Source organism: Euwallacea fornicatus, chromosome 11 (genome assembly GCF_040115645.1).
Source record: "Euwallacea fornicatus isolate EFF26 chromosome 11, ASM4011564v1, whole genome shotgun sequence".
In the NCBI taxonomy this organism is placed as follows: Eukaryota; Metazoa; Arthropoda; class Insecta; order Coleoptera; family Curculionidae; genus Euwallacea; species Euwallacea fornicatus.
Window position 1 is genome coordinate 2,432,734 of NC_089551.1, and position 268,527 is coordinate 2,701,260.

The 268,527-nt window shown below is 40.0% G+C and overlaps 22 protein-coding genes, 2 long non-coding RNA genes and 1 pseudogene across 45 annotated transcripts; 13 read left to right on the forward strand and 12 right to left on the reverse strand.

Moving 5' to 3' along the window:
- Positions 1–981: 981 nt before the first annotated feature.
- LOC136342165 (uncharacterized) lies at positions 982–63,135 on the reverse strand. Of its 2 annotated transcripts, XR_010732606.1 has the most exons (5): positions 62,944–63,135; positions 62,731–62,863; positions 49,637–49,683; positions 49,465–49,546; positions 982–1,028 (listed from the first exon to the last, which is right to left on the reverse strand). It is a non-coding gene; the product is annotated as an uncharacterized lncRNA (long non-coding RNA). The 2 variants fall into 2 exon arrangements; XR_010732607.1 differs by lacking the exons at positions 62,731–62,863; positions 62,944–63,135 and adding an exon at positions 54,814–55,013.
- Positions 26,050–31,532, reverse strand: LOC136341794 (ferritin light chain-like). Its single transcript, XM_066287108.1, has 2 exons — positions 30,819–31,532; positions 26,050–26,696 (listed from the first exon to the last, which is right to left on the reverse strand). Exons 1-2 carry the CDS (start codon positions 30,931–30,933, stop codon positions 26,131–26,133), a joined length of 681 nt encoding a protein of 226 aa, XP_066143205.1. The 5' UTR covers positions 30,934–31,532; the 3' UTR covers positions 26,050–26,130.
- On the reverse strand, positions 33,029–35,439 carry LOC136342157 (ferritin light chain-like). Of its 2 annotated transcripts, none has more exons than XM_066287706.1 (3): positions 35,292–35,439; positions 34,901–35,029; positions 33,029–33,698 (listed from the first exon to the last, which is right to left on the reverse strand). In XM_066287706.1, exons 1-3 carry the CDS (start codon positions 35,296–35,298, stop codon positions 33,145–33,147), a joined length of 690 nt encoding a protein of 229 aa, XP_066143803.1. In that variant the 5' UTR covers positions 35,299–35,439; the 3' UTR covers positions 33,029–33,144. The 2 variants fall into 2 exon arrangements, with proteins under 2 accessions (XP_066143803.1, XP_066143804.1); XM_066287707.1 differs by lacking the exon at positions 35,292–35,439 and adding an exon at positions 35,112–35,263.
- Positions 35,886–38,015, forward strand: LOC136342160 (ferritin heavy chain-like). Its single transcript, XM_066287711.1, has 4 exons — positions 35,886–36,170; positions 37,128–37,405; positions 37,551–37,700; positions 37,767–38,015. The coding sequence occupies exons 1-4, from the start codon at positions 36,107–36,109 to the stop codon at positions 37,908–37,910; spliced, it is 636 nt and encodes a 211-aa protein (XP_066143808.1). The 5' UTR covers positions 35,886–36,106; the 3' UTR covers positions 37,911–38,015.
- A 1,023-nt stretch (positions 63,136–64,158) lies between the features above and the next one.
- Positions 64,159–68,083, reverse strand: Pcif1 (Phosphorylated CTD-interacting factor 1). The gene is made up of 11 exons (XM_066287253.1): positions 67,917–68,083; positions 67,491–67,858; positions 66,964–67,117; positions 66,793–66,914; positions 66,611–66,743; positions 66,427–66,562; positions 66,174–66,374; positions 65,979–66,116; positions 65,632–65,921; positions 64,995–65,264; positions 64,159–64,940 (listed from the first exon to the last, which is right to left on the reverse strand). The coding sequence occupies exons 2-11, from the start codon at positions 67,852–67,854 to the stop codon at positions 64,721–64,723; spliced, it is 2,028 nt and encodes a 675-aa protein (XP_066143350.1). The 5' UTR covers positions 67,855–67,858; positions 67,917–68,083; the 3' UTR covers positions 64,159–64,720.
- A 316-nt stretch (positions 68,084–68,399) lies between these two features.
- LOC136342149 (basic proline-rich protein-like) lies at positions 68,400–72,258 on the forward strand. Of its 2 annotated transcripts, none has more exons than XM_066287694.1 (5): positions 68,400–68,566; positions 68,653–68,888; positions 69,382–70,108; positions 70,163–70,361; positions 71,681–72,258. In XM_066287694.1, exons 2-5 carry the CDS (start codon positions 68,664–68,666, stop codon positions 71,931–71,933), a joined length of 1,404 nt encoding a protein of 467 aa, XP_066143791.1. In that variant the 5' UTR covers positions 68,400–68,566; positions 68,653–68,663; the 3' UTR covers positions 71,934–72,258. The 2 variants fall into 2 exon arrangements, with proteins under 2 accessions (XP_066143791.1, XP_066143792.1); XM_066287695.1 differs by having other exon boundaries at positions 68,401–68,566; positions 68,684–68,888.
- LOC136342153 (uncharacterized) lies at positions 70,383–71,651 on the reverse strand. The gene is made up of 2 exons (XM_066287701.1): positions 71,385–71,651; positions 70,383–71,335 (listed from the first exon to the last, which is right to left on the reverse strand). The coding sequence occupies exons 1-2, from the start codon at positions 71,385–71,387 to the stop codon at positions 70,421–70,423; spliced, it is 918 nt and encodes a 305-aa protein (XP_066143798.1). The 5' UTR covers positions 71,388–71,651; the 3' UTR covers positions 70,383–70,420.
- Positions 72,253–75,063, reverse strand: LOC136342151 (cAMP-dependent protein kinase catalytic subunit alpha-like). 2 transcript variants are annotated; one of them, XM_066287698.1, is made up of 7 exons: positions 74,942–75,045; positions 74,060–74,883; positions 73,575–73,727; positions 73,289–73,518; positions 73,068–73,233; positions 72,852–73,019; positions 72,253–72,795 (listed from the first exon to the last, which is right to left on the reverse strand). In XM_066287698.1, the coding sequence occupies exons 2-7, from the start codon at positions 74,075–74,077 to the stop codon at positions 72,478–72,480; spliced, it is 1,053 nt and encodes a 350-aa protein (XP_066143795.1). In that variant the 5' UTR covers positions 74,078–74,883; positions 74,942–75,045; the 3' UTR covers positions 72,253–72,477. The 2 variants fall into 2 exon arrangements, with proteins under 2 accessions (XP_066143795.1, XP_066143796.1); XM_066287699.1 differs by lacking the exon at positions 74,060–74,883 and having other exon boundaries at positions 73,289–73,727; positions 74,924–75,063.
- LOC136342047 (uncharacterized) lies at positions 74,236–75,575 on the forward strand (annotated as a pseudogene).
- A 304-nt stretch (positions 75,576–75,879) lies between these two features.
- On the forward strand, positions 75,880–95,456 carry LOC136342144 (uncharacterized). 3 transcript variants are annotated; one of them, XM_066287679.1, is made up of 12 exons: positions 75,880–76,171; positions 77,627–77,638; positions 77,709–77,836; positions 77,892–78,060; positions 78,116–78,240; positions 78,497–79,051; positions 88,748–89,026; positions 89,807–89,902; positions 93,143–93,369; positions 93,424–93,645; positions 94,152–94,275; positions 94,346–95,456. In XM_066287679.1, the coding sequence occupies exons 1-12, from the start codon at positions 75,880–75,882 to the stop codon at positions 94,454–94,456; spliced, it is 2,340 nt and encodes a 779-aa protein (XP_066143776.1). In that variant the 3' UTR covers positions 94,457–95,456. The 3 variants fall into 3 exon arrangements, with proteins under 3 accessions (XP_066143776.1, XP_066143777.1, XP_066143778.1); XM_066287680.1 differs by lacking the exon at positions 75,880–76,171 and adding an exon at positions 77,064–77,199; XM_066287681.1 differs by lacking the exon at positions 75,880–76,171 and adding an exon at positions 77,068–77,190.
- On the reverse strand, positions 95,431–96,585 carry Sld5 (DNA replication complex GINS protein Sld5). Its single transcript, XM_066287710.1, has 4 exons — positions 96,313–96,585; positions 96,050–96,246; positions 95,849–96,006; positions 95,431–95,728 (listed from the first exon to the last, which is right to left on the reverse strand). Exons 1-4 carry the CDS (start codon positions 96,355–96,357, stop codon positions 95,478–95,480), a joined length of 651 nt encoding a protein of 216 aa, XP_066143807.1. The 5' UTR covers positions 96,358–96,585; the 3' UTR covers positions 95,431–95,477.
- An 84-nt stretch (positions 96,586–96,669) lies between these two features.
- IntS4 (integrator complex subunit 4) lies at positions 96,670–100,563 on the forward strand. Its single transcript, XM_066287671.1, has 12 exons — positions 96,670–96,888; positions 96,950–97,146; positions 97,254–97,506; positions 97,568–97,863; positions 97,914–98,112; positions 98,182–98,815; positions 98,939–99,182; positions 99,235–99,385; positions 99,441–99,621; positions 99,674–99,897; positions 99,948–100,173; positions 100,232–100,563. The coding sequence occupies exons 1-12, from the start codon at positions 96,832–96,834 to the stop codon at positions 100,450–100,452; spliced, it is 2,883 nt and encodes a 960-aa protein (XP_066143768.1). The 5' UTR covers positions 96,670–96,831; the 3' UTR covers positions 100,453–100,563.
- A 697-nt stretch (positions 100,564–101,260) lies between these two features.
- On the forward strand, positions 101,261–109,924 carry pbl (epithelial cell transforming 2 pebble). Of its 3 annotated transcripts, none has more exons than XM_066287667.1 (13): positions 101,261–101,592; positions 101,773–102,116; positions 103,362–103,577; positions 103,632–103,775; positions 104,255–105,010; positions 106,252–106,460; positions 106,512–106,662; positions 107,257–107,499; positions 107,587–107,857; positions 107,911–108,329; positions 108,429–108,716; positions 108,773–108,922; positions 108,977–109,924. In XM_066287667.1, exons 1-13 carry the CDS (start codon positions 101,511–101,513, stop codon positions 109,091–109,093), a joined length of 3,390 nt encoding a protein of 1,129 aa, XP_066143764.1. In that variant the 5' UTR covers positions 101,261–101,510; the 3' UTR covers positions 109,094–109,924. The 3 variants fall into 3 exon arrangements, with proteins under 3 accessions (XP_066143764.1, XP_066143765.1, XP_066143767.1); XM_066287668.1 differs by having other exon boundaries at positions 106,515–106,662; XM_066287670.1 differs by lacking the exon at positions 104,255–105,010 and having other exon boundaries at positions 101,264–101,592.
- On the reverse strand, positions 105,877–111,964 carry LOC136342162 (uncharacterized). Of its 2 annotated transcripts, XR_010732603.1 has the most exons (4): positions 111,823–111,956; positions 107,718–108,199; positions 107,217–107,358; positions 105,877–106,683 (listed from the first exon to the last, which is right to left on the reverse strand). It is a non-coding gene; the product is annotated as an uncharacterized lncRNA (long non-coding RNA). The 2 variants fall into 2 exon arrangements; XR_010732602.1 differs by lacking the exon at positions 107,718–108,199 and having other exon boundaries at positions 111,823–111,964.
- Positions 111,965–111,986: 22 nt separating this feature from the next.
- LOC136342146 (transcription factor GATA-4-like) lies at positions 111,987–141,417 on the forward strand. 3 transcript variants are annotated; one of them, XM_066287687.1, is made up of 9 exons: positions 111,987–112,112; positions 124,136–124,341; positions 124,395–124,666; positions 133,389–133,492; positions 133,971–134,204; positions 137,174–137,358; positions 138,032–138,196; positions 138,252–138,381; positions 140,287–141,417. In XM_066287687.1, the coding sequence occupies exons 1-9, from the start codon at positions 112,079–112,081 to the stop codon at positions 140,595–140,597; spliced, it is 1,641 nt and encodes a 546-aa protein (XP_066143784.1). In that variant the 5' UTR covers positions 111,987–112,078; the 3' UTR covers positions 140,598–141,417. The 3 variants fall into 3 exon arrangements, with proteins under 3 accessions (XP_066143784.1, XP_066143786.1, XP_066143787.1); XM_066287689.1 differs by lacking the exon at positions 137,174–137,358 and adding an exon at positions 137,828–137,955; XM_066287690.1 differs by lacking the exon at positions 111,987–112,112 and adding an exon at positions 119,807–119,977.
- Positions 141,418–142,463: 1,046 nt separating this feature from the next.
- Positions 142,464–154,857, forward strand: LOC136342145 (transcription factor GATA-5-like). 5 transcript variants are annotated; one of them, XM_066287685.1, is made up of 7 exons: positions 142,464–142,653; positions 148,922–149,656; positions 149,711–150,145; positions 150,960–151,085; positions 151,679–151,793; positions 153,671–153,834; positions 154,320–154,857. In XM_066287685.1, exons 1-6 carry the CDS (start codon positions 142,585–142,587, stop codon positions 153,832–153,834), a joined length of 1,644 nt encoding a protein of 547 aa, XP_066143782.1. In that variant the 5' UTR covers positions 142,464–142,584; the 3' UTR covers positions 154,320–154,857. The 5 variants fall into 5 exon arrangements, with proteins under 5 accessions (XP_066143782.1, XP_066143779.1, XP_066143783.1 ...); XM_066287682.1 differs by having other exon boundaries at positions 153,671–153,830; XM_066287686.1 differs by having other exon boundaries at positions 149,711–149,989; positions 153,671–153,830.
- A 32,176-nt stretch (positions 154,858–187,033) lies between these two features.
- On the forward strand, positions 187,034–190,810 carry LOC136342150 (GATA-binding factor A-like). The gene is given in 7 exon segments (XM_066287697.1): positions 187,034–187,149; positions 187,208–187,393; positions 187,451–187,642; positions 187,942–188,114; positions 188,530–188,788; positions 188,791–189,040; positions 189,097–190,810. Coding segments are annotated over 7 exon segments (1,203 nt in total). The 5' UTR covers positions 187,034–187,142; the 3' UTR covers positions 189,233–190,810.
- Positions 190,811–191,574: 764 nt separating this feature from the next.
- Hr83 (Hormone receptor 83) lies at positions 191,575–192,752 on the forward strand. The gene is made up of 4 exons (XM_066287242.1): positions 191,575–191,610; positions 191,666–191,806; positions 191,865–191,960; positions 192,017–192,752. Exons 1-4 carry the CDS (start codon positions 191,607–191,609, stop codon positions 192,589–192,591), a joined length of 816 nt encoding a protein of 271 aa, XP_066143339.1. The 5' UTR covers positions 191,575–191,606; the 3' UTR covers positions 192,592–192,752.
- A 322-nt stretch (positions 192,753–193,074) lies between these two features.
- On the forward strand, positions 193,075–193,872 carry LOC136341803 (COP9 signalosome complex subunit 9). The gene is made up of 3 exons (XM_066287124.1): positions 193,075–193,282; positions 193,422–193,494; positions 193,552–193,872. The coding sequence occupies exons 1-3, from the start codon at positions 193,214–193,216 to the stop codon at positions 193,587–193,589; spliced, it is 180 nt and encodes a 59-aa protein (XP_066143221.1). The 5' UTR covers positions 193,075–193,213; the 3' UTR covers positions 193,590–193,872.
- Positions 193,685–198,210, reverse strand: Dp (transcription factor Dp). 2 transcript variants are annotated; one of them, XM_066287118.1, is made up of 10 exons: positions 197,823–198,210; positions 196,349–196,500; positions 196,080–196,149; positions 195,966–196,027; positions 195,757–195,911; positions 195,412–195,706; positions 195,118–195,353; positions 194,980–195,062; positions 194,846–194,929; positions 193,685–194,797 (listed from the first exon to the last, which is right to left on the reverse strand). In XM_066287118.1, exons 1-10 carry the CDS (start codon positions 197,878–197,880, stop codon positions 194,589–194,591), a joined length of 1,404 nt encoding a protein of 467 aa, XP_066143215.1. In that variant the 5' UTR covers positions 197,881–198,210; the 3' UTR covers positions 193,685–194,588. The 2 variants fall into 2 exon arrangements, with proteins under 2 accessions (XP_066143215.1, XP_066143214.1); XM_066287117.1 differs by having other exon boundaries at positions 196,349–196,503; positions 197,823–198,209.
- Positions 198,211–198,408: 198 nt separating this feature from the next.
- On the forward strand, positions 198,409–200,846 carry Fsn (F-box synaptic protein). The gene is made up of 2 exons (XM_066287123.1): positions 198,409–199,151; positions 199,212–200,846. The coding sequence occupies exons 1-2, from the start codon at positions 198,479–198,481 to the stop codon at positions 199,304–199,306; spliced, it is 768 nt and encodes a 255-aa protein (XP_066143220.1). The 5' UTR covers positions 198,409–198,478; the 3' UTR covers positions 199,307–200,846.
- On the reverse strand, positions 200,823–203,917 carry LOC136341800 (transmembrane protein 164). Of its 4 annotated transcripts, XM_066287120.1 has the most exons (8): positions 203,189–203,917; positions 202,694–203,139; positions 202,472–202,637; positions 202,246–202,407; positions 202,079–202,195; positions 201,947–202,025; positions 201,792–201,892; positions 200,823–201,732 (listed from the first exon to the last, which is right to left on the reverse strand). In XM_066287120.1, the coding sequence occupies exons 3-8, from the start codon at positions 202,619–202,621 to the stop codon at positions 201,487–201,489; spliced, it is 855 nt and encodes a 284-aa protein (XP_066143217.1). In that variant the 5' UTR covers positions 202,622–202,637; positions 202,694–203,139; positions 203,189–203,917; the 3' UTR covers positions 200,823–201,486. The 4 variants fall into 4 exon arrangements, with proteins under 4 accessions (XP_066143217.1, XP_066143219.1, XP_066143216.1 ...); XM_066287122.1 differs by lacking the exon at positions 203,189–203,917 and having other exon boundaries at positions 202,246–202,423; positions 202,573–202,637; positions 202,694–203,170; XM_066287119.1 differs by lacking the exon at positions 203,189–203,917 and having other exon boundaries at positions 202,694–203,170.
- Positions 203,918–211,818: 7,901 nt separating this feature from the next.
- On the reverse strand, positions 211,819–213,084 carry LOC136341928 (general odorant-binding protein 19d-like). The gene is made up of 3 exons (XM_066287308.1): positions 212,714–213,084; positions 212,521–212,667; positions 211,819–212,108 (listed from the first exon to the last, which is right to left on the reverse strand). The coding sequence occupies exons 1-3, from the start codon at positions 212,745–212,747 to the stop codon at positions 211,861–211,863; spliced, it is 429 nt and encodes a 142-aa protein (XP_066143405.1). The 5' UTR covers positions 212,748–213,084; the 3' UTR covers positions 211,819–211,860.
- Positions 213,085–221,611: 8,527 nt separating this feature from the next.
- On the forward strand, positions 221,612–246,704 carry sens-2 (senseless-2). 3 transcript variants are annotated; one of them, XM_066287305.1, is made up of 6 exons: positions 221,612–221,920; positions 229,788–229,949; positions 234,705–235,454; positions 235,505–235,667; positions 235,731–235,912; positions 245,922–246,704. In XM_066287305.1, the coding sequence occupies exons 1-6, from the start codon at positions 221,746–221,748 to the stop codon at positions 246,113–246,115; spliced, it is 1,626 nt and encodes a 541-aa protein (XP_066143402.1). In that variant the 5' UTR covers positions 221,612–221,745; the 3' UTR covers positions 246,116–246,704. The 3 variants fall into 3 exon arrangements, with proteins under 3 accessions (XP_066143402.1, XP_066143403.1, XP_066143404.1); XM_066287306.1 differs by having other exon boundaries at positions 235,514–235,667; XM_066287307.1 differs by lacking the exon at positions 245,922–246,704 and adding an exon at positions 236,852–237,879.
- A 17,403-nt stretch (positions 246,705–264,107) lies between these two features.
- LOC136341872 (lysosomal Pro-X carboxypeptidase-like) lies at positions 264,108–267,007 on the reverse strand. The gene is made up of 2 exons (XM_066287239.1): positions 265,966–267,007; positions 264,108–264,488 (listed from the first exon to the last, which is right to left on the reverse strand). Exons 1-2 carry the CDS (start codon positions 267,001–267,003, stop codon positions 264,108–264,110), a joined length of 1,419 nt encoding a protein of 472 aa, XP_066143336.1. The 5' UTR covers positions 267,004–267,007.
- Positions 267,008–268,527: the final 1,520 nt, after the last annotated feature.

The window sequence follows — 268,527 nt, forward strand, 5'->3', positions numbered from 1 at the left end:
TCAGCTTTCGAACGCCTTTTACTAGCCACTCGTGGCCGTGAAGGAGGCGTTAAGGAGGTCCAAATAGCTACGCCGCTGGACGAATTGGCAGCTTGAAAACACCTTTTAAACCGACGTTTTCCACACAAAAAAGTGCTCTTAGTCGAGAGCTCTAAACTCAATTCTATTCCAGAAAGATGAACTTTATGATGAAAATGCAGCAACTCGTTTTCCCGTAAATTTTTTTCAATTTTCCCTACTCCTCTGATTTAATGCATTTCTTGTCGTTAATATTTTTTATTTTTAAATAGCTAATATTAATGATAATATGTGTAAAAAAGCTGAGTTGTGTTACACAAACGGTCCCTGACACATCGTTAAAAACCGAAAAAAAAAATTTTTCAACACCCTGTATTCCGAAAACGGAACGCTTGCGGACTCGTGTTAATAGAGAGCTTTTTTCCTTACAATGAACCAGGGAATCGCACCCTTCATTTGCGGACACATGTACCGAAACATCCTGTAGTCGACAAGCTGAATCGATTTCCAACTAAACCTGAACGTATCCTGAACTAAAGTCCTACTTTGCGGGATGAGTAAACCTCAAGCCAAATACTCACGTTTGACCCATCCCAAGCTGTAACTCCCCCATGAGGCAGTTGATCGCACAGAAAATAGGTAGGCTAACTAAGGTCCACAGGCATGTCCAGAACCACACTGAGATGAGCTATCCCTGCCAGGTCTGGAAGAACCGAAGCTTCAGCGATGGAAGAGAAACTTTCTACGACTTTTTCCTCGCAACTTTCCCATTTTTAAGGAATCTACACAGGGAGGATCTGGAAGAAAATTATTGCTAATTTAACAGAGCCCGTTAATGGCGACGATGGAGGGCTTCCAACCCTCACAGGTACTCACGCAGGGAAGGAAGATTCATGAATTCATCCCAAATCTCCTTAAACACTAGAAATGTATCCAAGATCTTCAGTGCTGCATCTCCATGGGCTCTTCCTGTTATGTGCCAGCTGAGGCGACTTCAAATGAGAAAGTGCCTGTAAAGAGTTAACACGGTGAATGAATGAACATGAACCAAATGAAGTTAATCCACTTTTGCAAGCGCTGTATACATGATATTTGACCAGTCTGTATATTCCAGGTGCATTACCCACGTTGTTCGCGTTCATGCCTGATGAAGGCAATAAGCTGAAACATGTGTCGGCAGGTTGTCAGACATGTTTTATCCATTCCTTGCTTAAAAGCTCGATTTTTTTTTGCGGAAATCATGACCGGACAATGGGGGCATTCGGGCTCTCGAACCGCCTTGAATCGGCTAAGCAACACGAGTCCTAAACACGACGAAGCTCAATAGCTTAAACTGCCAATAATTGTGGTAACGTATTCAAGCGTAAAAAATATATAGTTCTGCGTGAGTCGTTTTAGGTTTTAAATCGATTTGATGTTGAGATTTGAAATCAGAAAAAAAGGGGCGGAATCGGAAAGGTGGCAACGGGCTTCATAAGGTCGTCTAAATGAGCGCCCTGCCCGAACGGGCGAGCTGCACTCTGCGGGCCGGGATGCGCCCAATATGTCGCGATGCTCTATAATTTTTGAGAAATTTCGCAGTTTTTGTCATAAATTTGCGAGACAATGACGGATGTAGTTTTTCATGGCGTATGCGACAGTGATCAAAAAATAAGGTGAATTTATTTATTAAATAAAAAAATCTTTAATTGTTTTTTCAAAGAAATTTCATCGCTTTCAAAATACTCCCCGACACAATACACTTGTACCAATGTTTTTTCCCATCAACGGAACAATCAGAGAAGTTTTTTCCGGCACTTTTTCCAGCTCGACTTTTACCTCCTCAATCAAGTCGAAACGGCGCCCTCTAGCGCCCTCTTTTGAACGCGTTAAACAGCCAGAAGTCCAACGGTGCTAAATCAGGCGAAAACGGTGGTCGTGGAAAATATTCTCGAAAAAACGGTGCAGGGAGGACGGTGCATTACAGTGGTGCAAAACCCAAGAATTGTCTGTCCACAATTCTGGCCTCTTCAGGCGAATAGCTTCGCGCAATCGGCGCTAAACGCTGAAATAACGTTCCTTATTTGGAGTTTGGCTTGGCCGCAGATGTTCATAGGGCACAACAACATGATAATCAAAGAAAAATGTCAATATGATTTTCGAACGACTTTGGCGCGGGTTTTTCATTTTTTTTAGCACCTTTTACACGATATTCGCTCGATCAGTCGGTTCTTTCCTGGTCGTTTACATAGATCCAAGTTTCATCTCTCGCAATGATGCGTTTCGCGACTTCCTACGAGCCAAACATCGCTGTTTGACAGATTTGAAGACGACGGTTTTTTTTAATAAAAAAATTTAGTGTTTTTGGAACCAGTCGAGATTCGACGCGTGGAACATCTCTTAAAATGGTTCTTGATGCTTGGATGGTTTTAGATTTATTGGCGCAAACGTAAGATTTCGAAAAACCCGAAGGAAAAAAGTCAAGAGGTGTCGGGTCGCATCATCGCGGAGGCCGGCTCTCGTCACCATGACGGCAGATGACTCGACCAGGGAAACTCTCGTGCAATATTGTCAATGTTTGACAGGCGGTACGGCAAGCGGCACCGTCTCGCCGCAACCACGCGTCGCGAAGAGCGATACCTTGCAATTGAGGCGCAAACCATTGATTTACAACGCGGAGCTTACACGAAAAACCCACATTATTTTCTCAGCACGGTCGTACCTCGTTCTCCCATAGTAATTATCTGTGCGTCAGACGAGGACAGACCGCTGAAGGTGGTAGTACGGCAGTTTTTCCTGTAAACCAACACCTGACGGCACTAATTCCGAGACGATTTTATCGTAGCATGGGACGCCTCTCAGCTCACAGGATCATTACTAAATCGTGTAAACCATGTCAGTTTCGATTCCTGTGGTTCACTCAATTAGCAAAGAGGTCTAAAGCCGAAGAATCAATTTACAAAAAATCCTTAATAACACGGCACGATATGGGAAAGATTGGCGAGATCGTGACATATCGCTAATAGCCCATATTGAGAACCGGTGCCAAAACCACGTAAAACCATTATTAAAAGAAAGCTGATGTGCGTGTCTATAAATTTAATCATGCTTAGACCACCATTAGATTATGGATTGATAAACCACATCAGAGAAGAAGGTTCTTCAGGGATTAAGTCGGTTGTGCAAGTGTACAATGGAGGTACCCAGTGGCATTGGCTAATGATCGTCCGCTTGGAAAAAAGTCTAATGCAACCGCTGACAGGCAGATTTGCCCAGATTACTCTAATTAATAGTAAACTACCACACACGCTGTTCTCTTTGGTTGGAGGCCATTAAAATATTTGCGGTGGCTATTAGGATTATAAAAATCCGTCTAACGACCGTTAATAATAACGTCTTTAAATTCGATGCCTAATGGCGTTTTCTCTCCACATGATGATGGTCTTCTTTGCATTCGGAGCTTTGCCTTAGATGCGAAACAACCGCCTTGTTCCGGCTTATCGCTCACAGCTACCGGCCTTTGTCTCCTTCCCGTACATTCATCATGACACCAGTTTTCACTTGTCCGACCCATACCAAAATACTTATTTATTACTGTAATTATATCGGCATTTCGAGCGTTCCAAGTACCATTGATCTGCCATTTTAGTAGCAAGTCCATTGTGCATTGTTTTAACGGCCACGGTAAGTACGGGATTTCTTCCTTTCTTCCCTTTAGGCCACATGAAATTTTCCTATGGACGTAACTGCGATCTGGGTCTGATCGACCTGCAAAACGGCCCCTCGTTAGAACAATTTTTATCCCGGAGCTTAATTGAAAAATCCCATCAATCAACTTCCAAATTCGTACACCCGACCGTGCAATTAAGATTCCAATTAGGACCGCCCAGGCAATTAGAATCGTTTTAGATTAGGCGGACATCATCATCATCGTCTTTGACCTTGCCCCCTACACCCATGCACCATATACGAAGTTCCCATCACCTATCCGGTAAGACTTGGAGGATCTACTACAGTTATTCGTTCTGGTCACTGCAAAACAAAGTCACTTCTAATTGTTATCAGATAGTTGCTTACCAACAATAATAAATTCGTGATGATGATTCGAAGCGTAGGGCGTGGTCCGGTTGTCATTCGACTCACGATTCTCCACAGAAAGAAGCTTCGAGTCATAGTCGGCAGTCGCGTTTTTTCTTCGAGGGTATTTTTCTTTGAAAAGTATGGCAGGCACGTTGCTCATAATTGGAATGTCGTGTTGGATTAATAGATTGATTCGGATTGGCTGCCGATGGCTTTTGAGAGCAAGCAACATCTGGCAATTTGATTTCAGACGGACGCATTGGCTGAACTTTCGGCTGAAAGCTAAGTGAGGCTGCAGCCGACGGTGGATCCGTGAGGAGAAGAGCTTCGGGGCGAAGCACTGTGAAGGAACTCGTTGGGCTTGCTGCTGGGGCGAGCCAAAAACGCGCGAAGTCGGGAACGTTTGAGGGTGCGCAGACCGAGAGATGTTGCAAACCTCATAACTCACGCCGAGTTCGCGATAAAAATATAAAAATAAAAAATGTATAATAAACAACGGTCATTATAAACTTTGCGGCTTATCTAGGACTCGTTCTGTACAGGCGCTTTCTTTCATTCATCGATCAAATTCCATCGTTTGCGTTCTGTTTTTCATTACAAAATCGCGTTCTTTAATTACTGGTACTTTAATGCATGGTTTCAGGCGGTTTACATTTTTGTTTGCAGAAGCGATTTCGGTCGCTCACTGATAAGCGTCGGACACCTCAATTTGCCACGGATTTCCTAATTAATATACATTCACGAGCTTTCTCTCGTTTTATCAGCGGCTTACATAAACATAGAACATACCGATCGGATTCCGAGCGCCCATCACGTGCCACTCAAAACAGGCAAAATGTCGGCTTCGAGAATGTATATTAATCTACGAGTACTGCGCCGACTTTTGGAGACGACGCGAGAGCCAAATCCAACGTCCGACGTACAATCTGACCTGCCGACGCGCGCGGCATTCAAAGGAGGTCAAAAGTCGTGACGTTGCCGAAAAGTTCTTCATCCGAGAACGGGAGGAGGAGCGTCGAAAGGGCGGCCAAATTTGGGCGCGCGAAAAAGGGCGCGTGCGACGAAAAGGGACGTGTGCGGCCGAGAAAAACGTTTTTGACGAATGGTCGCGAACAATTTGAGACGCTAATTGGACGTTAATACGTCAAATTGCCAAATCTTCGTATGGAGTTTTACGAGTGGGTCGAGTGGCTTGTTGATGGAGGTTCGTTCGGTCCCAGACCGAGAAAAAAATTTTACTCGTGTTTGGCCTGATAGTTATGCGAAACAGGGTCGCACGACAAAGCGACAACGAAATTTGTAAAAAAGAAAAAACATATGCGACAAATTAATGCGATCCATCACTCACATGATTGATCGCATTGAAGAGCGCCGGCGAGTAAAAGAAAGCGCCCTGCAAGGTAGACAGATATAAGAATGTGAGATAATAAATAGATTAAAGATTAACGGAATGTGTATAGAATGATTGGTAAATCTCACGACGACGAAAGTAATGTTCTACAGGATAGGCATGGCGTGGCAGTATTGCCCGGTGGTGGCACCAACGGTGGGCGTAGAATCCGCAGGAATCTCGGGAACTATCTAAAACTCGAAATATGCCCAAAACTGCCCTTACATTGGCGATTTCACTTGAAACCCGATCAGAATTCCGACCGCTGATTGGTGGTGATTGCTCACACATTTGACCCACTAAACTGCAGGTCGGTACCGCCACTGCTGCGAAAGAAATAATAATCATAATGAAATCATCTGAATCTGACACGCTAAAGCACTTTAGTTAACATGTAAAAGTACTGAAGCTATTAAATTAATGAACTTTATCAGGTTTGACCAACAGAGACTGGAACCGCCGTCATTACACCATGAATGTCTGATCTGAATCCGAGCGATGAGCTCAGTATTTTGGCAATGCCGCGTTTCATTAGGGTGACAGTGGCGCGCGCCCGTGAGCCGACGCGAGAACGCCACTGACGGGGAAAAGTGTTAAGTTTAATTACTGAAAATAAAATCTTAAACCAACGTGAGATGATAAATCTGCAGTGCCGTAAACATTAATTATAATAATATTTATTAAAAAGACACCCACGACCTTCTTGTGTTTCTTGCCAGCAATTAATCAACGCATTACAACGTTTAATGCAAATGTTCGCACACCAACTTTGGGGCCTGGATGTTTTAATGTTCTGCTCGGTCAATCTTGATTTGCATATCACACTTTTCAACTATTTTTAATTATTGCAAGATAACTAAATTACGTACTTCGGTTTATTTTTTGTAACAGCGCAAACGCTGCTTAATGGGCTCGAGAGTCTACTCGCAGTTTAAGCACTTTTGATCGAGGTATTAGACGGCAGATTACGGGTCAAATGGCAGATAAATTTTGATTTAGGCCGTGTTTATTGCACCGCCTTTAATAACCGCCGTAAAATTCCGAAAATATCGGCAATTGACCGCAAAGTGCCGCCGCAGATTAAACCACTTTCGTGTCCAATGAGACCGAGAACGCTTATTGTCCGTTGACTGAGTTAGGCTCTGGCAAATTCTAATTTATGATGGAGCTTCATTAGGAAAGCTGCATGGGGATTGGCTACTGCTAAGGCTCAACTGAGCGCGGCTAAGCCCTCCTTCGTGATGGCAAATGGTTCAGAAAGGTACGCGAAGACACGAGTGTCCTAAGGCCGCTGGCTCATCTCCCAGAGCAGAGCGACTGGACGCGGGGAGGAGCTCGTTCTCGATCTATGAGCCCAATACGTCGCATTGGCGTCGAATTATTACCCTCCATAGTACTGCCGTTCTAGGCCTACCATAAGGGCTTAAGAAGACTCAGTGAGTGCTTCACTTAGAGTCGACTCCGAAATTTCTCGTCAGAACGCCGCACAAACTCGCGTAACTACTAAAATTTTAAACCAGATTAACACATGGTCACCGGACACCTGAGGACAAACAGTTTTAGCTTTCTCTGCTTGTCAGCCACCTGCCACCTGCCGCTTTTTCGAAGAAGGGGGCAAAAGATCAGGCCCAGCGAGGGTGGTCAACAACAGAGAATTCGGGCCACCCCCGCGATTGAGTGTACCAGCAGCGCGATGACATTCTGAGACGGTCAAATCTTCCTGACATGACCTGTCTGAAAGGCCAAACAAACCAACCCCTCCTTCTTCAGATTGGCCTAGACGAGGGCCATTGTTTCCCTGAAGACAGTCGAGAAACTTCGGAAACCGAAAGTCCTGAAGCGCTGACTTCAAGCGATTCATTGCAAATTCGTGAGCGTAGCACTGGACAGTTGGTCAGTTGCAATGATTCCGGAGTGGTCGTCAAGGTGTTTGAACGAGGATCTTCACAATGAGCAAGGGAGTCGTCCCGATGGACATCTGCGATCAGACTGCTAAAGTAAGTTCTTCGGGGAGGGAAGCAGCTTCACTCTCAGGCAGACGCATTTGTCGACATTCAATTGCTGGCCAGCTCGCAGTGGAATCTGCACCCCCCCAGGGAGAAGTGGTGAGGAGCAGCAGATCATGTGGATGGTTGATGCGAATGTCAATGCCGCTCGATGGGCGTCCAAGCGATATGTCATGCTCGTCGAAGACGAAGATGAAAATCTGCAGGGAAAGTGAGGAGGGTTCCGCACTTAAACAAAAGAAAAAAAGTAAAATATTATGCTATTTCTCCGTATCGTCTCCATTGAGATTGGCACACTTTTTCCTGCGATATTCTATAGCCTGTTTATAGTAAGAAGATTCGAATATTTCGAAATAAGCATCAATCTCAGACTTCGCCTCTTCGTTATTGGCCCTTTTCGCCGAGCCATTTTTTCAAGTTCGAAAATTGAAAATAATCTGAGAGGGATAAATCTGGCGGGTACGGTGGGATGACTGGAACGAAATAAGAGTTTCCTTTTAGCCAAGTGCAGGCGCTTTTCCTAATTTCTTCTTCACACAAAAGCTGCAATATGTACCCCCGTTAATGTTTTTCATACAGGGAAACGGTCAATAAAAATGATCCCACGTGCATTCCAAAAAACTGACGCCATTACCTTTTCCGCAGATGGACCGGTTTTCGCCTTCTTTGGAGCCGATTCTCCCCTTCGAGTTCATTGTTTTGACCGTTCTTTCGCCACAGGTGTGAAATGATGGACCCATGTTCCATCCATTTTCATGAGGCGACGCAAAAACTCGGCTTTACTGTCGCCAAACTCTGCCAAACACTCCCTTGAAACATCCTCACGGCGCGGTTTTTGTTCCATTGTGAGCAATCGCGGCACCCATTTCCGCGCACAGCGTTCTCTTGTCCGATTGTTCGGTCAAAACGCGATGTCCAGCACATTTTGAAATGGTTATTATGTCCGCCAATACTCGTGTAATTTTGACCGACGATCTGCTAGTATTCGTTTTGCGGACTTTCGTCGAAATGTCTGGAGTGGTCAAATCTGGAGTGTCATCGGGCCGACCACTGCGGAGTACGTCTTGGCAGTTCGTGCGATCGCGTTTGAACTCCGTCACCCAATATTTGTCAACGATGGCACAGTGAGGACACGTGGGCTGGAATAAATTCACATAAAATTCGGAGATTCGTTTTTACGAATGGCGCTCGGACACGCCGATTTTTACTTTTCACTGCGGTTTTTTTGACCGTAAAATCATGTACGCAGGGTGGCCCAAAAGTAAGTTGTGGCCGTCGACTTAATTTTTTCAAAAGGAACCATCAATTTTTTATCTCATTTTTGAATTCTGCATCGAATTCCAAGCATGTCACGTGCAACATATCTCATTTCTATATCCAACCGTTATCGAGAAATTTACGATTCTACATATCAATGACTGAACCGTATCAGGAGAACAACTAGGAAAAAATGTATTAAAGAAATTGAATAATAAATTAAATTAAATGTTAAAATTGTTGACCATTAACTATTATCAACTTGATTTCCGAAGGTTTTTTTCGTGAATCGAGCAAAACATTCAATTGTTTATTTATTCAATTTATGATTGTTAACTTGTCCCGTTCAGTCACATGGAAACGGTGTGAGAATTTTATTTGAAATAAGTAAATGTCAAGTGCAGTTGTGAAATTTGAAAGAATGACGCGCTTCACGGAGAAGCAACAAATAAAAATTTTGATTGTGGTAAGACACGGGACAGGACCCGAACATAACCTGAAGTTTCCGAGTTGTTTAACAATAAATACCCGGAGAGGCCGGTTACACGCTCAGTACTCAGCAAGATAGAAAAAAAGTTTAAAGACTTGGGGCCACGCAAGAGACAAGTACAAAACCAACCATCGTGCAGTTCCAGAAAACACACAATGTGAATGTTTTGCTCGATTTACGGGAGAATCCTTACAAATGAACTCGACAAGAAGCTGAAGAGGAGTCAGTATGTAAGTTTCCTGTTCTAAAACATTTACACAAGCCCAAATGGCACCCATACAAAGTACACTTAGTCCAGGAACTTATTGAAGATGATCTCGACCCCAGATCAGAATTTTGCGAAATAATGATGGATAAACGCAATACCGATCCGCACTCTTTTAACTAAAATAATTTTTGCCTATGAGGCAACATTTTGCTCGAATGATGCGGTAAACGGGCGAGATGCCCGATATTGGGCCCCAGAGAACCCATGCCGGAGTGTGGAAAGTCAGACTCAATTCCCTCAGAAAGTAAAAGTATGGGCCGGAAATGCGGATCCCTTTTTTATTGGGGGAACGCTTAATTCAGAAAATTATTTAGCCCTGCTACGAAATTGGACAATGCCCAGTACGAGTGCACTTCGCCCAAACGGTCGGAACGCAAATATACCAGCAGTACTATTGCCGAAGAGTACGAGACTACCTTAACGATATTTTCCCAAATGGCCGGATCGGAAGGGGGAGGTTTAATCGAATGGCCGGCTAGGTCTCCAGACCTAACCCCGTCAGACTTTTATCCATGGAGTTATCTGAAATCCGAAGTCTGCTTCGATCAGCACGAAGTGTTGGAGAATTGAAGAGTGGAGCTACAGCAGAAACGCAAGAAATCTCGGCACTAACGTCGACTAAAGTGTTAAGCCCGGCCGGCCAGCTGCCCAGAAGTTAATGGTCTACAATTTTAACATTTAATTTACTTCGTTATTCTATTTTTTTGAATAAATTGTTTCGCAGTCGTTCTCCTGACGCGGTCCAGCCTTTGACACGCGCAATCGCGAATTTCTCGATAATTCTCGGAAAGAATTCAGGGACGGGACGCGTTGGACGAAACGTAGTCGGAATCCGACGCTGAATGCGAAAATGAAAAGTGGGTGGTTGCGCTCGAAAAAATTCAGTCGAAGGTTGTTCTTGGGCCACCCTGTAAGCGTGATTTCGCGATCAAAATAAATCGAAGGCAAAAATAGAAAACGACGTGTTCTAGCGTTAATCGAAAAAACGAATTTGTTCCGGCGCACGCGGGCCGCTACTTCCGGGACTGATCCCTCCCTCCCCCCCCCCCCCCCCTTGTAGCGGTACTTTCGCGCTCAATTCCGACCTCAATGGAAGTTGGGGCTTCCTCGATTAACCCGATTGCGTTGATCGAAGATGATTAATTAGCAATTTCCACCCGTTTTTCTCGTCAGGGGCCGCCCAATCAGCCGTCGTATCACGAAACATCGTAATGCCACGCTCTTTCGCACTGGCTTTTTCGACCGAACTCATCAGTCTCCTTTAATGTCGCCTCACATTGTGCACCGTAATTTGGCGTATAATAGATTATTAGCTTTTGAAGACCGACGTTTTGCATACAATACCGATATTCGACATATTTACAAAGGCCTTAAGTTCGCCAGGGACTTTTATGTAGCCGACTGTTGCGTAACTGGCCATTAAACAAATTTTGCTCGTTGCTCGGGTTTTTGTATTGCGGAAGAGACGCTGTATCGCAGCCCGATCCGGAGATAGTCTCTCGGAGAAAAGTTGTAATTTTAATTGAAGTTGACATGAAACGCTATTAGAGTAATATCAGATATTCGTGCGATTGAACGGAGGCTGCCCTGAGTGGCTGAAAAACTGGTAGAACCGCGGCCGAGCTATTTCCATGGGCAAGAAGAACGAGAAGAAGAAGCGATAGCCTAGATTTAAAGCAAAGTTTTCCTCACTTATTCGTATACTATTATGAATTACTTTTGATTGTATCTATTAAGGTTAATTTGCCGAGAAGATCTTCGCCACCTGAATACCGCATCCTGTACCAACATTATTGAGAATTTTTACTAATATAAAGTACCTCAATAAAGGTTTAACACTGACGAACAGTACCCGCATTATTCACGCAGGATATCGCAAATAAATTACTGGAAGTGAAGGAATCTCGCTACCGTCAGCTAGCGGGTACTTCATCAGTGCTAATGGTACTACCACAAATGAAAGCCTAAAAGAGCTGCATCTAAAGCTAAATAAATAAAATTCAAAGTATAATATACGGCGTGTACGGTATTGAAAGGTCTATAAATATCACGGTGAAAATACAAATGAGATGGGGATTAGCTAATTTAATAAATTTTCCGGACAATTTGTTAGTGAAGCCTTTGCAATTGAATTCATGGTTTAAACGATGGAAACGCTGATTCATGCCGCATGCAGGCACTCAGAATATTCATTTATTATAAAACGACATAACACCGAAATCGTTATTTCTCAAAATGGCAGATCTCAGATTGACTTTCCAATAGTTAGAGAGGGTGGTAGCTGCTTGGTGTTGCGTCCGGCTTTCTTGCGGCTCGTAATGGAAGAAGGCCCGCTTCGCGTCTATTTTCCGGAGGTGACCCTCGCTCGGGGGACCAGCTCCGTCCCATCGAGAGCTCCAGTTGCCGCCGCTGCGCTTGCCCCGGGAAACGCTTTTTTCCAAAATTTTCCAAAGAAAAACAGTGAATTGGTGAGGAACAATCGAAATTCCGAGTTACTTAGATTGCCGGACGTGGCAACCTGGCGGCACCCGTTTGTTTTGAGCCGTCGACTGACACCCGACATTGACACTGACAAATTACTGTCGCGGCCCTGTAATTGCCGTTAGTGACGTTGCCAGGTCGCTTTAATTAACAATATTTCGCCGAAAAAAGCACAATTTTGGGCCTCGTTTCCTGTTCGTGTTAAAACACAAATCCTGTCTTAAATTAATTATCGCACCAAGGTAATTGTAAAAAACACATAAACGCGTGAATGTCAAGGTTAATATTAGCAATTAAAATCGATACCCACAGTTTAGAGGATTTTTTATCTATATATATCACTTTGTTAATAAGGCAAAAGACGTGTAAAATGACTTATTACAAAATATATTAATATTTTATTACCGCCGTTGTTGGTTCATTAAGCGTTGCCAAGCCAGCCCATTATTGATTCGCCGAAGTACCTCGGGTACCATTTAAAATACTCAGCGCAAAAATTCGACGTGCCGTTGCGTCCTGCATCGGCCAGATAGCCATCTAAGGTCGGTACTGAAATGATAAATCAACAACGATTCCCGGTAACAAGTACCTTACTGACGTACTGTCTAGTTTGTAGAGCAACAAATAAACATAATATATACTTCGGAGAGGCGATGTTTCGCCATTAGAAAACCTCATCGGTCATTAAAGAGAAAACAAATTAAACACGAAGCCGGACAATACGTTTCCTTGCCGAGTACCAAACCTGAAAAACTCCTTGGTACCGCCAACAACATTAATCAATGCCGTTAAGACGCGTCCCACATTTCTGTATGTATATATATCTCTCAGAGGTTTATTTTTTTGGGTTCAAAAGAGGAAAAACCACACCTTAAATGTTAGGCAGCTACCCATGGAATTAAAAGGTAAAATATGCCTCGTTAGGTTAATGAGTACTCGGTTACTAAAGTAGCTCTCTTATGGAAATAATAGTAATTTGTGTTAACGAATTTACTACCGCAGAGTTATGAAAACCATCCAGACACTGGTAAATGTTCGTTTTCACGCCTTAAATACGTGATTTATTCATGTGTTGACATAAAAGTGCTGGTTTAGTCACATGTAACAAGCGTTAAATTGAATAATTTCCTTCCAAGGGCAGTTAAAGATGTTCGCACGCTTCTTATTACGTGAGAAGCGGTAGAAAAGTTATTGATTTTTGAGTTAAATTTAGTGCCGAAGCTATTCAAAAAGGTCTTGGAAAGTCGTACAGACTGGCTGACACAACTCTACAAGACGACGGGAAACTGTAGAAAACACCAGACGTTTGCAGTTAGAAGAACTGCCTGAAAAGACAAATTTTCCCTTAATTTAATAGTGTCGCGAAAACGGCAACCTGGCACCGTTCTTTTGCCATGTCAAGTTTGTCCTGACAGACGCCATATCGATGTTGCCGAACTTACAAAAACGGCCAAAAAATTTAATTTATCACTGGACAGGCATGTGGTCAGATTTGACCAGTTTTGACGGGGAACTCCTCTTGGCTGCATGTTGACTGGTATAAACCGTATCGTCTTACTTTCGACCCTTACGAGTCACTGAAAAATGTTGTCAACTTGTGAAAAAATTTCTGTAAATTCTGTTGATTGGCGAAATTCTCCAAACTCTCTCTAGTTTGTTGTACTTGACGGTTTCTGCAGTTTTAGAGCAGAATTCAGTTGAGGAAGTACGAGGTTAGTTCCAGAAGTACTCGACCTAACGGTGAAGTTTTACATGATTTTTGAACGTAGTTTTTTTTGACATTGACACGCTTTTCCAAGCGATGTTATAAACTCTGTTTATAGTAATGGAACATTTCAAAATGGGCATCAACCTCGAACTCTATCTCTTCACTATTGACGTTTTTTCCGAGCCGAGCCATTTTTTCTAATTTGAAAATTGACAATAATCTGAGAGGGCTAAATCTGTCGAATAGGGCGGGGGAGGATGAAGTCCGAAACCGAGTTGGATGGTGTTGGTCACCGCGATGACGGAAGTGTGGACGGTGTCTTAAGAACAAGCCCAAATCAACGTAGCAACGCCACAAGCTTTTCGAAGTTTGGTTTTTGTAACACGGAGGAAATTAAAAAAATCTCTGTCTGTGTGCCAGCTCGCGTACTTCTGGGACTGTCCTCGCACCAGCAGCATTTGCCCGTTCCAAAGGTGCGATTTTTTCGGATTACAGACGACCGTGGAAGGACAAAAAACGTTAGGTCTTCAGGTAGAAACGCGACTTCGCGCAACAATTAAGGAAACCGCAAAATCGGCAACCCGGCAACGTTCTTTTGCCGTTTTTTCAACTGTGCAGACTGACAGGCGCCATTTCCCTGTTGCCAAACTTTCCCAAAAGTATTGTGTCATACCGATATTCATCTTCGAGGAAACTTCATCAGCACTTTGATCGGCAATACGGCCGAGGACTGCGACCAAGAATGCAGTTTCTCTACTTTATTGGTAATTAAATCTCCAATAAAAAAGCGCAGGCAGGCACTAAAAAAGTGAAACTGCTTCCTCAAACTCCTAGTGTCGATAAATCCGTTCGTTCATTGTGTTCCTATGGCACCGTAAATCGTTCACTAACCCTGGTGAGTTAGATGCCATACCGACAGTCGAGACGGCCCCAAACTGGAGCATTCCGTCTCTAATTGCGCAATTCAAGAGGCCAGTCACGAAACCCGTAGACAGAATGGCAGCACCACTTCTATACGAGAACGATTTACAGACCAGATTTAGGGCCTTTGGAAAATTTTTCAAATTTGCATTGCGTCGACTTGATGAGGCCGATCATCTCTTTGGTGCAAACTTCCTCGAAGATAAGTGACTGCTTCATCATGAAAAAGGAGCATTTGAATTTTAAATCGCTGTCGCAACCCAATGACTCAGAACATCCTGCCATAGATTTTCCTGCAGATTGTCACAGGTTTTTGCCACTTTGGTTTATACGAGTCGCACGTGGTCGCAGTGGAAATCTCGCTCGGATATTGGTTTTAATCCGTTTTTGACGAATGCATTAGCATCTGGAGGGCTTTTTGCGGTATACAGTTAATTAAAAAAGAAAGTTAAACCTTGTTTACAAGAACACTCTAGCGGAGAAAAAACCGGGTAATTAATCGAGGAATTTCCATCTTTCGTTTCAAACGTCGCCTTTATCTGGGTCAAATCTTCCATCTTAACAACAAACGACAATCGAACCTGTTGATTTCTTTTGAATCATCTCCGAACGCGACACGCGTACTCTCAACGCGAAAAGGTTCCTGCGGTACCATTGGCGGAGATTGTGCACGATTAAAAATGCAAACCACACCCTAAACATTCACTTGCCACTGATGGAGATGGCAAGTTCAATTAAAATCTAGTTAAAATGCGTTGCAGCCGAAAAACACAATAAAAACCACTTGATCGCAGTGGTTCCTTAACGATTATGGTTCGGCTCGTTTATCAGCCATCATGAGCAGCGCTCTGATTTCGGCTATTTTTACGATGAGCTTGCGGAACCCTCGTACGTCATTGTGGCAGTTATGGCAGCTATTACTTGGTTTACTGGTATTTTATGGGAGTAAATTACTCGCGATGCTTTTTAATCACAAACTCGAGAGAGCTGCCATTCAAAACACGTTTTATCTGTTGCGATTCTTTTTGGATTATTAAAAAGTTGGCTACTGAATATACTCCGGTGGTCTGAACGCAAATTTGGTCAGTTATAACCTGGCCGTTGGACAAAGGGGCATTCAGGGAATTTGCAGAGGTCGAGCGCTGCGGCACTTCAAGCTTGAATTCACTTGCAGCTTTTTGTTTGTTGAAGAACAGGAGCCCCACACAATGCCCCTTTAGAAATTTTAAGGAGATGTACACACTATACCTGCCTAGTAAGCCACTGGCATACTTCAGCTGGTCGTTGAACAAGGGGCACATTCAGGAGTTTGCAGCGCTCGAGCGCGGGAGTATTTGAATCTTGAGTTCACCTACTCCTTTTAATCTGTAAAAGAAAAGGAGCACTACACAATGTCCTTTCAGAATTCTCAAAGAGATGTGCACGTATAGAGTGAGCCACTGATACACCTCAGCTTGTCGTTGAACAAGGAGCGCATTCACGGGTTTGCAGTGCTCGAGCGCGGGAGGTATCTGGATCTCGAGTTCACCTAGTCCTTTTAATCGGTAAAAGAAAATGAGCCCTATACGATGTCCTTTCGGAATTTTTAAAGAGATGTTCACCTGTAGAGTAAGCCACCAGTATACTTCGGCTGGCCGTTGAACGAGGGGCGCGTTCAGGGGTTTGCAGTGCTCGAGCGCGGGAACATTTGAATCTCGAGTTCCGCTGGTGCTTTTTACGTGAAAGAAAAGAAGCCCTCGCAATGATTTAGACATTTTATAAAGACGTGTACGTCTTACCTGCATAGTAACATTCTAGGACGATTCGGCTGTATGTTGGACAAGTGGCGCGTCCATGGAAGTTGTAGTGCCCAAGCGCGGCAGTACTTGACGCCTGAATTAGCTCAAGTTAGCGGGATTATACGTAAAAGTATTGAATCTCGCTGAAATTTCCAGAGCTGAACGGTTCTTCCACAATTGCAGTTGCCTTGTAGTCAATCGAGGGTAAGCACCGGATGAAAAAAGCACCTTCTTCTCCCCGCTATCCTCAATCTTTTGAGCTGCCCTCGGTGACACGTTGTAGCCAGAGGCGTCCTCTATCCACAAGAGGGACTTTATCTCGTGTTATCGATAGTTTCGTCAACTGGGCCTCGATTTACGATCCAGTGCCCCGTTCTTCCTCGGGGTTTCCCCTCGCAAATAGAGACGTCTTTCCCGACAGCATCCACGTCTAATTATTTTTCCTCTGTTTTAAAGTCAAAACTAACAGCGATTTGTCACTTCCAAAGGAAGATAATGATACATGAATTATGGGCCGTAATTACAGCATTCTCCTGAATGTGACGATGCTCGATACCATCTAGCACTTTAGCGAATTTTAATTACACGTCATAACGTTGAATTAATAATAAGCCAAACGTCAAACGGTCTTTGTTAAGAGTTATTTGCTTTGCGATGCGGATTAGGATTATATAGGAAGTATACGTGTAATTCTTTCGGTTGAGATTTAGGAAAAAACCGCACTCTCTCTGAACTAAATTATTATGAATAATGACGATAATTATAACAATCGAAGGGGCAAAGGTGTAGCTGGGCCCAAAGGCTGCCGTCGTACACGCATGATTTAGCTCCCATTGAATGTGCTTAGGATAAATAGACAAGTGCATTCTATTGTGTGATGTACATTCTATAACGGTCACATGCATATTCTTTTTAGAGGCAGCAAGGAGTGTCACAACTGAATTATGCCAGCGGACGGTAGTCAAAGTGATAAGTCATAAGATTAATGATCGCGTTAATTATTAAGCAAATACAATAATTAAAATTTTTTTGTATCACTGTAAGCAATTTCCCTTCGTTACTTGCACTTTGCGCTCGGGAGGTGGTGCCTTATGCTTACAGGTAAAGTCCGCCAATAAAATGAACGCGTCCAAGGCATAAAGCATTGCAACCGAACTTATTGTACCGAGTGTATGGGTTTTGCAGACGGGTGTGTCCAAACCAATTAGCGGATAATTGCCAATATGTTCCCAATTTTTAATGGAAGCCAAGACATTGGCCTTGCATTTCTTACATAAATTAATCTAATTATTGTTTCAAGGAAGTCTCACAGGACCGTTGTGTGCGCGAATAAACAGAGGCGGAGCCGGAACGACCTACGCACATTCGACTTTATGCGAAACGTAATAATTCTCGAACGATGAGAAATCTTCATTAGGTAATCAAATCCTCACAAGCACATATTCTAGTCCATAAAACGAAGAAATACCGACCGATAAATTTCCAATTAGGTATTCGATATGAGCCACTTTTAATCATGCCGAAGCCGTGAACTCTGCAGGAATTTGAATTCCCACCAAGCAGATTACACGGCTTACATTATAGTAATTCGAGCTCATCACCATCTCACGAAATCAGTTAAGGGTAAATTACTTTCGGCCTTTCTGAGTGTCGAGAGTTCGATTTATTTTTAAGTAGAAGTAAATTTAGATTTCGTTGGCTCTGACCCGAGGTACCGCTTTCAGAGATCAACGTCCAGGTTACGATTTTTTAAGTCCGGTTTACATTCAAACGGACTTGCGGAAAAGTGCTGAAAACGTTGGTGGAGGTGGAGGGGGTGGGGGTGTGAGGAGAGACGCGGGCGATGGGGGAGGGACTGATGGTGCAGAAGCCAAAGAAACGGCGAAGCAGTCGATAAAATGAATATACAGGGCGATTCAGCGAGAGCGCCACGCTACGACGTCACGACGTGGCGATGGCACCCGACACACCTCGTGACAATGTTGCGTGTGTCAGACTCACGGGGTGTTAAAAGTTGAAATTTTATTTTAACGCTCCCTAGTAACCCTTTGTGTCTGCATGGTGCGACCCGCACTCGCCTACGGGTGGAAATCTCGCGAACGTATAGAGATATCCGGATTAGAGACGAACGTTTTATTGAGTAAAATATAGACGCTCCTTCATTACGCCTCGGTTGCGCCAAGGAAAAAACACCAAAGCAAATCCAGCCGAAACCAATCAAATTGGCCGAAGCGGTGGGTCGTGGCTGGTGCCCTCTAGGAGCTACTTAAGATTAAGTCAAAATTCTAACGTGAAGGCTCACGAAACTTCGCTATACCGATTTTGGTGTCGATGCCACGAAAACACAAAAAGTCATTAGGGGAATTTTTAAGGCAAATTCCAATCACGAACGCCCTGTAATTCCCACACGCGCAACATCGGTATAAGGCATGTCGCAAATCGGTGTTCCCAACCTCGGCACGTCCCATTCCCAATGAACCACCCTGTGTTTGCCATTAGGCGATTCGGAACGCACGCGATCTGTTACAGATTTTGACATTCTTACATGGTGTACCAAACGGTCAGGCACCGAAAGGTTATTTTTTCCTGGTTGCGCCCAAAAAGGGGCGACAGTGTTGCCACGACGGCACGAAAAACGTCTGATCTCGAGAATTTTAAGAAAAACTCCTTGGCTTTGCTTCACGTATCGCCGCCCTACGAGGGGGAGGCGAAAAGGTCTCGAGGCAGGTTCGACCGTTTCGATGCAAAAACGTGTGTCGGCGCCACCGGGACAACCGGATTTTGGTTCTCCATGGCGAACCGTTCAGATTGTATTAAGCCATTTGAAAAATTTGCATTTTCCCCTCGCATTAGTATCTGATTACGGTCTGATTTATGGCGCTCTCAAAATGATATTAATGCCGAAAATCCAATCTAAAATAACAATTTTAATAAATAGTTTGTTGGTATAATTAACGCGGTAGCGCCAATAATGGAGTTGCTCTGACGTATAATTCACTATTAATTAGTAACATGAACCCGAATCGAAATTATAAATCAAATTCTAATCAGGAATTAGGGCATTACGTAAACTCGTATTCGCTTATTATGTTCTCACAATTAATATGATAATTGTATTTTATGCATAAATATCTTAATAGCAAAGAATTTAATTTAAGTGGTTACAATAAAATATCAAAACCGAATTAATGTCCCCAATAGCTTTTCGGTTATGTCCAGTGAGAGGGTAATTAGTTGATTAGCACGAAACGGGCAGAAACCAAAAAAAACACGAGTACCGACCATATTTACTGCCTTAGCTCAGGTTCGCCATTAATAATTGCGAATTATGGAAAAAATGCTTCGCGATAGGCACTTGCTTAGATTAAGCTACTGTATTTACTTGGGACAGCTCAATGTTTTGCTCATAAATGTCTCTATTACCACTGATGAAGATTTAACTGCACAAGAACTCCCCGTGGTTCTTCAACATCAAAATTAATGGCCCTTGTTTTTGGTCATAAACGAAGAGGTGCACTTGGGATTCCTCGAATTCTAGGCCGCATTGAAACAGTACATAAAGAGGAAATGGATTTTCGCGAAGAATGACCCGTAAAACGCCGGGCCTGGGCAGTATATGAATAAGTCAATTCGCATAATTAGAAACGGGCCATAAATTGGATTGGTACAAATAAAGTGAAATATGTACCGAGATTTTCCCCATTAAGCAGAAATATACTTCTTGTAGTTCTGGTAGCTCGTTCTGGGTAATTAATTGCCGGAATGTGTGTGTAAAGCAAGTGACCAGGGCTAATTTATGTTACTTCATGTATCTGTGCTTAGAATTAAGTAGCTTTTTGTCTCTGGTACTAATAATCTACATATTAATATTAGGCAAGTGCACCAACCTGACCTGAGAAAGTTCTTACTGCCCGAGAAAAGCCTTAGAACGTAATGGGCGTGTGTCGAGGTTTGCAGAAGCGCGAATGACGATTTTTCACGCGTCCGCGGGTCCAGCGGAATTGTACAGTTTCAGATCGAGCGTATCCCCGATTGACCGGCGTCCGGTGCTGCGAGTCCAGAACTGAAAACTCGATTTTCCACAACGGACCGTACAGGCACTCACAAAAGTATAAGCGAAGAAGAATTCTGTAAACCGTAATTTTCGACTGATTTTGTTCAAATTTTGTATAATGGAAATTCGAACCCAAGCTCGGTTTAGCTGTCCGAGCAACTTTTGAAAATTTCATTTTTAGGGTGTCTTTCGGGGTCTCAAAAAACCGCCGTTTTGAAAACTTCCTGTGGGGCGGAAATGATTCCAATATGGTTTTAACGATCTTGTGGAGGGGATTTTTGTGGGTGAATTTAACCTAAAAATTTAATCGAAGTTGAAACATAAATAAGGGAGTTGCAGCCTTTTGAAATCGCCAAAAAGCGGCGGTTTTCACGCAAAATGGCGAGATTTAGACAATTTCGATTATCTTAAAAGGCGGCAACTCCCTTATTTGTGATTCGATTTTGATCAAATTTTCAGGAAATATGAAGGAAAATCCCCTCATATTGAAACGACATTGAAAAGTTTCCGCCGCACAAAGAGTTCCGAAACGAAGTTCTTTTTGAGACCCTGAAAAACGCTCTAAAAATTAAATTTCTCAAAAGTCGCTCGAACACCCAAATCGAGTTTAGGGTCGATTTTCCATTACAAAAAATGTGAACAAATCCAGTCGAAAACTACAGAATTTTTTTCCGGCTATACGAGTACTTCTGTAAGTGACTATACAAACCTCACTCCTGATTGAGACCTGAAAACATTCGTGCTTCTCCACGTCTGTAAAAATTCCCCACATCTTGACTGAACGAGATTTTCGTAATTTTTTTACTCCAAACTCATCACGTATGCCTAGATTGGAGCCAAGAAGTACCTTATAAGGCACCCGGACGTTTCTTGCTTCCATTATATCAAATTATCATAAGACAGGCCGTTCTTGTACCTGGTTGAAAAACACATATAAGTAATTACAATCCAAGAAACGTTAAAGATAAATCTACAGAGTGTTGCAATCCGCTCGGGACTACTGAATCGCGATAAAATCTCAATGGATTTTTCCGCGGTTAATGCTACAATTCGATCTTATCTTAGTGGCTTTCTGAACGAGACGTACGCAAGTATCACACGCAGCTAGAGATTTATCATTGCCAGCCGATATTTGCTTCGATATCGGCCACATTTCTCCGTTTTGCTGTTTATCGGACACGTGTTCCTTCTTACTTATCTTCGGGCCCGAGCCCGATTCTTGATGATGATGGCTTCGAGATAAATCCTAATCCGGAACGCCGATTTTTCATGTGACAAAAGATTTACGAGACCAATCAACTCTTCAGATCTGGAGGTTCCACACAAAGAGATGATACAATTAAGTCTTTTGAATTTTTGAAGTGGGTCTGGAGTGAGTTCGCCGTTGATCTGCCTCAATTTTCAGTAATGCGACGCGGCACGTTTCGGGGATTCCACGACAAGTGCGTGCGGCTACTTCCGGCAGTCGGTGCGGAACAACGCTTGCGGTCGCTTAGCGGAATTTTCCTTGAATCAGCTCTTGTCTTCTGAGCCTGCGCAATTTTCAAAAATAATGAAAAAATAAAATGATTTCTGACCACCCTGTGGTTTCGGAAACAAAGCGATTTCGGACACACGGAAATTCTCTTTTTTTTTTTTTTTTCATTAAAAATATGTCCCCTTAAGTTTACGCCGTAAATTTAGGATTTACTTGGGGATTGCCCCATACGGGGCGTACAAAATTGAGAGCGCACCACTGTTAACATTGTTATTAGCAGAAATAGGGGCCCAATTTAAATTGCAAAAATTTCAAAGGATAATTTTAAAACCCCTTTTTTAAAGCAACGTTATCTATTTTTATAAATAAAATTGAAACTTGTTTCGATTTATACAAAAAAATTCAATTACTTTTTTTTTCTAAAATTAATATTTTTTTAATTATTGCGGTTTTTTTATTCGCAGCTGCACAAGGGGCTTTAATTAAATTAATTTAATATACAAGGATGACCCCAGAAGCGCCCAACTCAGCTCTTGAACAGAAAATTTTTTTTCGAAAATATTACGTTATTCCTCAACTTTATATCCTTCGAGATCGCCCTCTTCCGGCGATGTTCTATGGCTTCTACACGCCGTTCGCAGTGAGAAGCTTCCAACGTTCCATCCCGGACTCTACCTCTTCATCGTTTTGACAAACCTCTTTCCGCCGACCCATTTTTTCAACTTTGGAAATAGAAAAGAATCTGAGGGGGCTAAATCTGGCCAATAGGCTGGCTGCGGAAAAGGTTCTAAACCAGGTTGATTGATTTCAGCCATCGCGATGGCGGAAGTGTGGACCGGTGCGTTGTCTTGGTGGAACAAGACTTTCTTTTTCGCCAAATGCGGTCGCTTTTTCCTAATTTCTTCGCTGAAACGCCGCAAGAGATTTGCATAATATTCTCCGTTTCTTGTTCTTCCTTTAGGGACACAGTCAATACGAATTATCCCACGTGTGCCCCGAAAAACCGACGCCATCACAGTTCCTGCAGATCAAACGGTATTCGCCTCCTTTGGAGCCAATCCTTCTCTCCGAGCCCATTATTTCGACCGCTCTTCGGTCTTATGTGTGAAACGATGGACCCGTGGTTCATCCCTGGTCATGAACCGAAACAAGTCGACAATGTCGAATATAGCGCAGTAAGTGGATAAAAAAATCAGGTCTAAGGCATTTGTTAAATTCATGGTGAAATATTTTAAAACGCCTTTTTCGCACGTAAAAAAGTGTGATATACGTTATGTAGTGTGATGTGTGTTATGTAAGTGTGATGTGTCTAAGAATTGTTCATAATATCTAAGAAGAAATGGTCGTTTTGTGAAAAAAGTTACTCAACTTTTTTTCTTTTTTTTTTTATTAAATTAGATTTAATTTAGTTGCTAAACACACGGTTTTGTATTTTAAAAGTTTGTATTATTTTTTTTAATTATCTCCACCACGCGATGTTTAATTGTGCCTCTAACACCACCGTCGCAACCAGTCCACGAAGTACAACTCCGCGCAATTAAAGTTGGGTTCCTTCTCCGCTAATGGCGAAGTTGACAATGCTGCGCACTTGATTTGGTACACCCAGTACATCCGTACACTGCCATCGTGGATGCTCCAAAAACGATTCGAACGCAACGAGCACATCAGTATTTCCACAGAACACTCGCAAACTCAAATGGTTTTTGAGGAGAAGTCGGGGTGAAACTTGTTGCGTTTTTTTTTGTTAATAATGTTGTTTTAGATAGTTAATTTTCCCCCTGCCCCGCCTCGCAATGTTCATCTCCTACAGGGAATTATAAACAAAAGAAAAAAGCAGGCACGTCACTATGAATCAAACCAATTGATATTCCGTACACCGCGATTTTTCCGAAGTACCTATCGAGGAGTGTACTATTGCCATGCGGGATACACGCCCCCGTATATTCAATGGACATTAAAACTGTGTGTTTTATTTAATAAACACGCCTTTGACATTCGGCATAAAAAATTGTAATTGCACTTGCGTGCCCCCTTTGTTCTTTCCCGCTTCGCATATACCGAGCGATATCTCTGGCTTATAGGCAGTACCGGATCGTTCCATTCCGTCCCGATGTATCAACGTCTCGGTAACTTTGACAACCAGATAATTTCGACAGAAATCCAGGCGGGGCATCGGGAAATTCCTTCGTTTCCGTGGAAATCATCCTCCTGGCAGGGTTGACCGGGACCGGTACCGCCGGCCCTGAAACCCGTGTCCGTCATACCTCATCGGCGGCACGTCAAAAATGCGCCCGGTCACACTTGTAACAACAACAACTTCTGCTCCTCATAAATATTTTTGAAGCGAGTTCGACCCTGTAATGCGCCATTTAAATGCAAAATTAAAACGTTTCCTTCACGATAATGCGTTGCTTATGGTAATGATGCGGTGCATTTGGGCATGTAAACTCTCGATGTCCTGATTTCCGGAAAGAACTCTCGAAGAGTCGAGAATGCGAGGTCCACTGTTTAATTATTTCTGTTCTCATATCGGAACCCGGCTTTAAATATTTGACCAAATCTTGTCCAAATGTTAACACAGGCCGCATTTCGAGATACTAAAAAGCAAGATGTAAAGCTACCGCGTAAAAATCACCCAAAGAAGCCCCTCGACAAATATTGACTGTTTGCATACTTTGCGGGTACTCGAGGAACCCGTGCTTGGTTTTTATGAAGCGTAGAACCATCAAAGGTATCAATTTTCCATGCCGATTGTCTCTTAAATATTGACCGAGAAAAGCGTCAAGGTGCGACCGACGCGATAACCCATCCAAGGGGCATGTTTAAACATTTTATAGTATAATGATAATGGGCTTTGGGCTTATTTGGGGCCCAGTTACGGCCATCGAGATTGGCTGAGCGAGTTTTTCACCCATAGCAATTCGCTTTATGGTCGCGCGCAGTGGCGTGCCCGCGGAAAAAAGACGCTCCAAGAATTTCGTGGTTTGAGTGAGGGCACCGCCACTGGAATTCGTCAAGGCATTGAAAAAAGTCACTTCGTGACAAATTCTTATAGCCGTTTAAAACCGCTTAAGTATTTAATGGACTTTGTTTTTCGGGTTTATTGTGGTATCGAAACAATTTGTCCCCATAATTCAAGGCCGTAAATCCAGGTTCCGTTTAGTGAGGCCATGTTTTTGTACTCTGTTGCGGACGGCATTCGCTATTGTCGCTTTTTATTAACTTTAATTCAGATTCGGCCTCCTAAGGGCCAAAATACGGACCAAAGCATGATCGACCATCCACCTGATTACCAGCTGCCTCACTTCCAGTGAAAGTGTCAATGCACTCGGTCAAACATAACCGAAACTGAGCGACGAATAAATCGACCCAGCAACTCTTTAATCTAACTTGTGCTTTCCTTTCTCGGCGATATTCAAGATCAACAATGGACGCAACGCATGCACGCATGCAAGAATAAAAGCGTTTAATGCACAGAATTTAGGGGGGCTTACCCGGGGACTGCAGCGCCCCATCGTGGCGGTTCGCTGTAGGACTCGCTCGGAGGTAATTACGGAGAATCCTTAGAGGTTCTCGGCGAGCAATAATTTATCGCCTATTTAATTTTCACGAAAATCAGTGGTGCATTTCCGGATATTTTATTAATTTCCATATTTTCCATGCTCCCCGCGGATCCGAGTTTGGAGGCTCTAAAATGAAGATCTGAACGCGCCGCTGCGTTCCGCCCCGGCCTCGGCTAACAGGGGCGCGTCCAGGAATACTTTACTCTTAAGCTTAGTTTCTAATGGGATCATTCTGACTTTCGATTAAGTAAAACGGACTTTAGGCTCATTAGCAAAAACCGTTATTGTGGAAACTGCAACCTTTATTCGTTTCTAATAAATATAGGTACCTGTCCACAACCAATGGGCAACAACAATAAATCAGCCTTTCTGGCAAAAATAAAAACGAAATATATATAAGAAACAAAAAGCCTAATGGTACCGGGCTGCGGTCGGGGCTTCCCTGGCGGCTACCAGTTTACGAGCAAAGATAATTGAAAATTATTTTCTTGATGAGCTTTAAAATTAATTGTTTCTTGCGGTGCCGGTTTTCGGTGCAAGACGATATATCACTCATCAATTGATCAAAGGAAAGTAGAGTTTGACACACGGACATATTTTTATTATTTCTGTTCACAATAAACACCCAGTAACCATTAAAAATTCCAACACAGTCACCGTCTAATAAATAGCGTTCAAATAGACGTTGTAAAGATAACGACTCAGAGCTGAGTCCTTACCGCTGAAGAGACCACTCAGATCCGTGACATACCCAGTTAAATCCCTCACTACGGCTCTGTGAGCCTCAATGTGGTTCTCCTTCAAGTAATATGCCACCTCTGCGTCGTGCTTCTCTGACCTTAAAGTAGCCACGTCGCGATGTAAGGCGACGGCCTTTTTAGCCACACTCTTCTGAATATCCAGAGCTCTGGCAATTGAGTGGAGCTCATATAACTCTGCGGAAACTTCGCTGAGCAGGTCCTCAGGGTCAGCGTTGGCGAAGCTCATTCGTCCTCCGCGAAAGGTTATATACTTGATGGTGTCCATGGAGCTGTCCCAGAGGGTGTTCGACATGTTCAAGAAGAGGTGGTCGAAACCGATGAGGTTTTTAATGTAATTGTCGTAGTAGATAGATAGCGAAAGGAGATCGAAGGACTTGTAGAGGAGGCTATTGGCGTATCTCTGTAGGTCTGCCTCTGCTCTGGCTATTGCGCCGTACTGGGCGTGGAACTGCGTGGAATCTCGTGCTATTTAAGGAAAAGTTCAGTCATTTACCCTCGGTATACAGGGTGTCCCCTTTAAAACTGTGATTAACAATTACTCAAAAACGGTACGTTGTATGAAAAAAAGTTTCAAATGAAAGTTGTCCGATAAAGAGGGCCATAAAGATAGCGACTTTTAGCCCAACGTCATTGTAAGGTCATTTCAAGGGCAACTTTTCTTTCAAAAGACCACCCCGTATTTTTTTATTGGACGTTCTTCTGCAGAGTTATCTTTGATTTTTGTCCAATTTTCGAGATAGTCGAAATTATTGCAACTTTTTTTCTAAAAAAAGGTTTGCAATGCATTCTCTGTTTAAATTTATAACAATCCTTCTACCTAATATAAGAAAAAAAATTTCTATAAAAAAAAATTCTTAAATTTTCTTGTTAGAGTTTACCTTATAACAAGGTCTACAGGGAATCGATATTGTTTTTTCGACAATCGATCTAATTGTTTTATGCGAAATTATTCAGAAATTGTTCTTTTCATTTCCAAATGCACTAATGGAAATGGATCGCTACACTTTGCATTTTGATTTAATTGCTGCTTTGTCCATTTACAAAAATTGATTCGGTTAATTAAATAAAAGATTCACTTTTCGAAGGTCTACAAGGATCTAAAAAAAAAAAATAATACGAGTTTGCCGTTTAAAAAAAAATTGCCCTTTAAATTACCTTAAAATGTCCTTTTGGCTAAAAGCCACAATCTTCGTATCATGTCCCCTTCTTTACCGCGCAACTTTTATTTGAAGCTCCTTTTCATAAAACGTACCGTTTTTGAGTAATCTCCAATCGCAACTTTAAACGGGACACCCTGTATATAAGGTTGTTCACCCAATCTGTTTATTTAAAGTTTACTATGTTCTAAAAGTGATACAAACTTGAAAACTTGAAGTTAACCTCGATGTAATTTTTTTTTGTATTTTCAACTTTCTGTTTTTAATTTTGGAAAGTTGGAATGTGGAGGGGAGCTGTATACGGATAGAGCCGATTGATTGAGATTGATGGCGTTTATCTAGCATTTCCGGTTTAACCGGAAATGACCTCAATTTTCGATTTTTAAATGTAATTTCCTTTAAATTTTTAAGTTTTTTTGGAATTTAGAGGTAATTTTTAATCTAAAAATATGTCATTAAAAAAAGTGAAAAGATTGATATGCTGTTAGTATTTGGGGAAAGTCGTCAACGGCTTTCCGACTTTTTACGAAAAAGTTTCCACTTAGAAACCATCCAACCAACCATTATTTTAAAAAATTGAAGAATAACCAAGACTAATTATGAAAATAATAACATGAAAACGGGAAATGCTAATGAAGAAGAAAACTTTATTATCGGCAAAGACAAAGAAATCGATGATGTAACTATGGTATAAGTTAATCCAAGTACCTCAATTCGAGAGATAGCTCTAGAATACGAGATTAGCTATTTGTCAAGGCATCGGATTTTGAAGGAACATAAATACAAGTCATACAAATTTATGACAACCTTATGAGGAAACCAGTTCAAAGTGCTTTTGCTTGCCGAGAACAAGAAAGTGATCATTTTGAACATCTCAATTAATTACTTGTTGATAACCACAAGAATACAGAGGTTTTTTTTCAAAACTCGACGCCATGACGAATAGTTAATTTCACATTCTAGAGCTATTTCACGAATTGATGTACTTGGATTAACTTCTATCTTAAATAAAACATCGATTTATTTGCCTTCATTGATAATAAAGTTTTCTTTTTCATCAGCATTTCCCGTTCTTGTGTTGTTCACTAATTTGCTAAAATGGTGGCTGCCCGGACGGTGTCCAAGTGGAAACTTTTTCGCAAAAAGTCGGAAGGCCGTTGACGACATTCTTCAAATACTAACAGAATATCAGTTTTTTCACGAAAAAATATATTTTTTAAATTACGTATTTTTAGACTAAAAATGTCCTCTAGATTAGCAAAAAACGAGAATTTATTGGGTATTACATTTAAAATTCGAAAGTTGAGGTAATTTCCGGTTAAGCCGGAAGTGCTAGATAAACGCCATTACTGCCAATCAATTGGCTCTATTCTCGTATAGCTTTCCTCCTAATTACATCTTTCCAAGTTTAAAAATAAAAAAATTATAAGGCCGAGCCACTTTCTTGAATCACTCGCTAGTGTTTCATTTAAAAAAAATGACTTTTGCAACTTCAAAAATACGAATGTTAGGAGTGTAATTTTGGACACCCTGTATAATACTAAAACATATAAATGACAAGAGTGTAAACTTAAGACTATGCATTGACAAGCTGCGAAATATGAAGGTTATGTCATTAATAACTGCGAAGATATACGATTTTAAAATTGATCATTACGGAGTCACGTTTTTAATTCAAGGTTGAATATCTCAAAAACGATAAGGGTTAAGTATAGGACATTATACAGAACATGTGTCTGAAATATTACGTAGAATCTAAAAATAACATAATACACTATAGGACTCATTTGAAATAAGCAAGTTGACACCTATTTCCGGTTAAACCGGAAGTGACAGGAAGTTGTAAATATATATTTTTCTAATAGTAAACTTCGAAGTTAGCTTAATTCGAAATTTTCAAATTCGTATCACTTCGAAATTCCTGTAGACTTTCAATGAACAGGCAAGACAATATATACAGGGCGGTTCCTAAATAATGACATTCATTTGAATGGATGATTCCTTGTCACATTTTATGAAAAAAAAATTCTAATAAACGTATGTCCTATCTTTCTTCGTTTTCGTGATACACGGTGTCAAAATTTTATTTCTTTTCGGTTTTTCATAAATATTTTCCGACGTAACAGCAACATCGCGATCGGGATTTTCCGAGACGAGAAATTCAAATGTAATATCGGATTTACCGTGATATGTAGAGGGGGCACCTGCAGTAATGTTCTTGTATTAAATTTCCCCTTACGTTTTTAAGACCCTGTATTTTTACTTTTTATAGATTACATCTTGTCATTTCGAAAACGCTCAGAGCAATGGTTTTCGAGATATCGACGATTAAAAATTTCTTTGCACATCGTTTCATCATAATATAATTTATTAATAAATTTATTAATTACGGTCCAAAATAATTATGAAAAACCGAAAAAAAAAATTACTTTGATACTTTGTGTCACGAAAACGAAGCAAGCCAGGACAAACCCTTATTGAGGCTTTTTTTCATAAAATGTGACTAAGAATCGCCCCTTGAAAGTAACGTCATCATTTATCAGACACATTGTATAGAATAGAAGACCAAAAGTCCGGCATAAATGCATAAAACATTGAAGGAAATATTTTTCATGAAAATGTCGGAACTCATCATGTATTACTTTTAGTTTTGTATTTTTTGACGTGACATACATGTATACAGGGTTACCCAAGTAGTAGATAAATATATTTTTTCCTTTTTTTCTTATGAATCCCTTTGTATATTTTGACGTTTTTGAGTTCTATGAGAAATTCTGAATATATTTCACGTAACTCTAAATTCGATAGTTTCGAAAAAAAATGCAAAAAATCTAATTAACCGTAGAACCATCGAAATTTTAAAAATCACAACATCAACGTCTATAATTTAATGTATTAAACGTTCGAACTGTGCCTCGTTGACCGAACCCTAACCTGAGAATGAGCAAGTCGCAATTCAAGTTTCTCATTTTTTTTATTTCAGAAATTTATCTACTGAGCTTCTCGAGTCATTTAATTTTTCAATTCTTCTATATTGTCGAGTTTGCTTAAGTGCATCCTATGTTTCAGATAACTCCATATAAAAAGTCCATAGGGGTGAGATCAGGCCCACTAGCAGGCCACTCTAATTGCCACATCGCGCAAATATTTCAATAACAGTTAAATTCAGACATGAGTATGTTACATGAGATATGTTCGGAGTTTTTCAAGGAACTCAACAACCTCATAATCTGCATGGGGTTTCATAAGGAAAAAATGAAAAAATACATTTATCTACTACATAGGTAAATCTGTCCACAGGTCTCTTATGTCAGAAAATTCCCAAAAAAATATTATGTGACGTGTTCCAACATTTTCATGAAAAATATTTCCTCCAATTTTTAACGAACTTTTGCGGAACTCTTGGCCCTCTATGTATGTAATTACTTACGTATCGCTATGATATTATCACCGCGCATGGTCAACTCTTCAACATAACACTCTTGTGGTTCGGAAGTAATCGCAGCTAAAATTACTGTAGACACGACTAAAATGAAGATTTTCATGGCTGCTAAATGATAAAACGACCATAAATTTAATAAAATAATACAGGCTGAACTGATAGTCTTTAGGACCCTTTTGATGCACTTTATTAATGACAAAAATATTTCATGTCGATGGTCACGTACTGAAATTATACGTATCTCAGGTGAGCAATTATCTTTCAGTTTACAAAGAAACGGATTAATGTTTGGGAAGATTAGATTGTTACGGAGAGGATCCAAAGGATCCCTCCTGCAGGTAAAGCGCACCCATGGTGCAATAAGTGTTCGCACGTTTTATCGCTTATAAAATTTTCGGCAATAATTCTCATGCAGAGAGTGTCCCCAGGAATTATTGCCAGAAACCCTAAAGATTTAATTTAGAACTATGAAATTGCTTCTAGGGGGGTTCTTCGGTACGATCTCTAATTGTTTCCGAGATATGTCCAATTAAGTTGTTCGATGGACTACCAAGGATTTATATATATCATCAAGTCATTAACTGCCGCGCAAGCAATAAAATGTTACAAGAACGCGATTTTTGGTCTTTTTTGAGACTTTCTTGAATGAATCTTCAGATGACACACCGGGGGAGGGGTCCCTCTGCTTCTCCGTGAATTGCTCCTCAAATTGATGAGCGATTTTGAGGTGACGGTGGTATTTTACAAATTGGACATCATCGCCAGGTTCTTCTTCATATTCATAACTCGTCGAACTCAAGACTGACGGATTTATCTATAGGAATTTCAGGTTCAATATTATTCAAATTCATCTGACCATCGCGAAAGGCAATGAATTTTTGATGTTAATGATGCCGTGTTCTCAAAGCTCGTCAGACAGGCCGCTGAAGACCTTTTCGAAATCTGGCAGGTTTTTTCGATTGTCGTCGTAGTAGGTGGCCCAGAGGAAATCGAAATATCTCCGAATAGGGACGTTGACGAAACGTTGGAATTCGCTTCCTACGTGGTATATGGCACGGCAATTCGTATCACAATTAGTCACTTGATCCCATGGCCCTAGAAGAATTCTTATCATATTTATTACAGATAAAGTTGGCCCCGTTCAGCAGAATCGGCAGTCGTCCAACTGTTGTAATTTTTGCTGAAAGACTGACGACATTTCTGTCGAGAATTTCCAACAGTTACGCAATTGCTATTGCAACCAAAATCGCTACTGCTCTAATGAGAATTTCGATGGCCGCAACAACAGGAAAACGAGACTGAAGTCTTTGGAGGCCTCTTGTGTCCATTAACGTCATTTAGCCTATTTAGCTCATTAGAGAATTGTTTCATCAAGTTTGGTCCGAGAAACGGATTAATTTTTTAAAGGGGCTTTTATAGACGAGTGGGGAATCCAAAGAAGTCCTTTACAACGCTGATGAATAATAACGCATTTCACGATAAGATTACGCATCGTATGGAAATTTTCCTATGTGTAATTACAAAGTGAAATGAATTTAGTGATAAATGAGTCGTAAAAAACCATTATTATTATTATTATTATTATTATACGAGACCGAGGGTCAATGTGCAACTTATTTCATCTTGAACTGCAAATATTTGTAAGGTATTTTAGCTTTCAATATATCAAGCAGTGTTTGCAAATAGATCTGGCGAATTGCCACAATTCCTCTTTTTTTGTTCAGAAAAAATTCTGACTCTCTAAGTACCACCAGAATATCTGATTTTTTTAAATGCAACAACTTCATCTATGTACATCATTGGATTATTAAAATTCGCTACTGATCATTGGGATTTTGAAAACTGTAAGATGGGAAGCCGGTAAAAAACTTTATTTGGAAAATTCCGACTGACTCCGGAAATAATAAAAAAACCGAATTTTCCAAAATCGTATTTGTTTTCTTTCGAACCTATTTAGGGATGTTTAAAAATAAATATAAGTTCTTTATTATTTGTCCTTGCACAAAACAGAACCAACGGATTTATAGTATGAGATTTCCGACCACCTACTTTTTTTTATTACTTCATTTGAAAGACCTTGGTATTACCAATAAAATCTTGTATCGTGTAATAAGCAAATGCTTAATACACAGTGCAATACTAATTTCTTTTCTTTGCCCTCATTAAACAAGTTCTTTAATAAACTGAAAGTTACGATAGTCATAATATGAGCTTTATTACTTTCTTAAGATACTACACAAATATACGTACTGAGACTTTATCTGAACTAAAAAAAAAACAAAGGAAATTACAAAGAATTGTTTCCATATTTAATCTACTCCTGTAAATAATTATCGAACAAATACAGTCCCAAAGATGAGTCAGCACTGCTCATGATGCTGTTCAAATCTTTGGCATGTCCAGCCAAAGTCCTGATGGTATCTCTCTGCTTCTCCATGAACTTCTCTTCCAAGTGATGAGCGACTTCTGCATCGTGGTGCTCATCTGTGCGCCCAGAAGCTTGCTTGTGCAATTCGAACACTTTCGCGGCCAATTTCTTCTCAATGTCCAGGGCTTTGCCGATGGAATGCAACTCGTAGAGTTCCAAGTTCGATTTATCGGTAGAAACTTCAGGCTCAATATTATTCAAGTTCATTCGACCACCTCGAGAGGTGATATATTTGATGGTATCTATGCCATCTTCCCAAAGCTGGTCGGACAAGCCGCGAAAGAGTTTCTCAAAACCTGGACGATTTTTTATGTGGTCGGCATAGTGGGTGGCCAAAAGGAGAAAATCAAACGAACGATGTATGAGGCTATTGGTGAAACGTTGGAGATCTTTTTCCACCTTATCAAAGGCGCCATATTTGGCGTCACAATGTGCCAGCCCTAGAAAAAGAAGAGGCACTCGACATTACTTCTTGACCTTTAAGTGTGCAAGGAGTTTTTGATGATAAAATGGAACACATTGTCACGAATATGTGTTTATTGCTATCAAGACTTGGTCTTAAGTACTCGGCAAACAATTAAAAATCATTTATTGTGATATTTAATAAGATTAACAGTACAAACCAAATACTGATTTCAACATACAAATGTTGATATTTAGTGACCATAACTTGGTATTTTATCAATCAAATAATTCTGTGAATCGCCAGGGATTTACATGACTTGTCTACAATGACACCATTTAACTAATTCAAACAATATTAATTGGTAGTGATGTCAGTTCGGGGTATCCCTAAAACATTAAAGGAGAAAGAGTGACTGAACTAAACATACTTTTTACTGAAATTACCTGTTAAATCCGTATCTGTGTTATATTTAAAGATTTGTCTATAAAACACCTATTAACCAAGTTCATTTTTTTTAAGCCAAAAAGGGCGATTACGAAAAATTATTAAGAAATCAAAGAATTAAAAAGGCGCACACTCCTGAAATAGTCAGCTGATTCTCAGTAAAATCTTATCAGTATACATGCTTGCCTCAACAATGCAATCCATTTTGAGTGGAGTACACTGAGTAGACGATATTATTACTTATAGGTGAGTAAACTTAATAATCACTTGTACCACAGATTAGTGAAATTAAAAAAATTTAATACGCATGGGAATTTCATACTTGATACCTATGTATTCTCCACAAATTAAATTCATTCATATTAACATGTTTTGCTCAGTGTTTTTCTGACATGTACAAATTAAGTAGGGGTACACAAACGACGATTCCAATGCTTTGTAAATAAATAAGCAATACCTAAACACGATGGCAAAAAACTCATCTTTTTGTATACGTCTGAAAGTTTTCAGTCCTATTTTTGGCTAACTTAAACAAATGACTAGATGTTGCAGAAAAGGGGTTCCTTGTGACCCCACAATTTTGGGGGGAAGGTCTTCGTGACGTTTATTAATCACTCTCCCTAGGATTGGACAAGTCATTCTATAATATATATTTTTGTAAATCCAAAAGAAATAAAGGCCACGAACGATCGACTTTGACATTATACATTGCTGTAAGAACGAGATGAACAGAGAAAACAAAGGTGGACACCTAAGGAGGGGCACTTTATTGGCTGTCAAATGAGAACTTACCTGTATCCACCTTTAATCTCGAATCACAGTTGTCTTTGACATTCAAATAGCACTCTTCGGTTTCTGGGACACTTGCATAACTGGTTGCAACTAGAGCAATTGTAATCAAAAGAAGGACTCTCATGATTCCTGTGAACGAAAAGAAATAATCGTTAAAACAAATTCCAGTATCTAGGGTTATCAATACAAGTGAGTTAGTGAGGCACCTAACCTAACATTAGGTAGAAAATACACTGCAATCAAAACTTGTACTAGTGTATGGTGAAATACATGAACGGTTGGACTGCTGAACACTAAATACTCAAAACGACCACTACAATTCAAAACAAACGGGATTCTTTGGACTGATAAGAATAGCTGTCTGATAAATGGGACCAATGGAGGGCCTTACCTGGCATCTCGTCAGCGTAATCACAAATGATCCTTTAAAACCTCTCCTTTAGTATATTTCGTTTATATTCTAAACTTTAGTTGCTCTCGTTGTTTTGCACACGAACAATCATTTGAAAAACACTTTAGTCTTCTTTTGTTTGGCTAAAAACGCGGTGCGCATTTACATTCGATCACTCGACCCATCGTCATCGTGCAACGTTGCCACGGTTTTGACGACAAACTTTTGCACTCAGTCAAAGCGGTGTGCAAAACGAAGTTAGAGGCAAATCGACTATCAATAGAGGGCAGGTAAGAAAAATCTAATAGTTCTGCCACTGCGTTTATCCTTTTATCATTTCCTGTGACGAACGCGTGTACAGTTGAGCCAAAATTGGACAAAAACTTAACAGCTTATTTGGGTTTTTTTGGAAATAATTTCTAGCCCAAATCAGAGAGCGGGTTATTTCATACATAATGCAATCCTGAATAGAGGAAATTTTAACGTATAAATTGTAATATTTCATAATTCCTAGAACTTTCGTAATACCTGGCAACGCCGCCCAGATTTGTTATGACGAGTGGAGCCGCGCGCACATGTGCACGCCATTTTTGTGCCGTTGTTCAGCTGTTTTCTGTTATGATTCTCGATGTTCGACGAAATAATTTAGTGTCGTGTGCAGTTTAAAAGTAGAAATAAATTAAAAATTACCCCTTAAACGCTAATTCGAATAGTCGTCCTTCTGCACCAGTGCGTGTAAAGGCGGTCTAGCGACGCGATTTAATTGTTATTAGAACTTTTCTTTGTTGCCACCAGGTACTCACCAAATTACAACCATGAGGGTTATCTTGGGATTGTTCACAATCTTCTTCGTCCAGTGTGCCCTAGCCGAGCTACATTGTAAGTATCACACAAATTTCCAGGGGTTTTCCTCATTTTTTCGGTCTTTTCTGTGTTTGCTCAAAGGCCAGGCCACCAAGCATGCGCGACCGTATTGCCGTGGCCTTCGCCGACCTTTGACATCTGGAACGACCTTGATACTCTGACAATTATTTTAGAATTAACTCTTAACGTATTTCCTAGGCGGATATTGTAGGTCAAAGGCCCTGTGTTTATCTATGTTCTATTTTATTATTAGAATCCATCGGAATTTGACTCATAATATTGATATTTGCAGCGCATTAGTGGGCCTGTTTACTGCGATTTACTAAACCGAAAGATAAGAAGGCAAACTTTGCTAGTCACATATATTGGCTTTTTTTTAATGTTTAGTGAGATTACAAGGCTCTAAATGCAGGAAATTCATTCGAAGATTTTACATTAAATTGTAATAAAGAAATTTAAGTGATAGTAAACATTCAGGCAAGATTGCTTAGAAACAGCGGACAGTCTGCCTCATAGTTTATCAAAGATATATTAATCAATACGCACCTTTGCCCCCTTACACACTTATCAGGTAGACACCCATTCAATGTTTCATCAAGAAATAGTTTTCACAATGGAATTATCTTCCCTGACAACAATAAAAGGTGCTGTTACGGGCCAAGGACTCCCCGTCGTTCTGAAAATAAAATAATTTTTTCCCACAAATTGTTATATTTTTGCTCTTGAAAATGTCTCCTTGAAACATGGACATTTATCAGTTTTCATGTGATTTTGATAATGTCGAATATTTACTCTTTAAATTGTTCAAAGGTAAAAATACGTTTAACGATGACGATTTACAAAAGTCTCCATTTCAATTGCGTCTTAAATTCCGGCTACCCACGTGTTGTTTACTTGCAATGGACAACGGACACAATTAGCTAGCGTTTTTCTTTGTAAATTTTTACGGAGAAAGAATATCTATATTTTCAGGCGAACACAAAAAGCCTGACATCCCTACGGAGTGGCTGGATTTACATGATAGCTGCACTAATGTGGTAAAGGCCCATATTATGGAGGAATTAAAAGCCGCTCTCCAATACATGGCAATGGGAGCCCACTTTTCCCGGGACCAGGTCAATAGGCCTGGATTTGCTAAGTTGTTCTTCAATGCTGCCAGCGAAGAACGGGAACACGCCGTCAAACTTATTCATTATTTGCTGATGAGAGGGAAACTTACTGATGGAGTCACTGATTTGGTTATAAAGAATGTGAGCGGATGTTTACTTGGTCCTTAATGTTATTGCATTTATTTCTGAGAATTAGTCGAGTAATGAAGGATTCTCAATTCGTCACGCTAAATCAATAGCGTATAATAAGATTTACAGACGTTATATCATTTTTTTTCTAAATTAGAATTTGGCGCCCAGCGTCACTGAGTGGGCAGACGCCGCTTCCGCCTTAAGAGACGCTCTTAAGCTCGAGGCTACTGTTACCAACAAAATCAAGACCTTGATCAGTGTCTGCGACGGCTCAACCGCAGCGACAAATATCAATGACTATCACGTAAGTTTTTCCCCTTTTGTGGGTGTAAACAATTTTTTGTTACACGTGAACTAAATATTTTTCCAGTTGGCCGATTATCTAACCGGAGAGTTCTTGACCGAACAATACGAGGGCCAGCGCGATTTGGCAGGCAAGCTGTCCAATCTTGACAAAATGATGGACAGCCACGGGGTTTTGGGAGAATTTTTGTTCGATAAGAAACTTCTTTAAACATAAAAAAAAAGTCAATTTAGTAACGTATAAGTTTAGTTTTAGTGCTCTTATTGATTATTTGGATGTTTTTAAATAATAAATAAGTATATTCATTCGAGGAAATCGTGTTTAGATTATTCCCTAAATCGCTAAGTCGTACAATTCAGGCGATTCGCAATGTACTGGTCAGTTCAAATGCGTGCAGACTTTAAGGCAACTCAACAGAAAATATTTTCGAAAATGCGAACACCCCGTATTGTAGCACGGGGTTAACATAAACAACCAAATTTCGAGCGCCTCTTTTGTTGGTTCACTTCGCTTCTCTTGTGAAGCTCGTTTTATCTCTTCTACGATTTCTTTGGGGCTTTCTGTTTGTTCGACTGTAATGTTGCTGATTCACTCCCAAGAGATTGTCACTCATTATGACCCAGAGAGGACGCATGGCAGTTGGATTCCGTCAGTTGGCTCTACCTTGTCCATCTTCCGCAAATTGCCCTTATTCAACCCATTACCAATTAAACATTCCAATTATCGCATATTTACATGTTTACATGTCAGCCTGCAAGATGATATTAAACGTACCTACTCATAAACGTGCATACAGTTTTGATGTTATCTTCTGAAAATAATGGCATTCATAAAACGTAGCGAGCTCAAATTAAGTCCTTTTACGTGGATAAATCATCGATGATGACGGTTAAACGCAGCAGGTCGATGTCAAAGCAAAACCTTTTGCTTTAGTGTTATGGCGCTTTTTCGTGCGAAAAAGACCTAAACCTGGACGAGTTTTAGAGCCACTTAGCTGTGAGTTTACGCATCATTAGGTGAAGGGTAAAGCACACTTAACACGTTTGGGTATCAAGTGAAAGCAGTCAAAATACCAGTGAAATTCCTCAAATTCAGCTAGAACTAGAAGACTTATTAGGGAGAAGAATATGCCGACAACCGGGTCAAGCATAGCGAACTAACACTTGTCCGCGCTTTGCAAATATGGCAAATACTGCCGTTTTATGTGTAACAACCTAAACGGGCTTCAGATCTATAATATGCATACTACACTGTGCCACATAGTCGTGTCTTGAATTAACCTGTAGTACCTATAAAACAAACGGACATATACACTCAGAATCAGGTTCGCTGGAGTCCCATTTGGCTGGTCGCCGTCTTAATCGACATGTTCGCTAGCGACAAGATAATGATGGTTATATTAAACACCAATTTGCACCTCTTCGCATGAAGATCCTTTAATTCTTCTAGATGTTTTACATTTCTACGAACTCGAGTCGAATCACGGCCGATCCGAAGTTGCTAAAATCAGGTAAACGCGTTATGAGGCCTGCCAAAGTTAGGCCTCCAGGATCGTGAAGGGTCACTAAATAGGGGGATCGTCTTTTTTCCTGTAGGGGAGGAAAACTTTCATAGGTACCCGGCCTGGTGCTCTGACCGCTGGGTCACGTGCGATTCATCCATGAGAGGGGCCCACTAAAAACCTCCCCTCTGTCGTCTTGGGGCCGCTTCGAACTACCGTTCACATTACTTCAAGAGGAGGCGAATGTTGCTTTATCCCCTTGACCTTTCTCGCATATTTCTCCTTAGATCTCTCCTTATCCTTCCATCCCCCTCCTCGTCATACAACGCATTCCTCACATAATTTGCAATCTTGTTCCATGAATTGTGACTTTTCAGCATTTCACTCACCACATTTTCTGCCCTTATCTCCACTCACTCTGCTATCTCCTTCAGCTCGCTTCTACGGGATGTTTCAGAACTATGGACTCTAACTTCTAGCGATTGTTCAGAGCATCTTTCGAGTAGAAGAACGCGAGTCCGCAAATATCGTCCTAAGGCGTCACGGCCTTATGGTGCATTAAGACAGTTAAGTGCAAAAGTGTTTTTATCGAGTTTTTGTACTTTAATTTATTTTTACAAAATAATACTACAGTAATTGTTCAAAATGTCGTCCTGGGACTTCATTGCACGTGTTTAAACGACGTACATGTTTTCTGCGGACTTGGCTAAAAATTTGATAATCGTTTGGTACGACTTCAAATGCAGCAACGGTTCGTGCAATCAGGTCTTGCTCCGTTTCATAAACCAGAGCCTTTACATGTCCTCACAGAAATAAATCTAAAGATGTTAGATCGGGTCACCCAGAGGGCCACCGAACTGGACCACCTCTGCCGACCTAATGTTGTCCGAACTGACGATCTATATACTTATTATGTAATCCATATACGCTTTGAATAATTAGTGTATTATTTAAAAATAATAATATTAATAATAATAATAATAATAAAACATACCAAAGGCCGATGAAACATATTTATGCACATAACTGCCGTAAAGCGCCACAAGGCTGTAACGCGTTGGGAAGACATTTCGGGACAAGGAGTCTTGCTCGAATATCTTCTATTGTTGCAAAGAACAATCCCTAGAAGTTCTAAAACACCCTGTATACTCCTGCCATTTTGTGCATTCAAACATAATATGCTTTGCGTTGTCCCCCTCTACAATACCAACATTCTGGTGATTTTTCCTTACCAATTCTGCACAGACACTGGCCGTGCCACCCGTGTCTGCTCGAAAACTGCATTAAAATACAGTCGATCTCCATGTGTCCCCTTGTCGTCCAGTCCTTCACCTTTGTGCCACTTTCTTTGTCCACCTCGCCACACTCTCTCCTCTCCTTCACAAAATCTGCTATTCGTTGCCTCGCTTCCGTTTTCCCACCGCTTCCCACACTATGAACTTCAGTCCTGTCCTTTATTAAGATGTCCATCAGCATGATCCCCGCCAATTTCTCCTTCTATTCTCCATATTTAATAATCTTCCTCCCCACAGGCGTGGCATATAAAATCAACGATTGTAACACTCCTACTAATATCTTCCTTTTCGTTGATCTCAATATTGACAAATTGGGCATCATCCTGCATAAAGACTTTGCGATTTTTGTTGTTTTTTCTTCTATATGGTTTCTGTGACTCTAAAATCTAAGTGCCTCATCCAAAATCACCTCTAAATACCTCATATTCCTTTTCCCCTTCAATTTCTCTTCCTGCGACGCAAATTTTCCATTCCTTAATTCTTCCTGTGCTGTTCAGAAATATTGTCCCTGCTTTCTCCAGCACGAATTTCAGTCAGTTTTCGTCCATCCACCACATAATCCTTTCCACGCATACAGCAACTTTACCCTTTAACTCATGTTCATCTTTTGAAGTTACTGTTAATGATAGATCATCTACATATTCCCATAGCTTCGCCTGCTTAAGAAGTTCTAGTTCTAATACTCCCTGATACAGGATGTTCCACAAAATTGTACTGAGGATCGATTCTTGTGGGACGCTACAGGTTATTCTGATCTCCTCTCCATCAACCAGGATTTACAGTGTGTCTCAAAAAACGGACATTGTGTACATCGAAATTTATGAGAAGGGATACTCTCATACGTCCAGCTGGTGCTTTTCTTCTCTCTCCCAATTCCTCCTTCAGCGACTGCAACGCATCAGTTGTGCTCCTCCCTTTGCGACATCCAAATTGTTTGGCAGAAAAATTACCCGCGTCATCATCATTCGTTTCCCTATCAAAAATAGGGAGATCCTGACCAGGATAGCTTAGACACATCTCCCAGCATCCTTCAGGAGCTCACTGGGTGGAGAAGGATGGAGTTGCTTGCGGGCAAGCTCCGGATTACAGGTGATCGGACCCTAAGCTTCCCCCCAGTACTAGAATTAGGGCGGCGGCAGACCAGGAAAGCAGTGGACTTTCTTGGTCGTTGGTTTTTTGGGGGGCGAAGATAAAAAATTTCCCCCAAGACGCCAGATTTTCTAAGGCCAGCCCTGCCTGCTCTCATTTTAAGGGCATTTCTGGTAGATGGTCCGGTAGATTGTAACCACCATTCATTTCGGGTCTTTCAGAAATGAGGTGTTGACTGCGAAGTTTTAAGCTCTGCGGATATCAAGAGATTTAGACGTGGTTTGGAGGATGGAGATTCTATGAAGAAATCGAAATTTTCATGGTCAGGTGTAGGAGGCACCGATATACCTCAGGGTAGTTCCGAGGAAGAGATTCGTTATTTTGATTTTTCTTGGAGAGTTCCGTCCCAGATAGCAGAAGCGTCCTTGTTCGGCAAAGATTATAAAATCTTCAATAAGGGGAAGCTTTTGGTGTAAGAAATTCAAGGAGTGTCGGTTTAGCCGATATAATCCGCCAATCGCTATTTTCCCTGGCTGTTATCATCGATTCAGCAGTATTCTCTCCTACTTTTCGTATGTCCTAGGTACGTCTTCTGGGGCATTTCCCACACCAATTAGCCACTCCCCTGCCCTACAGAACAATAACAGTGCTCTCAGCACAATTACCCATTACTCATGCAGCAAAAACCAAGTTTCAGCCTTCACAAGTCCAACTTTTTAAAAAATCTATGGTAATAAACAGTTCGATTACAGTGTGCACGCTGGGCAACCCTCCAGGAAATGCTCGCCCAAAGTGCAAAAAACCGTACCTGCTCTGATTATGCATGCGGTAATGTTATGATTTAATGCACATTGTTATTCGCCCTGAAATGTGTTTTCACTGCGGGTATTTCCAATGTCAATGTCGGTTAAAAAGGATTGTATTGATGATTGTCTATATCCGCCTTCCTGAGGGAGGACATCAGAGTGATCGATTAAGAGACATTAAGATTTTCATTATTTCAGGTGTTGATCAGGATGGTAACGATAGTTGCCGTGAGGTAATTCCCAGGTTGTGTCACATAGGACGTGAAAGCATACACCTACATTGACCCCCAATAGAATAAACTAACAACCAAATTATAGGAATTAAGCTTAGGCCGCGAGAACCGCACGGTTATTATCTGGTAAATATCAGCCTCGAACCACTCAATAACTAATTGCACCAAATTAAGGCTCCACAATGTAAAAACGAGACAAAATCGCCACTCGACCATTTCGAAGTAGAACGATTTTTCCCAACCATAGAAAAATGGTAATTACGTGTTCCAGACAAAGAAAACCATCGGTTTAGTCATGCCCGCGATTATCATTTAAAACATATACTTGCTTAATCATCCTCCATTAACGCAATTATTATTAAATGTGTTTTTTGATATAAATTTGTATTAAAATACAGTCACGCAGAGGCAGATCTGCTGGGTAGGCCGGCTCTACAGCCTTCCTTGACAAATTATTGCTATTTAATGGAGTAATTAGAATGTATAATTTTCTGGGAAAAGTGGTACCAAGCAGTCTAATCAATGCGGTAATTATAAAGCAATATTGAAAACTGTTTAATGAGTGTGTGACGTAACACTCACGACCGATACGAGGAATCCTCAAAAAGTCCTCGGTATGGTTCCCATCAATTCGTCTAGAAATGCTTCGGCTTGTCAAGTAAGCAAACATGTTCTATAGCAAATATCTTTGAAGCGATTAAAACGAAGGAAGTTCATAATCGCGCAGTGAGGTAATTGGATATATTACGGTGATTACACGCCAGGTCTAACGAGGTTTATTATGCTGTAATTGCCATATCTTTACTAATCGATCGATCTGCAAGCACAACTGCCAATTTTTCCTGTTCCTATGATCTTATCCAACATCTAAAAACATTTATAAAATTGTTGACCTTTTATTGGAAACAGTCAACTGAATTTGGTGTGAGTAACTGATCTTTTTAGATATATTAAACTCGGAGCAGGCCCGGGGTAGTGAATTTGTTCTCCCTAGCCACCACAATTAAGAGCGATTTGGGCAGATGCTCGGAGTTTCTTCTCAAAGAGACCCTAAAACCTAGTTGCACCAAGAGACCGCGTCCCGACTCAACGAAATGAGGATGGAAAGGGAGTGATCCAAATACCAATTTAAGTGAATAAAGCAGTGATCACGTTATTTAAATCAGACAGAATCAGTTGCATCGTGTGAATAAATTGTAATCAAAGAGAATCAGCTGGATCGTGCTAATGAAGTGCGATGAAGGAGAATCAGTTGGATCGCGTGAATCGAGTGTGACCAGAAAGAAACGGCAGGAACGTGTGAATCAAGTGCGATCAGAGAGTCAATTGTATAGTGTGAATCAACTTCGATCAAAGAAAATCTGTTGGATCGTGTAAACCAAGTGCGATCAGAGAGAATTTGTTAAATCGAGTGGATCAAATGCGATTAAAAAGAATCCGTTAGATTTTGTGAATTAAGTGCGATTTAAAGAAAATCTATAGGATCACGTAAACCGACCAAGTGCGATCAGAGAGAATTTGTTAAATTGAGTGGATCAAGTGCAATTGAAGAGTATCTGTTGCATCGTGTGAATCAAGTGCGATCAGAGAGAATCAATTGCATCGTGTGAGTCAACTTCGATCAAAGAGAATCTGTTGGATCGTGTGAATCAAGTGCGATAACCGAGAATCTGTCGAATCGTGCAAATGAAACGCGATTCACACAATCAAACCGATTCCTACTGATTCAAGCAACGTGACCAGTGGTTTATTCACTGAAATGTTATTCGAATCATTCCAACCCCGCCCTCATTTAATTGAGCCGATCATTTTAAAATTAAAAAAAAAACAAAAAAAAAACGAAGACAATCACAAATCACAATAAATAAAAATAAGATACAAAGAAATCGTTGATGTCGGTCCATTCGCCCGTGGGGATCCGACGTTAAAATGCGTGAAACAGTTACGCCTAATGTGCACGAACGATTTCTTTGCGTCTTTATCTAGTTTTAGAATCTTGGATAATATACAGGCTGGTTAACCAAATGACCACGAAGTCATGTGAGTAATGCCTATAAATCACCCTGTATGGGTCTGTACGAAGCCAGACTTAATATTCCTTAAACTGAAACATTTACGATCAGCTAGCACGGTTCGATCCCATCGAATCAGAAATCTCTCTGTATAATGGGCGGCTGCCTTTTCCTCGGAATAAAACGTTGTTAGTTTTGGTGATCATCGCGTTCTTGTTTAGGCGAACGAAGGACCTTCACCGACTAACAAAAACAAATTTAGGGCGTTGGTCTAAGGTGCCTACATGTAACCATTAACACCTCGTATTATATAAACGCAAGTCATAGAAAAGCAATATGTAAGCCCAATAGATTACGTCATCGAAGTTGATTATTGTAACAAGTTACTAATAAAAATGCAAACCGTGTTTGTAACCTTCAGAAGGTCGTCTAAAACCAATAGCCACCACCTGGTACCAACCGGTGGGCGTGCTTAAATTTCTCTAAAAATTTTCTGCTTTGTCTCAGTTGGTTCTCTTCAGTACCTAGCTGGTACTAATTGATTTCGATTTGTATGTGAATTATTAAGTTCTCACTGTTATTTATGCAGGAACGATTGCCTTCAAGGAAGGAATGCGTTTAGAATTCAACTCTTGTGAATTTATAATCGTCCTTTTCACGCCTTTTTATGAAACGCGTCGCTTCGCAATGAGGTGCGACATGACAGCGACTCGTGATGGTACTGCCAAGATACGTATGCATGAACTTAAAAGAACTTGATTGATTGCGCGATTAATGCCACAAAAATTCGGGTTGTGGGTACCTGCAAGCAACCCACGCCAGAACCAATTTAGCAGTGCTAAAAACTGTAATATAATATCAATTACGACGTATTATTGCACAAGCAAATCTGTATCACTACATATGTAAACCGTCAAATAAAATTTAGATTTATCTTCGGACTGACAGCATACGCAATCAGCCTTTATTGTTTATGGGGCAACAAAGTTGGGTACCTTTTGCATAATGGCGTTGCTGCCTACCAGTGCGGATGGCAATTCAATCGAGCACACTTGCAAACTCAATCTAAGTTAATGGACGCAACGTGCAAATTCATCTCCTTAATCCTATCAAAACCGTCCGAGACACCGTGTTCTTTGATAAGGCCCGTTGTAATGGACAATAAATTATGCGCTTATATGCGCGAAAGATCAATATTCAAAGGCTTAATATAGATATGTAAAGTAGGCATAGGCAAATATTGCTTGCAGAGTTTATAGGTTTTGATGTGGAGTGTTTCTGCCATGCTCTTTCATGCGTGAGGTGTGTAACAGTGTCGTGTTTAGTTTCAATTATAGACAGTTCGGTTCAGCATTATGCATTCAGACCCATTTAAGGCTCGCGTACTAGATTTCCCGAGAGGTGGAACTTTTTTCGAAACGTGGCAACGCGCATGAGGCAGAGACAGTCGACGTCACAGCACCTGAAGCCACCACTTTCCGTAAACGAAGGAGCGACGCGGCGTTGCCACTTCCTGGGGTGGGTCGAGTTTGTCGGTTGACGCGATCGCGCAAGGAAAACGGGGGCGAAAGGGAAAAATCGAGATCGAGGAGGATGAATTTTGGAAAAGGAGATGAGGAAGACCACCCGAGCGAGAACTGGAAATTCAACTGCGGGCACGCAGTGGTGTTCCGCGTTAAGTCTTGCCGCAAATTGATGGACAAACGTGATAAATGAATGAAGCGATGTTGCGTTATAAATTTAACTCCTTTCGATGCAGATCAACATCCACAAAGAATTCATTTAAATCCGCTGTACCTTTACGTGTATCTTTAAACAATTACAAAACCCCGAGGCCCAGGATACCCATTCGTACGTCTGCAGGCCCGAGATTCGATCGCACGTTAAAGTGACGAAACCGAGTTTGATTAAATAGATTTAATTAACACCGTGTATCTTTGCAGATACTGAGTGGATTAAACACAAGACCTTTTAATGGACTTGCAGCGGTGAGGCCATAAAATTCATATACGAGCCAGTCAAAATTGAATTTACCAATGTCGTAACATAAATCGAACAGTTAACGGTCCGGTACATTATTATGTAAGTTCGATTTGTATGTATCAAATGTTATGGTTTGTGTCCAAGATTGGATTTAAACGGATTTTTTCGAGCTGTCCCGTATACGGGCGCTGAAACGTTGCAGGAGAAAGAGCCGACGCAAAGCGGCCAGATTGAGGCATTACATCTGAGATAGTATCTGTTCTCACCAAAAACTGACCACTAAAAAATTATTTCTTCAAGATCAACTCGGTCATTCTGGTCAGATAATGTTGAACCATTAGTTTTCGGGCGTCCAAAGAAAAAAAACATGGCCTGGTTGGACCTGCGCTTGCATTAACTCTATCAGATCAAACTGTCGTTAATCAAGTACCGATACGCCCTAATACACCGGTACTGCTCATTAATTGTTTTCCATTTTTAATTTATTATTTTTATCTCGCGCACAATGGACACGGATATCGTTATTTATCCGAGCGAATAAATCTTGTCGTGGCAATGTCGTGATCGTATCTCTCAATTTGATTGGTCATTCTGGAGCCTATATCACTCCAGGTTAGAGCTGAGCTAGGAAAAAACAACCTAGATGCCTACGTTTTTAATGAATTATAATAAGTATTCAAGGTAAGTACACATGGCGTGTTTACGGATATGCCGCAGTCACGATAATGAGTCAATCTAAAGGAAACTTCTTGGCGTCCGGTGCGGTTGGACCTTAATTTTCTCAAAACTCGGACCTACCAGCGTATGTATTTACAATGCAAGCCAATTACACCAATAACAGCCCATTAAAAATGAAATTGCGGCGATGGTATCAAAAAAAAAGCCCAAACCGGGTCACCGGTTCGGGAAATTGGCTTATGCGGCAACATAAGGAAAACGTCTTTATTTGAAACATTAAAAAACCGGACCTTTGCTTTCGAAGATATCATGATCGCGGCCCACATGGACGGGAACATGCCCATTTCACCGAGACCCAACAATGGACAATTTAACAGAAAATTGTTATCTGATGAGAACTTTAATGGGCCGACGAACTGTTATTTTTAATTATTGTCGGTTACACATTAAGCACTGACCAGAAACTCGACAAGGAGCGATTTAGCAGTTGAACTTATTTTTACTATTTTGGCCGGGATATTTGACTTAATCAAGTTCTGCCGTGCTCGTTTATCACTCTGTATATTGCCGCTCGATGTTCCATCATGTCCTTAATTATGAGCAATTAAGTGCTATTCCATCGGTTTACGTTGATTTAACAGCTTGTTCTTGCGGGATTTTTAACACTCATTGATGATGTCCGGGGGCGGTTACAACAGGTGGTATTAAGCGTGAATTGATGGGATTTGGTAGTTTCTTGTTAATGTCTATGGTGGTAGCTCAAATTATAACATACAGATTTCGAAACACCTTAAGATCGTCATTATGACTTTCAGTGGTTGTCCCTTTGGGTTGGTTTTCTTCGTCGCCAAAGACGCCCTTTGGAACAGGTATGCCCCCGATTCTCATGCACAGCGGATGCTCGATAACGTAAACCCGCGATAATGGGGATATTGCGTTGGTGCGAATGCAAAACTCGTACTGTAAGATCAAGCGGAACGCACGATAACGTAAATAACGCGTACGCGAGATGGTGAAAATACTGGGTACGCTCGGTGACGTAAACAATTTGTACGCTCGATGACGTAGACAGTTCTTCGGGACACACAAAACAAATCTCATGATAATTGGAAAACCAAAAAATTCATGCTCATTTAAAACTATTTGTATCCCTGTTGATTATGACCGTTCAAGAACCGCTCGGATGACTAGCAGTATATCCCTGAAATGGTTCCACAGGCGCTTTGTCCCTGAGGTACGAGAATGAATTCATAATATCGAATGTTCCACATATCTATAATTTGCGGATTATTTAATTTGTAGGTAATATTTGTTTACATTAGGATACAGGATGTTTCTTAATGGACGACAAAAAATGATCGGGTGAATCAGCAGTTTGTTTTGAGGTAAAAATTTCACATAAAGACAGGTTCTAAATTGCTTCCGTTCTGATTTAGCATTTTATCATATCCTTGGGTCGATCGGCTCAAACATAGTTAGATATCTTGCGAATATGTCTTATTGTGCCTAGTAAAAAAAAATTAAGATGCAAAAAAGTTACTAAAATACATAAGCGATTAAATGAAGTTGATGAATAAAATCTAAAGATGTCATAAAAAAGGATTTGTTGTAACATATTGAGAGCAACCGTGAAAAAAGCAACTCCCTGTAGAGCATTTTAAGTAATTGTTACTTCAGCTTTTTCGTAATGCTAAAACGATTGTTACTACCAATTTGGAGCGAGTTATTGTTACAAATAACAGAAGAATTAATGAAAATCGAAGGAAAAATGAAACTTCAACATCCTGTAAATCAAAATGGAAGCAATTTAAGACATGCCTTTATATAAAGTTTTGATTTTAATACAAGCTCGTGATTCACCCATTTCATTTTTTGCCATTCATTAAGAAACACCCTATATACATGTTTTTCGTTATAAATCGCTTATTACTTAAATCACGTTCACTGATGTAAACATTTCGATAATGAGAACTACACTTGATGTCAATCAGTTTACATTATCGAGCGTTCGCTGTAATTTGAACGTGAGATGAATACTCGTGATCGAAAATCAGAGGCGTGCCGTCAACGGGTTAGCGAAAATCGATTAAATCAAGGGCAAAGTAATTTCTTATCACTCAGGGCCGGCCTTCGTAAATCGAACGCAATGGGTAAAATTTTTACTCACCTCCCCCTATGCCCAAGAAAAATCCGCCTCCTCGAGCTGTGGCCTAACCTGGACCCCGCATAGGGCCGATCCTCTTGTCGCACTGCAATTAAAAAAGCCCTTTCAATTTTGGAACAATAAATACACCACTAACTTTCATATTCTTTAAGAATATTCCAAAACGAATACTTACAGAATGGAGCATTGAATGTCCCAGGTTTCAAGAATCAGAGGCGTGTCCTGCAAGATTAAAGAAAATAATTAAAAGAATTCCACGGCCCTTTGCACACCATCAAGACTATTCAGGGCGCATTCAGGGACTTTGCGGCGGCCAATCGCTGCAACACTTGAAGCGAAAATTTGCAGACTGATTTTCGCCAGCGGAAGCTACAAATTCGATTTAGTAAATATTGGAGATTCAAAATTTCGGTTTTCCGGCAAAATACGCTTTTGCGCGTTAAATCGCAGCTACAGCGGAATGCGACCGCTACGATCATCGGTTCCGCTCTTTGAATGCGCTCGTGGCACATGGGTGTTTGGAAAAGTTGGTACAAAATTTAAGGAGGGGAAATTGGAACAAAAAAAAGTTCCTATAAACGTTGATCCGACGAAGCATCGTTGCTGGAATATGACCCTCCGAACACCCTCTATGCCGCTGATTTTCATGTGACTTCAGGCATCCAAGAACTAAGGGAGTACATTAAAGAAGACGCCCAGAAGGACATGTGGGAACCTAAACCTGAAGAGCTGTCGGCAACGAAGATTAAGATTTTACGAGGTCCTGCATTCGTCGGGTTATCATACTGTAACCATAACAGTACCAGCCAATTTGGCGGGGCCCGAAACGAAATTTTGTAGGTACCAATTGCGGTTTTGCAATGACTTATTACAAGTCATAAATGTATGGTGTATAATTTCCTTCCCAGGTTATATTACTGAGAAACCTACTTCTTTGCCGAATATATTAAACTGATCTATGGTGAGAGGCTTTCGCAGGTTAAAACAAATTTGTCCGATGTTTCAAAAGCGATCATTATTGATGGCACTCGTTATCAACACTCGAAAACCTCTTGATTAAGCCTGGACAGGTGGCAATTAGCTTGATGTTGAAAAATTCTGACCTATGAGCGTGTAAAAGTAAATAACTGTTTAATCAAAAGGACTTATTTCAGATGTCATGGTCCATCATGGGCGAGTGATTTTTAGACATGCAGGTCGCGGGAAAGACCCAGCGTTACGTCACCATTTCGTATTTCAATTATATAATCAGTTTAGTTAGTTGCTCCCTCATAAATTCTTATTCTAAACGCATTTCTTGTATAACAACCAACATAACTGACTTTCAATTTCTGCGGGCACCACTCTATACGACGCATTGGCAAACTAAGACATAAATGCCATTTCGAGCTGGTGTGGTGGATTCTCCACATTGCACCTGGCAGTTCATACATGCCTTTTTTCCATCCATCTCTGTCCAAATAAGGCAAAAAGCCAGTCCGATACTTCGGCCCAAAAGTTATTTATGTATTGGCCAGTGAACGGCTTTTTCTTCCTTAAAAGTTTTATTATGCAGAGTATTTAACATATACCACTCCAGCCGGTCGAGCTGGTTCAATTAAATCTGATCAATTTTAAACGGATGTTATATCCCTGCTAATAAAATTTCTTGACGAGCAATTTTCTAATGTCTGATGATAGCGAACTGGATGTATTCGACCTAGATCAGTCCACCATAAATGAGGAAGGTTGATGAATTATTCTTGAAAAAAATAATTCATTAAGAAGGTTTTTAAACACAATAGAAATCAGACGAAAGAGGCCTAGAACGACCTAGGAAAAAACCTGAAACGACGATGAAAACTCTAAGAGAAACCGATCTTGTGAAGAGTTCACGTGCCGTGCGGCTCCAAATTGGCCCCGCCCCCTTAACTTTTTAACAAATTGCTGTTTTCAAAAATTTTAGAAGCTGCACTGAAGGTAGGACCAAAAATAATATCTTTTGACGTTTGGTTGTTTTTCTGAATGTTGCTTGCGACCCCGCCAGTGCAAAATGGCCGATTTTTCAACGTTGAAACATGGGTGATGTGGCGCCCTAAACTAAGGGCCTTCAATACTGCATTCAATGGTATATCGCGATTCAGAATTTCTCTATTAACTCTCGAAAAACTGGAATAAATTTTGTAAAAAATGCAATGCGAGCTCAATTAAATAGCGCATAAATAACGCAAAAACTTGTTTGTTTTCGGCTTTTTGCTCACAAACAGTCTTTGGTTATTTTTGTCAAACTTTTTATTCTTTTTTTTAACCAAAAACTGTGAGCACAAAAAAACTAACCAATTTCCTATCAACGAAAACATTTATCCGTTGCCTCCGTACGACACATTTATTTGAGTTTATACTGCATTTTTTAGCAAATATGGGCCAGTTTTTCTCGAAAACTAATCGATGGATTTTGAATCGCAGTGCACCATTGAATGTGGCTTTGAAAAACCTTTAATTTGAGGTATCACTCGACCTATGCCTCAATTCGAAAAAATCTGCTAGTTTGCGTTACCGGCGACGTTTGCAATATAAAAAAAATAAACAAACATAAAGAGATAAGATTTTTTTGTCCTATTTAATGCTGATTTTGATTTAAAAGAAAAAATAGTTTGTAGCATAGTAAAGAGGGGTGGGAGGGTGCACAGTATAAAGCTTCGCGGTATAACTTCAAAAGGTAACCTGACGCTCAAGTTGAGAACGCAGCTAGCAAAGCTGCAGGACGCACTGATAAAGACGAGATAGTTATGTAAAGAAATAAGTTGCAGGTTAGCAATCATGGAGCTTCGAGAATAGAGAGACGTTGAGAGGTGCACAACAACTCTCTCAATATAAAATAATAAAGAAAATTCCCAACATCGATAATTATTTCTTTCATTAGTATCAGGTATTCTTGGTTGCATACTCAAAAATCTATTTTTGTAACGAACGCATTCCTAAACTTCTCATTTAGAGTAGATTTCCATTATACCGGGTGTATTTTTAAAAAGTTGTCTCCCACCATATCTCTAAAAATGTAAAGTGCAGATAAAAATGCTGAGACACATCAACATTACAACGGAGGATGACGTAGGACGAAAACGTTAGAAAAAGTATCGCAGGGGTGGCAACACCTCCATTTTTTTAACTAGAGAACATGGGTCAGGCAACACATTTTAAATGTCTTCAAATTCTCCCACCAACAGCGAAAAACATTTTACAATTTTGAGTGTTTCAACAGACAGTCAAAAAGCATTTCATTATTCTGCATGCAGTAATATAATAGAAACTGTCTGCAAACTCTCGTTACACTTCTTTAAACATCTGTTGTGGCATTTTACTATGAGCTTCTACAATTCTTCAACGTTATAGTTATGGTTCCGGTATCGGAGTTGCGCAACCCATGCTTTTAAGGTTCCTCAAGGGAAAAGTCGAGAGGTGTAAGGTCGGGAGATCTCGGTGGGCAGTCGATAGTACCTCTTCAGCTACTCCACCTATCAGAAAAATTATTGTCGCGAAACTGTCCAATCTGTAAAACGTGACGTTGAGAGGCGTCGTTTCGCTGGAAACGTAACAAAACCCCATCCAACATTGAGGATCTATCCCTCTTCGTTCTTTTTTTGAAAATGTCACGGAATGACCAATTTTTTCGTTAACTGCGAATAGAAATTTTGGCACGGTTGTTAGAAAGGATGTGAAGTCCTCTTAAATAATTTGTATCACGTGGCTCATGGTATCTGTTTAAAATACAAGGTGTCCCATTTAAATCTGTAACTGAAGATTACTCAAAAACGGTACATTTTATGAAAAAAAGTATCACATAAATGTTGTCCGGTAAAGAAGGGGACATGTCACGAAGAAAGTGACTTTTAGCCAAAACGAATTTTTGAGGAAACTTCAAGGGAATTTTTTTTTTCAAAGTGTGGCGATTCACTTCAATTATTGAATTTTGAAATGAAAAAAATAATTTTTTAATAATTTCACACAAAACAATTAAATTGATTGTCAAAAAAAGAATATCGATTTCCTGTAGACCTTATAAGGTAAGCTCTAACAAGACGAAATTTACGATTTTTTTTTTTTCATAGAAATAGATCTTTTTTATATTAGATGGAAGGATTGTTTTAAACATGATGTGTTTTAAACAAAATATGCATTGCAAAACTTTTCTAGAAAACAATTCCAATAATTTCGACTGTCTCGAAAACTGGACAAAAATCAAAGACAACTCTGTAGCGAAAGATGTAATAAAATAATTGTTCAAATGCAACATATTAATTTTTTGAAGCTCCCCAAGAATCTGCAAAAAAATACAGGGTTGCCGCTTGAAAAAGAACTTGCCCATGAGATGACGTTAAAATAGCGTTTGGGCTAAGTCACTATCTTCGTGACATGTCCTCCCCTTTGCCGGACAATTTTTATTTGAAACTTTTTTTCATACAACGTACCGTTTTTGAGTAATCTTCAGCCACAGCTCCAAATAAAGCACTCTGTACATTGTCGATCGAAGATGAGAGCTTTTTTCAATCTTCGCCTTCCCCTCCATTTTAAGCTAGGCGTGTCTCAGCACTTTGACCTTTAGTTTGCACCTCGAAAAATCTGGGGGGCAGCAAGTTTTCACAAATACACCCGGTATACGACACGACAAGTTCCCTCCGTTGCAACGCCATCCTGGGGCGTCCCTGAAACCAAAGCTGGGAGACTGCCATGACGTTTCTTCTAAGGAAATTACGTTAATAAATTAACATTTTCCCCCACCTTGAGACACCTCTTCCTTATTCGAGAACGTTTAGGCCTGAAACTCCCATTTTCCTTTGGCGAAAGCCGAAAAACCCCGTGATTTATGCGCAGTCGCGAGTTTTAAATAGAAATCTAAACGCGCATAAACAATTTAATGGTGTACGTTTCAGAAAATTATTGACTTATTTATCCGCAGCTTATTAATGCCTCGAAAGCCTTTATGTGTGGTCTCACTACATTAATTCTATCATAACTTCTTAGGCAAAAACCCACCGGCTATTTGGTTTCAGGCTTTACGTAATAATTGCTGATTCGGTTTAAGCAAACTGAGAAATGAGTTTGCGTAATCAGGCACAATGTTTGCTTAAAATATTACGTCTAATACCACTAAAATATTGGAGCTTCTAAAGTCGTGACCTAGAAACAATAATCTACTACCTATTGGATTATTCCTTAATTAATTTTCAGACGAAATTTATGGCCGGTCAGTTGCGATGATTAGAAAAGAAATGCACGAGTTTGACCGACTGAAATTTTCAGCGCGTTACCTAAAACCCATTCGAGTGTGACTTGGTAACCTTAATGCAGAAGACTGCAGTAGAAGGTACTTACGAAATTCTTATACCAACTGCAACTACACTAAAGCTATGCAGAAATCCATTTTGAAAAATCTACGTCATCGGCAATTATCTCGGAAACTGGCCTAAAAATATTTGACAAGGCCGGTCATGTCAAAGCATACATATCTATTTATTAGAATGTCTTGATTTGAACGTAGGATTTTTTCAGAGTCGCACTAAATTACACGCTTCATAATAATGATAAAGGAGAACTTGCTTGCGGGGGCAGCCAACATATACAAATGATACCGTGCAATAATTAAATTAATTTATATGGATTGCGTGTGTTGTTGAATTATTGTATGTTTCCATATGGAGTTTTTTTTTTATGATAAATGAACAAAAACAAGAAAAATTAACCATTTGTAGGTACGCGCTGGAATGTGTACACGTGGGAGCCTGTGCGATTTTATCGAAGAATGATCGATATGGATGTCCGAAAAGCCGCTGTGAAGGGAAATCGTTGGGCGTATCAGTAAATGCAGGGCGAGTTTTTTCGATGGTTAGTGGAGGGATCTCGCTAATAACCAGAGGTCGGCTAAACGGTCGGTTAAACGGCCTTAAACCGCCGGTTTAAGGGATCGATTCAAAGCCACTTTTGATTTCTTGATAAAAGTCCGTCGCTTACTGGGCGTTCAGCAAAAACCAAAATTCATCTCCTTTTTATCGATCTACCCGTATAATTATTGGTCCTGCAGAAATTACGCAATCTAAATACAAATAGTCCAGGTGATTTCGCCTTGCAAAAGTTACGCTAACAAGATGTTTTCTGACGGGAAATATGTTCGAGATGTGCCGTAAACTTGCTGTTTTTCGAGCGGAAACCCAGGAGGTTCCCACCCATTCAAACAGGTATTTTTCCAAGCTTTGGAACGACACCAATAAGCCGACAGATGCGGTTAATCACAAAATTGATCGTGCACGATCATTCGCTGTAAATTGTTTCTTATCCTTTTGTTCACGATAAATATTTTCCCCAAATAATTTAAAGCAAATATTTTTTCATTCAAAACTTCAATGTTTCAACTAAAGAAAAAAATTTAAATAATATATCGCAGTCAATAGGGCAAGATAATTTAGGCATTCTTGAACATTCTCGTACAAAATTGGGCGCTTATAACCAAACAACGGTAAAAAGTTAAAGAACGACAAAAAAATTGATCGGAATGTCGGTGATAAACAATTTGGAGTTATCAGTACCTCATGGTCGATTCAGTTTCAACACAGTTTCCAGAGGGTTAATAGGAATTTTCAAGATGAAAACTCAGCAATGTGAAACTAGTGAATCCATTTTCCGAATTTTTTTCACAAGAAAAGAGTGCGAAAAATCGGTACGATTGGGGACAAAACGCATTCCACCATTCAGAAGAAAATGAGTAAATTTTGATATGAAGGAACACTTAATAATAATACCGGGAGGGGAAGATGCTAATGATGAACGTTTTGTCGTGCGGCGAATTAAACAGGATCCCACACAGAGTGTTCCTAAACTGACTGCGGAGATGAGCTCAAGGATTGGACAATCAGTATCCACAGAAACAGCTCGCAGGGTACTTAGGAAAATAATTATAATGGACGAGAAGCTCGGAACAAACCATACATCTCTAAAGTAAATAGAATCGAGGATTCTTAGAGGCAAAATGACAACCCATCGATACATCCGAGGGATTCTGGAGGCTAATCTCGTGCCTCATCTGCAAAATCTTGTTAATCCAGTTCTCCAGCAAGACAATGCTCGAGCATACGTGGCTAGAGTGACCATGGACTTATTTCAACAAAATGCAATCAATTTTCTACCTTGGCCACCTCGATCTCCAGACCTCTCACCGATTGAACCTGCGTGGGACATTGTAGGTGGAGGGTTGCGTAATTTACCCCATCCCCCATCGACCCTAGCGGCGCTATGTCATGCCGTCCACTTATCCTGGAATGAGATCCATGCCGAGACTTGTGCAGGAATGTATAAGGCACCGCAGAGGACCGACAAATTATTAATTTTTTTTTTGGTTTTTATCAATTAAATTTGTTCAATTTTTTAATGAAGTGTTTGTTTTAAGGTAAGAAACAAGAGCACCAAAAACTATTTAAATAAAACTATTTTTAGGGGGTGTTCCCATTTCTCTGCCAAGTAGTATGTATTAAGGGCAAATTTGAGAGCCTCAGCTGAAAATATCAACATACCAAAGGTTTGTTACTTTTAGCAGCATAATAATGCGCCGTTAATAGCTCGCGAATAGCTCTTACATAATGTGCTGAAAGTGCTGAAAGCTCTCCCACGGAGTCCCGATGTAAACCCCATCGAAAATCTATGACGTCTATTAAAAATTCAAATCCAATTTAAAAGTCCAGAATGAAAACCTCAAAAATAAAGAACAATTCAAAAATGTAATTTTTACTGCACGGGAGGCAGTAGGACCTTATTACACACTTAAATTAATCCAATCAATGCCACGACGACTCCGAGCCGTTATAGACTCCCAGGGAAACTCCACAAAATATTGAAGTTAAACTTTATATTTATTTTTAATTAAACTGAGTGTTTATTAATATGAAGTACGTTCAATTTTGTGTTACGCTTTAACAATTTATAATGACAATTTGGTGTATTCATTTTTCATTTTGAAAAATATTCAAATATTTTGTTACCTTTCATGATCTAAAATATCATATAAATCAATGTTGACAACAAAAACGCCGAAATTTGTTCATCTCACATAGTTACTTGAAGAATTGCGACATTTTATGAGTAACTGTATTTCACAAAATGGCGGACCTACATCTTTTGTTTAATTCGATATTGCAACTTCATAGTAGGCCAAGAATTGGTTCATATTGATTTATTTTTTGTTTGACATTGACAGCTCGCATCACTTAAGTCGGGCACAAATTTAAGTTGTTAAATTGTGAAAAAATCTAATACAGCAGACGCTCAACAATGTAAACTAATTTAAATCAAGTGAGGTTCGCATTGTCGAAATGTTTACATTAACGAACGTGATTTAAATAGTAAACGATTTATTAAAGAAATATTTAATGCATATAAATTAGGTTTGGTTTTCTCCGACAAAACTGCGATTTTATCAAAAACAATAAGACTTTTGAGAAATTATTAAGAAGAATAAAAGTTTTAGAATCAAATTTGATATGAAATGGTATTGTTAGTTATTTTACAGATGCTTTTAGAACTTACCTCACCCCTCAGCCAACCCTTAATGAGGATCTATCGATTTCACATTTCTACCAATTGAAGATGTCGATAAGAACGAAACATGTTCCAAATTTGGTTGCGTTGTGATGGCGCATAACTGAATTATGCCATTTTTCAGAAATTTACAAACCAACTTCGGCGGTCAATGTCCCCTCAGCTATTAACCGTAGAAAAAAAATGTATTTAACAAATCGTCATATATTTGAGACTTCCTACACGCATCTGCTCTGTGTCAGTGCCGTTACGACTCACCCTGTATACTGGAAGTCTCATATTAGCAGACCAATCCGCTAATTGGAGATTCCGTATGCGAAAATAATAAGTCTTTCCTTATGCTACTTTTTTACTTTGGCGCTTGCCACTACACAGGGTGTTGAAATTAGTTTCAAAAAATTACTTTTGCTAATAACTTGGGTGTTTCTGAACGCCCAGGGAGGAAATAGCGGGTCGCGTACACGTTTCCCTCCCAACTTTTTGTTGCCCACGCCAATGGTACATTTATTCCATTATTCAAATTAGTTGTTTCTTTACACGGGTTCCTTCTTTCTTGTCGAATTTTGATTTACGACTTACTTGATATTCCAAGGTATTACACCCCAATACGTGGCTTGCATTATTTATTTATTTAATTAACCACGCCAGGAAGACGAAATTTCACAAATTCTCTACAACAATCCGGATATTAGCAGGAGAATTATTGCTTTTCGCATGGAAAATCAAGACATTAATAAGTACAACGTACACCAAGTACTAAAAAGGCAATCGTGTGTGTTTTGGAACTACATAAGTAAGAAATGGAAGTCCCGTATGGGGAGCGACAAGCTGAAATATCTTCTAAAGTGAGCTGCAGATAACAATTTTACCAGAAGGGAGAAAGCCGGACGAAGGAACCACTAATTTGAATAACTAAGCAAATGCACCATTGGCGCGCGCGAGAAAAAGTTGGGGGAAAAACGTGTATACGACCCCCATTTTCCTCGTTGTTTCGCCAAGTTTTTTACCCAAATCGCAGGAAATGCGCCCCTCATCGAACTATGCGTCACTGGGAAAATCCATTAAAGCATCTTAGGAAACCTTAAAGTTTTTAACAAAAGTAATTTCTTTTAACTAACTCCAACACCCTGTGCAATGAGTATAAAGCGCTGAAAATAAATGCCTTAACAAAGAGAGTCTAATTGTTTTCCCGTAAGAAAAGTCCGGCTAGCGGATCGGTAGGCTAATGCACCCTGTATAACAAAATGTAACAAATATTCCAATAATGACGAGTATTTTTAAATGAGAAGAAAAATAATCTGCAATTTTAGTCCGCGTAAATTCTCGCTTAGAAATGCCCGTGCCTGTAATTTACGAAGAACTAAGATGTCCGTGCATGATACTTCTCTCCTTTCAGCCCAATCTAAAGCTTGGTTAAAAACTTGTATAGCTTGCACATCAGTAACTGCACTTCTAACTTCAATGGTAACGTTCTCATCATCCTCTCTGTCCATATCTTCTTCCTTATTAACACCATTCATCTGCTTATCGTCATTCCATAAATTAATATCAGCTGGAGTGCAAACAATGTTGGGATTCACTATTTTTAATCAATCAACAATATCCAATACATGATAAAAATTTACCCATCCTTGCTCCTTAGTTGCGGCTCCGGAGGATGACTTGGGGTATTATCTAACAGTAACAACACTTTTATTGACAGCTTCTGGTTTTTAAAGTAAATTTTTACTTACAAATGAAATAATCCTCAAATTATGAACGTGTGGAACGTTTGCAATTACAAATTCATTGTCATACCTCAGGGACAAAGCACTGATGGAATCATTTCAGGGATATACTGCTAGTCATCCGAGCGGTTCTTGAACGGTCATAATCAACAGGGTTATTAAAATTTTTAAATAAGCGCAGATTTTTTGCTTTTCTTATTATCGTTGGCTTTATTTTGTGTGAATCATTAGCATTAATGCTGGCTAGAAACGTTATTCGTTCTTTTTCCCACCTTCCATCCGGAGCAGATTTTTCAAATGATGCATCATAGGTATTCTCTGGTAAGAATTTCCAATACAGATCGCTTTCGTTGGCGTTGCAAACACGTTCCATTCTTAAATCTGGCTCTTTAATTGTTTTCATAAATTGTTCTTTCAATGATTGTATTAATTGCGGTTTTGCCCATAATTTCTCAGCAGTTATGGACATCAGTCGAATTCTACATCTTGTTTTCTGTCGTCGTAGCCAGCCATCGCTAGCTACGAAATTTTCAGTTTCTTTAAGTTTTTAATTTAGCACTTCGGCCCTCTCTTTGGCTATTTCGCCAAGTGGGGCATACTTTCCCGTTGTTTCAAAAACCACTTGCACAGGAAATTTTCCGATTTAGGGCGCCTGCGCAGTTTTTTAAGCATTTTTATTTCCCTGGCTTCCAAATGTGTCGCACGTTCTTCTCAAAAGTTGCGTTTTTAAATGCTTAATTCAGCAGATCGTTGCCTTCGATGCTCCATATTTGTTAGCTCACCCTGTCGCTCCCGCACCTGGTGCCACCTCGTCTATGATTTCCCCTTCGTCACTCAATTTTAAGTTAATTTTCAAAATTAACTTGAGTTAATACGCACTTAGTTTTTAAGACGTAGATGCCATAGCCGTAAAAACGCATAACCGTCGCCAAGAACTGTTTCCAGCCTTAGAGCGTACACATTGTTTACGCGTTGCGCTTGGTCCTATAGGAAGAATTTTGCGTTCGCGTGTTTGCGCCATGGAAAGTCTATTGGCCCTATTTATAACCAATTACTCATCAATTACCTAATTAATTGTTAATAATGCCGATGTTCGAAAAGCCCCCATTATTATTTCCACATGTATGGCATCGTTTCAAATCTGAAATTGTAGCTTTTCCAATTGAACGGCCATCGATAGCATCGAAAACTTTCTCATCGCCTGTCTAAGAGTTTCTACCGATTCATAGTTCTTTGTGCAAAGTTCGTTTTTTCTTGTTCAAATTTTGCTTAGTTTATAGTGTACTAGAACCAATAATTACAGGACTAGATACACTAAAGGATATCGACAAAATTTGGCTTCTGCTAATAACCTCGTAAACCGTGGAGTTTTTCAAGGAGCCATTGCCGTAGCTTTGAATTGGTCCTCTAAAACTGCAATCCTTTCTCCGCTCAACGGGCTTCGCGACCCTGCTAGTTTGCGAGATCCCCGCACCAGTCCTCGAACAAACCTCACCCTGTATAATTAAGTACACTTTTTTACAGTAAGAATGTCAGATCTACTCTACCTAATTACACCGCAATTATTGCTATTATTAATGATTTTTCTTGTATATTCTGATGCGTTAGCGCACAATGCGCTGAAATTAGTGATTGAAAAATTAGAATTTGAATAAACGGTTCATTTCGAGCCACAATCTTAATTAAAAATCTTTTCATTATACGCGCTATAACACCTTGCGCTTCACGGGGATTCAATCGTTTTTGATTTGGTATTCAAGAAATGCCTACGCAGATTATCTCTCTAAATACTCTAATAAATGATCGGATGCGTTGCCAGCTTATTAATATGTGTGAGTACCAGGTGAAGGAGTAATAATATAACTTTTTTTTATAAGCACCGATAGCGTCAGAAATCATGAAATCTGAGGAATATTATTATTTCTATATTCCAATTAGGGCTTCCTGCTTGCGGCAATCAGCACCGACGCTGCTAATAGTTGAAGCTCCATTACGCCCGAGCTATGGAGTCGCTAATTGCTTGTAACAATTTTTAACCTAATTGGATTTTTGTTAGCTGCTTATTTTTAATCGGCCCATCCGCAATCTTTTGATATTAAAGCTTTAATGGATAAATTGACCGAAATAACTACATTACTACGAGAAGAATATAATGCATGCTTTTAGCTAGGGTTTAACGGTGTTTTTGGATGTTAATGATATTAACAAAAATTACATAATTACGGTCCTGCATTCTTCGAGTGCCGCCCCCTTGTTACGCAAGGCGGTGTGCAGGTCCGTCTTTGTAACAATAAATAAACTTGCAAATAACTGTGTTAACAGAACAGATCGAATGAATATGCAAATCGCTTGGTCCTGCATCGATTAATTCCGATCGGGGTGCAATAAATTTGTCTATCTGCTATGGGGTATTAGACATATCAATGTTATTTAAATAAACATAAACCATACATCACAGGGAACTGTGGCAAAGGAACTGGGAGTTCGAAGAAATGACTGAGATATAGATGTTAGATGACTGCCCGGGGCTCGTACGTATTAATACAATGGGTAATTACATTACTAATAACTGGTTTTAATCGACTCGGCATCTGTGCTTTACAATTTATAACAAGTTTATAGAGATAATGCAGGATTGATTGCATATACGATACATTAAGATAGTTTTCTCCACAACCCATGATAACCAAGTTTGTAGGCAGGAAGCTCGTTTTTTAATTGGAGCTTCACAATTCAACAATTAGCTGTTATTCCGTTCCTAATAAGTTGAAATTAAGAAGGTATTTATCTACTACGAAGCCATTAATGGACGAGTTAATCTTATCAAAATATGTAAAATATTGTAATGCGTCCAACTAAGGAAAGCTGCTATATCAATTTCCTTCTAAAGAGGAACACGTGCGGATTAGATATGTTTTGTATAAATATTTATATGAATTATTATTACGGCCGATAAGTAGAAATTACTTATCTTACTTACTTTACACCCATCCGCGTACGCAGGTTGCACTTCCCCTTGATTACGGTGCATCGAACGGTTTATCGTCAAATGAACATCTTCCGTTTCTTTATCAGTTCTGCATATTGAATAATTTGCTTTCGACTTTGTTCACCTAAAAATATGCATAATCAATTCCCCAAACTACACCGAATAATCTCCAGGTGTTGCGCATTCTTCGCAGCTGGAACTGACCTTAGATGGTACTCGCAACTACATAAAACAGTTTGAAACACCTTAGATTATACAGTTAATCAATTCGCTTATTTATAGCAATTATGTTACGTGTGTTTATAGCTTGAACATTACGGGAAAATTTAACAACCCCGCATTTAAAACACGGTTGGAATTATCTTAATTAACAAAATGTCAACTTGTCGACGGTAACTCTGCTAAAGCGGTCGTTATCTGACATCGAGTCCACTTCGTAGAAAATCCATTATAAAGTCGTGAAACTCTAATGAGTGTTTATATTATATATTTGGCGTATTTGAAACCGAGATTGGAAGAGCTGGTGGAAACGTTCCACATAACTAAATCTTTTGACAATATGGCGAACAACGAGATGAAGGTCACGATATTATGATCTTTATGGCGGACCTGTCACTGATCCTCGTTAATTTGTCTCGGCCAACCAGAGCGCGGCAATATGTACAATAAATGAACCGAGAACGAACCGAAGACAAAGTGAATTACTGACCGTTAAAGTTAATTGACTAGCGACAAGTGATTCTTTCACTTGATCGTCCAATTTTTTCGATCCGTCCAGTCACGACCGCTCGTGCCCCAAACTGTGCTTATGGTCAGTCAAGCACGGGAAAAATATCTTTAGTCTACATCTATGTTTATGGAAACTGCTAGGTTTTGCCAAAGAAAACCTGTAGGGCGCACTTATACCATGAAGTGGTCATTGCAAATGCAACGAGATGATTTTGACGAGAGGAGTGTGATTACAAAGCAACGACAGGAAAAATCATCCGTTAAAAATGAGCTGGAACTTCTTTTGTTGCCATCGAATCACAATCAGATTTGATACACTGAAGGATCACGAAGTTTTAAGCGTCGATATCTCGGGGTCCAGAAAAGCAATTTAGTGAAAAAGGAAGACTAAATTAATCACTTTGATGAGTTCAATAATCCCACACTTGGTGGATTGCTTTATAATAGTAGAAAAACTGCTTACTAGTAAAATGAGGATTCTTCAAATCGTATTTCTAAAGCCACACGGCTTAAACTATCCATATACGTTGAATCTTGGCGACATTTGGAGACGTACCAGTCACAGACGGAATGAAAACGGATGCATTGGGAAACGAGAAGAGGAAGGAATAATGTTCAGATTTACTCTGGCCGGGTGACAAACACATTGAATATTGGTTTTTCAATCTACTTCATTTTAAAAAGGCCTCATTTTCAACTTCGATTTCTATTAACAAAAAAATACAGCAAAATCGTGGCTTATAAACGAAGAAATAATAACTTACATTACATACATTTTATGTATACTTAATCGATTAAGATAAATCTCTCTATTATACTATAAAGAAGGAAGAAAAATCGTTCGTATGTATAAAAGGGGCTGTACCTATGTCATTATTTACACGAGTCGAATCTAAGTTAATCTGCGACGACCGAGTTTCCGTTAACTTTCAGGTACGTAAAGTTACTTCGAAAATGCCGCGTTAAGGGTGCCTCAAATGCGAAGACTGGCCATGAAACCCAATGAATTTTTTTTTGGACGTAAACCTACCTATTTCATGGAGAGCACAATTCAGTCGACTAGATTTCTATTGCACCCAATGAATCAGAATTCTATGCAAACATAAATAAATGCTGAAGGACGAATATCGAACTAAAATGCATTTAACACGTAAATTTCTACTTTCCGAAAACAGGACACCCTTGACCAAACCCTACATTGAACCTCTTTAAAAACATCTTCAGTATCGCCATAAATGATACTGCTTCAAATCTATGTAGAAGTAATCACTTCTTGCGGCTTCTCCGAAGTACTACCTTGCCTGGTAGGACTCAGCAGCTCCTGTCTGTCTCTCTCTCGCTCCCTTCCTGGCCGAAACGCTTCTAACAACGCTTGCACACGTTCCTCTGTGGGCTCCCATTTATGATGTCCCGCAGCATTCTGAAGCCAAACAATCACAGTGCCATGATTCGACCGCACATTCAGTTCCGTTCTAGAAAATTAAAATATCAACGTATTGAAACCCAAAATCAAAATAAAAACGAACCTGTTCAAGACATGCTGAAAGCCATGCCGAAACTCGTGTTCATATGCAGGAATCGTCACTTGTTTGCGTTTGAATTGGCTGGATTCAAGCCGGACCAAGGCAGCAGGGGTAGGCTCTCGATAATCGGGTACCAACACAACAAAACTCAAAGGTTCAGGACTGTCGTTTAAGAGTCGTTCCATGTGGTTCACCGAGGCCTCCATTAGTTCTTCACAGTAAGGAGGGTTGGCCTCAAAAGACCCAGAAACAGCTTTTAATTGTAAAAAGGGACTAGAAGAAAATTTAGAGAATAAAATCCAAACTTTTAAAAAGTTTTATGTAGATATCAAAAGGTATTTGCGAGTGATGTGCGTTTCTTCCTCGAGATATTATCAATAAAGGCGCGTATGTGCACTGGTAAATTTACAGTCGCCAAGTTGTCAAGAAATATTTCTATCATTTCCGTATTAGATTCTTTCAATAATATTATTTTAAAAAGAATCATTTACTGATTAAGTAATAAACTTTCAGAAAAAAAATTGTTAATTATTATTTCTGAATTCAAAATGTAATTTACTTAAGCGCTAATTCACAACTTGAGCTTCTTTTTAATTGGCCAATTAAGATTTAGGTAATTGATTATAATCTAAATTCTCACCCTCGGCTGCCAAAGTACGAATCGCAGTCGCCAAAAGCGGAACAATACTGTCGGAAATAGCAGTTCAACGGGGAGGAAAAACACTCAAATGTTACCCCAAAAGCCCTGTTCAAACACTCGAAAACCGTCACCGGCAACGACTGCTGTGTGTCTCTAAAATCCAAGTTGGCATTGTTCGGTGAAGGATTTACCCCCAAAAAGGTGGCGTAACGTTTGAGCATCACCCATACCCGGGGGATGAATAATTCGAATTTGCGATCGTCGAAACAACTATGCCGGTATAACTGTTCCTACATAGAGAATATCGTGAAAAACTGGGTAATAGCAAGGGAATGCGGCAAATGTACCAATTTTTGGAGATATAAGCTGTTAATAGCCAATGAGTCTCCTTGAAATCTCAGCACTGCTTGGTCCCGATCTGGCAAATATTCGACAACAGGCAGTCGAGGACAGCCAATGGCAAACTGCATTGGATAACACCATACCTATTATAGAAAACGAAATGTTACTTTATTTCGATAAAATACTATACAAGAAATTACTTTTCGCACAGTCTGCATAGCAAAAGGATGTGGTGGCAGCTCCATACCATGCTCCTTGAGGGAGTTGTTCGATTTTTCTCTAACTTTTTTAGCATATTCACAGGACAAATTGTACAATTTTAAACAAATTCCTTCAACTGAAGCTCTCACTGTTTCCGTCAAATGTGGCTGACACTGTTGTTTCAAATGCGCTAATCGGTCCTTTATAATAACACAATGTAACGGTCACCTATTTTAGATAATAAAAACAAACCTGAAAATCGTCGTAAGTGGCTCCCACCGTTTTCCTCAGCCATTGAAACGTTTCATCAACATTCCATTTTACTACTTTGCGGCTCTCTGCCTCAGCATTCCGCGATTCCATGATTTTTTTAGCTGCTTCGGCCCACCTACATTCACACCTTCAAATATGATCAACATTTTTCAACCCAGTATACCTGGAAAGCTGTTTCCTCGCGTCTCCAGTAAACTTGGGCCTAACCAGCTTAATGGGAATGTCATTCATAATTTCCCTGTACATAGATAAGGATATTTCCGGATAACAATTACTTGGCAGCAGTGGATCGTACCCTAAAAGACCTAGTTAGCAAAGGAAAATCTCCAATATAAGCGTAAGAACCTGTATCAATGACTTTTCTCTCCATCAGCCACCTGTTGAAGGAATCTTTTGGGGCATCGATTGATTCCCTAGAATGACACAACTCTTGATAGCACTGCCTGAGCTTCGAGAGCCAAGCACACCTATAAAACAACATAAGTGACGATTGAAGGCGGGCTGCTGACGGGTTACCTATAAGCCTCTATTTCAGGGTGAGAATGCATGAATATACACAGTGGTCGTTCGAGAATTATCACATTTGTGGGAATTTCTAAATCCCAAGGTCCGGCCAGGATGAACTTCTTCGCTTGCGGGCCTTGAATGTCTTCTGAAGCTCGCCTCTTGCCTAAAAATGGTCATGTACAATTTAAAACCTTATGGTTAACATTTACAGATACATTAATTAAATTGATGAGCGGCCTTGGGAGATTTGACAAGATTTAAAGGTCAACAGATTAAAGTGGTGGCAACTTTAAGCCCTTTTCATGTTAAAGATATAGTGCAATAGACAGAAATAACCATTGTACCTGAGAATGACAGTTCTCAGTATAACCATTTTGAAACTATCTATTTTGGTTTGTATTTTACATTGTATTTTTGACCCAACATGTTACTTAAATACCTGATACAGGGCTTCTTCGTTGATAATTAATAAAGTTGCAGTAAAGCAAATCATAATAGAATATTCCTCATAAATTACTTTTCACACTACTAATTACCTAAAGGCACAGGCGTGTGTATAGGTTGTGGAACTGGCAGTTGAGGGAGCACAGATATGCCCAATGGATCAGTGATAGGATCGAACTGTGGCTTAGCCAAGGAAGGCATCTCCCACAAACTTTCACCAGTCAACTTATTCCAGAAATAGGGTCTGTTTTCTCTTTTTGACCAAAACTTCTTCCAGCCCTGCTGAACAAGTTCGAAAGGCAGCTCATACTCGAATCCCTGATTTGCTGGAGGACCCTGTGGCGTCGTGGGCATTGGCATATGTGGATGTGGAGAACTAACTGGAGTTGCATTCCCATCAACCGGGGGCCAGACAGGGCGCTCCTCCGTAGCTTTTACCTCTGTTTCCTCGTTCATATTCCTCTAGTGTTAATTTGTTTATTATTAGATGATTTAGCATAAACTCGTTGTAGGCTTACCGAGGGACGACCAACGATTGTGTCCTATCGATTGAGCAGTCGAAAAGCACTGATAAATAAGGGAAAATTGGGGTTGAAAAATACGCAATTCGTTTCAGTCATGATTCACAGGAAAAAATTTCGTACACTTCCACTTACGACGCCATTTGCTAACTGAGAAAATGAAAATTCTCAAAACAAGCTAAAACCGCCAAGGTCAGCGCCACTCGCGTCGAGAACGGATGCTTCATGAATTAAAAAGATTTCATACAAGACAGGAAATCTGTATTATTTTGTGAACTAAAAAAAAAATTATAATACATAAAATGATATATGTAATTTTCAATTATTGTCTATACAGGCTTAGTTTTTAGTGAAAAAATGTTCCAAATGAGGACTCATCAAGCATTATTTTTATTTAAATTTCTCCATAAAGTACTTTTAAGTTCTCCAATAGATGTCCCTAGAGCGCACTTTTAGAAATCCGTATTACCGACTAATAAATCAATCAATGCCTATTCTAACCTCAACTGCTCAACAATCTCGAATTTTTTAAAACTCTCTTTTGTTTCTATTTTCTAGTTTTTAAAGCGTCGTTTTAACGTTTATATTTACGATTAAAATCAATTATTACTAAAGCTAGTGAAAATTGCACATTCCTTTTTCATCTGGTAGGTATAATTTTGTTAGTGTAACTTACTAATCCCCAAACATACAACTACATAACGTTCTTTGTGTCTTCTTTCCGTTCAACTAGATACCAATATTATGTCTACTGCATTTGCCAGGAGCAACGCTCCCAGACCGCCCCCCAATCCTCAACAAATCCAGAAACTTTTGGATGAGAATGGACACCTCATACAAACAATACAAGAGTACCAAAGCAAGGGCAAAGCCCAGGAAGTTATTCAGTATCAAACGCAGTTACATCGAAATTTAGTTTTCCTTGCTACGATTGCGGATAATGCCCAAAATGTCAACGCATTATTACCAGTAAGATTCAGTAATTTAGACTTAATTAAATATTGCTAGAAGTGGTAAAATATGGAAATTATCTAGTCTCAAGAATCTTCATTTGATTCAGTAGTAATTTTAAAGCCCTTAGGTCCCTTTCAGTAAGTTTTGTTAATTTCTTGTTAACTTTATATAGTATGTGTATTTGATGGAATAGCAACTTATTATCTGGTATTCAGCCAAAGAGTTGAAATTATGAGAAATATGTTTTGCAACCTCACAAAGTATATAGGGCAGTTTATTTTTGATTTGGAAATCAAATTTATTTAAAAAATACACATTTTTCTATCTTTTCACAAAATGCTTTTGTTCATTATGTATATTGCACAGTCCATGCAATTACTACTGTTGTAAAGTCTAACAGTTATTTTTATAATAATTATTGTAAGGTAAAAAATTTACGGAAATTGACTTGGGGTTTTTAAAAACTACCAATTCAGTGGTAAAGTAAATTACTAACATTTTAAATAAGATGATCCAAGCTCCTGGACCAGCTGGTCCTCCTCCAAGTGGACAACCTGGCCCTGGAGGTCCTCCACCTCCCCAGCCTGGTCAAGGGCCTCCGCCACAGCAACCTCCATCTCAAGATCAACAACACATGAACAATTACAACCATCAACAGCAGCCTCCCCCTGGAGGTTATAGGCAACCTCCAGGTCAGCAGCAGCCTGGAAGGAATGGTCCTCCCGCTCCTGCCCCGCACCCTAACTATCCTCAAAGGGCATACCAACAAGGCCAATATCCCTCGCAGTATCCGCCGCAAGGACAAGGATATCCTCAAGGGCAATATCCGCCTCCCAGTCAAGCTCCAATATATCCGCCAAACACCCAAGGCAACTATGGTCAACCCCCTCCAACAACAGCCTATAATAGCTATCAACAGCCAGGTTATGGCAACCCTCCTCCATCTGCAGCTCCTCCTCAAGGCCCCCCTACGGCATATGCCCCTCCTAATGCACCTCCTCCACAATCTCAACCTCCTTATGGTGCTCCTCCTAATGGTCCTACCCCATATGGAGGTGCACCCCCACCTCAAAGTTATCCTCCACCACCTTCGCAAGGCGGCTATCCACCACCGCAGCAAGGCTATGGGCCTCCACCTTCACAAGTTAGTCAGCAACAAGGGCCACCAGCTCCTCAAGGCCCTCCTCAAGGGGGGCCCTATGGGCCTCCACCTGAACAAACACCTCCAAGCCAAGGTATTAGTTAAGAAAATTCTTTATTAACTGGTGAATAATAAATTATTTGGTTAGGTCCTCCTCCGCAAGGTTATGTGCAAAGTAATACTCAATCTCCCCCATTTTCTGGCCCTCCCACAAATAATCCAAGCCCCCCAGTTAATACTGCTCCCCCTCCGGCATCAGGACCAGGACCTGCACCTCCACCATCATCGCAGCCCTACCCAGGACAGCCTCCTTATAACCAGACTTCACAGGCCAATCCAAACGCGGGGTAAGTTATTAATTCCAAAAATGCTTTTTACACAGATATATTTACAATTACATTAAACGTTACTTTAAATTTTTTACTACTTTCTCTAAACTGAAGTTTCTTGTTCCGTCAAATTCGCTACGACATATAGGGCATCTGAGCAGTTTTGCTTTACAGCGAACACATACAGAGTGTCCTTTCTTGCAGACTTCAATTTTATCTTTCATGCTTTCGAAGCACACTGGGCATTCAAGCAATAGAGTTATCGCCCCTTCAATTGAGCTGTCAGAACGTTCCAGTTTTGTATTACGTTTTTTTTTTTTGTGCTCATAAATGACCAGTTTAATTTTCAAGTGTTCAGTGCTTTTTACATGAGAAATATCAAATTTATAGTCTAACCATTTATCTCCCGTTAAATACTTTATTTGCTGATTCTTCCATCTCACTGTGTGATTCTCCGAGTCAAAATTCACATTGAAGTAATAGGGAGCATTAAGCTTATTTAGAGGAACCACTTTAATGGTTATGGAGCTTTTTAATTCCAAGGAAACCATGAATTTTAAGCTTTTGGTCGAGACTAAAAATGCCGCAGAACACTCTTCACCGTAAGTCTGGGTCTTTGTAACCATCAAATCCTCGTCAATAAATACGTTGTTTGGGTGTTTTTGTTGAAAATGTTTCATTGCATCCCTAGCTTTATAGGATGATTTGCAAATGCAACACTTAATGTCTCGGTACTGGCAGTATAGTTCATGTTCAGTGACGTGCCCCCATTTCAGCTTTTGAAGACAACCATCACTGCTGCAAGGGAAAGATAAATTCACTGCCGTGTTTTCAAATAATAAATCTCTAACAAAAAATTGTGTTTTGGGAATATCACATCTTCCACAGACGAATAAATTGTTGGTGCAAATAAAAATAGGCGGAACGGATAGGTACTTTGCGCAGAGAGAGCATTTAAGCTGGTTAAAGTCTGGTGCTTCGCTAAATAAGGCCTAAAAATTGTTTTGTTTAGAATTTATAATAAAGCAAGTACCTACTTACCATTATGCCTATAAATAACCGTTTAGTAGAGGTACGATCTGCTGTGTTTTTCACTGTTAAATATACATTAAAATTATATTCGGTTTAACGAGATTGTGTTATCTGATAAATGTATCCGATAATTCGCGGTTATCAATCTTCATAGAGTTGTAGGGTCTTGAATGGAACAAATTAAAAAGTATTGATTAGTCTATTTTTCTCGCATTTCTCCGATTGCAGGAATTTCGTGTTTTTTTTTAAATTAAACTTATCAGTAGTGGCAAAGTTCCAAATACTACTACCTATATCAATATCAGATATACTCCTCCACCCAACCAATACCCCCCATATGGGCCGCCAACCAACGCCAATTACCCCCCGCAACCGAGTTATCCGCCTCAACCCCAATACCCCCAACAACCACAAGGCTATCAATATCCAAGGCCTCCAGCAGGGCATCCAGGAGCTCCGCCTACAGGGCACCCTGGACAACCCGGCCAAGCGCCACCTGGACCTCCACCCCAAGGCCAGTATGCTTATAATTACTCACCACAATCTAACCCGCAGTAAGTTTATGCTTTCAAGTCTTTCTTTAAATATAAAATTATTATGTAAAGTGGTCGGTTTAAATGAAAAATTATTTTTTTCAATAATTACATATTTGTGTCTCTCGTCTTTAATTAAAATAACTTAAGATTATCTATAAGAAATTCTACTATAATGGGTGGTTTTAGGGGTGCAAGTGATAATATGGAATACTTTCGGGCACTTCGCGAAATATCCCATATTTTTGTGTGCATCCTGTAACTAGATAAATTCAGAATTTAAGTTCACCTACATGTTAAGTGGGTAGATATTAATATATTTCCGGCAAAATAAAATGCATTCGAAGGTACGCCACTGTTTTATTGGCCTTGAATATACCATGAATAATCCAGCATTCAAAATTTTCTATAAACTCAATGAAAATTTACACTATTAATGCTTTATTAGAAATGGCTACACAAACACCGCAAGAAGGACTATAGTAAATACCCTGTTAGCTCTATTGATTAACACCACTTAGGACTTAAATGCGTTCAACCATTTCTGAAGCAGCAAGGTAAATACATAACTAAAATGCTTCAAATTGATCCTGGAACAAGTTGTGGTTGCTGATCTTTAAGTCGGTATCTGGGAAGTCGTCGAAGTTGGAAGTGTCCGCTGGGCCCTTGATCTTGGGCATGAAGGGGGGCTCCACCTGCCTGTTGTATATCCCCTCGAAGTTGGTGTGATGGAACCAGCGGTGCCCTTTGATGTCCGCGGTTCCGTTGCGCAGATTACCAAATCGTCTACTTAAATCGATTTGCAGCAGGTTTCTTATCAAATCGGTCAGTTCGAGAGTAAACGAAGTAGGCGGCTTATATTTGCAGGAGATTATTTTTTCGTAGACCTTTTTGGGAAATAAAATTGCATCGCCACAGTAAAAATAAAGTTAATAATGCAGACCTTCATGGGGTTACCGGAAGTGAAGGGCGGATGCCCTGCTGACATTTCGAAAAGCAGCACCCCGTACGACCACCAGTCAACGGCCTTGCCGTAGCCTTTGCTCAATATAATCTCTGGAGCGATGTATTCGGGGGTACCGCACAAGGTCCACGTGCGACCCTTTACAATCTATACAAAACTTTTATTCCTTTTCAAAGCTTCTGTCCAGTGATTTACCTTGCAGAATCCCATATCAGCAATCTTCAAATACCCCTTCATGTCAACGAGAATATTCTCTGGCTTCAAGTCTCTATAAATAACGTCACAGTAATGGAGAAATTCCAATGCTAACAATACTTGAGCTGCGTAGAACTTTGACAGATTTTCGTCGAATTTGTGGTTTCTGTAGACAATTTATTAACAAATATATAATATAAAGGCATATCTTGAGCATGCACCTTCTTAGGTGAGTGAACATTTCCCCCCCGTTAATGAACGGCATGAGCAGGTAAATATAGCTGTTATCCTTGAAGGAATACTCCAGCGAGATCAGAAAAGGAAATTTGGCCGATTCGAGGATTTTCTTCTCGTACAGGGTGTGTTCCACTTGCTTCATCTTTATGATCCGGATTTTGTCGATCACTTTCATGGCGAAGTACTGCTTTGTCTTGTTGTGCTGCACTAAAAACTATTTTCTCATTTGGTAATGACTCACCTTAAACGATGAATTTCTCGGCAACTGACCACCCGCCCAAAAGACCCAGCTCCCAGCGTTTTCTTTCTTTGAAACTGCCTCAGGCCCTCCGATGAGGAGGATATGTTCCTCTCCCACCGGTCATAGAACTCCTTGCGTAGCTTCTCCAAGGTTTCCACATGTCCAGTCTTGGTGGGGGTTCTCTAAAAGTCGGAGATAAGTTCCTTGAGGACGGTGCTTAAATGCTTCGATAGCTGCTGAAAACCCGAAGGCGTGGATAATTTTCTGATTGGTAGAAATTTTGATGAGTCTACTCTGTCGCTTTTCCTTAAAAGAGTTCCGTGAAAAAGTTGCCTCAGCAATGATTATCTGCTACTGCCAAATAGGTATTTATCACTGGCGATTTGTTTCCAATATCAAAATTCGCGGTGCATCGAGGCAATTCAGCTTGGAGCAGAGGTGGTCAAGAAGCTGACCCCCAGAGCGTTTCTTCCAGATCCGTGAGGGGGGGGGGGGCAAGCACATAAAAACTTACCTTAAAGAAGCTTAGCATGGTTTTAATGCCGCTTTAATGATCTGTCCGTATTCCGCTGCATTTTCACTGGCTAGTTTGAGCTGAAAGTTTCGGAAGCCGCCAGTAAACAAATTTTAACACATGAACTTCATCATTCAACACCGCCACCACATCGTTTGCATCCTGCATACGCGATAATGTTGTGGAAACAGGGAGTAACCTACCAGGGATGTGAGAATAATAGGTTTTTAATGATACACAGCAAGAAATCAGTTAACCAGTTCGCATCTGTTTGATGAAAGACCGCTGCTGAGCGCTATATTTGGTTTTTTATTAAATATTGATCTATCCAGCGAGCGTAAATGAAGACCAGCAAAGTGTAGATAATACTGATGGGGAAGCGTATTGCCTGTCTGTGCCTTGATGTTTCCGGGCATATGAGGGAAATAATGGATGTCACCTATTATACTAAGAATTTCTAGCTCCCGCTTTGTTGTTAATGAATTTTTTAGCGAACTCACTCCTCATATTTAATAACACTGCTTTGAATTTTCAATAAAACTGCCTTTTTGAGGTCCTGCTTTAACGATGATCATCGCATAAATTTAAGAAGGTTGATCTTATCTTGAACTTTGACGACTGATCTTTAAAAATAGACGCTGCAATTGCAGCTGTTTGAATCGATTACGAGTTTGGCTTGGAAGACGTAGCCGTCGAATCCTGCACATTAGAGCAGGCAATCCATTCAAGATGGTCAAGCCGGACTGGCCTTCGGCGATGCCGCGGATGTGAATTTTAAATTCGATAATTAAGAACTGCCATCCACTTCTCAGAGGCAGGCCTTGCTGAAAACAGTACGATTCCATCAAACTAACTCGGCATTACCTGAAAGCCATCACGTACTACAGATCAAGATATGGCCGAACTGATGGAGGGAGGAGGAGACGGTGCCATCAGCATGCCATCAAGCACACGCAGAAAGGGGCTGACTTTGCCGCGATTGAGGGCAAACACCAGATAGCTAAAAAGCCCTTGCAGGATGTGGCGTGTCTCGATTTGTCTACCTCTTTGCGGCAGTACCACGCGAAGGAGTACATCTTTCAGGCTACGTTGAATGGATACGTGGAGACACATAGGATGTTGTATAAGCAGGAGAGCGAATTTCTGAAATTTAATTCAAAACGGCAACGCGGCGCATTTCTTTTGTTTCAAATTTACCACTAAATAATATGACGTGAGGTAGCGCTCTCGCGACTACAACGATGCCAGACGTATTTTTTTTCTCATAAGGGTTAAATTTATTTTGAGGGGAAGCAGGTTATTGATTGATTTTTCCAGGGGACGTCACCTCATGCTTTGCCTCCTGGAGCCTATGGACCTAAAGGACCTTGCCAGTGCCATTTGGACATATGATGCGCTTTCGAAGTTGGCCATGTGGGGTCTTACACTGCTTCTGAAAGCCGTAAATCATATTGAAGGTTAAAGCATTCTATAATGCGTTCGTCTCTAGATGGAATTTTTTATAGTGCCATGACACATTTTATTTTAGGGTGAATTCAATTGTACTATTAATATTCTCTGATTTTCATTTAGCCTTATAATTGAACACGTTTCATTTCAAATACTTTGTATTAAACGATTTTTTGCACATGCAAAACACCTTCGGTCAAAATGGACCCAGTTATCTTCCTCTCGGGGCAAGCATTCCAGCAAAAAATCACCAACAAAAAGAGCAAATTTTTCAAGTGCTAGCTAGCTTACCTTCTATTGTAGCTGCATAGAGGTTTTCATACCTTTTCTGTCTTTTAAGTGTTTAGTATACTTTGTGTTTTACCTTTTTAATGGCTTCAAAGGACCGTCCGTCAACCAGCAGCAAGGCTCAGGCTTCGCCACGGAAGAATGATTCCCCAAGCCGACCGACAAGGCTCACCAAAGACGACGTGGAAAGTACCGAGAAATCACCTTATCGAAAAGAAATCTGCATCCAGGAACCTATTCCCATTAGGGAACAGCCCATTGAGAGACAGGATTCAGTCATGATTGAGATCGAATCAGCCAGTTCATCACCAATAGAGGACACTGTCAGGGATTTCAACTGCTTGGAGGACGCCTTAAGGCGTATGGGTATTTGTGGTAAGTATTCGCTCATTTGCTTTTTCGACTACTCGAATTACATATATGGAGAAGTTGCATACTTTTGTATGCAGGAATGCTGGGCCTTTTGGGGCCGTTTCATGTGAAAAAAACATGTAACTTTATTGTCAAGGCTATTGATCAGCCAATTTTGATTGGGCCTTGACCTTGTGCGCCTCTATTTTTGGCACATCCAAATGTAAATGGATACAGAAAAAAGTTCACGTTTTTTTGTATACAGGTTTGCAAACGAAAAGTAAATGTAGGTACGATTTCACCAGTCTGAGATATAAATAGAAATGAACATTTCCAATGTTCGATCGGTGTCGGTACCAGCTTTATGGGGGAGGGGCGAGGTTGGGCGGCAGACTTTCCTGATCGGCTCTTTTTCTGGAGGATGGGGGGGCGGTGATAAAAAATTTCGCCCAGGGGCCAGACTTGCTAAGGCCGACCCTGGCCGGTGCATGCACCGAATGCTAATCGCGAAAGGTAAACTTCTACTTGCAAATCCTTTTCATCGGTACTTACAATGGCCACATTTTATGAAATTACATTAATTTCCGTTCAATCTGTAAAATTTCGTTCAATTAAAGATGAATTAAGGATGCTTCGTTATGCACGAAATCTTGGTAAATATCGGCGCTTGGTACGTTTATCCCAAACCCTTGACCTCGATTAATAAAAGTTTTAATAAACTTATAAGTATATGTATCATGATCGGATTGACCCGTCCAATCAGGTGAAGTGCCTACGTCTAAATGATCTAATGAAACTTAATTAGTCTGTTGTTTTAAGCAAAGCCCAAATCATTGATGCAGTCTCTTGTTGGTCGTGGTCAAACGCGCGTTGGTGATTTTCCTCGCGATCAACGGTTTTACTGCTTGTTCGGTGATTAAGATATTAATGACTGAAATACAAGACAATGCCAAAAAAGTTCGGGACAGGAAAATGGGGCCAAGCACTGAAAGCCACATTTTTCGCTTTGCTGCCCGGGGACCGTGCTCAGTTTACTGGTAGAGGTAAGAGAGGTGCGTGTGCACATTAAAACCCCACACAGTTGCTTAGAGTTATTCAGATATGTAATTTAACGGTATAGCAGAGTAACAATTATCAGAAAATAAAGCTCAATTCAAGAATATATGTCACAGTTTATTTGATTTTGTTCAGCGGCCTTCGTCGGCTTATTACCATGCTATCCGTTGTGTTTCATTTAGTGCTTCAATGCAGGTGATGATTAACTTCCACTTTGCAAGTCGTCTGGTGGGGCAGGTAGAAAAGCGCTGAATTGATCAAGCGATAAATTCCTCACAGGGCAGTGGTCAAATAGAGCCTCCGATCATTGCTGCAACCTTTGATTTGATGGCATTTCGATAGCTGACGCAAATCTGTAATCTCTATGATGTTTATACTAAATTCGCTCCAGTATGCACCAACTAAGAAAATTTCTTGTTTCAGGTCTCGGCTTAAGTAAGTATAATTAGATATTAAGTAGTTCTACGACGGACAAAATTGATTCCGTGCTTACTTAAATGAACAGTAAACCGATGCTCGCGCAAGCCCAAAGATTGTTCGATCTGCACACCACAAGGGATGCCGAGCGATTACGGTATGCTGGACGAAGAAGAAGAAGTCGCTATAGAACTCAGCGAAAGAATAAAAGAGTCGGTAAGGCATAGAACGCACTCCAAACCAACCCCTCTATACATGTATTTCCCAACAGATGGTAATGAATTTTTTGTTACACTCACATGAAATGGACTCGTCCGAGCAGCTGTTGGTCACCAAGGACATGGACTGTCGCACCGTCATCAGAGCCCTCGGTATCCCTGTGAAGCATTTAAGTTCCTCTACCTTCTCAATATCTGAACATTGGATCGAATTTGGTGCAGGTCTGAGGGCGGTAATTTAGTGACGCCGAACACATTCATGTAATGCTTGTTCTAGAGCGCATTATTGAAGAAAACGAAATGATACTTGATGTACATCACCGCAACATGAGGTCTGGCCATCACTTCACTTTCGCCTATATTAGAAATATAGACAAGTACCCGACTTTATCACGGAAATCGGTGAGTAGAAGAATGGAGAAAACTGTTTGTATATTTCTTTTGAGGATTCCTGACCTCCAAATTGCACAGCTTTGCCCCAATTTAACCGACCTCGTATATTTTACGTTTACCGAGATCCTCACGGCTGAGCTTCACTCACTCGTACCTCTATCGTCCAAAAACCTCATTTTTATTATCATTTTTTGAATGCAGACACTCCATATCTAGTTTTATAATAACACATTTTTCCCATTGTAATAATTTTTTTTCGTTTCAGCAATATTTCATAGACCCAAAAGGAGCCCAAGACGACGTCGCACGATTGCCTCCCAAAGTTGACCCTAATTTCATCCTAATCGACGACCCTTACTTCACGCAACATTGTCCCACCAGTGCCAGGTTGGTACTTCCGGGAGTTCGTGACCCACCAGAGAAAGAAACCGACTCTGCAGAAGAAGAAGAAGACGCCTTTTTCCCGTACGCGGTTCCGGTGCCTTCCACATCTCGAGAGGCGGACGTGAGTACTCCAGAATCTGATGATAGACCGCCGTCGAGGTTCTACATAGAACAAAGCCCAGAACCGAGTGAGGCGGACAGTGAAGAAGAACTCGATGACGACTTGGTTAATCCAACTTACTGCGGAACAGTGTTCGTGAAGCAGGGCGACCAGGAGCTGACCCTCAATGAAGTACGGAAGCTGCCCGGTGAGAGACTACTTGCCAAATGGGGCGAAAAGTACATGCTCTTGAGAAACAGGAAGCTGTACTTTGTTGACACTCACGAAAATATGGTTCTGTGCTACATCATGAAGCATGACGAGTTTGCAGGGCTGGTAAGTTATACTTGCAGTAAAACGGGATAAGGGAAGTTGGGCGCGAAATTGGGGCGTGTTCGCGACGGTGATAAATCAGGAAGTTTGGAGTCGGTTCAAGAAACGCGGCGGGCTGAAAATATGGTCGATTAGGGCGACTTCAAGGGAAATTTATCTCTTTCGATCTTGGCTGTAAATAGACCAGCACTGACCAACACTAACGCGTCAATGGAAACGAAAGGTCGGTGCGAAATGCGCATTATGTATTAATCACAATACATAATCTGTTATTGGAAGCTTCGGTTGATGTATGTAGTCTATTTTATATTAATATTCATGAAAAAAGCTGTGAAAATGACAGATTTATTACATATTTACATTAGCCGATTAGGACGTATTTGACATTTTCACAGTATACTAAATGAATATTGTATGCCCGCTCTATTGCTACACCGCTTTCCTTGGTAACTCCCTACCTCAAAGTTTGGTTCAATTGTCAGAACCCCCCTTTTTAATTTGTCTATCACATTGTGATTCAAGTACCATTCCTTTACAAGCACATTCGTCATTCCTGCAAAATTTTAAATTATAATTTAGATAAATCTTAACGATGAACCTATTTACTTCGTGCTTCACAATTTACATTTCAACTTTTGTTTACACGCACTTTCACCATTTCGTCATATTTTTAACGTCGTGCATTCACAATTGTAAACTATAATTTAGATAAATCTTAACGAGGGGATTATTTAACGCCTCTTGCGATCACATGGCAGTTTACGTAAGAAATTTTTATTTCCTCGTGCACAATCAACATTTCGTCACATTTTCTACGTCGCATATTCAGCATGTCTTCATAATTTTAAGATATAATTTAGATAAGTCTTAATCAGACATTTGTTCGCCTTGCGCCTTCGCCCTATCATCCCGGTTTCCTTAGCAATTCCAGTCCGCTGTAGTACATTCACCATTTTGTCATTTTTTTATAAGTCTTGTATTCGCCACATCATCCCAGCTTCACGTAGTAATTTACATAAATCCCAACGAGGAATTAATTTGCATCGCGCTTTTGCCATTTCATGACTCATTGTATATCATTTTTGTTCATTTGCTGATTCACCGTTCCGGCATATTTAGTCCAATTAGAGTTTCTTCGCAGTTTTAAAGCGGATTCTCGACAAATCTCATTAACGGATTTAGTTACTATTTTACACCTTCACCATCACATCACAGTTTACGGATCATATTTTTTGCCCCTGCGCATTCACCATTTCTTTGTGATTTCAAACGATCATTTAGGTAAATCTTGAAGAGGAATTTGGTAGCCCCGCCCTGTCGCCGTTTAATGACAGTTTACTTACCATTACCTTTTATGTATGGGACAGATCTAACGAATCCCTTTTTATTGCGTTTTTTTTTTCAAACTTTGGAGCTAAAAAAACGTATAATTCCTCTTCACTCTCTTCTAAATATTAAGATCGAGGGGAAACCCGTAGGCCCACCTGGTTCCGTAACGTGTTCGATCAGATGGCCCTCTAATTTACAAGCAAATGTTCTTCTACGATTCCATTGGCACGTCTCCAATAATGTGAAGACGTCCAAAATTTCCCAACTGAAAATCATGTTAATTTGTTAGAAAAGCCCAACAGTACTTGGCTCGCAATCAAGTACTTTCCATCTCGTCTTGATTGATGCCGTGGCTTTGGGCCAGCTGACGTTCACATGTGGTCCTCATGCAGCACGATGTAATCCAGGTGCCTTGAGCGAGTTACGAGAACCGCTGATGAGAAATGACTAAAGAGAAAATTCACTTGAGTTTGTATTGAAATCGCTGAAACAACAATTTTTACTTGTATTTAATCTAAACCTCCAACGCCGTTGGCACGCAATTACAAGTACCGTAATAAATAATAAAGCGGTCATTTGGTTAAATTGCAAGCTTACTGCACCTTTTTTATCGGGCATCTACGAGCTGCAACAATGTATCTTTTTCAGTGTAACAATGTAATTCGCTTTCTCAACACGACTTACAACTAGTCGTGCGAAACTGTCCCGAAATGTGTGATGGAAATCCGGACGTCATAAGAGATCTCTCGATTTTTGTTCTTTTTTTTTTTCAGGAGGGCAGTTGAAGCTCAGGGTTCGCGACTGGCGTTTTCAATAATGTCACGAATATTTAGGGCGATTTAAAGAGGAATGAGGCCCCGTTTCGGCATTTAAACTATATGAATATTTATCGGGAGTCTGGATGTGTTTCATGCAAATTTAGGAGCATTCATGATGTATGTGACACACAGGATTGCCTAGCCCAAGCGATCATATCGCTATCAATCATGCACACAATTAAACATTAATAATGCATGCAAGGCGATATCGATTACCCAGGGAATAAATTACTGCGTGGTATTAAAGAGTTTTTTTAGTTTTTGCGCAGTATGTTCACTATTTCTGCAATAAGCCTTCTTAGTCTCCATAGAGTTTATCTAATAAATGTTTGAGGAATTAAAGCCGTGGCTCTGACAGCTGTCGCAGCTGAGGATCAACGAATAATACCCGCAAGGGCCTGAATCGCCCCATTCAGTTTGCCTAGCAACAAACCGACGGTTTAGTTAGTGTATTCGGACAGGTCAGGACAGTGGACGATCGTGTGAGTGAGCCTTATTTTGCCACGATACGTGATGTAGTGCGAAAATTCAGACCTGACCTGTATAAGCCAGCCCCCTAAGGGGGAACAAAAGGCATCGGTGAAAACACCCACTTTAAGTTAAGAACCGAGTTTAAAAATTGCGGGTAATTTGCGTTACAGCAAGCCGGACGTCAAGGCTGACTGTTTAGTTACACCTCATTTTCGAGGAAAAAAAAGCTGTTACGTAACGACTGCATCTATAACTTTCGTCTGACCTTTGCACGCCCCTGTGCCTCCGACGGTCCAAAAATGCCGTCCTCTTTTTTTCCTCTACTTTTTCGGCTAGTCGAACATTATGCACAGATGAAGTACTCGAAGCATCTAAACTCGTTCCTTCAAGCCCAGACAAAGTAACTGTACTGTCCGGTCAGAGCAAAGTCACACATTATTCGCAACTCATAATTAAGACCGCACAAAGAAAGAACTTCAAAGCTCGCGCCCAGGAAAAAATCAAGCAGATCATAGTCTGGCGGTCCTGACGGCCGGGGCATTTTTAGACTGATTACTGATGTTATAGCAGGTCGCACTGCAACTTCGCGAATGGCAACAGATTAGTAATGAGACAGGAAGTCGACTTGTAGGAGTCTCTTGGGTCTTTATCAGGGTTGTTCTGGGGTGATTCAGCAAAGCTATATTGGGTAAGTGATTTTTGGGCAACAGCAAAATTCGGCAATTTTACATATGCACCAGCCGTTCGATAATGTAAACTAATTTAACCCAAGTGTGGTGTATATTCAAATGTTTATATTAGCGAACGTGATTTAAATAATAAACGATTTATTGGAGAAACATTCAATGCATATGTATGTTCAGCACTTTACACTTTAAAAGTCAAATAAAAACTTTCTAATCAAAGGAAAACAATCTTTCGTTGGACTACCATACAGGGTGTCTATTAAATGAAGGCATTCATTTCAAGGGGTGATTCCTTGCCACATTTTATGATGAAAATCTTACTAAACGTATGTCCCATCTTGCTTCGTTTTCGTGATACAGGGTGTCAAAGTTTTTCTTTTCGGTTTTTCATAAATATTTTCGGGCGTAAGGGTAATATTTCGATAAAATTCAGTACTCAGGGGTTTTTCGAGACGAGAAATTCGAATATGACATCGATTTTACAGACTCAGATATCCGCAGAATTGTAAGTTGTTAACAAACGGAAAGGTATTTTGTAACTCTTTTTGGTCACAATACCGTAGAAGGTTCTTATTTTAGTATCCTGCCGAGCGTTGCCTTATATTTTTTATAGGGTGTCCACAAAAATAGAGCCAACTTGGACATCAAAAAAAGCCGAAACATAAATGTTTTAAATTGAACCCTATTATTATTTTCATGTATTATGAAACGCTGTCGAAAAACAACCTAAGTTCGCATTTAATTACTAATTGAAAGTTACATAACTTTTGGATAATTTCGTTTTACAAGTTAATGTGTTGTTGTTATATATGTTCTATTTCAAGCAAGCGTGCAAGTATTGACTTCCGGTACAACCGGAAGTGTGACGTCATTGAAACTATTTTAGATGAAGTCGCCCCAAGGCTTTTACCAAACCACTAAATTTTCGAAACTTTGTTATTCACAGTTCTCTCGAAACGTCTAATGGCGGTTCCCGGTGGGACACCCTGTATATTAATTCAATAAAATTTTTTTTTACTTTTTGTAGAAAATTTCTATGTGCCTTTTATAGTGCATAGTTTAATGTGGAACACCCCTTATAACCAAATGAACCGATATTCCAGTAACGATAAGTATTTTTTAATTAGAAGAAAAATACTTTCCAATTTTAGTCTGCGCAAATTAGCGCTTTACATTTTTTCCCAATGCCTGCCCCCGTAATTTACGAAGAATTAAAATATTCGTGTATGATACTTCTTTCCTATCAGTCCCATCTAAAGCTTGGTTAAAAACTTGCGCACTTCTAACTTAAATGGGAACCTCCTCATCGTCCTCACTGTCCATATTTTCTTCCTCATCAACATAAATCATCTGCTTATTTTCGTTCCATAAATTAACATCAGCTGGACTGCAGACAATGTGGGGATTTACTATTTTTAATAAATCAAAAACCTTCGATACATGTCTATGTCCTACGTACAGGGTGTTCGGATTTGGAGTGTTTTGATAGGAAAATCTCATTTCCCGGCTAGATAGGAAAAAACTAGCACACGTGGCAAAAATTCGATTTATGAGGACGTATTAATGGCGAAAACAGTATTTTGATATCTTTACAGTCCACCGCGCCAAAGGGCGTTTTTCAAGTTTCGGCCATTTTCAAAATTTCCCATAACGTTTTTGTTTACGACAATATTGACGTAAAACACAAACAATCTTTAGGTACTTTTTTCGATGTGATTACAGTGGTGTGCTTAGGTTTTTGCTCCAGCGTAGAGCTTTGTCAAAAACGGACATAACTTTTTTTATTTTAAATGAACATCGCAGTTGACTATAACTTAAAAAAAATGTCTATTTTAAACCATTTTCAACTATGTAAGTATGTATAGTTATTTTCAATAATTACTGAAGTGTTAGACTTTTTGTGTTTAAGTTAAAGCTGGTTTCAGTATCAGCTGTCCAAGCAAAATTATTTATTTTATAAGTTTTCATTTTTGCGTCAAGGTTTTTTATGTTTAGTGTTGACTCGGTACTGATTTTTCAAGTAAAAATTATTGATAACTATAAAAAATATGACGTGATAAAGCGTTTCATATCGTCAAACGAAAACTCACAAGCTGCCCGTGAGTTATACGTTCATACGTATCCTGAGCGACGTCAACCAGATAAAGGACTTTTTAAGCAATTATAAAAAAATAATTTACAGAATTACGTAAGCTGCAAAAAATGTAGACCATAACACTACAATTTAAATGAAGATAACGAAATTGAGGATTATTTTTGAAAATAATTATACACACACTTACATAATTGAAAATAGTTTAAAATTGACATTTTTTTGAACTTATAGTCGACGGCGATTTTCGTTTAAAATAAAAAAGTTATACGCTGTGGCAAAAAACTAATCACGCCACTGGAACCACATCGAAAAAATGCCTTAAGAATATTTTTGTTTTACTTGAATATTATCATAAACAAAAAAAATTTGAGGAATTTTGTAAATGGCCGAAATTTAAAAAACGCCATCTAGCACCGTGGAAAGATATCGAAATACGGTTTTCGCCATTAACATTTTCTCAAAAATAGAACTCCTGACATGTATGCCAGTTTTTCCCTATCTGGCGGGAAAATGGGATTTTCCTATCAAAACTCTCCAAATCCGAACACCCTGTACAATACATTTTCTAATATTGGCAACGCTTTTATTGGAAGCTTCTGCTTATAGTAAATTTTTCATCTAAAAATTAAATAATCATCAAATCATGAATATTTAGAACATTTGTGATTACAAATTCATTGCCATTCCTCGGGGACAAAGCGCTTGCGGAACGATTTCAGGAATATACTGCTAGTCATTCGAGCGGTTTTTGATCAATCACGATCAGCAGGGATATTAAAATTTTTTAATTAGCGCGAATTCTTTGTTTTTCCTGTTATCTTCATTTTCTGTGTCGCCAAGAACTGTTTGCGTCACCGAGCCTACACATTGCTTACGTCATCTCGCGTACACATTGCTTATGTCATCGCGCCTCTGCTGTAATGTGAAATTTCCAAAGAGGCTGATTGTTGGTCGGTGGACGGCAACACCGCAACTTTTTTGTATGTTTTATGCCCTCTACGAGGACTGTCAAATGTGGGCGACGCCGGATTTCTGCCTATCAAAAGGAATGCCTTATTGTCAAATTCTGAAATGACGCCAAACGCATCTTTCCATTGGAACGGATCGTATAATTACTTATTGAAAGTGATCTGAGTGACACGATGAATTCATCACTGAAATCGATATGGGAACTTTCAGTTTTTAGCTTCTGTCTCAAATTCTATGCTCGCGGAACGGTGAATTTAAATATTTCATAACACGCGAAATGAAATTACGTGTGAATTTCTGGTGCGAAATCCCCGGTATTCTGGTCGTGGTGGCGCATCATCACTCCCCCGCAACCCGTTTACAAAGTGTTTGCTTCGTTTGGGCCTCAAGGTTGTCGTGAGTTACGCGAAAATCTTGACGTTCTTTTGGCCGTTGGTGAAGTTCCCAGGTCTCTTCCGATCGGTGAGTTCCCGATGAGTCGGTGACATCACTGATGATCATGTAGGTCCGGACTTGAGAAAGTGAAGCGCCATTTGGAACGGTTCCCAAGCAAGTTTTTAAATGTGCAATGAATTATGCACGAGCGCATTCTTGACAGCCGCACTAAATATGCATAAAAATGTGCACTTAATATCAGTTTAAGGTAACAATGATTGCCGCTGCCTTGGTTGGTACTTAATTGCGAAAATATCGGATAATTTGAGTACTTACTGCAATCATGGGGAAATTTACCGGGACACACGCCGTTGGCTAGACGGTTAGGTAACGGTCAGAAGTGAGTTATGTGGCGCAGTTTTCCCACCGCAAATTTCCGTGAAACTCACCGAAGAAAAATAGGAAAAAGGCGGCTGATTTCCCGGGAGGCCCGTTTCTTATCATCGATTTTCAGTTTATGGCCTTCGCTACATAAGAATAATGGTCACGGGATAATCGGATACGTGAAACTTTGCATATTTTATCGTGTCTTAAAGTTTCCCTTCGAAAGGGAACGGGGCAAATTCTGAAACGCGTAGCCAGTTACATAGGGGTGGCGGGCCGAGATTTCCTACTTAGACCGTTTGTCAAACTTCGAATGCCTTTTCTAGCAGAGATAATTCGCTGAAGTAGCGACTTTTAATCGTGGAGCCCCAAGAAAGAAGGTTAATTCGCTGGAATTAGTGGCAGAAGACAACAAGGCCGTAAATTTAAAATTAAGGCAACTTTTCGAACGTCTCGACGCGAACTTTCTGCTCTTCGAAAAGAACTTTAAATTAACTTACACGCTCCTCCCGCGTCCGGCCCCCAGGACATGTCTACGTAATTAAACTTGGAAAAGCGATGATATCTGCGGCAGTGTCATAAATCAGGACAATAATTAATCTTGGCGTATAAACAGTAAACCGGGCGATTATTAGTTAATTGACTTCGAGAGATTAGCAGTTTGAAAATGAAAGAGGAAAGTGTGGGCAACTTAGCGAGGGGGTCGCAATCCCCGCGGAAGTTTTGACCCCTCGTGTCCCAGGAAGAGCGATGTGTGTGTGCCTGTGTGCGTGCATGTGTGTGTGTGTGTGTGTGGCTCGAGGCGTGCTCGAGCCCGAAAGGGTAAAAGCAGCATATATTGAGGATTTAATTGTCCGCGCCAAAAATACCTCCCTCATCCCCCATTTTAAAACGCCCCAAATAAACGGAATAACCAGGAAAAAAACAAAAAGCAGAAACAGAAAACCATTCCACTAAATGGCTTTTAGCCATGGCAAACAAACATTGCTCGGCTTTCAGGTTTTGCGGGTCGATATGAACCAAATGTGGAAAAACTACTGTTCCGACGAAAGTCGAATTATACAAAAAGCTGTTAACGGTAAATAGGGGGCAATTGAGTCGGTATAAATAAATGCCTTTCCAGGCTGTGAAAGGGACTTTCCTGTGGCTCTAGCATTAGGCCTATAATAGCTGCTTGGCGCTGTTGCTTCCTTTCCAAAATTGGGCTAAATAATTTTCCGATCCAGCGATAAATGCCTTTGATGGCGGTTTCCCAGGAACCGCTTTTATTAGATCGCTTTGATCCATGGGACTTCAAATAGAATTTCGTTTATTATTATTTTCGATACGTGCAGAAGAATACGGGGACTTCGTTTAATGGCTCCGCTTTCTGAAAATAACATTCGGATAATCGACCGTGTATATAAGGCGACTCGAGGCAAACTAATAAATTCGTAACCGGGTCAGTTGGTGGCATTTTATGTACCCTGTATTTTATAATGACATTTAACGGGCCTTTCTTCGCAGCTGAGTGTCCCACAAAATGTATTTTCCAGCCAGAATTAACAACGATGGTTTCGGAGATCATTCGAGAAATAATATCCAGGTCCAAAAACATGGCAAATCGACTAAGAGGGGCAGTTTTGAGGTCTTTCTTTCAACAGTGGTTTGTGGAATATCTCTTCTTCGTTGCCGGTCCTGGGTGGGTGCATCTCCAGGTCATCTGTTGTCCAAGCGCTGATGTCTTGTACGGAATAGCCCTCCCCATCAGCTTACCTGCATGATCTCTTATAATGTCCGTCAGATATCCCCGCGTTTCCCCATGGCTCATTTCCACTTCATCCTTGATCTTGATTTTCCCTGCCATTTGAAGACGATTGACTAAGCGTCACTCTTCCACTTGGAGAACCATTTTTCCAGCGCTGTCCCCCTGAAGGTACCCAATTAGCCTCCTCCCATTGCAGGATTTCGTCACTATCGCCGTATTATCCGCATTAAATGTCAGTTGCAGGTCTCCTGTCCTAAGTGGGTGTGACGTGGATAGTACTGCTTCTCGAGGTACTCCCGCATGCTTTCTCATTTAGGGCGAACAATGCTCGTCCAGCTCATTCCCGAAGGCCTGCGATTGATGAAGTAGTCGGCGAGCTTGACCGGCCGAGATTTCCTCCCCTGTTAGATGATAAAATCAAATTTCCTCATCATCTCTCGACGTTCTAGTGAGGTTGCAGTTTTCCTCAGTGTTTAAAAATGATATAACACGACCCAAACTTCCCAACTCTTTCGACCTTTGCGGCGTTTCCTAAAATCTTTCGACCGGAACCTCAAAGTAGCGCCTCACTGAGCATCCCTCATCAAATATTAACCTTTGAAAGACATTTTCCAACACTGAATAATTGAAAACGCGTCTGCCCGCCGTCCGCCATACGAAATTCCCCAAGTCAAACATGGCGTGCACTTAATGAAAATGGTGTCCGATTCAAAGCTGCAATTTTAATAAAACGCCGAGCCCGAGGTGCCCCGGGACCCGCTGTGGAAATTATATGCCCCCGCCTGCATGGTGCATCCCTTCATTAAATAGATCTAATAATTTCAGCTGAAAGAGAACAAGAAGAACGACATCAAAACTCTGGAGCTGATCGGTCCAGTATCCGACTTCATCGTTTACAACAGCTCCCCCAAAATACGGTTTCACTACAACGCGCCCCACATAGGCGGGCTATATCTGCGAAACGTCAACGGACAGCACAAGAACATGATAAAGATGGCATTCTGTCCCGTAATTAAGCCTGAACCGAAATTCGTACAGGATCAAGAGCTTATGCCCGGGCGCAGAGGGAGAGAAATGTGGGTTACCGCCCTGAGTATGGCCAAGGTAAGATTTTGAAGTCGTGACAGCGTCAATAAACTCGGATTTACTGCCCGACTCGACCAGTTATCATAATTTCCATCAGAGTTTTATGCCATTTCAACGTGAGTTGAACAATGGAAGTTCAGGGCCGGATTCAGAAAATTTGCAAAAAAACTTATAATGAAACGTCCTGAATTCTCGTTTTCAACAGTGATCTGCAGAAGAGTTTTTTGCGAGTAATAAAATTTTAACACTAATCTTGAAATTGATACGTTTCCACCATTCTTATGAACTTGTGCAAATATAACTCTTCTTTGTGTAAGTTTTTGGACGTCCCTGAACAGCATTCGACACCGATGGAAATTCATAAATTCCGCTCTTTAACGGCCCGACTTTATGAGCGATCGTAAAAATTTGACGTCCGTCGAGTCGGGTAACTTTCGCGGAAACCAAATAATCCGTCCCCAGAAACCAAAAAGAGTTTCTGTATGTTTAACCCTATTCAGACCTCTCCCTGTTGTGTCTAAACGTTTTTTTGACCACTCTGGTTTTCGAAGTACGTCAGAATGATGCATACACAAGAATTTCATGAATATGCAGCAATGGCGGATTCGGAAATCCGCACCAGTGCGCACCAATCAGTTTACAGCAGCATTTTGTAATTTTTCAACCGAATTGACCATGCAGGCTGAAGTTGATGTGCACAGAGGCCGTAGGCTCGAAAAATCGAAGTCGTTAAAATATGGAATTGATTTCAAAAATTTTGTTCCAGGGACGGACTTTTGATTTGACTTTCTTTTACAGCACGGCCATTTTGTCAAGCAAGCCTATGCGATGCATTTAGCCGATGCGGCCGATTTCAGGGCAGTGGATAGGGCCCACGAAAACCTTGATCTTCAGGTAAGTTAGCGATGTTATACTGAGGTAACAATTGTTTCGTACCCCACTGTTAGCCTTGGCAACACGTGTTTGACCCTAGATGCACCCTAAGCGCTCCATCCGATGCAGTTCCATATTTAAATCGCATTCGTTATTATCCCCATCCCCGTATCAGTCAACTTGCAGCTGAACTAAATTGGTGCGGTATTCCCAACGAATATTTTTTTGAGTCGTTCCTACCTAAGCCTATAAGTCCGAATCTGAAGAGGACTACTTCCGTCTGGGGTCATCAAAACCAAAAAAACTAACAGGTTCATTTGCCGCATGGGAGCGTCATTGCCTGGTGGAGAGGTCTGGAAGTTCCGAACAAAAAAAAATGTTGAATAATAGAGGAGGCGTATGAAGCTTCATGTAAAGGACGTACATAGCTCAGCGAAGGGCCCATTAAAAGGGCCTAATTCGGCGCCATTTTATGGCTGTGCCGTCCTTCGGAAAATGTTTCCGCGTCCGAAATTTGACGAGACTTTTAGTGCAACTTGACAACTCGGCACACAGTTTGCCTGGCAGCTGTATGACGTCATGTTAATAGAATTGCCTGATGGCGGTTGAAACAAAAGAATGATGCCGTGTTGCCGTCCCCGGGCTGATTGCCGTCTTAAAGAATTTTTCAGAGTTGGAAATTCTTATGCAGACTTAGGAGATTATTTTTTTCAGCGTCAAAATGAGATTTTCTGAAAGATAGATGTGGACCTCTTGGCCACATTTTAGTAGAAAAAGATTCCTGAATGTCAAGCAACGGGACTTTGCATATGTGCCAGCAAATTATGGTGATCTGAAGTAGGTGCCTACGTAATCCTAATTAAATAAATGACATGAAAACTGCATTTGAAGAGTCCGGGAATGGTTTCTTCGCTCTCAACATTAATAATTCAAATGGTATGCAAATTGTGGATATCGATAATTAGCCTCCCGTAATTTACAGTGTAATTGCACGTACGGTAAATCATTATCAATTCATGTGAAATTTCCTGATGCAATCTTTTGTATACATTTTAGTGAGTTTTGCGGCCAAAGTCAGTGGCGTTTGTACAACATTTTTTAGATTTGCGCGTTTTAAGGTGCCGGTCAGCGCCAGTAGAGCACCTGAAAATATTGGGGAACATTTCAATGGTAACCATTTATTTGAGTTTAATGAATTGAAGTTCCGCCACTGGTAAGTAATAATTAAATTATGGTATAAAACGAGGTGGCGCAATGTCATTAAATTTTATGGCGACGTAGGCATTGGGAATGCAATATTTTACCCATATTTAATGTATACAAGTCGCGGACAATGGACTTTTCTGGGCAACATCACGCGCGTTTGGCAAGCTGACGATTTTTGCCTTAGTCAATCATAATCACCTTGGTCCTGACCCATAATAACGACTCGAATATTTCCATATTGCATTATTTAGCGTTATCAAACGGATATTAAAAGCTCTTTAATGCGAGATGCGGTTAGCCCAGATTAACTTTGACGTAAACAAACAGTTTTTTTTTTCCATAAACCAATGTAAACTTTTCAGACAAATGTAAACGATGCAGACTGCAATTTGTACGAGTTTGTTTACAATGTTTAGAGGCATTAGCGCCATTGCCGAAATGAATTTGTGCGGTTGCAGTGATGAAGGTTCTAGTGGCAGTTAGGATCTCTTTCGCTGGCCTGACAACAGCACTGCTCTTTGGACAGAAGTGTTATTCAAATTCAGAAAAACTTATTCGATTTTTGCCCTGCTCCCATAGCTAGACAATGCCAGGGCCGGGCTGTGTGCCTCGTGTCCAATTGCGTAATTGCACTGACCTCGAGTAAAACTGATTGTTCCATCGAGAAAAAAAAATTAACAGCTGGTTGAGAAAGTTGAAGTTTTCTTGGGAACTATTCGTGTCCATAATTAATAATAATAATTATTATTATTGGGTTGCGCAGCGTTGTCAGATTTGTTACTGCCTAATGCATTTTCTTGCACTGTCAGTAATATATCCGCGTAATTGCTGTTTCGTAAGATGACAAATTGCGTCAGTCGCTTGAAGGATCTTATCCAAAAGCGTGTTCCATGCGTAATAATATACATTAAACTGTCGTCTTATTTGAAGCCGAACTTTGTCCCATAATTTTTGGCATGAGTTTGTGAAATATTATTTAATAGTCATTAATAATATTTACTTTATTAAATTTGAGATTTCTCGCAAGTAGCAATGTTGACTTGTTTAGGATAACGAAAAATTCGCGATTCGGTGTCGACCTCCCCGGCACCGAAACACCTGGACTTTCGCGTTCTGGATAGTTCAGAAACTTTGGCCGGTCCTAAGACTCAAGTCGCAGACCCTGCGGGGCGCAGTTTTTCAAAAAAAAAAAAATGACGCTTGTGAGGGGTCACTGAAGGCCGAAAGTGTGGAACTTCGTCGTATCGTTTCTCCCTGGTACCGAGATGGTTAGAAGAATATTATAATTTAATCGAGTTGGATGACATCAAAACCGGGTTTCCTTAAGGCAACTGAACGTTTGTTAAGTGAGGCAACGTCGTCGAGTGCGCAACGCGCAGGAGCGTTTTCATTTGCCGTATCGCGTTAATGTGGATCGCCGGTCGCGAAATCAGTTGGCAACCGACTTGGAGGTGGTTTGCAGTTCCTGCTGCACTGCGCTTGCCCGTGCCGCGCGATCGAAAGTCCGCAGGTCTTTGTTACACCGATGTAGGTGCGAAAATGGCGAGAGCGCTCCCCAATCGTCGGCCCCCCCCTGTCCAGTGTAGGTTTCTGTATTATGCCAGATGCGGGACGAGGTGAAAAATGGGATGTTTTAAAGCGATAGCGAGTAAGCTGAAAAAGGACGTTAACAGAACAATGGGGAATGTGCCCCCCTTCAAAAAGTGCAAAGAAAAAATTCAATTTGAGGGGATGGGGGAGAAACAGTCCTCGAGCGATTCCAGCATCTCCGACTGGTCCGATGTAAGTATCAGGCGGGAATACCCGTGGGGGGGGGCCATCGTGATGTGCCCCCCTCGTTTTCTTTTCCTGGTGGGTGCAACCGAGCGTCCGCCTAATTACATTCAAGCATAATCTGAGGTGTTCTAGTCACCTCACGAACAAGTGCATTAATCCCTCATTAATATTCCCACTACTCCACAAAACTTCCCCGGCGTTGTCCATGGGGGGTCCTCAACAAATGTTTTTCTTCCGTCACATTTGGAATCTTCCTGAATTTTTTCTTGTTTATTCTAGGGCGTTTACCTGCCCATGAATTTCAGCAAAGGCCATGGTGAGATTATCTTAGACGAGCATTTCGAAGCTTTGCACACCTCTAGCAAATCATCTGAACGCTTCCCACGGTACGAACTGTGCCCTCCAAATGCTCTGAATCATGGCAAACATCTGACTCAGAAGTATTATCACAAGAAAATTACGCGGGTAGAAGCGGAAACTTTGATTCGAGCTATAGGTATTGACGGGTAAGTTTTCCCTTCATAATCACGGATTACATGTAATTATTTAACAAATTTTAGAACATGGTTACTCCGAGACAGCTCCACCAGGAACAATCCGATCATATCCTATTTAAGCAGAAATCGAATATACCACAGGTACATTTCGGCCACGACGTATATCGACAGCATTTCGGACACCAAAGTGTACGTTGCTACCCTGGATTACATTTTGGCTTTCTACGACGTTCACAGTTTATTAGACTTCTATCGGATCAACAACACTGGGGCATTAAGGTGCCTGTAAGTATAACTGAACTATGTTAATGTTTGAGAACATTGTGGCTCCTGACGTTTGCTCACGGCAAAAACTCCTTGTAAGACAAACTCCAACTATTCCAGTAATATTCGGAGTGTTCGGCGTCCTTCTGGATGATGGCTTTCCTTGGACATTCCAGGGTTGGCTCCGGTCTAATGAAGACGACCGCCGTCGCCTTTTTAGCAAGACATTCGGCATCCACCGATTCAATTGTGGTTAAACCTGGCAAAAAACGCGCGTGTACAAAAAATGCTAAAATATACCGTAATAATGTGAAGAAATGCGTATAACATGTATTTAAGTATCATCGTTAAACTACAATTACAGTAGCACTCAGCAAGAGTAAAACGATTATTGATGACCTACTTGCAGAAGCCCTGGCAACTTTACCATGAAATTAATATCTCAGCTAATAGAGCTCCATTTCACACCAAATTCTTGTTTACATTAGTTATTTACAAGAACAAAAACACTGAATATATGATTTCAGATTGCGCCAAAGCGTCAAAAACTTGGATCAGCCAGATGATAGCCCGGTGAAAAGTGTCATTCCGTCAAACTTCAGAGTGCTAGACGACGAGGAAAGAAGATTCCTTCAGAGCAAAGAGGCTGAGGTAAATACTTGATCTTAATTGTTACAATTATTAGCGTTTAATCGTTTTAATAATCCACTATCAAAAACAGGATAGATTTGACAAACGAACGTCTCAACGCATCTTCACAAGATCCCCGCAGAAACCCCAAACGGAATCGGCGATAATAAATGCTCCGCCATCAGATGATGCTTCTCTCTAGATTTGAGCGCGGAACGACTCTGTAAATTGATAAAAATGATTTTTTTTTAACATAACATTTTCACACCGTATGGCGAGTAATTACGAAATAATTAGTCGTGTGCGGTGTGCCTCATTCAGTATTAATGTTTCGATATACAGGGTGTGCTGCGTTTTAACCTATTGACAGGGCTCCAGCTTATCAAATTATCTAGTCGGGGATAACTTATTGTAGACAAAATGCCAGGGTGAGCCTCAAAAGTATGAATCATTCTCTGTTAAACGAGGCTGTGTTTTGCTTTTAGTCATTATGTATTGTAACGATTACCCTGGTAAATTCTAAATAAAAATAAGACACCAGGCAATCGAAGAAATGGAAGCAATATACTTAAAACCAAAAAGCGGGAGCGGCTCCCTTCTATCTTTGATGTTGTAGGATGTGATATATTAGTTTTAAGCATATGAAGCTGGCCGCATGTATAATAGTATGTCTTGTCTAGTACAAATAAGCCAGTAAAGTGATAATTATAGCTAGATACTATGGAATAGAAAATGTGTTATTATAGTCAAACTATTCTGCAACTGATGAATGAATGCGTGATAAACTGTGGTATCAGCATATAATTATTTGAAAAATGAATTTTCCAGATGTTTGTATGATGTATCATGGTGAAAATTTAACTACATAACAAACTATATACGCACACTGAACTATTTCCTTGGATTTAATTAGGTTTATAATATAGCTTTTGTAAGTATTAACTTATTTTTGGACTAGATCCTACATATTTGTAGGTACTAATAACAATTCTGTGCACGTTTGGAATACGCCAGCAACTCTACTTGTTCCCTTATTCCAAATAAACACCGAATGATTTTCGTAGTCAGGATTTTATAATATACTGCAACTTAGTGTTAAGGAATTAATCAATTATTTCTCTCTCACAAATATCTTTGCTATTATTTGTTTTTGTATTGACAAGTTTATTGAAACAATTTAATAAAAAAAATTCACATTTTTATTTTCCTTTATCAACCAAAAACTAAATAAGATGCACATCTCCGTCTTTAACCAATCTTGCAACACTATTATAACTTATTAAAATTTGAGAACCACTGGTTAAATCGATCAAATCGTTGTTGTCGCCATCGCCATCATCAATTGCGACGCCTTCAATATCCCTTTTCGACTTCAAGAACACCATGCTGTGTACATTTGGGCAGACCTCTGGAGTCTCTGTATCCATTACATTGGGACAAAAACTCATTACAGACTCCAAGTGATCTTTCATATCTTTAAATAATTTATGGCAATTGCTATTATTTATGTTTGTATACATAAATTATTTTATTTATATATTAATTGCTCTTATTACTCCCTTAGCATTACAAAAAACTAAAGAAACTAGCTTACTCTGTTCATGTTCCTGGGCAAACTCCAGTTCATTCTGACTCAAATACATGTCTTCACCTTTATCAGCTCTGTGCCGTTCCTGCTGCAAGGTATGCGTGCAAAAGGTTTCAATTTTCTCCAGCCGCAAACGTAAGTAGCTTGTTACTAAAAACCTCAGTCTAAGCAAGACTTTGCATTGCCGTCCAAATATGGTATTTATACCTATCTACTTCCATTTGGTGGATGGCTTTTTTGAAGTCTGTACTTTGGAGCTGCTGCAGTCGCTCTTCCATGTAGCTGATCTGTCCAAGAAGCAGGTCAACAATTTCAGACTTGTGTGGAAGGATTTCTGGAGCAAATTTCTCATTGAGCCAGGCCTCTTCTGTGAGCTGAATCACTTGCTCTAGGGAGAGACCATCCTAGAGAGGGAACAACAAGAATAGAGATGAGATGTGACTGCTGAGGGTTTGTTTAATTATATTTGCCTCATCATCTTCTTCGAAGGCAAAATTTTCACTGTTCAGGTCCATTTTATGTACCACAAAGTTAGTATTTCAGCAAAGATTTCTTTCAAACCTGCAGAGGTTCACTTGTAGATCATTTTGTATTTGTAATTTTAATTCAAAATTAGCTTTGGCTTTTAATAGGGCAGTTGAATGAACTGTCACTATCAGCGGATTCTGACATCTGGAGGTCACATGGAGCTATTCGTTAGGATTGACAAGTTCTAAATAAGATTTACTGGTGAATAATAACGGACAGAACAAAATCTAAGAGTTAATAAAAACATAAATAAAAATGGAAAAATAATTTGAACAAAATTAAAGGTCAATTTAACTGTCAGTCAAATGTATTTGACCTTGAAACTCCAATCTATCACTTAATTTTGACAGATAATAACATAATAAAGTGCCCGTTCTAACCTCAACTTTTAAACGTTATTTAATTCTGCATTTTGTAGTTAAGGAAAGGAAATCAACATTTTCAAAATCATTTAAAGCGACATGGCGGCCTTACTAAAGAAAAGAGCTTTAGCGGAGTTTACACAAACAGTTACACAGGTACGTACATTTCGAACTTAAAGATCTAAACTCTAAATATACCGAGTATTTTACAAACTAGGAATCGACACAGGTCCCTATTAAAAGACTAAAACTGGTAAAGAAACCTGTGCCAGGCATTTTCAGTTCTCTCGCTTCGATCATAGAAAGTCTGGAAGAGTGCACAAATAGCAATGAGGTTATATGGCTACTTGTAAGCATCTCAGGCAAGATCGAAGTTGACCCTGCAGATATAACTGAAGTTATAAGGAAATTAAGGTAAGGTGTTATGTTAGGGTTTCATAGATGTGATGTGTGTGATCAAATTGTTTCTCCTAGTCACCTGTGATGTTACAATAATATAGTTTAACAGCTTTATTGTTTAGCGACCATTTCAAAAATGAAGCCGAGTCAGTGGCAAGGGTAAAAATCCTTATGATTATTGGGGAAATTGGTGAAGAGTATCCATCTGAATGCCTTAGTATTATTGATGAAATCATTATACTAATAAAAAATGACCACTCTCATAAAGTGCTGGCTCAAGGCATGAAGATTATATTGAAATTGGGCCAATTGATTAATGAGAGTGTCATTGAATTCCATCAGAAGTTAGTGGATGTTGCAAAAAACTACTTAAAGGTAGGTAAACTAGAAATTTCTCAGATTTATCTGAAGTATTTCCATCCCTGCCTTAATTTAGGACACAAATCATGCAGTCAAATGTAGATGTTTGGACATAATAGGCACCCACACCCCACTATGTTTAGGAGCAGAGGCCGACAAAGTATTCCACTTAATAAGCTCTTATTTTAATAATGGCGATGCCAGAGTTCGAAGCCAGGCATTCAGTACTGTAATTTTACTATATGAAAGGGGATTCAAAGTGAATCCTAATATTTATGTTTATGTATCTTGTGCTCTCAGAGATGATTATGAAATCGTGCGAAGTGTTGCCTTGAAACTTATATGTATTCTGGGCAATGCTTATCCAGAGAAGTAATGGATTTGGTTTTTTAATATATTTCAAACTGACGTAAAATTTTTAGTGAAATTTTAGTACCTGGGAGTATACATGAAATAAGACTGATTGACGATGCGTTTGGGAAAATATGCAATGGAGTTACAGATTTGTCAATGCAGGTGAGAACATTAGCCGCCAAGTTGCTAGGCGGTATGAAGCAGGTCAGCCCAAAATTTTTGACTCAAACCCTTGACAAGAAATTAATGTCAAATATGAGAAGGAAGGTAAGATAATTTATAGGTGATTTGTATTTTCTCCCAGTATAAAAACATAAAGTTCATAAATTATTTTAGAGAACTGCTCATGAATTAGCGTGGGAAAATGTCACAAGCGGTGAATGGGCAAGTGGCAAAAAGTGGGCGGACGACGCCCCCAAAGAGCTTTTGAACGCGGACAGCATTAGTTTAATGAGTAGTGGAGCATGTGGCGCCTTTGTCCATGGCCTCGAAGACGAGTTCCTCGAAGTACGGTCTGCCGCGGTAGAATCTTTGTGCCAGTTGTCTATCAGTAATCCCAACTTCGCTAACATGGCATTAGATTTCATGGTGGATATGTTTAATGACGAAATCGAAGACGTTCGTCTAAAGGCGATTGATAGTTTGGGACTAATTTCCGAACACATCGTTCTTCGAGATGATCAATTAGAAACGATTTTGGGAGCACTGGAAGATTTTTCTCAAGACGTGCGAGAAGGACTACACAGGATGTTGGCCTCTTGTAAAATGTCCACAACAGCCGGTCTAAAAATGTGCGTTGATAAATTGCTGGACAATTTGAAGAAATACCCTCAGGACAAAAGATCAACTTGCCGGTGCTTGCAGAGTGTCGGAGGCAAACATCCCGAATTGGTAGTGCCACTGGTTCCTCATTTTCTGGCCATACATCCGTTTTGCGATATGGCAGAGCCTGACGTGGAGAATCCTCATTGTATCCTTTCGTTACTGAGCGTGATGTAAAATTTTGGGAACTTGAATGTTTCACATGTTTAGTCGCAAATGACTTCATTGGTTTAGAAATTCCCACCTTCAATTCCTTAACAGAAAATAAAAGATATTTGTCACTTAATCTTAATTCTAAACGCCGCAAAATATTCATCGACGATCACACCATTATTAGAACCTCATACCCTGCGACATTACTCCTATTTGAGGGACACGATGCCTCAGTTTGTGCCAGTTCTCAATCTAACTGATCCCAATTCTAACGTTGTTTCCAGGCCGTTGTCAGTACCTGAAAGCTTGACCTTCCTTAACAACGTAATTTCAAATTTGGATACGGCCGAAAGTATGGCGAGGTAGGAAAGGTTTTAAGTGTTTATTTACAGCATTCAATTCAACTATTGTTAGGACACACAACATGGCATTGTTTCAAACTGCTAAAGAGCAATTGAACCGTCTTAGTGAAATGGACCCCACGGTTTCAGGAACAGCTCAATTCACATCCCTTTACATAGGAGCTCAGCTGCAAATATTGCAGATTCTTGACAAAGGCTACTGGGTGAATTTTGAATCAGTGTCGAGAGCGTTCATTTTCAATTTCTGACAAATTTCAGGTTAATCCCGCCACTTTAGCGACCCAACAACAAAATACCCTCAAAACCAACATTCATATTTTGTTAGAGCATTGCTTGAAACTACAGTTTTTCTTTGTAGGGCTCAGCCCTCGTGAACAGTGCGCTGTCAAGCAGTTTCGACTTAGAGCTTTAGCTCTCAACTTAGTTTATATTGTCAAAGGTAACTTCTTATTGTATTGATGTTTAAACGTTTGAAACAAACCGAGTTTCAGGAAGCAATTCTTCAGCTTTAGCCCCTTGTCACCACTTTCTAACGGCGGTTGAAGACATGCAAAAGGATTTGCAACAAGGTGGCATCCAACCTGATGGATTTACCTCAATGGTTTTTAGAGATTTAGCACAACTTGAGGAGCCAAAGCCAGGAACTGTTGCGAGAATCTTAATCCCCATTTTGTTAGAGTCGAAAGTTGGGAGCATTCCACGACCTAATATCAATGTTAGTGACAATTTTTTAATTTAAAAAGACCTGCTTAAATGAAATTTCAGATCAGAATGAGTTCAGCGACGATTATCGACCCGTCCGAACAAGGAGACACGTCATTGAAGTTCACTGCAGGACTTATAATGTCGGTTCCCTTTGAAGCCGAACTAAATCATCTTTTAGATCCAGGCAGGATAAGGCTGAAAATCAAGTATCCAGACCAACGAACGCAAATAGTTTTACCCAGGCCTCAGCACTTAAAACCTCTATATTACGACACGTCTAACAAAGGTATTTTCTTATATTTTTTGTGTGAAGTAAGAATGTACAGAGAGTATGTGAATTTCAGAGTCACATATAGGCCATAACATACGACTGTTAAGTTCGGTGTTGGTGTCTCACCAAGTGTGGTCTGAGGCATGCAATGTGGAAGTCAATGTGGCTATCTGTGTGCCAGAAGCAGATATCGGCAAAAAGAAGTCAAGTTTGGACGTTAATCCAACATTGTTAGACCTTTGTGCCCCAGTGAAAGTTAGTATTGCTCCCAAACCTATTAAGAAGACTTTGTAAGTTGTATAAAATTATTTTTTTATGTGAATATATGACTTTAAGTTAATGCTAGGTTCGTTGTCTTATCGTTAAGTGTTTTTTATATGTTTATTAGATGTCTGAGACTGAGAATTTATTTGAGTTTGATAGGTACCTTCAATAAATTGCATTTTTTATTCCGGCCAGGCTCCATTCCAAGTAAGAATGGTCCTCAAGGTTAGAAGATAACTTAATTCGTAAAATAACTTTTGCATATTTGGAAAGTTTAATTTAATCAAATAAAGAGTTTAACGTTCATAATTAAGATATTTATCGTGAAAAAAATCTCAATCAGCTGATTTTGAGTTTGATACTTTTCGCATCTACTTCGATTCAAATTCGACCAATCAGCTCGCAGAACTAGCAACGTCATCTGCGCGTGAGATCACAGAAAATTCGGCCCTGGTGAGCATTCCTACAGTATTTCAAATATCCTTCATCAAATCCCGCGTGCTTCGACCCCGTTCGTTTATCACCGTCAAACGGTTTGTTCCACCAAGCAACCCGAGACGGGTCTACGATAGTTTAAGAGTTCTTGCAATGCGCGTGCGCGAACTGTAGCTGAATTTCAAATGATTTGGTGAAGAAGACACGAAATTTTAAGTATTTTTCGAGTAATTTGAAAGATATTCAAATCTTTAATAGACAGTTCGTAAACAATACTCAAACCGCTCTGATAGTAATAAATGAGTGTGACGGTCATTCACTGCCGCAGGCCAAGAGTATAAGGCGCAGGTCTCTGGTCGTCAGTCAGTGTCGCTGTCTGTTGTTGAAACATAACACAGCCGATCACCGGCCCACTCAGAGAGCCGAATTCCACTTTAAACTTCAAAATTCTCTGGAAGTTTTGTGCCAACCTCAAAGGGAGATTGTCTAGAGAATGTCGTTTTTACTGTTATCAAAAATTGGGAAAACGTGCCCTTTATCCGGTATAAATTTAGGGAGTTAATATCCAAATAGCCCATTAGTGTAACGGACGCAATTAGCGGGTGATCCGGTGTGTGTTTATCCTGTTGATGTAACCCAAACTTGGGGCCAAAATGGACGAATTTAACGCTCAAATCCAGACCCAGGGCTCGATTTGTAGCGACTCTAATGGGGAGGAAACTCGTAAAACCAACGGTAAATGCCCGTATTAACAACACTCAACAATAAAAACCGAAAATTTCGAAAATATTCAAATAGGTTAGGTATACCTATGTGTTGTCTAAAATGCCTGTCAAGGTTAAAATCATCCTTAACAATAGAAACCACTCTTGAGCCTACCAGATGCTAATTAACCACTTTACGTTCAAATTTCAGAACCATTACAAGCAGACCGAAGAATATGCCTCATTGGAAACCTGGCCAGAGACAGCAAACTGAGAGAGGTAGCAGACAGCTTTGGAGTCCCTGTGGTCACTTCCGAAGATGGACAGGAATACTTTGACACTGCTTACACTTATTTTGTGATGGCGGATTTCGAGAGTGACCTGTATTTTACGTTCAAGAAGGCTAACAAGAATGTCTTGGGACCAATTGCATTGCAACAGTTTGCCCTTAAAAACCCAAGAGAATTGCCAAGCAGTAATACCAGACCCCTCTTTAACATGGCTATGAAGGGTGTTGTTGTGTGTTTCACAGGATTTAGAAGTCCAGATGAACTGGTAAGTGGTTTAGTTAGATTGCTGATGTGTCAATATAGTGAAGTGATTTTACCACACCCTTTTGGGAACTGAACTAGTGTTTTAGTGAAGGAGAAACTACCGCCTACAGATTAAAGTGACATGTATTGATGTCAGTATTGTGTGGATATTTATTGCTGATGTGCACGTGAAAAATTTGTTTGCCATTTGTATTTCTGTGTGTGTGTGTGTGTAAAAATTTTACAACATTTAGTTATAGTTAATTCGAAGTTCTGTAAGCAGATTAATCAATTTATGCTGAACTGAATGAGATTCTGAGTCTTTACTGACTCCTTTCAGTAAAGAAAAAGCTGCATGGAATCATGCTACATAGTCTGATTTTAATGTCTGACAACTACTATCAAAGTAGTCTGTATCTGAGACCATTGACTAAGTTACCAGTTACAAATTGAAGAGTGTTTTTAATAATTATGTTAGATTAAAAACAAAAGATCTCTTATTCTTTCCTTAAAGCTGGTGGCCACCAAAGGTGTAAGGCATACAACTTAAAATGTGCTGTATTGCATGGAAACATTATAGAGTGAATGAGTGGAATTTAAAGCGATCAGTGCTTGGCGCCACCACGTCTCCCAATAGTATTTAATGAATATTTAAGTAGCATGTCTTGTTTATCTAAAGTGATGGTATCACTGGATATAAAACATTAGAGAAAATTAAGTCCTAAGCTTAATCTTCTATTCACTCTCAACAGTTGTTATAGTTGTGACTGTTGTGCTTGGGGCATTGCTTGAATTATTGCTTTGTAGTTATTGATTGTATTATCATCAAAAGAAACACCGCCAAATTATCTAAATCCATGTGTTTGTTAGTGGCAGAAAAAATAATGACTTATGATAATTCAGCAGCTTCTTCACTTTGAAGTGGGAGATTTGGCAAGAGCTTAATTGATTAAGAAAACAAACAGCAATGCTGATAGATCTGTTAACAGTGTTAATTATTGTGCTTCATATTACCAGGGCTATTTGGAGAGTTTGAAGCTCCCCTAAAACCGATAATTGAGTTAATATTTTAAAAATAATGTTGGAGCTTTTACGCAACTAATGGATCTCCAACTTAAAGGTATCCTCACTTTTATACAAGCCATTAAAGAAAAAATGTAAACAAACGCATACGTCCCTGTATTTTTCCATGACAATACAATATTTTGCGCTTTAAACCCATACATAGAGGTGTTGCTGCTCAGTCTACAAAAGAATTTCTTTCCAGACTAAACTTGTGCCGTATATCCACCATATGGGTGGTTCAGTCCGGAAGGATACTAGTGCTAGTCTCACTCATTTGATAGCGAAAAGTTGCGGTGGTGAAAAATATCTGTATGCGGCCACATTTAAAGTCCCAGTTATGAACCTGCTATGGGTAATTGACAGTTGGGAACTCCACAGGTGGGACATCAACTTCAATGCCGCCCAAGAAAGTTTTGTGGTAGGTAGATTTAGGGGACATTAATGTAATAAGACAAAATTTTGACACTTATAGAATGAGTATAAACTGAAACCCTTCCATGGGGCTCGAGTTTGTTTTGTTGGGTTTCCTGAAGATGAGGAGCGACACATGACAGAGGTGTTGGTGGCTAACGGAGGTACCGTTACCACCTTGGATGACCATGCATGCACACATGTGGTATGTTTTAATATTTTTTCAATACACCAGTGTATTGTCCGTGGTATCTTAGTTGTCCTAGTGCTTGTCTCTTCACACACGATGAGCAGTTCAAAGAGTTTATTTTGTGCGTAATCCGCGCTTTTTTGTGGGATGGATGATGGTTTGATGTTGGTAACAAACTTATGATCGAGTATAATTTTATTGATTTCGTTCGAAAAATATTTTTCCCAACTCTGATTTGTTTTGATGACTCGCCGCCCTAATTAAGCTATGATTTCATAGTCGCAAAGTCGAAAGTTGTTATATCTCTATTAACTAATTATGACTATTTACAATTCTGTTAACAATTGTATATGGGATTTTGTCAACTACGTGTACAGAAACCTGTTTTTTTTAAACCAAACCTAAAAACACGCCAGCATCCATCCTTCGTTCGTTTTTTTCCAGCATCCAACCCGCTTTGAATCGCTCATCAATTACATGGTCGTGGGTTTTAGGTTATGGAAAACCCGGAGGTGTACACGCTGGAAGCTGGTAACGCCCCTCTCTCTCCCAAACCTATCTTCCCTGAATCTCTGAAAACTCCTAAGAATAACAGCATCGCGGATTTCACTTGCGTACAAGCTACTTCCAGTACGGTTTCTTTGATGGAAACCGTGCCGGAAGTAGCCCGACCCAACGACGACTTGGTCAACGAAATGGACAGTGTTTGCTTTGAGGAACAATCGTTTGAGATTGGCAACATTTCGATGAAACGAAAGAGGAAATTTGTTTCGCCTGATAATACTTTGATTAAACGGAAACGCGATAAATGCTGTAGTGAGCGCAAGAAACGAGTTTCCAGTTTTTTCAAAACTCCAATTAATTATTTTTCGAACCGGAGACGCACTATAGACGCCCCCACTTTCAATCATTCCTTAAATGATAGCGCCATGTCGACTTCTGGGGTCTTCAACACGGACACGCTGGACAATTTGAGCGTTTGCGTCGAGTCCGAATCGACACCGAGGGCCAGCTTGCGCAAATCCAAGAAAAACCTGTTCACTAGGACATTCAGTTCGTCGCGTTTTGCACGAAGTAAATCCAAGCTCAATTCCTCTAAACTGTCGTTTAACGACGAATTAGAGAAGACAGATATAAACGCAAGCTGTTTATCCAACATTTCCTTGAGACCCAAATCGTCCCAACCTCAAGATCAAAACGATTGCGGCAGCAAATTGGCGCCTGCCTCCAGGAGAACATCTGCTCTTGCGGTACTAACTTCCATTTTCATGTTTCATGTTTAATAACTCGGGGAAAGTACCACAACAGCGGTCGAAGAATAAATTTATTCGTAATGTCAATTTTACTATGGCTGTTTTGGTGCTTTATTGTGATCCATTTATAGTTGCTGGGTGATTTGAAGTTGTAGTAGTGGGGCATATGCTGTATTTACACACGGAGACACATTTGAAAATTCTTATGTAGATCTTATGCCATACTGTCCAGGTAGATGTGTTTCTAACTGCATTGTGCTGATTTGCCGTAGGTAAATTGAATATTACAGTATTTGATTCCTAACATGATAGTGTGAACTTGCTGCTAAGCAACCTTCCCTCAGTGTCTTATTGAAATTCACATCGCTTTTGCCACTGCTCTCCTACCTAAATTGCACATTTTTCTCGTACTGTGATAATAATGGAAAATAATTTTAACTTAAACACAATTTGAAACATTATAATATTCTCTTTTTGTTGATAGATCAAACAGAAAATGCTTTTTTCACTGATTTGGATAAGTATCTACTTGGGTTCATCTGTGTCAGATTTATAAATAATGTAGATAACATTCCGGTCACCATAACATCAAGAAATCTCACTTCTTGATATTATAAATTTCATACTTTTTAGAAATTAAAATCAATTGCAGGTACAAACGAATGAAACATTAAAAATAAGGAATGAGCAATTGCAAATTAAGAATCTGGACAAACCCGGTCACACGTTTCACTCGAGATATCGACAAAATTCTCAAATCACCCAGCAACTGATCATGCTTTATACATTAATTTTGAATGTTACAACACTCCGAAGAAAATGTAATGTCAAGTACGTCTTCTGACGGAAATTAAAACTTTCAGTAGCGGTAACGAGTTTATTTCAATAATAATTATACTGGAGGTCTCAGAATATGAGACAACAATTCGCAGAGAAGTAAGACGAAAGTTCATATGAAAATGTGGTTACTGTGCGCCCTGTAACTTTTTTGCCACTTTATATACAAATTTTAACCTTTTGATGTCTCATTTTTTTTGTTTTTAACATTTTCACCTTAAGAAATGGTTAAAACAAGATTTACGTTGCACTGTGCTACTTAACATTAAGTTTTTTTTCGGAGATCGCACGTCATCCAATCGCATCACTAGTTCCTTTCAGGACCAATTTCATCTATTGTCTCAAAAGGGTTTTTCGTGACTAATCTCTAATATGGAACATCTAATTCCCGCGTCCTGCAGGTGGTCGATGAAGCGTCGGTGGCCGACCGTCCAGAAGTCCCGGCCCGCCACGCCTACATCGTGAAAGCCGAATGGTTCTGGACCTCGGTGCAAAAGGAGTGCAGCTTGAGGGAGAATGACTATCTCTTCGATGACTACGTCGAGACTCAAGTGACCACTCCAGGAATGCGGAGGGACAGCCACGCTACTACACCGTGTAGCGGAAGCAGGTGGGTGAGTGAAGTTTGATCAATCTCAAAAAATGTCCTTTTTGGATGAAGCAGGAAAAGGCGTAAGCCCAACAGACACGAAACGATTCAGTCTTTGGTTCAGCATACGCAGTCTCCAGCATTGCACAAACGGCGATCATCCGCGAGCGAGGCAGGAAGGCTGAGTGTGTCTGGATCGTTCCTAGATTGTACTGCCAGTCCTGTAAGTACCCCATTGCGGTTACTGAAAGTATCGCTATTATTTACTTTTCATACGCTCCATTCAAAGTAACCTCTCAGTGGATTATACAGGGTGTTTCAAAGTTTAACAGAAATAATGGAGGATCGTATGATCAAAATGTGACGATTTACTTATTAAAACTACATTCACAAATCTTCCGTTATTGAGATACAGGGTGTGAAAGTCTTCGTAAAATATCGAAATTTGTTGATACATTTCAAACTCATACAAGTATTATAATAAAAATTTGCTTACGCTTTGCATGCGTAATAGTCCACATTGTATTGTAAAAACATTATTATTAGATTCACCAGTGGCGTGCAGAGGAGCGCCAACCTTTCATTTTAATACCCGTAGAGATTTAAAATCTATTAATAATTTCGATTTTTTTTTACGAAGACTGACACCCTGTATTTCAGCAACGAAAGGTTTATTGTGAATGTCGTTTTAACAAGCAAATCGTCATATTTTGATCGCTTCTATATGATCCGCAGTTATTTCTGTTAGACTTTAAAACACCCTGTACAGTCACTTACCAATCTAACGTTTTGTCTGAGCATTAATATACATGTTTAGGCTGAAGCGGGAATACTGGATGTGCAAGAATCCCAGAAGGATTCGCCTCGACGCAGGGTGTTTCGGGAATTGTTCGAGACGGAGACCAATTATGTACAGATTCTGGAAATAATAATAACGTTATTCAAAACCCACTTGGAGACTATGCAAGACCGGGAGGCGTTGTTAAACAACACCGAGCTTAATTTGATATTTGGAAAACTGCCTCCTATATATGACACGCACGTTAAAATGTTGGACGAGGTAAGTTTTTATCGAATTACTTTGCTTGTTCTACACGAAAAATAACAATTTAAAGATCTTTAAACCTTCTCATTTGCAATGTTTTAGTTTCTGTGGCTCAATGCGCACTGGAACGAAGAGCGGAGTATCGGAAACATCATAATAAAATACTCCAATGAGTTACAAAAGGCGTACCCGCCCTTCATCAACTATTTCGAGGAGATGAAGGAAGTACTCACCAATTGCGACCAGTCGAAGCCGCGCTTTCACGCGTTCCTGAAGGCTATGCAGACGAAGCCAGAATGCGGCCGGCAAAGCTTGCAAGAATTAATGATCAGGCCTGTCCAGCGTTTGGGCAGTATATGTTTATTGCTCAACGGTAATTCCCACTTAACGTTATTAATATTCTATCTGTCATGCTTTTACCTGCAGACATTTTGAAAAACACTCAAAAAAATAACCCGGATCATTCGGCTTTGGAACTTGCATTGGCGGCTCTTCGCGAGGTGATGACTCACATTAACGAAGATAAGCGCAAAGCTGAGGGCCAAGTCACGCTCTTTAACATTTTCAACGACATAGACAACTGTCCTCCGGACATAGTTTCGTCCCACAGGAGTTACGTTACCAAGGCGGAGGTGGTGCAGCTGTCCTCATCTGAGGGTTTAGCGAGCAAAGGGTCTAGTTTGGTGTTGTTCCTGTTCAGCGACAAGCTGGAGGTCTGCAAGAAGAAGTCTTCTAAGGCATTTGTCAAAAGTCCTTCAGCGGGGAGCTATCAGATGACGCAGGGCCGCACCAACGTCAAGCCTTACAAGCACGTTAAAATAATGGCGTTGAATAATATTAAGAGGGTAAGTAGAGTTTATAGTTCATTTCTCCCTGAATGATCACAGATTGCTCACGGAGTAATTAACTGAAATGATCAAAACTATAAAGTTGGGCAATTTCAGGTAATAGATATAAAAGAAACAGAAGACTGCCAAAAAGTGTTCAGCCTGGTGTGCAGGAACAACGAGGAAAACAAAGAGAAGCTTTACTCGTTCGCAATGGACGAGGAGGCGGACAAAATGGGTTTTCTGAAGACCTTGACCCGGACGATGGCGAACAACGTCTGCGCCGCGGATGCGGACAAGTTTATGGCTTACTTGGAACCGCAACAGTTGGACATCGACACGAGTGATCTCAGCAATGGAACCTTGTCCAGGGCGTTTGCCAGGCTGACCAGAACAAGGCTCAAGGTCAGTGGGTTCCAGAAAAACGTGCATCAACGCGTATAATTTTAATGTTCTTCAAGGTGGGTCGAACGTTTTCCTTTAACAAGTCCACGCCCTCCAAACTCAAAAGGGCGGTCAGTTCCATGATGTCGCCCTTTGGCAGCTCCACCAACCTCACGCCCGCTTCCCAACTGGCCAATATGCGCTTAGCCAGTTACAGCAATATCAATGTACGTATGTTTATTACCTCATTTGTCGCATTTAACGTGGATTATTTTGTTCAGGAGCTGGGAAATAATACCGAAAACGCGGAAAAGTCGCCGCCGATAGCACCCTTGTCGGTCCAACCAACCAGAAAACTGAAAGCGTCTTCCTTGGGAGTGAACGTGAAAAGGTTATAGTGACTGGAAAGTGTCACCGTGATGTTTGTTTTTAATGATATTTTTAATGAACTTGTACATAATGATGAGAGTACTAAGATAATTCATAGGACATGTCCTTAGATTATCCTTATGGTTGCTAATAATTCTCCGCCGATCCGGGACCGTATGGGCTATGACTGTGAACCCAGTGCCTTGATTTACTATTACATAAGTCTTATTAGAGTGCCAACTGCCTTCAAATTTGATATTTTTCTATAGAAATTTTTACAGTTTGTTGTATTCGGGCCTGAACAATTGAACGTGGCCTCTTTGAGACCCCGCCATCAAAACTTCTACTTCGTATTCCGGACTTTAGGGCCCACACGATAGAAAATCGATTTTATCGTTAACAAATTAAAAAAAAAAACGATTTATAGGGCGATTCAAAGGGAAAATGTATTCTTGAATGATGCGGCATTGTTACGAAAAAATTCGACAAAATGAACTTCAATGCCAGATGCCTGTTCGCGAAGCCACGCTAAAGGCCCTGGCCGAACCTTTACCTTCCTCTGGTTATTAACGGATTAAGCTTAAATTAGCATGGCGCTTGCGCAAAAATAACACAAAAAATGTGAATTCTCGAGATTGTACGTTTATTAATTTGGTGGGCGTTAAAGTCGGCGAGAACCTTTAACTTTAAACGACAATAATAAGTGAAGGCCAATTGTTTAAACGTATGTGGTATTAAAATGGCGTTTTAAGAATTCCCGCGGTTTCGCACTGTGTTAATAAGGCAATCTCCACCTTATAGGTGATTTTATATAGTTACTTGAATGATTGTAAAATAAATTATTTATGCCACTTTTAAAAGTTTGTTTTATTTCCCCTGCTGCAAACGTAGGCCCTGTGCGATTCAAATCCTTTGCATTTCGGTCGGTGCACATCGTAATGGAACGATCCGGTCTGTGCGGCAATGTGACATTAATGCACGTTTACATACTTTCACGACAAAAAAAAACACTTCTTTTAATTCCCTAATTTTGGTAAATAAGTGACAGTTTTTACCGGCGACTACACGGGTTAGTTTCACAATCAGTTATAAAATGAAAGCAGGTTAGGCGGACCTACGGACAGGGTAAAATTTAAGGGCTTAACTTTGGCAGTACCTAATCTGAACTGAAAAGCACCTCGGTTGCACATGTGTCGCACACTCTTGAGAAATTCATAGATTCTGGCCACGTTTAATTTCATTTTTAAGCTGCTTTTATTGGGTGATTTACCCTAGAGGGCGAAGGGTGTACCAACCCTTGGGAAGACCATACAGAGGTGTAAATTAATATGTGCGTTGAGCGGGTTGAATTAAAGAAAGACGAAGAATAAACACCGATATTGATCAATAACAATTTGAAGAATTTAGGCGGAATATTAAAGAAAATATAAAAAGTCAACACATTGACAGTTTTCGGCGTGTCCCCGTCTGCCCCGATGGTAAAGAAACTTAATCCGAACCGGCCTGACCAGTGAGCCTTTTCCGGCTAGTTTGTGGGCCCCTTCGCCCTGAAATGCAACAAAACCCTCGCGCGATAAACCCATGGCTACCCTCCGTGGTATAGACCCGCCTTCTCTGGGTTGTTATGACAAGCCCAAACAAGGGCGGACAGCTCCGTTCCTGAACATCCTAATTATTGTTTGCGCTTCAGACTTTGGATAATAAACTGCAACAACATGTTAATTACCGTGGACCATTGTTAGAAGCTTGGGGGTTGGTTTCTTTGTAAAGATATCTCAGATTCAATTAGGTTGTTTTGTTGAATTTGTTATATGAGTAAACAAAGGTTTATGTTCCTCCTTGTGACTCAAACAACCAAGAAAGTAAAATTGAAATATGATACAAAGCGTACATGAAGTGTAGCAACAAACTGGTAATTATCAATTCCCCTTGTATTATTTTTCATTTATGTTAGACCAGTATCGATTTTACAAAGTGGGGGAGCTGGAGGAGGAGGCCAGACCAGGCAGGATAGCGGAGTTCTCTATTTTTTTTGCAGGGGGGCGAGCGGCGGTTAAAAATTTCGCCCAGGACATCAGCCTGGCCAAGTCCGGCCCTGTGTGCGAGACGACCAGAACCAGAAAATGGCGTTCCTAGAGATGCTTCTCCGTGGTCTTTCATGGGTAAAATTAATGCGATCCCGCGACTCGGTATGTCGCTTCATGAACCCCGTATTCTCGGGTTTAAATGCGGTTTGAGAATGTCGATCAAAACGGTTATCTAGGAAACACATCAGTGGTTGATGGTATCTCTCAGGGAACAAAAAGCTTAGGCTTCACAAAAGCGCGGCTTTAAGCTAAGAAAAGTTGTGAAGACCAAAAGATTGACGTTAAAATGGCCGTCAAGCTTAACCGAAAGAGACGAGCGACGTTGCCGGTTCAGTATTTTTTTCAAAACATCCACGATGGCAGTTCTCTTTTTTCAACCCTCCTTACGGGAGACATTCTGACGCATCCCTGACTTAAGCGCACCTAAAGCACCGGACGTAATTGCTCAATGTCAGAAATTTATGACACAAGGCAAATAAGCGTTTTGCATTTACGAGGCCTAATAAAAATTACTGAACATCTGGTGAGTCATCCCCAATGGGTATCACTTCGCCCATTCGCTTTCAATTAACAATGACCCAAAGCAAACTAATAAAATGGTTTATAAGTTGATGTTTATTATCCAAAGGTAAACAAGCCAATTAAGCTCATCTCTTGGGTTGGTGTTATACCTGTCATCGCGGCCGGATAATAGGCACCCACCCAGATGGACATTGGACGGCAAATAAAAGCGCGATTCGCCCCCCACCCGCCTTCCAGAGTCGGCTCGGCCGCCCCCCACCAGAGGGGGCTTAAAATCGATACGCGCGGTACTGGTACTACCTCCGAACCGCGGGCAACTTGGTGCGAGACTGTTCCGTGCGTCGTCGGCGAACAGTTTTTAGTGGTACCCTGGTTCCGTTTGATAGCAGTTTGATAACGGCAGATATGAAAACTAAGCCCGCTTATCAGCGCCTGTACGGTAAGTTGATAAATTTTTATATGTTTATACGTTAGATTATTTTATTGTTCGTTTATTTGCGGTATAAACTGTGGCGTTTTTTATCCACAACAATCGAGCGATAAAACGCATGCAGCTCTGCACCTGGCAGCAAAAAATTGTTTTGGGGCACCCTTGTATATGTTTGTCGTTGTTTATGGTTTTTTGGCGTAAGAGATTTTTTTAAATGGGGGATAATCGACCCCAGGGTCTTCTGACGAGATGACCAAACCAACATTTTGTTCAGGTACCAAGTCCCCCCCGGAACCCTTCATAACGCACCTCGGTACCTACGACAAAACTTTTTTTTTTTACTTTCTGAACACGGTACTGCCCGACTCCCAGAGTGGCTAAAAATATGTTTCGGTAAAGTACTTTTTGTGGTTAATTTGTTATTTGTGTTTGGTTCCCGACAGACCTCAATAGCAGAAGTAGATGTTTGGGTTTCCTGTAGTAAAACCGCACTGAAAAAATTTAATATGCATTTTAATGGTTGATAAAAATTTTAATCAATATTGAGCATTTCCTGCAGGGTGTCAGTTAGTTTAACAACACAGTTGGAGGTGCTGTTGCCCTAAAAAATTAATTTCAGTAAATCGCTTCGAACGGGGTTGTCATATCTCTTTTTAGCCGCCAAAACCCCGGCTCAGTTGCTTTCATAATTATTAATTTAAGTTAATTTTAGACATTCTCTAAACGAAAATCTCTGTGCTTGTAGCGTTTAAAAGAGACCTTAACCACCGACATAAAACGCAAATTCGCTAATTTCCATGAAAAATCGCCGCTCAGACATTTTGCAATCCTAAAAATTTCAAAAGTACATTTTCATTTTTTTTGTGACTTTTCAAAACTCACACTTTCGCTATTTTGCCTCGGAAGGGTTCTGTGACGCCATTATCGCGCGGTTTTCGAGTGCCTCAAACTGAATTTTTCGTCCCTCGGATATTTTCTGAGAAAGCCCCAATTTGTCCCATTTCCAGTTCTCGTTCAAATTTATCGCAATTCAAATTAGTTCAGCTTAATTCGTAAAAAAACAATTTTTCAGACCTCGTTAAACATAGTCGGGACGAGCTACGCCACTGTAATTTCGCAGCACCGGTCTCTTGAGGATGAATCAAGCTCATATTCGGGAAAATGGCCCGGGAATTGATCAGATTCTCGGTTTCAATGAAAACTATCTAGTTTCACGTAAATGTTAACGGTTAGCAACAATTTGGGCCTTAATAGCGAACAAATCGGTGCCGTATCAAGTCTAGTTTACAAAACACCAAAGACAAATTTTGCGATTTCTGTTATCAAACTTTTCAAGTTATTATCGCTTTAAAAAAAAACATATTCCGTCACTGTCTGTGGCACAAAATAACCTCTGAAAGCGCAATAAAATCATGCTTTTTGACACGTTTTTTTTGGACGTTGATATCTCAGGAACGCGTCGAGCAATTGCCGTAAAAAATAGCTCAAATTTGCACCGACAGAAGTATGACAGTGACAGCAGCCAAATTTGACACATGAGCGTGGACGAAAGCTTGTCAAAATGTAACAGGCATCTGCCCACGTTTTACGTCAAAATTTGGCACAGTGAAGTTAAAAATATCGACTAAATTTTTAGCATTTAATAGATTTCTAATCTGGTTCATGTGTCATAATTCGGCTTCTGCTGTTGTCCATGATTTATACAGGGGCAAAATGATTTGTGTTGCACTGCTCGTTTTTAAATAAGTTGGAATAACATACAGAATGTTTTATAAACATGCCGATAAACTTTCAGGGAATGTAGGGCTCGTGAGAACAAATATTTATATCGAATAAAATTAGGTCCAAAATCGCTTCGTTTTCAAGATACAGAGTGTTTAATTTCTTTTTTTTTTAATTTTTTAAACGATTCAAAAACGGTTTGGCGGCGATACGTTGTGGCGGGATAAATGTGCATATTCTGGAGTAGAGAGAATATTGCTACCAAAACCAGTGGTGTCCACGCGGTCACTTAACCCTTCTACCTTGTATAGGTGCTTCAGATTTTAACAGAACCATATTTTGGGAGAAGAGTATTATTATGTGATGAGGCATGTTTCACACATCTTTCCCTTTATGTCCTCTATCTGTACTGAAAGAAAATCAGATTGATTTCTCCTAAAGAACTTTAAAAAATCGCACTCGGAAACATATGCCAGTTTTTTGGGAGGTTCAGGAATGAAAAATTATTGTTTATCTTGAAAACGGGCACTTGAACACCAAAATACTAACAGGCCCTCTCTTATTAAGAATTAATGGAAATATTAAAAAATATATTCGTGTCAAAAAAAAGTCGGTGGGGTACCATTTTTTTTTTCATTAAAAACATCGCATTGTATGGCCCCATGGTCGCCGCTGGTGCATGTGGAAATATTCTTCCTACTCCAGAACATGCACATTGATCCTACCATAGCGCATTCCTAATTTCATGTTCTTATCCCAAACCGTTTTTGAAATATTAAAAAAAAAAAGAAGAAATTAAACACTCTGTATCTTGGAAGCAAAGGGATTTCAGGCTTAAATTTATTTTTGCTAAATATTTGTTTTTATGAGCTTTACATGCCCTGAATGTTTGTGGGTACGTCTACGAAACACCGTGTATATATTTAATAATTGGATAAGAAATATTTTCTCCATTTGAAAGAGCCCCTAAAACAAATATCCCTTATTCTGCATTTTCACGGCTCTAGAGCCCCAATCGAAGGATGCAGGTTCAACATGGTTTCTAAATCAGGGGACAAACCTGCAAACCGCACTTTAAAAGTTTTGGATTTTCCATTTGGGCAATTCGTTTTTTGATATTTTTCAAATTTTACTCGTCGATATCTCGAAAATGTACTGAAAGTATGAGTTAAAAATAGGCATAATTAGTCAATACGATTATCGACACGTTATTGATATACCAAAGTGGGGAGGGATAGATAAATTTCTGTCGTTCGGAACCATCCTCCAATAAATGCTCAAATCGCGTCCCGGTACTCGAATTAGGTACCCAGGGCTGGTGTAGAATTCAACCTGGCCAGGTCTCTATTGATCGAAATTGGTAAAATTTTTCGAAATTAATAATCGCTCCCAAATTGACCAATTTATTACCCAGAACCCGTCTCTCTCTCCCCGTCTCTCTATCTCTCTCTCTCGCTCTCTCTGTCTTTTTTTCTTTCTCTCTCTCTCTCTCTCTCTCTCTCTCTCTCTCCCTCTGTATTTGCTCAAATTTCCAATTATCTAAAAATACACAGCACATGTGTCAATACATATAAAAGACGCTCGTAGGCAACGAATTCGAAAAAGATCTTGTATTCATTAAAATGTTTGAACGAGATAAGAGCAAAGTCTGATAAAGGTCAAAAGGCTACCCAGCGACAATATTAATAAGCACAAATTCATCCGTTTACTTTGGTGTTTCAATATTTTGTTATTAAACACAATAATAAAGCAAACAAGTTAACTTTCCACGTCCGCACTAATCACTTTTCTACATCGTGATAAAAGCATGAGAAGGCCCATTGTCCAAACCGAAGTTCTTAGCCCAGCAATTATTATCGAACGTTCATTTGTTCGGATGGAAAAGGCAAAATGGTAACCGACAAAATTGCAACAAGGTCAAGACGTATTTTGCAATATTTTATAAATAATAATGTTCTATTTTAGACTAATTTGCTGCTAGGAGCGTGTCTCAATGCTACGTTCCATGAATGATTTATTGCACTTACATGTAGGGACTTATTAACCATAATTTTTAAACTCCATGTAATGTAACTAAATGACATAATTAGATGCATATTTTTTATTGCACCGTACTTGCGTTTAGTCAGCGGTTAACGTCTTTCACTTGTCGTTCGATTCGTCATTTACTCTCTCCCTGTCCGAACTCAACGGGCTGGCGAGTTGAGGCTCCCGTCTGTCATTGGGCAGTGCGCGCGGTCCCTCGCGGAAGGGGATGCAATCGAGTTTCCACGGAGAGAGTCAACGACGGGAAAACACATTGCGTGAATCTTGTCAAAAAATGCCGCCGCTCCAGTGGGTGCATCAACTTGGCTCACGCAAAACACGTCCAAGGCTGAAATCGCCATTAAATCACTGCGCTCATTAAACGAAACAATGGCTCCTTGGGCAATACAATGCTCCTGGTCTTGTGTGCGCTCAATAGATTTTACGACTTATTTAATTCACATTTATTGGAGTTGCATATTTCGAGGTGCTCGCTGTGGCGTATACGAGGGCCGGTCAATCTCCACATTCTCATTCCGAAAGACAAACATTATCCAATAAAAGAGTTCGTCTGGGTGTTGACAGAGTCAACGGAAATCTGTCACAGCCGGGCAATAAATAACCATAAACGGGGTCGAGTTGAGTCTCCACTCGGTGCGATTAACAATGCCAGCCACAGTTTTAATACGTGCGCGAGCAAATATTGGCTCGACTTGCATTTGTGTGTGACCCCGTATATTGCAGCCCCGGTCGGCTGATAACCAAGGGGTTTTCAAAGAGAAAACTGTTTTGAAATGTTGACCTGTTTAAATAGGGACCGTTTCGTAAACACGCCCTGCACACATTTGATTCGGAACCTCGCAAACCGAGTTGGTCGGGTTTAAATTGAGCCCCACTTTGAGGAAATCGGGTTCAACTTAGCGAGGCCTTTCGTTATTGACATCGGACGGTGAACATCGTACAAAGTTCTTGCCGAAAGTGTGGAATTCCTAATAAAGTCAGCACGTGGCAAAGCGGTTTGGTTTCGTCTGCATAATTGACCCTCTGAACTGACCAGTGGCCGAGAAGAACTGGTGTGGCATCACGGAACGTTGACGACACATAGAAAGTTTCCTCAGCTTCGGCACTTTGGTCTGGCCGGATCAAGCGACGCAGATGGAATCTGGAAAAGTCAGATGTGTTCACAGTTCCGTTGCTTATTTAGCCCACGTCTTATCTTATAACAAGCCGAAGTAAATAAATTTGGTGCTTTTGGTGCTTGCAGCGGATTCTCGAGGCAAGAGCTAGTGGAGTTATAAAGGATACCAAGTGAAATCGCTTCGTTTCCAAGATACAGAGTGTTTATTTTTTAATTTTCTTTTTTTAATGTTTCAAAAACGGTTTTTGGGATACTGACATGAAATTCAGGACACATCATGTCGGCATAAATGTGCACGTTCCTGAGTAGACAGAAAATTTCCATTTACACCAGTGGCGTCTGTGCGGCCATTCAATGAAATGGTTTTGATGAAAAAACTGGTGCGCCACTGACATTTTAAAATACGAATATTTTCTCATAATATTCCGTTAATTCTCAATAAAAAGGCTTATTACTGTTTTGCCGCTCAAGGAGCCGTTTTTGAGATAAAAAAAACAATTTCTCACTCATGTGTCTACTAAGAAACCGGCATAAGTGCGATTTTTTAGAATTATTTAGGAGAAATCAATATTATTGTATTTTAGTAGATATGGAGGACATGAAGACAAACATTTTTCGTCTAATAAATTCTCCGCAAATTAACGATATTGACTAGAAGAAATAAAAAACTCATGATAGCGAAACGTACTATAATCTAATGTTTTGTGTAAATCCACACAAATCAATATTAAATAGATAGAAAACAAATGATATTTATGATGAAATATCTTATAACAAACTTTCAAAATTTCGGCTATTTATTAATAATATTATATATAAAGGGTGATTTCAACGTTGGAGTTATCCTTTCACCGGCGAATAGGGCTTCGAACATTTTTTTTTCCTTTAGCGCTTTTTCGAAATATCAACATCTACGGAGATACGGAATGTCAAAGTTTCATTTCAAAAATTAAAATTTATTAATAGTCGTCAAACCACTTGAAATAATTAAACAAAATTTCGCACGTGTTAGTGATAGTCAAATTGCATCACAAATCACTTCGATTATTTTTACCTGAAAACAAGTTAAAGAACTTTTGACTTTTGGCTAAATCTCCAAATAACAACTGAACTTACTTTTAAAAAATACGAAAATCAAAATCAATTTTTTTTAATTCAATAATAATTTTTTTTTGGAAAATCAGTACCGTTTTTTTTCAAAAATATTTTTATTTATTGAAGAAATTCCCTCTCACGTAGCTATTGACACCTGCAAAATTTTGTTTAATTACCTCAAGTGGTTTAACAATTATTAATAAATTTTAATTTTTTAAATAAAATTTTGACACCCTGTATCTCCGTTGATGTAGATATTTAGAAAAAGCACCAAAGGAAAAAATATTATTTCCCGAAGCCCTATTCGCTGATGAAAGGATAACTCCAACATTGGAATCACCCTGTATATTAAATGTATATTTAAAATTAAACACCCTATATCTTAGAAACGAAGCGATTTAAGATCTAATTTTATTCGTTGTAAATAATTTTTTTAAGACCTCTACATTCACCGAAAGTTTGTCGGTAGATTTATGAAACACCCTGTATGTTTTGTGGTAACATCGTCTCTTTACACTGGAGGCCCCGGTTTAGTAAATAAGTCTCCCATTCATATAAAGCCGTGTCGCCATGATCCTTCAAGTCCTATATGCGCCGATTTCGCCGGCACATAATACATCTATGACCGCAAAATTACGTCACGGGCAGTACCGACCATATGGTTGGGCGACCGACTCACAGTGGCAGAACAAAAATTTCATTGAAACGAAAATTATTTAACACTTCGTCCACAGCGTCAGAGTGGCTGAAACCGGCCCTAGTCATGGAGTCACTAATACATGGTGGAACAAATGGCTTCTTTCTAGTTGAATGTCTGCAATTGCTTGTTACATTCAGAGCCCTTCTTTTCATGGGCGCATATGAAAGATAACTATTGGAAGGGATGGAAGGCGACTATTGTGTTGGTGGTTGCCTATATTAGTACACCTCAATTCCCACTGCTTCTGACGAGGACAAAGTTAGTTCGCCTGAGTGAGTTTGACCGCGGCGGGAAAGTTAGTCTTGGAGGATTGGGAAGCAGCCAGAATGGAGATTATGGACAGGAAATAGAAATTTAATTTCACAAATTTTAGGTAGACAACACCACAATGAGTCGCCGCCTATGACTGATCCGAGAAAACGGCACCTGCAAACGCGCCCGTTTTTAATTTTTCTCACGCTCGACGTCAGATTTTGACAGCCGCGCTTCGCATCCGGACGTGTAACGTTGCCAAGTGCCGCAAATTTTCGCAAATTTAACAAATATTCACTAAGCACCAAGTCCTCTGGGCAATACCAATTACGACCAAGAAAAAAAGAGGATGCGGGCCCAATGTTCGGCGCAAAATTCTCGAGTGTGAACAAATCGTTTTCCCAATGGCCGTTGACGAAACATTCCGAAAATCTCGACAAATCTGAGCCCAATATGACGTCATTCCGGAATTTTCCCTACAAGTGAAATTCAAGAGACTAATGCCACATCTACTCTCGTATTGAGAGGGTCACTTCGTCTTCTCAAAGCTGGACTGCAGGCCCATCCGCCTGCTAGTCAGTACCGTAATAAGATTAAATTTATGGCTGGAGCGGGGGCCGGCCTAGCGCAAATTCCTAGTTTTATCAACCGTGCGATAAAACCGTATAAACTGAGCCATATAATAATAAATGGTACGATAAAGCCGGTGATAAGTTATCACCTTAGTTGTTTTGGTGCATTCTACAGCTTTATAGCGACTCAGTCGCTTCCTGATTCCGGAACGTATAGCGTGTACGTGGTGCGTGTGGTGGTACCTCACGGGGGATGTGCGCTACGTTTGGTCTAACACTGTTAAGGAAGTTTCTTAGTGCGGATTCTGCATATTTGTCAAATATCAATCACATGGATATTATAGCGGCGATTTAATCGATTTGTTTGAAGGTAAATGATACATTAGCGACCAGTGTTTTCATAATTTAATACTATGGCCCATTGTGTTCCGTGCCGTGTACGGTAAAGTACATCGGTATACCTACTAGGAAAAACGGTACGATTCCTGTTAAAGCTAATTAAAAAAAAATTTTAACTGCTCGGCAGTGTAGGAAATATGTCGCTCGATGGTAATAATAACGTGCTTCGTGCATCAGACATTATTCATACTTTGCGATAAGCTGACCTATTAAACAAAAGTTGTTTCTACTGGTGGAACAATCGAACAATTTCTTCGATGCCATATTATAGTTAAACACAAAGCTACAGGGCCGGACTCGCTATCGAAACTTCCTCAAAATGCGCCTAAAGCGGATTTAGGTGGATCCGCGTTTAATAACGTTCAATGTTTGTTATTCGCGATAATGCGTTGTTGTCATAAACAATTCCTGATAATCATGGAATTACAAAATCCTTTGGCGAAATTCGAGCACGAGACGCTTTTTTCAAATTGTCGCTAACAAAGCCAGTTTTAGGTACCGTGCAGCGCCGACGCAGGTCCGTACCCAAATTCGGCTTTTGTCGCGATGGATTTTTGAAATTTCCAGTTTTTTGTGCAGCAGCCCGGATGCTCCTCTGATCGTTTGCCATCTGGCAAATTTTCCAAAAAAATGTCTGGGCGCTGCAGTAAGCTCTGGCAAAGAGGATAAATCCGCCGCCTCTTCGGCTCGAACTTCTCCGAGGGATCAGGGTGGTGCTATTGGCAATTCCCGTTCACATTTCGTATCCTCAGACTTGCTAACTCCTCAACATCGTCCAGCCGTATTTTCATCCTCTGGGTTCGCAAAGCTCACGGCGGCCCACACGTTGGAACTCTCATTCGTGAGTGCCCGTTCTGCGAGCACGCCACGAATTCGAACTTCTGTAGGCTTCGAAACGTGAGAATTATTCCCCCAATTTCGGCTTCCAATCCCTCTGGAGTGAGTTATGGCCGATTGAAAAACTACTGTCGCCGTTAATTATTAAACATAAATCTGAGCGATTAGAAACGCGCTCATAAGAGAAAATAAGCGTTGACCCCAAGGGTCGGTCGTACCACTGTTTACGTAACCAATTGACTTGACTGATTTATATCTTTTACGCTTATCGCCCAATTTTAGAAGTGAAATGTCGGATAATTAGTTGCGGCCTCGACAGATCGGATTAAAATGAGTTTCTGCGGCCACAACTAACTGGCGCAATGCAACAGATGCCTCAGAAGTGGAGAAGTGTAACAGTAACAATCCTATTTGCAATTCATTAAAAATGTGTAACATTCAGGTTACTCAAGGGCGGTTGAGGTTGGTCAAGGTTGGCTGATATTGCTAAAAGGTGATTGAGGTCGCTCGAGGTTGGTTGAGGTTGCTCAAAGGTGGTTGAGGTTACTCAAAGTTGGGTAACATTACTCAAGGTTGGGCGAGGTGACTCGAGATTGGTTGACGTTCCATCAATCAACTGTCATTTTTATGCCATATGTCACATTTCATTGTTTTTCGTATAGGGGGCGTTTACTCCCTATTAACTATTTTCTGCGTGTAGGAAATGTCTGTGCCACTTCAGTACCGAAAAAATAGCCGTACTTCTGTTTGAATCTCGCTTTCTGCCGTGAAATGGCACTCGCTGATTATTCAAAATTTTATTGCAAGCGCCACCGTAAAATTTCTGTGGCAAACTATTCCAGCAGCAGTTCAGGTTTTCGTAGTCAACCTTTTCAGGAATTTTACGATGGTACTTAATCCATTTGCGAGCGCCCTTGACACGTTTTAATGGCTCTTTGGTTTCTTCGATTCTCAAGCAGTTCTCCACTTTTTTTCTCGGTCGACTTGACCTCTAACACCCCGCTTATCTCGCCCGATTCGGTTTCCCCATATTATTTCATTGCATCGTGTCGATATCATCGTCTCCAGTTGATAAAACCTTGTGATTTATCGTAAAAACTAAGCCTTCGGGTGACTTTTGAGATATCTTTGTCAGATACTTGAAATAACTATCTATTTTAAGGGCGATAATCAGGCTTTGCCTAAAACATTTATTACGGTTTTGACGTTGATTAAATGATGTGCTGAAAGGCCCGAGATTTTTTTAAATCCTCGTCAGGCAGGTATTTAGTGTGAAATTTCGAGTGTGTATACAAATCGGCAAACAGATCCTAAACACACAAAACATGGCCCGGCATCGATGGCTCGTCCACGCGACCCGGCAATTATTGACAGAAATACGTCCTAAACCTTCGCAATTATTTACCAACAAGGACGAGGGTTTTGTCATTCGGAAATTCGAATATATCAGTCCGTTGTTTCAACGTCAATATTTTGAGTTTCCTTAGGGTTCGGGGGTATGATGGTCAGTTTACGTGTGCAAATATTGAAAAGAAAACGATACGAAAACGACAAGCCAGAAAGAGTATTTTCTACGGACCGAACACTCTGTGTAACGTACCTCTCACATACACCCACACTTCGCGTCGTTAGAACCAAAAGGTCATTTGGCGGAAACCACCTGCACGTAAGTCAATAAGGAAACGTTCCGGGTGTAACAATGGACCTGTCGTGTAATTGGTTGACCGATTTAAATTTTTTCCGCGTAATCTGATACCCTGAACAGTTAAGCCATAATTGGCTCAGCCACTGACATAATTTCCATATCGCGCATAGTTTCATGGCCTTAATGTTCCTCGGAAAATCGGAGGAACGTTGCTGTTGCTGGCGGTCGCCCCCCCCATTGTTAATCCCCCGGCAAGGGTGAGGAATCGATTGAACTGGACCGCAAAATTTGAAAATATCGTGGAAAGTAAATCGGAACTTGAAAGAACTTATTGGGGACCGAAAATGCCTTTCTCCAGATGTAGTGTAAGATTCGCTTATTGTCAACGTTGGCAAACAAGATGGGGCGTTAAACTCGAAGAGATAAGACCAACGGTTTGACATGTGAGCAAATATGGTACATGGGCGATAAAACGAGGAGCAATTATTGTGTATTTGTAAATCATCTTATCAGATCGAAATCCGACTGCGGTTATCCTGTCGTGCAGGCACCGGACTTCCTGGACATTTTGCCTGATAAAAGCTCGTTTGTAGAAATGAGAGTTTCGTCCGATGTAAAAATGATATTGTTTATTGGAACTTTGCCTAATCGGCGATATTACGAGAGCAGCAAGTGAGCGAAAAGGAGATCTACCAACCGAATTGAAATGTGTTCGATCGAATTCCTTCAATTCCTTACTGGGAAGGTCGTTTGTCTTAAACAACACAGTGGCATTTTCACGTATCTAAAAAATGCATTGCTATCAAAGCTGAACTGGATGCAGCAAACTATTGACAACAATCCACCAATAGCGAGGTATTTTTCGACCTGACGGTCCGCTTTGTTAGCGCTTTTCTGACGTCATTGTGTCAAGATCCTACACTTGTGTCAAGAATTCGAAAACAAAGGCAAAGCGCGGTGATGACATTTTTAACTGATACACAGGGTGTCTTTAAATGATTCGTTTACTACACCTACTTCCGAAACGGTTGGAGTAGTAAAGTTGGTTAACTTAGAAAAACGTTGCCGCTTGTGGAACTCATTTAAAGAACTCTCAGGAACGGCGTTTAATCAAGGCACTTAAAAAGTGCATCCTGATGTATGCTAAAAGTCCAGAGATTTATCGAGGAATGAGGTTTTTCTGCAGATTTTCTTTCAAGGGACGGTGTTCTATTATTAGTACATATATCAAGAGTGATAATTCTGACGTTACTACCGAAATTCAATCTGCATTTCATTCCCACGCTCGCGCTACTGTTTTCCCGTAAAAACATTACGACTTCTGATAAAGTTCGTTGCTACTAATATACATTTTAAATTGTTGATAAAGCACCTTTATCCATTCACATTGACCTGCCTCAAGCTCGATAACGCTTAACGTGTTACGTTTCTTTGTCAACTGCACGTCTTTGTTAATGCCTTGCGTCTTCTCGACAGTATGGTGAATGCGCGGTTTAAATTTTGTTAAATTTACTTAGCTTATAAAGTAAAATCTATTTGAGTTTGCGTAGAAAATCGACAAATTAAATTGTCTGAGACTACTGCAGGCACCCGTTTGCACGCAATGGAACAATGGGACACACTGTAATTACTAATAACTAATTACAGATGTGCGGCACTACGCAGCACAAGAACAAAGCGCGCAGTCGTACAGTCCCTCCTCACAACACGAGGGGGCGGAGCTGTCGCCCCCCTCTCGGGCGACCACGCCCCTTGAATTCACGTTCCAGCGAGCAGGGACGGAGGCCGAGGGCGACTATACAGCGCTTAACATGATACGCGAGGAGAACGGTACCATCTACCGTTTTGACGACGTAAGTACTAGATGGCGCCACGTACACATCAAAAAATTACTGCTTTATTTTAGGTACAAATCGAAGATGCTCCCCACGGGCATGGGACGTTCTTGCAGCTCGAAGCTGCGCACGGGATGTCTCCCCACGACAGTGGCAGCCCCAGTCCGGGATCTCCAACCAGGGGTGGTGCATTTCCGAATATGACAGGGGTGCAAAGTGTGGTAGGGGAAGACCCGCACTCTATCATTGAGTCGCCTGCGGTGCAGCTGACTCAGTTGACTAGTCACATCAGCTATACTGGGGAAATGGACGGATCCGGAGTGGCTGGGAATAGCTTAGCAAAGTAAGTAACTACTTTATGTTGATGGCCTTCGGAGAATTTCAAATTTGAAATGGGTCGTATTTTTTATACAGTACATTGTTAATTTCTAAACCATATTCTGTCTAGTCCGACAATAAGTCTAAACAATTTAAGTTACATAGACATCACATTCAGCGGCATTTCCGACATACCGAGAGTTCTCTCAAGGGACCACTTAACAAAGTAGATAATAGAGTCTGCGATGGCCCTAGTGCGGGCCAGTGCCAGTCAAGGCCCCACTGCAGAGTGTTTAAACGAGGGGCCATACCTGATGCGATTGCAGCCATTTCGAAAACGAGCCGTTTGAGCTTCGTGCATAACTCCTTACTTAAGGGCATAAAAGAAATAAAGTTAAATGCTGGGCCGTAGTGTTAGCAATAGCGTTCTAAGTTAATGTTATGTCCAACCTTGATATAGGAACGTTGGTATTTTTGGACTGTTTGACAGACCCACTTACTGCCTGCCACAACAAAACATTAGCAGGCAAAATTCTTTACAAAAGAAATGGAATTTTCATGTAAATATTAGTCAATAAATCGTCAAGTTCACACTTCGAATTTAAATAACAATTCATTTAGTTAAAGTTAGTTGGGAGCATTAAAACAGTTTTTATTATTTGTACACGCAAACCGTGCGTCATACGGCAAAAACTTAAAAGAGTTAAATAGAAATTTCAAGTATTATTGCGACTTTTCGAAAAATCAGTGGTGTACCACTTTTCCTCAAAAATACGCAATGACCTACTGGCAGGGGCGCCACTGGTGTACCGGAAAATATATTTCGTTAAAAAATCGCCGTAGCAACGTTGCGGGGGAGGAAAAGTTGCAGTGGTGGCGAGTCCATCGTTTCGAATTACGTCGCCAAATAAACGGAAAAAAAACATAATTTGGAAATGACATATTTTTGACCTTCAAATAGCGCAACTTTGCTCGAATTTGACCGTCTATATTTTCTGGTTGCTGAGATTCTCATGGTTGAGCTCCAAGAAACCGATATTATGCACACATACAGGATGTGCTCACCTTTAGGGATTGAACTGCAACCACGATTTCTACATAGAAAAACGGTGCGTTAAAGTCTCTGAAGGTAGTTTCCGTGTGTACGCTACTGTTGAAATGAAGTATATTTTACCAGAAAAAAGTAGTTGTGCGATATGAGCGACGCCAACAAAATTTCACTAAAATGTATTAGACGGTTTATCAGAAATTAATAAATTTGTAGTTTTTTGCGAAGACTTTAACACACTCTATTTCTGTTACGAAACATTTTTGGGATCTTACACAAGGTGTTCATTAAACATACGGTGAAAATTCAAGGGGCTATGCCCTGGACTATTCCAAAACTATTTGCCCTTCGACGATTTTTGAAAAGCCTCTTTGTTCCGAAGATACAGGGCGAGAATATTTTTCGATAATAGTAACATTTTATTCCTAAATATTAAACGTAAAGCTTCGTAATCCACAAGCACTGTTGAAAATGACTACCTTGAGTGAAATAGTCACTGGGAGGTCCACCTCGGCCAATCCATTTCTTGAGAAGTTCGCTTCGTCGGTAAAAAGAATCAGAATCAGTGCCTGGGTCTTTCTCTCTCATGTCCAGTACACTGTGTTCCACTTCTAGCGATTTTGCTGGCATTGACCTCCATTGTCCTCCAATTTTTTTTTAACAATAACATACAAAGATCGCTGGATTGGTTGAGGTGGGCCTCACTTTTGACTTGCGCGATCCCTGGACCTAAACCCTCTGGATTATGTCTTATGGAGGCATGTGAAGTCGTTAGTTTGTAATATTCCAGTGGAAAATGTGGAAGATTTGAAAAATTGGATCGTTGCTGGGTGTAACACAATAAGAAACGGCTCTGGTGTTTTTGAAAGAGTTCGGCAGTCACCGAAGAGAATATTAGATTCCTGCAACCTGGCTGGAAGTGGTCATTTCTTTGCAGATTAAGAAGTTTTACATGTAATATTTAGTAATAAGATGTTGTTATTGTCGAAAATTTTTCTCGTCCTGTATTTTCGGAATAAAGAGGCTTTTCAAAAATCATCAAAGAGTAAAATATTTTTAGAATAGCCCGGGGCACTCCCCATGCCGAATCTTTGCCGTATGGGCACTCATGGAATATTTTTCTGGAAAAATCGTGGTTAAAGTTTGACCCCCAAAAATTAGGACATCTCGCATAGTACAACTCCTACCTTATCGATTTCATCGGTAATTTCTGTTCATGCCTAGTCAGAGTCTGAACCATTAACAATGCAAAAGGCGGAGCAAATCATCTCAAGCATTCTTTACTGTGTCAATCGAGTATCCCACTCGTAAAATTAAACAATTAACCGCGTCTGCTATTATTTTTAACGTTATCATCCGTCCATGCATAGGACATACGTGCACATTGAGGGTCAATGTGCACATTGCTCAATACTCTTCAAGCAAAAACACAGTTTGATCGATTGTTCCACTTCCTTAAAAATTAGTCAACTGTCCTCTAGCACGTGAATCACTCGTAGTGTTTGTTTTGAATTAGGTTCGGAATTAAAATCTAGATCATCTTACACGTTTCCTACTAGTCATCGTTATGCACTTTTGCAGCCGCTGCACTTCTCTTTATTATTAAACTATATCAGAGGTGAAATCATTGTTCAGTCCTAGTTGTTGTTGTATCCCCTGTGGTGTGAAGGGAGCGGGAGGGGGGTGGAGGGAGGGAAGGAGGGGGGGGGGCGGCATTGCCACATTTGCTAACGGGTATTTACGAAAATTGTTGTCACACAAAGGTGAACATGGTCGGCTTATCAGCAGAGTTCAAAACAGAACGAGACCATTACCCCATTGAGCTGATAAGAAGTGTTCGCCCGCATAAATTATTATTTTTAATGCAGGCTGTTATGGTGATGGGCAACCGAGTAGAATATGAAATTTCTTTTAACTCACAATATTTTCCAAACTCCATAATAGCGTAGCAGGAAGCCCAACGTTATCGCAAACCTTTTCCTGTTTCAATGTTGGTACCCTATAGCGGAGAACTGTAATTGTTCACTATATTTAATTGGCTCAAGTCGAGTCATTAATATTCACTTACTTCATTGTTTAAATGCCGCTATTACTACTGTTATTATCACGGGGTAGAGTCATTAGGAGGATGGATGCACGGCTTCTTACCTGATGGATCCCCGACCAGCGGAAAACCGACCAAGGGAAATTCCGACTAATTCAGATCATCATTGTCATAAATATAACTCACGGCTGGGTGCAGGAGCCGGCGACTGCATTCCTTATGGATCCCCAGTGAGATTGATCAGTAAAAAATCCACAGCTGATGTCAGCACTCACCCCTGGTAATGCGGCCGACTTGGTCCCATGGGGACATCGCGCCCCTCCCCTAAAGGCAGCAACAATCCGCGGTTTTACTAGGTTGAGTCAAAAGTTCTCGCCATTTTTTCGAATTAAAAGTTTATGATAGATGCCCCTTATGTGTCATATGTCACTTGACAGATAATTTCAAGCAGATTCCTGTTTTGTCCCGAATTTGATTAGGAAAATTGTTTTTGGCATAAAAATGGCTGCCGAAAAAATCATTCTTCGGGGTGGGATAAGACACTAATGGAACAAGAGTCTAAATCCTACAGGCGTTGCTGGGGCAACCTGCGGAATTGCAATTGGGGGTGTTGTGAGTAGACGCACTGTGTCAGATTGGTTCAACGCGTCGAATTTGGTGATACAAATGTTGAGGACATACCCCGCAATGGAATGCGAATGGTTGTGGTTCTAGAACGGCCTACCAGGGAATGACCAAGAGAACTTGGACCTTCTCAACGAATCATACAATCGTTGAATTGGTGTCACTTGTAGAAATTCGAGAGAAAATCCCTTAGACGATCGTTTTTGGAGGCGTAGAGTAATTTCTGACGAAAAGTAGGAGTATAATTTTCTCAAAAACACTAAGTGGTACCGCTTAAAAAAACGCCAGAACCACGAATTGGTTAAGACTGAAAGAAAAAATTGGAACAAAAAAATTAATCATAAATAAATAATAAAATTAATAATAAAAAAAATAATCTAGAAAAGCATAATTTAACGAAAAATATATAAAACTCAACAATGAACACAAAATAAACATACAGTTATAAAAATAGGGCCGTTGACAATTTATGAAAAAAAAAGGGAAAAATAAACGATACTCGCAACAGACCATTGCCCAAGTCCAATATTTGGTTGCTTTTCCCTTTAGGGCAATCGTTGCCTTTAATCTTTCAGGTCCTAATCTTATTAAGCGCTAGCAGAGATCCACAGGAATCCCTTCCAATTCGTGTTGGATTGTGGATCACTGTTATTGGTTTTAATCTGATGACCCATCACGGCAGCCTTAAGCTGTACCGAAAGATTTTCAATAGGGTTTAGATCGGGCGATTGGGGAGGCCATGGCACAACCGGAATTGTTTAACCGTGAAAAAATTGTATAATTCGCCTAGCGCGCGTATGTTTCGGATCGTTATCTTGTTGGATATTACCAAATTAATGGGATTTCTGCCGAAGCATACGGCAGCATAACATCTTTCATTATTTTATAGTATCCCTCTTGGTTCAAGATCCCTTTTATCCTATAAATGGGGACAACAGCGAGCTAAGAGAAGCAGCCCCGGAATTTTATGTTACCACCTCTATATTTAACGGTTTGTAAAGCTTATTTTCAGAGCAATTCTTGTTTTGCTGGCCGCCTCTCAAACCATCGTTCATTCGAACCAAACAAATTCATTTTTGTTTCGTCTGGAAAAAGGACATTTTTCCACATTGTCATGATATCGGTTTCCTTTTCAAAACGAATATGATTCTTCGCTAATTCTATTTTTATTAATTTGTTTGTTTATGATAGCAACAGAGCCTTTCAAGGCATTCGGCCGTGTAAAAGAATTTTCTGCAACCGTCTTCAGATAGTTCTGGAACTTATTTTCGATTTTAGGTCTGTTTGAACTTGTTTGAAGCGCGCAAAGGATTTTTTTTGAAATTTTCGCTTTATTTGGCGGACGGTGAGAACCTTTGTTGTCTTTTTACGGTCGCGATTATCCTGTGGTTCCTCGTACCTGAGGAAATTTATCATCGAGGATTTTGGCCTTCCCATTTTCCCGAAGATTTCACGAAGGGAATTGCCTTCATTTCTGATCGTTCGTATTTGAATTCTTTCGTCTAAAGAACTGCAGCTTTCACTCTCCATCTGTTTCTTTATTAATTATTAAAACGCAGCAAAATAATTCGAAATGATTAATTAGACCTATTTTTCACTTATTACTCTATCGAATGGAGAATTATGAAAATTATAGGAAAATTTGGGAACTTTTGATGCACTGGTCCTATCACTATGACCACTTTAGCTTTGACTGTCTAAACAAGACGGGGGAAGTGCAATTCAAAAACAAAGTAACTCCCCTGCTTTCTGCTGAAATCTACAATTACAAACATTACAGAAATTTAGGACTATAGTTCAGGTTACTTCAGAACATCTTTCAATAGAGTTTTTTCCATTTTTGAAATTGTACCTGTAGTGGTCCTATTTCTACAGCCACCACTGTATATCGAGTATACGATATTTCGACACAAAGTTGCCCAGTTCTGGTAAACAGAAATCGCGTGCTTCCCCAACAAAATAATGCTCTAAGTTAGAGTGCACGTCGGACCCAGAACGAATTCTAGGAACTGAATGGGGTAGAAATTTTACCTCGTCCAGCCTACAGCCCCGACCTTGCTCCATGCGACTATGCTTTGTTTCGGTCAATGCAGCATTCCTTTGAAGGTGCAAAATTTCGAAACGTAGAAGAGGTAGATATTGGATGTTGCAATTTCTTCACGTCAAAGACACCCGAGTGGTACCGCAACCAAATTTCGAAACTGGCAGTGAGATAGCAAAAAGTCGTAGAAAATAATGCGTTGAAGGATAACATTCTTCTTTGTTTTGAGTTTTTTCAAAAATTTCAAATAAAATTTTTGATGGTAAAATTGGCGCGAACCTTCGACTCAGTATTATTGAATTGGAATGGGATAGATGATCTATAACTTCGCGTTGTCGCTAGTCGCTTCCCTCCTGCAGCCTCACTATTGGAGGGTTAGCCAAGGCTAATTCTAGACGTACTAAATCGGAATGATTTCCCAGCTTCATGCTGGCACTAGTGACCGTGTCACCACGAGACGGGCCGTAGGCCGTTAGCTAATGCTCATAACCTAGCACTTCACCCTGCGCGCTCACGGAGCTCGTGATTCCCCGAATTCCCCGCGTTTGGGCATAAATTCTTCAATATTGAGCGACGTCGCCCGGCGGGAATTTCAAAGTAAAATATTCAGGAACAAACAAACCGCGTCACCATGGACGTGCTGACCACACAAGTGTCCCCTTTCTTAACAGATCCGCAATTTTATCGACTCGATCATCTAATATAGCACCGTGTGAACCCGCCGACCCGCCTACGAGTCAGGGAATTTATATTTCGGGATTGGGTTACCGGATTATTTAACTGACTTTCGTCGACGTCATACTGGATAGCCACTTATCGCCACCGGTAATTCCTACATTTCCAGACGCAGATCTAATGCTTTTTGAATGGTTAAGAGATATAGTTTAGATAAAAAAAAAGGACCGGAGGACTGGGCAAATGCAGTCTGAAATCTCGACGAAATTCCTATGTAATTACTCGGCTGACAACGCTCTAGTAAGAAGTAATTAAATTTCTATTAAGGTGTTTAACAAATGGTTCACTCACCTCCGGATTGTTTAGTTAGGTGTGTATGTGAATCCAGCGACCAATGTCAAGATCATTGTTGATACTCGGCGGCCCAAAAAAGGTAACTGGAATGGAAAAAACTATTTTCCATCTTATCGTGCATCCATTTCATGTCTTAGTTCTACCCGTAATTGTGCATTTAATCGAAATGATTACAATCAGCAAATAAAAATATTGATTGAAAAGGTAAATCACAGAGGTCTAAGTCTGTACGGATGGTCGGTGTAACTCGTCTCGCCCGGAAGGAAAAATCCCCACAATCTCACGACATCCTTGTCAAAACACTCGCAAGCAATAATTCATATATCATTCTGATAATGTCCACGAACGGTGCCCATGAAAATGGTGATTTTTAAGACGAGTTCCTGTTAAAATAACCCAAGTGAGTATTTAAACAAATCCGGAAACATGTCTTTTTCCTGTTAAACGCACAGGGGAAAACCATTAGTCGCGTGCTGGGCACAAGACAACGTGGGTTCCGGTGAGGGTTAAGTGGTACTTCTTGTACCGGTAATGTCCAGTTGTGCGGAAGAAATTACGCCGGTGGCTAAAAAGCTATTTGTCCCATGCGCTGTTGCCGTTTTAGGGCGAAAAATGATGCTTTTGCGAGGATTCATTGGCGGTTTATCGTCGTCAGGTCGAAATTTTCTGTGTGGTTTTTTTCAGGAGGTCAAAAAACTGCAAGAATTCAGTCTAAGACGTTTGTCGCAAAAGTGTTTCGATTAAATTTGGTTGATCGGGCGGGGCGTTGTAAACCGTTAAAGAAAATCATTTTCTCGAACACGACAAAGTTCCCACGTAGCAGGAGAACGTGACAACGGCGCATTGCATTCTTTTTGCTACTGTACAAGTGGTGAACTTGGCCAGAAAGGCTTTGGACACGTGACGTGTTTACTGAAGGGTGGCTTCCTCGATACCTGGAGAAAGGACACGTGTGAGCTGTATTATACGCGTGTCAAGAGTGGATATTTCTCTTACTACATTACATGCATTTTTGAGATAATTTTTGATATTGCGGCGGTACGTCGGAGATTCATATTCATCGGGAGAGCGAAAGGGAGAGAGCGAGAGAGAGAGAGAGGCAGAAAGGGAGAGGAGAAGGGAGGAGGGATGAAGACGGACACAGAGAGACCAAACCGGAACTAAGCTGAACTACCCTAATTCACCAACATCCAAAGGTTGACCATAGCGGAAATACATGGTGTTCGAGATTAAAATTAGTTTTACGTTTTATGGTATAATTCTTGGAAAACGACAGATTATTAGTCACCCCTGTATAATCCTGTGAACCTCCGAAGCTTTTCGACCCTCCCATTCGTTAGGTTTAACCGCAAATTTACTAACTGCGCTTCTCATTGAAACCGCAAATTTAGACGGTAAATGTGGCCGAAAAAGTGTTAACTTCAAACTTACATATTTACATAAAACCACACCCCTCTTTCCCGAATCTTTTCCATTAGACAAAATTTTTTTTTAGTATTATAATTTCCCAAAAATTACAATCCCAAAATACCGAAGGACTTCTGTACGTCACACCGCAATTCAGGCAGTACCTACCACCACCCCTCCACAAAGCAATATCCTACCACTTAATGGTATAAACCCAGGCCCTGTGCCTCCCTGACGTCACCTGGTCATGTGACAGCGTGCCAAAACCAAATCGACCGGTCGACAAGTCAGTCCGGTACTGCCGTGCACAATCAGCGCGAGGGTATCAACGATCGACAGTACTGTATCGTCCGGTCGAGTGTTAGTGCAGAGATATAGCCCAATCGCAGGGTCGTTTAAGATCTACTTTTTTTAAGCGGTACTACCATAATGATGGATAGTGGTCGGGAAAACAGTTTGAACTTTGGGTCACATTGCAAGTTAGTGTTTTTTTTTTCCGTTTGCATTTCGGGTCGTCGCTGTTGATTTTATCTGATTTTTGATTTTAATTCTAGTTCGATATACCCGAGAAGTACCGGGTATAGCGGAGCAACGATGCACTATTACAATACAGGATCTCCGGAAATGCATGGGCAGGCACAACTGTGGACCAATACTGGTGAGTGATCGCGACTTACTTTTCGGATACTTTAGGAGGAAAATTTCGAATGAAACGCGCATTTTTTTTAAACGGCAAATTTTCCGTTTCGATACCCTCTTCGCGTCATGGCTCGCACGTAAAACTGTCGTTCGTGATAATATACAAATTCACTAGTGAAAATCACCTAAAAACATAAGCCTTATTAATTGGGCTTAAAATTAAACGACCAATTTTTTTTTTTTTTTTTAACAATATCAAAAACGTACCGTTGCCCGACCCAAACAATCTCTGCGGAAAAGACATGGAACCCAGGTCAAATTATTGTCACTATAAATTAATTATTAATTGACACCGAACTATGTTCGGCCGCTAATTAGTATACGGTGCGCTTAATCGGGACGAAAACAGAACTGGCTTTAGGTGCACCAAGGACGATGGGGAACCGCTAAATTTCAGGCGAGAAAGAAATGTTAATTAACTCAACTAACTTCAACAGGTGTCAACCCCAACAGTAACCTCTTGCCAGAGGAGTACAAAGTGGCCACCCCCACCAACGCAACTCTTCCCGCTTTCAATCGGCTGCCCACATTCCAAAGCACCCCAAGGGGGACAACCTACAGCACCATGGGTTACCAAGATTTCCCGTATGCGGAACATACGGGGAACTACAGTATGAGCCCCACAGGAACGACCAGGAACAGGATGAGTGCCGCCGGGACTCTATCGGCAAGTAAGTAAATGCTTGTCTTATACAGTGTGACAAAAAGGGGTGATTTTATTAGCTGCCGTCCTGTATTCCGATTGCGGGATCGAAATTTCTCGCCTCTATAAGAATTACATTCATGTACCATAATGTCGCCATTGTCTCGCTACTGGCAACCCTCTCATCATCATCCGCATTGACAGTAATCGTGTTCGAACACCCTGTAAAATTGTGGACAAGACTTTGAAAAAGTCACGCATGCAGTGGTGTATTTATATGGAATTTGCGAGCTTTCAAATGTCCGGGCCAGGACCGGCTTTACGTGCTGGGAGAAAATTTGATTCATCCCTCTGCCCCCGGGAAAAACCGCCGCCCTGTGCCGCAACGTCGCCCTCCATAAGGCCCGACGTTGGGTTTCTCAGGCGATTTTCGAATCGTTCAAACATCCAGAGACGCGGACCAAAATTCGGAAGAGCTTCACAAGAGTTCTCCATGATTTTTGGCAGTTGTCGAAAATTTTCCAACTGAATGAAGGATTTCGAAGTCGCCTCCGGGAACCGTCCAGTAGTAATTTGTGGTGCCGAACCCGAACGACACGATAGATTGGAGTATTATTGAGCCGCTTTTACCTGTTCGATTGTCTTCACCGGAAATTCAAGGAGCTTAATGGGCGCTTGTAAGGGATGATGTCACTTACACTCGGGCAAGAATTCCTTCTGTCTCCGACCCGAAGAACTTCATAAAATCCTTCTTGAATTCTCACGCTTTTTTGAGCAAAAACAAAATTTAGATTTTGGCGCAGCATTTTTCAAGGCTCTTGAAACCCAAATAGAACATGATGTGAGATACAAACCAGATAAGGGGGCGTTAAACAAATCGGTATCTTTTACTAAAATGTGTGTGAGTGTGTGTGTGGCTTTTTGCCACTCGTAGCACTTTATTGCTGTCCCTCTTGAGCTTTAAAACTTTGGATATTTATGGGGCTACAAGTGGGGTGTCTTGTATATTATGTTAGAGGGTATCGCGTTTCATAGAGGGTACCTGTGCGCGTCGGGGAGAAAATCCCGCCCGCAACGTGCGACATTTGAACCGCAATAAACCGAACGAAAGTTTGCCCAGTGATTACGAGGACCCTTCCAAACAGGCCCTAATCGGCATCGACAAACAACGGACACAAATTCGTCGTAAAAAAAGGTCAAGTTTAAATTTTTGTTGATCAAAAACATTCATGGGGTCGGTTTTCGCAATCGATTGATAGATGGCTATTTATAAGTCTAAAAGAAAAATATGCAATTTTTAATATAAATAATGTCACAAACTAACCTGGGTCAACGTTTTATAGTGCTGAGAGTGCGTCTCTCCGTTAATTTACGAGCACTTTTCCTCTCGTTAACGTGATTATTCACTCGGCTGGACTTTGGCATTGTTGGTACTACCTGTATACAATTTCGAAAGATTAGCCCTTGACGCGAGAGATTTATTGGGAGGCCCCCTCGCACAGGGGCTGAAAAAATTGGCGCCACTGAGTCACTAGAATTTTCGTATTCGATTACCGTTCGAATGTTGGGTGGGCAAAAGCTCAGCGACGACAAATTTATATTTCTATGCAGATGAAGGACGGAAGGCCGAACCTATTACTCAGGCTGCGTCCACAACGCCCAAAAGTTTCAGTAAAACATTGGGACTTTGAGGTTTACCTTTATTGACGAAAGTTATATAGACAGATTGGGCGGAAACAGGTAAAAACGACGAACACAGGAAATATCGGGGTAAAAGGATTTTGTAGACGTTATTGGAATCGGAGGTATGTCCTAATGGGTAAATAACTCCGCGCAGAGGTTGATTCAGCCCAAAAAAACCAACGGCCGTTTCCAAGGCGGGCAGAAAACTGATCCCATTACGGATCTGCTTAGTAACATTTCTAGTTTCTCATTTGTTATCGCGAGGCGCGTGCCACTAAACATCAAACATGTCTTCCAACTTTTCTTATCTTTATAATTATTTTCTAAACGAACTTGCCACTTACAGAACCAGGTACGCGACAGGTACGGTTGCAGCTCTCTTGTATCTTATCGTTGCTGTGCGCCCCGTAGCTTCAAAATACGATTTTTTTTTTCGTGGAAGAAGAACCTACAGGGAAATCGATGTTAATTCGTAACATTTGAGGAACCTTCGCCTCCGACGAGAGCTGCCGAATTCTGCATCAATCGAAATTCTTCGGCTCATAAAAAATAAAAATGTATTTCCTGTCGCTCTCCTCTGATCCGAGGTGGGTCGTGTTTGTTTAGACTACCTTGCGCCTTTGAGAGCAACAATAATCAGCAATAATGCGCAAATTAGCTGCTCGAGCGTTCATTCATTCAATCACCAGGGACTGATAATAATTATTTCAATAAGCTCGTTTTTTTGGCCGTTCTAGATCTGACTCGATGATAACTGTCAGTTACCTATGAGATATCTATCGCATAAAAAAAACTAAGATTGATGGTGTCGATGGGCCCCGTAAATTTGGGAAACTCGTGTTGAGATGTTTTTTTTAACTTCTGCGTTTCGAGGTCACTCTGTACGCCCTTTGACCTCAACTGAAGTGGTTAGAACACATTGCCAATGTCAAAAACATTCAATGTTATCTTGAAAATCGCCTAATTCCGGTACACAAATTTTCCAAAGGCGGGAAAGAACTCATTTTTCATTACTTTCGAATTTGATATCTCTGCCCGTGAGCTGCATAAACCTTCGCGAATGCGATGGATCTTCTGCCCGAATCCGGTCTCATCATTTGCGAGTACTTTTCATTACATACCCAAAAATTAACCCCCCCCTCCCCGGCACCGCGTCAGAAACCCGATCGCAACTAGAAATCATTCCATCACAAACATTTCGTCACTGTTTCTGCCACGATCCGCCCCTGTCCAAGTGTTTCATATCCTCCAAAAACGCAGCGACCCTTACAAGTATCTCACTCTCCATTCAATTAAGAATTATTGTTTCTCTAGATCTGCTAGGTCCAGGTACCACAGCCGAATACTTCACCGAAGGTCGGGAATGTGTGAATTGCGGCGCCATCGACACCCCCTTATGGCGTCGCGATGGTACCGGCCACTACCTCTGCAACGCTTGTGGGTTGTACCACAAAATGAACGGCATGAATCGACCCTTAGTCAAGCAGCCTCGTAGATTGGTACCTTTTTTTTGTTTATTCTACGTTCCGCTTTGCTCCTACACTAAATTGGATGTACCGAAAGCAGGCGTCCAGTTTCAGTAGTCTTTGTGGTCGAACGAAAAGCGTCCTTATCGGATAAGTGCATGAGCGGATCGCATGACAACTGTTGTGGCCGAAAAATTAATAATTAAAATTTATTTTCGTCTTTGGTTATCACTTTAGAGCCTAATTAATTTAGGTAAGTACCGTTGTGGTTCCATTACATCATCTTCATTATTGCTTAAGCGTCTGATTTAGCGCGAGTTAACTTCAAACGAATTTTCGTTCTTCCACAAGGTTTGAGCAGAAGTAAACCAAACACCCCCCACGTACCTACGAGGCTGCTACGTACTCGGCTCAATTATCCACCCTCCTATTTTTTTTTTAATTTTTAATGTAATATTTGAGTTTACTTTAAATTAACCCCCTTTGTGTTGCGTTGTTCCAGTGGCGGCCGACCCGGGTACCGGGGGTGTTCAGGATTACTACAAGAACTTCTATGGGGGGTACAATGGGGTCACGCGCGCCCCCATGCCCACCACGGTCATTAACGAGGAAAAGAGCAGTCGACGTTTGGTAGGTTGACTCCCCTCTTCCCTTGAGTTTATCGTTTTGTGGCGTAAAAATACTTAAAATAAATTTATGTGTTTAGTCAGCATCTAGGAGGGCCGGTCTAACTTGCACCAACTGCCAAACCAACCAAACATCGCTCTGGAGAAGAAACTCACATGGTGAGCCAGTGTGCAATGCCTGCGGACTTTACTACAAACTGCATTCGGTCAACAGACCGCTGTCCATGAAAAAGGACACTATTCAGGTAAGCTTTAAGTGTACATTAACTTGTACGATAATAATTGTATTATGATGTTCAGACTCGAAAACGGAAGCCTAAAGGCAGCAAGTCGCAAGGACAATCAAACGGTAATCCAGCTTCAAACCGGGCGGCTATCAACAACAGAATTAAGTTAGAGAATTCGGTTAAAATTGAATCATCGAATTTAGGTATGTATGTTTAAACGTCACTGAGCAGGGACATTTAAACCCTTCATATACCCCGATTATAATGAACTCCTACTTTCCATTATGTACTTGAAATACAGGGTGTTGTTCAAGTATGTTTCCAAACTTTAAGGGGTGATTCTTTCAGTGATCCTCAGACGAAAAGCTCATATAAACATCAGTCCGGTAATGCTTCGTTTTCAAGACGCAGGGAGACAAACTGTTGTTGGAAAATGTTTTTTTTTTTTTGGAAAAATCTTAATCATTTAGCCGATTTTGTCGAAATTTGACAGTGATATTTATGGTTATTATTGTTGTTTGTGTGCCACTGTCCTTTTTAAAAAGTATATATGTTTTCCGTGTTAAGTACAGTGGTGGCCACCCAGGCCACCGGATTTGAATCCATTAGATTTTTTTATTTTGCGGACGTGCAAAGTCTTATGTTTATCGAACTCCGGTCAACCCTGAAGAATTAATCCAAAACATCGGGGTTCGTGTAATTATATAAAGTATACGCCGGAAATATTTCAAGGTGTTCAGCAATCGATGTTGAGATGAATTGGTGTTTGCATTGAAGTTGAAGGAGAATATTTTAGCAACTAATTGAAGTTCAGTGTTACTTATTGTTAGACGTTTTTTACCAAAAAAATGCGTATCATTTAAGGGTAACAATTTTTTTGTTTGGTTTTTGTTAAATTTCCGACGTTAACCCTCTGCGTGCCACCAACAAAAGAAGACTAAGAATTTCTCGCTCAAAAGATTTCCTTGCATTATATTAAAAACTGCCACCAAGTTCCAACATCATATTCGTTTGCGTGCTCTTGTTACTTGGGACTTTTTTTTAGTTGTAACGATTTTTTGAAAAAAGTTTGGTGCCCTATATTTTGAAAATTATGCTTTACTAGTCCTATGTATACGAGGTTTGTCTGAAAAGTTTGCATAAAAGTGAAACAAAAAATTTATTTTATATTTAATCAGGTAATTGAATTTTATCCCCTTCAAAATAATCTCCCTGAGACACAATACCCTTGCGCCATCTTCGTTTCCAGTGTTGGAAAGCTTTTTAAAAGTCCTCTGTTTGAGATTTTTCAGCTCCCTTGTCGTAACAGCTTTGACGTTCTCCACATCACCCAAACATCGCCCCCGGCAACCATTTTGTATTAGGGAAATAGGAAAAAGTCACATAGTGCCAAATCCGGTGAACAAAGGGGGTGTTCTGTCGTGGTAGTGGAATTTGAGGTCAAAAACTGACGCACAATTAAGGAAGTGTGTGTGCAAGGGTATTATCGTGATTGAGTAGTCAGTGTCTTCCTTGTATTAAATTCTGTGGAACACGCGAGCTGTCTGAGAACATCAATGTAGAAGTTTCCATTGACAGTCCAGCCTGGAGGGATCCGGTGGATGATTCCCTCGGAATCGAAAAAGTCTGTCAACATTATTTTGACATTCGGTTTCGAGTTCCTTGACTTTTTCGTCCTTGGCTTCCCAGCTTGTTCCCATTCTTTGTTTTGGGTTTTGAGTTCCACATCAAATTCGTAAAACCAAGATTCATCTCCGATAATTACCCTATCGAGAAAGTCGTCACTGTTTTCAGCTTCTATCCAGGCTCCACAGTATGACACCCCATGCGCTTTTTGCTCTGGAGACAAAAGCTTTGGAACGATTTTGGCACACAACTTTTTCATTTTTAATTTTCCTGTTAAAATTTGATTGGCGATTGTTTTTACTCAACAAAAGCTTTTCAGCGATCATTCTGATTATTAAATGACGATTTATATTATTTATACGAACTTTCCAGACGAACCTCGTGTATAAACTTTTCGTGTTAGAATCGCCCAAAGAGTCACCTATTGAAGGGCGGCAACCAACTTAAATAACACCCTGTACAACCGGACCTTTATCTTGCAGATTCTTTTACGAACATGTCGCACCTGCAGCAGCACACAGGGACCAGTTTTATGTACACAAACCAACAACACCAAAGACTGAGCCCCTATTCGGCTCAATCGCCTCAGAACTTGCAAGCGGACTACTACAACGCCATGCTGTCCAACACAGCGACCCCCAGTCCACAATCCAACGCTTCGGACACGTTACATTCTGAGTCCCCGCATTCGCCGCTTCATCTGAACAACAATAATAACAACAACAATAATAACACTAAAATGATCAGCGAACACAACATGGACAGACCGTCTGTTGTGTCGCTGAGTTCGTAAAGCAGCTTTGATCAGCTCGAATAGCCGTCTCTATCTCAAGATGGTTTGAGACTTGGTAAAGAATAGTGTTGTTTTGTATGTTTTAAGCGTTAAAGTGTGAGATTTGGCCCTTTTTGAAAATGCTCTCTTTCTGATTGTTACATGAAAATTTTCCTCGTCCACGCATCACTTACTGATACTCTGATCGTTTGTGGTAAAACTTGTTTAGTTGCTTGAAATCGATACTACTTGAATAGATGAACCTGCCTGTGCTTTGGTGTTATAGTAGCATTGCCCAGCTAAGAAATCTATGTAAAGTTGTACATAAGTGTATATAAATATTGAGTCTTATTATAACTATAGAGATGCACCTGGCAGGCTTTTATAACACAGCTATAATACTGGCCTCAGCCCTATAAAAGTCAGCCTGGGAGAGGTTTTCCATCACTTGTTCAGTTTTGCCTAGGATCGCATTGATCGTTTTAACGAACGATCGAAAACCTGACCCTTAAAGAACTAGTGACCAAAGATTACTCATAGTTGAGATTTAAACCTTTTATCGATACAGACAGACCCTTAGGGATATATTGTTCTACAATATTTGGACTGAAGTGTTTACATTATTTATAATTTCTCTTTTGTGTTATATGATAAAGACTTTAAAGGAAGGACTCCTCATAAAGACATTCCTTTATATACGAATATGTGTATAATATAGTGATATGTATGTATATTTACTTAAGCCTAGACGTTTAAGTTAATTGTTTCAAAATATTTCTTTTTATGTTTGAGCGTTATTCGACATGCTAAAATAGTAAAATAAATTCTCTATTATACATTATACGGAAGAAGTTAATGTTGTTATCAGATGTACGTGGTACCTGCACCCAGTCTCGGCCCCCGGGAGGGGGGATAGTGGATTTTCCCGATCAGCGGGTTTCCTTGAGATTGAGGGGGTCGGCGATTAAATATTTCGCCTCGAACGCCAGGCTCGCTAAGGCCGGCCCTGCCTTCGAAGTCAATTTAGCAGAACATTGAGATTGAAACGAGTCCCAAATCAATTTAAATTTGACCACTGAAATTCGAAAAAAAAATTTTTTTTTAGCAGGAATCGCGGTCCCTAATATCGACAATTTTTGCCGCTTAAGGAACACCCTGTATGTTGCAGAACGTCCAGAAATACCAGATCAGATCAACGGCTGATGGTGCCATTTATATGCCGCTTAAAATCCGTTTATCTAATATTAGAAAATACGCACCAGGAGTATTGACAACAATGTGTAAAATGACATACGCTGGTGTACGGTTGGTTGTCTACCCTCTGTAACGCGGGTTGAGCTTGGCGACGTTGCCGGTGTTTACTTTTTAGTTCGCGATTTGCTTAGGATTATTAACATAAACTTTCTTTGTGAGGCAAACACTTGGTGGCAACAAACCTCAATATACTGAGTTAAATAAAATTAACCAGATTACTCGCATCTACAGGATTTTCAGTGATCGATTTACCGACAAAGCGAATCCATTATTTGCCTTCAATTTCCTTCTTGTTTATCACTCTGAAGTGGTTCTGTTTCATTTCCCGTTTCTCTTGCTTTCTCTCTCCGCTCAAAGGTTTTACGTGAGGCCTCACTTCTTTATGAAAAATTTTCGTACTCAAGTTTCTTCTTCCACCCATCCTGTTCGTCACTCTCCCAACGAGTGCCCCTCTCATATTTCGATGTTGGAACCATTCAAAGATATCATTAAACTTCGGCTCGTTGTAATACTGGCCCCAAAACAGCGCGATTATCGCGCACGTTAGTCGCAATTAAATCCCGCAAATAAGAGCGTTTTGGAACCGCCCCTGGATCTACACTGCCACCTCCCTCACTGCACTTGTGCAAACACCTCACCGATACCAATCAATCGATAGCCGATTGAAATACAATAGAACTACGTCAGTCCTCGATCGTACTGCCATTTTACTTAGGGGCCTCGTAACGCATAAACCTGAATTCGCTTATTTAGGATGGCAGCTACTGAAGAGGGTGCGGTGCTGGTGCCGAAGAGCGACGGTTGTGGTGAAGAAGTAGTTGCGGTAAGTACCCTTTTCTCTATCACATAGAGCCAACACACGCACAGTCTCTTTAAAGTCCCACCTTCGACTAATCATATCAAGCATTCATGTTGGCTAAAGATTACTATATCTTCGAATGATTACTGAAAAACAGCAGATAATCGGAGATAGTCGCCTATATCTAACATTAGTCCAGATCGGGGCCACATCATGTTGTAGCTCTAGAAAGAGTTGAAAGGTGGGACCAGGTCGTTGGAATTGGTATAACGTCGCTTATTGTGTAAACAGCTGGAAAACGGGTCGGTTTTGTGCAATTATTATCAGCCAAATCAAACAAGAGATAAGGTGACTTTGGAGGAAAATTTCGAGCATGAAAGTGCTGTTGGTTGAGTATTCAAGCCAAATACGTGTCGAAGCAAAAATATTTTATCCCCTAAAGAAGAGAGTTGTGCTAACGTTCATCAAATTTATAAATTTTACAGTACGTGCATGATTAGAGTCATAATATACTTAATTAGTTCCGGCCTCATGGGGGCGAGATTGGGCGGCGGACTTGCTAAAGCCAACCCTGCACTTAACAGTCTCAAACTAAAACTACGAATGTCGAATAGACTTTCATGGGAAAGGCCCACGTAGATTCGTTGAAAATTGAAATTGAAATTGTAAAAAATTAAAAAAAACTTTTGATGTATTTTTCATGGAAATGCCAAAAGACGTCGAGCTTTAGTTTTTTTCTCATTTTTGCTTTTGGGACCGTGTTCACATTTTGACATTTTTGGGTTCTTTGAGAACTTCTGAACATATTACATGCAACATACCCATGTCTAAATTCAACACATCTCGAAAAAAAATGGAAATAATGATAGAACTATTAATATTAAAAAATAATAATAACATAAACTGCTACATTCTAGTGCATTAAACGTCCGCACTGCGCCGCGTTAACTTCTTAACGTGGGCAAACCGCAATTAAAATTCCTCAAGAACTTTTCTTATCATTTGAGAAGGTGTTTCTTGAGTATCTTGAGGAATTTCATTTTTTAACTTTTCTGTATTGCTGGGCGTATTTAAATACACTCTACGTTTCAGTTAACCCCATAAAAAAGTCCGTAGCCGTGGGATCAGGTGATTTAGCAGGCCACTCTAATTGCCACATTGCGTAAATATTTCAATAACTGATAAATTCAGACATGAGTATGGTACATGAGATATGTTCAGAGGTTCTCAAGAAACTCAAAAACCTCATAATATGCATGGGGTTCCATAAGAAAAAAAATGAAAAAGTGCATTCATCCACTACGTGGGTAACCCTGAGTAACCCAATTACGCTAAAAAACGCACAACTAAAAACAATATCTGGCATCTTCCAGCGTTTTCATGGAAAATATTTCCTCCAATTTTTAGCGAATTGTCACGGGACTTTTGGTCCTCTATATACATATCGGTGGCTGTCGCAAATAAATATTTCGTCATCACTGGCACAGAGTTACATTGGGGATATTCCAAAAATGACGAAAGCAATGCAGCATTTAACAACATTGAAGACCGCAAATCGAAAAGAACTCTAACCGTTTCCGAGATCCTGTCACTTTTATAATTACGGAGGCCTTAAACAAAAACGCATCTCAACGTTGCCAGCTCATGTACAACAATCGTATCTATTACCTTTGAAGCTGGACGTAACTCTTTCCAACGTTTAAAAACTGTTTGCACTTTGGGATTTCAGTTATCCATTGAGAGGCATAATTGAGTTGTTTAAGAAGTGTATTCATGGCGAAGTGGATATAAGAAGTCACTCAATACCTCCGATGTGGATGACTCACGGCGAGACTTAGCCCTCGGGTTTTTCAGGGTCTTCAGAGGCGTGTTTGGTAGCTAAGTGATTTTTGAAATCCTCATTTTTTGTTCTTTTCGGGGCCAAAATCAGTATCTTTAGGTTAATAGAGGGTATTTGTGTAAACTTTTGCTCGATTCTAGAATTTAGGGTGGAGCTTTGCATGGGAAACATTGCAGGCATACCTACATACTTAAATCAAGTGCCCACGTGGAACCATTTCTGATCGAACATTCATGGGATAGGCGTACTATGAACGTACCACTTATTCGAACACTCTTTCGAATTGCAAAACTTCTAAAAATAACTTAGAAATCCGTCACATTTTTATTCAGAAAACGATAATATCGTTAGTGTTTGCCTCAGAAACACTGAACCGACACTGATTAAAAAGTCAAACAGGTTCTTTGGGGTGGCAGATAGTAGATTAGAATGTTGACAATATTTTGATAATAACTTTATTATGCCGAGATACTGCTTGTATATCTGCCTCATTAAAGGTAAGGCTAAGGTTGTGGATAGATAGTAGATAATGCTTAGTTATTAAAATATTTATTAAGGAATCTCCCTACAAAGAGTGATGCGAAAAGTCGGGAACCACGCGGTCGCGAGCAAATGGGTACTTTAGTCGGCCATTTTGTGCAACCGGATTTATTTGTTGTGTGAGATGGCGCTGTCAGCCCGCGTATGTAGGTACGCAACAGCCCACCTGAGACAGCGAAAATACACTTAAATCGCATTTGGTTTGGGTTTGTTCTGCGGTTCAGATATATAGATTAGGTAAGGTAGTAAGTTGGTATATCAGTGCGTGCGGTACCTGTGCTCCAACACAATTTTAGGTAAGTCTGTTTGTGCGCTGGTTAGATCAGTCTGGCCCTGGACAACAGAAGTTGTTGATGGTGGTGGTACCCTTGAGATAAGAATCTTTTTTTCTTGACACTACTTTGAATCTAGCATTTTATGCTGTAGTACACGCCTTTGGGCTATTCAAACGCGCTCAGGCTAAGTCTCCGGCTGTAGCGACAGAGAACTGAAATTATTTGTATACGCTTTTATCTATTTTATATACAGGGTGTCCGGAAATAACGTCGATAGATCCTTAGGGGTAATTCCATACATTGAAATAATTTTTAAAATTCTTATAAACATACCCGAGAAATTACTTCTTGAAGGAACCAAAACCTCCTAACGGGGGGCTCTGAAAATCTTTTTTTGCAATTCCGGCTTGCACTAAAGTTGTGACATTCGACATACTTTAACAGGTTAGAATAGAAAAGCCTTTTTTGTGTCAACAATGTCAGATTTCAGTCAGAGGCATCACATACAGGGGATCGCCTAAGTACATGTTGCTTTGATTTTTTTGTTTGAGACGCTTCTTAATTTTTGAAATCCCATTAGTAGATCGAAAATATTTTTAAGTAGAAAAGGTCCTCTTGTTCTATCTCGTTATTACACACCGTTTTTCAGAAAAGTAGTGAGTTTTTATAGAAACTTAATTCAATAAGTATTTATCTTCGATTTGTGCATTTTTAGATTTTTTGTGAGATCCTGAATTTGAGCAACATTCGTGCACTTGCGTACTTGATATCGCGCTCTGGATTGCGTTACGCCCTGCGATATTAATTTAAATTCACTTGATTTGCGTCATTATGTTTCTGAGTACTACTTCACTTCACTTCACTCGCTGGTACTAGGGAAGTACCAGTGTCCAATGTGGTTGCGATTTACCGCTCATCTGCGTACAAAAATTCTACCACCCGCTAATATTTAGTTAAACTTATAAACATCAATAAAGTTGTCATATATTCATTCGCAGGAAAAATAGTGCATATTGCATCTAATAAGTACGAAAGTGGCTCTATAGTTCACGCTATTGCTGCCCGAATTACTTTCCGCACCGTTCATTTAACAACAATCAATGTGCGGTATACTGCTACTTTCCGCACATTTTAGATAAATAACTATGCTGCCTCGTTTTAGGTATTTTTGTAGTTCGAACTTAATTCGCAGAAACGGAAAGATCACGAAACCAACAAAGATAACCCACAGTACCTAATTCTGATTCTGCAAATCAAATCTGAAAATGTAGTTTTCTATCCAGAATTTCATATATAATTATAGATCTTTGATGTTTAATCGGAAGATGGAATCATATGTGGCAAACCTCTAAAGCCCTTTTAAGTTGTCTTTGCGTAACTTTGTCTTCATTGATTTTATTGTTCCTTATTTATCTGAGAATCCAAAGAACTGAAAGGATTTTTTTTTATCGCTTTCTCCCTTTATTTACATAAATTCCCATGTGGGACAAGCAATGAACCTATACTCGTATCCTCATCATAGTCAGTTATATCCCACTGTGACATCCCTAATAAATCTAGCTATGCTTTCTCCCATCATAGTCCCAACTTACGGTGTTTTATCTACCAAACAACCTTGCCAAGGTGGCTGCCAAATCTTTTCATACTGTATCAGTAGCCACTTGAATGATTAATTGATCAACCAGTTCTCTGTTCGCAAAGGTGATCATTTAGAACTTTGCAAATTTTAGAAATTTAATGTGTGTCTTCCTTAGATTTTTTCTCGCATTTTTCCTTAAAATTCTATTTTCTGGATGAAAATGACGCAGTTCACATTTACGATTATTTCTTTTATACAATACAAATTATCTCCCTTAATAAATACGAGGATAGTCTAAGAAATACTCAACTTAACACTTTAAAAAATTAGGAAAATATATAATTTCTAAACACAATCTTAGACTCCACCTTTTTATTATTGGGAAATCTCTTTCCGCCGTGTTATTTTTCCAAGTTTTACGATTGTTAAGGAAAGACTCGATTCTCCGAGAGTAAAATTTAACTTTTCTTTGATGTTGGATGGACTAAGACCTTTCAAATGAAAGTAGTGAATCACGCGTCGGTGACAAATTTCTTCCATGTTCACAAAATCTCTGAAGCATTCACCAAAAAACGGCTTCAAAACAAACCCAAATCAATTTTCGACGTAAACTCTTTAAGGTTCGGTCTTTGTAATATAGGCAAAACGTCGCCATCCTTATGTCAGTTCGGGCACTTCTCGGACTCCCCTCGTATTTCCGTAATTTCTGCCTCCTTTATGAATAAATTATGGAAGCATTTTGAGTTTTATAAATGCAACAGGCGCAATTGTTTGATGATCACCAGCTTCTGCGGCTCTCATCGGTGTCTCCAGCAGTTGCCCTTCAGTCACGCTCAATAAAACTGACTGACGGTCGTTCACTCTGATGGAAATCATTATTAAGTCACACGAAAATGTCAACATCGTCTTATACAATATCACTCAATTGGCAAAAATGTGTTTGTTGGCATCCATTTTATCTTCTACTAATATTGCCTGCTGCTGGAAGATAAAACATGATAATCTACATCACAATACTGTGAATCCCAGACATTGTTTGCAAATTTCCAGATTATCACCAGATATTGGCTTGAAATTGAATTTCAAATATCACGATCGAATCTGTGCGATTGCTGCGCGGCCTTCTCACTTTCTTGGTTGGCAATTTGGGCTGGTCCACCGTGTATCACTTTACTGCTTATACATAATATAATTTAATAATCAATCAACGTTGCTTAATCGATAAATCAATCCTGGGCTAAGTTATTATATTGCTCTAATGCGCGTATGTGACAAAATAACTCAACTTTGTTACATTGGGTTATTTGCCGAGACAACAACGTGAACAAACAACACGTATTAAGTGATGTGGAGGATATTCAGTATTTTAAAACCTCTTCAAATAATATAACTCTACACAATAAAAATGTTCCATGATACAATTTGCTGTCAGGCTTTAGAGATGCAATAAACCGGTGTGTCATACCATCACTTTTTCACCGTTTCGTAACAGCCTGGAGGAAAACGATTTTATTCTATTATGCGCAATTAACCACCTTTAAAAATTAATTTGCGCAAACATAATAAATCTATGCGGCTCTAAGAGTGTAAATACTGCAATGGGTTTTATGACCCATGTGGCACCACCAGGGTTCGGAAAAAAACGACCGAGAGGACACACCATATAAGGCTTGGTTATGACGTAGCAAATGTACCGTTTCGAAAAATCCGATAACTGAAACTGTGACAAGGTACCTCCGCACCCTAAAGGTGATGATCTAATTTTTCGAGTAAACATACGTGTACTGTATTGAAACCACTCAAGGCCAGTTACAGTTTAAACCATAATTTGGGTACTTATTCGGACACGCGCGGGAAACGGAAACGCTGTCCAAACATCTTCCTGTGATACACTTTCCGATATGAGGTGTTCGCACCTTCCACCAGAAATCCCAGTTTACCAAGCAAATAATCTGACACAGGCCTAGCGCGTCCAACACACATCTTGTCTGGCCCACTGTGTTTAACGCCAAAACAAACATCTCCGTTATTGTTCTTAAAAGCTTTCGATGATTACAGAAAATGGAACCCAAAGAAGAACTGGCCGGTTCTCCCCACCTCCAAGAGGTGCCGGTCAGTGAAGATGTAGTCAAAACTGATGAAAACGGTGCGGTTAAAATCGAAGATGAAGTTAAAGTGGAACCGGCACCGGTGTCTGCCGATGGTGTGGTTGCTGTTCCAGGTACCACGCCGCCTCCCACGGTGATAAAGCGGCACGTGTTGACAACCTCTGGTAAAATCGAAACCACTGTGGAGACACTGGAAGTGCAAAATGAAGAAATAGTCAATACTACGGAGCTGAGTCCTGAAGACGCTCATAAGAACAGCCACGAAGTGGTTCCGTACGAGATGATCAGTCAGGAAGCTGCCGCCCCACCCGACCACTACGTGGTAACTACCGAGGCCGAAACTGAAGGATTTCCACAAACTTTTGCACCCTCTTCGACGCCTCAACAGCAACCGCAAATTTACACTCTGGAAATCACCAACTCTGAAGGAACCACCGTGCCAGTAACGATAGAGAGTAACGGCATCGATACCACCGCTGACTACGCCAACTTGGAAACTGCCCAGTACCCAAACAACGGGCAGTACCCTACAGATGGGTCGCAGTACTTGCAACAGCATCAGTACAGTTCCATGCAATACCAGCTGGACCGAAGCAGCGGCGACAGCTCACCCATCAACATCAACAACAACGTGCTAGTCAGGAACAACGATCCTACCCTGGCCTCTTCCCGATACCACCAACAGGTGAGTCTTCATTGTTTATGTTATAAAAAGTGCTTATGATTTAGTGTCGCACAGGACATCCGGTTTCAGAACAACTACGAGCAGCAGCTGAACCAAATCACTTTGACCGCGCCTCACGGTCAAACATACCAAATTACCCCGGCAACTACCAGTGTGGACTCTTGGACCACGGGCAACACCGGATCGTATCAAAATTATCAAGTTTCGGGAAATGTCAGCGTCCACCAAGCGGACAGCAGCACACAGCAGTACTACCCCATAGGTAACTGGACGAGTGCGGGGGGGCTTGAAGAGGGCGGTGGCGTTTCGGCCGGGCAACGGCCATCATCAGAGGTACTAGTCAAAGAGTGCGTTAATTGCGGCGCGAGTGTCACACCCCTTTGGCGCAGAGACGGTACGGGTCACTACCTGTGCAACGCGTGCGGTCTCTATAACAAAATTAATGGTGTGAACCGACCGCCCATTAGGCCCACCAAGAAACCGCAGGCGGTAAGTCTTCGTGTCTCTGTGGGGTTGATGTTCGTGTTAATTGGGGTTAATTGATAATTATATGGTAGTGATGCCACTTCGTCAAGTAGTGTACACCTTGGGCTAGATTGATCATCGCTGACGGTATTTTATCTTGGCTTGGCGCGATAAATGAGTACCGCTTTATCATGGTCGATGTGATGATATCACACTTGTGTAACCAAGGTAAATGGGTCGTATTTGCCTTGGTTGATAAGGCGCATTTTGGAACTCTGCATCTTGCAATAAATTGAAGACGAGGAATCAGAGCAGGATGTTTTACGTCCTGAGGTCTATAGTTCAGTAAACTTTGGTGGATTTTTACTTTACTTTTACTGAATCACCACCATCACGTGTACAAAGCTACAGAAGCTTATGAAAGCTGTTCGCTTCGTTTGGAGTCTTTGCCACTTTGAGAGATCCATCACGACGAATTATCCAATCGCATGGCAATTATGTTTTTAAATGCCCATATTCCCGCTAATTGAAAATATTTCTTGATGCAGCACTTTGTAGCCTTAAAAGAGATCAATCCCAGGCCCAAGCTGCTGGAAAAAGGCAATTTTGTCTGGTTTCTCGTTTTCTTATACGTTAACGGTTTCATAACATGTCCACGAGAATGGAAGGAAACCACGACTTCACATGCGGTTTGGCGATGATCTATTTTTGGGGTGTATTCCTCGACTTTAAGAGGAAATTTGCCCGATTTGACAAACTCACTAACAATATGTAATTGTCTCACAAACTCATCCCCTACTGCTCGCAAGTCATATATGCTAATCCACCCCCATTTCAGCCCAATAATCGCCGAAACGGAGTATCCTGCGCCAATTGCAAAACCCACACAACCACGCTGTGGAGGAGAAACAACCAGGGAGAACCTGTTTGCAACGCTTGCGGACTCTATTACAAATTACACGGGGTAAGTTTACTGAGTCACCATTTCGCAATGTGTGCTTTGGCACTCAAGACTTGTTTATGCTCATTTTACACCACTTGACCTGTGAGCATTTCATACAGACGTTACCCAACACATAGCCTTAATCCATTAATCAACAGACGCCTTGTCGCGCATTTTCGATTTAACAGAGGAAACTTTGACTTTGGTTTTTGGTGACTAAATACAGGGGTTCCATTGGGTCTGAACCGACCCATTTTAAAAATTTATTAATCGAGCTGCTAATGATGTCCTCGCAGTGGAGATACCTACTGAATGAAAGTTATCTCTGGACCAACGTAACAGATAAAAGAGATATCTTATATTTACCAGAGATTTTTTCGTTGTTGTGGCGCCTTGTATCAAAAAGATATACCGATTTTGCATATTATCACCCCCGTGGATAAACTGATATAGCAGCATTATCACACTAAGATACAGTATCACTACAAACATTGGGCATATCTTAGATTACAGCCTATACCAAGCCTAACTACACAGTCTGTCTTTAGCAGGTTGATAACTACTGCGTGGAATTCTCTGTTAAAGCTCCGAGATGACATGTTTCCAAATTCTAGGTGAACCGACCGACCAGCATGAGGAAGGAGGGCATTCAGACGAGGAAGAGGCGCCCCAAGAACAGCGCGTCGGTCCACAATGGGGCCGGAGTTTCGGGGTTGCAGTCACGTATACGTAAGTGCATATGCCATTGCCAAAAACTTTACAATTCCCGAAAAAATAATGATCTAATAAATAAGTATAAATTGACGAAACCGAAACGAAAATTTCCTAGAATAACGGTCTACGTGCGGGGCGTATTATTCGATGGCTGCCAAAAGATTAAACATTTCTAGATAAAATTCAAGTGCTGTGTAAATAAAACGGCTATAGACGGGGGAGATAAGAGTTGTCGGCATTACATATTTTTATAAAAGTGGAAAATATGTTTTATTGCCCCCGTGTTGGGGCTAATACTGCGATTTGAAATAATTACGATCAAGGTTGAGAAAGTAATCTTCACTCCCGACAAGCCGTAACCAAATAAATAGTTGTGACATGATACGTTTTATTGTTGCGGATTAAGATTGTGTTAATATAAAACGTATTGTGTTATAATAATTTATGGGTTCATTTCATCGACAGTGTCCCTATAGCAACGGACCAAAGGTTAAACTGCAGTGGGCAAAACTTTGTTCGCCACATTGTCAATAACTGTTGTGAATATGAAAATGAAATCTTCGGCTTCTGCAGATGTCACAGCGACTACTATCACATCTAATATCACTAATTACTGTTAACTTTTTCGAAACTCACAACAACCCTAAGCTGGTGGTTGATGGCATTTCTGGGTCTGGATTCTTCATTAGAAACCTTAAAAAATCCACACCGCTTGCATATTTTAGCATTCAATCGTCCTCCTTATTCGGCTGATATATGCGAAAAAAGCTTTTTCGTTCTTCATTGCGTTCACTCCTCGTTCATTGCAAATTTTAAGTCAAAATTAAATGTCCGAGATATCCGGAGGTGTTGACTCTGTCTCTCTCTCTCTCTCTCTCTTCGATATTTATCCTTCACCATTACGTCCAGACTTTTATAAAGGCCTTAGTGTTGTTATTCTTCAGAATTGCTTATTTATTATTGCAGGAGTTGTATATTTATCGAAAATTTAAAGGATCCAAGTTAGGCATGCGCTGCTCCTTACCCCCACTTATCTCGATATAGATTATGAACTATAAACATACATATGTACTTGTATTGTTACATGCGAATAACATGGCGCATAAAATGTATTCGAATGAGTAAAGTTCCATAAACGGTCATGTTTACAATGATAGTACTTACTCCGAAGTACCCTAATGAGAGTCATCTCAATATTTATAGCAGGAACGATTGATTTTTATCTCTCAGAAAGAGAACTATCACATGCAAAAAAACTATAACTCTGTGTTGTACACACGGTGACGGTAAACACAGATAGTTCCATTGCTATTATAGGCGTGCTTTTAACTAAATATTTGGGCAAACGAGTTAGTATAACAGCGTCCTCGTGCCAGTACTACAGACACTATGGCCGAACTTTTTTTGTGGCAGCATCACTGGCGAGTAGCACAAAAACCATCATTGTGAAAACGAGCCTCAAACTGGAAAGCTACAGAAGTAGAAAATTATGATGTTACTGCACTATTGTCCTACCACTGATGTCAATTCTGGTGCATTTTAGTAGCTATTGAAACATACACGTTTGACTTATAGTTGCAGTAAAGACTCCATTTGACTTAAAAATAATAAAACAAAGCAAAATAGCCTCTACAATAGAGTGCGACGTTGTCAAGTTGACTTGAATTTCATATGTTTTGCGCAAAAGCTTAATTAATAAAAAATGTTTACAACAAAGTACATCCAGTCCTATTTAAATTAAGTGCTTCTCCGAAATACAGTATAGAATTAGTAATAACTTTTTAGACTCTATGAGGAATCGCCATTTTTTTATTTTGGGACAAAAAATACATGGCGTTATTTGCTATCTTCGCACCTATCAAGGTTTCCCTCATCTTAACGATATGTTTCAGCTCCAAATCATACAATTTTCTACTCGAACATACCACAAGAGACAGAACTACCCATGGACCAGTATCAACTGCCACATAACATCAGTACAGCCACAGTGTATCCGCCTCAGTACCATCGACAAATGCAGACAGCCGACCATTTGAACAGGCAAATGGCCAAGTAAGTGAGTATATGTGATTCTGTGAGTGTGACTAAGATATAGGATTTTATGGAAAACGTGAGCGTGTATTAAATTATAGTGCCAATCTCGAACAAGAACGTTTTTAATGAAAGAAAGAGGGTTGAAGAGACGGTTAGATTTTTTTTCTTTTGAAAATACATTGGTATTGCGCTTAATTAAAGTCTATAGTCACTTTTGTGAACGTGCTAAGTATAACGAAATTAATACTAAATATAGCAAAAACTCATGGACAGTGATTGTGGTGTTTAATACACGGGATGTCCGGACAAGATGTTAAAAAAAAATGATCAATGGTGAATCGCACTAATGAATATCCCAAAAAGAGAAACGTCCTGTAGATTGTACTAAAAAATGGTTTGCGACCACATGTTTGAACGAGGAATCATAATATTTTCGCACAGAGAATTTGTAATCTCCTTGTACCGTGCACCTGCTTGCCTTTTATTAACTTATGGTGTTTATTTTAGTGTCACCCCTCTTCAACCAATAATGACGGATGGCGACCACACCCGCGTGATCACTTCGAGCTCCCCCCAAGTGCAATACCACGTGGAAGAGTCCACAGAAGAGACTGACCTACACTGATACATGCCAACCGAATTTTTTTGTTTTTGTATTTTTGTATATTGCTTATATAATTTATATATAGATTATATACCTATTTAGATCTTTAAGTTAGTCAGAGGCGGAGTTTTGCGCTCTGAGATGCTAAGAGACCAAATAATTTTACTCATTGTAATGCCAATCGAATCAGTGTCTAGTGTTCTTTAACGCCTTTTGTCGCATGCATTCCTAAGTACAAGTAGACATGATAAAATTGTGAAAAACCAAGGAATAAGTCCCAAAGAACATGTTGCGTACTTACTTATACCAAAGTTTTAAAATGTAATTTAGAGTGGTGTGTATTTTATTATTGCTACGTAGAGTTATTTATTTCCTGTATGAAGATTGTGAAATGTCATTTTTTTTTAAATCAATAAACTTATGGTTTAGGTGCTCTGTGAACGCTGCATCTTTTTAATGAGCGAATCTGGTTAATTTGAACATTAGCAAAGCAATTCATACTCATAAATCGATAGCGAACTTCCTTCCAAATTTATGTACTTCATATCTGCGAAACCAATTTACTTTTTCTTAACTAAATTGATCGGGATATGCCCTATCGGCATGCAGCACTAACTTTTCATGTGGAACACATTACCTATATCGCATATCCCCACTGTTTTACCATCACTAGAACTAGACATAAAATTAATTGAATAAAGCCATTCGAAACCGGGATTTTTCTCTGAGCAACTGCAAATTTAAAAGCCAACTTACAAGTCTCCTATTAACTCTGTTTAATAGTTTGATTAACCCAGCAGTAACAATAAAATTCCGTGCTTATTGGCTTCAGCAGATGACCAAGGCATAAAAGTGCTAATACTCCTAAGCGTATACAAGAACCGAAGAGTGTTTTCGTGTAGTCGAACAAGGAAAAAAAAGCGAAAGAAATGCAGCGATCTTGATTACAATTTCGTGCTGCAGTTCCTGGAAACGCCCGCAGGATACAGGAGACGTAATAATATATCGAGTGGACTTAAGTCTGCCAACCGGGGAGGCGATAACGGCTGGACATTTTGCATGTTTATGGTTGATCGTTCAAATAAATTATATGTGCTTCGCACGGAGACTGGGCGACGCCATTTTGTGGGTTATTGATTAATATTTTGAGAATTGTGAGATGACTGGAGATATTAATATACCGTATTGGGAGAAAAGGTTGGAACTTTTCTTCAAATTCTAAATATTTTGTTAATATTTAATAGCCGAACTCTAGATTACCACATTATAATTAGCATACAATGGGTAAAAATTCCGAACATAATTGACTTTGAAGTGTGTAAACAGATAAATATACAGACAAATCTTGTTTCGATCCTGGACAAAACGGTCGGAACTTTTTTATTTAATAAATTACAAGCGCTAAAAGTAGAACAAATTATTTAATTATAATATTATTTTAATTAATATTTTATTTTAATTAATTTAATTTAATATTATTATTTTAATTAATATTTAGTGTGGTACCCCATAGCTCCGATCACATCGCGGCATTGCTTCGGCATAAACTGAATAAATTTTTCAATTATTGCCCGATCTATGCCGGTCCACGCATTCTCCAATTTTTCAAAAAGTTCTTGATGGTTTGATCACCATTCCCATCCAGTATGTCCCATGAGTTCTCGATGGGATTAAGATCGGGACTCTGTGATGGCCATTTGAAAACATCAATTTTTTCTTTAAGTAAATATTTTTTTGCACTAATTTTGACGTATGTTTTGGGTCGTTATCGCGTTGTAACTTGTGGTTTAAGGGCAACGCATCGCATAAATATGGATCTAATTTGTTTTTTAAAATGTCCAAATACGTAAACCTGTCCATTTTTCCTATCATGCGATATAGTGGACCCGTGCCATACCATGAAAACAACCCCAGAGCATTAGACAGGCGCCACTGTGCTTTACAGCAGGCTTAATGATTTTTTTTCTCCAATCGTTTGCCTTTTGGATGCCTGACATATCAAGTACCATCACTTCCAAATAAGTTGAATTTCCACTCCTCGCTAAAAACGACTCGTTTCCAATCTTATTCGGTTCAATTAACATGACTTTCAGCAAAATGTAATTTTGCTTTTATGTTGTTCTTGCTCAGAAGAGTTTTTTTGGCAAGTTTGGAACTGTACAGACCAACCTCTGTCAAACTTCGTCGAATTGGACGGTTCGTGATTCCAGAAGAAATACTTTAATTTATGGCACTTCAAATGTTTGAAGAAAACCCAAACGGATCGTTTTGTGACATTCGTATAAACTTCTTGTCTAGCCTGCTTGAGGTTCTTCACGGTCGACCTCACTTTTCCTGGGTTTCACAGTTCTTTCACGTGTAAAATGTTTTGTAATTCATGAAACTGTACTTTTTCTCAATAGCAATTGACTTGCAATTAAGCTTTGCTTAACACCTTCGTTAAGAAGCTGGAATATTCTCTTTTGCGAATCATTTGAAACAGCAACACCTTAGGGCATATTGTTAAACACTAATATTTCAATTGTAAACAATTTTAACTTCTTTTAAGAAATATATTATCAAAAAATGATAACAGAAAGGTGAGGTTTTAACCATTTTGGCCAGGCTCAAACTACGATTTGTCTGTATATTTATCTGTTTACATATTTCAAAGTCAATTATATTCGGAATACATGATCAATTGTATATTAATTATAACGTAGTAATATAGAGTTCACCTATTCAATATTAATAAAATATTTTAAATTTGTAAAAAGCTCCAACCTTTTCGTCCAATACTGTAGTTAGCTTAGGAACCATTTTTTTTGTTTTGTTTGAGAATAAAAATTCGTAGACAAGTAGGGATTGTATAAGGAACGCTTTCATACATTTGTGTGAGGATTCTCTAGACAAATCTTCAACCGCCAGTAGCACTGATGGAAGCATTAGTACAAAGAATAATTAAAAATTTCAATATAAACCCTTCGAAGATAGGCGTGTACGTCTTGTAGAGTACAATTCTGTTATTAAATATCCGTAAAATTCGAATTATTTGGTTCAAGCAGATGCCCTATCACGTTTCACAAATAGAGGATGATCTAAATTTTTCTCACCAGAACTGTGGAGTTACACCAAATTTGACGAATTCTACGACACAAAACTGATTACCATGTCCTATGCATCGTATTTAATTTCTTTTTTAATTTGGACCTCGTAGACCACTGAAACTGACCATGGAACCCAATTCATGAGCATTAGATCCGCTACGACGTCTGAAAACCTTGAAATCGTACATGTGCGTCCTGCATCTACAATATACCAACTGAATGGCCTTGCTGAACGAATGGTGCAGACCATTAAATCTTTCCTATGTGATACACCGCGTGTGAACTGAGTAATCAATTTTAATCATACGTAATTTTTTTAAAGTAAATCTCATGCTTCTATGGACATGATTAAGCGACTAAAATGACCCAAAGAAGCAGTCCAATCGCCATTACGATACGCGATGGAGTAGTTTCAAGAAAAAAGAAGTTGTGCCAACGCTATGCGGGATGATAAGGGAGTACCGGAAATAATCGTTGAGTTCACTGAGAAATTTTTGGTAAAGAACGATATTGAAAGCAAAACTCATATCCGTCTTTTCATTCAACTGGAATGGAAGAGAAGACCACGCCAAGTTCTTGATCCTCCTTAAAAGGCGAAATGAAGAAAATCTTAATCCGGGACTTGAGAGTACGATTCAGAAGGACATGCCCAAGAAATCGGTGCTTAAGACTAAAATCTGTCAAACCTTCCATAATAGTAACTCTGAACCAACAGGGGACATTTCTAAACGACCCTCTACAAGGTGTTACAAATTGATGGACCAATTGAGCTGGATATCTCCGAAACTATGAGAGATACAAGTTCGAACAATTACGGGAATAATGTTTAGTTCGGTTCCCATTCGGAATCTGTTTTTCCCCCATACCACTAGCATGCAGAGCTTGGCAGTAATAGTCCACAATCATGTAAGATGACTAATATTTAAGCAGTTATCTAGAATACGGTTTTTGTTCACTTGGGGCTCCTCGAATTCCTCCAATTATTTAAGATCCGTAAAGCTGATTTTTCCTTAAAAACCAACGTCGTACAATTTATATTTTAAAAGAATCGGCTTTTCAGAATCTCGCAACTGAACGTGTAAGTAAGTGTATAGAACCTGCCTTGGTATAAACCTCTAGAAATTTTCCCCTGGAAAGGCAGATAGCGGACTATTTCACCTAGATAAGCCTCCTTAACGGATCAATCGATTCAGAATTCGGAAAACTGAGCGCCGTGTCGTTGGCGCCTTTTACTGAGCAACTAATATAATGGAGGTTTTTGGAAGAGAATGAATGAGGAACTTAAATTGACTCGAACTCCATCGATCCGAAGTAATAAATTGATGCGAAAAGTAACGAGCACGCATCGGACAGGGTGAGAAAGTAGGAGAGGTGGCAGGTTATGTACCTCAAAAACCGCTAGTCGAAACATTAAACAAAGAGCGCACAGTACATTTAAATATCTCTTTTTGACAGGTGTCAACAATTTTTTGAGATATAGCCGATCCTCGCTGCTCACCCCGTGTATACCTGCCGACTACGAAGGAAATCGCCCTAAGCATACCAGGTGGCACAATGTGAATGTGAAATGCCATCTGGAAAACGCTCGAACATTCAAATTTATCCCGTCGACGGATCTTCACAAGAGATTGAAAAATTCGCCTAGATGTTGACGTCATCGCAGAGCGATTACCAGACTGTGGATCAATTTTTTGCTCAATCAATTTGGTTTTTTTTTTCCAGCTACAGGGGACGACCGTGGATCCAGAGAATTTTTCTAGTTTCAACTTCTATTTAGAAACGAATGCTGACACACCGAAATAAATTACAATGCTGAATCTCGAACAGCAGCAGATCTAAATCGGCGATCAGGGAATCGGCCGATTCTATTCGAGCGCGCTTCGAATCGCAAGGGGCGTGGACCGATTGAGGGACCAATCAGGGGCGCTTACCGATCGCGGTCTATTCTTGACACGTTGTCGTTTTATTGTGAGCAGCGCTTTATTTATGGCGCTTTTACCGCTCGCAGGATCGGTGGCGCCGCGGGATAAAACGCGACCTGAGTTTGCACTCAAGACTTTTTTTCCCTTGTTTCCAGGACCGTTAAAGGGATGTGTGCGCCGAGGGGTTGAGGAATCGCTGGTCAGCGCGGCATATCGCTCGTTGAATCGATCGTTTTTTAATCGATTACGGAAACGACCGTTGGAAGAATTGAAAATTGTTGATTGCAAAAGAATAGCTCTTCTAAGCATTGGTAACGGCGAGAAGTGCCCTGATTCTCCAATTTCGAAAGGAGCAATTCGGCGTTAGCAAAAAATCGATGAATCAATATCCAGAAGCCTCGCACTATAGATCACCTAATTGGATCTATAGAGCACTAAGTTATGGATTTCTACATCAATTGCCTCATAAACTACTGAAGCATAAAAACCCGATAACGACTTCTTTGGGGTTTTTACTGGACACAATATTCGGATGCCATTATCGTGTAGGATCGGTGGCGCCGGTCACTAAAACGCGATCAGTGTATCCCAAGTCTAATCGGTTGTTTTTTACCAGTCTGACAGGGCCAATTATTATTGGAAGATCTCCGCTATATCGATCGCGTCTCTTGTCGCTTAGCGATTTAAGATGTTGCATTAACATTAGACATCGTAACATTTCAACGAAATATTCCCACGTGTGACAGCTATAAGTCAGCGAGATAAAAGAAATTACGCGAATGCAGTTTAATTACACGAGCCGGTGAATTTAATTAGCGTAAGTTTGTACGGCGAGATAAAGCAATTAATAGACCGTAAACAATTGATAATGATACTTATTATTGCATATTACCGTATTAAAAGTATACAGCGAGTTCATCCGATGAAAAGTCACTACCTCTGAAAATCGCCAGACCTCAAACAAATGGGGAGGTGGCGGTGTTGAAGTTTGCGAAAGAGAACAACTAATTTCATTTCACGGGTACGCGCTCAAGAAATTCAACGAGAAGGTTCATTAGTGTTTTCGTCATAGTGTTAGACTTATTAGTTCATGGACACGTTCCAACACAGAAGTAAACTGATTCTGGATATTCATGAGTAGTCAGGAATATGCGCAGTGTACCGGCGGGGACTCTTCGTGCATATTTATGACTATTTCTAATGATCCTGAATAGATTTTCCACCCTACTGGAACAAAGCTATTACCTGCGGGTGCCAACTCACGAATTACTGACTTAAGATACTAAAAAAGAATTAAGGCCTCAACAGATATATCAAGAAGCGCCACCGCTTGGAAAGAAAACGTAAAAAAATATCTGCAAATTATTCCATGCGTTTAAGTTTAACGTAACGTTTCGTCTTAAAATGAGCTTTAACATAAGCTGTTGGCCGCATCACGAAGAAAACGTATTTTCCCCCTGGCTCTACAGAAATACGATCATTTTACGTCTGTCTGAAAGCACATGATGATGTCTATTAAGCACTACTGTGCCACTAATGCTATCGAACGTGGATGATGAGTTCATCATTCATGCTTGATAGCATTGATGTTTATAACATCCTCAAAAAATGTGTAAATTGGTGATATTTTCGAAGTAAACAGGAGGCAAGGAAACATTAAATAAAAAACAAGAAAATGTGTTCTAATTATGAGTTGCTTATACCTTGGCATTTAGCGTTAAGAGATAAGCAACAATAGTTTGTTAAAACGAAATTATTTAAATAAGACTTTTACTGGCAATTTATGGAAAGTGCGGATGTTTAGCCGTGGGCAAAGTATAGTATTAGCTTACATATAATGAGCACCATTTCATTACAATTGCGCCGATCGCTTCGCTCGTGATATAAACTTTTTTATTGAAAATGATAGCCTTCGTACGCTCTTCTAATAAATGTTATTTTCTGAATATTTTTTAAATATATGGGCAACAGAATAACCGTTTATTCAAGGTAACGATACGCTTTTCAAATGTTCGTTAAATCTATGGTAATATTCCTGAATTCAGGCACCCTTGTAGTATCCCAGATTTTTTCTGGCACTCAAAATTCAAAATTTGTTGTTCAATTTAAAAACCTTTCCGCCATTTGCATTTTCCTCACATCTGAATGTCCATTTTATGAAAATAAAACAGAAAACGCAACACTTTTACCATGTTTCCCAACTATTCGGAAACCAACGTAAAACAGGCACTTATGAATACTTGTGTTTGTCGCTCGATTCATTGTTATATTCGGTTAAAAGAACCATAACAATAGGTTTTTTCAGTACCACATCGAGACGCACTTGTGATTCGGCTTTTTATAATCCACATAGCCAATCTATTAATACTGGACTTCCGATTGTGAAAAGTATGAAAACAATTCTTATGTACATATGTTTGAAAATCGACTTTCACACTGTATATATTTTCTAGTCTAAAACAATGCTGCGGTTTACAGTAAAATGCAAACGACGAAAAACTCATAAGAGTCGAGGGGGTGCAGGGGATCCCGGAGGTAATAACTTGAATCATTGAAATGGACGTTTTCACGTGAAAAATTTAAACAAATGTGGTGAGATTTGGAGTAAATATTTTGAAAACTGTTGAGGTCCGACTAAATTTGAAAATGTGAGTGAAACTTTGACACCCTACATTTCGAAATCTGTACATATACGGGTAGACAAGCAATTTGGCCTAAAATGCATCTTTCTACGGACTTTATACTGCTACTAGAGGAACAAACTCTTAGACTCCCCGTGTATAATCTCAAAGAGTTTCCCGCGATGTTTGCCAACAGAAAACTCCCTGGAGCCGTCATAGTATCATGTCATTAGAAAGCTCCAAAGCCGATATTGTGACGTTTAAAACAACATAATCGCCCGGTTTAACAGTTAAACCGAGTGAAAAATAATGAGCTTTATCGTTCTGAACTTCAGCCATATCCGCCCCGAGCTGATACACTATCGCCGTGTTATCACAGCAATTGTTGCGCATTTGGTAATCTTTTGGTGGTCAAAAAGGCCACAGTACTCTATATTGGATGTATATATGTGTATAATTGAATGCCCATTGCGCCTAAATAGCCACGCATATCTAAATCAATCGCCCACACGGCTACAAAACAAATCCCATAATTAAAACCATAACTAGCTTAACAGATAGCCCCTCTCCGAGTCAATAAAATCCGGTAACAAAAAGCTGACAACCTAAAAAATGGAATACTTATATGCAAAGCACACTCACACACATCAGACCTGTTCAACGGACTATCAGAAATCTCCGGCTAATTTATGGTAATTTGATAAGAAGTGGATGTATAGGAGGCGAAGTGTCCGCCCCACCAACACGCGAACGGGCGTGGCCACTTTAAGCCCCTGGCCCCAATCGATTTCCCGCAGACCGGGGGCCCACTCCACGCAGTCTTTTGTTTTAACCCGGCGCTGGGACTACTTGATTAGATTACTCGAGCCAGAGTCAATTCAGCAGTTGTTTTTTTGTTTGGCAGAAAAGTGACGGAAATTTGACGGATTGTTTGACAGGCGGCGGTTTTGGGAATTGGCAAGTGACTTGTGTGGGTGTGAAGTGACAGGTGCTGCGTTTGTTTAAGGGGGTGAGTAATTTGAGTTAGTGGCGTCAATGGAGAGCATGATCGATCTCTTTATGTTTAACGAATGCGCAGCTTTTGGGAACTATGTAGTTACCGAGGCGCTTCGTGAGAAATTTAGGGATACTGTCCCTAGGCTGAACTCGCATACCTAAAAAATCTGAGCTATCGGAGTGAGAACACATCCGTTTCAGCGAAAAGTTTTTTGTATTAAAAAAAAAAGTCACAGCCACCCCTAACACCTTAAGTTTAAAGTCGGGTACGAGTTGATCCGTCCATGATATGATACTCACGTGATGCATTGACGGGGGATCATCACGGGCGCAAAAATAGCATTAGCAGTAAATTATTGGTGATAAATAACAATCGTGGCAGCAGAATTGCTCCCGCGTTCAGTTAAACTAATAATGACACTATTGGATTTTTCCACATCAAGACTCGCCATCAATCTCTAAATTGACACGTTTTCACTGAGCTTTCGGCTCTGATCTTGCCGCTGGCCCTCCACGGAGCTCTGCATTTTCTGCGTTCGACATCCTCAGTTGTGGAGGTTTTAAGGTCTTGCGATGGTCACATGTCAAAATGTTACCACTGTTAATGTGGAGATATTTTGACAAAGCTCACACGCCGTATTTCGCTTTTCGGATTTGACATATTCGACACATCGATCTTGTACAAGGGATTCGATAATCCGAAATAAGCTTAAGGGTTTGCACACCTATCCTATCAAAAATGTCTTCGGCTGGTGTTAACAGTTGATAGTTAATACGCGTAATTGCAACCTTAGTGCAAACCGTACGGTATCATTTAGTAATCCTCGATAAGTGAAAAGTTCTTTAGTCGGGAAAAATATGCAAAAACGTAATTAAGGTTGCGTCAAACAAGCTCGGCTTATCTGCGACCATTAGAGTTATCGTCGAGTGTGCTAGACAGCTACTTATATAACTATATAGGAATAAAAGTATCTATTAGCGATTAGGTATCGTAATGCAAAGGTGTTTCCTTGTTATGATAAGTTTTTTAAATGAGGGTACGATAAGTACCACAACTGACTGGTAATGACGTCTTTAAAAAGCTATGGATTCTTGGACAATTTTTAGTTTCGTTTATCGACGCTTTGTATAAAAAATGTGCATATTTCCTAACGCTTGGAGTTGGTTTAGAAAATTAGTCAATTTTTAGTTTGTCAGAATTTATTCAAAATCGCCAAGGAAATTTACATAATGCAGCTCAAGTTCATTATTGGCTCAGTAGAGAGTTTACAATTATTATTCTCATATTTTACATTTCCTTTAAGACTTTAGGCCCATTTAGGGCCAGCGTCTGACCGGAAAATCTTAAAACGCGCTTCAAAAGTGATAATAATCATAACCGTAAAAGATGACAGGTTTAAATTGGTCTATTTGACAGTTCTAAAGGTGTCAAAGCCAATAAAACGTGACTCGATTTCTGTTAAAGGGAACATTCAGGCCCTCGAAGAGTGATTGAAATTATTCGCACGGTGAACTCTTAACACGTCAAAGCGTAAGACGTTAAACTGCCAATTACCGCAGCAAATGAAAGCATAAATATTTATAATTATATGTGAGCTGTTTATTTTATACTCAATTATTTCAAGGCTTAGGAGCAGACATAACTTACTTAAAAAGTCTCACCTTTTGCGTAGCATTCTCTAGCGAGGCGCATAATTTTTACAATACGCCAAATCTCATGAGACTGCATGAGACACCGTAACTCTGTATATTTAATTGTGACGTAATTGACATAGTGACTTCGGGACATTGCACCGTCCTAAAATCTTTTGAAGTTAGAAGGGACTGTGTCGGCCACAAACAAAAGTACACAGTACATAATGGTTAATTCTGGCACCGCATTGATCGCGGCAAAATGGACTAAATTTTCGAGCACATTATTGCGGACATCCGAATTCGCCATAACTTGGCGCGCTGCAGTACCGTTCGGGTAAATCTGAACCGTTTCAAGAAATCGTTGATATTCTAAGATAAGAATGAATCTGAACTAACCTGAACTAACCTAAGGGCATAGAGTGCGTTTTGAAGGGTTGAAGATATCGGTTACGCTATTAATTCTATGATTCATTTTATGTGTGAATAAGAGTTCGTCACGACGGGTCATTCAGACATTGTTCGAAGACGGTATTGCTCGATTCAACTTGAATGGCATTTGAGATTAGTGAATATACCCCTTGGTGACTCACTAGTTAAATTCTTCAATGAACACAAGGTCATATTTTCTTAAGCCCCGTCTCAACTAACAATTTACATTTCTGAAAAATTTTTACATATGTATTCTTTAGGAAGGGAAAATTATAACGGAAAATTAAGAGAAAAATAGGACTAATCGGAATATCGAAGTAACGGCCTTCACATAAAAAAATATAAGTAAATGTTTTCTATCTATATTTTCTGGATTTTCTCTCATGAACATTCGAAAATTTGGATACATAGAACTCCCCTAGGAATCTCGAATACGTGGTTAAGCCAAAAGACTTCTGCGGTCTCCCGAAGACCTTTTTCCGATATTGAAAATCGAGACTCGGCAGATTTTACTTTCACTCCTCATATTTTCGAATTTATTTCATCGTTATTCAAGGGTAAGAAAAAATAAGTGAAACTGGAGGTTTGATACGACCGTGTAGGATTCTTAAGTGGTATAACAAACCACATCGCCATGTAGGAAGTATTCCGGACAAAAACAGGTTTGCGACAGAATAGTTTCGTGGTTTTTTTCAAAACGAAAAGATTTATATCGGATGAAAGATGACGAACTCGGTGACTGCTCAAGGCAAAAATGTGAGGAGTGTCTCAATAGAGAACGTCCCTTAACTATACTTCTTACTGCAACCTCCCCTTGCTGGGAGAATATTTCGGCAGCTCTAAAGAGAAAGGAAGAGGAGAGAGGCTCCGAGTTTGTCCTTTTTAAAATACCTATTTCAAAATCTGAGAAATATCCGCTGTTGCGAAAATTAAGAACGAACCAGATATTTAAAACAAGTTAAGCTTCAAACTTTCTCGTCTCGGTGGCCATCACCAACACCATGAATTCGAAAAGTAGCTATAGAATGCTGATGGTGAGCTGAAAGGTATTTTCCTCCCCAGCACTTTAGTTAGCAGACCAACATTTCTTACGCATGGGTGCCAGTTTTTCTACTTTTACGAACAGGTTCGTTTCAATTTCTCGCGATTAAATTTCGTTATTTGCTACCTAAGAGTCCATTGAACAATCGACCCCCAAACTAAACGAAAACAATATCGAGAACCTCTTGCGATCGACCGGTACTAATACCCGACTAATAAGATCTTATCAAGGATCTCCGATCTGTAAACATCGAGCTGTCGATGCCTGGCGCCTAAGGCCCCAAAATCCACCTTTTTCAGGTACCTTTGTTAACCGGAAGTGCCATCACGCGAAATTCCTCTATAAATTCGCCCCTCAGCCGGACTACTATGTAAACTTGTCAATTAATTAATGAAAGAATTTTCCAGTATGAGGCAGCTGATGGAGGAACATCCCCCCTAAAAAATTAATTGAGACAGTGTGGCTTGTAACGAGTTTTATAATTGTTGTGTTTGCAGCTCGAAAATACTGACCATGGAAGGCCTCGATGTCGCGTCTGTCCAGTTCAACACGCCCGGGTAATTATAGGATGAAATACGCGATGTTACTGCAGGATTGCTTGACTGCTTTCGTTATTAAGGCGGTGGAAAATGTCAGTGTAATACTCAATAAAGAGGTTTTTATTCGTGAAGTGCAGTATAATTGTGTAAAAGGTACTATCACCAACCGATGGTCAGTACTGGTGCACCGCTGCAGCACTTCTCTTGAAATTCATATGAAGAAAATTCGAGTTTCATGTGAAAAATGTATTATTTTTAGGTGAGTGTACTTTAAATGATGCATTCCTTAGATTTACGTTTCCGGAATCCTTTAAATTGGGACGGGATAAGGTCCATTTTAAAATAAAAAATTACATGGCTGGGTTTACCTAAACCGGACTCTCGTAAAGTTTGCCCGCCATAAGGAAGGCATTACTGTCGCAAATAAGTAATATAAACAAATTCCTTATGAGTGTATACGCGGGTCAGGTGGGGCAGACCCGAGCTTAAGTCACGATTCAACGACTGAGCACCAGCACGTCTAATGGTGTTGATCCTAAGAAGCTACGTGGTCCAAATTTCAGGTATATATCTCCAAAACTCTGGCAAATGATACGAAGAAAAAATGAAAACTTTCAACTCCCTGTGTGTAAGAACCGGAGCGTTTGCAGCTCCATTTTCGTATGAACTTTTGTTCATAAAATGATCCATTGAATTACACTCTGAAGCCATAACGACTTCTGGACACCTGTTTAATGAACACACCAGGTTCGCGTAAGTCAATACACTCTAACGATCATTTACCTACCTAGGTGATTCCCTTATTTATGCGTAAATTAAATCAAAATTCGCGATCCTCCCCAATACTACCTTTGGTAAATTAGTGGAAAAAGTACTTCTTTTGATTTTCTAGTGCCTCCGGTACCAACTAATTTTTCTCTCACAATAGACATAATACACGAATTGTAGACTTTTGTAAGGTTAACCCATAACATTCACAATCCGCACTTCAAATTCAAGCACCTCAAAACTAATAAAACTCGTAATTGTCTTGAGACAAGTGGCCCGGCAAGTGCTCAGACACCAAACGGAAAAGTGCCGCGGAGTCGTACCGCTCTTAAACCCTCTTCCAGACACTTAAAACCCCATAGCAAGACCAAAATGGGCCATATTAATTTACTCATTTAAAGCTTCTCTATTAGAACTGCTATGCGTAAGTGGGAATAGCATAATATGGAGGTATACAGTGTGACTCGTGAAGTCCGCGTCATATGGGAACTTTTTTTACTTACAAATGTGGGTGAATTTTGACTTTGCCTTCGGGATGTGTCTCAGAAATTACTATCTATGACTGTCTGTAGCTGCTAAATTGCTTTTTTTTCTATGAAAAAACATTTTAAATCTATCACTATTTGTCAAAATTTTGAAAAATCACAAAAAGAAAAATTTCTCATTTTTTCAATCCCTACTCATATTTCAATTTCCAACTTTCTCCGACGCCTTTGAATTTTTCAAAACTGTTTTCGTGTTCCTGCATTTTCGAAGCATTCAAACCGGTTAGCAACAAATGTTTTACGTTGGTATTTGTTTATGTCTAATTCTGCGTCAATGAACTTTATAGAGATACCGGAATAAGGTAACCTGAACATTTTCGTTACAAAGATGAATTTATTACAACTTTGTCTAATGAATATTCATTCAATCACCTTGATATACTGTAATCATTCTTGCAAGGTTGCTGACCGATTTGAATGCTTCGGAAAGGGAGGAATATGAAAAAAAAACGTTAAGTTAAAGTCGTCCAAGGAAGTCGAAAAATGGCACAGGGGTTGAAAGTAAGAAACCGAGAAACGTTCTCCGTTGTGATTTTGCAAAATTTTGAAAAACAATGGTGAAGCTTGAACGTGTTTGAAAAAAAAATGCAATTTGACGGTTACAGACAGTCATTTGTTTTTCGACTCGTGCGTCGTTCCTCGCCATTTCTGAACCGCAACCCGAAGGCAAAGCCAAAATTGACCCAAATTCGTAAGTAAAGGAATTTCCGGCGTGACGCGGAGTTTATGGGTCGCACTGTATATGTTCGGGCCAACCTCAAAAATCCGGGCGCCAGGGCAAAAAAACTGTCGCCTCTCGATAAAACTTCCTATAAAATCACCGAACCGCTTGATTTATGGACCGGATTAGTTGAGTCAATTAAGTCCTAAGTGTATTTCTTCGTATTTGAGACGATAAATCGGCCGTGAAACGCGGGGGAACAGTCTGGGTGCCGCCGGACCCGCACTCTATTACCTGAGCTTTTGGCAAATTGAGCCCCATGAATCGAAAGGGCGCGTGGCTGCCCAGATAATCATCAATAATCAACAGCCAGGTAGCTTTCATTTTATTTATTTTTTTTTGGTACCACCCTCGGGCCACATATTACTAGACATCGTGGGAATTCTTTGCCAAACTGCCTCACTTTCAATTAATCAACAGTAGACGGTTGACACACGACGACAGGCCAATCAATTACACCGTCAAAACGGGAATGTAAATTGATATTGGTTCGACTGGGTTTGCGCAATTAATTATTGATTGAGAATCATGAAACCAGCCCAAGTTAAGCGAGACTGCTGGTCTGCTCGGCTATTTATTTACCGAGCAAATTGGAATAGAAGAAATACTTGTTCGAACCTGACTATTTCAAGTATGTATGTATAAGTGCACCACCACGCAGTGGGTCTCCATTTCGGTTTTACGGTTTTCAGATGAATGGACGTTAAAGGAATTACATATTCAAGATAACTGGTAGTAACAACATCGAGAAAACCTGGTGGAGGACGGCGATGATCGTCGTAATGAAGAAAACCTCTTCGGTTTATAGTTTATACAATACTTGAGTAACAGTGTTGGCTGTTCTCTAAGCAGTTTAGATGGGTTCACAGAAATATGTGTGGCCCAGTGCGACAAGAACCCGATTCAGCCTGTGTCGATCGCTCTCGCCAACAGTGGCACAAAGTGAAAACGATACACCTGTATCGAAACCACTATATATTAATAAATTTCCGTTTATTTAACAAAAAGCCAGAGCGCAAAATGTTTAAAATATTATGCTGCATCTGTTCTATAATGTCGACAATTAAAAGCAAAAGAAAATTCTTACAAAAAAAGGAAAAAAGTTCAGTTCTATTTGCTTTCGAGACGAATCTCTAAGTTAAAATGATACAGGTCAATTTTATGATCATGGAACAGGGTCGATTGGGGTAAGTGTAAATGACCCTACAAATAAAAAAATTCGAGCATCAGCGTTTGAAAAAGAGCGCGCAATCGTTCACTTCAGTTCTTTACTCTGCGTGCCCATTTAGTTTTTTTTTTATTTTATTATTATGTTTTTACTAATTTTTTGCACCATATTTACGTCTCTACGTCCGTCGGTGCATGCTGACTTAGTATAGTGAGAATTTCTTTTCTTTTAAATCCATATTTTATAAGGTAAGTGTACTTCATGACGTGCAATGTGGTTGAGCATGGGTAGATCATCGTTTTTAACAATAAATAATTGAAATATTAATTTTTTTCTTATTTTTACGAAAACGTTTACAATTACCTCAAGATTTTTGTTAGTGGGGGTAAATGTGAGCGAGTTTTCAATATAAGTGGAAACAATCTTTGGAAGTTACTCTAAATATAAAAACGCGATCTCATTCACAACCAAACCTGAAGCGTCGGAAACAAGATATAAACTTTAAAAAAAGTACTTTGTAAACGAGGACCCAACCAAAGGAAACAAGAAAACATGAGGAAGAATCGACGGATGATGAAAGTGAGATAAGTCTCCATGAGAGTGATGAAGATCCTTGGGATGGAACATTGAATGAAGATTATGTAGACATTGGAAAGGTTGATAATATTTCACACCTGTCAAAAGGAAAATTTGTATTAGGTAATTTCAAAGGCGGGAAAGGAAACATCACCATATTCAAATATGTTTGTGTAGTCGAAGATTAAGTGATTCAGCAGGAGTAAAAAACGCCGGTTCTAAATCCTGGGACTTGTGTAAAACATTGCTCACTGTTAATGAAAATGACGTTAGCTACATTTCTATACATCGGATTGTAGGAGTACTACCAGATCTAGTGATTCAGTTAAAAGGCACGAGAATGCTGTATAAATTTTTGATAACTGTGCCAGTACAAGGGAGTACCTAAATAATTAGTTTATTAGTGAGGTTTATCAGGTTGCATTGGTATAATTAACGATTTACAACAATAATACGTGTACGTGAAAAGTTACTCATTTACAATTACCTCGACAGATCAAGGGTAATTGTAAACCCGATGTATGGTAGAATAAATAAACTTTTTTACAAATATATTGTTTTTATAGAAAAAAAACTCATCGTCAGTTTAAAGGAGAAAGCATAACTTTTTTATATTCGAATTTATAATAAAAGAAAGTTATTTAAATACGAAAATAAAATTGCAATTTTAAAAGTGTGAAAACCGTTCACATTTACCCCAACTGACCCTATTTCCGTGTGCAAAAAGAACTTTTCAAAAATGCAGAGAGTGAACAATTCATGTCCACTTGTATTGATAATTGTTAGAATTTAGTTCAGAATCAACATGGGAAGACATGCCACTGTGAAAGAACGTGAGTTAGTAATTAGTCGTCATAAAGGAGGCAAGTCTATTAGGGCTATCACCGATATTCAACGAACAAGTTCTGCAACAACACAAGACATCATAGAAAAGTTTAAAAGTGTGGGAACATTAAGGAATGAAATAAGAAAAAGTCCACCAGAAATGTTTACCAATGCTGATGAACGGTGGATTGCGCGATATGTATAAACAAATCCCCGAATAAGAGCCCCCAAACTGGCTATAGAGGTTGAAAAACGTTTACACAACTCGGTGAATCTAAAAACTATAACAATCATTTTGCGAAAATGTCAATTCCATGGTCGAGTGACCAGAAAAAAACGTCATTAATCAGAAGAACCAAATGATCAGAGTACAATTTGCCAAGGAGGATTTGGATAGAGGAGATGAGTTTTGGAAAAGGATTTTATTTACAAGCGAAAGTAAATTGAACCTCTTTGAATCGGATGGACTTGGTTGTGGTCAGGAGGAAACCCGGTGAAGCGCTAAAGAAAGTAAATTTAAAAGCCACTGCTAGACACGGAGGAGGGAGCGTGATGGTTTGGGGCTCAACTTCCCGTGCTGGAACAAGAAAGCTGCATTCCATCGCTGGCATGGACAGGCATGTTTATTTGGACACACTAGGGAAAAATTTGCAACCCAGCGTGGAGAATCTGAACACTTTTCTAACGACTTTGTGTCCTACCGGGACAACGATTGCACCCAAATTGTGAAAGAGCGGCTTTTGTGTAACTGTCCCAGTGGAATAAAAACCCCACTGCAATCATTCGACATTAATCACATAGAATATTTTTCAGCTAAATTCGAAGCGGAAGTGGGAGACATGAAATTTCCAATAAAAACCAATTAAAATGCGTTAATCTCGAAGAACGAGAGAAAATTTCCCTTCATTTCACTAAAAATCGGTGGAATCGATATCAAATCGATTAATTTTGAAATACATTTTGAAAGCAAATAGCAATTCATTTTTTTTCTTCCTTTGTAAGAATAATTTTTTTTATTTTAATTGTGGATATTATAGAACAGATATACATAACATTTTAACAATTATGTACCCTAATTTATTGTTGAGTAAATGGAAATTTATTAATAAACAGTGGTGTCAATACAGGTGTGTCATTTTCGCTTTGAGCCACTGCATATTAAACGGAAATTGATTTGATCAAATCCTCTACAAATTCTCTAGCTTTTAAGGCAAATTAATGTAAAACTCTATTTTGGACAAGACTGAGCTTCCTCTCTCCGGAAACACAAGGAAGACAATTCCTTTTTAAAAACTTTACAGAACGAATTCGCCTCAGTAAACAACTCACTATACAGGGTGTAACACCCTCCCGGACGCCTATGAGTTTATTTGTAATTTCACAAAAAATCAATTATGGGGATGCGTATATATGAGGCTAAAGGGGTTAAATGTTAAAATCAGTGACAACACTACAGAGTATCCCAAAAAACCGGGGCTTGGTCATGTTTTTAAACGGGACCATGTCTTCTTTTTTTCACATGATAGACCGTTTCTTTCTTTGATCTTGTGTAATTTCCTAGATTTTTTTAGCATGGGTTGTGGTGACTCGAGACTATGACGTTTAAATTTTTTTTAGATATTTGCAGTGACTCATCAAAAAATTAATATCGCATTTAGTTTGATTTAGATTTTTGTAACTTTAGGACGGATCCTTACGTAAGATCCTCTTAGGACGCTCGAATATTCATTCAACCAAAAATACATACAGGGTGTTCGCAATAACAACTGCCATTGTTTTGCTTTTTTCAAATAGGATAATGTGTTTTTATGAAGTAGGAGAAAAGAAAATACAATTTTTTCATTTTGGTGTAAAATGTCTTATTTATCTTAAACGTCGATAGAGTTGTACATTATTTCAGGAAAACCTGCATTCATGACTAAGATCCTGAGTGCTTTAGCATGCGTTACCATGGTTTCCATGTTGGTTGAGGTTTAACAGCTCAATCCCCTCCTCACTAATTTCTCTTACTCTAACACTTCGGTTTTTTATTACCGATAAAGTGATGTGCAATTCATTTTCTTCTTCTAAGACCCCCTTCCTTCAATTATTCACTTTATAATTAACAATTAAAATCTCCATTCTAAACGCTACTGTAGACGTTCTAGGCTCCTTACATTAGAATGTCTTCTATTAGGAAATGCTTGTGCTGTATTAAGTGTGGTTGTGCCGAGATGGTAATAAATAATTTCCATCACTAGAACCAATTAAATAAATCATACTAATAAGTTCTTGTTGAAAATATTTCATTTTGACGGCCAGTTTTAAAATAAACAAATTTCGAAGGGAAAGGAAACCGCAAATAAACTGTCAAAACTTAAAACAAAAAAAAAGTAAAATCTACGACAACGCATGCTAAAGACTCAGGGACTCGGCGATGAATGCGGGTTTTCCCGAAATAATTAATCGTTCCATCAAATTTTAAGACAAATATGACGTAATTTTATACTAAAATGAAGAAAATTAAATTTTCTTTCGTCCCGCGTCGTGAAAAGCGCACAATTCTATTTGAAAAAAATAAGGACAATCGAAAGTTGAAAAGGTGAAAGTTAAAGTTGTTATTGTGAACACCGTGTATGTTTTTCTGACTAAATTCGTATCCGTGCCTGCTAAGGTGATCCTGCATGAGAATTTGTCCTAAAACTATCGAAATCTGAATTGAGCTAGCCGCGACATTATTTTTTACGAGGCAATGCAAACGTCCAAAACTTCTTTTTAAACGTCATAGTTTCGCGTCACTACATGGTTGAAAAAAGGCGTAAGAGTTGTCACTAATTTTAAAATTTACCGTTATCAGCGTCACATACATTCACATAATCGATTCTTTAAAATCAAATCACAAAAAAACTCGTAGGAGTCCGAGAAGCTCTAAATGGACACCCTCTTACTTTACCGTTTCGGAATTAGCAAATTCCACAACTTCCAGTCGAAACAGCGATTGCACACACACCTTCAAGTGTTGGGAAATTCGATTCAAATTTAGAATCAATTCAAAACCGTCAGTGTGGGCTTCAAAAACGGCGAACATGTTTCTTTTATGGGAACGGCGCATGAGTTCAGAGAGATTGCGAAAGTATAGTTATTGAGGACCGTATTGAGGACTAAGAAAGCCCCAGTTTAGACAGTTATTTTTGAAAATTTTTATATTTTGCAATAATGGAGTAAAATCACAGTCTTCCTCATCGAGGCCTTTCACATCAATACCCGAACGATGGTATATTTTCTTGCAAAATTATCCTCTTGTCTCGATTAACGTTGTTTTTTAGCGAAAAGTCAAAAGTTTCCCGCTGGCTTCGATTAAGGCATTACAGTGTGCCATTCCATTGCAGGGATGCTACTAAGGAAAACGTCCACAATCGCTAGCCAAAATGAGTGTCCGAAGGGTGCTCGAAACCAGAAAGGGCCTCCTCAAAATCCCATGTATATTTTGGAGCGGAGAAAAATGAAAATTTTGGACTTCCGAGAGATTTCATGTCATTTGATAAGGTTCGCAAAGCTCCCAGGACAATTAATAGTCACGTGACTAGCTTAAAATACTTGCTCTAAACTGACGTGAAAAGCACGAGTTCGTAATTAGACGCGTTAAAAGATCTATATTCGGTCTCACGGGTGATCATTGTTTAAAAAATTTTCCCGGACGATGGAAAATGAACGGGGTGTTAGTGAAACAAGTTTCGTAAATTTAACTAATGATTAGAAGTATCATTTTAAACGAAAACGTTCCTTAGAACAGGGGTGTCGCAAGTACAAATATTTCCCCCGAAAAGAGAAAAAAAATCTTTTGAAAATTGGCAACGTCGCATCTTGTTTATTTCATTTTGATAGCTCCCTAAGTAGCCGCATAAACTAGATATGGCGCATTTTACACGGGTTTTTTGGGTCCGAGATTTTACGGTTAAAATGTAAACATTATGTCATTCTCATTTTATTATTTTGAAACGTCGCTTGCCTTTAAATCACTGCAGCGAAATCTAATTAGCCTAAAGTATTACGTTACACATTTTACACCACTCATGGCACAATCGAAAACGCAAATTTGTTATTGTTTTCACTACATTAAATATTCGAAATATTCACCATTTGTGTCCATGCATGCACGACAACGTTTTAACCAATTTTCCCGTACACGATAAAAAATTCCTGACATGTTCCTAACACGATCTGTGGCAGCGAAAAGGCATTGTCGTAACCGATTTTCATCCCTTATTTTAGCAGCGTAGACCAAATTTGTCATGAAACCTCAAAAGAACAAAATCCATAGGATTAAGATCCGGAGATGTGACAGGCCAACGATTGAGGCCACGCTCTAAACAGGCCTACCCGTTTAGAGCGCATGCGACGTTCAATCGTTTCACCTGCAAACTTAACTTAGGCGACCTTCGAAGGGCCAGGATTCCAGGATTCAGTGCGAAGTTGCCGCTTAAGATCGCTTTTACCATTTGAGTCGTATTATTAGTTATAATTAAGTTTTCAATTGCTCTCGCCAATGTTAATACTGAATAATTAAAATTTTTCTGTTACATGTCAAACAATCAACATCTGTCAAGTAGGTTTTACAACATTTTATTTCCATAGCTTTTCGGTCGCCAAATTAATTTTTTTTTAACTATCAGCTTTTCGACCCCTGTTGTAAGGAACTTTTTTGTTTAAAACGATGTTCGTAATCATTGGTTGAATTTACGGAAGATATTTCACCAACACCCTGTATGGTATTAATCCGGGGTCTTTTCGTATTCCGAGGGGACTTGAAATTATTTCTCGAAGCTCCGCGTGATGAGTCGTTTCATTCAGATCGAACGTTCTGCTCTCAAAGCCAAAACGTCCATTCTGGTTTCCACGATTTACAGGCCTTCTGGCTCGCTCTCGACAGCGGAACTTTTGAAGCCTCGCCTTAACAGATGCAAAATAACGATTAATAAATCTGGTAAATCGGTGCAATAACACTTTAAGGCGGTTTTCAAGTGGGTTTCATGCCCGAGTCAGTGCACGTCATTGAGGTTTCAACAGATGCCATTATCTCTGTCTTGCAGATACGGTTACTTTGCATGATTTCCAGATCGTATAAACTTACTATTAAAGCATATCAAGGATGGTTGAAGACAGGAGCTTCGCCAGGCCTAAAAAAACGATCCGTTCCGGCCGGTGATTTTTTGAGAACCTCATACGCCGGGTTCGCCGTAATAGAGCGTTCATGTCCGGGGGTGATAATTAGTTTAAGCCATGTTAAGTAACGAATCGCGCCCAGGTATGAGGAATTAAGCGGACTTTAACAAATGACGATGGCGGGATCGGGGTCATTGGTAGAGAAGAGCGGGCCGAAGAGTCGTCTCCGATGAAATTTAAAGTGGTTCTTCAACTCGGGAGATAGCGGCGGACCAGAGCTAATGGGACCACATACACGTATACTGCTTGAATGACATCATTTTCTCATCAAAGCCCAATAAAAGTGACATTGTTCGGCGGACGAGTCGGGCGCCAGGTATATTTTAACACCACTTTGTGGCCGTCGGGAGTCTGTGGTCAAACTGCGGTTCCTGTCCCTGGCTTTGATATATTATTGCGTTTTTACCGGACAGTCCGGCTCTGCGCCATAAGCGATAGGATTTATTTCCTTACCACACCCACAAATCAATAGTAATTCATTCACTTAGGCCTGGCTGTTGTTTCCTTGATACACAATTTATATACCTACAACTTCATCGCGATTCAATATGGCGCACGTAGGCCAGGGCCCATTTTGATTTGGTTGCGTGAATCGCAGCCCCGGGGGTCACGAAATCCCGCAATAACCATAAGTCGTTCCGGATTAATACATAATATATTTATATATATATATATATATATGTATGTTACAGCGAAGCTAAAACTGGGCTGGTCCCTTGTTTTTAGGAGCCCTATTTTTTCCTGGTTCGCAACACGTGTGCCACCCGGGACACGACACCGCGTCAGAAAAGTCTTGAAATATTGCCCTCATCAATTTCGGGGCCGCCCATCTGGCCTTTTGTCACTTCTTCTGGGGCGATGATTTATTCCTCTCGCGAAGCTGGAAATTGACATATCGGACGGAATTGATCCGGCGCCTGACCTAAAATCGTCGGGGCCCCAATCAAAGCCATAAAAACAAGCCCTATTAGTTCACTCGTAGGACCATTTCACTCCCACAGTCACACGACACCAAATCTGGTTTATACGCGATGCTGCCCTTTCAGCCGGAGCCGACAAGAGCTTTTAATGTACCCCGTAGAAGTGGTTCGTCGTAAATTTTCCCGATATACATCTTTCGCCCACGTGGATCGTGAGTGGTACTCGCAATAAAGGTACCAATGATGTGACTTTAATGCGTTAATATAATTAAAGGTTCTTAACAAGGAGACTTTGCGATAATACAAAAATTGAAATGAGCATCAAACGCAGCTAATGGAAGGAGGAATAATAATTCCGCATTAAAAACTACAACTTCATGGTAGTTTCAGAATAACTGAAACCAACAATAGACCAGCATAATTAGTTATAACCATATACCGTACGAAATAACCTTATCGCGAAAGTGGTACCATGTGGGCCTTATCGCGGAGACTACCATTGTGTTATCACGGCCATTATGTATGTAATGTAATGGAAAAATCACTTATCACCACTTTCACGTATGTTTCACTCTTATCACTCGTGGTTATTTATGTCTAAACCTACTGGATGGTTGTTTATTGTTGCCTTAACGATTTCCGCCTTAGTCAAAACAAGGGTAATAAGCTTTAGTTCAAGTTTCATACTAACCTAAACAAAACTATCTTGTCTAACGATAATTATTAATTAACCTGCAATTATGTGGATAAACATTCTCGAGATAAATTTACATTGTTGCATTCTACACCGTTTAAACAGTATTAAGAAAAAAAACGGGTTAATCTATTAAATCAGACTTGCTAATTTACATTTATGTATTATTTAACGATGGTTAATAACAATAATTAGGCAAGATGATGGCTAATTTTAAGTGGTGATTTCATACCGAATTAAATGTGCGTTAATGAGCATTTATTTACATTTTCAATCTCCTCCAGCTACTTCTGTAATTTAAAGTGATGGAAAATTATGCAAAAGGGTAATGCATTGAAATAAGATAATTAGGAATGTCCAATGTTCCAATGCAGGTAGACGCAAAAAAGAAAACTTTATGGATGTTTTACTGCACACAGAACCTACGGCGATCTGCAATTTGGAAAAATTATCGGTTATCGCAACGCAAATACCAAAACATCCGATCGCTACGCAAATAACGGTCAAATTATCATTTGTCTCAAATCGCATTGGATGCAAATATGCCGTCAGTAGCCGTTCCGAATATTTCAGGATTATCGATTGGTTCCCGTCAACGGTCCGACATAAGCTAGACAAATTAATAGCTCAAATTAATCAGGCCCGGGGTAATTAAAAGAATATCGATCGGTGATTAAGACCCCGACCCGGCCGGATTTAAGCCTAATTGATACAATTTCTTCGTGAAGACGAACCGATGACAGCGGAGCCGCGCTCAGAAAGGGTTTCTGTGTACCGTCGCGCCGGCCGGTCCTTCGTCGTGTAATATTCGGATTTTTCAGGTTCGTATTCAATTTTTTTTTATGGGCACAAACCTCACCCACTTGGTTGGGCGTCTTATTTGGGGTAGCTCAATGGCGCTTTTAGTGTTCGAACCGCACATAAAGTGTTCTCGGCTGCTTACACTCGGAAACTTGCAGTATAGACACTACTCAAAACAATTAGGAGATATCATGTCATCTGAGAATAGAATTTTTTTATTCAATTTTATTCGCCCATTTCCTTTAGGATAACAATAATTTTACAGAACTAAACAGGTAGATAATGCATGCGGTAGGTATCCGTAGGTGATAACTTGAAGTCCCACAAAGAGCATAAAAGCGCGTTTAAGCGCTACTTAGGTATCAGTCGAATTTTTGCACTCAGGAACAAGTGGTGTGCAATTTTTTGATTTCATTATTCTTACAAGGAACGCGCAACATGACTTAATGGAAAGCGAGTCGTTACGGGCAATAGGGCAAGTCGAAGCTGGGCGAACACAGACGCATGTTGCCCAAGTGTTTAATGTCAGCCAAAGTGTACTTTCAAGATTGTGGAATCGATTTCTCAAAACAGGAAATCTTGGTAGAAGACCAGGAAAAGGTCGGCCATAAGCGACAACACCCAGGAAAGGCCGATTTCTCCCATTGCTCACAAGAAGAGATCGCAATGTCAATGCAACACTTCTAGAAGCGAGTTGGCCCGTGGTGCCGGAAGACTTGTGTCCACTCAAACCATAAGGCATAGACTCCACAATGTCGGATTGTATGCCCGAAAACTAATGGTGTGTATTCCACTGACTGTGGAACACAAAAGAGCAAAAAGAGCACGGGCTGAGCTTCATCGAAGTTTGACCCGTAATGACTGGAGTCGGGTACTCTTCAGTGGCGAGTCTAGGTTCACTTTAGAACCTGATAATCGATGTGTTCTGATTTGGCGTGAACGCAGAACACGGAACAATCATCAGTTTATCAGAGAAAGATCTCACTTTGAAGGTGGCGGTATCATGGTATGGGCCCGTATTAGTCTCGATGGGCATACAGATCTTTATTTCATTGACAATGGTCCCTTAAACATCAAACGGGGATCTTAATGAAATTCTTCAACCTAGTACAATGCCGTATGCTGGAGCAATAGGTAAACAATTCATATTTATGGACGACAATGTTCGTCCACATAACGCTAACATCGTGAATAACTGGTTGGATGAAATAATGAATATTGGGAGAATGGTATGGCCTGTCAATTCTCCAGATGAAAATCTAATTGAGCATTCTTGGGATAGTTTGGGGAGACGTGTTGCAAGCAGAAATTTACCACCTTGAAGTATTCCAGGTCTTCGAAGTGCCCTAATTGAAGAATGGAATGGAAGTCCCCAAGGCATCTTTGATAACTTCACTGAATCAATGACATTACGATGCCAAGCCTTTTTAGCAGCATGGGGGGCCACACTCATTATTAAAAATTAATTTTTCTACCAAATTAATGACTCACGAAGTTAAATTACATAGGATAACCATCGCCTTTTTATTTAAAAATTTGCGCAATTTTAAACAGGACTTTCACAACTGGTCAAATCAAGTTTGAACAAGATGTGCTTTATTTTATCAATAAAAAACTTCAAATTGCAAATATAACTTGTTTCGACACGTTTCGTGTGGCACAAAAAACTTTTAAGACAAAATTTTGGATATCCCGCAATTGTTTTTATCAGTGTGGCTCACTGGCATTTCTCACATTGCTGGCAAGAGATATCTTCATCCATAATATTGATGGGAAAAGTGACACGTTTGGTTCCTAGTGCTTGAGAGAATTATGCGATATAGAAATCTAACTTGATTTAAGAGACAAATATATGTATGCCCTGGCAAAACACCTCTTAATCTTCCACTTAAATCTTGAGGCCCAATGGTTGGGCTCTCAGTGAATTTTATCAACGAGTTTAGTAGCACCACAGATGAGCGAAGCTTTGATCTCTCAGTACACAGTAAGAATCCCATGCTAGATGAACAGAGGCCTACAAGGTGTTCTGGTCCTGGCACGACTCAAAGTATCGGAAATTACGTGGTACCAGAACACATCCCCAATCCGACAGGATGTCATGCCACAACGTAGGTGACACAAGACAAAAACGAAAAAAATCATATTTTCAACAGTTTGTGTGGCAACATTTCGTGTCTGACTTCCCCCATCGCCCTGTCTCTTGTTGATAGATATCAGATGATTTTTGTTTTGTTCAGTATATTGCGGATTTCAGATTTGCTTCGAGGGCAGAGGGTGCAAAACCTCCCCCGTATTTCTATTTAAAAATTACACAACAAAAAATTCTTTCCCCCCAAGTGCGAAAGTCAACGGTTCCGGCTTGTTCTTTGAAAATTTTGAAAATTAAAAATTATTCAGGTTTCGTGGGAAGTGGTTGGATGAAATAATACACCGAACAGCCCTTTAAACGACACCTAAATTGAACTGAAATACATGAAGCTGTACAGGCGCCCTTGTGCAAAGGAATTCGGCCAGAATTGTTTTTTTTTAATGATGTACACTGCAGCGCAAAATTAACGAGTGATTTTTTAAACTGAACAATTCACTTCACTGTTCGAAATATTTATAAATAAAAATATAAATAAAATATTTTAAATAATTGTTTTATGGCTCTTAACGCGTTTTTACAATTTTTTCACGTATTTATTTATGAGATCGCAATAATTGTTGACAAAATATTCAAAATTGTTGCTCTCAGTTTCATAGAAAATGCACCCCGCAGTAATAATAATAATTGAGTCTTGTAATTTTGGCAAAATAACGTTTCATAATGGAGTAACGAATAATCAGAGTTTCACCGAAAACGAAAAAACGCAAATGGTTTTTTTGTCATCGACTTTTCAGATTTTTTATTCAATTGCTAATAAATAAAATAATATTTACATGTAAATATCACATACATAGTTAAGGAATAAAAATTATATGACCTTTTGGTGCGCCGTTTATTTACTTAACTATGCCCCTTGTCGATTCCGTTAAGTGAGACTTATTGAAAATTACGATTATCCTTCTTTAGTAAACGTAAAACCTCTTTTCTAAAATCATAAAAATGACAAACATACGCTAATTTTGCGGTGCAGTGTATGAGAACATGAGTCGTTTTTGAAGGTGAACATATCGAATACTAAAATCAGTCCGACTCGTTAGCTGAGTTCAGGTTGGTTCAGGTTAGTTTAGGTTAGTTCAAGATGATTCAGGTTCGTTGTTAGAGTGCCGAAGTGAAATGTCAAACGTCGGAGGTCGCGAATTCGATTATTATATTAGGCGTATCTTTTTGTTTTCCCATCAAAAATTATAAATTTATGGTACTTTTAAATATATTTTATCTAGCATTGTGACGCTTTTGAAAATTAAAAATAATAACTTTGCTTGCAATAAACTAACGCTCTAAGAAACGTAAGCGTTATGTCATGATAACGGGTGAATATAAAAAAAACTCGTGTTAGGCCGCGATTAACCGTAAATGTAGGGCATTGAATAAGCCGTTTGCAATTTACCATCATATATCTGACAAATAGACAACTGCTGATGGACGTACCCAAGACATGTCTAATAATTTGGCTTCTACTTGAGGTTTTGTTAATGCCGACCCTTTACGATTCTAAATATCCATAATAATTGGAATCAGAATTTAAGGCTTCATTAAAAGCGAAAGTACTCTTTTTCCGTTTGAATACAATATTAACCGCAGGAGTAGGGCGGGAAAACCGAAGTGGACGTTCACGAAACTTGTAGATTAATGGAGAACTGTTTATAGAAACCCTTCCATGCATTTCGCCATATAAAACACGCCAGATACCCACGAATAGCTCTAATTAATTTTCCTCGATTCGCTCGCCTTTCAATGTGGGCCCCACCCAAATATGTATCATTTTTCATTTTAATTTTAACAAAATATAACAATAACTAGTAATTAGCGCAAAATTTTCGTATCTCTCTCTTGCTACACCATCGCGAAAACGGCGACGACACGACATGGGCACTTCCCTCTGTGGATACGGTCCCGACCTTGCTTTTTACCAAAAAATCATATACGAGGCGTAGTTCTGATTGGTGGGGCATATTGGTTCGGTCAGTTAAACGTGGAACCCGTACTATGCGCATTTTTCAGATTGTTGGACATCATTCTCAGAGCGTACAACAGCCCGACGGCAATCTGGACGCGGGTACTTCACATGGTGATCAAATCGAGGTGAATCGTCAGTTATGGGATCGAATTAATATCGAGGGTGCACAGTGGTGCTTTACATAAGTACGCCTTGTTGCGAATTCCTATAATCGTGACCAGCACGTGTAACCTAAACTAAAGATGTCAGTAGTCCAAATACATTCTTCAAATTTGGTCATTCATTGTTAACGCATTGCCGAAATACAGAGTTTTGTTATGCAACAACCGTAGGCATGAGAAAAACGTTCCTACGTAAAATTAACTTGTTTCAATCTCCTCCACATGCATTTATTTTTTAAACATGGCGTCGCGAATCACTCTGTATAGAACGTCCAAAATGAAGAAGTTTAGTTTGACTCTTATTTATAGGCAGTAAATTGGGGTTGCATTGCTCGATTAGGAAAGGTGATCGCGAATGTCGACGGTTATGGAGTGTCAGTGAATGGACGCCCCGACCACTCCAAGGAATGGTGGAAATAGCAAATTTACCAGAAAGGGGCAGGCAAATAATATCATTGATTTGAATGGGGAAAAATGGAGGACTCAAAACGAAGATCTGAGAAACACCACGGAGCACCTAGTTCAACGAGTAACGATATCAGTGTGATATACATACGATCTCGCATTGATTCGGGGTTCGTATAAGATTTACATTTGCTCTGTGGAAATTTCGAAATTCTCCTGAAAGACTGAAATCAATCGGCCACATTCGCTATGTTTATATTTGGCTCAAAAATCTGTCTTTTACACCCATACAGAGTCGTGTGCCCTAACACGCATTCCGAGCATGACTTTAAGCCACAAATCTGCATTTCAGAGTTTTAAAACGCATCCCAGGAATGCATCCCCTTTGCTCCTAATGAGCATTCGTCTTAACTTTCGTCATTCCTCGAGGATATATTATTATGACGTCCCAATTAGGATCGTTAAAAGAGGAATCGATGACTACGCGAGGGGAAAAATGAAGAAAAGCTTTTAAGCCCGGGCAGTTTGTCATCGTTCAATCACCATTATGGCGTGCCCATCTTTATATTATACAGGGGAATGGCTCCGGCACGGCAATCAACTTAATTGATACTCTAATGGAGACTGGTCGTTGGCCGTCTGCCCCACGTTCACGGTCTTTCGTGAAATACGTGCGAGGCGGAGTTTGAAGATGCTTGAGAATGGCCGATGCACGGAGGGAAGAGAATCAGAAAATCGTAAAAAAAGTATTGAAACGAGAAAAAACTTTTCCGAAATCATTAAAAAAAAAAAAAAAAAAGTCGTATTAAATGAGGCATCGGGGTAGCGCCTTAAGGGCAAGGTGCAGGTTCAGCTGCGTGCATCCCAAATAACGAGCCCGGGCTTAACTAAGAGATAAGATAGTGCGAATAGTAGATGGGACCCTCCGCATTATGAGACTAGACCAAATTTGACACCTAGAGCGACGGCTCACTTAACTATTCCTTTTGCCCTCATTTCTATTCGTTTAGATAAGATAAGCACTGGCAAAGATATCGGAGAGTTAACTGCGCCAGCCCAAATAATAAATCAAAAAAGTGACACATTTTAATGAATTTTTAGTAGAGGTTGTTTCAACAATATTTCGCGGGAATTCGATAAGCTACTGTAGAGTAGAAGAGTGGGCTGGCTTTGAGGATAAGATATGTCGGCGCTATCAATTCCCGAGTTTCGATATTGTAATGGCACTAATTGACCCACGATAAAAATGCGGTTTTATCGGAATTTCTTGGATAGTAATGTTTTCTCGATATGGGTAACAATTAGAGATGTCAGGAACGAAGACAAAATTTTCTTATGAATCACTTGAGGGCCAATCGAACGAAGAACCAGAAGGGAGTAGGACATTTACCAGCAGTGTCCGAAGGTACTCCCCGCAATGTAAACATGGCCATGCGAATATGACAGTGGCACCTCTGGTTACGCAACAATTTTCACATTTTTTATCGTACCTGCTCATCATGTGCAACCGAGACTGCATACAAGAAAAATGAAGATTATAACGCTACCAGCAGCCATCTACAGGGTTGCTCATTAATGCGTCAATCTGCGATATCTCAGTAAATATGAGTTGTAGAAGGAAATGTTTCGTCGTATCAAGGTTTTTGGTCTTTAAGGGGCAAACATTTAAAAATTATTTTCAAATGTACAGGGTCTGTTATAAAAGCGTAGCATGTTTTTTAAATGGAATTATTAAATTTTTTTATTACCTTTGGATTTTTCGTTAAATTTTAAGGTCAGTTTATGTAAGGTGTCCTATCTTTAAAATTTTGCTTTTTAGAGTTATTTGGAATAATTTGATAATTTTGATTGCCGCTAAGGCCTCGAGAAAATCGGTGCTGTAACCGCTGCGAATGTCGGAATCGGTCTTGTGAGGCTCCACGAGGACCCAATAAGCTACGTTTTAACGTGTTTTAATTTAAAAAAAAAACGTTTTCATAACCCTCAAAATAAGTCTCTAAATTTGCATGACTTGAAATCCCAATAACTTGCTTATTTCAAATAGAATGCCCAAATTTTTTCGACAAGATCGTGTTCAGAACCCAAAAACTTACAACTTTTTTAACATTACCCTATCTCGAAACAGAGCCGTTTCTAAATTCTCAATAATTGCCCCCTTTTGGCTTGTAAATATTTCAAAAGTTCGGTAATGTCGCCATAAGTAAATGGAATGGGGAATTCTTCGTAATAACTAGGAAACGATCAATTTTAAAGGTAAGACACCTTACATAAACTAACCTTGACATTTGATGATAAATCCAAAAATTACACAAAAATTAAGGGGTTCCATTTAAAAAAATAAACAACTTGGTAATACCATATTTTTACGATGAACCCTGTACATTTGAAGGTAACTTTAAAATACGAATCACTGAATAGCCAAAAATTTTAATAAGAAATATTTCCTTCTAAAACTCATATTCACTGAGATATCACACTTTGACGTGCTAATGAACAACCCTGTATATAATTCCTGGCCAGGAAATACATCTCTTACCGCTAAGGAGGAAATCTAAGTTCACATCCGTTGATACTTAAATATGAGTTCTTATGGGACTTTTATGACTCACCTGTTTAAATAAGTTTAGATCAGCTCACGATGCACTTCTCACTTATTAATTTCCACCGATTTCCACCATTTTGTCTTTATATTGCAACGTGAACAAACATGGAAGGAAAACAAATGCACCCCGCGGGAAGCCTCATGAAGGTAATTTCCGAAGCACAGCACTATTAATAGAATAAATAGGAAAAGCACTACCTGTCCACGACAATTATTCTTAAAAAAAAACACCCCAAAACTTCTAATTGAATCTTTGGGGGGAGTTTCAACACTTAGCAACTAAACAGAAAGGAAAAATTTCCGAAATTAGTCATCTACACAATGTGTCAGACAAGCGCATAAAAATTTGCAATTTCCACCAATCCTAAACTGTTATCTGCGATAGGGATGAGCGTACCGCTAAATCGAGCCCTTTTTTGGTTTTAATCGGTCGCAGCAGGGAAACATTTGATTTTTTCTAATTTACAAAGGAATCTATAAGGAAGATTGAAGCGAAACCCATTGCAAGAAATAACTACTTTGCGCATTCGATTGTTGGGATAAATGTAAATATACGCATTCCAAGGAAAGGAAGACGATGACATAGGGATGAGCAGATATTACGCGAAGCAGTTTTAAGTAAATAATTCGCATCGATGTAGACTTTGTAAACTTCGTAAAAATATCTAATTTGTCAGTTCGTACTATGAATCATGGTCGATTTCAATGATTTGGCCTTTAGAGCCTAATTCAACGATTGAGAATGTATTAAAGTATTGTGTGACCTGTGTTTCTTGACGATAAAGTCAAACAAAACCGAGAAACTATTTCGATTTAATAATATGCCTTAGGTAAGTTTACTTATGGCAATTTCTGCGGAATTCGGTCTCTTGGTAAAGTAACCATGACTGGAACTTCACTCTTTCGGCTGGTGGTGGTGTGAACTATTATCCGTAAAAACGATTAAATCAAGCCTGGCCGAAATGAATAGTGCGTAGATATTCGACCATACAACAAAGTTGAAGATTAGTTTCTTTCTCTGTTTCAGATGCCTTAATTTTAGCATTCCCTCCATCTCATCCGCACACCATGTTCCATTCCGCAGTAAACTCAACAGGCTACAACGAGGCAAATTCCGGCTTCCATCAACACCTCCAACAATCCCCAGTTTACGTGCCCGGGAACAGGTCTGCTGCCATGCCCCAGTATCCTTCGCCGGCAGGAGGGCATTTCGGTTAGCCAGTGCATCCCCATTAGGTCTCTAACTAAAACTCCCCTGATTTCCCGTTAGGAACCGCAGCCCATCAAAATGCCTGGCACACCAGCACCGGATATGCGGACATGACTGGACCTACTGCCCATAGTTTGGGGGCAACTGGACATCATGCTGGGGCCCTCGCTGCCGGCCAGTTTTATGCCCAAAACATGATGATGAGATCGTGGGGCGCTTATGACGGGGGATTTCAAAGAGGCGCTGCATATGGTAAGTGCACATTATAGGTATTAATTATGCTATGTATGAGGTACTTCCTGCTGGAGTTTTGAAGTTTTCCAGAGCAACAGGGAAAAGGAAGCGGGCGCTTCAAGATCGTATATAGCGGAGCATTGATAAGTTTTAAGTGTCTGGTCGTGTCTGGTGTAAAGGCTAAAGTCGGCAGCTTTGATCACTGATTTACACTGATGCTTTTCTTATCGACGGTCCTAATGCGGTCTTAAATTACGCGTGCTTCCATATTACATCTGGTTTTCGGTGTTTTAACCAGCAATGATCAATATTTTTAGATCCCTCGATGGAGTTTCAATTCGGCGAAGGGCGTGAGTGTGTGAACTGCGGGGCTATTTCGACTCCATTATGGAGAAGAGATGGTACCGGTCATTATTTGTGCAACGCGTGCGGATTGTACCATAAAATGAACGGCATGAATAGACCGTTAATTAAACCCTCGAAAAGACTGGTAAGCCTCCGTATACTAATTAACCATGGCATAGACCATGGCATTTATAGAGATAGTTGCATGGGCTGTTACTGCATTTAAAATGGTGTGACTTGACCTTTTACTATGATGTGCACTGAGTTCATTGCAGTTGGGGTGTCATTGAATTGGAAACTCTCCAAACATGTCATAATAAGGATATCCTGTTAGCATAATTTAAAGTATTATTAATTTTATTGAACTGGCCAAGCCTATATGTATTGATTACACCTACACACGAGTTGACCTAACAACATTTGCCTGATGCATAAACAATCCTTTACGCAAATGTTACAAGATATTCACAATTCGTGCTTTTAGATATCAGCATTTTTGTCGTTGATTACGTAGCATAAACGTTTATGATAAGCGTCAATTTTGCCCCCGTTGTTTCCAGACCGCGACGCGTCGTTTAGGGCTATGTTGTACAAATTGTGGCACCAGAACCACGACGCTATGGCGGCGCAACAACGACGGCGAACCAGTTTGCAACGCTTGCGGCTTATATTTCAAATTACATGGCGTAAACCGGCCCTTGGCGATGCGGAAGGACGGCATCCAAACGCGCAAGAGGAAACCAAAGAAACCCGCCGGAGGCAGCGGGGCAACGAACGGATCAGAAAGGGAAGACAGCAACTCCGCCCCTGCTGAAGGTAGGTTCCACCTATGGGCGTGTTATTTTTACACAAGGGGATGATTTCGGCAGAGTCAAAGTCGTCGAACTTGATTCATCAACAGTCACCGACGCCTCATCAGCAGCAGTCCGCTCAAAGCAATCAAACTCATCAAAGCAGTCAGCAAGAGAAGTCTCCTTTTGGTGCGGAGAGACCTTATTTGGGACAAACCTCTTTGCTGCCAGCCACTAGCACCACAAGCTCCATAAAGAGCGAGCCGGGATATGAGTATAAGTAACTCAAAAAAACTCTTTTAGAATTCGCTTAGTATTAGCAATGGTAATTTTTAGCTGTCTGCAAAATCAGACCTCCTATCCTTACCAACAACTCTTTGGGTTCCCTAATCCCTCTTCTGGAAGCACGGAAATGGCCTACCACCATCAACATCACGTCACAGCAGCAGCCAAATTGTTGGCTTCATCATAGCCTTTTGTGTATATTTAAGGTTCCAGTAAGGTTCTGCAACGTCAAATTCTTTAGCTGTATAAAAAAATGTATGATATACGAATATGTTGTAAATTTTTAGGTCGTATGAGGCGTTCACAGTCACCATAGCCAAATCTTGTAATATTTGGCATTATTTTTCACAGCCATTATGATTTACAACAATCATGTGTTTTTCAGTCGAATTAAAAAAATTTATATACTTTAATTCACTCTTGCAATTTCTGTTTCTAACAGTAATTCAATCTCTTGATGATTTAACTCATTGAGCTAAAAATTTACGTTCGCCATTTTGTCTTCGAACTTTCCGTTATGGTAACGTTCTCAAAACACCCGACTTTTTAGATTTAGATGACCATTTTATTATGCTGCAAAATTAAAACGAAACGCAACTTGAACCATGCTCTCTGCATTATATTTGAAAGTTATTAATATTACTAGACTGTTTTTACTTTTTGTAAATATGTTATGTATCATTGTATTCCTACTACTCGTATATTTACAGTGTTAGTTCGGTTTGTAACCACAATTGTTTATAATTATTACTAAAAAGTAAAAAGACTGCTTTTGAATGAAAAAGTCCTTGGTTAAAAAAAAGACATCGAATTATAAATAGTTTTTTAAAAGTTCCTTAAAACTTTTTTTCAACTCATATTGAGTAAAACTATTGCAATACAGCAGTATTCACTCAACATTAAAAAACACCTATAATTGATTTATCAAAAGAAGATTGAAAGTATTTCTTTGTGATAATGTAAAGGAGACTTCACAATTGTCTTTGTATCTTTACTATAAAGTTACTGCGGCAGGTACTTAGTTATTTTTGTGATCATTCGAACATGTATTAAGTATTCGTTTTCAGAGTATCATATCATCTTTTTCCTAACACAACTTTGCAAATGAAACAAGTCCTTAGGCACTTATATTAAATACATATACAGGGTGTTTAATGTGGCCGTGCTACAAATTCGAAAATACAAGCTTTTCTTAATAAATCATGAAAAAATGATAAATAACAAAATATTCGTGACCGTCTTATCTCTATTCTACAATTAAAAATGCATTAACACCCTGTATAAACTCATCAACTAGTCAAAGATCTACATATATATTTTACTGGCCAATATGAAACTCCCGATAACTTTACAACAAAATTTCTATAGAAATTATGAAAAGTTACCAGGGTATTGATATAGGCATTCTTAAATGAGGAGTTTCATTTTACAGAAAAAAAAACACACAAAAATGATCATCATCCTGTAAAAAACTTGTACATATGTAGACTCAGCGTTACTGTCAGATTTTATTTTAAGACAACTCTGTGTTATTTTGTAGTTTCATTAGAATTGATTAATACGTATGATGTTGACTACTTACTTAATCGATTGTTAAGTTATATGTGGTTATTATTTTTGTAAATAATCTGTACAATTCAGTATTTCTTTAAAAAGATTGTTTCATCTTAAGAAATGTGTATTAAAAACTGGTGTGTATATATCTAGTGCAATAATAAAGACATTGATGTCCTGGTACACTTGATGGTACCTAATTAAAGTTAAATGTTTTTTTTTTTATGCGATTTATTAGCATTGCAGTATTGTGTAGGTAGGGGCTGGTGCAGTGATGAAAAGAAAACTCTAATTTCTACTTCTCGTGCACTCACCCTTATTATACTCACACATCAACTACTTAAGACAAATTTTACCCATTATTTTCCAGATAAATAAATACATAAATAAATTTTAACAATAAACAGTAACATTAAATAATAAACAATAAACAATAAAAACAACTTCCGATTGGGGTCATTTCTTAACACTTGCCGTCGAGGTGAGGTAGTAACAATCAGTTTCTCTATGCTTTCACTATTATCGGGGTCGAGTGATCAAACATTAAAAAGACAACCTTTGAGACACGTGTCAATAATGAGTAACATATAAAAGGGTCAGGTGGAAAGGTCTGTGTTGAGTCAGTGACGTAGGTATTATAAAAATATCAAACGGGAAAATTTTAAGTGCACAAACAATTATATGAACAAATACCTATAACTGTATAAAGTCACATATTTTGATGATATTTCTTAATGTAAAAAGGTTAGAAAATGGTTTACGATAATTAGGGCCTCTATAATATCGGTGCTATAATTGTACGTTAACGTGCGCCCTAGTCCCACAACACAACAAAATCTGGTCTTTTTTTTAAGCATAATCACCTCCTCAAGATTGTTGACACCCCAACAATCGCTGCCTACCTGTCAATTACCGCATTACAAACAGATATAAAACAGCCCGAATTGCTGATCAAGAAGTCAATATTAGATATAAGTTCCTTATGTGTAGTCTGAAAAGTTCCGATAATGGGTATGTGTATTTAAATAATATTAATTCGCCATTTTGTCAGGAAATAACTTTTTAGGTCGTAATTTGCCAATACCGGTACCATGCATGGTATGCGGAGATAGGTCTTATGGAAAGCACTATGGTGTTTTCTGTTGCGATGGCTGTTCCTGCTTTTTCAAGAGAAGCATTAGAAAGAATGTCTTGTATACTTGCATATGTAAGTAACGCTTTATTGATTCTTATACTATTTATCATCACAAGATGGAAATTTCCAGCGGGAGTCGGTCAATGCATAGTAGATAAAGCTAGAAGGAATTGGTGTCCTTACTGTCGTCTGCAAAGGTGCTTTGCGGTACAAATGAACATATCAGGTAATTAAATAATTTATAACTTTTTAAATTTTTTCCAACACCCAAAGTTTTGGCAGCTGTTCAAGAGGAGCGCGGCCCAAGGAAACCCAAACTAACAATATTCCCTACCTTCAAACCTCCAAACCTACCCCTCAATCCGGCATACGAAACAGTAGCCCATATCTTCCTATTTTCGATTAAGCAAGTGCGCCAAAACTCTGGTTTTGGGCTTCTAGATCTTCAGGCTCAGAATAAAATTTTAAGTCACTTATGGGCGAATTATCTCTGCTTTAAAATGGCCCACTATTGGACACCCGAATTAGAAACAGTGCTCTCTTGCATGGCTCCTATTGTGCACATCTTTCAAGAGCTGCGTTTGGATGCAATCGAGCAAGAGTTGGTCGAAAATGTTATTCTCTGTAGGAAAGATTTGCTGCTTCATGATCAGAAGCAAGGCTCTCTAGCTGAGCTTTTGCAGGAGAAGGCTGTGGGTGGCTTATTGAAAAGGAACTTGGAGGATAAAGGGAGATTTTGTAAGGTTTTAGTAGTTTTGCCGGTATTGCACAGTTGTGGAGCTGAGGAAGTTTATTTGCATTTATTTAAGCCAATTATAGGGGATGTCCCTATCGAGTCTGTCATTGCTACTATTTGAATATTGGTTCTTGTAGGTAGCCGGGCAACTTATTAATGCATTTTTACCATCTTAAGTTTTAATTAATTATAAGAACACTGGAATAATTGTGGCATGGAGAGGGATTAAAAAATAGAAAGGTTTTAAAAATTATGTTTTATACGTAACAAGCATTTAATTTCTCAAACTCTACGAAAAACAAAACGCAAAATAAGCTTAGGATATATACTAATTGACGCAAACGTTCGTTATTTCTTGTCGATAAGCCATACAAATTTCGTTGCAAAAGTACAATTTTAAGAGGATCTTTTAAAAATAAGTAAATTCATTAATGTAGTAGATTTTAGATCTTTAATAAAGTTGTGTATTATGTTCTAATTAATCGCACGTTTTTTTATATAATGTACCAAACACTAATTGGAAATCATATACTGAATGACGTGTAATTCTTCAATTCAGATGATTTTGTCAGAACATTTCATTACAGCTGATTTCTGCTATTTGTGTCAACGAAACATAACCTCAATTAATATCGCTTTGTTTGATGTTTTGCAAAGTCGGGACATCTCAAATTAAAAGCATCTTCTTTCTTCAATTCCTGTGCTAATACTTTGCAAAAATTGAGCCAACTAAGCCAACCGACATGAAACCTGCTATTGTAGCTGATGAAATGTTCCCAGAGGGAGCAGGTCCTTATATGGAGTTTGATGAGGTATCCATACCAACTTCTTTCAAGTTTCCCTTATAACATAGTAAAGAAATATCAGCAACTCTCAGTTTCTAACTGTCTTACGAAGCGCATTAAAAATTTGTGTTCAGAACTTTCTAAGCACATATCTGAAATTTTTTAGGCAGGTGGATCTGCTTCTTTGCTGATAGATCTCACAGCAAACGAAAAGGCTGTTCATGCAGATTTTTTCAATGGTAATGTAAAGCACAAAGTTTCTCAGGTTTATTACAAAATGTGCTCTCTTTCAACAGATTTTGATGATTTGTATGATGATGATGATCTACAGTAACCCAAATGAAACTTCCACAATTTTGTCAATATTATTTATTCATCGAATAGCATTAGGCAATACCACCCTTAGCACTGAGAAATTTTTTTTGTTTTCAATATTTTATCACAATCACAGACCGAAAAATCAATTTGTCCCCCAGAATAATAATTTAGAGTCGCTGATGTATGAACCGTTATAATGTATGTATATATAATCTAGATAATAGTAAATTCTAGGAAGAATAATAAGTCTAAACCATATGTAGTAATAAAAATAACTAAAAAAAAAAAAAAAATGGCATTCTAAGTCGTATTATTTCAAACCTTGCACTACATAACAATTAAAAGGTTAGAACCTATAATAATTTGTACAAGAAGTCCTTGATACTTACGGTAAAATATGGACAATAGCTTTCAATACAATAGTGCAATGAAACCGTCAAACTCTAATAAGCAAATGAAATATAACAATATCATGCAGTAAAACCTTTGTCCCAGCCAGTTAGATGTGATCAAAAACATCTTTAATTTCCTTTTATACATTATTCTTGACATGCAAACATAATAAATACGTACAAACTGAATTAACAAATTCTATGAGCTCAATATGTTTGCATTTTGTGTTGTCACTGTAAGGAATAATAATTGGAGAACTACTATTATAATTCTAAACACAGCATGGGTGTGTTTTAAATTCTTATTTTGCCATAGTGGGATTGACGAGTATCAACAATGAAAGGCTCTCAGTCCCTGAAGTAAAACAAAGACATAGTGGACACAGCTGCAAGTCACAAACGTAATTTCAATAATAATTAACGAAGGAAATAACAATGTAAATATATTAAGAGTACAATATAATAAAGTGCAACGAGGAAAAAAACATCTGGTTATTGCTAAAATCGCGCCCACTATGGTCCTTCTTAACCAAGTACATGAACCCCATTACTCGGGACTCCCCTCCTTTGTGAGTGACTCTCCTTATGAGATCTGAACGCCTTAAGACACAATTTTACCGCAGCTAATTCAGATCATCGCTGTCTAGGTCTGACTCGGCCTCCTCCTCTGAATAGTCCTGAGCAGCTGGGGACATTTCCAAATCATTATTGCTGGAATGACGGGAATTGTCTTCCTCCAAAGTAGCTTCGACAAAGTCCGACATGGACGAGCAACCGGCAGTCCCTGATTGAAGGAGATCTTCTAAAGGGGCCTTCGAACCCGTGGCTAATCCTGTATATAGGTTTAATAAAAAAGGTTTAAATAATTAACAAAACTTACTTTCAACATAAGGCCAAAGTGCTTCAGGGATGAGGGTCTTGATTCTCTCTAGGTCTTCTTTAGAGCATTTTCCAGTGTCTAAGCCTGTCATTGCAATGCATTATTGAGCTGAAAAGCAGCAAAAATTTACTTACCATGCATCAAACCAATTTGCTTCAGTATTTCCAGGTCGTCGCTAATTTCAAACTTATCATTGAATTGAAACATGTACTCGGTCCTATAAAGAGCAATAATTAAATTAATCATTTGTGACTTCAAGAATAGGCACGTACTTATCATTGGAGATACTACAATTGATTACAGTTTTCTTATTAGTATTCACAGTAATGAAAGGAAGTTGAATACAAGAGTTGGCGCCTGGGGGTCCATACACCTTTTCAGTTTCTTTATTCCTTTGTGCCAGGCTCTTAAAGGCAATTTGGCTCAAGATGAGATGGTAAAACTGTTTTTCTTTCTCCCTGATGCTCATGTATTTTCTGTGCACTTCCTTTTCTAGTTGTTGACATTCCTATTATTGCCAAATATATATCATTACTATCACATTAATCTTAATCTTAATTCCAAACCTGCAACGAATTAGTAGGTAATCCAATCCACCGAATTTCTTTCTTCTCTTTGGAGATAATGTTCATTGCCATAAGCACATTCAGCGCGTCATAAACACGTCTTCGAATGTTTTTCTGGTCGTATTGGTCAGCTAAAGGACTGTTAGCATTGTTTTGCTGAGCCGTGAATTCCCTTACCAAATCATCCGCCACCTCATTATAAGTGGTGGTTACCTTTTCTTTGACCTTTTCACAAACTTTCATAGAGAAATGTCTTAAGCCACGACTGAGTTTCTCAGATTTGCGCAGTCTTTTACTAGAAAAAGCGCATGTGGAATGAGGTTTAAAGGTTAGTTTACAAGGTACCTATCAGGTGCATAATCGCCTTGATCCCCAGAATCAGCACGTTTCCGTGCTAAAATAGGTGGCGATTTCCCCTGTTGCATTGAAGATTGCTGAATCACTGGGATTGCTTGAGAGATGGGAGCTTGCTGAATATGTGAGGTTAATTTGATGTTTTGCTAAAATCAATTTCCTTGGGTAAAATCAAATCATTGCCATGCTCTAATTTTTACCATTTGAGCTGGTGTTAAGCAAATAGTTTTTGTACCTTTGGACAAGGTTCTATTTACATGCTCTGTAAAAAGATTTGAATGAAATAAATAACAAAATTTGCTCAATTAACTTACTTGGTCCTATGGCGTTGTTTACATTAAGAGTTTTAACAATTTGCTGTTGTGTTAAGGCTGGGGCATAAAACTGGAAAACAAATTTTGCTAACCAATTTTTTACAGTCTAACAAAATCTAACTAATATTATAAAGTCTCAATGTTTATTACAATCATACTCGATTACAACAGCTAACTAGGGGGCTCATACACAAAGAGAGAAAATTTGTGATTTGAAGGTTTTTCTCCGTGCACATAGAATATGTGTGTGTTTTTAAATGAAAACTTACTTGTGTATGTCCTGATGTAACAGACGCTGGTTTTATAATCTTGACAGTATGTCTGACATCAGATAAATGGTGTGCAGATACAAGTCTTCCTGAAGACTCTACCAGTTTAACAATTTGAGGATGACCTCCTATATTCAGCGGTACACGATTCCCTGCTAATTAAAATAAAGTGTCATTAAGCACCTATGTAAGAATAGAGTTACAGGATAAGTCAAACACAATACTTCTTGCATAACAACACTTGGGATAGATTCATCCATTTAGAAGAAACATTCACTGTCAACTTTTTTGAAGAACAGTAGTTCACAATTGAAATGAAAGCTTTGAAAGTTTCTGTCAATGTAAAATTAAATATCTCATGAACCAATTTCCAAAGGGATTTTGAATGACCAGAGTAACAAGAAATATTGAAATAAAAGTTTAAAATAGGAATAAAATGAAGTTTTATTATAACATATGCATGCAAGACAAGTCAGAACATAGCATTGCAAAATCAGCACTATTTTGATTTCATAACCTTGCTTAGAAAAAATCACAAAGAAAATAGACAAGATAAACAGACTTATCCTTGCACTTGATCCTGAACGTGTTGTAAGAAGTTAAAATTGCAATTATTTTATAAAGTTTTACTTCTATGACTAAGTATATGAGTTCTAACTTGGGTTAATCTGAGTGTTCATAGTGTCCAATGCAAAGTCAATTATCACAATGTTTAATACTTGTATTTTGATGAAAATGCACTAAGGTTGATTAGCCAGATTTCTATTTCAATAGTGGCTTACTAGCTGAGCATCAAGATCTTTGAAGAAGTGGCCTAAATTCAGGAAGTCACCCTAGCCCTTTAGTTATTAGATATACCAAAAAATTTTAAAATAGCCTAGGGCATCCAAATGCATGTTTGAAAATTTTGCAAGGTTTTATTCAACATCCTGCATTAAAAATTATAAATCTTCAAGAAGAACCACTCATAATCAGCTATAAAATATCTGGCCACTCGAAATTTTCAAAGGACATCCAAACCAAATTGGAGGTTCATGAGATTTATGATCTATAATTTCTTGTAATTAAAATATGTTGTAGAAAAGGGGAATTTGGTACCTACACGGTCTTGAATTTGCTCAGGATCTACAGTTGACTATATAAAGAATTTTTGAAAACATCACATTGACATATGTTGCATCTTATTGCTTCTGCATACACACAATATTTCTTTGCACATATATTTCCAAGTATTTGAGTAATAATGAAAAAGTTCCTGGCACAACCTATTCATTTAAGGATGTAAGATATTAGCTTCTTTTCAGGACTCATTGAGGAGTTCAAATGAGGTCCAAATCATCACTGAGAATAATAATTAAGGAACTGATCACATTTAGATTTATTATAATATATATTATAAATGCCTAATAATAAACAAATCTTGCCTTCTAGATCTACAGTACAGGGGCAAATGAATGAGATTTTACGAGCTTACCGTTGGTTCCCTTGATCACCCAGTTGGGACTGCCTTGTTGCGGATTCATTTTCGACATTTCAAAAACCGTTTTCGAAATTTAAATACTTTGTAATGACGTAGGAAACGAAGAAATTTCGGAAAAACTTGAACCACAAGCTTCCACAATGTCCTGCACTGAACCAAAATGGCGACCCTAAACAGGACGTAATTTATAGGTTTGTAGCCGCCGAACGGCTTTCACAAAAAACTCTCTGAAAATCTCGTTACTATCGCCGATTATTGAACTTTAATAGTACGAAAAAAACGAAAATTTTGCAATTAAAAGGACACGTCCACAAGGCCCCAAAGAGCTGCCTCTTGGTGCACGGTCACTTTTTTTCTTCTTGGCGGCGGGCAGAATGCTTATTTCTCATTGGTCAAGATAGACTCACGTGGGACTTTGGTTGGTAGTTCCCATAATCGCCGATGTATGTTCGTTTTCGCGCCCTTTTGGCGCTAGTAGACCCGATTTCCTACCTCTGTCCCACATAATAAGTGACTATAAGACCATCGCAAAAAAATAGATTACTGTAATCAGAATCAGCTGAAGCAAACATCACTGTCATAGTCATATTACTTGTCAATGCCCTTTAACTCGAATCTCAGCCCTTTAACTCAAAACAAAACTTGGAAACATGGATTCAGTCCCTGGAAATTCAATTCCGGATAATTGTTTGGAGCAAATATTCTCATATTTAAGCCTACGAGACCTTAGGAACTGTTCGTTAGTGTGCAAAAGGTGGTACGAGTTTTTAAACGATGAAAATAACGACGTGTGGCGGTTGCACTGCATCCGAAAGTTAGCCGAAGAAGCCCTCAAATCTGATCTCCTGTCCTCAGTTCCTACCTACAAAGCCAAGTTGCGGGCTTTTTACCACGCGTGGAACCCCAATGATTGTTCTAGAAATATTTATATTAAACCCAATGGGTTTACTTTACATAGAAATCCAGTAGCTCAAAGTACTGATGCTTGTCGAGGGAAAATTGGGTTCAGACATGGCAGACACGCTTGGGAAGTGATATGGGAGGGTCCCTTAGGCACCGTGGCAGTGATTGGCATAGCTACCAAAGATGCCCCTCTTCAGTGTCATGGTTATGTTGCTTTGTTAGGGTCAGATGATCAAAGCTGGGGCTGGAATTTGGTAGATAATCATTTGCTGCATAATGGTGATGCTCAAGGCAACTATCCTTTATTGAACAATGCGCCCAAGTACCAAGTAGGTGAAAGGATAAGGGTTATTTTAGATTGTGACGATAATACATTGTCATTTGAGAAAAACTATGAATTTCTAGGAGTTGCATTTAGAGGTAGTGTTAACAATTATTATTATTATGATTGCATCATGATTTCAGTGGTTATTTTCATAGGTTTACCAGATAAAAAGCTGTACCCCACAGTATCAGCTGTTTATGGCAATACAGAAGTGTCAATGGTTTATCTGGGGGTGCCTCTAGATGGCTAACAAATCCCGAAGGATAGTCTAATTAAGCTGAACCGGGGAGAGAAAAAAGATATGTCTGTGAGGAGGAAATTGGTAAAATTGGAATGCAGACAACCAATAATCATCATTTGGTTCCAGTATAGCATAAGTGCCTCATGAATAGAGGTTTGTTGTTTGTGAAGGAAAGTTGGATTTGGTTTGCCCATTGTGATATACCATCATACAGAAACTCATTAACATTTTTAATCATATTGATTAAATTTGTATGTACATTTTAGAATTTTGTCCCAAGATTTAAACAGTACATGTTTGGTTTTATAGTGAGGGTAGAAATTAACAAAAGAAGGAACTAAGGCAAAATGAAGTGCTTTTACTGCCTATGTAGGTATATTGGATAGTTTTAGCATTGAATTACAGAGTAAACTAGTTTTATTTTTTTAATTTTGCTAAAAAGCTTTTTAATAGTTGAAATTAGTAAGTAAATTATCTTAAAGCTGACAAGAGCCTATGAGCAATAAGATCATTTAGATTTATTCCTCAAGGAAAATTCCATGAACTGGGGCCCAATTCCTTTGTTGTAAGGAATCTATATTATATTATTACTCACCATTTATTACCAGCTTTGAACTTTTTTTTATTTCTATGAAAACCTGTACATTTGTACAGAATAAGTCCCATTGAATTTTCTACATTAATTGCACACAGCACTGTAAATACCTATTAGGTAAAATTAAATGCCATATTTAGGTCAGACATTATTTTTTGCAACTAAATTTTAGTATTTTTCTGTTGCTTAATGAAATGTATTGTGCTTCTATAATACTGATTTAGTATTAAGGAAAATTTATTTGTAGACGCCAGTGATTCTAATCTTGAGTTGTACAGGGTGATTTAGTGATTTAGTTGAAGGTTCTCAAACTTGAATCACCTTGTATACATTAAACAAAAGACTGTATTAGAGTAACATGTACCTTGATTTTCTAGTCATCTTGCATTGGTTCTTGTTTATTTATATTATTTGTTAATTTGTTTATATATTGTTTTTACGAGTATATCGAAATTATAGCTGTAGGTGAACAATGCCATCACGTCCATTTTTTTAAATACTATGTATAGCTTAAAATAGCTGTAATATCTATCAAACGGGGAACAGGAGTTAATACCTAATCAAAACACGTCATTAATAGGTCAAATAGGCATTTTCATTGATCCTCTTTGATTTTATATTTTAGCCACATATTGTTTAGTGAGACTTTATTTGCATTGAGCACAAGCTTAAAAAGTAATTGAATATATGCCTACCTCTGTTGATTTTATTGTATTTTAGTGCCCATTTAAGCCCTGTAACTTGTGATAGTTTTCCTTTTGAATGCGATAAAAGGATACGACCCCACAAGATTACCTACGCAGATCTAGTTCCCAGAGTAGATTCAGTTGTATATTATTTTGTTTGTATGAATGTTTAGTAGACGTGTTGAAGAAGTAATAATGATAACAATTATGTACAAACTGTATTTCTATTACTAGCAATTTTAAATATAAATGATAAATTTAATTACAATCTGGTGTTTTCCTTGTGTAATTCTGAAGAAGTGGAGTAAACGTCGTAGTTTTGCTAACTATTTATTTATGCATTGAATTAACAACAATTTAAGAACAGTGTAAAAATAGCTAAAACGTTTAAATTGACGAATTTTGTAACAATACGTTTCACTCAAGGGCCAACACGCCAAGATCCTGGTGACTTAACCAAGAAGACAAATAGAAATGATCTTATCAACAATATCACTATGATACATTGGCCCTAACTTTCTTTTAACTAACGTACGAGGCCTTTAGTTTTGATTCAATGAACGTCATAGAACTAATAATTATCTATTGGTACCCGTTACAATAATCCGCTAGAAGCTATAATAGACATGGTTAATCTAGAAGAAAGGTTTCTTTCTTCTGGATAGGTGTACCATGCAGCACAGTCGAACTAATGAGTGATTAGAAAAGAGCTGCCAAGAGAATTAGAATCATTATTAGCAGGCAATATGCTTGTAGTGCAATTTTTGCGACTCGTGTACATGTGAACCATTGTACTTAAAGTTCTATGAAAGTTTCAACATTCGTATTTTTCAAATTTATTAATAATATAACTAAATTCTTAAAATTTGAACCCCTCCTAAGATCAACCATTTTTCTAAATAATAAATTCATTTATATTTGCTAATGGCTGTCCCCTCTACACCTTTTCCTAAATCTATATCACAATGTAGAAATTCCTTGACACGGGTGTATTTGCACTTAGTTAATAAGTAGTCGGCAACCAGGACGTACAGTTTGCAAATTAAGGGACAGAGAAGGGCTTCGTGAAAGAATACTGCCGTCCGATGGAGTTGACCTTTAAACGGGTCCGCGTCCAGAGGGCACATGATGTGGTTCATGTTGATGTTTGTCAGCTGAAAACACACAGTTCATATTTCAATGAGTGCTAAAGTCAGCTGTAGTGAAAACGTACGATAGAAACCCCTTGAAGGACGGTGAAGTGGTAGATCACCAAGAAGCTGTAAGCCAACGCGTTCCACTGCACTTCCTTTAAGTCTTCTACGTTATAGACACCTTATTCAATTAAATTGGCGTTAAAGAATACCTTCAAAAAATGCTCAAACTTACCACCAACTCTAAGAAGATAATAAGGCACTACGAACATCATCCCATGTTGGACCCAATAGACCGTAGCCTCAAATGGCAGCTAAAATCATTCCTTATAAAAATTTCATTCACCATCAAGTCAAGAAAACTTACAAGCCTAGTGTCTGTTTCAGAGAATACTAGTGCTAAAAGTGCCCCATTTAGATAATTCAAGTGCACTCTAAACACTGCAGTTACTGTTTTGCTGGGTTTCGCAGTTAGAAGATAAATCTTAAAATATGTAATTATATTAAAAACCAGTTAGAAGGGGTTTTGCAAACCTGCATAGCAGTGGTGATATGACAAGGATTGAGCAGGTAAATGCTGGTTTTTGAGGCGCACTTGAACCCGATTTCCATGCCCCAGCATAGACATAAAAGACATGATAGAAACCTGCGACCGAATCTGTCCTTTTCGTTGTAGGTCATGTTGCGGAGGGTGCACTGCAAATTCGGACGCCTAAATATATTTCGAAAATGGTGAAGGTGAAAGAACTTGAGGACATACTTTGGGGAAACTCCAGAGAAACAGATAGGTGGAAGCCACCAGGATCAGGATAGTTTCTACTCGCCTCCAGGTTAAGTTGACATACTCGATACAGTCTTTACCTGCATATTTAGTGATGGACATGTCGACTCCACCAGTAGCACAGTCCATGATGGATGTGTTGTAACTATTAAAATTGAGGAAAATGAAACAAGATAGTTATTGGAGATATTAGAGTCTCACCTTATTGCTTAACTGAAATTTGATTAAGGTTATTTTCCGAGATAATTTCACATCACCACTATGACCATAATAAACGTGATGCGCCAATATTTCCATAGTGTGAGAGGTTGGCTTAGTGTAGGCATTGTGTCGCCTAGTAAACCATAAATCTATCTTTCTTCGATTCACAAACTGCTTATCGAAAGGTATCTAGGGATGTTATTATTTTTCAAAAACCTGCTGGCCTGGAGCCAGCACTAAATTACTTTGCAATTAAAACAACCGGCGGGCTGGCCGATTACCGGGTTTAGTATACATTTCTACCAGACGTGAATGGTACAGTGCCGGGGCGCAGGTTTGGCAGCGACCCAATTTACCCAGACGCTCCTCTATCAATATATCAATATTTGACCTAATTTTAGGGAAATCGTGGGTCTTCAGTTGCTTTGGATGTTGTTGTTGTCGCACTAAAAACGCGTTAAAATAAATATTGTTGCTATTTTCTTTGTCACTAACATCTAGCCCCATAGGGAGTCATCTGTGGGGTTGGCACAGTAGCGGAGCGCCATCGATTTCGGAGGGGAATTGCGTGCATTGCTGTTGGGGTGTTGTTCTGTGAGGTTGGAAACAGAGAGGGCAGTAACAGTCTCGATGTGCCCTTCGAGCGAGTAGAGTCAGGCAGATATGCACGACCAGGTAATCAAGCAGTCTCCTTGGTACTCCATTAAAGTTTAATTAACTCCAATAAAAAATCAAAATTTACACCATTCAGCCCCTTCACGTGCCTTATTTTTAAAGACATTACCCGTATAGTCCAGAAATTTAAACCGTTAATCAGACATAATGTAAATAATTAAAGGAAATTGGAGATTTGACGTATCAGAGTCGGTTTAATTGAGCCTTAATGAATTAATGGGTAAAACGGCTGAAAACCTTAAATTAAAGAAACTCATTAAGTTACACAGTTGATGATGTGGGCCCCGATTTAAAAATCGTTAGAGGACCCCGATGATTTTTCTTTGTTTCCCGAGAATGACGGCACCGTCATTAGGCCCCATGAAATCCCCATCGTCTCATCGTTTTCCTTTGGTGATAGGAAAATCTGTATTGATATGAGATTTTCGGACATACGCTATTTCCCGCTCCGGGGGAAGAGGGAACCTAATCCCCACGTCAACTGGGGGGATGGATGACCCTACCACCTGCAGCTATTCCCACGCGAAGCTCCATACGTGTCTGAGCCCGTTATACGAGGGAGAGATCTAGCTTTATATGCAGAATATGCTCAAATATAATGATTTAGTGATTTCCTGTATCATACCTGAATCTTAACAAATTTGTCCTTAACGGACAAGGCCAAGCGAAAGCTCTTCGAATTTTTAAGCAACAACGTGGGCGATGCTGATAGGGCCAATGAAGTAGAAAATGATGTCATCTCCTTCTTTGTCTAAGTTATCTGTTGTCGATAAAAGTTGAAAAGAGAAGAAGAAACTGTTACAAAATCCTATGAACTGAATCGATTTGGATCGAAAAAAAATGTGCCGACTATCCAAATGCTTCAATTTAGTATGTGTGAGACCTATGTCACGGCGGTCGGCATAATTATCAAATTTATTATACAGTGCGGCTCCAAGTTGTACCCCCCTGGTAACTTTTCACCAAGATTATTATTTTTTTTTAATTCAAAAGCAGCATTAATTAGGAACAAAGACACTATCTTTTGATGGTTGTTTATTTCTTGAGATGTCGCGCCGCCGGTAGGGCAAAATGGCCGATTTTGCTAGTTGAAATACGGGTCACGTGACACCTCAAATTGCAGGTATTCCGATTGTTACACATTGAATAGTGTAGTGAGATATAAAATTGATGAATTGATTTTTTGAGGAAAAAAGCTATAAATAAAAAAATATATATATAAAAAATGCAATACAAAATTAGTTTGATGCCATGTAAACAAAAAAAATAAACTTTTTTATAGATAGGAAATTAATTCAATCTAATTTTAGAAATGGGTTCCATCTTGTTCCTGACAGGAACGTAACTCATCAATAAATTCCTACCTTAAATTAACGAAGGTTTGTGGGTCAATAGGTCGGCAAACTTCTGAAATTCGACGTTTTCGCTGCACTAAAAAAGCTATTTTAAACTAAAAAAGAACCAATTTGCATTAATCAGACTGGCAACTGCTCACAGAGAATTATGAGAAAGAATGATGTAGTTTCAAATTCAAATTTCAAATTTAGACCCGCACGGTACCTGCGGCGTGTCTCAGGAAAATGTCCACCTGAAAGTCTTTTCTCTTATTTGTTGCATTTTTCATCCATTTTGTACAACTTTGATAGGAAAGGGGATATCGTTTGGTGAAAAAGTTATTTTCGAAATGTCATCTCTCTGATCCTTGGAAATTATCCCTTTGAAATTTTCGAACGGAAAAAAGAATTGTGTCATACCTCGTTTGAAGGATAATTTTATTTCCTACATGGTCAAGCTTTTTTTTACCTTTCTACGTCAGTCTTGTAGACATAAACCAAAAACCAAATAACTTGATTTTAACCATTTTTACTGATATTTTATTTATTTTATATTAAGAAATGTTGAAAGTGACCTCCATTCATTTCCTTTTACACATGTACACACTGATCGCCGAAACGTCGTGGCACATAATCTAATTTTCCTAGCGTTATTGACCTGCACTCTTCGACGATTTGGGCACATAACTTCTCGAGAGAATCAGATTGTATGTCATGATTTTGGTCTTCAAATGTCTAAAAATCCAAGGAACTAAGGTCGGGAGACCTAGCGGACCATTCCACTGGACCTTTTCTGCTAATTCACCTTCCAGGAAATTCTTTATCTAGAATTGGTCGGATAGCAGTAGTACAGCACGGAGGTTTTCCATCTCGTTTAAAAACGAATTCTACGAAGCGGGGATTTCGTTCAAGTATTTCAGTTATCTTGGGAGATACGGCATCTTATGGAAGTTGTAGATAGTTTTCTCCATTTAAGATTCCAGAATGGAAAAATGGTCCATCAATGCGAGCACCTAAAACCTCTGCCCTCTGTTGTTGAGTATGGGTTTCTCGGAACATATGAGGATTGGCGTCACTTCAGTAACGACAGTTAACTTCACCATTTAAATAGATTGAACATTCATCAGAAAATGTCGCATTACATAACATATGTTTGTTTAAATGTAACATGTTACTAAAGGATTTGCAGGATTCTAATCGAAGGTCGAAATCATCCTCGTCCTATTGTCCATTTGAACATGTGCCAAACCCGCTGATTTGGACTTCATCACCTCTCATTTGGGAGGTCAACTTTTCCCTTTTTGTTTTGGACGAAACCAGTCGTATTGAATTTCTTTGGCAACTTACATACTTAAGGATGGCATGCCACCTTGGAGTATGCCACCCTTATTTATTTAAAGGGATGTTCGTAAACAACTTTTCCACCAAATGATGTGAAATTTTACGTATTTCAGAGTTTTTTTTTTAACAAACAGAAAGGAGGGCCACTTTTTACAGCGCGATTCCTAGGACACCTGGTAAATGGAATTAAGTGTGGCTCAAGGGCTGAATCGTCTCGACAGAAGTCTGTATTTTCCAATTCAGTGCCTTGGTGATGCATCTAACTCAGGGCAAAAATCATGCCGACTGCCGACGAGTGGCAATTTTCAGTTTCCTAAATTGACAATTTTTCCATTCCAAGAAAGTACATAGTATCAATTATCTTACTCTCTCCTCGCTTAAATTTCCAGATTTAGACCTTCTCTGGAGTCCCGAGTTTTTGCCGTACTAAAATCCATCAGACGATAAATCTACGGGACTTGTCCGAGAGTGTGTAAATGTCTGGATCCTCGTCCTGAGCGCTCGACTAGTTTTAACGCGGACCACCTGCTCCCGTTCACATCATTTGTAGGGCTTAAGATTTGCGCTCCTCTGGTTTAGGGCTTCCTCGTCGTTAAATTCCATTTCTGCGAGATTTCATTGAAAGCGGGCCATTTCGGTTCTTGGAAAAATCGCACTTGTTTCGGATGTGCGGTAATTGAGACAGTGATTTAGCATAAAGGCTCAATTCCAGTGACGTCACCTCCTGTGCCCGTTTGACAAAGTGGTCGGGCGCCACTCCAATTGAGACGGCGTTTGTTGCGTTTCCAGGCCCTGTTGTTCCTGCCTCATTTGATTTATGACCGTTGTTTCAATTGGAATTAATACTTCCTGTGTCGAATAATAAATAACTCATTTATGCATTGGATTCATTCAAAATTGCGCTTCAGGATCTGACAGGTCCGTACGATACCAAGCGGGGCGAAATAGTATCTGCGCAAAAAATTGAAATATTCTGGATTTCCCGCACTTGCATGACTTGTTACCATCAACGAAAATTGTCTTATTTACTTGCAGAGAGCTTAATTAAGGAAGCCAATCGTAAATCATTCAATTTAAACTGATTAATTAGCCCAGTGCTAATCTGAATCACTTTTGCCAAGATTTCTCACGCTTATTGTAAGTCCGGACATAAAGATGTCCCACGCACGCCAACAGACCAGAATCAAGGCAAAACATTTGGCTTTTACGCAATTAATCTACATGCATGTGAAATATCCAAAAAAGATACGAAAACAACTTCAGCTGTTGAGAAATGGCAGATGGTAGTGGTGCAACAGCTCCCAGGACGTTAAAAGCCATCGAACTATAACCCAAAGCTTAATGACACTCGAACCACCCCTATACAGGCCTATTACGCGTCCCCTGATTAACTCACTCCTGGTGTTACCTCCGCCTATGTAGGCATCCGGCCTCGCTCCCTTTTAGTAGGTCTTTCCCTGGTCCACTGCCTCTGTTTATGCTGTAAAACTCCCCTAAATTGAAACTACGACCATAATTATGCCCTAATTACTATTATGCCATTACAAGAGTTAGTCAACATGCCTGTCATTCTTCGATATAGATTTATTATTCGTGGTCCTAATCTGGGTGGAAATTCGACCATATGGAACTCTTTCCAAAATGTCATCAATGAATGTGTGACTGTTTACAATTTAAATCCACAACTCGGTTATAGTGTGGTCAATTAAGGCTAAATCCTCACAACGGATTCGCACGATCTGCTGACCCTTCTAAGACTGGATGATGTCACGACTCGGTGAATCACTTGTCCACTTTAATAAATGAGGTTTAATTAGTGGTTTAGATGTTTGAAAAAATCTTTTATGTCCTCACTATATTGCTGATGCCCACGCAAGTGGGGTTGCAACATCTCTCTTGGTTCCGGATATACAGGCTTATATTCATGTGTCACGGCTCTTGCCAATCCATGGTTGACTGGCAACTGAATCAGTCCATGGGTGACTTGAGACTACAGGTATCCTCTACAGAGGGTAGGGGGGCACCTATAGTTTTTCTAATTTTTAAATCTTTGGTCGTTGGTACTTTGTCATCCAACTGCCTTTATGGTTTGGACATTGCTATTGTCTGATTTTTAATTGCATTCAAATTTTCGGGCACTCTGCATTAGAAAAATTGTCGTTTTTGCAGTTAAAAGTCTCATTTGCCCCCACTGTCCCAATATTAAATCACATGGAGCGCCACCTACCCCTTCATCATATAACGCGTTCATCAGATCTTCTGTTTTCACTTAAGAGCAGGTATCAGAGAAAGATGGCCAGATACTACGCAGCAGTGACGGTTCGCATTGAGTCATATGTTGACATGAATAGTGATGGCAAATGATAATTTAAATAGACAAAATAAGAGGAGTTTCTTTAATGTTTTAAATAATCCCGAAAATTTATGAAGGAGGAGACACCTAATTTTGGAATATTTGAAAATTTTCAGCGCCGATGTCTCGGGAACTTCCGGAGAAATTGCCTGCGAACGTCTCTCGGAGAACTACTGGAAGCCCGGTGGTGAGTTGCAATGTGGCTTTTAGCTTTTCAGGAAGCTCTTGAAGTGGTTTCTGACGAAACTCCCTCAGACTTGCCTACCAAGGCTACTGGGGCTCTAAAATGAGCCACGAAAGAGGATCCAAATCAGTTGGTTAATAAAATATCTGCATCTTGATGGAAAGTCGAATGAAGTTTCTCCTCCCGGGCTTTAATGGGTAAAAGTTTATCAGATAATTCGCATATCCGCCCTGTAGCCAGCCACAAAGAAGCTCCTGGAACAACAACTGTCAACTTACCGCCTAGGCGGTTTAATAAAATAGTTAGTAAAGCAATTCCATCAACATAAATATTTTTCGAGTACAAAGACAAAACTTAGATGGAATATCTGGGCGCTCCGCCCCGCTATTTGAGCAACCCCTTCGCGATGCAAATGCGATACGCCTGTGGCGTCCCGGCAGCCTTTTCAGCCATCTGGCTGACATCAAAGGATTTTATGTAGATGCGTCGGTTAAGAAAATAAAAAGTTTAAAACAGTGCTTAATTTGAATTCCGCATGTAAAGAAACCCAAATAGGGCTTTGAGAAAACGAGCGAGGGCGCTTCACACGCAGACGACAGATCTTTACACGCCCCGGTGGTTGCGGTTTTAAAGGGGTTTCAAGCAATGATAATATTGAGTTTGAGCTGTTTTTTTAGCCCGCACTAAATAGGGGCCAGTCAAAAAGCCTAATTCCCATCGATATGTGGTGAGAAAAATATTATATGAAGTAATAATTCTAATCAGCGGTTGTTTTATGGGGCCCCCGTCAGAAGACAGGCCATAAAATCATCAATTTAATCGTGTAGTTATTGTTTTTTCAGCTGTCTGATAATTGTTGTGCTAACAAGAGTTAAAGTGACGAGTCCCGCATGGCGTTAGCCTTTTTTAATGCGCAGATTATGGTGGTAGATATCGCATCCTCGCACTGAAAGCCATAGAGGTAGCCCGATATAAACACTTTCCTAGATTTCCTCTCACGTTTTCCAGTGGATTTTTTCATTCCCGGACTCATCCATTATTAACAAGTCCATTCTGATTCGGAAAACACCTCGGGTGGCACAAAGCAATCGTCTCCGAAACGAGAATCTAAACGGTAATAATATGCAAATACCGGATGGAAAAGGAATCGCCTGATTCCTCCGGGAATTACTCGTCAAATGGGATAGAGATCAGTTTATGTAATCTAAGGAGAATCACTATATAAAATGAGAATGGAGAACAACAATAATAACTAATTTCCCAAGTCAATACAACAAATCTGTAGTCGCATCAATTGGGCTCAATTGACCCTGTCATAAACAAACATGATCTCATTAGCCTAATCAATCGCATTATCGCAGCGCAGCCGAGTTACCCCATCCAGGCTGGAAACAATCAACGGCCAATCTTCTCATAACATTGGAATTTCCAGTCTGGAAATCGCCATTTTTCAGTTAGGGCCGCGTCTATTTGCAATGCAAAAGGGACCCCAATTCCAGCGTACGACACCCCGGAGACGCGCGGATCGGCTCCGGGCCCCCGGATTGACTCGATACGGAACCGACAAAGAAACGGTTTAATTCGCCTCCAGGAAATCTTGCGGGGAGATTGTCTGCCGCAGCCCGAAAATTGAAAACGCCTATTTGAATAATACGGCCCTGATATGAGCAGCTTATTTGGTTTTACGACTGTACAGGGTGCTTCAGAACTATAGGATCAAACTGCTAGGGATCGTTCGATGCAACTCTAGAACGCATCCGAGTGTAAGAACCCGTGCCCGCAAATGTCTCCCTAAGGCGCTGGGGCCTGACGATGCTTTAAGACAGTTACGGGCCAAAATGTCTTTATCGAGTTTTATCATTTTAATTTATTTGTTCAAAATAGCACTGGAGTAATTGTTCAAAATGTCGTCCTGGAACTTCGCGGCACCTGCTTAACTCACGTAGATGGTTTCGACGGACTTGGCTAAAAATTCGATAATCGTTTTGTACGATTTCAAATTTCGCAGTGATTCGTGCAATCAGTTCTTGTTCCGTTTCGTAAACCAGAGACCTTACAGAGAGAAATCTAAAGGGGGTTAGATCGGATGGTCTAGGGGGCCACGGTACTGGACCACCTCCGCCGATCCAGTGTTGTCCGACCTGACGATCTTGAACAGGAAAGTGTGCAGTCGCACCATCATGTTGCAGCCACATTTTCCGTCGAACGTTTTATAGGACGATTTCAAGAAGTTCTGGCTTGAAAATAAATAAAACAAAGCATCTTTGCACATAACCGTCTTAAAGTGTCGCAAGGCTGTAGCGCCTAATGAAGACATCTCCGAACACGGGTTCTTATACTCAAGTGTCTTCTGTTGTTGCACCGAAAATTTCCTACAAGTTGGATCCCATAGTTCTGAAACACCCTGTATAGCTTCCGGATCTCTTCCGAACAAAATATCTCGGGATTGCTCAATTTCATACATATCGATGAAATCGTGAAATTCAACTGCGCTCATGTACGAGATAACTCGTAATCATACGCACCTCTGCGTTCACAAAACAAGAAGAAAAATGCATTTTTGTTTCGTTAGCGACAGCTCTAATCTAAAAGTATCTCTATTCCAAGTGGGGTGCATTTCAGGGCTCGAGTCCCCCCGAGACTTGCATGATGGAAGCTCAGTTGAATTATGCGCTTTTGCCTTCTGATTTAATCTCTCCTAAATGGATTGGACTAGGTAATTGATCTTTGTCCGCAATAATAATACCCTCATGCTTGATTTGCGAATTTATATCATTCATACGTGCGCTTAGGAGACAATTGATAGCACTGAGCGTTAATTGGTCGTTAAGCACGAGCGTGTGAACCAACCATACAACTCGGACAGTTTTTGGTCTTTTTCGGATCGCGGTTTCCTGCCAGTTGTGAGGCGATGAGGCTTAATTACTACTAATATAAGTTTCATTCACATCTACTAGACCACATGTGTTTGCTAGATTAAATCTGTCCGTGGCCGAGGACCCGACTTGCACCGAAACAGTGCCCTTTGATTGGGGCCTCGATTGTTTAATTGACAGTTAGATCCTGCTGGCAACTGCAATTAGCAGGACGGTCGCGTCCGGCACTTATTCCCAATTTCCCCATAATCGGTTTTAAATTGATTTATTGCCAGTTTTACCGCCAATTAATTATATCGGCCCTTATTCATTAAAATCGCCCCCCGAACGAGACTTAATTACCGAGGCAATAAAACGATCACTGTAATTGCATCGCTAGTATCAGCAAGCTTTATTTTTCAGTCTTAAGCTACTTTATCCATGTTTCTGGCGAAACAGTTCAACAGGGACTTTGTGGTGCTGCAGGGCTTGGTGCGGGCCTCTGGAGAGGCAACCTCCCTCTCGCAAGCTGCGGCGAGGGACCGGAGTTCGGCTATTTTTTTCAGGTCGCCCCCGGTGGTTGGAGAGAAGGTCACCACGAAGCCTTTTCGGTTGAATCTGCCGTTCTCCATTATGTGGAGCTTGTTGAAGATACACTCTATCATACAAGTACCTGAAAAATAGTATATACGTAAAGCCCCTGATACGGCGGACACGAAGTCAAACAGCGTCTCAAGCGACCCATCACTCCAAAAGCCCCTGTAGTTAGTGAACATTAAAAAAATCCCCTTGGGGCATTCATCAGCGCTAAATCCAGGAATTTCCTTTCGCTCCAGTTTAGTTCGGGTTAGACCAGGAGCGTTCTAAGGATGACCTTAAATGGCAACCGTGCAATATTTTTTTGTCACTGATGCTGACAGCATGAAGTTGCCCTGTGAGAGAGACAATGACGGACGTAGAGGATTGACGTTAAAAGGTTTTCACTGAGTTGCCAGATTTCATCTTCACTCGGTGCGTCCTACAGGGATTTCAGCGCCTGACTTATATCCCTCTCACTTAAACTCCGCTCAGCTTATATCTCTAACCTTCATCAGTTGCCGGTATTTTCCTCTTTAAAATCGTTTCGTAGTCATCATTGCTGGCTCCAGCTTGCTTCTGGCAGTCCTTGATCCACGCCAAAAGCTTCTGGTTCTCTGTTGCGTCGACCTGTTCAACCAAGAGGAGAAGACCACCTGGAAGAGCGTGTTATTTGGGAAATTTCAACTGAAAATTGCTTACAAGTTGCCATTAGAACTGCGAAAATAAATTTCATTTTAACAGCGGCACTCGCAAAGCCATAGAACGACTAGGAATGATGATGGATGATGATGATTGTCGTCGAGGACAGTTTTCGATGTAGAACAATCAAATTGCAATAAGTTTATCTTTCTATTAAAATCGGCATTTTCAATGCCATTTGAACGTTAACCCATTAGAGGATTGTTAATACTGGTTGATGATGGTTATTGTATTGCTAAGTATCATATTGTTTGCGGTATGTACCTATGTTGCGGCGCTTCGTACAATGGTATTTTTACGGTTGAATTCAGCAACAGAGGATCTGAGAGAAACTCGAAAATATGTCACGAAGAGCCTCCCGAAACGGAAGAGCCTCGTGAATCAGCAGGAAGTAATCCTGCGGGAAAGGCGCCCTTTGTCGTCGCGACGCCTAATTGTTGCGCTTAATCCCGGTTATTGTCTTTCGACAATGCATTACGCCCGTAAAACGCCATAAACGTCCTCCTCCGGAGGGGGCTTAAGCGCTTCTTTTCTCTAATCTTATATTAGTCGGGAACAACCGCGGAAACAATGCCGTCGTAAATATGATTAGCCTGTCATTCGTGCCTGGCTCATGATAATTTAAGGGCTGCATAATGCAGGGGAAAAAGAAAATCTCGCCCCCGCAGGGGGGTGGTGTGGGGGGGGGCACGACGCAGGCCCTGGCGGATTAAATGTAGGGCTTTGTTGAGGTGCAATAGGAACGTCGAGTGAAAGAGCCGTGATTTGGGGTCCCGCAATCTCGGCAGGACAATGGTGGAGGGCGGGGCCCCGGGTTTAGTTGCCAGGCCAATAATAGCTGGCTTTTTGGCCACGGACTATAGGGCCTAGTCGAGAACGGCATGTAAATTTTAATAAAGGATAATCCCGACTAAATATACATTGAAGTTCGACAGGCGATAATTTACAACAGCGCGGCGAAATCAGACGGAGGGACGAGGATACCGTAGTGCGGTTCATAAATATGTTTCAGGCCTGATCCAGATTATTTATTGGTTTTTTTTTACGTCTTAGTCAAGGCCGTTATGTCTGAGATATCAAGCGACAATCCATCATTTTACAAAGAAATTCTTCAGATTTCGCAACAACTAATAGAACAGCAATAACTTTGTTTAATAATAATCGGTGTTTGCAACAGGATTCAAAGTCAAAACTAACTAAAATCAGGGAATTTGCCCCAGGAGAATTGGCAACAATGCTTGACATACCAAGTAGAAGTGTAGGGTGAGTTGCCAACACCCTTCCATAAATCCGCCTGAAACGTAAAAGGGCGAGGTTGCCAATGTTCAATTTTAATATGCGATTTTCCTTCATTTTTAAGCGGGATCAGTGGTCGATCTGGTATTTTAATACCACCTTTCATGAATTTTTTTTCATTTTCATTCATATGGAGAAATATATAATAGCACACGGAAAGTTGACACGACAGTGAATTAATGGTTAATGTCAATGTGTGTTTCTTTGGAACATCGATTTATTATACAGGGAGTTTCTAAAATGTCGGTACAAAATTCTACCATAGATTCATGAGGCGATAACATGAAAAACTTACGTAATTTGCTGTAGTCCAAAACTGGTCAGTTTTCAAAATTCCGAACGTCACACTGAAAATTAAAAAAAGGAGAAGACTTAATTACTTTTTTTGTAATGGTACCATCTGAACGAAATGTCGCATCGGGTGGTTTTTAGGGGCGAGACATCAAAATCCGTTTATATTTTCGATGTGCATTGTAGAGGGTGCTACCAGTGCTTCTTCGTAAAGGGGCATCACTTTTTTATCGCACGGTAAAAAAAATTTTTATGACTAAATTTGAGTTTTCCTACATGTTTTATGAAAAAAGGTGTTTTTGTATACGTCCCTACAAGTATTTCTTGTTGAGACAAATATTTGAAGTGTAAAGATCGCTGCATGTCCTGAAACATAGCTTTACCGCAAATATTTTTATTCCTACAGGTGGTAAAATAAATAATGAAAAACTGGCAAAGGCATTTGAAAACATGAAAATTAAAAAAAATTCTAAATATTGAATATTCATTGAATATTTTTATTCTTTTCACTTCCACTGTACGAATAAATATGCATTTTAGAGTTATCTTTCAAGACGTGCAACGAACTTTAAACTTTAAGTATTTCAAGAAAGAATGCCCGTGAGGTCTTCACCGCGATATCATCTTTTTTTTCATAAAACATGTGTGAAAACACAAATTTAGTCACGAATAAACTTTATACATTTTATTCAGATAGTAACATTGCTAAAGAAATGATTAATTTTTTTTTCCTTTTTTTTAGCCTTCTTTTTATCCTTCAGTGTCTGGACAGCCATCCGCTTTTGGACCAAAATTGTTAACATTTTTAAATTGTTGTTATGTTTTCGTCCCAGAAATTTGCTGTAGGATTTTGTGCACACCTTTCGGAGACACCCTGTATAATATAATTAGACATTTTTTTAAAGAGAACTGGCAACCGTGCGTAACGCAACAAACGCTGTCTGTCTATCATAGAGTAACTTTAACCGGAGTTAATTAGCGGCGTTGCCGATGTTCGCTTTTCGTTCGCAAAATGAGTAATTTTACAGAAAATTTATGGGTTTTACTCCTCGGGTTGGTAAACATCAGTTAGTAGCTATTAAAACACTCTATCTATTTCCCTCTCTTCAATTCGAGTCTGTATCTGTGTCACCCCCTCTGTGGCATCCCTTTTCCTATAACAAACGGTTCACTGTGTCGAACTTTCAAACTATAAATCACAACTGAAAACATGAGAAACTTTCGAAATCACAATGTAGCCCGAAACTTGCAACTATGTACTACGGCAATTTGGCCTTTGCAAGCTCTACGTCTGATAAGATTGGAAACTGAGGGTGCCCCAGGTGTCGCAAGTCGAAGCTTTTACCTAAAGTGCAATCTGGAGTCTGGCAAAGTCCACTTTCGTAAAATCAGCGAGCGGAACGTGCACTTAACTCGATTATTCGACCTTTGGCTCTGATCGTACAAAAACAAACTTGATTCGATTAAAATCCTTTCCTTCTCGTCGATGGGGGTAGAGAGAGAGGAGGGGGAGGGGGGAGTCCATCCTTCGCCACTCCAATACAAGATCTATGCTCGGGGAGGTTTATTAGATCAAATTCGCGTATGTAACTGTCGAATTACCCCATCTTAGGAGGAATGAGCTTCTGCATGGGGACACGTACGTTCACCCCTGCAAAACTGCAAATACCGCACGAAAGGTAATAAATAGTAAGGACTGTGCATATGCAAAGACAAACCGAGATCCATCATTTTTATGATGGCAAAGCAAACCGGATGGCAAACATTGCTTTGTTTAACCCTAACCCGACCTCACGTAATGACGAGGCCCTTATCAAACGACGTCATCGGGGACAGCATGTGTTGAGGCACGCAACCCCGGGATCGTTTTTATGCAATTCATTTGCTAAGTGCATTTTATGCCCCAGTTTAATAGTATGAATAATAACAATAACAATAATAAAAAGAAATAATGACATTGGTGAAAATAATGATAAGAACAATAATTAAAAAAAGAAAAAACGTAAATAATGACGAATAGTAACGCATCTCACAGGAGGGTTGTCACTATTGTTCTTCTGGGGGTGTGATGTCCTCACGAAACCCAGTTACCTGAGCGTTCGGGGTAACACCAAGGCTCATGGTACCAAGCCGTTTTAGGCTAGACGCGCATGCTTGATTAAGATATCGGTCGATTTTTCCTGTCCGATTTTCTATCGGTAGGGGTAGATGCCCATGGTATAGTCCGGAATAATAGAAATGAACGCCATAGAAACCACATGTTATTGCTTTATTCCTTAAATTATGCAAAGAAATGAAAAAAGAGGGGCACTGAGTTATTCCTATAATCATTTTAAAGCTAGGAAAGGATTAACTCTATTCATCCTTTGAGAAAATATTTTGAATCAAATTTCATCTTAGACATACAGGGTAAAAAGTTACTAATCGTAAATTCTGTCAAATTGACCGTAGGTGGCTTCCTCTGTTGATAACGCGAACATTGTAAAGCTTATTTTATTCATGACCTAAAAAAACGCAACTTAACAAATTTTCAAGTGCCTAACCTAGATATTTTTAGAATAATGCCAAAAAAATTTATTAAAATTTTAACATTCAACACCTTGTATACAGTGTCACCCTTAAAGTCCATATCATATAGGACATTCTTTTGATTATGAATTTGGGTAAATTTTGACTTTGCCTTCGAGTTGTGTTTCACAAATGATGAGAAATGACATACGAATCGAGAAACAAGTGACGGTCTATAGCTGTCAAATGGCTATTTTTTTTTTCAAAAACGGTGAAAATTTACCATTATTTTTCAAAATTTTGGAAAATTGTAAAGGAAAAAGTTCTTTAACTTCTCATTTTCTACCCATATGCCAACTTTGAACCTTCCCGGACGACTTGTTTTTAAAAAAATATTTTTGGATTTCTGCATTTCCAAAGTATTCAAATCGGTCAGCAACCTTGTGAGAATAATTATTTGTTTATATATCTAAATCTGTACCAATTATCTTTATAAAAAATACTGCAACCTAAACTAAACTGAACTAACCTGAATTTTTTTTTTCTGAACTAGATCAATTTCGCGCCAGCGCACACGTATCGTGTTCAATTAATTTAACATTTTTTTAAAATTACATTACATTTTCTTTACAAAGATATATTTATTACAAGTTGTAATTTAGTACTGTGATACACTACAACTATTTTTACAAGGTTGCTGACCGATTTGACCCCTGGGAAATGTAGAAATACAAAAAGAAAATTTAAAGTCGCCTGAAAAAGCTGAGAATTGGCGTATCAGCAGAAAACGGGAAATTTAGAAACTTTTTCCTCGGTGCTTTCTCAAAATTTTAAGAAATAATTTTAGATTTTGAATGTTTTTCAAAACAAAATACAATTTGGCAGTTTTGGACAGTCATTAGTTTTTCGATTTGTATGTCATTCCTCATCATTTGTTAAGCACAGCTAGAAGGCAAACTCAAAATTTACCCAAATTCATAATTTAAAAAAAATCTCATATCATGCGGACTCTATTGGAGACACTGTATATACGTAATTATCAACTTTCGGATAAGACATACTTTCCCTGATCGCCACCATTTGACGTGAGTGTCTCCAGCTTGCCCCATTGTTAATGAATTACTCTGTATATCAGGAAAAGCAAGCGGACCGAACGAGATTCTATTTTGCCATTTGCAAGGCCTTCATTGCAGAAACCGCAATGATGAAATCCACCGTGCGATGCATCATTCGAGCTGAGCCCGAAAATTTGAAAAATCAAAGATGGCGCCCATAAGAAAGAACGAAGTTGATGACGGTGGTCGAAAATCGAAACGTCGGATATCAATCACGTGAAGAGGTAAAATTGCATACATTTTTTTCTTTTTTTAATACTGTCCTTGGAGGGGCTCCAGAGTCACCCTTCGTGGTCTGACTACTAAAACTGCAGTTTCTGCTTTAAATCACCATCCGCCCATGTACCCAGCTCTGGCGCGGATTAATGACGCGCAAAACGAAACGACACTCCGTTGTTGTTTCATTAATCCGGGGGGTTTTTGCACCCCCGGAAATGGCCGGCTTCATTATTATCATGTCCCAAGAGCGGCGACTGGGAGATTTTTCTTTGTTGTTCTCAATAAGAAAACGCACTGACCGAGACTAATATAGAGAATTAACCGGATTAGCTTCCGCCCTTATGGTGTGCTTCTCGAAGCTTTTTATCAGCGCTCCCATTTACACAAGACGTCGATAAAAAAAAGTTTATTCGCGCATTAATATCAATGTTCACCGATACAATAAACAAATATTAGTTTTATTGAGGGGGGCTCAATAAACCAGCTTTGGCAGCCATTGCGACGTAATTGCGCTTTTTTGACGAGGAAGGGGTGGGGGGGGGCGGTACATTTGCAAATTTGCCATGATTTATTGTCTTAAATCCCCAACAAATAGGGCGGCAGTAAATCTCTTTATGGTCGGTTATCAGGGAGCAAAATAAACGGAGATGGGATTATGTCGTTAAGTTGGAAAAACTGAAAACTGCCATATCGCGAAAGTGTGATGCGCTGATAAGGGACAAAGCTTTATACCGGTATTATTAACCGATGATAGGTAGAGGAGCGAGAATATTTTTCACTGATCTTTCATTATTATTATTAAATAGAACGAAAACGAACATAATGCCTCGGGTATCACCTCGGGCAGTTCATATTTCAAGAACCTCCGCCGTTACTCCCCGATTTTATGGCGCAGAAGAAACTGGGAATTTTGGGGAAAAATATTCATTTTTTGAAGCTGAAGACCTCTTTTAATATTTCTCTGGTGCTTGAGTAGAAGTTAATTTATGTCTCTGAGGAGGAGCAAAATTGTCCAAAATTCCGAGGCATGTTGTTAACGGTTTTTATCAATTTTTTAAAAGTATCAGGTACTGCAGGATTTTTTCTAACTCGTTCCTTCACTTATATTATTTCACTGCCCAATATGTTGGATGCATAATACATTTTTCCCTCATCAAAGTCAGCCCCAAACATATCCCTGACCCGTTTGGGATGACGGGCAGTTCAGGAAATATCCGCAGTTTGTTAATGATTTACAGGGTGTGGAAGTTCCAGTTTTTCAAAAATCAGAAGTCAGACCCCTTTTTAGTATCGTACACTTTTTTGAACTCCGCCACTGGCCACTGATGTCGTCAAATAGCCAATTTCTTGTTTAATTCAGAAACAATTTGGTCCTTCAAGATCTCCCCTTCTAGATACTCTCTTCCTGCACTATCTTGAGTCGTAGAATGTCCACTTCTGCTTCGACCGACTTCTTTCGGTATCCTGATTAATGTGCAAACTACGGCTGCAGTCCTCAAAATTCTTAACTTGCAGGATCTATTGTTGGATTAATGAACCCCATAACGTCTATATCCCTTACAGTCATATTATTAATGTGTTGTTAGCTTTAACATCCGGCTAATAGGGGCCAGTGAAACGGTGAAATGGAGACTGGGCATTGGCCAGCTGGTTGATGTTAAAGTTAACAGCACATCCATAATTTGGCTATTAAAACACAATTTTAAGATATCTTTGGATTTTTTTTCCAATACACATTTTTGCTTCGCAAAGCTGACCATCCCTCCTTGTCCCATGTTCAGAACGGCTGGCACTGGCTGAACCTCGACACTTCATTGAAATTGGGCACCCATGATCTTGACCACGTAAATTTAGTCTATCATTACATCCTGGTTTAACCTGAACTAACTTGGTCAACACTTTAACGAGTACTAGAAGATTCAAGGGGTGCAGCTCATGCAGCGGGGGCTATTAATACTTCCATTAAATCCTGCTTGGAGATTAGGGAAAACTGACTTTTTCGTGCTATGTGGCTTGCAGGTTTTTGGTAACCTTGATTTTACGTGCCCAATTTCATTATATTTTTTTAGCATTTTATGAGGTTTGTCGATCATAAATAAATTCACTGGCTCATATGCAGCGATCATTATTTCATCCACAACCATCACTAAATGACCTGAGGCTCTCAATTGAATCACTTTTTTGAGAGATAATCTGAAGCTTGAACACCCTGTACCCCGGCAAGATAGAGTGTAATCGACAAATATTCATATACAGAGTGTTCGGGTTTTTTTGTAGCAGGATTTTAACCATGTGTTCTACGCTTAAAAATCATATTAGTTTACCATATTCGAGAAATGCTTTGTTAAGGAAATGCAAGATGTTGAATTCTGTATTTTTTTCAATTTAGCCTTTACGGCTCCCAAACTTTTTGAGATATTTAGCTCAAATTATGCGCATAAGTCAACAGAATAATGAGACGGATGTCCATCGCATTAATCCCTACTGGTGAGGAATTGGTTAAACAGAAACTATCCATAGAGATGGGTAGGTCGAGGCAGACCAATGCTCGGCCTCTTCGATCGCCCGATCTAACACCTCTAGATTTTCATGTTTGGGGGTTTCGTGGGGTTTCAAAATTTGAACCAGATATCGCAATAATTTTGGGAGCTCTAAAAGATAAATCTGAAGAAACATAGCATTTCAACACCCTGTATTTTCTTAACATATCATTCTTCGAATGTAGCTTATGTAGCAAACTAATATTGTTTCGGTGCATAAAACACGCAGTTAAAATCCTGCTGCAAAAAAACGTGGACACCCTGTATATGATTCTTCCGGGTAATGCCAGTTTGCTGTTTGCATAACAAGTTTTTGCACCCCGTATATTGACTACTGTTCTTGGTGGTCGTATGGCTGCTCCAGCTCACACTGCAATTTTCTCCGCGCCCTGTATGATTCTGCAATCGAATGAGTCATACGTCAAAGCGCTACGTTTCGCTGTAGCATATTTGTTGTAACGCTTTCCCTTGCCGCAATTCAGCTGGTTCGCTCCAGTTTGATCCATAGACAATAAATTTCCCTCAACTAAAATTAGCACCAATTTATAAATAAAATACTAAAACAGGTTATTTACAGGTCCGCAATAAATTAACTTGTCTACAGGTATTCAAAATCGCTTTGCTTTGGAATTTGCTCCGGTGCAACGTGGCTGGCAAAAATTAATCCGACGGGTCCCATCCAAAAACACCATACACTCAACCTCGCTAGAGCACGACACACAACAACCCTCAAATCCATAAACTATTTACTATTTCATTCATTGATTCGATTGTCGATAGAGGCGGAGTTTCGGCCTCAAAGCCATCCTCCACCGCCTTACGTTGCGTTCGCATAGAGCGCAAATTGGCGCCAATGCCGGCTCCGCCCCCTCGCGACGGAATCTGAAGCTTATCAGAGCCGCAACGCTATCAAACAGTTGTCTCCCAACTGTAAGATTATTCGGGCGACGCAAAAACTCTCTCGCCCTCTGACTATTCCTAAGATATTTGCCGCGAACTCTGCCGTCGGTGTGATTTCACTATAGCAGTGTATCAGTGCGTAAATGTAAGAAACTGTGCTAAAATGGCCTTAGAACTGAGCTGTCATAATTCAGCGATGCCTTTGGACTTCAGCAGTCAAAGAGAGTCCAGCAGGAGTCCGGAATTGAACGTGGCGGATTCGGCTCCTGGGAGTCCGGTGCCGACAGCTGGAAATAGCGCTTTTACGGTGGTCACCCCGAAGGGACGAGGCGATAAAAGTGAGTTTCAGTTCGCTTTAATTAAGGTTAAATTGAAATAAATAATAGGCAGGAAAAAATGGGTTTAATTGAACAAATCGGCCGCCAAAGACCCGGTCGCATTTTGGGTAATTAAATTTGAGTGGTTTTGATTGGACTGCTGCACAGTCATTCACAGCCTGCACGCAAAGAGACCGACAGTGCGAAGGGGGCTTAGCTGCTTGAATCGTAACGTCGCTCTCGAATATACAGGGTGGAGCCATTGTAGCGTGAGCAGTTGATTTTATTAAGGTCCGAAAGCCGAGGTTTCGGAAGTTCGCAATGTGAAATGGGAGATTTTCCATGTTTCCATTTTTAATATTTAAAGTAGATTTTGCGCTTCGTTCATCAATAATCCGGTGCCCTACACACATACCCTGTACACAGAGATGTCGAAAAACATTGCTTGATGAGATAATAACAGGTGGAATGGAGATGATAACACGGGGAAACCTGGATAAAAAAAAGTAAATACAAAATACCTTTGCAGGGTGTGAACTCATTCAAACACATTTATTCAAGGTATCTGAAGGTCCATTTTCCAAGATGTCAACCCAACCCCCAACTAATAATTTCTCAATACCTATTCCTTTAGCAGGGTCTGGTGCTCCTCAAATGCTCGTTTTTATGAAGAGATGACAAAAACTGGTTAAAACTAGTTTGAACCAAAAAATTACTTTTTTTTAATAATGATCAACCCTGGATATTACGTTTTTGAAGTAACGATTTTTGTGCATAACTAAGTTTCTCGTTCTCTTACTCACATCCCTCTTACTGTTTTTTTTTTAATTTAATGAACAGCCCGGTATATAACACGGCAGTAGTTAAAATTGCTTCAAAGGAGCTTCCTCGCACTCAGCGAGCGGAAATTTAATTTTTGATGAAAAGTTGAACCAAATAGTTCATTTTCGAAACTTACATCAACAAATCTGTCTTAGTCTTTGACATAGTGGCAACCGTGCCATGTTCACTTGTCAAGCTACCATACCGGATTTCTCACTGCTGTTATAGGGGCGTGACGTCACCTCAGCTCTTGCCAGAATTGAGGCAGTGTTGTCGAACGTCCGCAATTATCTTGGAGGCGTTGTTTAAATTGAAACCCTGGTGTAGCCCCCCTAACTCATTAATGCTGCATTGGGTAATTTCATTGCCTTTTGCCTGCCCTAGAGGATGGTTTAACGTAGAGACTATTTACACAGGTAACATTATATAATATGTAAATGTATTCCTTGGGTCTGTTACAACTTACTTTATAACCCGGCACTTATGAGTGCGATCCACTAATATTTCCATAAATTTCTTTATTGCTCCTGAATCATCTTTCCAGGTATCCGGTCCTGTTATAACAATATCCAGACCACCTGGATTGCGTTTATCGTGTTCCGTGTTTACCCGCCAAACAGATACACAAATCTAATAATAAAATCACGCCCCAGCCATCGCGGAACAATCGAACTTAATTGATCGACTTGATTGAACAGTGAGGAAAATCTGAAAAATTGGGTCGGAAAATTATTCCGGACGTTTCACCGTTTCTCCCCATCTTCCACCAAACGTCACACCCTTGCAAAGGGCTATTTGTCTAAAAAAGTTTTTCATATCTGATTGAGAAAGGGCGGATTCGGGGCCAACAGAAGTCCAATTTAAAAATAGGTGATTACTAATGCTCGGTTATAGACGCTGGAATAAGCATAACAACAACCCAATAAATTGCCAATAAAACAATAAATTCGGCTAACTTCCAGCGATAAAAGGGTTTAGCCATCGTTTTCACAATATCGTCAATTTTTTGATAAGGTTTTAGTGAGGGGTTTCGATTTTGACGCTCCCTAATTCCCCTCGTAAATCTTAGTTTATTGCTATTCTGGCCGGGATTAACGCTTAATAACGGACCGACACTGGTGCGAAAGTTTTTACAACGCGATTTTATCTTTACGACTTCGATCTTTGATCGTGGTACAGTTTGAAGGGCGATACGCCAATGGAGAGTTGAGATTCGAAATTCCACAGAAACGCACCTGAAAAAAAAAAGGGACAATTATTTCCGTGCATCCGTCATCCGACATGGGTGGGCTCAATAAAGGACGATCATCACTCAACTCTAACGGGCTTTGAAATATCAGTGGCATGTCTGGGATAGATTCGTTAACTGATATTTACTTGTCCGATGTTTCACGGAAAATGGGCTAATCAACGCCCCACGTTTACGCTTAACTGTCTTTTGCGAGGTGCCTTTTCACGATCACCCATTACGGACGTGTAACTCCCATTTATCCATCAAAACAAAAATTAAATCAGAAATCGAGGACAAACATTGGACAAAAAATTACTTCGACGTTATCCGACGTGTGGCCGTTTGATGGTCGGATGACGGATGCATGAGAGCAAAGCTTTACACGCCTATTTGGAATTGAGGATCGGTTTTGCCAGTTAAGCCAGAGTTTAAACTGTAAGTTGAACGATTTGCCAGTGCTGCAGTTTGTGGTCAGCCTGAACTGAAGTCGTGCAAATAGACATTTTAGTCACTCAGAGACGCTATGGAGGCGTCTTATAGAAGGGGATGAAGGAAGGAGAGTGAGGAAATCTGAATGGAAGGGGAGTGTGGACTGAACCAACCTTTTTTCAACTACAGATTGTAGCAAAGAATCGATTTAAGTTGGCAGTTTACACCATGCAGGGTTTCTTGACAATTTGGTGGGCGCGAATCTAATGTTAGTTCAAATTTTGTTTTTTTTATCGCAATCTGGATGGTGCGAAGCTTCAAGGGGCCAACAAAGATCTGTCACCTGATCTTAGCGACTATGCTGAAAGGTTCTTGGTCGGGAATTAAAAAAAAATTCAATGTAGATATAAATGGCCTCTTCAAATATTTTCTCCATCACTGACAGCCGGGGAGTTTTTTTACCACCCTGCAGCGATATCACGTATTTACCCTCTTTTTTATTTGATTTCTGCCCCGTAATTATGATTTGGCGTCAGGGAGGTCCCACGGGAGCTCGTTCCAGTAAAGCGGAGCGTTCGTTTATTGGATTTGTTATATAGATTTCTCTTCGGCGGTGTGAAAGATTTCCGAAGCAAAGTTTTATGCGCCGTGAGACTGCCAATAAAGCTTTCCGTTCGGGCAAAACGATCAAAAGTATCCGGTTTCCACTGCGGAAAAGATTTCCGAACGGGAAAAGTTTTCCCGGGCCCTTCCCTAAAGCGCTTGCATGGCGTATAACTAATTATTTTTTCGTCAATTTCAATTAGCTGGGCAATCCGGTTCAGCGATGAACACATCAAAGGAAATTTGATAATATCGGCGAAATCGAATTACAACCCTCTGGTTTAATCTCTCTTTGGTTTATCATTTTTCGCATTTGCATTTCCTGTTGTATTTATGGGCACACCAAACATCCCCTAAATTCTTAATGGACTTGCAGCAAAATCAATTATTGGATTTCGGCTAACAACGAGACTCGGTATTTGTCTCAATTGATCGCTTAAGCTGCTTACACAGAATCTAAGATCGGGGTTCTAGACTCTAGAGCGAAGATTTAACCGATCCGACCAGGGCTTCCTGGTTTATTATTTATATTATTTATATTGGATTTTATCTTTATTGCTTTCGAATAAACGATGAATCAGGCATTGATCCCTGCAAGATTTCCAGTTACCTACTTAAACATTCATTGCAGTTGCTGGAATTGTTGGTGATTTCCTTGCATTGGGAAGGACTTTCATGCACCCCGGCAGACTGATGACGACACACTTTTCAGCGATGACGGTCGAACTCACCTGAAGAAAAGGAGAATGAATCTAAAAAATGCTAAGAACGTGGGGAAGCAGGGCTGTTAATGAGATCAAGAACCTTGGGGCTAGCTCGTGGTACCTGTGGGTTAGGGCGCGCTATGGGTTTCACCAAAACCCCTGAATTTTTAATATTTTTTTATCCGCCCCTGTACTAGCAGTCCCCCGCAAATTAAACGTCCAACGCTTTGAAATGCTAATCATTTTCACGTGCAAAAAAATTAGGCATCCAGTGGCGTCCCAAAACAGACTCTTACCCCGTCCCCGGGGCCTTGGCATTTTTCAAAACGCTCAAAATATTTTACGTCAATTTTCTGCTCTTATCACGAGCCCTCTGTATTGAGCTTCGGAGGTCAAACTGAAATTTCAGTGTTATGAAGCTTTCAGCACTTTCCCGCTGCAAATTGAAATCTGCAGTGGCGTCCCAAGACCTTTGGAATTGCTCTAAACATTTCAGCTGAAATTACGTACTTAATTTGCACGTAAAAAGTCGTAAATTTAGTCAGTAAGACGTTTCTAAATTTACTGTCATAAATTTATGAAATCCACCTCCTAATCTGTTCGAGGGCTACGGACTCGGTCCATCCAGCTCCAGTTGAACGTAATCAGAAGTTTAAAAATCTCTGATTTGTTCTAAATTTAGAGGATAAATCAGTGTGGGCTGGCAAATTACCTAAGACGAATTATGCATTGTCAGTGCGGATTTGAAAGGAAGTGAAAAATTGCTACGGGGGATTCACCAGTCTGAGTGAAATGGCTGAACGAACAATCTACTTTCAGTTTAAGTTGATGATGATGCTGAGAACTTTATCTGAAGGAGGGCGAGATAAATCTCCGCTGACTGAGATGGGGTGGAAACATTTAGAAAACGTAGAGAGCTTATAGAACTGCTTCAACCTCAAAATACCTAAAAAAATGAGAGAAAATGATGACAAAAGTCAAGATATTTCCTCACGGATGTAAGAAAACGTTTGCTAATATTGTAATGAGCGGCAAGTAAGTAAATGGAAATATCATCATTTAGACATACAGGGTGTTATTGAAGTAAGTGGCCAAACTTCAAGGGGTGAGTCTTTGGATGATTTTGAGAGGAAAAATTTATATCAACATAGGCCCGGTGATGCTTCGTTTTCAACATACAGGGCGTGAAAGTTTTTTTTGTCGTTACGTTAAAAAAGAAACTCCTAACTAACAGGAAGATACAAATTAATATAACGTTGGAACTTGGTGACAGTTTTTAATATAGTACAAAGGAATCTTTTAAACTAGAAATTGTTTGTCATCTTTAGCTAGTGGCGTGCAGAGGAATAACGCCGGAAGTTTGAGGAAAATAAAACAAGAAAACCGCTTTATTAAAACTATACTTAAACAAACCGTACGCAATTTTTTTAATTAAAAAACAAATTAACAATGTGTAACACGAAACTTAGAATAGTTGCTGAAAATACCCTCCAACTTCAATGCAAGTGGTAGCTCATGTTGAAATATTCGTGGCGCACATCTTATCCGATTACATGAATCCCGTATCCGTTGTCTTAATTCTTCTTCAGTGTTGACCGGAGGTCTATAAAAGCGGGCCTTTACGTGCCCCCACAGGGAAAAGTCTAACGGATTTAAATCCGGTGGTCTGGGTGGCCATAGCTGTGCTTAATGTTAAAAAATTATTAAAGCTTTAAAAAAATTACTGGCGCATAAGCCACCATAATAGCCATAAATAATGCTGCCAAATTTGAACAAAAACTGCTAAAGAATTATTAAGATTTTTAATAAAAGTTCGACACCCGGTATCTCGAAAACGATACAATACTGAACTTATGTTTATACAGGGTCTTTGCATCACTTACATACATCCGGAAGAGGGTGGTGGGTAAGATGATTTTGAAAGCAGCTGACCATATAGAGAATTATACAAAACGTCAAGCATTTCGAGATGTCGTCATGTTACCAAATTCGCTGTTTATACAGAGCATTTCAAAACATACGTCCAAAAATGAAGGGCGTGATTCTCTGACTCGTTATAAGAAACAAAGTTCCTATTAATATGAGTCCACAAACGCACCGTTTTTGAGATACAGGGTCTCAAAAACAGTTCTGTTTCAGTTTTTTGACGATATCTCAGGAATCGTTTGAGGTACAGAATTCAGATTTTGTACACGTATTATCATTAATATTGGATACGCTTTGAGCGCTACTTTGATTTTTTTCAAAGGGGGGGTTTTAGGGTTGCATAAGTTTTTTTTGCCCCTAATTTTTACGCCACTGGAAAAATTAGCATTTAAGAATTACAACAATTGTTGTAAGTGGCCATCTCGTATGGTAATGCAGGCCGCCAACCCACGTCTTAGCGATTGACATACCCGTTCGAAAATGTCCGGAGCGTTGCAAATCGTATTGCAGGATGCAATAATGCGATTCCTCAGTTTTTCAACGGTATTAACTTGTGTAGTGGAAACTGAAATTTTTAAGACGTGGGTACTGAGAAGAACAATCCTGTGGTCCAATTGTGATTCTAAAATGCTTTTTTCCAGTCGCGTAAAAATTATGGGTAAAAAAATCGCACGCAACCCTAAAATCTCCGCCCCTGGCGTATGGAAAAAAATTGAAGTAGCGCTCAAAACGCAACTAATATTGATGGGAATACATAGGCGTACAAAATCTGAATTCTGTATTTGAAACGATTCATGAGATATCGCCAAAAAACTAAAACAGAACTGTTTTTGACACCTCGTATCTCGAAAACGGAGCGTTTGCGGACCCATGTTAATACGATTTTTTTCCTTATGACGAGTCAAGGAATCATACCCTTTATTTTCCGGCACTTGTTTTGTAACGCCCTGTACATGTTATGACATTTTTCATTTCTATGAGAAGTTCCGAACATATTTCACGTGACTCTAAACAGTGTTCGGAAAATATTACGAAAAATAGAAATAACGATAAAACTATTAATACTTAAAAATTACATTATAAACGTTTATAACTTGATTTAATAAATATTCGAATTCTTCGCCTTTGACTTCCTGACAGTGGGCAAGCCGCAATTCAAACTTCTCAAGAACATTTCTCATCATTTGAGGAGGTATTTGTTGAGCGTCTTGAGTAATTTTATTTTTTAACTTTTCTTTATTGTTGACTTAACATTGCTGATTTGTTGATACCTAAATACCCCTATGTTTCAGGTAACCCCTTAAAAAAGTCCATAAGGGCAAGGTCAGGCGGTCTAGCAGGCCCCTCTAATTTTTTGCCATGTGGCACAAATATTTCAATAACTATTGAATTTGGACATCGGTGCGTTACATGAAATATGTTAAGAATTTCTCAAAGAACATGAAAACTAAAAAAAAATGCACAATCAACGACGATATTTGATGCGTTCCAGTATTTCGATGAGAAATATTTCCTTCAATTTTTGGGGCATTTTTACGGGGCTGTTGGTTCTCGACGTGTGATTTGCCTGCGGCAACAGGGCTGGGTTGACTGCTACTTCTTTAACCTAACTGTTTCTACTAATTAATGAGAAGAAAGTACATGCTTTTGTAAAAATACCTTTACCGATTGTCATTAGCCTTTATCTCTACCCATTACACAACGATCTTAATCCCGGCAGAGATTACCTGGAAGGCTCAATAAAATTTTCTTAGGTGCTCCGTGTATTTACTCGGATTTATATATAAAAAGTGATTAAATCTGATTACTGGTAAATTCTCACCGTCTATGAAAAACAACAAAATAATAATCCAGATGGTGCGTCTCGCGGACCTGATGAAAAACTCCCATTGCACATTATTATGACAAGAGTCTTCCTGATTTCGGTTCATTAAGAAATGTTCACAATGGGAGCAATTAAAAACGAGGACAAAAAGCCGAGCTCTAAAGGACCACTTCCTCCAACATGACGCAAAAGCACCGGCTGCACCAAATAAAATTACAAATCTCCTCGTTTTTTTGCCTCGTACTGTATAAGGTTACACGTTGCAAGTGCAAGTAGTACATATTGTTCATCATCCGTGACGGTATGTGCGCCATATGGCAGTACCCTAAAGAGGATTTTTTGTTTCAGACTGCGAACGCAACTCGCTCTCGCCACCCCTTTTCCAGGCGACTCCTGGGTTCCAGACGTACTGCAGGTCTTTGTGGGGCACAGCCCTGCCGGGAGGGCCGAGGTACCACCTGGGAACGCTCGGCCAGGCCAATTGCGAAAACTCTAGGGAGAAATCACCAGGTATGTACTCGATTTTGCACCCTGTAAGAATAATCTTAATCCGAATCTAAACCTTCGTCGGCAGCGCTGATGGGATTCGGCCCAGTTCAATAGTGCGAAGTAATCTGGGCTTAAAATCGCAAAAAATCATTCGTTTGAATCGAAATCATCCCCGGTGATGTATAGAGATTCCAGATTTCCCCAAATCGCAATCAGTTAGGCGGTACTAATGAGTGCGATTAAGTCGTACCATTGTCCGGGAATTAATTTCAAATTAAGGAAATCTTGAAATGATTTACGACTCGCAGATGAATTCCTGGAATAAATTTTGCTCTCGACCATGAGGTGAAGTCGCGATCGCCAGGGCGGTACCAAAAATAACCCAATATTCCGTTAAATTTTCGACCTGATACTGGGCGTAGTTACCCGCGGGTGTTAATACTTCGAAAAAACCGTGAATTGGGATTTAAGCAAACACACCGATCTTATCGTCCGTAATAATGTAGAACGAGTTTCGCAACAGCGCTTCCTCATTGGCCAGCGGCTTAAGGCAAGGTAGTACCGTTAATATTTTTCGAAGCCCCTGTTTGTCGATGCGTGTCGCTCGGGCCCCGCTGATAAGACTCTCAGTGAATCCTCCACATTATCGAAAAAGAAAACAGCAGGTGCGGATACGAGGAGGGAAAAGGGCAGCAATTGCTCTGCCGATCGACAAAAGAGCAAATAATAGAGCAAGTGTTAAAATAAGAGAAGTCGTCTCGAGCCAGCTGTCACCCATGAATAATTCAGGATCACCCCCGTATACACATTACACCCCCATCCTTTATGTGGAACGTTTATCGGGGGGTTATTGTGTTTGATCCCCTCTATGGATGTCTGCTACGGCCAAATTGTTTCGGTGAACAGCTAATGGCTCGAAAAACCCTCGAAGATTAGTTTTGTTGCTTTTGGATCGCGCAACAATCAAGAACAGGTTTAATCCGGCGAGGGGTTTCAATTTTGAGAAATAGGAAGAAGTTTTGCGCAGAAAGAGATGAGTCGATCCGCATAATCGATGGCACTTTTGCTTGAGCGAAATTGGCGGAAATGAAGAACATGCCATGAACAACAATGACTCAACATAAGCAATCAAACACCGAGTAAACAACCACACAGTCCGGTGCCCATATTATCTAACCTGACAATGGTGGCGCATGATTTACAATCCTTATCCATATTTGAATTTCACAAATAATAACTCCGTAATTTTATGGGGTCACTTGTGTTTGTCCTGCGTGGCGTGCCCGATTACCATCGCGGCCCCAGGTATTACGTCAACAGGCCCCGCACGCGTGCTGTAATAGGGCCCTTTCATCCCTCCCCCAGAAGCCTTACTTTTTGATTTTCCCAACTCCTTTTACTCGTTATTCTCCGGGTAATTTTAAGATTTGCATTATCCGCCATTCAATATGTAAATTGGCCAGTAAAACGGAGCAATTTTCAGATTATCCGATCCTGATGTTCAATATCCTCATTGTCCTTAACGAGGTAATGAGGCTCATTTGCACCCGGGCCGAAAGGGATTTAAAGACGGATTAAGTCGGTGCTCAAAGGGTCAGCTGGTTTTTGCGTGAAATGAGTGATGCGAGCCTTAAGATTATCAAACCCTAAATTTGTCAGCATGTAGAGCGAGGTTTTTATCGCGAGTCGAAAATAAATCAAGTATAAATAAGGCTTAACCTGTTGGTCTTGGTATGCCTATGCGTATAAATAAAACAAACCAAATGTTCGCGTAATTTGTCGTAAATCAATTTTTATCAAAACCTTTCTGATCACTCTAATCTCTGCAATATAAAAAGCGGCTAATTCCCTTGATCTCGCCCGAATTTGTCGTTTATCAATAATTTTCGTTCCAGTAAGTCTGTCGTCTTATCTGCTGGAATTCTGAGTTACCCGCTCCGCATATTAGTTTATTACGAAAACGCCTCCAATTCGCACAGGACCGCACTCGTGAGAAACAAGGCAAAATTCTGCGAGGGAAATCACAGAACCGTCCCAGCAGGAGTCATGTTCATCAGTTTGTCGAGAAATTCCTGTTAGTTTAGGCGAAAGTTAATAGATCGCGCCGCTATCGCAATCCAGCTTAATGAGCAAAGCTGACGTTGGCATCCACCAATTCGTCAGGATATACTTAAATTATTGAGTACTCTCCCTCTCGCGATCATCAGAAAACTTATCCGATTCTGATTCCGTTCCGAACCCTTTTTCACGCATATAGAACGCATATTTCCGTATTCAGTATGATAAACAACGCAAGCCTCCTTAGTAGTAGTTCGTATTTAATCCACTCGACAAAGCTCCTTAATACAAGTGTGGATTTGATAATAAGTGGAAATACTTGCGTTATGTGACGATTAATAAGAAAAATCGTTAGAAAAGGTGAGGCAGCTGTTGTATACAGGAGGATTAGCGTGTCGCAGACATTCCCCCGATAGCGGGACGATGAAAGCGGGCGGGCCGATAAAGCAGCGATTTCCGATATCGATGATGGATGAGCCCATCACGGATTGTAAATCACTTTTAATCTAACACAAATTATTGTCCTGCTCGAGATCAAACAACCAAACAATATCAATTAGCTGATAAAGAAATATCGCGCTCGCGGAAACCTTGGTTCTTGTGTATCTACCTCTAGAAGTGAGCCTTTAGTGAATAACACCGGATACAGATAATAAGAAACGGGATTGTTGTCCGATATCACAGCATTGAGCAGTAAAAAGTTATTCAACAAGTAACCTGTGAATTCAGCGTTAACGTCAGGCCTAGAGGGCAAATCTTGAATCACTACAGAGCCCCTGGCTTAATTTAGATGTATGTCAACTAATATGTTGATTTGAGCCGCTAAATACATAGAGCTTTCGTAACCTTTTTTCAAACAAATCAAATATTCCATATTTCGGACTACGTGTGTGTTTTTCGTGATATACAACACGGGATTCGTGCGGCAAATTGCCGATCAAAAATTCCTCACCCCCAACAAAAATAAACATTCCGTAATAATGACAACAAATAGGACCGTGTCCCGTTGGTCCGTATACACTGGAAAATATCGATTGGTAGAAACGGCCTAATATTATCTCTGTCCGAATAAATAAACCCCAACGGGATTCGACAAACTGATGATGCCAAATTGAAATGATTTTCCCCGTATCTTTGTACTCGGACAATTCTAGTAATTCGCAGAAAAAATTTATAGACCTTAAGCCCATAAATCCCGACCTAATCCCGTGCTCTTGGGCTCCTCTAATAGGAATTTCCGGATCGAGCGACAGCTCTGAATTCAATCAAGTGGACCCCCAACGAAGTGGCGCCCCCCTGGACGCTGACCCCACGATTAGTCCATTAATAATTGTCTCGTACCAATTGATCTCGTTTAAAGAACTTACAGATACATACAGACTTAACGACATCCTGGACATCTTGGAAAGGTGGCCGATATCATTATTCCAAATTGCTCGCCGGCTACGTTTGGCATACAGGGTGGTTCGCAACGCGACCCTCATATGACACGCGCGGCTAGAGGACCTTAAGACGTGTGGATATTTTATATGCAGGTTTTTCTGGTATCTGTAGTTACTGGGGTGTCGGTTTCAGGAGGCGAACAGAACATTTCGAAGTTTCAGGTTTAACTTGGAATAATCAAATTTGTTTTATTTTTGCCTTTTTAGACGTCTTTATTAGCCGAAAATGTGCAAAAGCTCGAAAAGGGGGGGCAACATTCAGAAAGATACGTATTTTTTAGGCCCTAATTCAATTAGCCCTTAAGGTTTAACAATACGATGATGAATTTAATTTTATACCTTTTTGTTCTCTTGTACATTTTTTTGCAGTCAAAATGGCTTAGTATTGGACTTCTGTACTGTTCGAAAGTGTAACAGTGGGTCAAACCTGATTTGATTAATTTTGGTACCAAATCACAAAAAAAACATTCTCAATAACAAACGAATTATCGAAAAATTCACAAGACCGCAAAAAGGTATAAAATTGACTTTATTATCAAACTGTTAAATATTAGTTGTTAATTAGATTAGGATAAAAACTCATATAATTTTAAGGGTGACCTACCAAAACCAACCCTTATTGGGCTTTCAGCCACTTCAATTTTTTGGCAAATACACACATCAACAAAACAAAAACGTTTCCCAAATTTGCCTATTCCAGGTCAAGACTAGCCAGAAATGGGGGATTTTTTCAATTTTTTTTAATTTATCTTCTGAAGCCGATACCTCAGAAACTGCAGACACGAGAACAAGACTTCGTCGAAAAAATCGACACGTTTTCAGGTCCTCCGCGCTCACGTGTTCGGTGTCGATTGCGTTGTGACTCACCCTGTACATCGCACGAATTCTCATGAAGTCATTTAGTCTGTTAGCTGGCTACAAGCTGAGACTAATATACGCGCTTTATATACACAAACTAATAAAGGAATTGAGCAAATATAATCAATCAAAATGGAATAATTGAAAATTGATAAGTAAACAGAGGCAACGCCGACCGCGGCAATAACGTTCATTAATCACTTTTATGGCAAATGAAAATATTACCGGTTTAGGCTAATAACGAAGTGTTTGATTGTAATTACCTCCGGCGTTCGCTATAATAAGGACATAAATTGCGGTCTGTTTGATTTGGAGGGCCAAACGTCTCTGGTAATTAATCGCAGGGCGTATATGAAAGCTGCTTTTAATAGCCTCGACCTTGTGCGAAAGTTGATATTCTTCATCGTTAATGTTCCAGAACCAATTTCCTTCGGGATTAATCGCCTGGTGTCAAAATCTGACGATGAGGACGAGCACACCAACAACAACAACACCAAGTACTGTCCGAAAGAGGATGGCGGCAGCTACTTTAGTGGGGACGAGAGGATATCTCCCAGAAATGACTCTAACTGGGAGCACTCCCCCAGCCGCCCCTCCCCGAGCACCAGCCCGGAACTTGAGGTGGACTCGCCCACACCCTCCAGGACCAACTCCCCGTCTCCTAGGCCACCCTCCGTGACCGACATACAGAAAGAAGAGTCTCCGAGTAGCAAGAAGAGCGAGGCCTTCTCCGTCAATGCTCTACTGCGGCCTGACAACCCCAAAAAATCCAAGACGACCCCCTGCTACCAAGAAACAATATCAGTCACTCGATCGTACTTGTGTCCTCCCTTTGTGGACCTGATGAAAGACGCTCAGGCCCTGCAAAAAACCTCATCTCAAGAGTACAGCCCCGCGTTCCTGCCTCGAGGGTTCGTTCACCCGGGGTTCTTCACTCCAGGCCTGTACCAACCTAAAGAAGGAGAAGAACGGAGCTTTCTTTCTAATCCCACATCGCTCTACTTCAGTGCCGTGGCTGCTGCCATGGCCAGTGGAAACCAAGCTCAGTACACCCCAGCCCCTTCAGCAGAGGACATCTATAGGCTGAGGCACTTTATGAGCAACCCCAGCGCAGCCATTCACCCCCATCACCACCATTTGCTGATGAGACCCGGAGTCATGCCTTTGGGTAAGTCGTAGAAGCTTACTGGGGTTAAAGCTTAAAGTTTATGCTAATAGCTTTTCCAGGGGACGTGTACTCATGTATCAAGTGCGAGAAGATGTTTTCCACTCCTCATGGGTTGGAGGTGCACGCCAGGAGATCGCACAATGGAAAGAGGCCTTTTGCTTGTGAACTGTGCAACAAGACTTTCGGACATGAGATCAGTTTGAGCCAACACAGGTATATATGAGAAGGTGCTTAGAAAGGTGATGATAATCGATGTTTGTGTCTTATTCGATTCAGAGCCGTGCACAATGTGGAGAAAGTCTTCGAGTGCAAACAGTGCGGAAAGACATTCAAAAGGTCATCAACGTTGTCTACCCATTTGCTTATACATTCCGATACGAGACCTTACCCGTGTCAATATTGCGGTAAGCGGTTCCATCAGAAGTCGGACATGAAGAAGCACACTTACATTCATACTGGTAAGTCATCGCACTAGTCATAACATAGGCATAACATTCGAGGGTATGACTTACCTTTTTGTCTGAGGTAATTGTGCCTGAGTTGAACTGAGGCTCTCGATAGATGGCACCATCATCTCGGCCCGTCCTCATAAATTATGAATATACAATCGTAACTTCGTAAGAAATTCGAGAGATGGAGTCAATTTTTGCATTGTCCTGCACCTCATGACATTCTTGCACCTTCGCCGTTTTTTCAAGATATTTCCACCGTCTCTGTTACAAGAAAATGAATCGCCCCGTAACCTGAGATCACGTTGAGCGAATTTTAATTAAATTAATTTAAACACCAGTCAACGGAAATCTCCTCTCTCTCAAGGAGCGGCGATATCTCGACTCCAACCCTTCCTCCGGGTCTTGACGGGTCTTATTAATTGCAGGGGCGGCTTACCAGTGAATTATTTACTAATTAGACAACAAGAAGGCTATAATTTCAGCCCCCGTTAACGGCCCCCTGCGGCGCGGAGTTTAGGAACTTTCCCTGCAGGTGTTTGGTCGATTTTCTTAAGGGAAAATCATAAGTCGTCGCTGGAAAGATGATTTGCTTGGGCTTTCAACGGCGGTATCGTAGACGTGAGACAGTTGCAAAACGTGGCATAAATGGCGGCCGTGGCCTTTGGGACTTCCTCAATCTCGGGCAAAGCAAAAGTCTTGATTTATTAAAGAAAAATCTCGTCAGATTCATTTCGCTTGCGTCAGGCCGGAATGGGAATAGAAATATTTCATTACTCGGGTCGGTTATTTGCATGAAAAGACATTTTGCAGGTCGTAAATCAAGTTCTCCAACGTTTGGGAATGCAATATTAATCCCTTCCTCAGAGGTTGGACGGCAATATCCCTGGAATGTCCAATCGGTGCGACTGAGAAAATGTGCGCTATTTTTAATTCCCTTGTTTCCAGAAAACCCGCTAATGGAGGATTATGTGCGAAAGCTCGGCTTTCTCGTGTCCCATCGCATTATCTCATCCCCCTGCAGCCCTAATTGGCCCGCTCCCCGAGGATCAAGCCGTCACACATGTAATAATATCTTAGTTAGCACGGTCCGGATAGTGTTGCAAACGAGATTTCGGTTAATATAGAGCAAAAAACGGACTTTGGGTGGGGTGCTAAATAAATAGAGCCGGAGAAGGATAACGAAACCTCCAATTCTCGGGCAGGAATAACAAATCCATCTCAGCTTTCAGCGAGACCTACACAAACTTTAATCTGCCGCCTGTTACCAAGGAAAATATTTAGCCAGGAGCCAATCTAAATTTGCTACTGTTTGATGTTTCTGAGGAACAGAGGCGTAGCTATTTCACCCCCCATTGCTTCGCGTGTAAGAGCGCCAGGTATATTAGTCCCCGTCCTCGGGTTCAGTAAATCGTAAAAGCTTTCCAGAGCTTTAGGTGCTAAGCACAGGAAGAATTTATCGCTCAGAGGGTTTCTGGCAATACGCGAACTGATGGGGCTACGCCTCTGGATTTGTCGATTGCGCCCTCCGAGGGCGCACCGTCTAGTGTTATTGTAGTCTTACAAGTGGATTTTTCATTAAACTTTCCCGCTTGCCGCGACGCTGGAAAAACTTTACGATTTCCCGGACTTTCTCCACTCGATCATGGAGTAATTGGGTTCTGGCTGTTTTGATTCCATCAAAACTGATTCTCCAACACGGGACAATAGTTGATTAGAATCAATTCATTCCGGAATTTTTACAGCATGTAAAGTGGACGTCCTTTCGCTCTACGCGAATATGGACGCCCGCCAACTTGAGGCCCTGACGAAGCTAATAAAAATTAATAAAAAAAAACACAATTAATAAAGAAGACTGTGTCCCGAGGGACTTCGATTAAAACTCCACAGGCCCTTCCAAGAAGGACACCCCTTCGGAATCTGGATGGCGCTCGCATTACATTTAATCGGCGCTCGCACGCCAGTAAAGGGACAGTGAGCGTCGGAAAAAAACAACTGCGAATCGAAACAAAAAAGAAGCGCGGCTACGTGCCGCCTGCTCGGAAACTAATTAGCGCCGTAGAAAAATCCGTCGAGACCCTGAAACAAATGAAAGTGTGCGACGCTTCCGCCCTCTTTAATTGATTAGAGGGAGGAGGGGGGAGTACCGAGAATGATGAGAAAAAGCACAATGACCGCTTTTTCCACGAGCCCCGGAACGAATTAAGACCGGCCGGCACTTAAACGTCGACAGCTGGTTTAAACGCGTCCTTATATTATTTTTTAATTTCGCCTCCAGGCGACTGCGGGCATAATCCGCCCGTTTAAGAGCGGCAACAAAAAGCCACCCTGTAATGGGGGATGTTTTCCTAATCCACCCCTTGGCAGCTGGCGATGTGCACTTGTCAAAGCCACTCAGCCACTTGTCGGGCACGTTCTTGTTTATCCAGAACAGGTTGCACAAGTGCTCGCGCTGTTTTGGTTGCCTAATAATAAGCGTTGTATAACTCTCGAAGCTACGACTGTCGTTTGTTTTTTTTTTATGAAAATATATTCCAGGGCGGTAGTGCCATAAATTCGGTCCCGAGGGCCGTAAAAAAACAAAGCGGGAAATCAAAAATAGAGCCGGGGCAATAACGCTTAATAATTGAGCGTTATGGCGTACGGGAAAGCTTTCAAAAAGATTGAGCGGGAGCCCTAATGGGTTCTATTAAGAGGTCGCGGGCGGCCAGGACCGAAAACAGATGACTGCGGAAGCACCGCCGTAATGGCGGCAGATTTCGCGCCGTGGTTATGTTTTAATAGAATTTACGGTTATTACGGCTCGAAGAGGGTTCAGAAAAGGGATTTTGGGGCAACACTTAAACGGCTTACGTGGTGCCTGGTTGCCGTATTACGAATCTTTTAGCAGGCTCGACATTCCACGGTGTCGAACGCACCCCCGAGCGACAGGTGCTGGCAACCCTCACCAGATTCATTTCGATATTGTAAAAGTGCATTGTGGTCGCTGTAAGCTCGCCCCCAAGGATTTTGTGAAAAATTTTCAATAATCATTTATAACTCGCCGTTTGCCGTTTCGGCACTTTTGGAAGGAGCAGCGAAATTCTCACCTTTGCCGGAAAATTGTTTCGCTATGTGCGCGCCCCTGTTGCTAACAGGTGAATTTTCTAAATTGAAGAGCGCCCTTGAAACGCTTTTACAGTTACTCATTGGCGCAGCCGAGACATTTTTGTAGTGGCTCAACTTGCAAAGAAACTGGATAAGTGTCGTTGATATTGTGCATTACACGCTCCAATCGCGAATTTATCAGGGGCAGCGGCACCAAAAGAATGTGCAGTGCTCTCCTAAAGTGTGGAATAAGCTCATTAACATTAAAACTAACATGTTTTGGAGTAATCCTCGGACACGTCTATTTCGTTTTTAAAAATTTTTTTTTAGTATTAGTGATATCGATGGCGTCACCGGCCGTTTTTTCAGACGACAACCCCCGTTTTTTTTTATTTGAAATATTAAGCAGCACGTTTCTTGGAGAATAAATTTTGAAAAAAATAGGGGCCACATGAGACATTTTTTTCAAGAGGAGGCCAGCTCGCTCGCCAGACCTGACGCCCCTCGACTATTTGATGAGGGGATGAAGTGCATTACGCTATGGCCTTAAATTTGGACGATTCGGAGAGTCGAATTCGTGAAAACACATGACTTATGTATAACCCAGACGGCACCGGCAATGTTCGAACCGAATTTAACCATCGTCTTGTTTATTGCCAGGCAGCGAATGGAGCGATAATTTGTTTATTTTTTTCGTGGACTGTTTTTTCCTCGATCAAATCAATGATGCTTTTCGCAAAAAATATCTCGGATGACCCCCCGTTTCTTTTACGGTTTGTGCTGCAAAAAAATGCGCTCTTTAATGTTTTGAATAAAAAAACGGGGATTTTCGCTTAAAGAGAAATGGACGATGACGCCATCGATATTACTAATATTGGAAAAAACGTGTTTTTTCTAAACGAATCGGCGGGTCCGGGGAGCGATTCCAAAACGTGTTAGTTTTAATATTAATGAATTTATTCCATACTTCAGGAAAGCACTGTACACGCTCGTCTGCGGTTTCGGCAGCTCAATTTGACTGAAAGGAAGGAGTGTATTATTAAAAAGAATCGGAATGCCATTCGGAAATACCGACAAAATCCGGGACCCGGTTCGCTAATGGTGCTCGTGATTTATGGCAGCAATAGAGCGCATTCCGCTCGCTTCATTTCCCGACTGAGAGATTACGATTTTCAGGCTCCCAACTCAGGGATTTCAGTTCAGATGTTCAACCGACTACTGAACGTCCGTGCAATCCGATAATTGCATTCCAGGATGACACATTTAATAGCCCGCAATCCATTCGCAGATTAATAATCCGCCAAGTAATAAAGATCGTGCGATATTCCCTCGAAAGCCCCTCAACGCAGGGGCGAAGCGTGAGAATGGGCGACGCCACTCAATACTAATACAATTAACGTTATTGGCTTCGGTGTGTAACTCGAGCCCCCACACGTGCCGCACTGTGCGAGGGATACGCATCTAAGAGACCATAGTCCAATTATCATTAAAAGCCCGGGCCAAATCCCTGGAATCATAAAATTATGAGACGACAAAGGCGAAAGCTCGGCTTAATCGACGTGTCACCTCATAAGGGCGCAAACGAAATTCCCGCTTTCTTAAGGGCCGGCGATCAACGACGCTGCATTCATAGGGATTACTCCATTAATGCTTATCATAATTTTTCCCTGTACGACTCACATATCTTAAAAAACATATCCGCGACTTAGTTATCGATTGAGATCGTTTTGTGGCGGTCGTGATTCGCCCCGAAAGGCCCCGCCCGAACCCTCAGGTTTCCATGGAAACCCTGGAAACGGAGATGAAACGATGCACCCGGAATGCACCGGAGCGGGATGCGAATAGCGGGAAACTAATGAGCAAAAAAGAGGAGCCGAGCGGAATGAACGAGCGGGCTCGGGAATGATTAAGGTGACGTGTTAAGGGTTAAAGGTCGAGGTTTATTGAGCCCTGATTTTCTTCAGCTTCGGCGAGATTTTAAACGGAAGCGTTGATTTAAGAATCGCTGTGACGTCGAAATTACTCGTATCGGGGAGGGAAGTATCGAAGGGGCGATAATGGAATTAGGACAACAAATGGCCCGCTGCCAGTATCGCGGCATATGTTACTGAATAACCGGGATTAGCATTTTTAGCAACCGGATCCCCCCCTCTGTAATTATTTCCTAATACGATTGCGTCCGAGGCTCATTACCGTTTGAAATGGGACACTTCATGAATTTTCAAATTTCCCAGAGATAAGTCCGGCGTTTTTTCCCTCACCCCCTCCCCCCTCCCCTTTTTTTCCTCTTCCTCGCAGTGTCGGGCAATTTTTAAAATGGACTTTTCCTAATTAGGAAAAAGTCTAATTATAAGAAACAGGGAGGACGTTAATTGATTTGGTAACAAGAAAAGAATGCCGGCTCGCGACGGCTAATTTTTATTTGAAACGGGGTGCCCCGCCGGCCTTATTTATTATTTTGATGGGCGGAACGTGAGGAGACCCTTAAAAAATTTCCGGCTTGGTGCCGTTTTAACGAGACAGGCATTAGGCCTCAGCATCAAGCGGCTGTAAAGGACGAGGAAAGGGGCTCCGATGTGAAGTCGGTGAGGTGTCAGACATTTCATGTTCAACTGGTATCTTCACCGAGACGGTTCATATTTATTTTCGAACACACGGCATGTCCACACACCGAGTTCCGATACCAAATACGGGTGGTAACAGATCGTCATGCAGATATTTCAGGGGTGGTAGTGCTCGGTAAAATGAGAGAAACATTTTACTATACCTTGTATATATATATATATAAGTATACCCATCATACAGGGCATTTGCAAAAATGTGGGCAATATCCCGGAAATAAAAAATTTTCATCAAAAGATTGTGCTTACGCTTATAAATTGATTTTAACAAACTTACCCCTACGGCAATAGAGCTCTTTAAAATTTGATGGCAAAAATGGTATTTTCTATATAACTTTTCTTAAAGTTGTTAAAATTTAATGAATTTTGGGTCACTTGTGTATAATACCAATGTTAATGGCCCCTAACATTGCTTTCTACAACTTCAGAGAGGCGGTGGGGACCCTTAACTTCTTTTTCCTTCAACTTTTAAAATCTTTGGTTTTTAAACCGTTAAGTGGTTTATTAGATTTCCGGCGCACCTACGGAGAAAAAGTGCTCTTGTTTGATGTCCGTAACCGAACCGTTTTCCTGGAAAACACCATTTTGTCAAAGGGTATATTTTACAATTTTTTATTTCATTTTATTTTTTTTCCTTCAAAACTCACCACCCTCTTTATAAGAACAAATTCCTCTTGGAATCCATGCTAATATGTGGTTCATGCATGATGGCGTTCCTTCACATTTCACTACTAAAGTGCGGAGATATTTAGACAATGTTTTTTCCACCCGAAATACCGGAAAGTCGCGGAGGTCCTGCTGCTTGGCCGCCTCGTTTCCCAGATTTAAATCCTTTGGACTTTTATTTATAGGGCCATTTAAATATATGCTACTAAAGTGCAGAACCAGAAAAGAATTATTGGAAAGAATACATTTTCATTGCCAAGAAATAGGTAATAATGTCCAGTTAATATGGAGAGTATAACGGTCTTCCATACGTCGAGCTCAAGAATGTGTGAGAGTTAATAGTACTCATATTGAATCGTCATCAAAATTTAACTTTGTTTCTCAACCTTTTTTGTAATTTTGTTCGTAAAATTTGATTTTTCTAAAATACACCCTTCTACAAAATTAATTTCCGAGATATTGCCCACATTTTTAGAAACACCCTGTATATAGTCAAAAACGCACCATTTTTAACATGCTGTGTGACAAAGTTCGATTTTTCCACTTACTTACTACAAGATAACGTAATTAAATTTTCTGCCCCTATGTTTTTAACAGCTTCTACAAGAAAACGTCAAAATCATCGGTCTCCATATACGGGGTTCTGTTTTCCTGGGACACGTGCTATTTTTTGTTTAACTTTTTTGAAACGTCCTGTATTATTCTGATTTCACATTCACATTCGTTCTTCGTTTCTTTAACTTTTTGATTTCTTGCACTATTCTGCACTTGAAACTATCTTTCATTGCTGACAAAACATTTGCATAAATAGCATGTTTAAGAAGGAACAGAGAAAGCAAGAGAATATCTGAGGCACTCTTTAATAATGAATCATACGTATTAAATTGGTGAAGTAACAGTAAACACTAAGTGAATCTAAATGAGAACAAAACTGTAGGAACTGCTCAAAATATCCTCCTCTTGCTAAAATGTGGGATTCCCCTCTGTGTCTCATAGATAGCTCTTTCAAAAATACTAGGAGTATTGCGGATAGTTCCACATAAGGCCATTACTCTGTTTGGCAATTTTTCTATTGTGTGAGTTGGGGTCTCGCGTGCCAATGCGTTAAGATGCGCCCATAAAGAAAAGTCCCAAGTATTCAGGTCTGGGGATTTAGGTGGCCATGGCTGGGGTGCCCCTTGACCAATGCAACGGTTGCGATCCAGGAACGTCTTTATTTCCGGACTGAAATGAGCTGGCACATCATCGTGCGTAAACCACACTTGGTTTCCCTTCCCCTGTCTAGGGGGTGAAGTAAATCACCGTCAATTTCTAAAAAAAAAACCTTCCCCTTCCATACTGAAGTTGACATGTCCGAGCATGTTTGCATAACTTTTTCATCAATCGAGAAACCAACTCTGTTTAGTTTTAATTGGCGCACCCTGTATATTAATAAATATTTTTACGACATGGTATTAAAAAAAAACAAACGAACATCAGAACTGAAAAAAATCAGAGTTAAGTTTGTTTTAATGCGACCTTTTATATGTTAACGCGAATTTGGATTACGCCAATTCTTCCCTTCTCAAAAACATAACAATATATCAAAATTTGCTCCAATAGTTTTCGATATATTTCGTTAGAGAAGACGAGCTGCGCCTCTACGGCCCAATGACAGACAGATCCGAGGCAACCATGAACGATGGGTTAAATCCTTAAAATAAAATAGAAGCTTGTCAGCACCAACGCTACATTGGTCTATGATGAAACGTGTTTTCCCAAACTAATCAAAGTAACAAAAAGAAAGAAACAAAAATAACCACAAACGTTAAGTGCGACCACTTCACGTGAACTTTGTTGTTTCAAAATCAGAATTTACTTAATTTAAATTCTCTTCTTGCACTTTTCCATTTTATCTCTTTTATTCATTCAAGTCTGCGTTGGTGTCGTTGTAAGTTTCAATACTTAAGTAGCCCCATAAAAACCTATGCATCGGGATTAGATCTGGGCCCTTTGGAGGCTACAGACTTATTTCTGCTTTGCCTACCCACGTTTCAAACATTCGTTTTTGTCTCTTCAGAGTTTTCCTTCGTGTAAAGCCGCGTTTAATATAATAAAATGGACCGTGAAAGGGCAGAGAAAGTTCAGGATGCAAACGAGCGTACTCGGCCGGAGCTGTATTAATATTTTTATTATTTTTGTTAACTAAACGAACAACTTCGAACTTTTACTCTTCGTTAAACGTTACTTTATATTCTTTTTGATGATTCAAAAATAAATAACAAATAAGCCGATGTCTGAACTCTCTGCAGTGGTGTAACCCGTGATATTTTGAATCTTCGGATGAATCGACGAATTTCGTGATACAATTCTTGTTGGTGTAAAATCAGAACAAAACTACCTGTTCGGTGCTAACAAAGCCCGTCGCCTTATGTAAAGAACTCTATGAAAAACGTAATTTTTTGCATTATTGATAAGTTCATTATCGTTAAATTTAGGTCATTTTTTTCGATTTGTTTCACCAATGTTTTAGACTGTTTTTTACAATATTTAAAGGTGGAGTAAAAAAATTTCAGCGCACTTGCAAAGAAAATCGAAATACCGTCGATTTGATGTGTCACTTGACCCCCCATGCCGTTTTAGACTCTTGAAGGAGTTGCCACCCCGTTTAGGGGGATGACTCTGCATCCACGAATTTATGACCTAAAAATCTCCCCTTAAAAGTAAAATCGTCCTGTCTCGGGGTTTTCCGAAGGAAAAATTCCATTCAAGATGTTTCAGGCGGAGCGTTTTAAATGGACCACCCCGTATATTTTTGACAAGAGATAAATTAGCGGGATTCAAATAGGCATAAATATGTAGGGGGTCACGTTTTAGAAAACTGAATTTTAATTTTTTCGGTTTCTTATGTTCATTTGTTTTTTCTAATATCACATAAAAATCCGCGTCAATATTTAAAAATTTTACATAAGCAAATTTTTCCTAGTTTCGACACTAAACCCGCAGTGGCTTGTCGCATAATAAAAACTCACCCTGTACAGCGTTTTGGGATGGGCGCGACCGTTTGCTCGCAGATTTCCTGCAGCAAGAAAGAAAGCAATAAACGCAGCTGCTTATTGTGCCACACTACAAAGTCTGTGAAGGGCCATAAAACATGAGCAGCCAGGTCTTCTTACTTCCGGAATTGCTTTGTTGCACAATAATGCACACTGGCGGTTCCACAAAACACTTTTTGAAGACATTTAAATGGGCAATTTTCAATCGTCCGCCTTGCAGCCCCGATTTGTCACCCAGTGACTTTTTTTTCACTTAAAAGGATTTCAAGCAGGCCGTCGATGCGACACCGATGATGAAGTAAAACCGGCGATAGCGACATGGAAGAGCTCGCTGCACGCCACGACAAATGTCTGAATCTAAACGGCGATTATGTTGAGAAGCAGTTTAAGGCACGTTTAAGCGAATTTCAGTAAATAAATTTAAATGGAAGATGTCTTGGAGTTGTTTCGACAAATCGGAACTCGGTCAGCACCGCGATGGCGCACAACGTAAATAAAACGCAGCGTAAATCAGCTGCGTTCGCAAATCGCAGGAATTTCGTTCAGAGGGGACATCCCTCGTTTTTTATTCTCTTAAATTTCTAACATTTTCCTGTTTCTCTCTTCCAGGTGAAAAACCCCACAAATGCTCGGTGTGCGGCAAAGCCTTCAGCCAATCCAGTAACTTGATCACGCATTCCCGCAAACACACCGGATTCAAGCCGTTTGCGTGCGACCTGTGCGGCCGCGCCTTTCAGCGCAAAGTCGACCTCAGACGCCACAAGGAGACTCAGCACACCGAACTCAGACCGATCGTCACATAGTGCCAGAGTGCCGGAAATGGTGCGGCACCCACTGCGGGAGGGCCGGCGCGATTTCCGGAGGGCGGCGCACTGGAACCCGGGTTCCGGCCCCAAGATCAAGGGCTCACCAGGTTCTGTTGGACGAATTAAGTTGATATTAAGGCACCTGATTAGGTCGGACTGCTGAACAATTGTCTTTGACTTTTTGGGGGCAATAGTTGAATGTTACCATTTATTAAGGGCATGTATCTGTGATTCTAGTTTCTTGGACCGCTGGGTTCGTCGAACCCGGATCGTGTATAGTACCTCTATAGGCGTTGTACCAAAGACGTAAATTCAATTTGCATTTATCGATTGTTTATAATCATATTTTCCTTTTTTGTATGTTTAGCGATTAACACTTGTTCTCTCTCTCTTTGTCTCTTTCTTCTTGTATAAAACTTAAAGCTGTAAAGAAAGTGAATATTGTGCAATTATTAGTAAGTGCAATACATAATAATGCTGAATATGTCTCCTTTTACACAACCAGAACATATCAGAGACGTATAGTAGGGACACTCACCATGTAAAGTTACCTCTCTGGCAAATAATAAAGTTGTCTTAGATACGACTCCTGGCGTTTTTCTAGGCGATCTAAAGAGACCCGATGTTTTCCCCAGGAAAATCAAAAATTCAGGAGACGGCAGGACAAATCGTCACTCGGAGCATCGCATGTCCGGGGAGCATTTGTCGGCTTGCCCACTTGAGCCGGTCATGTCCCAGCAGGAAACAGATAACTCACAATCTCTGTCGGAATTAAACTTTCAGCAGGACTTTTCTGGGAGTTAAATTTCCCTGTTTTTCTTCGGGTTTAAGTAAATTCATGTCCGGTTCGCTGTAACGGACCAGTTGAAAATCAGCTGCTTTGTGGGGCGGCGTCTCTGGGGAAATTCAATCAACGAATCGGCCAACGGTCAATCTGCCGGTCCACGCAAATTGTCGGACCCTTTTATGATGGACAGGATCGGATCTTAGATTATTGGAGAAATTTCGCGATCGGTAACCCCGAAGACGCGAATTTTGGGGCATTGTGAGCGAATTCGTATAAAGTAAAATCTCGTCAATTTACCCAACTAACTGAGGAGATACGAACGTCAGCAGGAGAAAATTGTTAAGACTGACAGGAAAACGGGTGGTTCTGCCGCTAGCAGTACTGTTCCGATTCCAATGATAATGGCGAATTGGGACGGACGCACCAGCGCGATCTCAGTGCGGCAATTTGACATGCGAAAGTTGAATGCGTCGGTCGAACATGTGGCATGTAATACGGGTGGTCGAAAACATCATTTTTTGTCTTTGTCCTCACTTCGAGTGTTACCAGAACTCGCGCGAACATAAAATCTCCCCCAAAACCCAAACCCGTCCCTGTTTAAGGACAAATTGGATTTTGCTGCTGTTAGAACGAAAGCTTTTTTTATCTCGGCAGAAGCGGTCAAATGATGGACGATTTCGCCGGGCTCCGGTTATTAAATCTTTTTTCGCTTTTTCGTCGATTTTCTTCCCTCCAGAATGATTGACCATCGGGAATTATGTTAACGCACGTTTTTCCTTCATCGAGAAAAAACCACAAAAATCCATTGGCCGACATTTTACTGAAAATAAACTTTTACAGAAAGTGTTTGATGTATCTTTTTATCGGGTAAACCTAAGGGAACTCGTCGGAGAGGATGGCGTGCATGCCAATGAACCATATCAACAGAATCATTGTGTACAGGGTGGTCCGCTCAGAATCTTCCACTACCTTATCTCAAAAACCGTATGATTAGCAAAGTTCAATACAAACGTTATTCGGTTTTTTGTGACTTTTGATATTTTAACGTTTTTGAAAGTTACAGGGTGCTCCAGAAAACCGTGGCGTTAGAAAAATACATTTTTTATGAAATATCCTTTTTTTTGCTATGGATGTTGATTCCGCTGGTAATTATAAACATTTTTTGTTATTAAAAGCTCTAAATTTTTCTTAACGGTTTTTAAATTAGTTCAGTTTAAAGTAATGATCGACGAAAGAAATAGGCTTCAGAAAATTTTTAATAAATTCAAAAACTATTAACTGAGTCATTTGGACATTTTTGTCCAGTTAACAACAAAGGGTGGTTCGCCTAGAGTATATTTGTAAATTCCGAAAAGTCTTATACAGGACATGAAAAAAAATCCCAACCTTTCACATTTCAAGTGTCTCAAACTCGATTTGTTTAATGGGACACCCTGTATTATTTGAAAATTAATTCTTTTAATTCACCTTCAAGTTCAATCTTGACTAAATGATCCACTGCTATGCCCCAGATGCAGTTGAGTTTGGAAAAGTTATTACCCTCAACCAGTATGAGTGCCAAGAAGGCCTGGACGGAATAGAGCTCCTTTCGCAAGATTTCGCTCTTCGTATTCGTTACATACATAAAAGGTGAATTAGTAACCGCGATGGGTGTAAGGCAAGTGAAAAGCGCCCATCATCGAAATCTCCTTAAAAAAAAAACACGGAGATTCAGACGCACTTCCTGAAAGATGAAATGTGCTCCATTAGAGATTTTCTAGGGTTGAAGAGGGGGCGCCTTGAACCGGAAATAGAGAGTGGGACTGTTCTTCACTTGTGAACGAATGAGTTTATTCAAGTCCAAGCAATGGCCCCGCTCATCCATGCCCCCTATGTGGACGAATTGTAACATCCACGGGGCGATATCAAAAATTTTCTGGAACTTACAGGCAAATGCCCAAATGTTCCATCTTAGATGATTCGACTTTCGTTCGCAGTGGAATTTTAACCCACTGTGGAGAAAGTGGTAGAGGTAGAGCATTCCGATGCCCGTTCTCCAGACCACGGGCCGCATTTTTAGGAAATTTCCTGACAGGGCCTGAGGTTGCTATGGTTGTTTCCATAATCTCTTTAAGAAAATAGAGGGATTTTAGGACTCCGTTGTTGGGTCACGTTGCTATTCATAAAAAAAAAGAAAGATCAGAACCGACCAATAACCCATTAGTCAAGCCGACTCCATGAATTGATTAACATGTTTATATTGTAATTGTAATGAACCCGATTATCGGGCAGGGGTTGAACTATTAATCATTCGGGGGCTGCGCGCCCCTCTCGGCCCATTTCGATGAACTCAACGGGGCAATAATCGTAGGCCGTGTAATAGATTTTCCGCAGGGAGACTGCGAACTGCCAGGGGTGGGTTCCATGCAGTGACGTACGCTGTTGCATGATTTTCCATATTATTTGGTTCCCCAGTTTTTTAACGTCCACTGCGCGCTCGTGACGGGGGGCGAGGGAATGTCCCCCCGGGGGCTGGGTTTATTTGGTAATCGGCAGGAAGCGAATTGATACATCAATATTTATACCGTCTTAAATAGAATGGGTGGAGCCGCCTTTTACGGTTGGCGTAGAGGAATTGATTAGTGTGGACGTCAAACGGAGGAAGGGGACGTATTTAATCGCTTTTTTAAAGAAGGAAAGGTTCGGACGCTTATTAAACTCACCTGATGGTCGACGAACTAATTAAACCTCATTAATCACAGGGGCAGTGAAACATTCAGTGGGAAAAGACGATTCAAATCGGATTAAACGTCATAGTTAAACGTCAGTTAAAACATAACCTCGATCTTCAACGACGCCTTGGTGGTGTAGCATCATGGCCGACTTAGGCCCATTTTAATGAAGTTTCCTCGTTTGGTGAACGTTATTAAACAAGGACGAGTGAGATTTCCGAAAAAAGGACTGGTAGACAATGTAGACAACAACAAGCATCCATCTTGATTATTACAATTGATTGTCCAGACTGAAGTAGACCTTATACATGTACCCGGTAGTCCCAGTTCTAATTTTCCCCGATAGGGACTTTCCAAAAATTAAAATTTTAATTATTCTAACCTGTCTAATATGTCGGGTCATAACCGTAAAGCGGACCGGCGTTGCCTGTAAAATTTACATGAAATAAAGCAGAACGAGGTGGATTTCTTCTAATTCGTTTAACCGTTCGCATACGAATTCGGTGTTTGGGCTGCCTGGCGTCCAATTAGCCCTTACAAAGACTCGGGGATGTATGATTTCGCCTCGAAAAGGATTAATTCTTTACTGGGTTTTTGCTAGCGGACATAAAACTTTATGGGAGCGCCGAGAGATCGCCTAGAGCTCTATTAAAATTTGAATTTACACGGTACGAGTTCCCGTCTCGGTTTATGGTTTGCCCGTCGAGAACATACAAAACTGGAAGGTGTTTGATTAAAATTAGTAGATGCAGACCATCTGCTATGCTTGAAGCTTTTAATTGGAATTTCAAAACTGGGGGTACTGGGCCCGAATCCCCCCAGATGAACCTCATTGGAGATCTTTTTTGGAGTTTGGCGTAATTTAAAACTAAATTTATATACTGAGGGCAACGTCGGCGTGGCCATAAATACGAATTAGCCCCAGTCTCCCAATCAAGACAAAGATCCCGGGTCGCTCCGGCACGATAGGTGGCGTGTCTCTCCGGAATCCTCCGGGTGCCATAACAGCCTGAGCATCGAGTGATAATTATTGGTCACGTGACCATTAATTGATATCTCCCAAATTCATTGCAAAGCTCTTGTGCCAAATTTTGAGTTTTAAGCCGCGTCTCGGCCGCCAAAATAAAAAACAATCAGTTTGTGTATGTTTGGTTGTCTATGCAAGTTACCCCTCGACGCAGGCACAGGCGTAGATACGAGGGTAGTTATAAAACTTGTTAACATCCCGTTAAAACTTGGTGTGACAAATTCAAATGTCAAATCAAAAATAATAATTCAGTGTGCCATAAGTGTTTTATGTTTCAGCTGGTGACGGTACATTGAAAAAAATGTGGTTCCCCATTGCAATGAATATACAGAGCGTTAACATTTCATTAAAAAAATCCAATTTTTTGTTAATATCTTCAAAATTGCGTGAGATATGTAAGTGAAATTTTGACAGTTGACGCAGACACACATATTTATGCCTAAGAGATTATTGCTAATTTCACAGGTGCCGTGCGTAAGGACACATCCCTGCGCATTTTTTTTTTAAGGAAAAGTGATGCATTATTGCTTTTTCTCGAAATAAAAAATTCATTTCATTTAGAAGAAAGATACTCACTTGACATTTTTTCATCCGACGCATTGTTTACCTATAAATAATAAAGAAAAACGGTCCACATAGACAAATAGTGCCTATATCCGCAAGCTTCAGTAATTATAAGACTGACGATCGAATCAATCTCATATAATCAATCTCTGCCGTTAACGATTTGACGAACTATGACTACCTTAACAATTCATGTATTGTTCCTAAAGTAATTTTTTTAAATATTTTATTGAATGTGCTAATTCGTTTAATCAAATTGATAAATTAATTTTAATAGCTCAATTTACCTCAGCCAAACTTGCGGCTGCGCGTCTTATTTGTAACTAATGTGTCGATGGATGTTAGACAAAACATGTGGTGCCACGCACCTGTTCAGTTTTCTTTGCTTGCTCGGCAACATCTTAGTAAGGTGTTTCCCAACCACTGGATTGGTCGGGAAGGATCAGTCAAATGGCCGGCGCGAACCCTTGATCCGAATCCGCTTGATTTTTTCCGGGGGGGAGGTGTCATATAAAATGTTTAGTGTACGAAAGACCTGTCCTCAAAAAAAAAAAAAAAAAAAAGACCTGTTGCCAATGAAGATGGGTTGCTAGCGAGGGTGATGGCCTTCTGCACCCAAATCCAGAATACACCTTAGAGTATTTCAATGTGTTAGGGCGTAGGCGAATAGGTGAGCCCAATTATGTCCTGACCAAAGTGGCTTTCAATTTCAAGAAGTTCAGTAGTTTTAAACCGAATAAATAATACGTAGGACACGCTTAATATTATTAAAACCATTTAGAGAATATTGTGCATGTGAACAGTTTTTATATTTTCAGTGGCAAACGATGCGTCGGATGAAAAAGAGTCGAACGGGCACTTTTTTCTAAATTAAATGACACTTCCTGAAATAATTTTTATTTTGCGCAGTGGCGTACAGTGGCGAAACGTTACATTAACCATCGGAAAATGCCAAGTTTCATTTGCGCACCTCGCGCGGTTTCGAATGCGTGAGTAAAAATGGGACTTTTGAATAAGACGTACCTACACCTTCTTAAGGAAGCGTTAACGGAATGTGGTTTATACGTGTGTTTAGATTTATCATCGCCTCCTGAACCATAATTAAACGCTTATGGGACGCCCTGTACATCCGGAGATTTCGTCGTTGCGCAATGGGAGGAAGTACCGATATCTTGTGCCGAAACCAGTGCAGTGCTCGGCAGACCGGATATTGGCGAATTCCACCATTTTACTTCATATTTCGCAATTGTTGTCCGTGAGCTATATATTTGGATGTTTTTTATATGCCCTGCCTCGAACTCGCTCGGTCGAAAAATCACAATTTCGTTCAGCTAAAAATAAGAGATCTTAATGAAAACCTGAGCAGGAAGACAATGGGATGGGGCGATGCACGTAGACTATATCTTTATTTACAACGAGGCCCGCACGCCCCAGGAATATAAAGCAGGATCCTTGATTGAGCGACTTGATTTTTAAACCGGCAGCGGCGGATTGAAAATCGTGCTGCGCTCGTAGAGAGATTGCGAATTTAGAATTTGCACGAATTGCTGCTGGATTTTTAACGAGCTCCGCCTGGAAATTTATGGACCAGCAGGATTTTGTTGCTGCAAGAACATAAACTTCGAGGCTTCCGGCAGGTGGGGTCCTGATTTGGCAAATCCTTGGTACTCAACATCTGTTTATTTGGAAAATCAGCCCTAAAGCCAAGTGCCTTGACAGAACACGCCTGTCTTGTCTAATTTAGCACTCGGCGTCGTTCCTGATTTCGGAGCTTTCCAACGGAGAAACCGGAGCTTTCCGAGCGGGCACTTGGGGAGTATGGAATTACTCCGGCGACATGACAAAGCGGCCCGCTTTACATAATTCGATCAATTTAATCTTAATGCTCCGGCTCTGTCTTAGCGAAGCGCTGAAATTAAGAAGCCCCGGTAATCCCGGGATTACAGATTAGGTGTCTCGACTTTGGAACGTGTTTCTCGCCCCTGGGGACCTTTTCTATTCTATTTGTTTTTCGCATAAAGTGCTTTTTCGCTACTCTCAAACTAACAACAATTTGGGCGATTTCTTGGGATTGAACAGACTTTGATGCCCAAAATCCTGAGGGATTTGCTTAATATATTCTAAAGGCGTTTAGGTAAATTCAGCATTTCAACGAATTCAATTAAGTGCTTAAAGCTCGAAGGGCGGGAAATCGGTCATAATGGAGCGAGCCCCACTGTCTCTCCCGGCTGGAACAGGAGGCTGATTTCAAGTGCTCAAAGCTTAGGAATATCGAGCCACTCGGCTTGTACTGCCGCCCTGGAGCTGCTCATTGCAGAGATTACCTCGTCCTATTGCGAATTTCGATGGCTCGCGCATAACTTTGGAATGTATGACGCACACTTCTTCTCCACCTGAACTGGTTCTCGGCACACGTTCACTTTGGCACTCGATGTGCGGTTCTCAGTAACGGAAATTCCCAGTGAGCACTTTTACCGGATACTGTCTCAAAGCCTTCCCAGACCCCAAAGGCTCCATCCCTTGCAGTACAGCAAAGTTTAATAAGCTGCCTCCACGCTGCATTCCTGTCAATCTTCTCTACCGCCGGTCCCAATTTAAATAAAAAAAGATATATTCGTGGAATGGGCGACACATAAGGGGACCTGTCGGAGTAACTGGATCGACATAAAAGAAAACCCCTTTCCATCAGAGGGAAAACTTGGAAACAATTGGATTTGAAATATCGCCGGGATAAAGTTGGGGGATGCTAAACAGTTGTCACCGAGATGGGAAATAAAGGATCTATTTTCGTGCCCCCAAGGGGGGCGGAGCCAGGCGCGGCGCCCCCATCAATTCCGGACGTCGAATCGCCGCCCCACCGCACCATCCCCCCTCAAATTGCATTACGTCACCCGGCTCCTCGGTACGTGAGCCTATTGTCAAATAAATAAATAAAATTCGGATAATGTTACATTTTAAAATAATACGGTTTGCATAATGCGCGCTCAGTCGCCGGCTGCCGTTTTAGCCCCGGCGTCCGTGATCGGGGTTGGAAAGCAGACGAACTTTCGTACCTCTTCGCGTCCTTCTTCGTTTCCTGCCCAGCTCCGACGTTTACTTCGCCACTTAATTCGGTTGCTTTATGGGCCCTTGAAAATGCAAGAAATCATGCCGGAAGTAATTCTCGACGGCGGTGGCTATAGAGGATGTAAAATTTCAGTCAAGGGGCACGGCTTGTCGCCGTACAACGGGCAACGTTTATTCCGTCAACGATCATCCGTCCGATTGATCACAGGACCCCAAATTGGAAATCGGGCAAGAACTCAAATCGAGATCTTGCAGATCGCCCTGAAGACCTCTAAGGTAAACTTGGCGAACGTTGACAGCGACTCCTGTCTGACTGTCGGTGGCAAAACTCGCAAAAATAAACACCACAGAGTCTTCTGCTCTAAACACCCCCCAAAGCTCTTTACATTCATTGCGATACCCCAAAGCTTCGGATAACACTAAAGTAACCAATTGCCCTAACGATAAGACAGCTTTCAGTTCACACCACAAACAATAGCCCTGTGATTGCCACGGGATAATCCCGGCTTACAAGGACGATTGACAGGAATACGGCTGTTTGTTCTTGGGCTCAGCCTCCGGATATCTGGGGGCTGGATTGGATGACCACCTAAATGTGCGGCAAATAAATTTCGACTAATCATGTTTCGTGACATGGCAAACAACATGGGTAACAAGTTGTTGTGACACGCACTCGCCCGAATGAAGATGCATGTGTCCGGAATGTTTTCAACGTTTCGTTTATCTCATCATCTAGGAGTGACCCTCATTTATTTATTTATTACTTTTTATTATAATTTTTTTTTTTTGGCGAGGGCCACATTTCAGGTGAGCACCGTTGGGGGACAGTGACGTCCGGCGACACTCCATTAACCGCCAAAGGGTCCATAAAATTACATGTTTATAACTATATTCAGCGCTGATGGACGACTGAGTTTTAGTTTCTAGTTTATTTAATTAATTAGCTCACGCCATTAGCAGACCCCTTACAATTCCCCATACAGAGGTTTACCCAAACGAAAGCCCCGAATAAAAATTACGAATTTACGCCCAGTTAAGGCATCGCACACGATAGAGGACCATTAAAACAGAATGACTAAGGGTATTGGAAAAAGTCGTTTTCGGCTTCGGGAATGGTCTTTAAATAAACTATAGACAGAAATTGGATCGATCCTCCTAAAGTTTAGTGTTATATCGCCATTACTGGCTATCAAAATGGTTTTTACAGGCCTTCTAAATGCCTTCGTCTGGTCGAGGCAATAAATACTTGAAGAAGCTGTCGATAACTTCGGCTTAATTGGTTCGCATATGACCGAGAATAATCACAATGGAAAACGGCAACGAGGCAACGTGCTTTTGTTTTCGGGTTTGTGTCCGGTCCAATGGGGGAAGGGTGCCGTGAAACTTAATGCGCATAGGTGCCAAATCATATAATCAGACCAATTTTATTAGATGTTTATTTAGATTTAAGGAGATACACAATAGAGTCACGCATAAATTTGTTTTTTCCGAAAAAAGGAAATTTCAAAAAAGTCCTCCAATACTTCAGGTCGGTTTAAAAAAAGCTCTTTCTGTCATATATGACGTCATCGATATTTTCTTTAAACAACAACCCCCGATTGTTGTGACGCAACATAACAGTGCGTCACTTCTGTTTCTTGACTATGTAAAAGTATTGATATGTTACAAGATAAAAATTTTGAAAAAATAAAAGTCGAAATTCGACTGTACACAGTTGTAAAACTGCGTTAGTTTCACATAAGAGTATTTTGTCATTAAGGGTTGAAAAGATTATTTTCGAACGTACAGGGTCCGTTATGAAAGCGTGGTACTGCCAAATTATTATTGTTTTCTAATGAAACCTCATATTTTTTTCTTTTTTCGGACTTATCATCAAAATTCAAGGCCAGTTTGTGTAAAAGTCTTATGTCAAAAATGTACCATCTCCGAGTTATTCGAAAAAAGGCGAAAATTTTTATAGCTACAAGGTCTTCCAGAAATCGGAGATGTACACCAACCTCTACGAATTTCCAACAGCATCTTAAGGAACCCTGAGAAGCCACGTTCTATCGTGTTTTCATTTTTTTTTTAAGTTTTCCATATCTCCCGCAATAGGCCTCGGAATTTGCGTATCTTTAAACCTCACTAACTGGGTTATTTCAAATGGAAAGTCTCGATTTTGTCAACGGCATCGTGTTCAGAGTCCAAAAATGCGTAAAACTACGGGAAATCATTTTATTTTTATGCAAATGGGGCATTCGCAATAAACTCTCGAATTGTCCTTCGTTTTGATGAAAACACATTTGCAGTTTTGCCAGAAAAGACCTACATTCACTTTAATATGAAATGCACCAAACAATCGTAATAATAATAAAATCTTATAACAATGCGTCATAATAAAGAATTAAATGATCAGAGTTTCAATAAAAAAGAAAGAACGACAATGATTTTTTTTTGTCATAGAATGTTCTAGATTCTTTATTCATTATATAGTATATACAAGGTGTCCCATTTAAAGCTATGATTAAAAATTATTCAAAAACGGTACTTTGTATGAAAAAAATTTCAAATAAATGTTGTTTCGTAAAGAGGGCCATGAAGATAATGACTTTTAGCCAAATCGTCATTCTAAGGTCATTTTAAGGGCAATTTTTTTCCAATCGGCAACCCTGTATTTTTTTAACACATCTTTGTAAACCTTCGAAAAATAAATATCTTTTATTTGAACAATTTTTTTATTAGACATTTTACTGCAGAGTTAAAAAAGATAGGGAGAGACAGAAGGATTGTTATGAGTTTTAACCAGAATATGTAGTGTAAAACTTTTCTAAAAAAAATACAATACTTTTGAATATCACAAAAATTGGATAAAAATCAAGGATAACTCTGCAGCAAAACCTCTAATAAAATAACTGTTCCAATAGAAGACATATATTTTTTGAAGATCTACAAGGATGTGTACAGAAATACGGGTTGTCATTTGAAAAAAAAAATTCCCTTGAAATGACATTAAAATTACCTTTTTGTCGAAAAGTCACTATTTTTATGACATGTCCTCCTTTTTACCGCACAACTTTTATTTGAAACTTTTTTCATACAACGAACCGTTTTTGAGTAATCTTCAATAACAGCTTTAAATGGGACACCCTAGATATGCCAACTTTACCAAATAGCATTTTTTAACAAGATAATAAAAGGCCGCATATAGTGAACATTACTCCAAGGTCCCTGGCGCAAGCACAATTGAAAATGCTGCCTTGGCCTGCACGGCCACCGGACCTATCACCTATCGAACATTTTGATAACATTATGGATTGTCGTCTTCGAAGTTTATGGAGACCAACAAACAATTTGGATGGCTTAGGACTTCACCTTGAGATGGCATGAAGTGAAATGCCTCGGGGCGATATTGATGATGTCCTTCAAAGCATGCCGCGAAAAGTACATGTTTGCATTGTTGTACAAGACGATGCCACTCATTATTAACGTTTTAATTAATAAATGTTTTTTTTTACGGAAACTAATTGTTTGACACTCCTTTATGAGCATGATTTTGCCAAAATTGCTGTTATTATTATTACGTGATGCATTCCATATGAGAAGTGAGTGTAGGTGTTTTCTGGCAACTGCGTTCCGATCGAAACGGGGAACAATTTGATGATTTTTCGTGAATCCCTCGTTCGCGTAAAAATAAAATGAACTCCTATAGTTTTGCGCGTTTTCGAATTCCGACTACGATGCCATCGACGAGATAGCTGCAAAAAAATGGGGGGTTCCATAAAAAAAAAAAAATTGATCCTACCACCCTTTCGTGACGAACCCGGTGCATTCAGGAATAATTTTAACATGCGCACCCCTCGACCACCAAAAACTGCGATATGAAACATTTCCTTCTGTAAGTCACAGTTACTATCGCACTTCGGCGCACGAACGAGCAACCCTATGTACCGTGCATAAATCGGAGACTGCAGTCTGGTTTCCACGGAGCAACGGAAGCAGTTGAGCACTAAAAAGGCAGTTTCTAAATTCCAGGCACTTCTGCGACGACAAAGCCTTTCTACCCCCTAAATGGAAACGGTTATTTCCTCCTAGTCCCGTTTTCTTCGCTCTTGCGACAATAAACCATGACGTTAAAGTTGCATGGCTTTGTCCGCTTCAAATCTGGAAATGTTTTTGTAGTCCGCTCTCCCGGCTTTAGGGGCAATCACTTAATTCCCCAACACACCCATACGCGAGACGAAAATTTACTCCCCCCCCTGAATTCCCCCCTAAATTTCCCCCTAAACAATACCCCCCCCCCCCATCCCGCCCGTCGCCCCGCGCCACCCCGTTCCCTCCCAAGAAGAACGACATTACTTTAAGTGTATCAGGACGTTTTAATATTATGTTCCTGGACGGGTAAAGTCGTTTGCCAAAATTTATTTACGATGAATTATGTGACACCTAGAGGCGTATATATCCACGAGTTCTGAATATTTAAACTGGTGGATTGATCGGGCCTATAAGCGTAATAAAATTGCCACAGTAAAACGGGTTACGTATTGCCGCGAAGCTGCAATTACCAAATTACCACTGTTTCCGAGGCGTTCCGTACGGAAATTTATTAAAAACGAGCTCCAGGTGCGTCTGTAGTCGATCATAAAAGTATTCCGAAAGATCGGCCTCGAGACCGTCGATTAGACACTTCCAGAATATTCCGGAAGTTTCTCGCAAATCACTGTTGGCGAACTATCATAAAACGCGTAAGTCACCTGGGATCCGTACGCTAATGACGTCAGTTCCCGACTTGTACCTGGAGTGACAGGGGGCACAAAGAAAACCGAACCGGGCACATCTCGTATATATAAATATATAAAATTTCCATTTGGAAAATGTCGTCTCATGATAAATTCAGCAGCGGCCAGTCAAAAGTCAGTCGGAGGATGCATACGTTTGGGTTCAAAGTGGGCCCCGCTCGAGATGTTGAGCCTCTCGAACGTGACAAAATCTCCGTGGGGACCGCTCGATTCCAAATATTTTAGGTTATGAAATATGGCGGCGCATTTAACCGTCACGGGCAGTTTCGGGGAAGTTGTTGCCACTAGTCGGTAAATAATAGATTCGACCCCGAAGCGTCTTTAAAAAGGCTCCTTTCCAGTGCGACTTTCACGTTAGTTTGTAAATATTGGCGAATCAACAAAATGTATTGCTGTCAAAACATAGAGAACTCTCAACAATTTTGTTTAGTTTTTTTTATATATATACAGGGTTACTGGCAATTCGACGTGTTCCTTTGAGGAGATGGTAGAGCACGAGGTAAGGAGCAAATCGAACCCATATACACTATGTCCCATTTAAACCTGTGATTGAAGATCACTCAAAAACGGTAAGTTGCATGAAAAAAAAATTCAAATAAAAGTCGTCCGGTAAACAGGCCTATGAAGATGGTGATTTTTAGCCAAAACGTCTTTTTAAGATCATTTTAAGGGCATTTCTTTTCACACGGCAGCCCCACATTTTTTTACAGATCCTTGTAGACTTTCAAAAAATTTATATTTTTTATTTGAGCAATATTCTTATTAGACGTTTTGCTGCAAAGTTATCATTGATTTTTGTAAAATTTTTGAGATAGTCGAAATCATGAAATTTTTCTTTAAAAAAAAGTTTTACATTGCATATTCCATTTAAAACTCATAAAAATCATTTTATTTAATTAAAAAAAAAAAAATCGATGTAAAAAATATTTTTTTAAATTCCTCTTGTTAGCGTCTACTTTATAACAAAGTCTACAATCAATCTAATTGTTTTGTGTGAAATTGTTCAAAAAATTGTTGAAAATACTTTTCATTTCAAAATTCAATAATTGAAATGGATCGCTACACTTCGCATTTTGATTTACAATTGCAGACGAAAGTATGGAATGTTAAAAATCCATGATAGTTTTATATCAAAATAGTTGAGTATTAAAAAACAAACATATTATACAAAACCTCGAGAATTCAGGGTGTTTCCCAAGTACGGTACTTAACTTCGGAAGCGTGTTCTGTCGTTAAAATAAAGTTAATTTTATTATATAAACTATATCCCAAAAATGCTTAGTTACGGAAGTGCAGGGTGCGAAAGTTTCATTAAAAAATTACGTGATAGACGTGGTACGCCGGTGTTCTTTTTCAAAATTTGTTTTCTTTTTTAAATGTTTTTTCGATTTGCATTATGTGATGCAGTGGAAATGTAGCGCGTCCGGAAACTTTTGAACTATGTGGAGATTTTCAGCAAAAATTTTCGTGAAACAACTATAAACATCAACCACCTCAGTTTCTTCCGCCCAATTTTGAAAAAGTGTTCAAGATCACATAAGTACAAGTTGTTCTAAAAACTTCCTCATTTCAATAGCCATTTAGTGAGGTATTACATGCTTAACAAATCTTTCGAGACTCCAAAAAATAGTCGAAATGCTCGAAGTGAACAATTTAGCTTAAACTATTTTACTCAGGAATAATTTCCCAATTATTTAGTATTAGGCTGCTGTTGACATGCCGAGGGATACATGCTTTGTATTTTAGTTTATTAGTCTCAGTTAAAATTTTGAATTAACTTTATTAACATTAGATGAGAGAATAATATTTCTCTTTCATTTTCAAAAATGAAAATAAATTAAGTACAATGTTAATTTGATATTAAATAAAAAATATTTCGTTAAAATCAAAATCGCAGAGGAAGTTCAAAGACAACACAATATTCCTGGACGAGTTTTTCGAAATGCCCAATTTCCTGGCCTGCGAGGAGCTCAGACTTGATACCCATGGACTTTTTCGTATGGGACGCAATGAAAGCATTAGTGTCTAGAGACCTATTTAGAATTGTAGCAAACATTGTTGCTCTAAGGCAGAGAATCATTGACGCAGCTGACGAGCTAAGAAATACATTAACGACAAGAGTAACAAGAACGGCAATTAAAAGAAAACGTCAAAGGGGCATTCGGAACAGAGGAGGTCACATTGAGAATGAACAATAATTCAATTTAAATGTTTTTGTGGCATTGTTTTTTGCGTTTTTAATTTTTGTTAATTTTCCTATTACAAAATTAAGTTAAATTGTTAATTGTTAAATTGTTCAGTTCAAGCATTCCGACTGTTTTTTTTTATGTTAAAAGATTCGTTGAACATGTAATACCTCACTAAATAGCTATTAAAATGGAAATGGATGCGAAAACTTAGTCGTTTGGTGAGAGCCTTGGCGCGGCCTCATCTAAAATGTTTTCAGTGACGTCGCGCTTCCGGTTGCACCGGAAGTCGACAGGTGCTTGCTCATTTTAAATGGAATGCCCTATATATTATTGCATTTTTTTATCCTACTATCAATTTTAATACAAGTTTATTGATACGTTGGCTTTCTGAGAATTAAGAGTTTTCCAGATATAAAAACTGTATGCGAAAGTAGTCTTAAATGCAAGAGTTGTCAACGAAAATTCCCATAGAGTCCTTGGTTTCAATAGACTGACAATGTTGCAGCAACAAAGAGACTTTTGAGGGCTCTTTTTGGTGAGATTTCCCAATAATGTTTTTGAGTTTTTCAAGAACACTGTCAACCCTTCCATGGATGATATTTATATTTTTTTATACCCTTCAATCTACAAATACCATTGAATAAGACGTTCCGTTATTAGGAGCTGCCCTTTTGCCCTAGTCCCAACCGCGGCAATACGTCCGATCCTTTCGGTTACCTCCATTAGGGACTCTCTCCACGTACATTCTACACTGCGTCCCAAAAAATACATGGGATACACGATAACAACGCACTCATTACATAAAAATAAAAGCCTATCTTCGAAAGGATAATATTGAGGGCACTACAGGGTGGGCCAATCTTTAATAACAGAGTTAATACGCCTAACATGGACATATATACGTTGAGAACCCTTATGACGGGAACCGGCACGAACACCCTAATGTATCTCTCTTAACGTCGACGTTACAATGAGCCTAATTGAGCCTACCCGCTGTGGCCTCGTTGTGCGCGGTTATTTTAGGTCCCATTTTTCTTGCGCCACCCTGTACACGAACATTATTCAATAGGAAAATTTAAAAATCAATTTCGGACCTTCACGCCCTCCCAAAAAGGGTTTCGACACATATTTGCACAAGACTGGCAACGACACAAAAGGTCGCGTGTGTTTAGGTTTTCGCTTGGTTTGCCCTTCAAGTTCCTCTCGTGTCGCACCCTTCCGTACTTTATAATTAGCCCTTAAAACTGGCTGCTTTTGCCACTATTTCGGTCCAACGGTGTTGGTTTAGGTTTTATTTTGGCTTAGCCATCGAGGGCGCTCATCCTTAGTAATTTATTTGTGCACAATTTTAATTCGAGTCATAATGAGAGAAATGTCGTTTCAGGAAAAGGTTGTTTGCGGCATTAACTACTTTTTTCAGCATCAATCACTCGACCTTTCGAGAAATCAACATGAGCTATAGTGCCGAGTAATAAAATCCATTATTGGATTGAGCAATTCATTATTAGAAGGGGCGTCAGGTGTATTAGCAGGTCTCTTCTAAACGAATAAAACTGACAACGGGGATTAAGGCCCTGTTGCCGAATGGTGCCCACATTCCTAGGACCTCAATGTGATACTCTTTAAATGCCGAAGCGAATTATTAGAGCACCAACGTGGCTCGACTTTAACGGCCCCATACGTCACTCGGAGGAGCAACTCGGATTATTAACTGATTGGTGTCGAGTTACGATTGTTTTTGCTCATTACCTGATTACTTTCGCCATTTTTGCCGTCCCCGGCGGGCAAACAGCGATTTTAATTTTCTAATGCCCGGCAAATAAATGCCCCAATAAGCCTCCTCCGGGTCTGTTTGTTCATTACGCAAATTGCTTTTTGAGGATTTCCATGCAGTTTGGTCCCTCCCACGTTCAAACCTGTCAAATTGTCTGGAATCGTCCTGTTTTGATTAATGTGAAACGAGGATGGAGATGTGTTCTTCCACTCATCCACCCGCATGTGCGGTACCAAGCTTTGTCGGGCGTTCGTCGGTGACCGCGGCCTGACAGCGCCCGAAATGATTTTTGACACTGACCTTGTTGTCTGCGCGCGGTGATTTTTTTCGCACTCGTGTGTTAACTTTCGGCTCGCAAACGCGTGCGGCAAAGCCCCTTTGCCGCCCGCTTGTAGGGAAATTCGGACGGCTCTGCCTGGAAAATCTATACCAAATGAACTCTCGCATCCCGATTCCAGTAACTAGTTCGCAGCTGATAAATGGAAATTCCTCAGCGTACATTCTGTGCAAATTGCAGCACACATCGAACCGTGGGCTATAAAATATCGCGGGAAAGGCAAATCCTATTGTGGTTACTGTCGAGTATTAATCGCCTGCCATAATTCGTTCAATTCCATCCGCAGCATTTTGAATCTTCCCAGCAATTTTGAATTTCATCCCTGCCCCATTGGCGTCTATAGTTATTTTTATCCGCAACCCTCCAACGTTAATTATCCCCTATCGTTCCCGTGGTGGAGTATCGGCAATATCCAGCGATGACGGGGGCGGCGGTGCTTAACGACCCGTCGGGGGCGGATATTTATGAACAGTCACTGAGGTATGTAATAATCTGAGGCCGGATTTAATTTGGCGGACTGATTTGGCACTGCAGAGCGGCGGACGCTTAATCACCGGCCATTTGTCGTTGAATGCTCCAGTGACGTTCGTTCCACGCATCAACAAAAAATGAAAAGGCAAAATCTCTCCTGTAAGAGGAGAGAACGCCTCACCGGAATGAACTCGTCTACGCAAACCCGAAAACTTGAGGTGTTTCGCTGCAGCGCGTGCGCACGTAGAATATTCCCGGGGCAATTATATTTCCACACAAAACAATCGTTCAAGGTATATTGAGCCATTTTCTGATTTGGTTTTCGTGAAACTTCCGGGCGTCAGTCACATATTTTGAATCGACGGGATTGGCCCCTCGTAGATCGTGATGATGAGCCGCCCCTGGGATGAGAATAGCCACAACGCTTTCGGAGACGTTCCTCAGGATCCCCCCGCTGAACCATGGGTCAATCAAACCGTTGCTGAACACGATGTTCGAGGCGTACTTCAGCATCTTCCCACCATGAAGCAGCAGCACGTGTTCCACCGAGTACGGTTTCACTCTGTACTTCTTAGAGCACTCGTTAGAAAATTTGGCGTAATCCCATTTAGTGGGCTCGAACATGTCAGCAGAGCTGGAACATATCGGCATAATCAGCTCGAAGCAGATCTGAAAGGAAAAGGAAATTGCGAGAAAAAGTTGAAAGTAATAAGAAAATTGGTGAAAGAAGCATTCAGAATGCAGAAATGTCAAATGTCAAAATTTTTATTAGACACCACTGTGTCAATCGCATCAAATCACTCCGAGCACCACCCACCCTGCATTATATAGCCATCTTAGTTTATTTCATGAGCCTAGACGGAAATGAAAGATATGACGGAACATGTACGGGGTGTGCACGCGAAAAGTTCCGCCCTCCCTTTTACTTTTTAATGTTTTGCAGTAGGGAAAAAATTCTAACAAAAAGTACTTGACAGTTCATGTAGTTTTTCAAAAGAGTCAGCAGTTTTATACAGGATGTTTAATAAACGTGTGCCAGCCAAACATTGTATTTTTTTTTTATGTTTCAATTCCGCATTTTATTATGAATTCAACGACATATGTATGTCATGCCTCGAATTTTATATTTTAAAAAAATATTTACAAAAATTTGCTTCCGTGCAGCATAGTTCGATGGCGATGTTCAACAAATATATTTAGTTTAACGTCGAAAACAATATGGCTTATTGTCCCGAAATTCGATTCAATAGTTTACTGCCTTTATGACCAATATTTTCTATGAAAAGTGGTATATACTGAAGAAGAATGATGCAAACTTTTTGTCAATTTACTTAAAATATTAGAAAAATGCTTCAAAAGGTATTTTTTAATTTTCTTATTTTCTACACCCAAGATATTTACGTTTCAGCCCATCAGAAGTATAATTAATATTAATAATTAAAATTAAAATTCAATTAAATTGAATACAGCAACAATAAGGCAGAATAAACTTATTCCTTTGTTTTTGTTGTTATGTTACAGGAATTGTTCAAAGTTCCTTCGACCATGTTCAACTCATAATCGATATCCTTTTTCGAAATTTTGTCATCATCTCACTTCGATTGATGTAATTTATTATTACATCTGACAATCTTCTTTTCATTAAATTATAAGAAAAATAATTATAAGATTTGAGGTATGGCCTATATATAATGTTGAATTCGTAATAAAACACAAAATTTAAATGCGTAACAAAAGTAATGCTTGATTGTTCAAAAAATGCAATGTCGGGTTGGCACCCGTTGATTAAACACCCTGTATAAAACTGCTGCCAATCTTGGAAAACCACGTGACCTTTCAAGAATTTTTTTGTTAAGAAAAAACGTTGCATTTGAATATATTAAAAAGTAATAGGGGCGGCGGACACCCTGTACATTGCGTGTGCCGCACCTCAGAACAGTGGTGGCGAATGAGAATTTAAATGGACAAAATCAGACAGTTTGCTGTACCTTTTGGAGTCTGACATCGAAAGATTCGTGGTGCTGATGATTCTGTAGGGGATTTTTTTAAATTGCGATGTCCCGATCTAAAGTCAAGTCCAAGTTATCAGCATATTCAACTTTCATACTAATCTGCTCTCGAAATGGGTCGATTATCACATAATTACCTGAAAATTCCAGGCGTAGTCTGTTGGCTCACTTGGATTAGTCTCTATGTTATTGCACTTGAGAGCTCCAGAGTAATTTGTGGCCACTTCCAAGGCGCTAGAAATAGCCCTCATCAGGTCTAAAGAGCTTTCCGCCGGGCCGTGGCCCTTTAACTTATCACAGAAACTTTTCACTGGATTGGCAGGCAGGGGCGTTAAAAATCTTGTGGAATAAGGGTAATTTAGCGTTGCCAAATTCACGTAAATATTCGCAAGACTGTCCACGAGACTGTTGACATCCTCCTCGCTCTGCAAGGGCTTGCACAAACGAAAAATCTCAGAAATTTCTCTCTTTCCCTCATCGGAGGCGGTCAGATCCCTCAAAATGTCCCACGACCCTCGAAGCGGATGGCTGCAGTTGTCGTTGTTGGTATAGACGCGCGTTACGGTGTCATAGAAAGCTTCGCAAAGCTGCAAGTTGTTGACTTGAAGAAGGGGAGCTGAAGAAGCTACAGCTCCAAGCACGACATGCGGGTACATCATTCGTAACCAAGCAGCCAACATTCCCCCATAGGAACCCCCGAAAGCTATTATCGGGTAGGTGTCGTTCGTCAGCATGGTGTCGTAGTACTTCTTCGCCACCGCATCGATTACACACACGAAGTCAGCTAAAGCTTGGAAGGTGGTGAGGTACCTTAGTGCCTCTGGGGAGGTCAGAGAGGAGGCCCCGTAAGGCATCGATTGGCCGTAGTAGCGGTGCTCAGCGAAAATTACCAAAGCATTGAAGGTGGGGGCTATGTCCAGGAGAAATCCGGTGTTTTCGTAGAAGACCGTGATGTCCGCTTCATTGCCGCAGTAGAAGAAAGTGGGGCCTCCCTTGAGGTAAAACCGCTCCACAATCAAGTATCGGAGTTTGAAGGTCTCGTTGCTTTTGGTGAGGCTGAAGTGATCGATGGGCACGTCTAGGAGGAGTTCCTGGTAGTTTCTATTATCATATTTCGCTGATTTCGCCTGCGAGATGTTCAGAAGCAGCAGGAATTTGAGGAACTTAGCTAACATTACTATACGGCTTAACTGACAATGACACAATGCCTTTTAGAGGGTGTCTCTCAAATATTCAGCATCCAACCCCAGGTCGGCTTATTAAAATTTAAACTGTGCTTTGAGCGGGAATTACCGCAAAAATAAACATTTAAAACGCAGTCGAAAACATAAACGTTGGGTTTAATGTCCGCTTAGAGATCTCCGGCTTCTTGTCTTCCCAAAGCTTTATGCCCCCGTTTCCCACCCCGAATTGCTCTTCCCAATTGATATGGACCGAGGCAGTGGTGTAACAACCGATGATTCTTCGCATAACTACTATAGACAAAAAGACCTCTGTTATTGGGCAAATGGAATAAATTCAGTTTGAGCTGCAAGGCTAGATGAGTTCATGAATTATACTAGAAATTCGGGGGTAGCAACGACGGCGTGAGGAACGAAGTACACCTCTGGTTTAAAAGAGCATGCAAGGGGTGGTTTGTGGGGCTTATGCAAGCGATTACCATTCGAAGCGGTTAACGACGGAATTTCTTATTTTGAATTGAACAAAAATTAACATTAAGATAGGAGCGAGGGATGGTGTCGAGTTAAGGGTAACTAAACAAGTTTTCCGTCAAGTAATGGAACAGACACATAGAATTCTTTAAGGATCTAAGAAAAAAGTGGCATGGCGGAGTGTCGATTAAAGGTCCAAATATCCACAACCTAAAGATCGGATATATTCATATTGAACGGACCATCAAGGAGGAAGGGCTAACTTGAAGCCAAATGCTTCATTTCATGAATGGAGCCACTGGAGACTTAGAGAACAATAGGAGGATGCTAGAAAGACTTCAAGTTAAATATGATACTGCTGTGAGCAACGGAGCTCACAGACGAGGGAGATATTTGGTTGATAGAAAGTTTAAGTGAGTCGAAGCTCAAGAAGGGGCGGCTTAAGGGTGGGTCGCTCATAAAAACTATGAATTTTCTTAACTCTGATTTAATTCATAACTAAAGTGTACCAGTTTGATAGCAAATTCAGTTTTACTCGTTCTTTGTTCTTATAGATTTTTGACGAAACGGCCCGTTTATGGGCAAATTGCGATTTTACGGTACGAGTCAAAACCCCTTAAATCGAAGAAAACTGGAAATATGTTTTTTAAGGGTGATCCAAGGGTAGCTGGTTAGTGTCTATGGAAAAAAGCGTTGTTAAAGTCAGAACAGCACTAAAACGTGTGGGTTATGTATATGATATACAAGGTGTCACATGTCGTTATGGGTGTGTTTCAGGGGGCGATAGTTCTTCGCAAAACAATATAAAAAATACTAATAGTCCCATGGTCAGAAACGCACCATTTTCTATATACACGGTGATCGGTTTTTTTGCAGCAGGATTTTAACTATATTCGAGGAATTCTTTGTTGGGGAAATACAGGGTGTTGAAGTTTTATATTTTTAAAATTTTCTTTTACAGCTCCTAAAGTTTTTAAGATATTTAATAAGCTAATAGCATATTTAGACGCATGTCCTTCTCATTATTCCCTGAGAAATTGACTGAAT

Excerpts from the sequence above, each read along its gene's own strand:
- sens-2 (XM_066287305.1), top strand. The coding sequence starts at position 221,746 with ATGGCCTTAGAACTGAGCTGTCATAATTCAGCGATGCCTTTGGACTTC. Across the intron at positions 221,921-229,787 it reads GAAGGGACGAGGCGATAAAA|ACTGCGAACGCAACTCGCTC; the intron begins GTGAGTTTCAGT and ends TTTTTGTTTCAG. Across the intron at positions 229,950-234,704 it reads CTCTAGGGAGAAATCACCAG|AACCAATTTCCTTCGGGATT; the intron begins GTATGTACTCGA and ends TTAATGTTCCAG.
- LOC136342160 (XM_066287711.1), top strand. The coding sequence starts at position 36,107 with ATGAGGGTTATCTTGGGATTGTTCACAATCTTCTTCGTCCAGTGTGCC. Across the intron at positions 37,406-37,550 it reads CTGATTTGGTTATAAAGAAT|AATTTGGCGCCCAGCGTCAC; the intron begins GTGAGCGGATGT and ends TTTCTAAATTAG. Across the intron at positions 37,701-37,766 it reads CAAATATCAATGACTATCAC|TTGGCCGATTATCTAACCGG; the intron begins GTAAGTTTTTCC and ends ATATTTTTCCAG.
- Pcif1 (XM_066287253.1), bottom strand. The coding sequence starts at position 67,854 with ATGAACGAGGAAACAGAGGTAAAAGCTACGGAGGAGCGCCCTGTCTGG. Across the intron at positions 66,563-66,610 it reads GCGAGGAAACAGCTTTCCAG|GTGGGCCGAAGCAGCTAAAA; the intron begins GTATACTGGGTT and ends GTGTGAATGTAG. Across the intron at positions 66,375-66,426 it reads CCACTTACGACGATTTTCAG|GACCGATTAGCGCATTTGAA; the intron begins GTTTGTTTTTAT and ends GTTATTATAAAG.
- LOC136342157 (XM_066287706.1), bottom strand. Across the intron at positions 33,699-34,900 it reads GAGATTAAAGGTGGATACAG|GGCTGGCACATTGTGACGCC; the intron begins GTAAGTTCTCAT and ends TTCTTTTTCTAG.
- pbl (XM_066287667.1), top strand. The coding sequence starts at position 101,511 with ATGGACGAATTTAACGCTCAAATCCAGACCCAGGGCTCGATTTGTAGC. Across the intron at positions 103,776-104,254 it reads ACCATGCATGCACACATGTG|GTTATGGAAAACCCGGAGGT; the intron begins GTATGTTTTAAT and ends CGTGGGTTTTAG. Across the intron at positions 108,717-108,772 it reads TGACCAGAACAAGGCTCAAG|GTGGGTCGAACGTTTTCCTT; the intron begins GTCAGTGGGTTC and ends ATGTTCTTCAAG.
- Dp (XM_066287117.1), bottom strand. The coding sequence starts at position 197,880 with ATGTCGAAAATGAATCCGCAACAAGGCAGTCCCAACTGGGTGATCAAG. Across the intron at positions 196,150-196,348 it reads TTACATCAGGACATACACAA|TTTTATGCCCCAGCCTTAAC; the intron begins GTAAGTTTTCAT and ends TTTGTTTTCCAG. Across the intron at positions 194,798-194,845 it reads ACTTTGGCCTTATGTTGAAA|GATTAGCCACGGGTTCGAAG; the intron begins GTAAGTTTTGTT and ends ACCTATATACAG.
- LOC136342149 (XM_066287694.1), top strand. The coding sequence starts at position 68,664 with ATGTCTACTGCATTTGCCAGGAGCAACGCTCCCAGACCGCCCCCCAAT. Across the intron at positions 70,109-70,162 it reads ACAAACACCTCCAAGCCAAG|GTCCTCCTCCGCAAGGTTAT; the intron begins GTATTAGTTAAG and ends TTATTTGGTTAG. Across the intron at positions 70,362-71,680 it reads CAGGCCAATCCAAACGCGGG|ATATACTCCTCCACCCAACC; the intron begins GTAAGTTATTAA and ends TATCAATATCAG.
- Fsn (XM_066287123.1), top strand. The coding sequence starts at position 198,479 with ATGGATTCAGTCCCTGGAAATTCAATTCCGGATAATTGTTTGGAGCAA. Across the intron at positions 199,152-199,211 it reads TCTAGGAGTTGCATTTAGAG|GTTTACCAGATAAAAAGCTG; the intron begins GTAGTGTTAACA and ends TTATTTTCATAG.
- LOC136341872 (XM_066287239.1), bottom strand. The coding sequence starts at position 267,003 with ATGTTAGCTAAGTTCCTCAAATTCCTGCTGCTTCTGAACATCTCGCAG. Across the intron at positions 264,489-265,965 it reads ACTACGCCTGGAATTTTCAG|ATCTGCTTCGAGCTGATTAT; the intron begins GTAATTATGTGA and ends TTTTCCTTTCAG.
- LOC136341803 (XM_066287124.1), top strand. The coding sequence starts at position 193,214 with ATGAAACCTGCTATTGTAGCTGATGAAATGTTCCCAGAGGGAGCAGGT. Across the intron at positions 193,283-193,421 it reads CTTATATGGAGTTTGATGAG|GCAGGTGGATCTGCTTCTTT; the intron begins GTATCCATACCA and ends GAAATTTTTTAG. Across the intron at positions 193,495-193,551 it reads TCATGCAGATTTTTTCAATG|ATTTTGATGATTTGTATGAT; the intron begins GTAATGTAAAGC and ends CTCTTTCAACAG.
- IntS4 (XM_066287671.1), top strand. The coding sequence starts at position 96,832 with ATGGCGGCCTTACTAAAGAAAAGAGCTTTAGCGGAGTTTACACAAACA. Across the intron at positions 99,622-99,673 it reads CTTAGTTTATATTGTCAAAG|GAAGCAATTCTTCAGCTTTA; the intron begins GTAACTTCTTAT and ends ACCGAGTTTCAG. Across the intron at positions 100,174-100,231 it reads TTACGACACGTCTAACAAAG|AGTCACATATAGGCCATAAC; the intron begins GTATTTTCTTAT and ends TGTGAATTTCAG.
- Hr83 (XM_066287242.1), top strand. Across the intron at positions 191,807-191,864 it reads TGTCTTGTATACTTGCATAT|CGGGAGTCGGTCAATGCATA; the intron begins GTAAGTAACGCT and ends GGAAATTTCCAG. Across the intron at positions 191,961-192,016 it reads GGTACAAATGAACATATCAG|CTGTTCAAGAGGAGCGCGGC; the intron begins GTAATTAAATAA and ends AAGTTTTGGCAG.
- LOC136342145 (XM_066287682.1), top strand. The coding sequence starts at position 142,585 with ATGGCAGCTACTGAAGAGGGTGCGGTGCTGGTGCCGAAGAGCGACGGT. Across the intron at positions 142,654-148,921 it reads GTGGTGAAGAAGTAGTTGCG|AAAATGGAACCCAAAGAAGA; the intron begins GTAAGTACCCTT and ends CGATGATTACAG. Across the intron at positions 150,146-150,959 it reads CCACCAAGAAACCGCAGGCG|CCCAATAATCGCCGAAACGG; the intron begins GTAAGTCTTCGT and ends CCCCCATTTCAG.
- LOC136342146 (XM_066287687.1), top strand. The coding sequence starts at position 112,079 with ATGAAAACTAAGCCCGCTTATCAGCGCCTGTACG. Across the intron at positions 112,113-124,135 it reads CGCTTATCAGCGCCTGTACG|ATGTGCGGCACTACGCAGCA; the intron begins GTAAGTTGATAA and ends AACTAATTACAG. Across the intron at positions 124,342-124,394 it reads CCATCTACCGTTTTGACGAC|GTACAAATCGAAGATGCTCC; the intron begins GTAAGTACTAGA and ends GCTTTATTTTAG.
- LOC136341928 (XM_066287308.1), bottom strand. The coding sequence starts at position 212,747 with ATGAAATTTATTTTCGCAGTTCTAATGGCAACTT. Across the intron at positions 212,668-212,713 it reads CGCAGTTCTAATGGCAACTT|GTGGTCTTCTCCTCTTGGTT; the intron begins GTAAGCAATTTT and ends ACGCTCTTCCAG. Across the intron at positions 212,109-212,520 it reads AATACCGGCAACTGATGAAG|GTACTTGTATGATAGAGTGT; the intron begins GTTAGAGATATA and ends ACTATTTTTCAG.
- LOC136341794 (XM_066287108.1), bottom strand. The coding sequence starts at position 30,933 with ATGAAAATCTTCATTTTAGTCGTGTCTACAGTAATTTTAGCTGCGATT. Across the intron at positions 26,697-30,818 it reads TGATAATATCATAGCGATAC|CACGAGATTCCACGCAGTTC; the intron begins GTAAGTAATTAC and ends TTCCTTAAATAG.
- LOC136342151 (XM_066287698.1), bottom strand. Across the intron at positions 73,234-73,288 it reads ATGTTCACTCACCTAAGAAG|AAACCACAAATTCGACGAAA; the intron begins GTGCATGCTCAA and ends AATTGTCTACAG. Across the intron at positions 73,020-73,067 it reads CTGATATGGGATTCTGCAAG|ATTGTAAAGGGTCGCACGTG; the intron begins GTAAATCACTGG and ends AGTTTTGTATAG.
- LOC136341800 (XM_066287120.1), bottom strand. The coding sequence starts at position 202,621 with ATGGACTGTGCTACTGGTGGAGTCGACATGTCCATCACTAAATATGCA. Across the intron at positions 202,408-202,471 it reads TTCTCTGGAGTTTCCCCAAA|TGCACCCTCCGCAACATGAC; the intron begins GTATGTCCTCAA and ends CCGAATTTGCAG. Across the intron at positions 202,196-202,245 it reads ATATCACCACTGCTATGCAG|ATTTATCTTCTAACTGCGAA; the intron begins GTTTGCAAAACC and ends ACATATTTTAAG.
- LOC136342144 (XM_066287679.1), top strand. The coding sequence starts at position 75,880 with ATGGCTTCAAAGGACCGTCCGTCAACCAGCAGCAAGGCTCAGGCTTCG. Across the intron at positions 79,052-88,747 it reads ATGACGAGTTTGCAGGGCTG|CTGAAAGAGAACAAGAAGAA; the intron begins GTAAGTTATACT and ends TAATAATTTCAG. Across the intron at positions 93,370-93,423 it reads CGAGCTATAGGTATTGACGG|AACATGGTTACTCCGAGACA; the intron begins GTAAGTTTTCCC and ends AACAAATTTTAG.
- Sld5 (XM_066287710.1), bottom strand. The coding sequence starts at position 96,357 with ATGGACCTGAACAGTGAAAATTTTGCCTTCGAAGAAGATGATGAG. Across the intron at positions 96,247-96,312 it reads CCTTCGAAGAAGATGATGAG|GATGGTCTCTCCCTAGAGCA; the intron begins GCAAATATAATT and ends TTCCCTCTCTAG. Across the intron at positions 96,007-96,049 it reads CACCAAATGGAAGTAGATAG|ACTGAGGTTTTTAGTAACAA; the intron begins GTATAAATACCA and ends AGTCTTGCTTAG.